General features: G+C 45.2%; 3 protein-coding genes across 8 annotated transcripts; 1 reads left to right on the forward strand and 2 right to left on the reverse strand.

Annotated features, from left to right (window-relative positions):
- Positions 1 to 30,650: 30,650 nt before the first annotated feature.
- On the reverse strand, positions 30,651 to 104,547 carry LOC142585667 (outer mitochondrial transmembrane helix translocase-like). Its single transcript, XM_075696604.1, has 9 exons — positions 104,362 to 104,547; positions 103,735 to 103,776; positions 99,983 to 100,160; positions 75,647 to 75,715; positions 71,338 to 71,426; positions 49,163 to 49,402; positions 47,933 to 47,983; positions 37,376 to 37,512; positions 30,651 to 32,658 (listed from the first exon to the last, which is right to left on the reverse strand). Exons 1-9 carry the CDS (start codon positions 104,518 to 104,520, stop codon positions 32,454 to 32,456), a joined length of 1,170 nt encoding a protein of 389 aa, XP_075552719.1. The 5' UTR covers positions 104,521 to 104,547; the 3' UTR covers positions 30,651 to 32,453.
- Positions 104,548 to 105,603: 1,056 nt separating this feature from the next.
- LOC142585676 (uncharacterized) lies at positions 105,604 to 232,245 on the forward strand. Of its 6 annotated transcripts, XM_075696617.1 has the most exons (11): positions 105,604 to 105,802; positions 127,987 to 128,050; positions 152,437 to 153,894; positions 155,992 to 156,054; positions 161,773 to 162,076; positions 171,754 to 171,868; positions 172,943 to 173,086; positions 173,840 to 173,918; positions 185,253 to 185,300; positions 224,686 to 224,747; positions 231,971 to 232,245. In XM_075696617.1, the coding sequence occupies exons 1-11, from the start codon at positions 105,753 to 105,755 to the stop codon at positions 232,041 to 232,043; spliced, it is 2,460 nt and encodes an 819-aa protein (XP_075552732.1). In that variant the 5' UTR covers positions 105,604 to 105,752; the 3' UTR covers positions 232,044 to 232,245. The 6 variants fall into 6 exon arrangements, 5 of the variants coding, with proteins under 5 accessions (XP_075552732.1, XP_075552748.1, XP_075552741.1 ...); XM_075696633.1 differs by lacking the exon at positions 172,943 to 173,086; XM_075696626.1 differs by lacking the exon at positions 155,992 to 156,054.
- Positions 232,246 to 264,814: 32,569 nt separating this feature from the next.
- LOC142572148 (uncharacterized) lies at positions 264,815 to 266,056 on the reverse strand. Its single transcript, XM_075681058.1, has one exon. The coding sequence runs from the start codon at positions 266,054 to 266,056 to the stop codon at positions 264,815 to 264,817; it is 1,242 nt and encodes a 413-aa protein (XP_075537173.1).
- Between the last annotated feature and the right edge of the window lie 22,302 nt (positions 266,057 to 288,358).

Below are 288,358 nucleotides of genomic sequence, written 5' to 3' on the forward strand. Positions count from 1 at the left end.
CGAGACACTTCAATTTTCGTCACAAAAATGAATTTTCAGTGCCACTTTTTCAATGTTGTGGGGAACATTTTTGTGTGCCTAATCGGTCATTTTTCGCGTTCGGCGTGGTCTATGCATGCCTGTCAATATATGTGCTGAGTTCCGGCGCTTTCGAGACACTTCAATTTTCGCCGCAAAGATGAATTCTCAGTGCCACTTTTTCAATGTTGTGGGGAAAATTTTTGTGTGCCTAATAGTTCATTTTTCGCGTTCGGCGGCGTCTATGCATGCCTGGCAATATATGTGCTGAGTACCGGCGCATTCGAGACACTTCAATTTTCGTCACAAAAATGAATTTTCAGTGCCACTTTTTCAATGTTGTGGGGAACATTTTTGTGTGCCTAATCGGTCATTTTTCGCGTTCGGCGTGGTCTATGCATGCCTGTCAATATATGTGCTGAGTTCCGGCGCTTTCGAGACACTTCAATTTTCGCCGCAAAAATGAATTCTCAGTGCCACTTTTTCAATGTTGTGGGGAAAATTTTTGTGTGCCTAATAGTTCATTTTTCGCGTTCGGCGGCGTGTATGCATGCCTGGCAATATATGTGCTGAGTACCGGCGCTTTCGAGACACTTCAATTTTTGTCGCAAAAATGAATTCTCAGTGCCACTTTTTCAATGTTGTGGGGAAGATTTTTGTGTGCCCAATCGTTCATTTTTCGCGTTCGGCGGGGTCTATGCATGCCTGGCAATATATGTGCTGAGTTCCGGCGCTTTCGAGACACTTCAATTTTCGCCGCAAAAATGAATTCTCAGTGCCACTTTTTCAATGTTGTGGGGAAAATTTTTGTGTGCCTAATAGTTCATTTTTCGCGTTCGGCGGCGTGTATGCATGCCTGGCAATATATTTGCTGAGTACCGGCGCTTTCGCGACACTTCAATTTTTGTCGCAAAAATGAATTCTCAGTGCCACTTTTTCAATGTTGTGGGGAAAATTTTTGTGTGCCTAATCGGTCATTTTTCGCGTTCGGCGGCGTCTATGCATGCCTGGCAATATATGTGCTGAGTACCGACGCTTTCGAGACATTTCAATTTTTGTCGCAAAAATGAATTCTCAGTCCCACTTTTTCAATGTTGTGGGGAAAATTTTTGTGTGCCCAATCGTTCATTTTTCGCGTTCGGCGGCGTCTATGCATGCCTGGCAATATATGTGCTGAGTACCGGCGCATTCGAGACGCTTCAATTTTCGTCACAAAAATGAATTTTCAGTGCCATTTTTTCAATGTTCTGAGGAAAATTTTTGTGTGCCTAATCGATCATTTTTCGCGTTCAGCGGGGTCTATGCATGCCTGGCAATATATGTGCTGAGTTCCGGCGCTTTCGAGACACTTCAATTTTCGCCGCAAAAATGAATTCTCAGTGCCACTTTTTCAATGTTGTGGGGATAATTTTTGTGTGCCTAATCGTTAATTTTTCGCGTTCGGCGGGGTCTATGCATGCCTCGCAATATATGTGCTGAGTACCGGTGCATTCGAGACACTTGAATTTTCGTCACAAAAATGAATTTTCAGTGGCACTTTTTCAATGTTGTGGGGAAAATTTTTGTGTGCCTAATCGGTCATTTTTCGCGTTCGGCGGGGTCTATGCATGCCTGGCAATATATGTGCTGAGTTCCGGCGCTTTCGAGACACTTCAATTTTTGTCGCAAAAATGAATTTTCAATGCCACTTTTTCAATGTTGTGGGGAAAATTTTTGTGTGCCTAATCGGTCATTTTTCGCGTTCAGCGGGGTCTATGCATGCCTGGCAATATATGTGCTGAGTTCCGGCGCTTTCGAGACACTTCAATTTTTGTCGCAAAAATGAATTCTCAGTGCCACTTTTTCAATGTTGTGGGGAAAATTTTTGTGTGGCCAATCGTTCATTTTTCGCGTTCGGCGGCGTCTATGCATGCCTGGCAATATATGTGCTGAGTACCGACGCTTTCGAGGCACTTCAATTTTTGTCGCAAAAATGAATTTTCAGTCCCACTTTTTCAATGTTGTGGGGAAAATTTTTGTGTGGCCAATCGTTCATTTTTCGCGTTCGGCGGCGTCTATGCATGCCTCGGAATACATATACATATGCTGAGTACCGGCGCATTCGAGACACTTCAATTTTCGTCACAAAAATGAATTTTCAGTGCCACTTTTTCAATGTTGTGGGGAAAATTTTTGTGTGCCTAATCGGTCATTTTTCGCGTTCGGCGGGGTCTATGCATGCCTGGCAATATATGTGCTGAGTTCCGGCGCTTTCGAGACACTTCAATTTTTGTCGCAAAAATGAATTCTCAGTGCCACTTTTTCAATGTTGTGGGGAAAATTTTTGTGTGGCCAATCGTTCATTTTTCGCATTCGGCGGCGTCTATGCATGCCTGGCAATATATGTGCTGGGTACCGACGCTTTCGAGACACTTCAATTTTTGTCGCAAAAATGAATTTTCAGTCCCACTTTTTCAATGTTGTGGGGAAAACTTTTGTCTGCCTAATCGTTCATTTTTCGCGTTCGGCGGCGTCTATGCATGCCTCGGAATACATGTGCTGAGTACCGGCGCATTCGAGACACTTCAATTTTCGTCACAAAAATGAATTTTTAGTGCCACTTTTTCAATGTTGTGGGGAAAATTTTTGTGTGCCTAATCGTTAATTTTTCGCGTTCGGCGGCGTCTATGCATGCCTGGCAATATATGTGCTGAGTACCGACGCTTTCGAGACACTTCGATTTTTGTCGCAAAAATGAATTTTCAGTCCCACTTTTTCAATGTTGTGGGGAAAATTTTTGTGTGGCCAATCGTTCATTTTTCGCGTTCGGCGGCGTCTATGCATGCCTGGCAATATATGTGCTGAGTACCGACGCTTTCGAGACACTTCACTTTTTGTCGCAAAAATGAATTTTCAGTCCCACTTTTTCAATGTTGTGGGGAAAATTTTTGTGTGCCTAATCGTTAATTTTTCGCGTTCGGCGGCGTCTATGCATGCCTGGCAATATATGTGCTGAGTACCGACGCTTTCGAGACACTTCAATTTTTGTCGCAAAAATGAATTCTCAGTCCCACTTTTTCAATGTTGTGGGGAAAATTTTTGTGTGCCTAATCGTTAATTTTTCGCGTTCGGCGGCGTCTATGCATGCCTGGCAATATATGTGCTCAGTACCGACGCTTTCGAGACACTTCAGTTTTTGTCGCAAAAATGAATTCTCAGTCCCACTTTTTCAAGGTTGTGGGGAAAATTTTTGTGTGCCTAATAGTTCATTTTTCGCGTTCAGCGGCGTGTATGCATGCCTGGCAATATATGTGCTGAGTACCGGCGCTTTCGCGACACTTCAATTTTTGTCGCAAAAATGAATTCTCAGTGCCACTTTTTCAATGTTGTGGGGAAAATTTTTGTGTGCCTAATCGGTCATTTTTCGCGTTCGGCGGCGTCTATGCATGCCTGGCAATATATGTGCTGAGTTCCGGCGCTTTCGAGACACTTCAATTTTCGCCGCAAAAATGAATTCTCAGTGCCACTTTTTCAATGTTGTGGGGAAAATTTTTGTGTGCCTAATAGTTCATTTTTCGCGTTCGGCGGCGTGTATGCATGCCTGGCAATATATGTGCTGAGTACCGGCGCTTTCGCGACAATTCAATTTTTGTCGCAAAAATGAATTCTCAGTGCCACTTTTTCAATGTTGTGGGGAAAATTTTTGTGTGCCTAATCGGTCATTTTTCGCGTTCGGCGGCGTCTATGCATGCCTGGCAATATATGTGCTGAGTACCGACGCTTTCGAGACATTTCAATTTTTGTCGCAAAAATGAATTCTCAGTCCCACTTTTTCAATGTTGTGGGGAAAATTTTTGTGTGCCCAATCGTTCATTTTTCGCGTTCGGCGGCGTCTATGCATGCCTGGCAATATATGTGCTGAGTACCGGCGCATTCGAGACGCTTCAATTTTCGTCACAAAAATGAATTTTCAGTGCCATTTTTTCAATGTTCTGAGGAAAATTTTTGTGTGCCTAATCGGTCATTTTTCGCGTTCAGCGGGGTCTATGCATGCCTGGCAATATATGTGCTGAGTTCCGGCGCTTTCGAGACACTTCAATTTTTGTCGCAAAAATGAATTCTCAGTGCCACTTTTTCAATGTTGTGGGGAAAATTTTTGTGTGGCCAATCGTTCATTTTTCGCATTGGGCGGCGTCTATGCATGCCTGGCAATATATGTGCTGGGTACCGACGCTTTCGAGACACTTCAATTTTTGTCGCAAAAATGAATCTTCAGTCCCACTTTTTCAATGTTGTGGGGAAAATTTTTGTCTGCCTAATCGTTCATTTTTCGCGTTCGGCGGCGTCTATGCATGCCTCGGAATACATGTGCTGAGTACCGGCGCATTCGAAACACTTCAATTTTCGTCACAAAAATGAATTTTTAGTGCCACTTTTTCAATGTTGTGGGGAAAATTTTTGTGTGCCTAATCGTTAATTTTTCGCGTTCGGCGGCGTCTATGCATGCCTGGCAATATATGTGCTGAGTACCGACGCTTTCGAGACACTTCGATTTTTGTCGCAAAAATGAATTTTCAGTCCCACTTTTTCAATGTTGTGAAGAAAATTTTTGTGTGGCCAATCGTTCATTTTTCGCGTTCGGCGGCGTCTATGCATGCCTGGCAATATATGTGCTGAGTACCGACGCTTTCGAGACACTTCAATTTTTGTCGCAAAAATGAATTTTCAGTCCCACTTTTTCAATGTTGTGGGGAAAATTTTTGTGTGCCTAATCGTTAATTTTTCGCGTTCGGCGGCGTCTATGCATGCCTGGCAATATATGTGCTGAGTACCGACGCTTTCGAGACACTTCAATTTTTGTCGCAAAAATGAATTCTCATTCCCACTTTTTCAATGTTGTGGGGAAAATTTTTGTGTGCCTAATCGTTAATTTTTCGCGTTCGGCGGCGTCTATGCATGCCTGGCAATATATGTGCTGAGTACCGACGCTTTCGAGACACTTCAGTTTTTGTCGCAAAAATGAATTCTCAGTCCCACTTTTTCAATGTTGTGGGGAAAATTTTTGTGTGCCTAATAGTTCATTTTTCGCGTTCAGCGGCGTGTATGCATGCCTGGCAATATATGTGCTGAGTACCGGCGCTTTCGCGACACTTCAATTTTTGTCGCAAGAATGAATTCTCAGTGCCACTTTTTCAATGTTGTGGGGAAAATTTTTGTGTGGCCAATCGTTCATTTTTCGCGTTCGGCGGCGTCTATGCATGCCTGGCAATATATGTGCTGAGTACCGACGCTTTCGAGGCACTTCAATTTTTGTCGCAAAAATGAATTTTCAGTCCCACTTTTTCAATGTTGTGGGGAAAATTTTTGTGTGGCCAATCGTTCATTTTTCGCGTTCGGCGGCGTCTATGCATGCCTCGGAATACATATACATATGCTGAGTACCGGCGCATTCGAGACACTTCAATTTTCGTCACAAAAATGAATTTTCAGTGCCACTTTTTCAATGTTGTGGGGAAAATTTTTGTGTGCCTAATCGGTCATTTTTCGCGTTCGGCGGGGTCTATGCATGCCTGGCAATATATGTGCTGAGTTCCGGCGCTTTCGAGACACTTCAATTTTTGTCGCAAAAATGAATTCTCAGTGCCACTTTTTCAATGTTGTGGGGAAAATTTTTGTGTGGCCAATCGTTCATTTTTCGCATTCGGCGGCGTCTATGCATGCCTGGCAATATATGTGCTGGGTACCGACGCTTTCGAGACACTTCAATTTTTGTCGCAAAAATGAATTTTCAGTCCCACTTTTTCAATGTTGTGGGGAAAACTTTTGTCTGCCTAATCGTTCATTTTTCGCGTTCGGCGGCGTCTATGCATGCCTCGGAATACATGTGCTGAGTACCGGCGCATTCGAGACACTTCAATTTTCGTCACAAAAATGAATTTTTAGTGCCACTTTTTCAATGTTGTGGGGAAAATTTTTGTGTGCCTAATCGTTAATTTTTCGCGTTCGGCGGCGTCTATGCATGCCTGGCAATATATGTGCTGAGTACCGACGCTTTCGAGACACTTCGATTTTTGTCGCAAAAATGAATTTTCAGTCCCACTTTTTCAATGTTGTGGGGAAAATTTTTGTGTGGCCAATCGTTCATTTTTCGCGTTCGGCGGCGTCTATGCATGCCTGGCAATATATGTGCTGAGTACCGACGCTTTCGAGACACTTCACTTTTTGTCGCAAAAATGAATTTTCAGTCCCACTTTTTCAATGTTGTGGGGAAAATTTTTGTGTGCCTAATCGTTAATTTTTCGCGTTCGGCGGCGTCTATGCATGCCTGGCAATATATGTGCTGAGTACCGACGCTTTCGAGACACTTCAATTTTTGTCGCAAAAATGAATTCTCAGTCCCACTTTTTCAATGTTGTGGGGAAAATTTTTGTGTGCCTAATCGTTAATTTTTCGCGTTCGGCGGCGTCTATGCATGCCTGGCAATATATGTGCTCAGTACCGACGCTTTCGAGACACTTCAGTTTTTGTCGCAAAAATGAATTCTCAGTCCCACTTTTTCAATGTTGTGGGGAAAATTTTTGTGTGCCTAATAGTTCATTTTTCGCGTTCAGCGGCGTGTATGCATGCCTGGCAATATATGTGCTGAGTACCGGCGCTTTCGCGACACTTCAATTTTTGTCGCAAAAATGAATTCTCAGTGCCACTTTTTCAATGTTGTGGGGAAAATTTTTGTGTGCCTAATCGGTCATTTTTCGCGTTCGGCGGCGTCTATGCATGCCTGGCAATATATGTGCTGAGTTCCGGCGCTTTCGAGACACTTCAATTTTCGCCGCAAAAATGAATTCTCAGTGCCACTTTTTCAATGTTGTGGGGAAAATTTTTGTGTGCCTAATAGTTCATTTTTCGCGTTCGGCGGCGTGTATGCATGCCTGGCAATATATGTGCTGAGTACCGGCGCTTTCGCGACAATTCAATTTTTGTCGCAAAAATGAATTCTCAGTGCCACTTTTTCAATGTTGTGGGGAAAATTTTTGTGTGCCTAATCGGTCATTTTTCGCGTTCGGCGGCGTCTATGCATGCCTGGCAATATATGTGCTGAGTACCGACGCTTTCGAGACATTTCAATTTTTGTCGCAAAAATGAATTCTCAGTCCCACTTTTTCAATGTTGTGGGGAAAATTTTTGTGTGCCCAATCGTTCATTTTTCGCGTTCGGCGGCGTCTATGCATGCCTGGCAATATATGTGCTGAGTACCGGCGCATTCGAGACGCTTCAATTTTCGTCACAAAAATGAATTTTCAGTGCCATTTTTTCAATGTTCTGAGGAAAATTTTTGTGTGCCTAATCGGTCATTTTTCGCGTTCAGCGGGGTCTATGCATGCCTGGCAATATATGTGCTGAGTTCCGGCGCTTTCGAGACACTTCAATTTTTGTCGCAAAAATGAATTCTCAGTGCCACTTTTTCAATGTTGTGGGGAAAATTTTTGTGTGGCCAATCGTTCATTTTTCGCATTGGGCGGCGTCTATGCATGCCTGGCAATATATGTGCTGGGTACCGACGCTTTCGAGACACTTCAATTTTTGTCGCAAAAATGAATCTTCAGTCCCACTTTTTCAATGTTGTGGGGAAAATTTTTGTCTGCCTAATCGTTCATTTTTCGCGTTCGGCGGCGTCTATGCATGCCTCGGAATACATGTGCTGAGTACCGGCGCATTCGAAACACTTCAATTTTCGTCACAAAAATGAATTTTTAGTGCCACTTTTTCAATGTTGTGGGGAAAATTTTTGTGTGCCTAATCGTTAATTTTTCGCGTTCGGCGGCGTCTATGCATGCCTGGCAATATATGTGCTGAGTACCGACGCTTTCGAGACACTTCGATTTTTGTCGCAAAAATGAATTTTCAGTCCCACTTTTTCAATGTTGTGAAGAAAATTTTTGTGTGGCCAATCGTTCATTTTTCGCGTTCGGCGGCGTCTATGCATGCCTGGCAATATATGTGCTGAGTACCGACGCTTTCGAGACACTTCAATTTTTGTCGCAAAAATGAATTTTCAGTCCCACTTTTTCAATGTTGTGGGGAAAATTTTTGTGTGCCTAATCGTTAATTTTTCGCGTTCGGCGGCGTCTATGCATGCCTGGCAATATATGTGCTGAGTACCGACGCTTTCGAGACACTTCAATTTTTGTCGCAAAAATGAATTCTCATTCCCACTTTTTCAATGTTGTGGGGAAAATTTTTGTGTGCCTAATCGTTAATTTTTCGCGTTCGGCGGCGTCTATGCATGCCTGGCAATATATGTGCTGAGTACCGACGCTTTCGAGACACTTCAGTTTTTGTCGCAAAAATGAATTCTCAGTCCCACTTTTTCAATGTTGTGGGGAAAATTTTTGTGTGCCTAATAGTTCATTTTTCGCGTTCAGCGGCGTGTATGCATGCCTGGCAATATATGTGCTGAGTACCGGCGCTTTCGCGACACTTCAATTTTTGTCGCAAGAATGAATTCTCAGTGCCACTTTTTCAATGTTGTGGGGAAAATTTTTGTGTGCCTAATCGGTCATTTTTCGCGTTCGGCGGCGTCTATGCATGCCTGGCAATATATGTGCTGAGTACCGACGCTTTCGAGACATTTCAATTTTTCTCGCAAAAATGAATTCTCAGTCCCACTTTTTCAATGTTGTGGGGAAAATTTTTGTGTGCCCAATCGTTCATTTTTCGCGTTCGGCGGCGTCTATGCATGCCTGGCAATATATGTGCTGAGTACCGGCGCATTCGAGACGCTTCAATTTTCGTCACAAAAATGAATTTTCAGTGCCATTTTTTCAATGTTCTGAGGAAAATTTTTGTGTGCCTAATCGGTCATTTTTCGCGTTCAGCGGGGTCTATGCATGCCTGGCAATATATGTGCTGAGTTCCGGCGCTTTCGAGACACTTCAATTTTCGCCGCAAAAATGAATTCTCAGTGCCACTTTTTCAATGTTGTGGGGATAATTTTTGTGTGCCTAATCGTTAATTTTTCGCGTTCGGCGGGGTCTATGCATGCCTCGCAATATATGTGCTGAGTACCGGTGCATTCGAGACACTTGAATTTTCGTCACAAAAATGAATTTTCAGTGGCACTTTTTCAATGTTGTGGGGAAAATTTTTGTGTGCCTAATCGGTCATTTTTCGCGTTCGGCGGGGTCTATGCATGCCTGGCAATATATGTGCTGAGTACCGACGCTTTCGAGACACTTCAATTTTTGTCGCAAAAATGAATTTTCATTCCCACTTTTTCAATGTTGTGGGGAAAATTTTTGTGTGGCCAATCGTTCATTTTTCGCGTTCGGCGGCGTCTATGCATGCCTGGCAATATATGTGCTGAGTACCGACGCTTTCGAGACACTTCAATTTTTGTCGCAAAAATGAATTTTCAGTCCCACTTTTTCAATGTTGTGGGGAAAATTTTTGTGTGGCCAATCGTTCATTTTTCGCGTTCGGCGGCGTCTATGCATGCCTGGCAATATATGTGCTGAGTACCGACGCTTCTGAGACACTTCAATTTTTGTCGCAAAAATGAATTCTCAGTGCCACTTTTTCAATGTTGTGGGGAAAATGTTTGTGTGGCCAATCGTTCATTTTTCGCGTTCGGCGGCGTCTATGCATGCCTGGCAATATATGTGCTGAGTACCGACGCTTTCGAGACACTTCAATTTTTGTCGCAAAAATGAATTTTCAGTCCCACTTTTTCAATGTTGTGGGGAAAATTTTTGTGTGCCTAATCGGTCATTTTTCGCGTTCGGCGGGGTCTATGCATGCCTGGCAATATATGTGCTGAGTTCCGGCGCTTTCGAGACACTTCAATTTTTGTCGCAAAAATGAACTCTCAGTGCCACTTTTTCAATGTTGTGGGGAAAATTTTTGTGTGCCTAATCGTTAATTTTTCGCGTTCGGCGGCGTCTATGCATGCCTGGCAATATATGTGCTGAGTACCGACGCTTTCGAGACACTTCAATTTTTGTCGCAAAAATGAATTCTCAGTCCCACTTTTTCAATGTTGTGGGGAAAATTTTTGTGTGCCTAATCGTTAAATTTTCGCGTTCGGCGGCGTCTATGCATGCCTGGCAATACATGTGCTGAGTACCGACGCTTTCGAGACACTTCAGTTTTTGTCGCAAAAATGAATTCTCAGTCCCACTTTTTCAATGTTGTGGGGAAAATTTTTGTGTGCCTAATCGTTCATTTTTCGCGTTCGGCGGCGTCTATGCATGCCTCGGAATACATGTGCTGAGTACCGGCGCATTCGAGACACTTCAATTTTCGTCACAAAAATGAATTTTCAGTCCCACTTTTTCAATGTTGTGGGGAAAATTTTTGTGTGCCTAATCGTTCATTTTTCGCGTTCGGCGGGGTCTATGCATGCCTGGCAATATATGTGCTGAGTTCCGGCGCTTTCGAGACACTTCAATTTTTGTCGCAAAAATGAATTCTCAGTGCCACTTTTTCAATGTTGTGGGGAAAATTTTTGTGTGGCCAATCGTTCATTTTTCGCGTTCCGCGGCGTCTATGCATGCCTGGCAATATATGTGCTGAGTACCGACGCTTTCGAGGCACTTCAATTTTTGTCGCAAAAATGAATTTTCAGTCCCACTTTTTCAATGTTGTGGGGAAAATTTTTGTGTGGCCAATCGTTCATTTTTCGCGTTCGGCGGCGTCTATGCATGCCTGGCAATATATGTGCTGAATACCGACGCTTCCGAGACACTTCAATTTTTGTCGCAAAAATGAATTCTCAGTGCCACTTTTTCAATGTTGTGGGGAAAATTTTTGTGTGGCCAATCGTTCATTTTTCGCGTTCGGCGGCGTCTATGCATGCCTGGCAATATATGTGCTGAGTACCGACGCTTTCGAGACACTTCAATTTTTGTCGCAAAAATGAATTTTCAGTCCCACTTTTTCAATGTTGTGGGGAAAATTTTTGTGTGCCTAATCGGTCATTTTTCGCGTTCGGCGGGGTCTATGCATGCCTGGCAATATATGTGCCGAGTTCCGGCGCTTTCGAGACACTTCAATTTTTGTCGCAAAAATGAATTCTCAGTCCCACTTTTTCAATGTTGTGGGGAAAATTTTTGTGTGCCTAATCGTTAATTTTTCGCGTTCGGCGGCGTCTATGCATGCCTGGCAATATATGTGCTGAGTACCGACGCTTTCGAGACACTTCAGTTTTTGTCGCAAAAATGAATTCTCAGTCCCACTTTTTCAATGTTGTGGGGAAAATTTTTGTGTGCCTAATCGTTAATTTTTCGCGTTCGGCGGCGTCTATGCATGCCTGGCAATATATGTGCTGAGTACCGACGCTTTCGAGACACTTCAGTTTTTGTCGCAAAAATGAATTCTCAGTCCCACTTTTTCAATGTTGTGGGGAAAATTTTTGTGTGCCTAATCGTTAATTTTTCGCGTTCGGCGGCGTCTATGCATGCCTGGCAATATATGTGCTGAGTACCGGCGCTTTCGAGACACTTCAATTTTTGTCGCAAAAATAAATTCTCAGTCCCACTTTTTCAATGTTGTGGGGAAAATTTTTGTGTGCCTAATCGGTCATTTTTCGCGTTCGGCGGGGTCTATGCATGCCTGGCAATATATGTGCTGAGTACCGACGCTTTCGAGACACTTAGATTTTTGTCGCAAAAATGAACTTTCAGTCCCACTTTTTCAATGTTGTGGGGAAAATTTTTGTGTGCCTAATCGTTCATTTTTCGCGTTCGTCGGGGTCTATGCATGCCTGGCAATATATGTGCTGAGTACCGACGCTTTCGAGACACTTCAGTTTTTGTCGCAAAAATGAATTCTCAGTCCCACTTTTTCAATGTTGTGGGGAAAATTTTTGTGTGGCCAATCGTTCATTTTTCGCGTTCCGCGGCGTCTATGCATGCCTGGCAATATATGTGCTGAGTACCGACGCTTTCGAGGCACTTCAATTTTTGTCGCAAAAATGAATTTTCAGTCCCACTTTTTCAATGTTGTGGGGAAAATTTTTGTGTGGCCAATCGTTCATTTTTCGCGTTCGGCGGCGTCTATGCATGCCTGGCAATATATGTGCTGAGTACCGACGCTTCCGAGACACTTCAATTTTTGTCGCAAAAATGAATTCTCAGTGCCACTTTTTCAATGTTGTGGGGAAAATTTTTGTGTGGCCAATCGTTCATTTTTCGCGTTCGGCGGCGTCTATGCATGCCTGGCAATATATGTGCTGAGTACCGACGCTTTCGAGACACTTCAATTTTTGTCGCAAAAATGAATTTTCAGTCCCACTTTTTCAATGTTGTGGGGAAAATTTTTGTGTGCCTAATCGGTCATTTTTCGCGTTCGGCGGGGTCTATGCATGCCTGGCAATATATGTGCCGAGTTCCGGCGCTTTCGAGACACTTCAATTTTTGTCGCAAAAATGAACTCTCAGTGCCACTTTTTCAATGTTGTGGGGAAAATTTTTGTGTGCCTAATCGTTAATTTTTCGCGTTCGGCAGCGTCTATGCATGCCTGGCAATATATGTGCTGAGTACCGACGCTTTCGAGACACTTCAATTTTTGTCGCAAAAATGAATTCTCAGTCCCACTTTTTCAATGTTGTGGGGAAAATTTTTGTGCCTAATCGTTAATTTTTCGCGTTCGGCGGCGTCTATGCATGCCTGGCAATATATGTGCTGAGTACCGACGCTTTCGAGACACTTCAGTTTTTGTCGCAAAAATGAATTCTCAGTCCCACTTTTTCAATGTTGTGGGGAAAATTTTTGTGTGCCTAATCGTTAATTTTTCGCGTTCGGCGGCGTCTATGCATGCCTGGCAATATATGTGCTGAGTACCGACGCTTTCGAGACACTTCAGTTTTTGTCGCAAAAATGAATTGTCAGTCCCACTTTTTCAATGTTGTGGGGAAAATTTTTGTGTGCCTAATAGTTCATTTTTCGCGTTCAGCGGCGTGTATGCATGCCTGGCAATATATGTGCTGAGTACCGGCGCTTTCGCGACACTTCAATTTTTGTCGCAAAAATGAATTCTCAGTGCCACTTTTTCAATGTTGTGGGGAAAATTTTTGTGTGCCTAATCGGTCATTTTTCGCGTTCGGCGGCGTCTATGCATGCCTGGCAATATATGTGCTGAGTACCGACGCTTTCGAGACATTTCAATTTTTGTCGCAAAAATGAATTCTCAGTCCCACTTTTTCAATGTTGTGGGGAAAATTTTTGTGTGCCCAATCGTTCATTTTTCGCGTTCGGCGGCGTCTATGCATGCCTGGCAATATATGTGCTGAGTACCGGCGCATTCGAGACGCTTCAATTTTCGTCACAAAAATGAATTTTCAGTGCCATTTTTTCAATGTTCTGAGGAAAATTTTTGTGTGCCTAATCGGTCATTTTTCGCGTTCAGCGGGGTCTATGCATGCCTGGCAATATATGTGCTGAGTTCCGGCGCTTTCGAGACACTTCAATTTTCGCCGCAAAAATGAATTCTCAGTGCCACTTTTTCAATGTTGTGGGGATAATTTTTGTGTGCCTAATCGTTAATTTTTCGCGTTCGGCGGGGTCTATGCATGCCTCGCAATATATGTGCTGAGTACCGGTGCATTCGAGACACTTGAATTTTCGTCACAAAAATGAATTTTCAGTGGCACTTTTTCAATGTTGTGGGGAAAATTTTTGTGTGCCTAATCGGTCATTTTTCGCGTTCGGCGGGGTCTATGCATGCCTGGCAATATATGTGCTGAGTTCCGGCGCTTTCGAGACACTTCAATTTTTGTCGCAAAAATGAATTTTCAATGCCACTTTTTCAATGTTGTGGGGAAAATTTTTGTTTGCCTAATCGGTCATTTTTCGCGTTCAGCGGGGTCTATGCATGCCTGGCAATATATGTGCTGAGTTCCGGCGCTTTCGAGACACTTCAATTTTTGTCGCAAAAATGAATTCTCAGTGCCACTTTTTCAATGTTGTGGGGAAAATTTTTGTGTGGCCAATCGTTCATTTTTCGCGTTCGGCGGCGTCTATGCATGCCTGGCAATATATGTGCTGAGTACCGACGCTTTCGAGGCACTTCAATTTTTGTCGCAAAAATGAATTTTCAGTCCCACTTTTTCAATGTTGTGGGGAAAATTTTTGTGTGGCCAATCGTTCATTTTTCGCGTTCGGCGGCGTCTATGCATGCCTCGGAATACATGTGCTGAGTACCGGCGCATTCGAGACACTTCAATTTTCGTCACAAAAATGAATTTTCAGTGCCACTTTTTCAATGTTGTGGGGAAAATTTTTGTGTGCCTAATCGGTCATTTTTCGCGTTCGGCGGGGTCTATGCATGCCTGGCAATATATGTGCTGAGTTCCGGCGCTTTCGAGACACTTCAATTTTTGTCGCAAAAATGAACTCTCAGTGCCACTTTTTCAATGTTGTGGGGAAAATTTTTGTGTGCCTAATCGTTAATTTTTCGCGTTCGGCGGCGTCTATGCATGCCTGGCAATATATGTGCTGAGTACCGACGCTTTCGAGACACTTCAATTTTTGTCGCAAAAATGAATTCTCAGTCCCACTTTTTCAATGTTGTGGGGAAAATTTTTGTGTGCCTAATCGTTAATTTTTCGCGTTCGGCGGCGTCTATGGATGCCTGGCAATATATGTGCTGAGTACCGGCGCTTTCGAGACACTTCAATTTTTGTCGCAAAAATAAATTCTCAGTCCCACTTTTTCAATGTTGTGGGGAAAATTTTTGTGTGCCTAATCGGTCATTTTTCGCGTTCGGCGGGGTCTATGCATGCCTGGCAATATATGTGCTGAGTACCGACGCTTTCGAGACACTTAGATTTTTGTCGCAAAAATGAATTTTCAGTCCCACTTTTTCAATGTTGTGGGGAAAATTTTTGTGTGCCTAATCGTTCATTTTTCGCGTTCGGCGGGGTCTATGCATGCCTGGCAATATATGTGCTGAGTACCGACGCTTTCGAGACACTTCAGTTTTTGTCGCAAAAATGAATTCTCAGTCCCACTTTTTCAATGTTGTGGGGAAAATTTTTGTGTGGCCAATCGTTCATTTTTCGCGTTCCGCGGCGTCTATGCATGCCTGGCAATATATGTGCTGAGTACCGACGCTTTCGAGGCACTTCAATTTTTGTCGCAAAAATGAATTTTCAGTCCCAATTTTTCAATGTTGTGGGGAAAATTTTTGTGTGGCCAATCGTTCATTTTTCGCGTTCGGCGGCGTCTATGCATGCCTGGCAATATATGTGCTGAGTACCGACGCTTCCGAGACACTTCAATTTTTGTCGCAAAAATGAATTCTCAGTGCCACTTTTTCAATGTTGTGGGGAAAATTTTTGTGTGGCCAATCGTTCATTTTTCGCGTTCGGCGGCGTCTATGCATGCCTGGCAATATATGTGCTGAGTACCGACGCTTTCGAGACACTTCAATTTTTGTCGCAAAAATGAATTTTCAGTCCCACTTTTTCAATGTTGTGGGGAAAATTTTTGTGTGCCTAATCGGTCATTTTTCGCGTTCGGCGGGGTCTATGCATGCCTGGCAATATATGTGCCGAGTTCCGGCGCTTTCGAGACACTTCAATTTTTGTCGCAAAAATGAACTCTCAGTGCCACTTTTTCAATGTTGTGGGGAAAATTTTTGTGTGCCTAATCGTTAATTTTTCGCGTTCGGCAGCGTCTATGCATGCCTGGCAATATATGTGCTGAGTACCGACGCTTTCGAGACACTTCAATTTTTGTCGCAAAAATGAATTCTCAGTCCCACTTTTTCAATGTTGTGGGGAAAATTTTTGTGTGCCTAATCGTTAATTTTTCGCGTTCGGCGGCGTCTATGCATGCCTGGCAATATATGTGCTGAGTACCGACGCTTTCGAGACACTTCAGTTTTTGTCGCAAAAATGAATTCTCAGTCCCACTTTTTCAATGTTGTGGGGAAAATTTTTGTGTGCCTAATCGTTAATTTTTCGCGTTCGGCGGCGTCTATGCATGCCTGGCAATATATGTGCTGAGTACCGACGCTTTCGAGACACTTCAGTTTTTGTCGCAAAAATGAATTCTCAGTCCCACTTTTTCAATGTTGTGGGGAAAATTTTTGTGTGCCTAATAGTTCATTTTTCGCGTTCAGCGGCGTGTATGCATGCCTGGCAATATATGTGCTGAGTACCGGCGCTTTCGCGACACTTCAATTTTTGTCGCAAAAATGAATTCTCAGTGCCACTTTTTCAATGTTGTGGGGAAAATTTTTGTGTGCCTAATCGGTCATTTTTCGCGTTCGGCGGCGTCTATGCATGCCTGGCAATATATGTGCTGAGTACCGACGCTTTCGAGACATTTCAATTTTTGTCGCAAAAATGAATTCTCAGTCCCACTTTTTCAATGTTGTGGGGAAAATTTTTGTGTGCCCAATCGTTCATTTTTCGCGTTCGGCGGCGTCTATGCATGCCTGGCAATATATGTGCTGAGTACCGGCGCATTCGAGACGCTTCAATTTTCGTCACAAAAATGAATTTTCAGTGCCATTTTTTCAATGTTCTGAGGAAAATTTTTGTGTGCCTAATCGGTCATTTTTCGCGTTCAGCGGGGTCTATGCATGCCTGGCAATATATGTGCTGAGTTCCGGCGCTTTCGAGACACTTCAATTTTCGCCGCAAAAATGAATTCTCAGTGCCACTTTTTCAATGTTGTGGGGATAATTTTTGTGTGCCTAATCGTTAATTTTTCGCGTTCGGCGGGGTCTATGCATGCCTCGCAATATATGTGCTGAGTACCGGTGCATTCGAGACACTTGAATTTTCGTCACAAAAATGAATTTTCAGTCGCACTTTTTCAATGTTGTGGGGAAAATTTTTGTGTGCCTAATCGGTCATTTTTCGCGTTCGGCGGGGTCTATGCATGCCTGGCAATATATGTGCTGAGTTCCGGCGCTTTCGAGACACTTCAATTTTTGTCGCAAAAATGAATTTTCAATGCCACATTTTCAATGTTGTGGGGAAAATTTTTGTTTGCCTAATCGGTCATTTTTCGCGTTCAGCGGGGTCTATGCATGCCTGGCAATATATGTGCTGAGTTCCGGCGCTTTCGAGACACTTCAATTTTTGTCGCAAAAATGAATTCTCAGTGCCACTTTTTCAATGTTGTGGGGAAAATTTTTGTGTGGCCAATCGTTCATTTTTCGCGTTCGGCGGCGTCTATGCATGCCTGGCAATATATGTGCTGAGTACCGACGCTTTCGAGGCACTTCAATTTTTGTCGCAAAAATGAATTTTCAGTCCCACTTTTTCAATGTTGTGGGGAAAATTTTTGTGTGGCCAATCGTTCATTTTTCGCGTTCGGCGGCGTCTATGCATGCCTCGGAATACATGTGCTGAGTACCGGCGCATTCGAGACACTTCAATTTTCGTCACAAAAATGAATTTTCAGTGCCACTTTTTCAATGTTGTGGGGAAAATTTTTGTGTGCCTAATCGGTCATTTTTCGCGTTCGGCGGGGTCTATGCATGCCTGGCAATATATGTGCTGAGTTCCGGCGCTTTCGAGACACTTCAATTTTTGTCGCAAAAATGAATTCTCAGTGCCACTTTTTCAATGTTGTGGGGAAAATTTTTGTGTGGCCAATCGTTCATTTTTCGCATTCGGCGGCGTCTATGCATGCCTGGCAATATATGTGCTGGGTACCGACGCTTTCGAGACACTTCAATTTTTGTCGCAAAAATGAATTTTTAGTGCCACTTTTTCAATGTTGTGGGGAAAATTTTTGTGTGCCTAATCGTTAATTTTTCGCGTTCGGCGGCGTCTATGCATGCCTGGCAATATATGTGCTGAGTACCGACGCTTTCGAGACACTTCAATTTTTGTCGCAAAAATGAATTTTCAGTCCCACTTTTTCAATGTTGTGGGGAAAATTTTTGTGTGGCCAATCGTTCATTTTTCGCGTTCGGCGGCGTCTATGCATGCCTGGCAATATATGTGCTGAGTACCGACGCTTTCGAGACACTTCAATTTTTGTCGCAAAAATGAATTTTCAGTCCCACTTTTTCAATGTTGTGGAAAATTTTTGTGTGCCTAATCGGTCATTTTTCGCGTTCGGCGGGGTCTATGCATGCCTGGCAATATATGTGCTGAGTTCCGGCGCTTTCGAGACACTTCAATTTTTGTCGCAAAAATGAACTCTCAGTGCCACTTTTTCAATGTTGTGGGGAAAATTTTTGTGTGCCTAATCGTTAATTTTTCGCGTTCGGCGGCGTCTATGCATGCCTGGCAATATATGTGCTGAGTACCGACGCTTTCGAGACACTTCAATTTTTGTCGCAAAAATGAATTCTCAGTCCCACTTTTTCAATGTTGTGGGGAAAATTTTTGTGTGCCTAATCGTTAATTTTTCGCGTTCGGCGGCGTCTATGCATGCCTGGCAATATATGTGCTGAGTACCGACGCTTTCGAGACACTTCAGTTTTTGTCGCAAAAATGAATTCTCAGTCCCACTTTTTCAATGTTGTGGGGAAAATTTTTGTGTGCCTAATCGTTCATTTTTCGCGTTCGGCGGCGTCTATGCATGCCTCGGAATACATGTGCTGAGTACCGGCGCATTCGAGACACTTCAATTTTCGTCACAAAAATGAATTTTCAGTGCGACTTTTTCAATGTTGTGGGGAAAATTTTTGTGTGCCTAATCGGTCATTTTTCGCGTTCGGCGGGGTCTATGCATGCCTGGCAATATATGTGCTGAGTACCGACGCTTTCGAGACACTTAGATTTTTGTCGCAAAAATGAATTTTCAGTCCCACTTTTTCAATGTTGTGGGGAAAATTTTTGTGTGCCTAATCGTTCATTTTTCGCGTTCGGCGGGGTCTATGCATGCCTGGCAATATATGTGCTGAGTTCCGGCGCTTTCGAGACACTTCAATTTTTGTCGCAAAAATGAATTCTCAGTGCCACTTTATCAATGTTGTGGGGAAAATTTTTGTGTGGCCAATCGTTCATTTTTCGCGTTCGGCGGCGTCTATGCATGCCTGGCAATATATGTGCTGAGTACCGACGCTTTCGAGACACTTCAATTTTTGTCGCAAAAATGAATTTTCATTCCCACTTTTTCAATGTTGTGGGGAAAATTTTTGTGTGGCCAATCGTTCATTTTTCGCGTTCGGCGGCGTCTATGCATGCCTGGCAATATATGTGCCGAGTACCGACGCTTTCGAGACACTTCAATTTTTGTCGCAAAAATGAATTCTCAGTGCCACTTTTTCAATGTTGTGGGGAAAATGTTTGTGTGGCCAATCGTTCATTTTTCGCGTTCGGCGGCGTCTATGCATGCCTGGCAATATATGTGCTGAGTACCGACGCTTTCGAGACACTTCAATTTTTGTCGCAAAAATGAATTTTCAGTCCCACTTTTTCAATGTTGTGGGGAAAATTTTTGTGTGCCTAATCGGTCATTTTTCGCGTTCGGCGGGGTCTATGCATGCCTGGCAATATATGTGCTGAGTTCCGGCGCTTTCGAGACACTTCAATTTTTGTCGCAAAAATGAACTCTCAGTGCCACTTTTTCAATGTTGTGGGGAAAATTTTTGTGTGCCTAATCGTTAATTTTTCGCGTTCGGCGGCGTCTATGCATGCCTGGCAATATATGTGCTGAGTACCGACGCTTTCGAGACACTTCAATTTTTGTCGCAAAAAGGAATTCTCAGTGCCACTTTTTCAATGTTGTGGGGAAAATTTTTGTGTGGCCAATCGTTCATTTTTCGCGTTCGGCGGCGTCTATGCATGCCTGGCAATATATGTGCTGAGTACCGACGCTTTCGAGGCACTTCAATTTTTGTCGCAAAAATGAATTTTCAGTCCCACTTTTTCAATGTTGTGGGGAAAATTTTTGTGTGGCCAATCGTTCATTTTTCGCGTTCGGCGGCGTCTATGCATGCCTCGGAATACATGTGCTGAGTACCGGCGCATTCGAGACACTTCAATTTTCGTCACAAAAATGAATTTTCAGTGCCACTTTTTCAATGTTGTGGGGAAAATTTTTGTGTGCCTAATCGGTCATTTTTCGCGTTCGGCGGGGTCTATGCATGCCTGGCAATATATGTGCTGAGTTCCGGCGCTTTCGAGACACTTCAATTTTTGTCGCAAAAATGAACTCTCAGTGCCACTTTTTCAATGTTGTGGGGAAAATTTTTGTGTGCCTAATCGTTAATTTTTCGCGTTCGGCGGCGTCTATGCATGCCTGGCAATATATGTGCTGAGTACCGACGCTTTCGAGACACTTCAATTTTTGTCGCAAAAATGAATTCTCAGTCACACTTTTTCAATGTTGTGGGGAAAATTTTTGTGTGCCTAATCGTTAATTTTTCGCGTTCGGCGGCGTCTATGCATGCCTGGCAATATATGTGCTGAGTACCGACGCTTTCGAGACGCTTCAATTTTTGTCGCAAAAATGAATTTTCAGTCCCACTTTTTCAATGTTGTGGGGAAAATTTTTGTGTGGCCAATCGTTCATTTTTCGCGTTCGGCGGCGTCTATGCATGCCTGGCAATATATGTGCTGAGTACCGACGCTTTCGAGACACTTCAATTTTTGTCGCAAAAATGAATTTTCAGTCCCACTTTTTCAATGTTGTGGGGAAAATTTTTGTGTGCCTAATCGGTCATTTTTCGCGTTCGGCGGGGTCTATGCATGCCTGGCAATATATGTGTTGAGTACCGACGCTTTCGAGACACTTCAATTTTTGTCGCAAAAATGAATTCTCAGTGCCACTTTTTCAATGTTGTGGGGAAAATTTTTGTGTGGCCAATCGTTCATTTTTCGCGTTCGGCGGCGTCTATCCATGCCTGGATATATATGTGCTGAGTACCGACGCTTTCGAGACACTTCAATTTTTGTCGCAAAAATGAATTTTCAGTCCCACTTTTTCAATGTTGTGGAAAATTTTTGTGTGCCTAATCGGTCATTTTTCGCGTTCGGCGGGGTCTATGCATGCCTGGCAATATATGTGCTGAGTTCCGGCGCTTTCGAGACACTTCAATTTTTGTCGCAAAAATGAACTCTCAGTGCCACTTTTTCAATGTTGTGGGGAAAATTTTTGTGTGCCTAATCGTTAATTTTTCGCGTTCGGCGGCGTCTATGCATGCCTGGCAATATATGTGCTGAGTACCGACGCTTTCGAGACACTTCAATTTTTGTCGCAAAAATGAATTCTCAGTCACACTTTTTCAATGTTGTGGGGAAAATTTTTGTGTGCCTAATCGTTAATTTTTCGCGTTCGGCGGCGTCTATGCATGCCTGGCAATATATGTGCTGAGTACCGACGCTTTCGAGACACTTCAGTTTTTGTCGCAAAAATGAATTCTCAGTCCCACTTTTTCAATGTTGTGGGGAAAATTTTTGTGTGCCTAATCGTTCATTTTTCGCGTTCGGCGGCGTCTATGCATGCCTCGGAATACATGTGCTGAGTACCGGCGCATTCGAGACACTTCAATTTTCGTCACAAAAATGAATTTTCAGTGCCACTTTTTCAATGTTGTGGGGAAAATTTTTGTGTGCCTAATCGGTCATTTTTCGCGTTCGGCGGGGTCTATGCATGCCTGGCAATATATGTGCTGAGTACCGACGCTTTCGAGACACTTAGATTTTTGTCGCAAAAATGAATTTTCAGTCCCACTTTTTCAATGTTGTGGGGAAAATTTTTGTGTGCCTAATCGTTCATTTTTCGCGTTCGGCGGGGTCTATGCATGCCTGGCAATATATGTGCTGAGTTCCGGCGCTTTCGAGACACTTCAATTTTTGTCGCAAAAATGAATTCTCAGTGCCACTTTTTCAATGTTGTGGGGAAAATTTTTGTGTGGCCAATCGTTCATTTTTCGCGTTCGGCGGCGTCTATGCATGCCTGGCAATATATGTGCTGAGTACCGACGCTTTCGAGACACTTCAATTTTTGTCGCAAAAATGAATTTTCATTCCCACTTTTTCAATGTTGTGGGGAAAATTTTTGTGTGGCCAATCGTTCATTTTTCGCGTTCGGCGGCGTCTATGCATGCCTGGCAATATATGTGCTGAGTACCGACGCTTTCGAGACACTTCAATTTTTGTCGCAAAAATGAATTTTCAGTCCCACTTTTTCAATGTTGTGGGGAAAATTTTTGTGTGGCCAATCGTTCATTTTTCGCGTTCGGCGGCGTCTATGCATGCCTGGCAATATATGTGCTGAGTACCGACGCTTCTGAGACACTTCAATTTTTGTCGCAAAAATGAATTCTCAGTGCCACTTTTTCAATGTTGTGGGGAAAATGTTTGTGTGGCCAATCGTTCATTTTTCGCGTTCGGCGGCGTCTATGCATGCCTGGCAATATATGTGCTGAGTACCGACGCTTTCGAGACACTTCAATTTTTGTCGCAAAAATGAATTTTCAGTCCCACTTTTTCAATGTTGTGGGGAAAATTTTTGTGTGCCTAATCGGTCATTTTTCGCGTTCGGCGGGGTCTATGCATGCCTGGCAATATATGTGCTGAGTTCCGGCGCTTTCGAGACACTTCAATTTTTGTCGCAAAAATGAACTCTCAGTGCCACTTTTTCAATGTTGTGGGGAAAATTTTTGTGTGCCTAATCGTTAATTTTTCGCGTTCGGCGGCGTCTATGCATGCCTGGCAATATATGTGCTGAGTACCGACGCTTTCGAGACACTTCAGTTTTTGTCGCAAAAATGAATTCTCAGTCCCACTTTTTCAATGTTGTGGGGAAAATTTTTGTGTGCCTAATCGTTCATTTTTCGCGTTCGGCGGCGTCTATGCATGCCTCGGAATACATGTGCTGAGTACCGGCGCATTCGAGACACTTCAATTTTCGTCACAAAAATGAATTTTCAGTGCCACTTTTTCAATGTTGTGGGGAAAATTTTTGTGTGCCTAATCGGTCATTTTTCGCGTTCGGCGGGGTCTATGCATGCCTGGCAATATATGTGCTGAGTACCGACGCTTTCGAGACACTTCAATTTTTGTCGCAAAAATGAATTTTCAGTCCCACTTTTTCAATGTTGTGGGGAAAATTTTTGTGTGCCTAATCGTTAATTTTTCGCGTTCGGCGGCGTCTATGCATGCCTGGCAATATATGTGCTGAGTACCGGCGCTTTCGAGACACTTCAATTTTTGTCGCAAAAATAAATTCTCAGTCCCACTTTTTCAATGTTGTGGGGAAAATTTTTGTGTGCCTAATCGGTCATTTTTCGCGTTCGGCGGGGTCTATGCATGCCTGGCAATATATGTGCTGAGTACCGACGCTTTCGAGACACTTCAATTTTTGTCGCAAAAATGAATTTTCATTCCGACTTTTTCAATGTTGTGGGGAAAATTTTTGTGTGGCCAATCGTTCATTTTTCGCGTTCGGCGGCGTCTATGCATGCCTGGCAATATATGTGCTGAGTACCGACGCTTTCGAGACACTTCAATTTTTGTCGCAAAAATGAATTTTCAGTCCCACTTTTTCAATGTTGTGGGGAAAATTTTTGTGTGGCCAATCGTTCATTTTTCGCGTTCGGCGGCGTCTATGCATGCCTGGCAATATATGTGCTGAGTACCGACGCTTCTGAGACACTTCAATTTTTGTCGCAAAAATGAATTCTCAGTGCCACTTTTTCAATGTTGTGGGGAAAATGTTTGTGTGGCCAATCGTTCATTTTTCGCGTTCGGCGGCGTCTATGCATGCCTGGCAATATATGTGCTGAGTACCGACGCTTCCGAGACACTTCAATTTTTGTCGCAAAAATGAATTCTCAGTGCCACTTTTTCAATGTTGTGGGGAAAATTTTTGTGTGGCCAATCGTTCATTTTTCGCGTTCGGCGGCGTCTATGCATGCCTGGCAATATATGTGCTGAGTACCGACGCTTTCGAGACACTTCAATTTTTGTCGCAAAAATGAATTTTCAGTCCCACTTTTTCAATGTTGTGGGGAAAATTTTTGTGTGCCTAATCGGTCATTTTTCGCGTTCGGCGGGGTCTATGCATGCCTGGCAATATATGTGCCGAGTTCCGGCGCTTTCGAGACACTTCAATTTTTGTCGCAAAAATGAACTCTCAGTGCCACTTTTTCAATGTTGTGGGGAAAATTTTTGTGTGCCTAATCGTTAATTTTTCGCGTTCGGCAGCGTCTATGCATGCCTGGCAATATATGTGCTGAGTACCGACGCTTTCGAGACACTTGAATTTTTGTCGCAAAAATGAATTCTCAGTCCCACTTTTTCAATGTTGTGGGGAAAATTTTTGTGTGCCTAATCGTTCATTTTTCGCGTTCGGCGGCGTCTATGCATGCCTCGGAATACATGTGCTGAGTACCGGCTCATTCGAGACACTTCAATTTTCGTCACAAAAATGAATTCTCAGTCCCACTTTTTCAATGTTGTGGGGAAAATTTTTGTGTGCCTAATCGTTCATTTTTCGCGTTCGGCGGCGTCTATGCATGCCTCGGAATACATGTGCTGAGTACCGGCTCATTCGAGACACTTCAATTTTCGTCACAAAAATGAATTTTCAGTGCCACTTTTTCAATGTTGTGGGGAAAATTTTTGTGTGCCTAATCGGTCATTTTTCGCGTTCGGCGGGGTCTATGCATGCCTGGCAATATATGTGCTGAGTACCGACGCTTTCGAGACACTTCAATTTTTGTCGCAAAAATGAATTTTCAGTCCCACTTTTTCAATGTTGTGGGGAAAACTTTTGTGTGCCTAATCGTTAATTTTTCGCGTTCGGCGGCGTCTATGCATGCCTGGCAATATATGTGCTGAGTACCGGCGCTTTCGAGACACTTCAATTTTTGTCGCAAAAATAAATTCTCAGTCCCACTTTTTCAATGTTGTGGGGAAAATTTTTGTGTGCCTAATCGGTCATTTTTCGCGTTCGGCGGGGTCTATGCATGCCTGGCAATATATGTGCTGAGTACCGACGCTTTCGAGACACTTCAATTTTTGTCGCAAAAATGAATTTTCATTCCCACTTTTTCAATGTTGTGGGGAAAATTTTTGTGTGGCCAATCGTTCATTTTTCGCGTTCGGCGGCGTCTATGCATGCCTGGCAATATATGTGCTGAGTACCGACGCTTTCGAGACACTTCAATTTTTGTCGCAAAAATGAATTTTCAGTCCCACTTTTTCAATGTTGTGGGGAAAATTTTTGTGTGGCCAATCGTTCATTTTTCGCGTTCGGCGGCGTCTATGCATGCCTGGCAATATATGTGCTGAGTACCGACGCTTCTGAGACACTTCAATTTTTGTCGCAAAAATGAATTCTCAGTGCCACTTTTTCAATGTTGTGGGGAAAATGTTTGTGTGGCCAATCGTTCATTTTTCGCGTTCGGCGGCGTCTATGCATGCCTGGCAATATATGTGCTGAGTACCGACGCTTCCGAGACACTTCAATTTTTGTCGCAAAAATGAATTCTCAGTGCCACTTTTTCAATGTTGTGGGGAAAATTTTTGTGTGGCCAATCGTTCATTTTTCGCGTTCGGCGGCGTCTATGCATGCCTGGCAATATATGTGCTGAGTACCGACGCTTTCGAGACACTTCAATTTTTGTCGCAAAAATGAATTTTCAGTCCCACTTTTTCAATGTTGTGGGGAAAATTTTTGTGTGCCTAATCGGTCATTTTTCGCGTTCGGCGGGGTCTATGCATGCCTGGCAATATATGTGCCGAGTTCCGGCGCTTTCGAGACACTTCAATTTTTGTCGCAAAAATGAACTCTCAGTGCCACTTTTTCAATGTTGTGGGGAAAATTTTTGTGTGCCTAATCGTTAATTTTTCGCGTTCGGCAGCGTCTATGCATGCCTGGCAATATATGTGCTGAGTACCGACGCTTTCGAGACACTTGAATTTTTGTCGCAAAAATGAATTCTCAGTCCCACTTTTTCAATGTTGTGGGGAAAATTTTTGTGTGCCTAATCGTTAATTTTTCGCGTTCGGCGGCGTCTATGCATGCCTGGCAATATATGTGCTGAGTACCGACGCTTTCGAGACACTTCAGTTTTTGTCGCAAAAATGAATTCTCAGTCCCACTTTTTCAATGTTGTGGGGAAAATTTTTGTGTGCCTAATCGTTCATTTTTCGCGTTCGGCGGCGTCTATGCATGCCTCGGAATACATGTGCTGAGTACCGGCTCATTCGAGACACTTCAATTTTCGTCACAAAAATGAATTTTCAGTGCCACTTTTTCAATGTTGTGGGGAAAATTTTTGTGTGCCTAATCGGTCATTTTTCGCGTTCGGCGGGGTCTATGCATGCCTGGCAATATATGTGCTGAGTTCCGGCGCTTTCGAGACACTTCAATTTTTGTCGCAAAAATGAATTCTCAGTGCCACTTTTTCAATGTTGTGGGGAAAATTTTTGTGTGGCCAATCGTTCATTTTTCGCGTTCGGCGGCGTCTATGCATGCCTGGCAATATATGTGCTGAGTACCGACGCTTTCGAGACACTTCAATTTTTGTCGCAAAAATGAATTTTCAGTCCCACTTTTTCAATGTTGTGGGGAAAATTTTTGTGTGCCTAATCGGTCATTTTTCGCGTTCGGCGGGGTCTATGCATGCCTGGCAATATATGTGCTGAGTACCGACGCTTTCGAGACACTTCAATTTTTGTCGCAAAAATGAATTTTCAGTCCCTCTTTTTCAATGTTGTGGGGAAAATTTTTGTGTGCCTAATCGTTAATTTTTCGCGTTCGGCGGCGTCTATGCATGCCTGGCAATATATGTGCTGAGTACCGGCGCTTTCGAGACACTTCAATTTTTGTCGCAAAAATAAATTCTCAGTCCCACTTTTTCAATGTTGTGGGGAAAATTTTTGTGTGCCTAATCGGTCATTTTTCGCGTTCGGCGGGGTCTATGCATGCCTGGCAATATATGTGCTGAGTACCGACGCTTTCGAGACACTTAGATTTTTGTCGCAAAAATGAATTTTCAGTCCCACTTTTTCAATGTTGTGGGGAAAATTTTTGTGTGCCTAATCGTTCATTTTTCGCGTTCGGCGGGGTCTATGCATGCCTGGCAATATATGTGCTGAGTTCCGGCGCTTTCGAGACACTTCAATTTTTGTCGCAAAAATGAATTCTCAGTGCCACTTTTTCAATGTTGTGGGGAAAATTTTTGTGTGGCCAATCGTTCATTTTTCGCGTTCGGCGGCGTCTATGCATGCCTGGTAATATATGTGCTGAGTACCGACGCTTCCGAGACACTTCAATTTTTGTCGCAAAAATGAATTCTCAGTGCCACTTTTTCAATGTTGTGGGGAAAATTTTTGTGTGGCCAATCGTTCATTTTTCGCGTTCGGCGGCGTCTATGCATGCCTGGCAATATATGTGCTGAGTACCGACGCTTTCGAGACACTTCAATTTTTGTCGCAAAAATGAATTTTCAGTCCCACTTTTTCAATGTTGTGGGGAAAATTTTTGTGTGCCTAATCGGTCATTTTTCGCGTTCGGCGGGGTCTATGCATGCCTGGCAATATATGTGCCGAGTTCCGGCGCTTTCGAGACACTTCAATTTTTGTCGCAAAAATGAACTCTCAGTGCCACTTTTTCAATGTTGTGGGGAAAATTTTTGTGTGCCTAATCGTTAATTTTTCGCGTTCGGCGGCGTCTATGCATGCCTGGCAATATATGTGCTGAGTTCCGGCGCTTTCGAGACACTTCAATTTTTGTCGCAAAAATGAATTCTCAGTGCCACTTTTTCAATGTTGTGGGTAAAATTTTTGTGTGCTTGTTCCCCCGTCATGCAGTCATGCGTGCAGACAACAAGACTATGTCATTTTTTACCATGTTCCAGTGGGCAATCATGCTCTGTAATCCGCTTGTGTTTGCCTCAGTATTCATGTGGCACTGACTTATACCGCTAGTCAGGTGTTCTCATGCACGTGTTAACACCATCAGCGGAAGTGCGACGCACAGCAAAAAAAGTGAGGGAAAAAAATGAAGGCGGGGCCTGTGATGCACACGTAAGGCAATCCTCGAGCTCTGGTATGGGAGAAGACAGGGAAGGAACTTGCAGAGGCTAGATGGAGTAAGTGGAGAGTGTCTCTCTTGGCAGTAGCGCTCGCCTCCTGAAATCATCGGTTCATGACACTGAAATCAGGGTGTTCACCAAGTTGACATTTCCAAATTTCCTGAGTTTTCCAGGTTTTCCCCGAGTGCCTTTGAAAATTTCCCTGAGTGATGCACAACTGTTTTATGTCAAGATGGGCTGAAACCATATCGCGTGATGCTGTCACACTCTAGTAAGCACATGAAAAAAATTAAAAAAGCGACTTAATCCAATTTGAATACTAAGGAGAAGTGTTTATGTTATTCATAAAGAGAATAGAAGGCAAGGGTTAGTAAAACGCACAGAAAATAAAGTGTCTTCGAAAAAAATTGCAAATGGAGTCATTCTCAAATACGAATAAAAAGGAGATGCACATAGAGGCAAATATTTTCGAGTATGAGCTATTTCTATCAACTGATAGCAAGCTCAGTGGTATGAGGCCCGAACTCTGTCACAATTGAGATTCTCTCTCAACAGCTCGTAAGTCAACCTCAACTGTCCTGACATGCTTTCAGCCCGCACACGACGCCTGAGTGTTGTGTTTCACTGCTTTAAAGAGTTTATCTTGGTTTGGATGAGGGACACCTGCATGTCGGCATCAGCCAAAACTTTTTTGAGCTCAAGCTCCTTCAAAATGGTGGCAGCAAGCTTCCTTTCCCGTTTATTCCACAATGCGTAGATCATTTCTGTTCTTGTCCTCCTTCCGCCACTTGTTCAACCCAAGGACCATTTGAAGCATCTTGGTCAGTTGCACAGTCCATGGCCGATTTTTCGAACTCCCTAGGGGCCGCGAAAACGTCCGAAAAATCGGCCAGTTGGAAAAAAATAAATGCATGTCATTTACTGACCTTAGGCGCTCAAACCGCCACAGGCACGTTCGAAAACGCTCTGAAGGCCTGTCGGTACACATATTAGACATATTGGTGCTCATACTGTGACAGGAAATACCGGCTGCAGATGTGTATAATTAAGGAATACATACTGTGTTTCGTGGCAATAGTCCCTTCCCACGCTTGTTATGCTTCACTGCAATACTTTTGCGTATGCTTCACTAAGTAACATTTCTGTACAGAGGCGAAGCTGACTTTCGGGAACCGGTATTATGCAACGCATTGTGTTTCTAAGGTTCTAAGCCAATTGCGAGGACCACAAAGGCGGAGTCCGTGCCATTGCTGACAGCAGCGAATTCTTTCAATAAAAAACTCTGCACTTAACGGCAAGAAGCTTCATAGCCAACGTCGAAGCAGCTAGGCCTAGCGTTGCCGCAGTGGTGGCAACGGCTGCCAGCGGATCTGCGTGCGAGTGCCGGTTCGAGGTGGCGAAGTAATCAAAACGGCAGTGGTGGTGCCTTTGATTATTGCCGTTACGGACCTGCGGTCACGGAAAAACATTAGGAAAATCGGACGGCGAAGAGGTCTTGCGTCCGAAATTTCACACGTTCTGATACTTTAGACTATGTAGGGTACGTGGCGGTGCCGCGAAGCCGTCCAAATTATCAGGAATCTGGAAAGTCGGTCGTTGACTGTACACTGGCAACTCCTCCAGCCGACGACAGGGCGTCAAAGACAATTCATTACGATTCCTGTCTGTTGCTCGAGCCAGCATTACCGCGACTTTCAACCCTTTCAATAAAATTGGCGCTAATTTTCCCTGATAGAGGCCCAAATTTCCCGAGTTTTCCCTGACTTTTTCCAGACTACTCAATATCCCTGAGAATTACCGGTTTTCCCGGTTGGTAGACACCCTGGAAATATTTCTATCTTGGCTATTAATGAACCAGTTTGAAAAATTATTGTGGCAGAATGCTTCCTAGGGGGCACGTAACAACTTCCAGCATATAACCAAAATTTCCTATGTGGCCTGGTGATAGGCTGTTTAATTTGCGTGCAAGACATTACAATAGATTACTATAGGCACATAATTAAATGCTTCAGTTGCATCCATCACTTTTCAACAAGCTGGCATCCACACTTCATAATTTGTCCAATTTCATCGTGCGATGGAGTTGTACAATTTAGCAGCCATTCAATACCGGTCTGCAATTACCTATGCTATGCATATTGGTTTGTTCATTGGTGGTAATTTTTTGTCTGTTGTAACAACCCATCACTCCAGCTGTGAAAGTGAGAAATGCGTGTATAATATAACATGTGTACAGAAATTATTCATGGTTCCAAATTAAAGTGGACTATTGCATGATCTCGCGGAATTCAAAGGATGTGTGGTACATATCAGTTCTGCACCTGTGTGTAAGCATATTATACCTTAAAAAATATTCCCCCACCTGCCAACAAACCTTAAAATTAGGAAAAATCCCACGGACACAACACCAAAAGGAGGGAGGGTGAATAGCAAAAATTTTCTTTGAGTTTGCTCAGAGCACACACATCTTGTTGAATAGAAATACACAGTATTAATGATGATTTTTCTTAGGCCAGCACACAAGCAGCAGACAACGTGGAATAGTACAAATTGAAAAGCAACACACTGTTTATTAGATCACAGTGACTTTGTTGTTGCTGATTTTGCCTGCTTCAAGAACTTGTCCGAATAAACTTGCTCCAAGAAGGTACCCCTTTGATATTGTTTCATGATCGGAAAACTTTCAAAGGTATGGTCAGAGAACAAGCGAGAATTTATTTTTTGCAAAACTTGATGAAACAGTTGTAAACTTTCTTGGAAAATTAGAAGAGTTGACAGGTTTGTATTCCCCTATGTTGTGTACCAGGCCACTTGGTGCATTAATAAAGTGCTGCAAAAGCACTGCACAGATGTGATAATTACATTTTAAGAGAGCACAAGCCATCCAAGGAAGGCCAAATCCGCTAATACAACTGGCAGAAAATGTGTGGTGATTGAGGCAAGACATGTTTCCTGTTCCCAGCACACCTGCTTCCAAGACGGCCAAATCAAAATTTAACTTTTGCCATTACTAAAACAACTTTCCATTTATATGCGCTAAAATTTCCCGATGTGTTGTATGATGGTTTCATTAACACACTAGTATTACTATGTGTGGGCTGAGAACGGCCTGCAGAATTTGTAACCAATTAATAAAACAAAGGAAATGCAAACTGGCAAGTTACAATCTTTATGACACACTAACAAAGAAAAGCTTACTAAACTGTCCATGCACTAATTTATTTAAACTTTCATAGACAGTTCAATCCTTATAAGCCGTTGTACTACATTTTAAAGCATACAAAAAAGACTTGAGTTAACAAGTTTATATTTGCTGAAAGACAAAACATACACAGCTCCTGCCACAATGAAAGTGAATGCTATCACACGCACATAGGTATTTATATTTATACATATTTATACAGCTGAGCATGTGTATGCATAACTGCTGCTAGCTGCAGCAAATACGTTCTACCCAAGACTGACAAGCATAACAGAATCTGCTTACTGTAGGAAATAAACTACCATATATTTGAAACATTCTAAGGCTAAACCCCATGAGCGCGATTTTGTGTGCGAAAGCGTCAAGCGACGGCTTCGAGCGACGGATCAGGCCGTCGTTAGAACAGATCGCTCGGTCCTGCAAATCTAGAATTCGTCGCTCGTCGCCCGGAAGTGCTATGAGCGACTAGCCAATAGTAAGCAGCCAGAACGGGATTTACATTAGTGACGTACTACCGGTGTGCACACATTTGCGCTTCTCAGTATACAAACAGAACGAGCAAACTACCAAATTTTGATAGGTAAACAAAATAAACCTATTGCAACACCTTCAGAAATACTTTATGTTGCTTTGTACAGCTGAACAAATCAACTTAAATAATTATAGCAAGTGCCACGCCAGGTTTGGCGCCAACTCGATCCCCTAATACTGGCAACACTGGAGAGCTGTCGCTCGCTTGGAATTTGACGTCTGGGCGACAAGCGAACGCGACAGCCATCTCCATTGCGTCGCTTGTCGCTGTCGCTCAAAAAATTGCTTGCATGGGGTTTATACTTTAAATAGCACAAAACAAATTTTACTTTGAACATCAGTTCACAGTCCTGTCAGACAGCACCTTGCTGGCAAGAACATTTGAGTGCAAGTAAATGTCATAAAACCTCAGCACTTGATGAACCCAAATGTCATTCAGTATAACCTCCCGAATGCAAATTACAATTAGTAAGCATGAGGCACTCACCTGCCAGCTAAAATCTCAGCATTTACTGCCTTCATTCTTGCAAACAATGATTCATTTTCTTATGAGCAATGGGTTTCAATGGATGTAAGTGTGCAGCTGTTCAGCACAGAGGTGGTCTGACAACTGCTGTGACAGTGATTACTATTCAATTTCTTATATTGCTTAATAATACAAGAGCAGCTCACATTGTTCAGTCCACTCCTGGCGGGCCATTAATGTCATAAACACAAATGTAACAACACAGTCCTCAGGATTTAGATGACTGCATAAGGCCTAGTCCAATTCTAATGGGACACTGTGTCGCTGGTGGGCAAGCACTTTTGAGTTCTTCATTTTGGCCAAAGCGTTGGTGAAGTCTTCCATGCAGATAGGCCGTAATGCATCATGAAACGTTTCATCATCATCTGAACCTTCTTTTGCACCAGACTGACGTGCATCATGGAATGTTTCTTCATCATCAGACACTTCTTTGTGTACCCTGAGTTGGAGATTAGAAAAATATTACAAGGATTAGAAAAAAGTAAGCCTGTCTTAAGAATCACTGTATAAGTAGCACAACAATTTTAGAGGCCTGGTAGCATGGCACTTACAGTTCAATGCTAATAAGGCACAGTACTGGTACTAAAATGAGTTGCAAGACTATGTGGCATCATCTAAGTAGTTCAGTAAGTGCAAATTACATTACAGTAACTAGCATCGTGAAACAAGAAATGATAACTAATTAAGTTATTGGCCTTTAATGTATTGCAATTTGGTGCCTCATCGGTTAGATGGCTTCACTTCTACTACACATACAAAGGAAATTAATAATCTTGTACAGTTGAACATTGACATGACAAGCTTTATAATTTCCTTACCTTAGTTAAACTGAAAGCAATTTATTTCCTTCCACAATTTAGCAAAGCAGTGTTGTACTGCAGTTCTGATTTAACAAAATCTACGTGCATTGCATGCGTGTGCTTGAAGTTTTTGTGACAAGCAAATGAAAAAAGAACATCACCTCATGCAAAATTCATAATATGCACACGTCCTTTCATGTTAAAGGGCCCCTGAAACGGCTCCGACAAATTTTGTAGACGCGCAGGGTACAGCTTAAGTAGAACATTCGCACCACAATTTAAGTGAAGTGTTACGTATTAATGGAGCTACAAGCGATTAGAAGTTACCCTCCTCCCTAGCCATGCTTTTCCTCCTCAACTCGTTCGCCGAGCGAGCAGGGCTAAGCTCCGCCTTCACTGGTTCAGCGTCACGATGCAACGTCACATCGTCCACTTCCGATTGTTTTGGAGCCCGCCCCCGCCGGCGCGAGACCTCTCCGTTAGCCGCTTGGCCGTCGACCCCAAGCGAGAGCTATCGAAGCAGCATGCGTTGCGAGCATTCTGTCGTAGCGCCGAACGTGTTTGGTATTCCGGTAACCACAGGCAAGCTGGTCATTTCGGCAAATGACTGGAGGCATAAACTCAAGCTGATGAAGGAACTTTAGCGTAGACGTACGTGAGTGGCCTGACCGGTATGCACGGTCCACACACTTGTTGGCGCAGCGCTTAACCAGCCAAACAAAGCGCTAATGTTTCTCTAACCAAGTGTAAAACATTTTAAACATTTATAAAAACAACATGTTGATGATTACACTCCAGCGAAAAATACACACCAGCAGCAAAGAAGAATACAGTTCGTTGCTGCTACTGTGTATGGTTGAGCTTTGTGCCACCAGGTGGCTGCACTATGCAGACCATTCACATTTGCCCTTCTGCTCATCTCACGGCTCATCCCGTTACTGCACAGTTAAACGGCCAGACTCTGTCCCCTTGCGCTTGCGTTTGCCCTAATACCGGACTCGCGAAACGCTATTGCGTTAGTAATCTTCCGGTGTAAAGTGACGGCCACAAATGCGCAAATCCTGGCGCCGATCGGATAGCGGCAGTCCGATGCGCAGCAGCCAGTTCGCTCGTACGCTGCCTTGCAGAGGGACACGATGTCGCAGCTTGACATATTGCCAATCGCTACGTTTGCAATCCACAAGGCAACAAAGTCGAATCATAGTGCTCGCGAAAACACTGAGATCGACTCTGACCGCGGAGCTCTCGTCAAAATGGAGTATGTTGTAACACAAGCAGACGACACTTGCTGTGTGCCGGAAGTGCTTAAGTGTACTGAAAAATTATTCTTGTGCATTCTCTTTATGTTACTTTCTTTACATAAAAACAAATTAACTAACATTCCAACTATTACGAAGATCATTTGTTTACTATAAAGTTGGAAAAATTATCGATCACGCGCCCTTGTCAGCCAATCGGATAGCTCGCCCCACTGACGTCGTATGGGTGATTTCGGTCATATGGGTAGGGGCGGCTTAAAATTCCGCTGAGCAGTGCGCTGCGATCGGCAGCGATGTGCATTTTTAAAACCTTATAATAAATTATACGCTTTACGCGTGGCACTTAGATGTGTCAATTAATGATCAGAAGGACCTACTCTAACGACTCAGTACGTTTGTAGAAAATCGTCAAAAGCGTTTCAGGGTCCCTTTAAGTGGAGAACATGAGTACAGTACTGCTGCATCATATGTCATGTGAATACAGAAACTATACTGGGCATATTTAAATTGTGCTAGTGTGCTTTCAAATGCGTCAGCAGTCAGTTCAAACAAGAAAACACCAACCAAAAGTGACTACGAGTGACTCTGTGACAACAAAAGATGAAATGCGTGTTTTCTTAGAGTTTACAAGACATGTCATTTTAACACAAACAAAGTTAAGGCAATCTCAGTCTCATGGAATCAATATGCTGTTGCAAACAAAAATTGTAGCTTTGCATTGGAGGCTGTAAACATGATGATACAAGTGTATCCACGGTGCTATTTTACAGTTGCAAGCACTAGGCGCAGTCCATGACAAGGCTTTTGATCCCGTAATTATTGATCCCCACCTCCCCCAAAATATTGTTGCGCTATAATGCACGGTCACCAAGACAACCATTTGCATTGGAAACCATCCTAGGATTTTGTCTGAATGCCTTTTTCATGAGGCGGAAACAGTTCGCCACCTCTATCCACAACATGGCAGCAACATCAAGATACTGACCCTATCACACCGCAAAAGCACAAACTGTTCAGAAACATTTAATAAAGGGAAAGTCAGACATCTGCCCATTCGTAGCAATTGCTACATGTTGCCACTCCCCAGCCAGAGACCTCCTCATGCCTGACCCACATGCTGCGATTGCCGTGTGCTGACTTAGACACAAATGCAGTCCTGCAGTCCCCTCCAACTGACTTAATTCTCCATCTTCACTTGTCTCTTCACTCAGATTATTTCCATTCTCCACACTCTCAAGGCATGGTTGAAGTCGCCACCTCTGGCAAGACATAAACCATGCCTCTTTCTTTTTCGTCTCGCTGGTTGTATGATGACAATGAATTAATGCAGCCTCGGCGAACGCCCCATAGAGACAATGCATTAAAAGACTGGATCACAAGACAAGATGTTACACACGTCTCATCTCATACGCCGACCCACACGAAACTGCAAACCCTATGGTGGACACGCGAGAAGCGCCGCCAACTTCCAGCAGCTCTCTTGCGGCACCGTCCCCACCCCCACTGCTAAAGTGGGTAAAAATGCCCCTTCCCATTTGAAAAGTTCTGACTCGTTTCCAGGCTCACTGCTAGACTTTTAAGGCGAACAGCTTTCTTTGGCTCTTTCAGCCGTGTTGATGGTTGGTCGGGTGAGGGAAGGCAAGAAAAAGAAAATGCACAGAGGGAAAGGGTGTGGTCTCTCGGGCAACCGAGTTGCAAAGAAGGGCACATGGAGAGGGGAACTGTCACATGTGAGCTCTCGCGCAACTGTAAGGGGGGGCCTTGTCGCTCGCTAGCTCACTCATTCATTGTGGGAAGGTGAGGAAAAGGGTGCATGCTCTTGGACAAGCGAGTTGTGGGAGCGGGTGTGGAGCTCTTGCTCAACTGGGTTGTGGGGAGTGGCAGGAAGGAGGAGGAGAGTGGGCTGTTGCGGGAAGAAGCAGAGGGAAAGGGCACGTAATCTCGCGCAACTCAGTTGCGGAGATCGCCAGGTTGAAGGGAGAGGGTGGAGACTCACTCACTTGTTCGGTTGATCGGCAATCATCATCAATGGTTCGTGCACTATTTTTCCTTCCCTCTTGTTTTCTGCCCTCCCAATTTCCCTTCCTCCTCATCGCATCGCTGAACTGCTGCCTTTCTTTGTTTCTTCATTGCTCTCTCCTTGCGCTTCCCACCTCTCAACGTTTCCGCAGTGCCTGCTCCCGGCAACAGACACATTGGCATACAATGCCAACAGCATTTTAGGCACTACACCAAGCCCGCTATCTTTGCAGTACTAAGAGCACTGTTGGCCACAGAATACCAATGCATCCAGCGCCAAGTCTTGCGAAGGTAGAACTACAATTTAATTGAAGCCCCTCGCAAACTCAGTTGCGCAACATTGTGTATTATAGAAATCTCTTGTTGGCCAGATTTTATATGACGCCTGGATTATATGTTTCCGCATGGTCCCTTGAAAGAGATATAATCAGGGTTTTACTGTACAAGGTCTGTCCGAAAAGTATGAGAACTTTTTCTAGCCACAGCCACGCTGGAAAAAGGACACATGTGCCAACCTGTTCCCCCCCTCTCCCCCTCATCTTGCATGCACTTGATTGCGTTACTGCAAGCTCGCACTCCTAGCACCCTCTGCCTCTTTTCCCTTGCTTGTTCAGGAAGACACAAAACAGCACTCATCAAGCCACCATTCTTCTCGGCTCACCTTAGCATGCATTCACTTGCACCCAAAGCACAAGGCATGCGGAGGCACGATAGGATCTTGTAGCAATTGGACTTTATACAGAACATGACATTGCTTCACTTTGGCGGTCACCCTAGGTCGCAGGGCGGCATGCGATTTAAGAGGTGTGTTTGCAAGCAGCCGCTTGTAATTCAACCATTTGACCATCTGCGTCTGCAGAAGTTTCCATTTACTGTCTCGGTGTTACTTTGCAGCGGCAGTGAAATCAAGTTCTATGGAAAACCTGTATAAACATACTTTATTATATTGAAGTTCACTATATCGAGCTTCAACCGTAGTGACATTTTACTTTGCGATTACACTGTTCAGCTAGTTGATCAGAGGCAAACACGGTGGTTCTATGCAGTACCAAACCGAGAAGCAATTCAGGTAACTTACCCTCCCTGATGCTTTTCAATTCGCAGGAGATCTCGAACCCGGTAAAGAGCGGCATTGCGACACAACTCCCTCAAGTCGCTACCTGAGAAGCCCTCAGTGAGGCGTGCAATCTTCATAATGTTCACATCCTTGCTCACCTGGAAAGGCAAAGCAACAATCTGAAATTGTCCTTGCTGAGGAGACCAAACCTGGGAAATAATTACAGGAGTATGAGGAAATTTTCTGTCTGTGTGACAAGACATTTACAGTTCACACAGAGTAGCTTGGCAAATCTAGTTTGAAGAAAAAAGAAAAACATTTACAGAAACTAATATCTGTCCCCCTAACAGCTGACCATTAATTCAGCAAATTTATGCATAAAATTTCAACTACAATAGACTTCCACTATTTCAACTCTGGTTAATTAAATTTTTCGGTTAATTTGATCGCAACCAAAAGTCCAGGCCTGTGCCCATGCATTCCTACAAGCCCGAACGTTTGTTATTTCAATCCTGAAATTGGCCTTTGCAGGATAATTCTAATTTGGCTGGTCAGCACACATGTGCCTGACCCCAATGGCGACCCGAGTGGCGGAAGCGGTGACTCCAATAGCGGAAGCGTCTGTCTTTTTGGCATTTAGGGTACAGTGAATGCATAGAACATGTTATCTCTCGTCAAATATGCCTATTTTTGGCGTGCCCCTGGAACGTTCTGAAGCAAAATTGGTAGTTCACAATGAATTATTACAATATTTGCCTGATTCTAACACATCATTTCTTCCCCGCGAAAATTTGTCCAATAACTGCTTACAGAACACAATTTGACACGAAACCAAAACTGCGTTCACGCCGTTTTCAACAGCCTACTGTCAGAGCCAGCCTAGCCACCATCATTGCCACCACAAGAAGGAAACGATGGATGGCGACAGAACTCACATAGCATGATGACGACATGCCACTTTCAGTCTGATTGTGAAAGCACATTCGAATGGTAAGCTATTTTACATGTTAAGCTAGTTGCAACAAGTCACATCGCATGTTCTTGGTGTTTTGAGAATTGCATGCATTATAGGACTATCTAGCAAAGTGGCTATTCTAGGCATAGGCTACCATTTCATTTGAGATTGTTGTGGAGTCACTTGATAAATGCAGAATATCAAATGCGCCATCTTACGAAAGATTATGTGTTCTTCACAGAGAGTGATAAAGTGCTAGGCTGAGAGTGATGACAATGGACATTAAGTAAATAAATTTCTATTCTGTGTAGGTCAAGTTTGCTGATTTCGCCATGTTCCTATTAGCACTGAGAACGACCTACAGGGGCGCTGCGAGTACGGCTCGCGTGACGTCAAGGCACAGACTAAAGTCTGTCTGCTGCAGTTCGGGTGGTGTCTGGGCGCCTTTTGCAGTGTTCCCATTTGTTTACTCTCGTTCCCTGTGCTTGTATACTTATGACGGTCGTCTCAAATATATTTTTATGACGTCTTCGTTAGCAAAAATTTATTCAAAGAGCTTATTTTCTAGACAATATATTTCTCAAGGGTAACGCTACAGTGCCAGCCGAAGGAGCTCAGACCAGCCCATTGTGGGCTTTTCACACGTAGATCTACATTTTGCAGTGGTAGCTCAAATGAATAATAAAAGCATAAACATGAAAACATAGCACATAAGAATCCAGTTAGGATACCATACCTGCCTTGATGCAACAAGCATCTCACAAACGCTGGCTATCTATGACTTCTACAACATTTACCTTGATTTTAATCCACTAAAGCATGTTTGCTTATGATGAGTAGTTCATGGTATAATATCGAACTTTTGCACTTCACAGAAACACTAGGCAGTAACATGAGGACTTATCACTGCAGTTTAGATTATCAGGGTCGCTACCACGTTGACATTTTCAAACTCCCTGGGTTTTCCAGGTTTTCCCTGGGTGCCTTTGCAAAATTACCCGAGCGACACAGAACTTTGTTTTACATGAAGACCGGCTGACACCATGTCGCCTAATGCTCTCACTCTCTAGTAAGCATGTTAAAAATTAAAAAAAAAATGACTTAATCCACTTTGAATAGTAAGGAGTAGTGTTCATTTTATTTAAAATAGAAAATTGAAGGGAGGTGTTAGTAAAATGCACAGTGAATAAAATTTCTATGAAAAAAAAATGGTAAAGTCCATTGCAAATCAAGTCAAACATTTTCAAATACGAACAAAAGAGATCCATACAAAAGCAAATATTTTCGAAAATGAGCTATTTCTATCAACTGATAGCAAGCTCATTGGTATTAGGCCTGAACTTCGTCACAAGTGAGATGCTCTCAGTGGCTGGAAAGTCAACCTCAATTGTCATGACATACTCTCAGCCCACGCACAATGCCTCAGTGCTGAGTTTCACTGCTTTAAAGAGTTTATTTTGGTTTGTATTAGGGACTCCTGATCTCAGCGTTGGCCAACAATTTGCTTTTTCAGTTCAACCTCCTTCAAAGAAGCAGCAGCACAGTTCCTTTCTCAATCAATCCTCAATGCAATTTCTGAACCTTTCTGTTCTCATCCTCGTTCTGCCACGTGTTCACCCCACGGACCATTTGAAGAGTCAGTTGTGCAGTCAATATCCAATTTTTCAGACTCCCTAGGGGCTATGAAAACGTCCGAGAAAATGGGCAGTCCAAAAAAAAATAAATGCATGTCCTTTACTGCCCTTAAAGAGCCCCTCACTAGGTCTGGCCATGTTGAGCTGACAAGCGCAGAGCACACAATGCGCGCTAACAATCGTGTTTGCAAAGAATTACATCGCTATGCACCACGAAAAGGTCTGAAATTTCAATCCGAATGCCGTTTTCCCTTTCCCTCACGGTAAACACGCTGCAAGCTGGACGGTGATGTGCTGGTGTCCCTGCTCCTACGTGCTCGGGTCTGCAGTGTGATGTCGCTCATGGTGACATGGGACTTCGAGAATTATTCAAGGCAACACTTGTTATTTATGTGATCTGTTGCTTAAATTGATTAATTGAAGTTTATTGAAATAATAAAACACACAAACGGAATGCCTACGTGTTTTATGTTTTACTTCGCACCGAAGCAAGAGAGATGTACTTCCGCTTCGTCTGCTTGTTCCCATGGTCGTGCAGTCACGTGCGCTGGTACCGAAACTATGCCATTTTCTACCATGTTCCATTGCGTGATCATGCTCTGCGATCTGCTTGTTCTGCCTCAGTATTCGCGTAGCACTGAATTATACCACTAGTCATGTGTCCTTGTGCACAGCATGCAAAATTGTGTGCTGCGCGAAACCAGACAATCACAACAGCTCGTGCGCAATGCCCTCAGTAAAAATGCGCAATGCCACAAAAAAAGAACAGAAAAAAATGAGGAGAAAAAAAAAAAAGTAGGGGCCTGTGACGTATGCGTCACGCGATCCTTGAGGTTTGGTATGGAAGAACGCAAGGAAGGAATTTCGCTTGTGGAGGCTAGACGGGGCAAGTGGAGAGAGTGTCTCGCTATACAGTGGAGCTCGCCTCCTGAAATCATTGGTTCGCAGCACTAAAATATTTCTATCTCAGCTATTAATGAGCAATTTGAAAATTTTTTGTGGCAGAACATTCCCTATAGGACATGTAACAACTTTCAGCGTATAACCAAAACTTGCTATGGGGCCTGGTGAGGGGCCCTTTAAGGGCTCAAATCACCATAAGCACGTCCGTCTGAAGGCCTGCCAGTACACTTATTAGGCATATCGGTGCTCGTACGGTGACAGGAGGAGGCGGGTGCACGCGTGTATAATTAAGGAATGCGTATTGTGTCCCGTGACAATTGTCCCTTCCCATGCTTGCTAAGCTTCACTGCAATACTTCACATATGCTTCACCACTTAACATTCCTGTACTGAGGCGAAGCTGCCTTTCGGGACCCGGTATTATGGAATGCACTGTGCTTTCTAAGCTTCGAAGCCAATCGCGAGGATTACAGAGGCGGAGTTGGTGCCATTACTGACAGCGGTGCATTCTTTCAATGAAAAACATGGCATCAAACGGCAAGAAAGTAGCAAAGGTCGAAGCAGCTAGGCTTCGCGTTGCCGCGGTGGCTAAGGCTGCCAGTGGCTAAGGCTGCCAGCGGATCTGCATTCGAGAGTGCTGGTTCAAGGCGGAAAATAATCTAAACGGCGGTGTTGGCTTTGATTAATGCTGTTTCGGATCTGCTGTCGCGGCAATAAGTCCAGAAAATGGGACGGCGAAAGGTTCTTGCGTCCGAAATTTCAGACGTTTTTATACATGGACTCTATGGGGTACGTGGTGGTGCCGTGAACCCACCAGAATTATTGTGCATGTCCCAAAAATCGAAGGTCCAGAAAATCGGTCATTGACTGTACACTGGAAACTCCTCCAGCCAACGTCACGGCGTCAAAGAGAATTCGTTACTATTCCTCTCTTTTACTCGAGCCGCACTAGGACGATTTCGTTCCCTTTCAATAAAAATTAAAGCTAATTTTCCCTGATAGAAGCACAAATTCACCGAGTTTTCCCCGAGTATTTGCAGACTATTCAAAATCCCTGAGAATTCCCGGTTTTCCCGGTTGGTAGACACCCTCATTATACCAGCACTACTTGCTTCTTCAAGTGCTTCTTAAAATTAGGTCATCCTTCACCGCTTAATTAAGCGGTGGTAATTTGAAGTAATGCTAATTGTGGCTTACAGCTGTTTGCAGCATACGAAAAGGAATGTACCAATATTTATTTCCTTTTCCATGCTACACATTCAACTCACTTGAGCAATTATTGGTGCCTGTTGATTGAGAAATAGACATGACAAATCTTCTAGGCAAACTGACACAGGCTGCTCGGTTAAAATTTTTGAGTGAAATATGCCTTTTGGACTGTATGGCTGCAGCCAGAAAGAAGCCGAAGTCTTATTGATCAGTAGTTGGGACATATTGAAGATAACATTATTCCCTGGTGGAGGTAAAAAATAAAGTGAATTCATGTGAGACTTGTGGTGTCTTCCTTATGAGGTGGATATGCGAGGTTCTCTTTTATGTACTGACGAGGCAACTAGTTCTCAGTTTGTATAAGTAAACAACGCAGGATAGAGAGGCAGAAAGTGCTTAAATATTCATTTTCAAAGCAACCTAAGCTGTGCTGCAGTGCCTCGAAGTATACTTTAGGCATTGCAATTGGTGCTGTAAAAAACTGCATTGTGATTTCAATTTGAAGTTGTAGTGAACATATGGGTTTAACGAACAATGCACGCTTTGCCATAGTGTCGATAAAGACTACTGAGGGTCACTATGAAGGCCACTACGATACGATATAGATGGTGCCAAATGATTGGCTCTTGATCTCAATCATGAAACTTTTCTTTCAGGCGATTGCTGTTATGGTATTAGTGTAGCGTACGCATACTATATATGACGCGTTGTTGTGTTAATATCCATGAGCAATACGTTTTCTGGGTGCCTGTTTCAGAGAACAGTGAAAGTATAGCAGCAAACTTTTTCGTACAAAATGTGCACCTAACGCATTAATAAGGTGGCCATATTTGACTAAAACAACTCACCAGAGTAATAAGAATCATAATGAAAGCTTCGCTGGGCATTGTCCTAACACGAATTTATAATGCTGACACCATATACCAAGGTTTTTCTTCCACGTACAATGCAATTTCTCTCATAGCTAAGTACTAAGGGAATCTTAAGTGTTTAGCAGGACATCATACACAACATCACGTGTTGAAGTTGCAGGCATTCTTTTTACGAAAAATTTACGCACAGACATGGCACATATATGCCTTCTAAAACCAGTAGACCCCTTCAACGCTGCATAGCTTATGATATCCAAGCCACAAATAAGCTTGACTCAAGCTGTTTTGAAGAAACTGCAGTTCAGGTATGACAGCAGAAAGAAGCCAACATATCCTTCAATAAGTAGGGCTCGAGTCACCAATACCCCAAGCATGCACGATGGGAACGAGTGCATGCAGCAGCCAAGTGAGCTGGAGCAAGCGACGTCCTGACCGTGACAACACTTGTGAAAGGGCGCCACTCCAACTTCTTGCCGCTAATTCTTATTGGGAGAATCAGAAGCATGCTAGGTTTTTCTCCAATCTTGCTACTAAATAGGATGTGCGTTCAATTTTTTTACTTTGTTAAGGAGCTCTAATATCATTTCTTTGTTAGTTTTCTACTTTGAACCCATAAAAAGTGGGTGCACATTCCATTCAGGGCAAATACTGCAAAATGAATCAGCAGTGTGTGTCCGCATATTTCTGCTCATGTTTATTTCGGCCTGATAGATGGTTCGACCAATTTTGTAAGTCCCGTTAGGGTCAAATGAATGGAAGCCAACTGTATAAGCACATTACCGTATCTACTTAATTCTAATGCACACTTTCTATGCAAAAATTTTTTATAAAATGTTACATGTGGATTGAATGGAGTACAAAACCAAAACTGCAATATTGACTACCTGTCATCGTTTGCAATAGAAATTGCTGTAATCCAATACAAACGATACGGTAGCTGTGGCATGGATGGCCCCAAAGATGAGATGCTTAGGGCAGTTGATAGTGATAAGGAGGCCTCAAAGATGCCCGCGTTCCTCTGTGGCTCGTATGCAATAAATTTTCTTTTCAAAGTACGAACAAATCACGATTACTCTCTCTCACCATGAAAATCAGGTGGATAATCAAAGCCATTGGAAATTGAGTGTGCGTTACAATTGAAGTGGAGAAAGAATTGAGTAAATATAATGTTAGGAAATTATTGTGCTATTCTGCAGACTAGAAGCTTTTCTTCCAAAACTATAAATGGGCGATTCCACAAGAAATCGAACATGCATGTCCGCTTAATATTTTCATTGTCTGCTTTTCTTTTTAACTATGTTATATAGGGATATTCAAACTGCATGGAACTGACAATTTTATTCCGAAAAAGTGGTCCCACCACAAAAGAAAAAATAAATTGTACGTGGTGGCGCGGGTGTCCTGCTACTTCATGGCTGAATTCAATGCAAAGTAAAAAAGTTGTCGAAAACCTTTTCTGCTCATTGTAGTCTGCTTAAATTTAAATAATGTTAAATAACATTAAATAATTTAAATAAAAAAATATCTAAAAATTCCAAACACGGCTCAAATGAGAAAAGTTTCGTAACTTTGATGCTTCATTGCACATTTTCTATTTCACACAGAAACTTGAAAAGAGTGTCAAATATATAATGTTGCCTTTGCAACATTCCTGCAAACGAATTGGTTCCTACAAAACATACACAGTACAGTTATATAAGCAAGTTTTTTAAAAAAAAGCTCATATTCAAAAATAAAATAATAAAAAGCTTTTGGGTGAGCCAGGCCATACGGTACCATTTCAGAAAGCTGAAATGCAGAGGTAAAGGTCGAGCTAATACAGGAAGGTGTTATCTGTGAGCTATTAAGAAAACATGTGATCACGAGAAATGAAATAAACGACTTGGGAAATGACTCAGACAATTTTTTTCAGAAACGTCATTTGCGAACAGCGTGCGTCGCAGCATGCAGTGGTGCCAAAGAAGGTTCCAGTATCCATTGCATGTGGGGGACGAAGAGGGGACGCAGGCAGTGAAGGAGCACCTGTGACCCCCATAATGGTGCGCCTGTTGGTCATGGAACTGCTCAGTCACGGATTAGCAAGTCCTGCCTTTGGGCCATGTTCGTCATTTATAAATATTTATTTTTCTTTTGTAGACAGCATAAAAAACACACGAAACTTATTTATATTTATGAACATGCACAAAAGGTTTTCGCCACAATTTTTCTTAGTTTACATTGAATTCGGCTGTGAAGTCAAAAAATATAGCAGTAAGCAGTAGCAGGATGCCCACACTGCCACCTTTAAGGATTTCTTATGCAGTGCTGGGAACGCTTTCCAGAGAATAAAATTTTAATTTCCGTGCAGTTTAAATATTTCTACATAATACATATATATATAAACAGACCAAGTAAAAATATCAAGCGGACATGCATGTAAGTAGACCAATCGGTTTGCGATTTCACCATGCCATCTTGATAGCAGAGAGAGAGAGAGAGCCACTGACATTACTTGAAATGCAATTTTTTTATGCACCTTGATTTTTCGAAAGCCAAGAAAAGTGAAATACAGTATCTTTTTACAACAGTCTCGTGTTACTTTCTCATTAAAACATATCTCAAACATAAGCAGGCATAAGCAGGCTGCTGGAAAGTACACCTTCAACTTTGACTACCTTAAAACCATACAAATGAAAGCATGCAATGTTATTTATCATATTCCACACAACCTCATTAAGTCTAATGCAAGGGGATTACGATGAAATCTGTTCATTTAAACAGTAACAGTTTAGATTAGGAGACGTGCAGTGAGGCTATGAGGAACTAAAACTACCCAACTTACCATGAAATTAACCTTAACCCCTGAAGTGTTTTGGACCATCTGGCTAACTTAACCTTGGACAAGCTCAGCTCATAAACAGCAATAATCCCGTTTTCAAGGCGATTTGGGCAAACTCAGTAAGTCTATACTTAGTTTTTCTTTTACTACATTGGCAGCTGCAGCGGCAGCATTTGAAATCCACGGTTATTTCACTCTTTTTTATTTTACGACATAGATGTCAGCACTTTTTCAGTGTCTCAAAGGCCACATTTATTTAATCTCTGTAAACTCCTGGAGGGGCACGTTTATTAGTCTTTCTGTAATAGATAGCAGCACTTTGTCAGTGCTCAAGGATCATGTTTTTCAAATTGTGCACTTTTTGCAAACTTTGGAAGATTCGTAACAATGACGTCTGCCACTGACAGCTCACACGTGAGTCACGCGTGAAAAATAATCCCACTGTTTGACTCTGACAGTGAAAGTGGGAGCGAAAACGATGCACTAGAGTTTTGTTATTTGAGTGAAGAGGATGATGATGGTCTTCATCGCTTCTAGGACCTGGTACGAGCCCTTCCATGTTTCATGAAGTTCCACACAATCCGTGGCCTGCCTTATCAATACAAGAATGCACGAAAAGCTTTCTTCGGTGAAGAACCTTGCTCCTAAGAATCGTTGACTTTGAAACAGAGTAAACTAAAGCATTTTTCCTCATTTCTAACTGTACCATTTGTGGCAATGACAAATGCATATATATTGCACAGCGAAAAAGTAACATGAGGTTTTCCCACTTAAAACATGAAGCAAATTGGTTGAAGAAGCTTTAAAAGGGTTTTTGAAGAATTTTGAAAATAAGCCATAAAAAAGAAAAGGAAAATAAGGTCACTTTTGGTCAATATAAAATAAAACACTTAAGGGATTTACAGAGTTCATAGTGAAGGAAATTAGTTCATGCTACATCACTTTCACACCAATCAAGTTAACAGTTAAAATTTAATTAAATTCTTGTGTTTAATGTGCAACACCCTGATCTGGTCACAAGGCAACCAGGTAAATAGCGAGAGCTGTAGCCTACCGAGTCTGGTCACTGTTGCAACACTAGATGTAAAAAGTAGGACTTGATCATAAAGAAACACTGAGTAGCAACTGCCAGTTTTAAGCTCTGCCTAGGCAGCATGAAAACATGACTCTTTTCTGTTGCCTGCCACACCTTCCAGGCTCCATCATGTGTTGCCACGTGGCAAATAACACAGTCACAATTTGCACAGCCTCTGATCCCAACATCTGCCAGTCAAACTGTGCTATGCTTGCCAGCATGTAGCAAAAACAAGAGTTGTCATGTGTAGCTTTGTGTCCAATATTGGGACCATGCACACCACTTTGGATGCCATGTTGTGCGTGTGCATTCTCCAGTTTCTGCTGTTTGGCGGCATGCTATGGACTTCATCTAGTTGGTGTGTGAGGCAATAGAATGACAATGCACTTCAGCAGCGTAGACTGTTGGGCCAGTTGGTGCGTTATGTAGTGTCGGTGAGCGGAAATACGGGCAGGAAGAAACGGAGTGAACAGGACAGACACTCTGTCCTGGCCTGTCTGAGCGTCTGGCCTGTCCACTCCATTTCTTCCCATTTCTTCCCGCTCATATTTCCGTTCAATGACACTAGACAATGCACTTGGCGTGGAAGTTTCGAAAATTACGCAGCAGTAATCTAGAAGCACTCGTGCGTACAAAACATTTTCAAAAGAAAAAAATAACTTTTTGAAAAAAAAAAGAAAAGAGAGAGAGAGAAACATTTGTTCCCCCCTAATGATCCCAGTTCTGAATATACTACAACATGCACAGCTTACCTACCCTGCTAATCAATAAGCAACTACACAGGAACTAGATAACCACTCACACTGCTTCATACTATCTAACCGGTAACATAACAGTCAATCTTAAAGCATCAAATGTGCTTTTCAGTAAGCTTTAACCCCTGACCATGGGTGAGCTGGCCCCGTCTAGAACTTTCTGATAACACATGTCAAAGAAAAGCAGCACTAATCACAGATGTGGTAAACAATGCAAAGGACGTGCCCAACCTATTCCAGACTGATTTGGAGACGTGCAATATACAAAGTAAAGTCAGTTGTGGACCCTTTATTTTCATTCACAAAGCTGTGGACGAGATGAGCTGACCCACAACAGGGATTAAAATAAACTACTTACCCCTTCTGTCTCTAACACTAGCTTGATAATTCCAGCCCTTTGCTGCTGGTTCTGGAAAAAAAAAAAATGCTCAATGTTAACAGTTTGTGATAAGACTATACATATGTCAGCTTAACACCAAATAAGCAACTACTGTTTGACGGCATTATACAGGCTTACGAGCATTTACGCGGAACCTATGTCAAAAGTTACTATATTCCCTCATGGTAACCACACAGTATCCTCCCAGGGAAACTAAACTAAAACTACCTGTAGAAAAGCTATCATATTAAATTATTTACAGTGCTCTGAGGCTTGTCACAATTTTTTTCTAGGGTTTAGTGGTCTAGGACCTTCATTTAACAACAAAATAAGTTAACAGCACAAGATATCATGTCAGTACAAAGAGTTAAACAGCCGGAAAACACCGAATTTCACTGCGTGGAAAAGAGAAAGCACAGGTGAACTCCTATTTTTTTTCATAAAATATAAACACTTAAAAAAAAGAAAAGGAAAAAAAGAAAGAGAGAGAGAAAAATAAACTGCCTGATTTTGCCTCAAAATATACTCTGAAGAGACAGAACCCTACTTATAACTAAATTTTCAACAGAGAGAACCAACTGGCACCTAAGAGAACATTTTTTGCTTTATCTATAGTACTTAAAAGTGACAGAAAGAAAATGTATCAACAAGTGCCAAAATTGAAAATACTGTATATTAAAAGAGGCAAAGAAGAGTGTAGAATGTAATATTGCCCAATATAACAAGGCAACCTATTAACAAATTCACTAATTGCAATCTATCAACCTCACAATGGGTTTCAGTACACTGCCGCTGCTGCCAAGGATGCAGTTAAGTCCTTAGCAAGGTAATGGCAACTGTTGTTGGAAGTGCATAGATCACGGGAGATTTAGATGAGAAGACTATACAGAAAGTAATAGGGTTGAGGAGACGCACCTACATGAAATGCTTCTCCTCCCATAACAATCCATTCTCAAAATTCATAATGCAGTGAGCCACAGCATTCTGATCAAGGTCATCTTCAGTGCAAGTACAGTGGAATGTCCTCGAGAACTATAGCTATCATGGCTCCCGCAGGGCAGATGCACATGTGCTCCAAGCGTGGCAAGATTGGTCTACTGATAAAATTAATCGAAAGGAACCTAAGGGTGGGATGGCGTCCTGAGCTAAACTGTTCACTTTATGTATTCAAAGAATGTCAAGGAAAGCTCTGTTTTCTTTGTAACTCACAGGCAAACCAACATGAAACATAGCTGGCATGCGACGCAGGATGGCCTTGTCAACATCATGTGGACGGTTAGTGGCTCCCATTACCACCACTTGGCAGTCAGGGTCCGTGATGAGGCCGTCCCAGAGACACATGAACTGTGCCTTCATCATAGCTGTTGCCTCATGGTCTTGACTATCACGGGACCGCAGGAACGAGTCAATCTCATCAATAAAGATGATGCAAGGTTGGATCTTCACTGCCTGGAAGGAAAAAGCAGAACAGACATGTTGCCAGGAGGCCGGTGAGCACTGCAAAAACTAAACATGAAGGGTCACTGTCTACTTAAAACTGTTGCTGATGAGGGGGAAAAAAGAGCAAAACTTAAACAGGTGTTTAGCACAAGCAACTGAACAAATTCACAGTGTAAATATATATTTTAAATATTGCTATGTGACCCTCGAAGATGAAATCAATGGCCACCAGACTGAAGACGATGAGGAGCCTTTGCTCCCTATGTGCCGGAGATATAACATGGTATAGCAGACTTCTGTTAATTTGACTCCAGTTAATTCAATCCTGAGAGAAGGTCCCAGCCGATGCCCATGCATTTCTATGGGCATAAACTTTCATTTTTTCGTTCCTAAAATTGGCATTTGCCAGATAATTCGAACTTGGAGAGTCAGCATGCACACACCTGACCCCTATGGTGATGCCAAGAGCGACCCCTTTAGTGACAGTGTCTGTCATGGCCAAGCTTAGGCGACAGTGAATGCGTTGAACAAACCATCATCACCTGTCAAAAACCTATTTTCTACCAGCCCTAGAAAGAGTTTCAAGTAATTACTATAGCTCACAATGTATTATTGCTACATTTATCCGATTTTAACGTACATCTTTTTTGTTTCTAGGAAACTGGGTTGAAATTGCCTGCGTGGTGCAATCGAATACAAATGCAAAACCGGCTTCATAGCGTTTATACGCTTTACCGCATAACACTAATGTACTGCAGCGAAGCTGACATTAAAAATAAACTATGCATCGCAACTGACTTTAGGAAACTGGCTGCCATTGTGCAACACATATTTTCCTTACTAAAATATCAGATGCGCATTAGATTTCTATTTTGTTCAGGAGCTTTAATGCAATTCTTGCATTATTTCTCTACTTTGGACACATAGAAAGTAGGTGTGTTTGATCTGGGGGCGTGTTAGACTGGCAAATACTGCCAAATGAATTGGCGGTGTGTTTCGGCACTTTTTACGCATCTTGTTTAATTCAACCTGCTGGATAATTCAATCAATTTTGTCAGTCCCATCAGGGTTGAATTAATGGAAATTGACTATATTACCAGATGTCACAGCACTTCCAGATGAAGACACGTTGCCGCCAACTACGTCATCAAGTGGGACGTAGTAGTGAAACAACTGAATGCATCTTTTTCCGTGACTCAGCAGCTGCACATCGGTGACAAGCAGTGTTATGATGCCACCTTGCATCAACTGATACAGTGCCTGGAGTCCTCACCTGGGGACGTTTCTATTTGTATTTCGTATTTTCACATTGAAGAGCGCCACCTTATATAGGGTCAGTTCGATTGGCCTGCACTACTGTGAACTAGTTCATAGTGGGGCATGAGAATTCAGAAATTGTGCGGCTCAACTTCAGTGGTGCACGCTCAACAAAACACTCGAAAACAAACACCGAGGTGCCGACGCGGTGCAGGCCTTATGTTTTGCCCAGCTAATCCATGCCGCCCACCAAATTTCAGAGGTCCCGAATCATAGGTATGGTTGGTTTCTGACGTGGAAACAATACACCCCACGTTGCATAACACTGCAGACATGTGTAAGTGGGGTTTCACCAGTGCTTAAGCTCGTGTGCTGCTGTGCTGCTGCTTTGCACCTGTATGCTTACCAAGTAAGCACCATCAGTAGGAAGGATGCACAAAAATTGTGAACCTGCCCTGCACCTCTATTGTACCTTTTCAAACGAAGGGTGCGATTCAGATAATGCCATTGCTACACCGCTGAAACGAATCACAGAGTGCAGCTCCTTGAGAACTGGTTCAGGTGGTGCAGGCAAATCAAGCAGACCTATAGGCATAATCTGTGCCATGATGGCCCTGCCCTCCCCCTTGTTGTCCCTACACACCTGCATTCCACAGTACTACGTACGCTTCATGATGCCCCAACCATAGAGTTTCACACAATAATTACTAGAGGGAACTCTGGCACAGTATCTACGGGAGGTGCAATGAGAGCTGCTGTACCAGCATGGGAATTATGGGAAGTACATGGATTTGCCTAAATTTCGCCTTTTTTCGTTTCAAATGGCTTTGTGACTTTGTAAACTCGTCATTCTCAACATTGTACTGCGTAATAAATAAGTAAACATCATTAAAATTGTCCGACAGCAGGATTCGAACACAGGAACTCCAGCACACAAGCCTGATATTGAAACCATTAAGCCATGGACGCATGTATCGAGAAGCGAATGAAACACCCTTATGAATTTATCGCAGGCAGGCTAGTGCCTTGAGACGCTTGGTGCATTTCGATTTAGCCACCTGGACAAGCTCAATCGTTGCAATTAATAGCAATTGTGCATGTTCGCGGCGTCTTCTGCACTTCGAATAGCATAGATTGCGTTGAAATTTACGACAATAAGATTTATATAGCGTAATATACAAAGCCACATAAATGTTTGAATCCACAAGCATGAAGATCAGACAAATCCATGTACTTCCCATCATTCTCATGGTGGTACAACGACTGCAGCACCAGAGTTCTCTCTAGTAATTATTGTAGGAACACTATGGCCCCAACCACTGGACACCTTGATATTTCTTAAACATATGACTGTGTGCGTCTGGTGTTGCCTAGCTTGTTCTTTGTGGCGTTACTTTGGCACCCGCAAGTTCTGTCAATACTGAAAGAAGCTGTCTATGCTCCCTACCGGGCATCTTCAGCACATCGACATCCCAGCTGAGCCCTTCTTCCATGTTGGTTAGAACCTTCTCAATCCTTTTGCAACATTATCTTCTGGAAAGAAGTGAGCCACTGTCACTACTGATTACACAATGCTCTACATGATCAAAAGAATGCTTCCGACCAGTTGCTTCAGACGTTGTGGACTTTCTCTTTCATGACAATTTTAATACATGGTGTCCCATGACACTTAGTGACCGTCTGAGGCTGTAATATCCTTTCAAATGTCATCAACAAAACTCAGTGCTGCTGCTTTACCCAGCACAAGCTCACTGCACTTTACCATTCACAGACCAACGGACTCACCGAGCACTTGAACTGAACCCTGACTGACATGTTTTAAAGTATGTGTTGACTGACCAGTGTGACTGGCACCTTGCATTACCATATACAGTCAAACCTCAATATAACGAACATCGATTTAACAAAATTCACTTTGTAACAAACTATCTTCATTGCCCAATCTTAGTTGCATTAAAAACCATGTATATTTATTTTTCACAATTTAACGAAGTAACTTTGTGACACAGTTTCGATTTAACGAAGTTTTCGGCCATTGCAATCATGTACAGTCAACCGATTCTTTAACAGTACGGCATGAGCATGGACTGGCGGCTGGCCGGCTGGTCACCCCCTTCGAAGGGTGCAAAGCAACGACATCAGCAAGAGTAGCGCATGCGCACAAAGTTCACTCGAAGCACAAGTTTCATTTGCTAAGCTCTTCCCACAGGCATGACACCGCCCCTGTCGTGATTAACGCAGAGGAAGCTTGCACCACATTTGAAAGTAGATCAAAAAGTTGATAATTCCCTCTTGCGCTACCCTTTCTTGCCCCTGTGATACAGTTGCATTGCAGATTTGCACGGCTTGTTCATTATTTCTTGGTACATGTACACTAGAGCAGCACACGCTAAAAACGAAAAAAAATAAAGGACGCAAGCCTGGGGCACACGCTCCTGCTATCTCCAATAAGCCTAGAAGCTTGCACCGAATTAATCATGCCAGGGGCCGGGTTGTGCCGGTAGGAAGAGTCTAGCAGATGAAACTTGCGCTTCGGGTGAACTTGGTGCTCATGCGCTACTCTTGCTGACCTCGTCGCTTCGCGCCGTTAGAAGGCGCTGGCCAGTTTGACAGTCGACGCTCGTGCGGTACTGTTAAAGAATCGATTGACTGTACTTCAAGCCTGTATGGCTAGTAAATCCAGCAAAAACTATGTCGGCTGAGGCAAAAGTTATTTCAAGCGTCCTTCTGCATTGAAAGCGAGTGGCAAAACTGCTACCAAAGCATGCGGGCTAGGACGCAGTAGGCAGGAAACACTGCTGTGCCATTTGTCGCATTGGTAAATAACTTGGACAAACACGACAACTGATGATTCCTTCTGTTCAAAAGGGATGAGGAGGGAGTGAACTTACGGTAACATGATCAAGCACATGGAAACGCGTGCCTATCTGCCTTCTCCTCCTCACGCGCCGAATCGATCTTGTAAGTAATCTCTCCGTGGCAAACCGAAATGGATAGTGTCTCCATGCGCATTTGATTGTTTCCACACATCTAGTGTTGGTGGTCGTATAATCTCAAGTTTCAGAGACACAGTACGAAGTGCTCGCTCGTGTTGTGACTGAGTTCGTGGTCATCAAGTGAGATTAAATGTTTGCCTAAGCACGTGACACCAATAAATCTACAAACCTTACTTCATGCAGTCTCCTTGCGATTGCCATCAATGCTCCACCTTTCTAGTGAAACTGACTTTTCAATATCCGTATCTTTTTACATAATTGCTTTTAATTTATGGGTGCTGGCTGCAGGCACTAAGCATGGTCAGCTACGGCGTCCGAGATTTACAGCGCCGCGCGACACAACACACACAAATCTCGGATGCCCTGAGCTACGTCAATGCATTGCTCTTAGCGCGATCTGCACCGCACTGGCCCTCTTAACCATGCTACTATGGCCCGGCCTTCTTGCAATTTATTTATAAGTGCAAGATATCCACCTGGGAATTTGTGAAGTTGTTTTTAATGCTGAAACTGTGAAACCTCGAATTAACGAAATTCACGACTTCATGAAGTTTTTCACTGGAAGTGCAACTTCGTTATACAGTCGAACCCGGATATATCGAATTTGACGGGGATCAGAAAATAGTTCGATATAGTGAAAATTCGATATACAGATATAGGCTAAAAAAGCACTCGCGATCATAAAAAATTGTGGCTTACCAATTGGAACAGCCGCGAATCACATAGCATGTGCACACAATATGAAAGCGCTTTATTTCACGGAAAAAAATCACTAATTTTGGGCTGCTTTTTCCTCTGGGAAATGAAGTTTAAAACACTAGTCTCAATCTTCTTGAGACTGTCCAGGTGCGAGAGCCCAGTGCCTTCCATTTCGCCGCAACAGCGCCGAATCAGGCAAAACGCTGACGCCAGTTCAGTGGCTGTGCATGGACGCATTTCTTCGAAAACACACGTTGCCCTCGTCGTCGCTGGAATCGCCGTCTTGAACGCCAGCTATTCCGGCCACAATGTCCTCATCAGCGGGGTCGGCTACCGCTTGAACTTCGCTGTCAGCGTTAATGAAGTCACCAACAGTAACTTCGGACGGGATGGCGCCGGGAAAATTGGACAAGTCGCAGAACGCGTCCTCCAAGCACTCATCGTCATCTAAAGCTTCCGGACATTCATCTCCAGCCACTTCAAGGCCTGCCTTGCCGAAACAGTTGGCTAGTGTGGCCTGCTTCAGGTCGCCCCAAGCGCCGGTAATCATCTGGATCGCGCTGAGCAGGTCAATCTTGAGATCAGTTCCCATGCGGAGGTTTATGACGAGCTGTGAATAAGTCGCTTCCGATAGCCTACCTTGAATGCCTTTATGATACCCTGTTCGAGGGGCTGCAGTCTCGCTGTGGTGTTCGGCGGGAGAAACTTCAATTCGATGTGCTGCAGCTTGCAAGTCGTTTGATAGGCCGAACAGTTGTCTGGGCCGAACAGTTAACACACCACATGCAAATAGCCATACAGGCCCGACTTGCCCAACTCAGCGTCCCAAGCCTGCAGCCATTCAACAAAAAGTTGACGTATCATCCAGGCCTTCCTATTACAACCGTAGCGGACGGGAAGCTGTTTACAGTTCTTGAAGCAGCGCGGTGACTTGCTCTTCCCGATCACGAATGGCCTGTTACGTTTCGCCTACAACGCGCGGTATAGCCGGCGCGGATGCAACGGACGCCGGGGCTTCGTTCAAAGCGGCGGACATTTTGGCCCGTTCAGCGCCGCCGATACGCCTCCCCGCTAAGCACGTCCAGGCATGTTTCAATGCCACGTGTCTTCAAGTGTGTGCGTGTGTGTGTGTGCATGTTGGTGCCCACGCTTGTCAAAGCGCGGCAGCCGGGGAGAGGAGCTCCCCCAACTGTGAAGCGAGGAGGTCGGACCGGCGCCGGCCCGGCGGATGCGTCACCTACTCGTCTCAACGTGCCCGAGCGGCGCATCACGTGTGCCTCTGACGAGGCGTTCCTTCTTCCCCTCAACTTCGAGAGTATAAGAGCAGCTGCTCCCGGACGCCGAGAGAGGCTCCGATTTCTTCTGTCGAGTAACGTGCTCTCCCGTCTCTCCACTTCGGTCGACCTGACCGCCCGCTCTTTTGCGATGCTAGAATAAACAAGTTGTTCTGTTAGCAGTCGACTCATGCTTTGCTCGGACCTTCGGATGCTTCCAGTTGTGCCCCGGGCCGCCAGGCCAACGCTACCCTTGGGGCTTGGGACCCAGGTGCAACAAAGGGTGTCAGCGCTAAGGTTCCAACAACTGTCTGCCAGCGGTGAGATCGCGACAACGGAGGCCAGCAGCGAAGATATGCGGTTGACTGTATGCTGAGCAGCACAGCGACCATCCGGGAGCAGCGCAACGAGCCCTGTGTGATGACTGGTTGCCTGCAGCGGAACAACTGTGCTGAATTCTTGGCTGCGAGGTTTGGTGAGTGCGGGACTTCCTTCTTCTGAGTTTTGCCAGGCTTTTGTTAGTGTCAGAAACAGAGCTGGTAATTGTGGTTGTCGTTGCTGCCGGGTTAGTTTGCGGCAAGACAATAGTAGGCAGTAGAGAAATCAGCATTCAGAGCAGCCATGGATTTGAAGTCGTTGCGCAAACCGAAATTGCTGGAGCTTGCAAGAGAGTTGGGTCTGGATGTCTCAGACAAACTCAGAAAACCAGAACTGCTAAGGGCTATTCTTGAGTTAGAAGCTGAGGATGACGAGCTGTCGGAATGCCTTGAGACCATTGAGGAGAGGGAGACGGCAAAAAGAGAAAGACAGGAGTGCGAACGTGAAGAGTAAAAAGAGAAAGAGAAAGAGGAGCGCGACCGTCAACACGATTTGGAAATGCAGCGTGATGGAACGCGCTCGTAATGGAAGTCAGGCACACGGTGCAGGAGAACGAGTATCGTTCAAAATGACTGATCTGATGCGGCCATTTAAGCTTGGAGAGGACATTGGTTTGTTCCTGGTTAACTTTGAGCGAACGTGCGAGAAGCAGGGGTTCTCTCGGGAAACGTGGCCACAGCGCTTGCTTACTTTGTTACCCGGCGAGGCGGCCGACGTAGTCGCTCGCTTGAAGAGAGAGGAGGCAGAGGATTTCGACCAAGTGAAATCGAGTCTGCTAAAAAAGTACAGGCTGTCAGCGGAGGCTTTCCGTCGGAAGTTTCGGGAAAATGAGAAAGGCAGAAGTGAGTCATATACAGAGTTTGCCTACAGGCTAATGTCAAACATGCAGGAGTGGCTCACAGAAGAGAAAGCGTTTGGTGACCACGAGAAAGTTCTGCAGTGTTTCGGGCTAGAACAGTTTTATAGTCGGTTACCTGCGAACGTGCGGTACTGGGTCTTGGATAGGCCAGACGTTAGTACGGTGGCTAGAGCCGCTGAGCTAGCCGAGGAGTTTGTGACGCGTCGGGCTCGCGGAGCTAAGAACGGTCAAAAGGGTGAATTTGGCTCCAAGTTTGAGAGGCCGAAGTTCACGCCCATGAGAGCAAGGGGGGACACACGTAGTGCGGATGCGAGTGAAAGTCCGACCGAACGTAAGGAGACGGCGGCAGCCGAAGCCGAACGCAGAAAGCGGTTCGAGACGAGGCAAGTGCGCGTGTGTTATACGTGCCAGAAGCCGGGTCACTTTTCGGCGCAGTGTCCGGAAACAAAAACAAAAGTCGTGTTTTTGTCATTATGCAGCACTGACGAGAACATGAAGCTTCTCGAGTCTTACATGCGAGACCTCCTCGTGAACGGGAAAGAGTGCCGAGTGCTTCGCGATTCCGCAGCTACGATGGATGTAGTTCACCCCTCTTACGTAGAACCCAATATGTTCACGGGCGAGTGCGCATGGATCAAGCAAGCCGTAGAAGCTCATAGCGTGTGTCTGCCCGTAGCAAGAGTGCTTATTGAAGGACCTTTCGGAGCACTCGAGACGGAGGCCGCAGTGTCATCTATGCTGCCTCCCCAGTACCCGTACCTATTTTCGAACAGGTCCGATCACCTCCTGCGCGAGAAGGGGCTTTTGTTTGGTGAGGCTAGCATTCAGGCCTTAACCAGATCGAAGGTTCGGGAGCTCGCTGCAAAGGCGGTAGTTGCGGGGCCGACGTTGTCGAACAATGAGAAAGGGTCAGAGGCGCAGCAAGCTGATATTCGGAGCACGTCCGAACTGAATAAAATTGAGCCTGTAGCGTTGAAGGCACCAGATACTGGAGAGGGAATGCCCGACACGGGAAAGTTAGAAGAGCTATCTGCAGATTTGCTCATCGCGCCTACATCAGACGGACTTAATAGGTTGCTAAAAGTCAGCCGGTCGGCTTTGATAGCCGAGCAAAAAAAGGACGGCAGCCTAGAAAACATACGCTGCATTGTCAAGGAAGGTATCGCCAAGAAAAATGCTCGCTTTGTGGAAAGAGGTGGAGTCCTGTACCGGAAGTATCTAGACCGCATGGGAGTGGAGTTCGATCAGCTGATCGTGCCTCAGTGCTACCGTCAGGATCTGTTGCGCTTGTCGCATGGGGGTTCGTGGTCCGGGCACCTAGGAGTTAAGAAAACTAAGGACCGTCTCTTGCAAGAGTACTATTGGCCAGGGTGTTTTCGGGACGCAGACCACTTTGTGAGGACATGTGACACCTGTCAGCGGGTGGGCAAACCAGGGGACAAATCGAGGGCGCCGTTGAAGTTGGTACCTATCATTACGGAGCCTTTTAGACGGCTCGTTATTGATACAGTGGGACCTCTGCCGGTAACAGCCACGGGGTACAGACACATTTTGACTGTGATCTGCCCAGCGACAAAGTTCCCTGAAGCAGTGCCGCTTAAAGAACTCAGCTCAGTTGAGATAGTCAATGCACTACTGTCCATATTTGCGCGAGTTGGTTTTCCTGCAGAAATCCAATCAGATCAGGGCACAGTGTTTACTAGCGCTTTGACGACAACTTTTCTCGAAAGGTGTGGGGTAAAGCTGTTACACAGCTCGGTTTACCACCCACAGTCGAATTCCGTTGAGAAGCTCCACTCCGTCATGAAGCGCGTGTTGAGAGCTTTGTGGTTTGAACAACAAACTGACTGGGAGCTGTGTCTGCCTGGGATGATGTTTGCATTGAGGACCGCGCCGCATGCGGCTACGGGGTTTTCGCCAGCTGAGCTAGCGTACGGTCGCTCGCTGCGATCTCCGCTTCGCATGCTTCGAGACTGATCACTGCCCTCTCCAATGGCTGCAGACCATCTCTTCCACAAATGGCCGCCTCCTGCGCTGGAGCCTCGCTTTGCAACAGTATTCCTTTGAGGTGCGTTACAAAAAGGGGAGTCTCAACGGTAACGCCGATGGCTTAAGTCGAAGCCCCTAACGTAGGAATCAGCCTCAAAGTTGATTGTTACTGATGTTTTTCTTCCTGAGGCAGGATTTTTAACATATTGCTTTTGTTTAGTGTTTCAAAGTGATGACGTGCTTTCTAGTGCAATTTTCCAATTTGTGGACGCGTTTTGAGTGCTGCTAGACTACTGTCAGGAACTAGGCAGTGGTATAAAAGGGGAAAGAGCCTGGCAGGACTTGGTGAGGGTTGTTTCGTGCTTGCTGACTGAGCGGTTGAGTTTCGGCGTAGCTCTAACGCTTGTCGGGAACGAGAACAAAAATGTCAACTCTCCCGAAGTCACTTTGCAGTGTCCTGTGTGAACCTGAACGAGAGAACGAGGCCTTCTCTGTGCGCTGCGCTCAAGAAACGCCGAAGGACGCCCGGCTTCGGTTATGAGCATCATCGAGCGACATCCCTCCGGACAGCAGATGCAGTCCCCTGACCATCGGGATCTCCTCCCCCGGCGGGGCGGTCTGTTACGTTTCGCCTACAACGCGCGGTATAGCCGGCGCGGATGCAACGGACGCCGGGGCTTCATTCAAAGCGGCGGACATTTTGGCCCGTTCAGCGCCGCCGATACGCCTCCCCGCTAAGCGCGTCCAGGCATGTTTCAATGCCACGTGTCTTCAAGTGTGCATGTGTGTGTGTGTGCATGTTGGTGCCCACGCTTGTCAAAGCGCGGCAGCCGGGGATAGGAGCTCCCCCAACTGTGAAGCGAGGAGGTCGGACCGGCACCGGCCCGGCGGATGCGTCACCTACTCGTCTCAACGTGCCCGAGCGGCACATCACGTGCGCCTCTGACGAGGCGTTCCTTCTTCCCCTCGACTCCGAGAGTATAAGAGCAGCTGCTCCCGGACGCCGAGAGAGGCTCCGATTTCTTCTGTCGAGTAACGTGCTCTCCCGTCTCTCCACTTCGGTCGACCTGACCGCCTGCTCTTTTGCGATGCTAGAATAAACAAGTTGTTCTGTTAGCAGTCGACTCATGCTTTGCTCGGACCTTCGGATGCTTCCAGTTGTGCCCCAGGCCGCCAGGCCAACGCTACCCTTGGGGCTTGGGACCCAGGTGCAACAAAGGGTGTCAGCGCTGAGGTTCCAACAGGCCATAGCTTGCACGAGCCATCCATGTTGGCCCACTGCAAGCAGCACTGACACACGCACTTTGCTCATTTTACCACCATGGCATGAGGTTCCATGAAGAGTGAGTGTCTTATTCGGCAACATTTGCCAAAAGAGACCAGTTTCGTCTGCATTGAAGATTTCTGCAGGCGAAAACTTCTCAGTGATCTTCGGCCACTCCTCAGAAAGCCACTGCTGCATCTCCTGGCTGCTGACAGCCCCACTTTTGCCTGAAATGGCCTTTCCTACAATGCCGTGGCGGTTTTTAAACCGTTGCAGCCATCCAGTGGCACCGCAAAAGTTCTCTTCGCCAAGAGCCATAGCAAACCATTTGGCCATTTCGATTAACATTGGGCCATCCACGGGAATATTTTTCGCTCGGATTTCAAGAAACCACGTATAGAGTGCCTTCTCCACTTTGTCAAAAGCAGCAGGGCACACACGACACGCTCCCGAGCGACTTTCCTCACCTGCTTTAAGCTTGATGTCTTGCTTGTTTTTTTAACAACGTACTTAAAGTACTCTGTGGAATGCCGAATGCGTCAGCCACAGAGGACTTCTTTTCTCCATTCTAGACACGCCGGATTACTTCAAGCTTTCTTGCAAAGTCCAGATTCTTCCTCTTTTTTATGTCCGCGGATGCCATAGCTCACCAGATGACCGCACTCACACACGCTACACACGGCACGTTGAAACAGAGGTACGCACAACAAAACGTGCGATGCGCAGATGGAGCAGTCCGAGCGAAGCCTGTTCGAGCGGTAGTCAACGGGGCTGCGAAGGAACGACAAAGGGAAAAGAAAGAAGAGAGCGGGGAAAAAGATCGGCGGAATATGCCGTCGAAGGCGCTGTGTTCGTTTTTTGAGCCCTCTCTGGCTCTCTTGTCTCCCCTGGCCCACGAGCGACTGTGTCGACCCCCCACTCTCTCTCTCCCCCTTTTCCCAGGAAGCGTGGCTTGGAAACGTCGCCGCGTCTCCATGCCGCGCACTCTCTTCGCTGAGCTCCAATGCCCTTGCCCAATGCACACGCCGGCGGTAGAGGAGGAGCGAGAGAGCTCGCGCCGGTGGGGCGCAAGAACGGGGGAACGGCTCTGCGTCTCCGTCGCTAGGCGACGGCCGCACATGCGCAGAGGAGGAGCCTGCTGACTGACTCTGCGGAATGTTTTCCCCTGAAGACCGGACACAAATGTCTTTGGGAAAAGCGCACCTTCCAGGGGCACGGCGCGGCGTTCGATATATCGAATGTCCGACGAAGATGGAATTCCATATACTACGCAATTGTCCTATACTTTTACATAGTATTTTCAAGGGGGTAATCTGTGTGTTCGATATAGCCAATAATTCGAAATATGCAGGTTCTATATATCCGGGTTAGACTGTATTGAGGTTCAAATGTACGATACAGGACATTCGCTAACAAGTCTCCCCAACATGATACTGCTGCAGACTCTCCCTTTTGTTCAGCTGTCAGCCAACTTTCCCATTGGATGTACCTATTCCTCCCTTCCGCTGCTGTTTCGACTAGTGAATATGCACACAACGCCATTTGTCGGGCTGCCCACGGACAACAGCTTGCTTGTAGTCAGCTTTCTGCTTCCCAAGACAGACAGAACCATTTTGACCAGCACCACAATGATGGTCAAAACCGTGATGGCTCATGACCACTGTGATGGCTTATGACAAGATTAAACAAGTGTTTAATTATAAATAATGTGCAATTGGAAATTGTGTAAACTACTACAGTAGTCATTCTCTCACACAGTTGCCTTACAGGCACCCGTAAGATTTAACCTTTTCATTGCTGCCAAAAGATGCTATCACACTGCACTTACAGCGTTTCTGATAGTCTGCATTGTGCACTTAGCCAAGCAACCAAGCCAATCTTTCTCATGAGCTGGTCCTACAGTGCACTTCTTCCTGAAAGGGGCCAGCTTTAAGTGAATGCAGCTGCAGGTACATATGAAGCTTACTAAACTTTATTGCTGTATACGTAAGAGCCACTCGATTTACCACATGACGCAGATCAAAAGAAAGCATGCGAATAGAAAAATTTGCAATTTCACTCTGCGCACATCTTGGCGGTTCTCATATTTGCGAAGTTCCCTGAAATATGCAGTTTTACTGTCTGGCCTAAGTGTTTCCTGTTCTTTAGGCTATTGTGGCACTGAAAGACACACAAATAGTGTGTACCAAGCTTGCAGGAAGGAGCTTGCGTGGAATTGCAACTATCAATTTCACGTGCGCCAGCACCTGAATGGGCACACGGTTGCTTTGATTGGACAGGAGGTTAGATCGAGGCCACTCTTAATGGTCAAATAGAACCGTGAGGGGACCAATCGACGCTGGAATCATGGGCAGAAACTACAGGTGGTCTCATCTATGCACATACAGTAGACGAACTCACTTGTAAACACAGCGGCCATCACTATAGCATAGAAGGTATGCAGAGCCAGCCATGAATGTGAGTAACCACTAACCCAAGGCCTGTTTGTCATCACTACCACTAGCAAATACTTATATCCGCAGCACCAAAAAGGCTTCTACCTGTAATCTCCAATTAACACTGTCTTAAGTTGGGAAATTCCATCCCATGCCTACAACTTTCATATCTCCATTACACCGCAAAGTACTTTCCCACCCTCGACATCAATTCTATGTGTACACTTGTTTGCTCTCTAAGCCATAAAACCTACCACTTCCCTTTCCATTCCTTGTTGCATGGTCCTCAGTTTCTTCTCAAAAAGCACTGAGTGTATACTTTTCCTTCAAGGATAACATTCTAAGCCACTGTTTACGACTTGAGAATGGCCACCATATGTACTCCAGTCAAATGTTATTTGTCTAGAGATTTCCTTTGCATGGTACAGATGCTCCACGACTACTAGACCTAGATAAATGTACCCCTGCATAGCTTCAAGAGGCTACTACCAACAATAAACTTTTGTTCCCTTGCTATGCTACTGAGCATTACTTCAACCATTTGCATATTATTCCTCAAACCCTTAGTACCCTTAGCCTTTGCCAGTTCAAGTTCTCATTCATCTGAGGCAAGTCATTTCCAACATTTTTAAAGAGGGCGTCATCTGCAAACCAGAGTATTCCCTGCTGTCCGCTACCCCTAATCCTTCCCAATCTAGCATCTTGAACATAGTTACAAGCATCTAGTAACGTTAACAAGATTGGCGAGATTATGCCTCCTTGCCTGACAACCTCCTTCACCAGAATTCTTTCTGGTTTCATTTCAAAGAATTACAGTAACTGTGGAATTTCTATACACACATTTATTTGGGATACTAATGTGTGCAATGTACTCCTCTGCCAAAGGATTAGTGTTTAGGCTAATTCACCATACAATACACTGAAAATGACAGCAACTCCAAGACATGGAGTAGGACCCCCAAAGATACATTCCCAGTTGTGTTTCATGGCTGCTATTGTCACAGAGGCTTGGTCCCAACAAGCACGTCATAGCATTTTGAGCTGATATACAGTCGTCAACTGATTTTCCGGACCCCACGGGGACGGAAAAATTGTCCGAAAAATCATACGGTCCGAAAAATTTGTTCAGCCCAAAAAATAAAATTTATTAGGCTTAGCGCAGCTTAAAAAATCTCTAATAACGCCCTGCCTCATAATATGCTTGGAGGCGATCAGATTTGCTTGGATTTGCGCAAGAGTGACATTTCCATATACAGTCTGATAAACGTGTCACCTCAATGGTGATTTGTGGCAGATCGCGCTGCAGATCAAAGAAACGAGCCACGAAGAAAGCAAACAAAGAAAGCACACGAGGTGGTGCCGATCACACAAATGTGAACCCGCACAAACCCACACAAAGATGCAACACCATCTCGGACACACATGTGCTCTGTGGACACACCACATGCAAATAGCAACCGAAACTTTAAAATAAACAAATGAATAAAAATGGACCCCGCATTAAGTGATTTTGATGATTGTGCTGACTGAAAAAAGAAGTAAACAAGAAAAAGTGCCATCCCCTAGAATGTTTTGTCAGTCAAGGAAGAGCGGGCATGGCCTCCGAGACTGGAGAATGTCACACGCTCTCTGTTGAAAGCGTGCGTCACCATTTTGAAGGCTATAGAGTGGGTCACTGGTAGCCAAGCCAAGAGAAAATCCAACATGGCAGCCCAGAAGATCGGGCAGCGTGGCTCAGAACGAGCGATTTAGTCCAGCAAATCGAACTTTGGAACCTTAATTCGCCCGAAAAATTGGTAAAGAAGATGCATTAGCTCTATAAGAACCCTAAATGGTGCATTTATGAAGTCCGGAATATCCATCAAGTTCAAATTTTCGGAGCCCGAAAAATTTGTCGGCAACTGTACTGTCATTCATGAAATTCCTGGATACCATGTAGAAATCTGCAGAAATCCCAAGAAATGGCGACAGATGCAGGAAAAATCTAGCAGGCTGGATACAGGGTCCTGAGCATTTAACTGGGCATTTCAAAAATAGGTTTTACGCTCACCGCTGCACTGTTCTTGCTCAAATTTTGCAGAACGATCGCATTTTGATGTCAACTTCATTTAGTATAGCATTTGGCGCAGTTAATTGCCTGGTTTTTAAGAAAAAAAATTCAAATTTGCCTGCGCTTATGGGAATGTGAGCTGCTGCTGCGACGGCATAACCCCTCCCTGAAACGCTGCTTTCTGCAGCTGACGGCAGGCGGTGACACAAGTTTATGCTTGCGCCATGGCAGCAGCAGCTCACATCCCCATAAGTGCAGGAAAATTTTTTTTTTTTAAAGAAGGCAGTTAATTGTGCCAAGTACACTAAATGAAGCCAATGCCAAAATGGGATCATTCTGAAAAATTTGAGCAAGAACAGTGCAGCGGTGAGCACAAAACCTTTCTTTGAAATGCACAGTGATATATTCAGGACCCTGTATTAGCCCCAAGAACAAACTACAGGGGTGCTGCGGGCGCCGCTCGCGTGACGTCAGGGCATGGACTTGCGCCTGTCGTCTGCTACAGTTCGGGCAGTGTCCGGGCGTTTTATGTGGTGTTTTTGTTTGTTCACCCTTGGTCTCTCTGCTTGTATACTTACGGCGGTCGTCTCAAATGTATTTTTACGTCGTCTTCATTTGCGAAAATTTATTCAGTGAGTTTATTTCTTAGACGACAATGCAGCTTTCAAAGGAAACGCTACAGTGCCGGCCGAAGGAGCACAGACCAGCCCCATTGCGGGTTTTTCATGCGCGTATCGACAACCGCGAAAACAAAGCATATAAGAGCCCAGTTATAATACATTACCTGCCGCGGTGCAACAAGTATGTCACAAATGCTGGCTATATGTGACTTCTACAATTGTTACCTTGATTTTAATCCGCTAAACCACATTTGATCACGACGAGTAGTTCATGGTATATCAAATTTTTGCATTTTGTCACAGAAACATTCGGCAGTAACATGAGGATTTACTAACACTGCAGTTTAGATTCTACAAGCACCACTTACTTCTTTAACTGCTTTTCAACATTAGGTGGTTCTTCACGTGTTTATTTTAAGCGGCGGTAATTGGAAGTAAAGCTAATGAAGGCTTACAGCTATTTACAGAATACAAAAAGCTAGGAATGTACCAATATATATTCCCTGTTCTGTGCTACACGTTCAACTCACTTGAGAAATTTACTGGTGCTTGTTGCTTGAGGAATATACATGACGAATCTGTTTGTCGAACTGACACAGGCTGTTAGGCCCAAATGTTTTGGTGAAATATGCCTGCTGGACCGCATGGCTGCAGCCAGAAAGAAGTCGAGGCGTCAATCATTAGTAGTATGGGGCATATTGAAGTTATAATTCCGCCGTGGAGGGTCAAAAATCAAGTTAAATATGTAAGGCTTGTGGTGCTTTCTTTATGAATGTTTGTGATTGGATTGGATTGGAGAAAACTTTATTTGTGCCTGCAGTTGGGTGAGGTTCTCTTTTAGGCATAGACGAAGCGAATAGTTCTCCGTTTGTATAATTAAACAATGCTGGATCGAGACATGGTGAGACAGAAGGTGCTTGAATTTTCCTTTTCTAGGCAATCTAAGCTACGCTATAGTAGCTCAAGAATACTTAAGCCATTCCAATTGGCGCTGCAAAAAAAATTCTTCATGGTTTCAATTCGAAGTTGTACTGAACAGATGGGTTTCGCGAACAAAGCGTGCCTAGCCATATTGACAGTCGATTGCTACCGTTGCATGATCAGGGGTGTGCCATATTGTCGATAAAGGCTACTGAGGGCCACCATGAAACATTTCATCGCTTGCAATTGATTGACTCTCGATCTTAACAACGAAACTTTTCTCTCAGGTGATTGCTACTATGCTATTTGTGAATTAACTATGTAAATACTCTACATGACACGCCGTCGTGTTAGCAGCCATGATCAATTCGTTTTTTGGAGGCCTGTTTCAGAGAGGGGTGAAAGTAGCAGCAAACTCTTTCATAAGAAATGCGCACCTAACTCTTTCTTTTACGCATTAATAAATGGCCATATTTGACTAGAACAACTCATCAGAGTAATAAGAATCATGATGACAGCTTTGCTGGGCAGTGTCTTTCTAACATGGATAACATGTTGATGCCAATTTCCAAGATTTTTCTTCCATGTAAAATGCAATGTCTCTCATAGCTAAAAGCACTAAGGGAATGTTAAGTGTTTAGTGAAGCATCATATGCAACTTCGCGTGTTGAATTTGCAGACATTCCTTTTACTCAAAATTCATGGACAGACACGGCGCATATATCCATTGCAATGCCAGTAGACTCCTTCAACACTACATAGCTTGCGATAGTCAAGCCGCAAATTTTATCGACTCACGCGCTTTAGGAGAAGGAACTGTGGTTCAGGCACGGCATCAGAAAGAAACCGACATATCATTCAATAAGTACGGCTCAAGCCACCCATACCCCAAGCGTACACGAAGGGAATGAGCGCGTGTGGCAGCCGAGCGAGCTGCAGCGAGCGGCGTCCTGGCCGTGAAATCACTGACGAGAGGTCGCCACTCCAAATTCTCACCGCTAATAGTAACAGGCAGATTTGCTCAAGAAAAAGCAGCCTTGCTAATTGGTACGCAGTTGCTTCTCTCTTGGTACAGTACATCTGGTGAATGAGCATCAATATCAGACTTAGATTATCACCAACATTATCAGTAAAGACTGCAACCACCACCCCCTCCTGCCATTTCTTTTTCTTTTGTTCTTACCATGTAGTTCTTGTTCTTCATTCAAAGGTAAACATTCGGCAGATACTTAGTTTAAGTATGAGCATGAGATTGAAGTTCTACTATACTACTGCTACTGCAAAGGATACCAATGCAGGGTGTCTACCAAGCTGACATTTCCAAATTCCCAGAGTTTTCCAGGTTTTCCCTGAGTGTCCCTGCAAAATTCTCTGAGTGACACGAAACTTTCACTGTCACTCACTAGTAAGCATGCTAAAAATTTTTTTAAAAAACTTAGTCCAACTTCAATAGTAAGGAGTAGTGTTTATTTTATTCCAAAAGAAAATTGAAGGGAGTGGTTACTAAAATGCACAGCGAATAAAATAATGTCGAACGCGGCTATATCGAACTAGCAAAAAAACACCTATCAGTTGGATATAGAGCATAATTCAATATAAGCCTGCTAAATAAATTGATGTCATAAAAGCACATACCACTTATAAAATTACTTTATTGATGGAATTAGCTTAGTTTCGCTGAAATAGTCCTGCATTTTCTTCTGCTTGGGCAATTTCGCTGCCTGTGATGCACGCACTTCACATTGTCTAAAGAGTCTGAGCAGCTGAAGCCGCAACCTTCCGCATTCGTGCAGAAGCACTGGACTAGTGCGAGTGCACCAATCAATTCAGAGGACGTGGGCAAAGGACCGTCGTTGCTTTCCTCATTGTGCACAATTTCACTTGTGTTCGGTACGATGTTGGCAATGTAGTCTTCATTTTCGGGCTCTCCCGTGGTCACGACACCATCATTTGCACTCACGAACTCGTCCACCGTTGATTTGCCAACAGCTTCCGGAAATTTTGACAGCTCGCTCCAAACTTCGGCAACACCGGCAACGGCTTCGTTGCATTCATCAGAATTTACAGTCATCACCGAGCACGCGGAAGCCGGCACAGCTGAAGCAATTTCGGATGAACCCCTCGTACACGGTCGTGCGTACGCGTCGGGCGCCATGGGCTCTGGGTTGCGAGTTTGGCCGCTTTAGCCCTAATTTCCCGCTTATTCTTCAAGATCGTGCTGAGAGTGCTCCTCGAAATCTTGCATGCTGCGGGGACATCCAACTTGTCACCGCGTTCGACACGATTTATGATTTCGAGCTTCACAACGAAAGGCGAATTTCGCTGCTTCATCACGGCAACAATGTGGGAGAAGGCCCACAAGACACACACACATTGAACCAGAAAAGCAGTGAGACAATTCGCACTTTCTCCATCTTGTACGATGAGGGCACAAAAGCCTCTGATTAGCTGTCTGAACAAGTGCTGCGGGTGGGCCAGGATAATCTTTTGTAGGGGGGTGTTGACGGCTCGCTCAATGCAGCGCGGTCACAGTAGGGAGAGCTGTTCGATGGAGCCACACCGTCGGGTTTCCCAACTACCGCGAGGGAAAGCCAACATCTGGGGGCATTTTTTCAGCGCTTGACATTCGATATATCAGGAGTCGCTGCTATTTTTGTTCGATGTAAGATTAATTTTTGCGATATATACTCATTGTAACTATACCTTGTCCAGAAATTGTTCAATATATAGAATAATTCTATGTAAACGGGCTGGATATAGTCGGGTTCGAGTGTATCTTCGAAAAAAGGAAAGGTAAAACCCACTGCAAATAGAGTCGAGCATACTCAAATACGAATAAAAAGGAGATGCATATAGAAGCAAATATTTTCGAATATGAGCTATTTCTATCAACTGATAGCATGCTCATTGGTATGAGGCACGAACTCCGTCACAAGTGAGATTCTCTCGCATCAGCCAGTAAGTCAACTTCAACTGTCTTGATATACTCTCAGCCCGCGCACGACTCAGTGTTGCATTTGACTGCTGTAAAGAGTTTATTTTGGTTTGGATAAGGGACAGCTGCACCTTGGCGTCAGCCAACAGTTTTTTGTGCTCAAGCTCCTTCAAAGAAGCAGCAGCATGCTTCCTTTCCCATTCATTCCTCAATGCGTAGGTTGTGCTCTTGTCCTCCTTCTGCTGCGAGTTCGCCACACGGACCATTTGAAGCATCCTCTTGGACAGTTGTGCAGTCAACGTCCGATTTTTCAAGCTCCCTAGGGGCCACGAACACACCAGAAAATCGAGAATGCATGTCTTTTTACTGCCCTTAAGGACTCAAATCGCCACAGCACATCCGAAAAGTCTCTTTAGAACTGCCAGTACACTTGTTAGGCATATCTCGTGCTCATACTGTGACAGGAGACGGCAGCTGCACGCGTATATAATTAAGGAATACATCCAGTGTCCCGTGACCATTGCCCCTTCCCATGCTTATTATGCTTCACCGTAAATACTTTTGTATATTCTTCACAGCATAACACTGCTTTGATGAGGCGAAGCTGACTTTCGGCAACTGGCATTATGCAACAGCCCGTGCTTTCCGAGCTTCGAAGCCAATCGCGAGGACCACAAAGGCTGACAGCAGTGAATTCTTTCAATGAAAAACATGGCACAGAATGGCAAGATGCTTAATAGCGAACATCGAAACAGCCAGGTCTAGCGTTGCTGCAGTGGTGGCTGCAGCTGCCAGCGGATCCGCTTGCGAGTGCGCCCGTTCGAGGCAGCGAGGTAATCAAAATGGAGGAAGTGTTGGTTTTGATTAATGCCATTTTGGACATACGGTGTAAGATTTGGAGTCGGGCTTGTAGGACGATCGGAGGAACTTGGGGCAACAGGACTAGGTGAGCAGGATTTATTTACATTATTTACATTTGAACATGGGATACATTTACACAGTCTAGTGACTCCCAAATGGAGCCAGCAAGACAAAGCATACAGCAAACGAGCACACAGCTCACGAGTACATTGACGAGCACAGAGCACGACGACGAGCACACACTAGCCGCCGACAACAGCTGGTTATATCCACTTCGTGTTCCCTAGATCCCTAGGTGAGGCAAAACATTCGACGTCAGCGTAAACAAGTCGCCTCTCTGCGGGACGTTTTACCTCTCTGCGGGACGTTTTACAAACACACACGCGCACACACGTTTCAGTGCCCCCTCCGTGGGCAGACGACCTTTGCAGCGCAGTCGTCGTAGTGTCCATTGTCCTGCGTCCTCGTAGCCAGGTGGTCATGCCCGACCCCAGCCGGCGCCTCTAAATTCCAAAGCGGACCTCGCACAGTGGCCTCCGCAGTGGTCCATTGTCTGGTGTCTCGAAAAGCGCATGGGGAGGTTCCGCCAATTACCTCCCCTCGAGAACTCCCCTGAGCTGACCCTTGCCGCGTGGCTGCCGGTTGTCCGCAGTTCTCTGAAGTAAGTTCATGGTTGGTTAGCGCTGTCCTCGCTGGTTCTCTGAAGGGCGCCCCCACCGTGGGTGGATCGAAACACGTGCAGCGGGCTGAAATAACCTGCACGTTGCCACCTCGGCAGGCCATTCCTAACAACGGTCACAGCAAAAAGTCTGGAAAGTCGGACAGCGAAGAGTTCTCATCTTCCAAATTCCAGACTTATACATTGACCGGATGGGATGGTTCCGGATGGGATGGGAAACGGTCTGAATTATAGGGCATCCGGAAAGACAGCTGCTGACTGTACACTGGCAGCTCCTTTAGCCAACAACACGGCATCAAAGACTATTCGTTACGATTCCTCTCTGTTACTCGAGCCAGTATTACCGCCCCTTTTGTTCCCTTACAATAAAATTACAGATAATTTTCCCTGATAGAAGCACAAATTGACAGAGTTTTCCCCGAGTATTTCCCAGATTACTCAAAATCCCTGAGAATTCCCTGTTTTCCCGGTTGGTAGACACCCTGTAATGACAGCGATAGTCCTTAGCATACCGTATGGCAACTATGGAAGCAACGAGTATGTAAAGGAGGTCCCAAACACAACCAGAGTTTGTGTCCTTCATGTACATGTAATTTCAGTGCTTTGAACTGCAGAATGTTGGACCAACTAGCCCAAAAAATGATGCTTTGGGTAACCAAGCTGTGCCGAAGCAATGACCGACGCAATATGACAGTGCTAGTGATTTCATATACAAACAGGTACTCACCAATGTAAAGACAGCGCTGGCAAGCTTTTGAGATTCTCCATACCATTTGTCGGTAAGTGCTGCTACTTCCAAATTAATGAAGCGGGCTCCTGTCAAACATAAAAGCGGCATATCAATGCAATGAATGATTCTCAAATGACATATACAGTGGAATCTCGATAAACGGAAATCGCTTAAACGGAACTGCCTCTTAAATGGAATGCCATCCTCATGGTTGGTTGGTTTTGTATTCATGCAATTGTATTCAGATTTGTCTCAGTAAATGCCCCTTCTGTTAAATAGAACCAATTTCCCTGGTCCCTTGAGGTTCCGTTTAAAGAGAATCCAATGTACCATATCCACAACAAAGTGCCATTACTAGGTGAACCTTCATGATGCATAGTGTGATGCTAACTCTGCTAGCCAATGGGAAGACCAATTGCAGTTCAGTTGAATGCCAATGGCTTCAATGACCAAAAAGTGCCAGCAACTATATCAGCCTCCCTCAGCATGGAGTTAGGTGCAAATTCACATGGAAGTATACACAAATTTTATCAATGTAGCAAGAAAAGGAACATTAGGACACATTAATTTTAAGGCTGTCAGACCATCCTGCCCTCAAAATAGTGGTTTTTCCTGCATATACCTGACAATGTGTTGTCTTTATAAAATTGTTTGAGCCCTGCCCATGCTGCACAATTCTTTGTAGGTCAATCATGATCCATGGCACAATCACAAACCCCCCTCATGAAGACTACTTCAACAGTTCTTTACAGGACAGTGTGTGGCACTGTGTGAAATTACTTCTGTAACCATAAACTAAACAAACTGACAAACCGACAGCCATATTGGTGGTCAAAATGCCTAGTTTTGTCATGGGCCCTGGCACAGCACCGTAGGCTGTGTAGCACTTTGTCTACGTGAGAACAGGTGACATTTAAATCCCAAACAAGCTATTACATGAAACTCCATAACACTGGACGAGCATGAAGGCTCAGCATTGTTGGAAAGACATACTATAGCCCTTGTGCGTGCCCACTGTTCTCTACTGCACTAGAAGAAAGTACTCTCACTGCTTTTTGTGTGTACATGTGGGCATGCAAGTGCATGTACGTGCATGTTTGTCATACTCAAATTAACATCTATAGCATGAATGACCCAACATAGCAAGTCTGAACATTATCATCATGACAAAAACCTGTTGCCAGTCAATACCAGATTAAGCCTACAAGAGCTAAAAGTGTAGAGTTTAAAAGAGACCAAATATGCCACACAAGCGAGTGCAATGCCTTATTACTTCTACGTTCTAACATACACATTGCTTTTTATTTATTACTTCAAAATCCCCATGACAGGACTTAACATGAAGCGTGAGCGTGTAGCTGTGATATTTTGACAACTTGCTTGATGATGACCTTGAATCAATCAACATAGCTTTGGAAGTTAATTTATTTTTAAAAAAGCGACAAAAGGTGCACCGAAGCATACACAAGTTGGATGAACGGCTTTCTCATCACTTATGCAAATTGAAAGATCACAGTCGGAAGTGATAGCGTTACTCCAAGATTAGTGCAAGAAACTCTGAGAAAGGCAAAGTCTTCTTACTTGAAAGCAATTTTCAAGACTAGGAATATAAACATGCATTTTTAGTGCTGTGGCACTAGAATAAGAATAACCAGAAGAGATTCATCACAATGCACAATTCTGGGGAAAATTGTCGAGTTAGTAAGGTTAACTAACCACTCGGAGCAGTGCATCTACAATTTTACTGCACCAAGATTACACCTGGTAATCATAATAACTAGCAAAAATAATGAGATTAAATATTTTTTTCATATACCTTGTAGAACACTGCTTGTTAAACCTGTTCGAAATTGGTTACTATGGGCAAAGTGTGACTGAAAAATAAAAGTGCTGAAAGAAAGTTGTCCGAGTGCTTTCAGGCTGCACTGCACATATATCTGACCATACAGCAAGTTCTCTCCTTTTTGTTGTTCTTGACAGTAATGATTTTTGTCAGGTAAACAACCTGGCTGTTTTACAAGTTCAGTGTAGATGAAAAAAAGCGATCTTGCAATGTAGTTGAAACAGTGTTCAGAGTTCTGGTGTGGATTTTACATTTGTGGAAACCATGAAACACACACACATAAAAAATTCTGTGGCGATTTAGTGGTAAATGCAAGGGAAATGCATTGCATTACATTGCACTTCACTGAGTTTCTGGATCCCTGATTTAAACTGTGTTCACCCAATTCCATCACCCAATTCCGGAGTGTTCTTCGGGAGCTCACTCGACACACATCCTGCCTCTTCCAAGGAGCAAAGTGCGACTGCCGGTGCTTGAAAGCAGACCACCGTCAGTAGCACTACATATGCATATACAGATGAATGCATTTGCAACTGAGTGCTTGGCGACTCCGAAATGATTCGTTATACAAGTCAATTTGTTTTAGAGGTGCTCGAATGAATGAATGAATGAATGAATGAATGAATGAATGAATGAATGAATGAATGAATGAATGAATAAATAAATACTTCAATTTAAATAACGGGGTTTTATGTGCCAGAACTACGATCCAATTATGAGGCACACCATAGTGGGGGACTCCGGATTAATTCTGACCACCTGGGGTTCCTTAATGTGCACCTAAATCTAAGCACACAAGTGTTTTTCCATTTCACTTCCATTGAAATGTGGCCACTGTGTCCTATATATTGATACAAGGCAGATACATATTTAAACAATGTACGCAGGTTCATGACCCCCCCCCCCCCCCCCAAGAGGACAACGGCGTATTGGAGGAAAAGACGTGGGCGTCGCACAACGACGCCACGTAAGTAATATCGGGGCATATAGGGGCATTTAATGGTACCTTTCACAACGATGCCGGTGGACGAAAAGTTTAGTTTTTCCACTCTGTGCTGCTTATGCTTGCACGTTTCAGTAGTTTCATCACCACATAATGCTGTGCTGGGATTTCTCGCTAAACTCACACTAGCAGAGAATGCCACGTCCATGCGATGTCATGGGATTCCCGAACGGTTCATGCCAATTGACCAAGAGCAGCACTGCAGTGGTGAATCCAACGCTCTGTCTTGGCTCCGTTTCTTTATGGCCACACATTTGTGTTTTACGCAGAAAACTGTAGCGCTGTCTGTCGGACGCCGTTATTCTTACTGACAGCAGTAAAGGGCGAGAATGGCGCATGCAACATGACCACTTCCCGCTCAGGGGCAGGCGATTTGAATTGCACTAAAGATATCCGGACCCTTCAGATGCAATTTTCTTGTAAACTAAGTCTTTTCTTGGCATGAAACCAGCGCTGTGAGGCTTTGCAAATGGCATTTTAACAGTTCGCATTGACTTAGTATCTGCCTTTAGTGTCCCTTTAATCTGTAAGCTGCGACCCATGCTTGCGGGCTATCTGATGCTCAAGCCTACTCCTAACCGTTTCGAAGAGTTGACGAACCAAGCTATGATGTACTTTGTGTGTGGCAAACTCAAGGAGAGCCATGCCCTTGCCTGACCATCACTTGGAGGGTGAGCCTTACGTAAGCCCATCCCCATAAGCAAATTGTACAATTATTCTTAAAGCCGAAAAAAAAAAAGAATGCATCACAAAGAGACAAGGACACACTCAGTTCAAATCAACCACACGTAAGCACTCATATCACCGCATAATGTTCCGTCCATAGAGGCAGAAGGTAGCCATAACAGAACGGAATACAAGCAGAGTGGGAATACCAGGGTTAAAGGGGAGGGTGATGTTTAATTACTTGTGGGTCTTTTAATACTGCATACCACATGAAATTCTTGAGAAAGCATTCTAGGAGTGATACTCTGCATGTCTAGGCAGCACTCTTAGATGCAGCAAAAATAGTTTCAGGGACAAAACAAAGCTCCAAGTGAAAGGTGACACTTTTTAAATACCAAATAGGCCCCTTTGGCAAAAGGCAGATGCTTTGCATGTCAAAAAAAAAAAAAAGTTTATAAGAAAGTAAAAGGTTGTGGGTGAGGAGACTGCCTTGAAAATTGTGCACTAGCTACCCCTGATGTCAGCGCAGCAATGTTTAATTTAACGATAGTTGACTGTTAATTACAAAAAATTAATACATTTCACTTTAAATATACCATAAACTCGGCTGCTTTCCAGCACTTTCCTGCACGAGTGACAAAAATGCATGACAAAACACAGCTATACATAGTTACAAAAAAAGCAATCTACCAGTGTTGTACCATTTAGTGGTGTGATTTAGTGCGAATTTTAAAGGTTCCCCCCCGTGATGCCGTTTTATTCACTCAGAACAAGATTGAAATTCAAGCACCCACCAGCTTCCCGTGCTGTTGCTTTTGCAATCATGGTTTTGCCACAGCCAGGTGGACCGTGAAGAAGCACTCCTGCAAAAAAAAAAAGAAAAAAAAAAAGAAAAGAAGAAGAAGGAAAAAGGAATGTTTTCTTATACTCTTTTTCCTGAACATGGATATACGAAATACAAAATATGCAGTGGCTAAAACTGACAGTTTCAAACTTTTTACTTTCCAACTTTCAGTTTGCATCAAACAAATCCAGCTACCACACAGCAACAGAACAGCCATTAAGAGATCGCTTTAGCTCAGGACAAACTCAGACTTCCATATTCGAATATATGTACGACACAGAAATGCATTTTTGTGACAACCACTAAACTAAGTTGAATGAAATTTCTTGGATATGAGAAATAAAGTTAAATTCAAGCCTCTAGCAAGTAGAATATTGATTGATGGCCTGGAATGTTACACAAAAGTTCTCAGAAATTCCAAAGTTTAAAAAATATTGAAGCATGAAGTTAAGAAATTTGTAGCATCGCCGTTAAAAAACATTGCAGTTCCATAAACTGCATGCGATAGACCATCTAAAGTGGAAAAAATTAATGCATGAATCTACAGTTTACGTGAAATTGTTACGTTACAAAGGTTCTACAGGAGACTTTCTCCCAAACTAGTAATATATTTCCGAGTGATGTATATTGATTTCCTTCACTTTAGAGACCTGTTAGGTGCAACATACAGAATTGTAATATCGCATTTCATTGTTGAGATACAGAGTTGTACACATTATACATTTTTTTTAAAGGGACACTGAAACACTTTTCTAAGCACTCATAGAATGACAACTATTGAGTTGCCTCACAAATCTCCTGTTACAAAAATGTTTCATATCGTTCAAGCACAATCGAAGTTGGATGCAGTTACCAGGCCGATGAGCAGCTTTCTCTCTCTTTTCTATTAGTGCACTGGAAGCTACACAGGGGATACGGCAAGGGGGTGCGAAGGAGCGATCACCCGCTGGCCCCGCCCTAAAGTTGACCATCTTGTGGCGGCACCCTGTGGCAGCCGACGTATCTATGCCAATGTGTCAGCACGAAATGAAATCAAACAGAAAAAAAAAAGTTCACTAGAATGCAAATGTAACCAGAATATTAATTATACAGTTTCGGAGTCAAACCGAAATGTTTATCGGTTTTCGGCTCAAAAGGAAAGTTGACAATCCAAAAAAAAAATACCGACGTCAGGCAACATCAGAATTAGCAAGCATCTCGGGGCTCCCATGAGCACGTCATCTGGGACAAGGATAGTGCGAGTGATAGCCAGTCGAGCACTCCACTGATATAAGCCTGCCGCTCGGTGCACAGCAGATCCGCATTGGATCAAAACCCAGGGCTCATGCGCTGAATGAACAGCTTATTTAGTTTTCTATGGGTACAATGCCATGACACCAAAGTTTCTGTTTGTTCTGTTCATTTAAGTTTGTTTTATTGGAACAGCGGTCTTCCTTTTCACAGAGTACGCTCTATGATGTGCTGCTTTTATATCACAGTGGCATGTTCAGTGACTTAGCTGTTGCTAATTTTGCTTGCTTTAGGAACTTGTCTGAATAAGCTTGCTCCAAGAACGTACCCCTTTGAAGTCCTCCCACAATCAAAAGACTTCCAAAGGTGTGGTTGGAGACAGACGAAGTGAATTTCTTCTTCTTTTTTTTTTTTTTTTTTTTTGCAGGCAGGATTTTTAGCGGCACTTGTTTCTTGTGCAGCGCTTTCAGTTCACCTCCTGAGGTGACCGGGGACGAAATTCAAAATAAATCAGAAAAAAAATTTTTTTAAATAGTACAGTACAAAATTCATGGGTTTCATTCTAGATATGACATCAGAGCATAAGTTACAAGTAGAGCTACTGAAGTGTTTGGAATAATTCGCACTAGAAATAACCGATTGCCGCACACCAAAACACAGAATCGTAGACTTTAGAGACCCGCCATGTGAGCACGACTTTGACGAAATTCTTGGAAACTCGGAAGTAGAAAGTGGAAGTAATAAAGTCACACTGTGATGTGTGTAGTACGCAACACGGTGTGGTGGTTGGAGAGGACAAGAAGCAGACGACAAGTAGAGCGCGCACTGAGGCGAATTCCTTGCTGGATGGAAAACGACAACACCGAAGAGCGTCCTGCACGTGAACACGCGGCGCAAGAAAAGAAACAAAAAGAGAAAAAGCCAATCCAATCAGAAGAGACCACGGAGCTTCAAGCAGCCAATGAGCAAACGACAAATTGGCCAGAGCGGGAGAAAAAGCGAGGCACGTTGGCAGAAGAGGGGGAGACACAGGGAGAGTTCCAGGAAGCGACGCCAAGAGAAGGTCGGCCACTGCACTGGGAGTTGAAGACAGGCCGTCGGGTTCCAGACCCGAGCCACCAGGACTTCACCTGACCGGGGCCTTCTGCCAACCCGTTCCTGTGCGTCACCACTCTACCCGATCGTGAACTGCTGCCCAAGGCCGGCGAGCTTCTGCGCCCGTGGGCAGGACGAGAGCAGTCTGGCTACAGGCCCGAGTTCTACGCCCAGCTGCCTGGCGAGAACGCTGCCGCCATTTGCTTGTGCCGCCTGCTGCCCAAGGCCGGCGATCGAGCTTCTGTGCCCGTGGGCAGGACGAGAGCAGGCAGGCTACGGGCCAGAGTTCCACGCCCAGCTGCCTGGCCAGAAAGCCGCCACCATCTGCTCGTGCCGCCAAGCCGCCTGCCTTCCCTCTCCAAGCCAGAGCTGTTGCGCTCTGGTCGCCCGATCAACGGTCCAACACCCCGACCTTTGGTGAGACTGGTGCCACTTCTCTTGTCATCTTGTCGCCGCTTCTCCATGTCGAGACTATTGTGCGCCCTTGCAGGCGTGGTCAGCCCGGACTCGCATACTGTTAACGTCTTCCTAGCCCTAAGTGTGTTTCTTGCCGTGATGTCTCTTTTAGTGTTTATTTTGTTTTATCCTCTTTCTAGTTTTATTAAAAGTTTGTGTGCGTGTTTTTGAAACAAACGGCTTTGTCTTCAATTGGGTTCTCGCCTTGAACAAAAGAACCTGCATCACACACACATAAGAAGGTGGCATGATATTTAATCGGCTAATTAATGGAAAACAGTTGCCTGGCATAGACTGAACATCTGCCTAGCAAAGTGGATGTGATGTCACTCCCTACTCTCTCGCTTCTCTTCTCCTGGCACTCCTCTGCTCGCTCGCTGGCTCGCAACAGCTGCATGCGCGCGCTCATTACCTGCTTTAAAGTTGGCACCGGAGAGGGTGTATAAGGTGCGCTTGGTGCCACTCGCTAGGGGGCTATGCCCCGCCAGGTGATGAGCGCTGCGCTTCCTGCTCGTCTTCCCTCCCTTGCATATCATGCCAGGAGAGACATTTGCTTACTTAACCTAAAGAATACCAACACTGAGGTGCGAGTGAAACTAAGAAAAACCGAAGTCAAAGATTACGGTCGCCTACCTTTTTCTTTCTTTCGTAAAACTTAACAAAACGCGTAAATTCTTAGAATGAGCATGAATTTGTATGCTTTAGAAAATTGGAACTTTTGAAGGTATTCAACAGGAAGAAATGACTGCAGGCACTTTAACTGTCTCACCCTTGCACAGACATCTGATTGTCCCACCACACCCATGGGTGGGGAAGGGGTGAGGGATATGAAGGGGCCCGCCATCAAGTTTGGGCATTGCAAAAAGAGAAAAAGATAGTGAGGCGACAAACATGGCTGTAAAGTATTGCACCTATGCATGCCAGGAAAGCAGCTGAAAATTCATATGAAAGTCTGTGTGCCCTTCTCCGTGGAGCAAATTTACTCAAAAGTACATGGCGGACATCTGAGTCACAATTGTCGCCTTTGTAGCAATTGCTACGAACGGGTGGATGTCTTATTTTCCCTTTATTCACATCTGAGTCACAAGCGCAGCACCTGCAGCAGCCTAAACCACTCGGGGAGCCCCGTCAAATGCAGTGTGCAAAACTGCCTCTGTAAATGTGCTGTGCAGCAAGTAGACAGAAAAAAAGATATCAAAATAAATATTCAGTAGGCTGGAATCGATAGTTATATGTTACCTGGGCCCTCAGCTTTTGTATGAAAGTGGGGGAAGAATGTCGCTTGCGGGCACTGGTTGAGGCAAAGAGCCTATGGTGCAGGGAGTGTAGCTCACCTCTTCATACCACAGACTCCCAACATTTTATTTGCTTTTATATGAGCAATTACAACCTTTTTAAAAATTAGTGCTGTAGAGCGCTCCCTGGACAACACTTTACAACTTTGTGAATAAAAAAATTTTCAACAGGGACTATTTAAGGAGTGAATTATAAAAACAGAAGTACGCACCAGACACATGCAAACATGCTTTCTGGCAGGCTTGTGCCCTCAAGGAAGTTTAGGTGCTAACAAGTGCCTTCTCATGCGTGTACACCATACTTTGCCTTTGGGAATAAAGTAACATGGCCTCAGAGTTGGCAGTGAGCCCCAGATTCCTTTAAAATACAATTTTTTTAAATTTAGCCGACGATTACGATACTCCCAAATGCGGAATTTGAGTGCGGCTGTATACGTATTTTCATTTCGCGATATACTGACTAGCGCAGAAAATCTGTCTTCTGCAGCACGTTGCGAATGGTGCAAAGTGTGGCACGACTGCCTTGCTAATCTGGAGATCACGAGAGCCAGCGCTTGGACGTAATTCACGGCAGCTACCACTGACAGACCTCCCAGACGACGCGCTCTACTCTGCCACCATCTTAGCCATCGTCGCCGCACTATGCTTTTCTTCTCACGCTTTCACCACCCTCCTCCACTTTCCGCCTCATGGTTCCACTCATGGCCTCCTCTTCACGCCTCTTCACTTCATCTTTAGCTGCACTCAATCAGATATGCCGCCGCCGCTCGCCGCAGGAATGGGCACCTAAAAGCTGCGCTCTAAGAAACACGTGGGACACGCGAGCATGTGCCCATGTGCTAAGGCACTATAGAAATGCCACAAAAAGATTGTAAACAGACAAGATTAAAATATTACTGCTCAATAAAATACTATTAATTACCAACAGCTGTTTCCCTAACAAGTTTTAAGCTATACAAAAAGTTACCATAAAAACAAGGTAATCATAGCAACAAGACATAAGAAATCTAGTTGCAAAATTTAAGTGGAGGACAGCTACTGTGTTTAGTTCTCCACATCCCTTCATTAAGGCCAAACCACACATATCACTGCAGGCCCACACAAGCTCACACTGGTGCACTTATTGTCCACGGTTCGACGGAACACCGTCTGGCGAGGGTGTACATCTTCTTCTTGATCTTCATTTTCTTCATACTTTGGCAAATGTTTGTTTGCTGTCAAGAAGAAAATGTACACCCCTCGCCAGACGCCGCTTCGTCAAACCCTGAACTATGTTACTCTACACGAGAAATATGGGCCGCCCGCCATTACCAAAGTCCGACAATATGTAAGCCTTAAATCAAGCCTCTCTTCATTTCTTTGCCACCTGCATTTCAGCCTTCGTTGCAAGAACCACGGTCTCATCCCCAAGTCGTTCGAACTACCACTTCTAGTTAAGACTACAATTGGAAAACATGTTGTGGCTAAAGCAGAAAAGCAACTTCTTCAGGCCCACATCTTAGAAACGAGAGCAAGTATTAAGAGCATAGAAAATGACATCTTTTTCGCCGAGTGAAAACTGGTATGCATTCTGCCTACCGATTACATATACGTCATACTTCATGCAAACAGCCAGGCAGCCAGGACTTTTGAAGAAAGGTGCGCTAGCCAAGGTGCAGTTTGAAATTAATAATCTGGACACGTTTAGAGAAACATTAAAAAAATTGATTCCGTAGTTATGCGCACATGTTTTATTTGTACCATGTCACTTGACTGTCATTCTGTGGACAGCATGTCACTTGACATGCACTTGCAGTTCTTTGCAGGAATTTGATGAGCCATGCGCGTTTCTGATCGTCCAGAGTGTTTTTGTTCTTCGTTTGCTTGATGTTGTTCGGCGTATTTCGATTCAACTTTTCTTTTTTTTCAATTGTTTGATTTGTTGTTAGCTATGTTTTTTGCTCCTGTTTTCGACATGTTGTTTCTCTTACCCCCCTCACGCAATACTCCAGTTGGAGCCTGTGAGGTATGTGTATAAATAAAAAAAAAAAATTCCCCGTTTTTAAAATAAGAAGCGATTTCCCTTTCATTATTGGCACACCAGGCATCGTGAACCTTTCCTCGCACAACTTGGAACCTATGGAGCTGTTCATCCTAAACCGGGGCGTGAACTTCAACTTGGGCTTTGGCCCGAACACAAGAAAGCTGACCTGCGCTGTGGAGCAAGCTGTGCTGCAAGTTGAACCTCACCTTCGGGACAAAGCAAGAGCACGAGCTATCAGCACGGTCTCGAAGCTTTCACGAGCCAAAACGACGAACATCGCACAGCACGAGAAACATGCGGTAAAAAGACTTTAACGAAACGATAAGATTGTTATCCTGCCCACCAATAAAGGTAATGCAACTGTCATATGTAAGTGCCGCAAGGTGCTGCTAGACGATCGAAGCAGCCGCCCAAGCTCCGTGAAGAAAGAAGAAAGAAACGGGTGCACGAGCACGGGGCGGCACGAGGCGCTCTCGCAGTGTTCGAACCAGGCGGGCAGAAGTTCCGAGCGCCTGGGGTGAACGAGGCGAGAGTACCTGCCAGGCGAGACGTCCGTGGCAAGGAAGGTGCGGAGGATCGCGGAGCCGAGCGTGGACATCCGAGGGCTTCTGCTGCCAGTTCTTGAGACGCTGGCTGACGCGAGGGCCGCCGGTCCCTGAGCTGTGCCGAGCAGCGTTTTAGTCTGGCACAGATGATGCTGTGCTAGACGCAGTCCTCACGTGTGACCACCACACGTAGATTGCGAGAGGCGTATGAGCTGGGCACAGAGGCTATGCTAAGCGTGCGACTGTAGAATGTCGGTCGAGAGCGGCGTCCGAGCCGGACATCGAGGCCGTGTGGAACAAGGCATCCCCTGGCTGCTGCCGCTGCGGCTCCTGAGCATGCCGAGCCCTCGAGCCGTGCTGAACTGGGCCTGGGCGTGTCGTCGTCACAGCCAGCTCAAGCACGGGTGAACCCACAGTGCCGTGACGACCGAACCATGAGCCTCGCAACATGGGACTGTCCCAGCCCGTTTATTCCCGTGTGCTGCATGTGTGGACACACTGGCTGCCGTTAAACAGTTATCAACTCTCTGTATATATACATATTTTAAACATTGCTTTGGTTTTTATAAATGCACTTAAATGACTCTGTCTTTCTTCCGCATCACTGCACACTAGCAAAAGTGCCGAATAGTGCTAAACCCTACAACAACGGTTGTACTGGACAAGGAAGACTATAGAACGAAAATGTCAACTCTGCTTCAAGATACGGCCACCTATGCCAAGTTGAACAGGGATCTGAACAACAAGGTACAGTCCGAGCTTCAAAAGCTGCTTACTAACGTTTTCGAGTTCGTCCCACCCGAAAAGAAGAGACTATTTTCACCTCTTGTGCCCTAACAGTTCTTCCCCAGCAATATTCGGTGTGCCGAAGATACACAAACCCGACATACCTTTACACCCAATTGCTAACGTTGCACGGTCTCCGCTTCACAAGTTATCTAACTATCTGCATCAGGTGCTGCGATCACTTGTCAAAAGCTCATCCTGTAATGTTAAAGATTCGGCACATCTTTTTGACATTCTGAAGAAAATTCACTTGGATGATGAAGATTGGTTGGTTTCCTCTGACGTGAAATCAATGTTCACATCAGTACCGATAGATTTCGCCGTGGAAAGCTGCAAACAAGTGCTTAGCAATGATTCATCCCTACCCTCAGGAACTCCATTCGAGGTTGAAGATCCCTGTGGCCTTCTGCACTTCTGCCTTAGCAACACTTACTTCATGTTTAATGGGAACTACTACAAACATGTTTTGGCACAGCCATGGGTGCCTCTGTTTCAGAGACATGTACATACCTGGCCTTGGAAGCCATAGAGAGCAAAGCTTTGGCCACTTTCGCACGGCCTCCAAAAACTTTCCTTCGTTAACGTAGACTGTTTCTGCGTGATCTGCAAGTCAGAAGTGCAATCGTTTCTGGACCACCTGAATTTTATTGGTCTATCAAATTCACGGTTGAAGAAGAAAGCAACGAACAAATTGCCTTCCTCGACGTCCTTGTACAACACTCTTCCGACACATTTGTACAATGCCACAGAGCGTTGTACAAACACTCTGTGGCGGCTTCTTTGTTCGAGCGTGTGCCCAGTCTTTGCTCAGACGAGTTCGCACAATGGCGGGAATTCAAAAAAGAAAAAAATTATCTCACTGGTAAAGGCTACCCTCGCCAACTTCTACGTCAGCAGGAACGCCGCTCCACAGAGCCACCCAGAACCGAACCGATTCATATAATGAAAACTGCATTTATTCCCTATGCTCCCGGCATAAGCGAAACACTGGCAAGAATTTTCAAGAATTATGACATACAAGTCACACATGTGCTATCATACAAATTAAGCAGCCAACTGGTACGCGTGAAAGACCTATTGGAATGTGAATGTCACCTTGGAGAGATATACAAGGTACCTTGTCAAGACTGCCATGCTTCATACATTGGAGAAACAGGCAACTTCAGACGACGTATCAAGCAGCACCAAAATGATGTAGCTAAGGGACACACCGCCACCAACGCACTAGCTAAACATCACCTTAACACGGGTCACAACACTGATTGGAATTCTGCGACTGTTATCGACACGGAAAAATCACTATCATCCCGCCTTTTTTTGGACTCATTATTAATTCAGTCGATGCCTCTCACACTAAATTGGACACGTGGAAATCTACCAGAAATATACACCACATCGCAGCACCATCTACTATGTATAATAAGGCACGGCCCAACTTGTCCCGCTTTTTTGTGAACAAGAGACCCATAGGGGAATCAAAACATCATAAATTCCATTTTTTTTTTTTTCATACTTTGGCGAGCGTTTGTTTGCTGTCAAGAAAAAAAAATGGTGCACTTATTCATACGCAGATGGTGCGAGTGAGATTGTAAGCATCCAAGTGCGGTGCAAGCACGGATATCCATTTCAGACAGGTACCAGTGCTCCAGCTTCATTGCATTCCCACGTGCCTAGATACGCAGCTATGGCGTGGTACAACCAGGGTTCATACAGAACATTAGACTCAAAATTCAAGGACTATTCAAGCATTTCAAGGATGCCAAAGGCCAATATTCCAGAAGGGTAAACAAATCTTATGTGTACACATACACTGGAAAGTAATTCAATCTCGTTCTTAGCTCCAATTTCTTGCAGCTATGCAGTTGCTGTGTTGGACACAAACTTCAAGCTCTTCAGATAGCTTTTTGAAGTTTACTTTCACACTCTAATGATGTTAATCACCTTCTTATACGATAGCTGGTAGTGCCCGGCTTCAGTCAAACATACTCATCACGTTAAAGCTAAATGGCTGAAACTCACTTTACACCATGCATTTCTACAGCCTAGGGCTCAAAAATGGATCCATAATGGCTGCGGTGTGAACAGACTAGCAAAACAAAACAGTGGCAGGGCTTGATCAAGCTTCTTCTAGCTCCATTATGGCAACGGTAAGTTAAATGTCGGTTGTTGGTGGCTCTGGACAGAATATTGCATCGCTTGGCAACACTCTGAAATAAATTATCTAGGATCGTTTCCTGATAGACAGTGTCCACAGCATAGCCCCGATGTGGAGTTTCTTTCAATGTTCAAGATTCACCCTAGCCACAGTTTTCAAGGATTTCAAGAAAGTGTACGAATCCTGGGTAAATGAAGTAAATCATTAAGTAAATCTGTGATGCAGATTTACTTAATGCATGAATGTGCTTTTTTTTTAGTTTTTGCACTGATCTAATCACTAAAAATAAAACATTTGCGTTTGTCAATTCCCATTTTGAAGCACTGTCAATAACCAAGTGTGGAACAATGTCTGTCAAAGCGTCCATGAGTGAGCCAAGGGCGCGTGTCTCTTGTACTATATGCAAACCGTCATTCCTCACGAGGCACACAGGCATGAGCTTGTGCAAGTCGGCAAGCGTGAGTGTGGTCTGGGCCTTACAGGATTTCAGCACGATTAAAAACAGCTATAAACATCTTTTGGCTAAGTTTGAAAATGCTCTAAGGTGGCAGTCCTACCATAGCTGGGCTACATGCCCACATATGAGTGGGCACTGCTCCTCGTTTGTTTGACATAACCAGGGGTTTCTTTTTATGCGAAAAAAAGATTTTTAAAAACAAATTGTCATATCTAAGCCGCTACCAGTTTTGCTGGTGGACATTAGCTACAAGAAAAAATGCAATGATAATTTCGCAAATTACCCAATATATACTAATTAAATGTTTAATTACTATCTATAGGGCTTATGTTGTACACCGTATTTAATCGCATGATAAAGGCACCTTATTCTCGAAAAATTTGCGCAATCTTGGGGGGTAAACTTTTGAGCAATTCTTTTACCACAGCCATCTTAATAAGTAGAAAACACACGGTACAAGTCAGATGTGCCAGATCCAAGGCATTTTTATGCGCCATAGTGTCGCATCAAAAGCACTAGACTGGACGCTTGGCGTGCATAGGCGTTCAATCCGGCGCTAGGGCATGGCAAAACGCCTCGGATCCAGCTGTCGCTTTGGTGCGTCAGACACCGAATTGTACCGCGTGTCTCCTGTTTTTGTTGCACGCCGGGCATGCCATTCTTTGCTATGGCATGACAAAATGCCTCAGATCCAGCTGCCGTTCTAGCGTGTCGGACACCGTATTGTGCCATGTCTCCTGTTTTTGTTACACACTTGGTGTCCCATCCTATGTTATGGCATGACAAAATGCCTCAGATCCGGCTGCCGTTCTGGCACGTCAGACACCGAATCATACTGCGTGTCTCCTACTTTATGGCAAGTTTGGGGTGCCATCATTATGCAAGGAAAAGAAAAAACTCACTTCTTGAGTGGAAAAATGTGGGGTGCGTTCATTATATCAGCAAAAACGGTAATCGTGAAACTGAAGCCAAGGTGTAGTGAAATCATGCCTGCTTAGCAGAAATCCTAATACTGGTGCCGCTTTCAAGATAAGAGAATTTTTTTTTTTTCACCTTCATTTAGGATGCTGTCAGTGATGCATCAGTGTGGTCACAGTGTATCAATCGTGACCTTGAGCAAGATGATTGGCAACTTTAAGCTGGCACAAGCAGAACACATGCTATGCTTAAAACAAGGCAGCATGTGACCCCAAAGAGTTTCTGCATGATTGTGGCTTGATAAGGACACTTGCTTCATGCTGGCACGACGGTGAAGTGTAACTGTCGTGTCACTCATGGGCTTCTGTTAAAGGCATGACAAATGCACTCTTGTGCATTTGTCATGCACAAGAGTGAAATTGTCATTTGTCATGCACAAAAGGAAATCCATCCAGGCAAGTGAAACTGCTTGGACGGAATTCATTACGATGCAAAAAGTAGCTGTCGCGGCTTTTATGATGCCAAGAGCCAGTTATGCTCGGATGACTGGCTCCAAATATTGCACTAGGATACATCTTCCAGACTCTGTGCCAAGCACGCTGTCTTGGCACAGTGCCAGTAACAATGCTGCCCGTAGGCACCGACCCATCTGGTACTGATGCACACAAAAGTGACCAAGAATATTATTGCCAGCATTTTAGAAAAGCTGCATGTTGTATGGCCAGCAAGCTTCTATTTTTGTGATTTTGCTTCTCTCGGTACTCCACTTTGTTTCAAATTTTTTATGGTTTTTACAGCTTCAAGTTAATAGGGTTTTACTGCATTTGAGAACTGGTTAATATATGGGAACACTGCCACTTTCTTCTTGGCTGATGGTGTTTGTACGTCGCAAACAGTGTAGAAAAGTGTCTGCAATGACTCCATGATCAGCTCAAGGTACACGACTAGGCCAACTTGTTCACAGAATGAAGCTGATCGAACAAAATAATTGTGTGTTAGGAGGTTAGTAGCTATTCTCCAACCTGACAGCCATTGCTTCAAGATAAATGCAGAAAAGAACCAAGCACTTGCGGTAAGGATTCCAAATAAACGCTCCCTGCGCAACAGGCACATACCCGTTTTTCACATTTATAAAGCCACAGCTTTTCTGCATAGAATAAGCATCCCTATAGCTAATATTCGTGCTACCAAATCTGCATAAATTTAGTATATATCAGATTTTTTTATTATTTTTTTTACTCTGAGTACTTTAACAGGGTGTCTACCAAGTTGACATTTCCGAATTCCCTGAGTTTTCCAGGTTTTCCCTGAGTGCCTTTGCAAAATTCCCTGAGTGACACAGAACTTTGTTTTACATCAAGACAGGCTGACACATGTCGCCCCATGCTGTCACTCTCTAGTAAGCATGCTAAAAAATGACTTAATCCAGTTTGAATAGCAAGGAGTATCATTTATTTCATTAAAAAAAGAACCTGAAGCGAGGGGTTAGCAAAATGCACAGGGAATAACGTTGAAAAAAAAAATGGTAAAACTCACAGTAAATTGAGTGGAACATTCTCAAATACGAATAAAAACGAGATGCATACATAAACAAACAGTCACGATTTATGATCAACTGTCGATACATATGTGTGAAACATAGGTGGTGCTTGAAACTCCACTGAAAGCAAATCAAGGTGATAGAATGACTCTGAGCATTTTATGATGAGTCATATTTACAGAGTAACTTAATATTTGAATATTGTAAAATCAGTCATGCTATGTTTCTTCGTAAAAAGGATTAAATCCCCCGCTCGAATTACATGCACAAGTTATTCATTAGCCTCAAGCATTTTAAGAAAGAAAAAATGTATATATTTCAAGGTTGTTACCGACGACATGCCCCACATCAAGCGTCACATAAAACATGGTAGTGCCTTTACCAAAGCAATACTCTGCAACGATACATATCACTCAGAAGCAAAATGGAAATAACTTAGGTTATCAGAACGTTCAAGCTGCCGTAAGCTTAATGTTCATGCTTTATTCCTTGCTACCACTGCACAGAAATGGCAAAAATAGGTTGAGTCTACAAATGTGGCCGCCGTGACTGAAGGTGATATGAGCTACTTTTATCAATTCATAGCAAGCTCATTGGTGTGAGGCTCGAACTTTGTCACAAATGAGATTCTCAACAGCTGGTGTGTCAACCTCAACTCTCCCGACATACTCTCAGCCCGCGCACAATGCCTGAGTGTTGCGTTTCACTGCTTTAAAGAGTTTATTTCGGTTTGCATGAGGGGCACCTGCATTCCCGCGTCAGCCAACACTGTTTGTTGAGCTGAAGCTTCGTGAAAAAAGCGGCGGCAGGCTTTCTTTCCCATTCATTCCTCAATGCATAGGTCCTTTCTGTTCTTGTCATCCTTCCGCTGCGCGTTCGCCTCACGGACAATTTGAAGCATCCTCTTCGTCAGCTATACAGTCAACGTCCAATTTTTCGGACTCCCTAAGGGCCGCGAAAACGTCCGAAAATTCGGGCAGCCCGAAAAAATGAATGCATGTATTTTACTGCCATTAAATGGTCAAATCGCCACAGGCACATCCGAAAAGGCCTACCAGTACGCTTATTAGGCATAGCAGTGCCCGTACTGTGATAGGAGATGGCGGATGGACGCGTGTATAATTAAGGAATAGATACTGTGTCCCGTTACAATTGCCCCTTCCCACGCTTGTTATGCTTCAATGCGTAACACTTCTGTATTGAGGCAAAGCTGACTTTTGGGAACCGGCATTGTGCAGCGCGCCGTACTTTCCGAGCTTCGAAGCCATTCGAGGACCACAAAGACAGAGTCGGTGCCATTGCTTACAGCGGCGAATTCTTTCAATGATAAACATGGCGCCGGACGGCAAGAAGCTTAACAACGAACGTTGAGGCAGCTAGGCCTAGCGATTACCACGGCGGCGAGTTAATCAAAACGGCGGCAGTGGTGGCTCTGATTAATGTCGTTTCGGTCTTGCGGTCATGGCAAAAAGTCCGGAAAATCGGACGGCGAAGGGCCTGAAATTTCAGACTTTCTTAGACATTGACTCTATAGGGTACGTCACGGTGCCGCGGAGCCGTCGGGCGTCCGCACAGTCGGCAGCCGATGACACGGCGTCACAAGACGATTCGTTACGATTGCTCTCTATTACGCGAGCCAGCATTACTGCGACTTTCGTTACCTTTAAATAAAAGTACAGCTAATTTTCCCTGATAGAAGCACAAATTCCCTTTTTCCCTGAGTATTTCCAGACTATTCAAAATCCCTGAGAATTACTGGTTTTCCCGGCTGGTGGACACGCTGTTTAATAAACATTAAATTATTCTTTTCATTCATACTTCTTGAGGTGGTGCTTTGAAATTTCACATAAGAATTCTTGAAAACTCCCAAGCAATTATCATATTTACTTGAATCTAACGCGCACTTTTTCCTGGATAAGACGGGCCCAAAAATTATGTGCGCATTAGAATTGAGTACGACCCTAAATCTGTGCTACCATATCACCATTTCAAAAGGGCTGCCTCGTACGCGTTTCAAGCCTAGCTGTCGTAGCTTCCTTCATGTGCTGTTGTATGTGTACTTAGGTTACTCCACTGTCCATCTTCCCATTTTCTGTGTTTCCTCTATCAGCACGGAAGTGCCGACTGCGAGGACACGCCGAGTGTTCATCACAATACCGCAATTAAAAGGAAAGTGATCACGTGTACGGAGACAGGCGGAAATCGGGCTGCATCACGGGCGTACGGAGTTCCGGAAACTTGTGTGCGGGGCTGGCGCAAACAGGAGAGGCGTTCTACTCCAGCAGCTGCTACGTAGGCACGCCTGCTATCTTGAAAGTGACCTGCGATGGAGACAGTTTACGCATCTAGGCGCACCGTGCTGTGTTCTTGTCACTTGGTTCATGTTGAAGTGAGAGGCTGCACAAAGGACAATTCGCTCGCTCCTGCTACCACACTTCTTGCCAGCACTCTGATAAAAAGTTTACGTGGTCATTGAGTGAGAAGTCTCCATGTTTGGTTGTGCACGCGTGCCACCATGACTGTTAATTTAGTTAGTAAGCGAATGTTTAAAAGTTTATACGGCCAATAAAGCTACTATCCTTACTTTTTGTATAGCTGTCTACTAATTTGCTATTGCAATCGATGCCTTGCCTTTAGGGCAAAACTGCGACTTCTTTTATTTATGGCAGCTTTAGTGCACTGGGAGTAAATTTTTGTTTTTCCAAATGAGAGAAAATTGTAGTTCTGTATGAAATAATAAGGTGCACAGTACTGTGAAGGACTTTTCTTTTTTTAGGTCACGGCAAGTAGGTGAGCGTTACAATCGAGGGCGTTTTTCTTCTTCCTTTTTTTTTTGGTCACAGAAAACGGATGCATAGACCAGCGTCGGCCTCGAAGGTCAGCGATAAAACGGCCGCAATCGAGGGCATGTTGGAATAAAGTAAATACGGTACTTCTGCTTTAATTTCATTCAGAATAACAATTAGGCTATAATTTTATGCATTACAGTATATGTTACAAATAATAACTTTCTAAATATAATGAAACATAAAAGCACTAAAAATGAGTACATTTATGGCAGCAAGGAAAGAGTTAAAGGGACCACAACACAATATTTTCAAGCTCAAGTTGTGTCTTACATGTCAAGCCGTATTCGGCCCACAGCAAGCTGGTAAAATTTGAGCACATTCAGTGCAGTAAAAAATTTGCAGTTGAATTTTTTTTACACAGCAGCCAAACCATAGAGCAATTGGACAACACAAGTACGAATTGAAGTGCATTCTGCGTGGTCTATGGGCATAGCATACGTGTGGTCTCATTTTCATATGTGTCTCGGCGGTCAGTCCAAGACAGTTTCTGCACGTGTTCTCTGGTTTCTGCTGCTTTATCGTGCAAGTGAGACTTATGAGCTCAATTAAACAACAATGCCCTTGCTGCGTGTTGGGTGCCAGTGGGTGCGAAACAAGGAGTGTGCACATGGTTTCGGAATGTTCAAGAGCAGATGCAGCATTGGTCTCATACTTCATGACATCACACAAGCCATTTCAAATGGCCTTAGAGCCAGCAATGTTAAACAGAAAGTTCTGGGTAAATTGTGTGATGACAGCTTAATTTTTTTGTGTAAGTGTATTGGATCTGATAAACTGAGAATAGTTGTATGCCCATGTCACAGCCCCTTCAATTATGAAACAAATCTCCTCTGACCAGGCTTTCTTTTTTTTTTTTTTTGAAGCATGGATTATCAACCAAAAATGATTAAGAATCGCATCTTCCTTCTTGGCGCTTTTGATGATGATGATATGTAGTGTTTTATGGCGCAAGGGCGAGTTATGGCCAAAGAGCACCATGACAAATGGTAAGGTTAACAATGTATTGCAGATGGCATGGACAATGAATTCCTCAGGGTAGATGTGACATGGCTCTAAAAGGGCCTGCAAAAAACTAGCTGTAAATGGCATAAAACATATAGGTACTAAAATAATGACACTGACTAGTTAGTGATGTGGGCTATAGCAATCGGGTTTCATTAAAAACATGATACAACATAACAGTGACACAAGAGCTTCAAAAGAGCTCTTGCATACAAGGGCTGTTAATCACATGCTAAAATTACTTGGCCAAATGAGTACCAGGGTGTCTATTTCAGCTAAAAACTCTAAGACGATTTACAGATTAAAAAGCAGTTCATTGCTAAGAAAAAATGCTGGGTGTAGAGGTATGTTTTCACAATATACAGAAGGGAAATAGTTTTTCCTCTGTGCTTTTATTGCAGGGCATTGAATAAGAACATGAGAATGTGAGATTATTGCCGCACTTACTACAAGTAGGAGGATCGCTGCCAGTCAAGAGGTAAGAGTGAGCACTGTAAGTGTGCCCTTAATACACAAAGAAGTACTTCCTTATATCATGCCGTTTTTCCACTTATCCAGTTTCCTTGTTTTGGTTTTATCATGTGCAGCTTATTCAATACTTGGGTATTCCATTGTCCTTGCCAATGCTTCCTTAGCTTACGGTGTAGGAAAGACTTGAGGTCTGTGGAAGGATAGGGATGTTTGCATCTGTGTTGCTAAAAGTTACTGGCGCAGCGTTTTCTTCAGCAGCTTCCATGCCTTTGACACGTTTGTGGTGTAATGGGTGCACTGAACAGTTACGAGGGTAACGTCTCTTCGTAACTGAGGAGGCAGGTGATGCAGAGCAGGAACAGCTGGTTGCCCAAACGGCTCACACTCGTGCCAAGCACTGGCGATCCGGCTGGCCCACTGGTTGCACAGCAGGCATGGAAGAGATGATCTGGCTGGCCTTGTTCTTGTGCTCTTCTTCTTCATTATAATTACCCCCGGTGCAAAAGCAGAGCCATCCTGGCGACTTACGACGTGGAGATGAGCGGGTCATAGAAGTGTTTGAGGCGGCGCACGTGAACAACATCCCGTCCATGGCGGCGCTTGTCAAATGTCGATGTAAGCGGCTCTATGACATAGTTGACCGGAGAAGTGCGTTCGATGATGCGGTATGGTCCATCATACTGCCAGAGAAGTTTTGTCGAAAGTCCAGGCGTGGTAGAAGGCACGGACAACAAGACAAGGGTGCCGGGAGCGAAGTTCGGATTCGTAGCGTCGCCAACACGACTGGCTTTTTGTCATTGTTGGTCAGCGGAGGTGAACTTTCGGGCTAATTGACGGCATTCCTCGGCGTATCGGGCGACGGCTGAAACGGGAGCACATTCTGACGCGTCTGGTGTATAAGGCAAAACCGTATCGATGGTATGGGAAGGATCGCGACCGTAGAGAAGAAAGTATGGAGAAAATTCTGTGGTATTTTGTGTAGCCGTATTATATGCGTACGTGACAAATGGGGGGATGATGTCCCAGTTTGTATGCTCCGATGAAACGTACATGGCGAGCATATCACCAAGGGTGCGATTGAAACGCTCTGTAAGTCCGTTAGTTTGAGGATGGTATGCCGTGGTTGTCCGGTGAACTATGCGGCATTGAGCAAGCAGAGCTTCAATCACCTGCGACAGAAACACACGGCCTCTATCACTCAGCAGCTCCCGAGGTGGGCCATGACGAAGAATGAAACGATGGAGCAGAAAGGATGCAACGTCACTGGCGGTCGCTGCAGGTAGAGCAGCGGTTTCGGCATAGCGTGTAAGGTGATCAACTGCGACAATAATCCATCGTTTTCCAGTGGGTGTTAGTGGTAGCGGCCCGTACAGGTCAATTCCCACATGGTCGAAGGCACGAGCATGGCACGGAAGCGGCTGTAATAATCCGTGGGCCGGATGAGGCGGAGATTTTCGGCATTGGCATTGCGGGCACGAGCGGACAAACTTTTGGACAAAAGTAAACATTCCTCGCCAGTAGTAACGTTGCCGCAGGCGCTCATATGTCTTCAAAACGCCTGCGTGTGCACATTGTGGGTCGGTATGGAAAGACGCGCACATGTCGGAACGCTAAGTCCTAGGGATAACCAGGAGCCGCTTGCGACCATCGGGCTGGTACTTCCGTCGATACCAGAGTTTATCCCGGACAGCAAAATGGACAGCCTGGCGACGCAGGGAGCGAGAGATCGGAGATGCAGGCGAGCGAGAAATGAGATCCAAAAGAGAGGCCACCCAACGATCCTTGCGCTGTTCTGATGCGAAGGTGTCGATGTCGACCGAGGATACCGCCTTAGTGGTGGAGAGGGAGGCCGTGTCGGCTGGCAGCGGAGAGCGGGACAGAGCGTCAGTGTGCTTGCAACCTGAGTGGTATATGACGTGTATGTCGCATTCTTGAATGCGCAGAGCCCAGCGGGCAAGGCGTCCAGACGGGTCTTTTAAAGAGGATAACCAACAAAGGGCGTGATGGTCAGTAACCACATTGAAAGGCCTGCCATATAAATAGGGGCGAAACTTCCCGAGTGCCCAAATGATGGCCAGGCATTCTTTTTCTGTGACGCTGTAATTGCGTTCCGCTTTGGTCAGCGCCCGACTGACGTAAGCAACGACGTACTCAGAGTAGCCAGACTTGCGCTGCGCAAGGACAGCGCCAAGACCAATACCACTGGCATCAGTATACACTTCAGTTGGGGCAGTGGGGTCGTAGTGTCGCAGTATAGGCGAAGACGTCAGGAGACGGCGTAAGGTCACGAACGCGGTGTCGCATGCAGGAGACCAGGAGGATAGGTCGTTGGCGCCACTTAAGAGTTGTGTCAGAGGCGATATTATCGAGGCAAAATTGCGAACAAAGCGTCGGAAGTAAGAACAGAGGCCGATGAGGGTGCGGAGTTCTTTGAGTGTCTTAGGTTTCGGAAATTCTGCCACGGCGCGCAGTTTTGATGGGTCGGGGCAAATGCCGTCTTGTGATTCGATGTGACCTAGAATCATGAGCTTGCGCGCGGCGAAGTGGCACTTTTTCAGGTTCAGTTGCAGGCCTGCGTTGGTCAAGGACGTCAACACTTGCCTAAGGCGAAGAAGATGCATACTGAAATCAGAGGCGAACACAACAATGTCGTCAAGATAGCACAAACACATGCTCCATTTTAGGCCGTGCAAGATATTGTCCATCATTCGTTCAAAGGTAGCAGGCGCATTGCATAGGCCAAATGGCATCACATTAAATTCGTATAAACCATCTGGCGTAATGAATGCAGTTTTAGGGCAATAAACTGCTGACACCAGGACCTGCCAGTAGCCCGAGCGTAAATCCAACGAAGAGAAGAATTTAGCACCTTGCAAGCTGTCCAGAGCGTCGTCAATGCGCGGTAGAGGGTAGACGTCTTTGCGCGTTATCTTATTGAGACGGCAATAATCAACGCAGAACCGAATGGAACCATCTTTCTTTGTGACGAGAACTACCGGTGATGCCCACGGGCTATTGGAAGGTCGAATGATGCCGCGCTGAAGCATGTCGTCCACGTGCTCACTGATCACCTGACGCTCCTTGGCGGATACGCGGTACGGGCGCTGCCGCAATGGTGCGTTGGAGCCAGTGTCAATGTGGTGGCTGACGGTTGACGAGCGACCCAGAGTAGGCTGAGCGACATCAAAAGAAGAGCGGAACTGGGCAAGCAGGTGAAGAAGCTGGGAGCGCTGCTCGGAAGTAAGGTCATCGGCAATGAAAGGTGTGAATAAGTCAGGTGATGGCGGAGCAGAAGAGGAAAGTGCACAGAAGTCGGTGAGCTCTACATACGAAGCATCTGGCACGTCGGTTATAAACATGTCATCAATAGGCTGAACATGGCTAAGTGCTTCGCCGCGAAGAGACATCAGGGCTGTAGGAAGCGGATTGCAGACAATGATGGCGCTGAAACCGGCTGAAATGTCAAGCGCGGCGAAAGGCAGGGGAACGTCTTTGCAGGTCATGAAGAGTTCTGAAGGAGTGAAGAGGACAGCGCCTTCAGAGACAGTGCCACAGAAGACGGGAACAACGGCAGACGAGTACGGCGGTATGGCGATGTCTTCTCGAAGAACTAGCTTAGCGGGAAGAGAAGTGGCACCGACGAGGGGCACGTCACACAGAGGCGATAATTCAACTTCAGCACGTGCACAATTGAGGACGGCGTTATTTCGCAAAAGAAAGTCCCACCCAAGTATCATGTCGTGAGAACAGGACTGGAGAACCACAAACTCCACAATATAGAGAACGCCCTGAATAACAACTCTAGCTGTGCATGCTGCTGAAGGCTGAACTGGCTGGGCGCTTGCTGTGCGAAGAGAAAACCCAGAAAGTGGCGTCGTAACTTTTCGTAAAGCGCGAGAGAGACGTTCGTTTAGGACAGACATGGCTGCTCCAGTATCAATTAGTGCAACGATAGGGACGCCGTCAACAGTAAGATCGACAACGTTCGAAGGCGACAATGGAGGACTTGTACAGATCAATGGCGACGCAGTTCTTGCCTCCTGAACTGCGGTGCTTAGTTTTCCTCTTGCGTGGGTGAAGGGCGCCGACGCAAGGGGGACGAGTGGCGACGCGGGGAAGGTGAACGACGTGCAAGGACCACGCGCTCGGCTGGTAGCCTGTTCGACTGCCGACTAAAATAAGTGTCGTGGAAAGGCTGCACGTTGGCGTAGGGAGGCGACTGCACAAACTCATCAGAGTGCAGCATGCGGCGGCGGCAGAGTCGTGCAACGTAGCCGGGAATACCGCAGGCATAACATATGGGCCTGTTGTCTTGCGTGCGCCAAGGATTAGTAAAGGCAGGAGCAGGTCGATGAACGGGACTATGAACGGGTGGTGGCGGCCGAGGATGTAGCGCAACACGTGGTTGACGAGGGGGCTGCGCGGCGACGGATGTGTAAGTGGCGCGACGGCAGGGTACTGCTGATGCTGCATTGGTAGAGCCTCAGCAACTTAGTCTTCAATAACCCGCCGGAGCGTAGGAGCGAGCTGTGTAGGAGGCTGTTGCGGCAGCGGCTGCTGTAGCTCAGCGAAGGGTAGCAGAGAAAGCTGACTTGCAACTTCCTCCCGCACGAAAGCTTGGATTTGTGTGAGCAAGGAGGAACGATCAGAGAAGGCTGTCATGGAAGGGAGGGTCTCGTCAGCCACTGAGGGGCGCTTAGTCAACTCGCGCTGCTTCCTCAACTCGTCGTAGCTTTGGCACAAGTGTATGAGCTCTGCTACGGTGCGCGGGCTCTTGGCGATCAGCATTTGAAAAATATCATCAGCGATGAACTTCAAAATGTGCTTCAATTTGTCATTTTCGGGCATAGACGCATCCACACGTTTGCATAGGTCGAGAACCTCTTCAATATAACAGGTGAATGTTTCACCGGGTTGTTGCGCTCGCTCTCGTAACCGCTGCTTGGCGCGCAACTTGTGGACGACAGGGCGACCGAAAACTGCAGCGAAACTGGTCTTGAATGCAGACCAGGACTGAAAGTCGGCTTCGTAATTTTTAAACTACAGGTGAGCCACTCCCGCAAGGTAGAATATGACGGCATTTAACTTGGAAGTATCATCTCATCGATTGTGCAAGCTCACCCTTTCGTACGTAGCCAACCAGTCATTGACGTCCTGTTCATCCGTACCGCTGAAAACCGCTGGATGGCATTGCGGGACAGCGCCAGAGCAGGCAACGGGGGTTGGCAACGGGCGGCGGCGGCTGGGGAGAGTCAGGCATGATGGGAGGCAGAGTCCGAGACTGGAGTTCCAGGGTGTAGATGTTCTTGAGTACCCCGCACCTTCCACCAATTGTAATGGGTGCACTGAACAGTTCCGAGGGCAACGTCTCTTCGTAACCGAGGAGGCAGGTGACGCAGAGCAGGAACAGCTGGTTGCCCGAACGGCTCACACTCGTGCCAAGCACTGGCGATCCGGCTGGCCCACTGGTTGCACAGCAGGCATGGAAGAGACGATGTAGCTGGCCTTGTTCTTGTGCTCTTCTTCTTCATTACAGTGGCCATGTACCCAGCATAGGATAATCACTTTATTGCACATATATGCAGAGCACAACAAACTGTACAGCTCACTAAAAACTGAGTTCTTATGTTTTCGTGGACTAATTAGGGCTCTGACTACACCTAATGAATCTGTAAACACAATAGCCCTAGTGAGATTTGTGAGCCTTATGTTTTTGATAGCCGAGAGTATAGCGCAGGCTTCTGCTGTAAAGATACTTGTGTGTGGATTTAGTGCCCCGGATGTTGAAAATGAAGGTCCGAGAGCTGTGTAAGAAACACCAGTAGAGTACTTCTCCTGGAGTTCACGAAAATGGGAGTGTATATGTGCTTCCGGCGCACGCTCTGGCATTTCTACAAAAGATGTCGCATTGACTGGTCTGCCATTCCCACGGTGGGGGCAGGTGAGTGGGAGCCATTAGGACATTCCTTAGAAGTGGGACGCCTGTTTCTTCTGCCAATGCCATCAACAAACGAAAGTTCCATGTAGCCCTAATAGCTGGACGGTTACAAAATATCCTGGTAGTAGGCACGTCACGAACAGATGAGTGACATGTATGCTCCATATCTGATTTAACCTTGAGAGCATAGGAAAAACTCAGATATGTCCTTTGGAGATGTAATGACCATTCATAAGATTCCACATACAGGCTTTCTACGGGTCTTGTCCTGAAAGCGCCTGTAGTTAGTGTATACCCAAGTGGTAAACGGGATCTAGCATCTTCAAAGCACTAGGCGCAGCAGTTATACAATATAGCTTCGTAGTTGAAGCAGGACCATATAAGGCTTTTGTAGAGGCTCAAAAGCCATCTCCTGTCACTTCCCTAAGATGTGCAGGATAAGCGCTTGAGTAGATTCACTGTCTTCAGAAACCTCGCTCTCAGATACCTAAGGTGAGGAACAAAAGTTAGTTTGGAATCTAAGGTAATTCCTAAAAATTTATGTTCATGGCTGACAGATAGCCATTGTCCACTAAGATGGATAGTGGGGTCAGGCAGTATACCTCTTTTCTGAGCACAGAATAAACATGCTTTCTTTAGGGCTTAATCTAAATCCATTCTCGTCAACCCACTTAGATCATTTGTTTAGGTCAAACTGTACATGTCACTCACAGACAGAAATAGTACATGATTTAAAACCTATTTGTACTCCTATCTGTACGTCTTCCACATTCATAGAATAAAACATTGTGCGTGGTATGACCCTACATAGGGAATTAATTTTTACAATGAATAGGGTGCAGCTCAGCACACCACCTTGTGGTACACCAGTTTCCTGTGTAAATGGACGAGATAAAACATTTCCAACCCTGACACAGCCCTTTTGAAGCTTGTCCTATGTTACAAATTGGACATCTTCAGTAGAACACATCAGTGCTTCACCTAATGACACATCATCATGCTACATTTTCTTGCTCTTTCCTGTGTTTAAGCTGGCTATAGCCAATTTAGGTATGTAATGCATTGTGGTATTTTTTCTGCATCAAATTTTGAGCCATGAATATTGCTACTCATAATGTCAAATTAAGCTCAATATCAGCACAATTCTCTGGGACGCCCAAAGTAAGCAAATGATGGCAGATAATATGTTAAGGCAAAGACAAGCAAACCTTCGTGTGAATTGTAGGTTCTCTGTTGTGTTTAAAGGAGGGAAATTAGGCTGACTAGCTAACCACATGGTCTAATGACTCAGCAGGTACGTCAAAATATGACTCCTCTGCTACGACTTGAAATTCTTTGGGCTGCTCTAGCTGGTTTTTTTAACTTGCATTCTGCTAGGCGATGTTCATACATACACCAATTTTTGAAAACAGTTACACCTTAAATTATATGCTAGATTTTTTCAAATACATACATGCAGCTAACCACAAAACTTACATATAAATAACCAACAAAAATGCGACAAAAATGCGAAAGCCAATAAGCACCCTTTGGTGGTTGGATCAGCTGTGAGCCAGTGAAGAGGTGCCTCTTCTGAATGGGGAGGATGACTGTTTCTCTGAGCTCCTGTGTGATCTCCTCCAAGCCAGCAATGCTATCCCATGATATACTGATGTCCCGAGGGTCAATTAGCTGGGCTGCAATTGACAGCTCATATTCTGTCAACTGAAAATTCACACAGATGATACATTATGAATTTCAGGACATGTGCCACCAAGCATTCATCACTATAACTGATTAGTGCAATGCACTTTTCTTTAATTACAAACTTTCTTTTCCTTTTCACAAGTCACAACTACTGCTGATGTCAAGAACATCAGAAGATGTTGCATAGCATTGCTCAACAGTCTAAAGAGAACTTGCATAGTAACTCATCATCCCACTGCACGAAGGTATATGCACAAACCATGAGAGGGTGTTTAAGAACCACAGTTCCATACTTAAAAACTGCTGTATTTATAAATAATATATGCTGGAGACATGTAATGATTAAATCTGCAATAGAACTAGTTTAAATTCGTTGTTTCTTGCATCTCTCCAGTTCTAACAAGGTTTTGGTAGGAAAAAGTACTTAAATTGAAAAAAAAACACAACTGTGGACATACACACTTTACGAATCCCATGTCAGCACAAGCATGCATTAACATTCACAATGATAAATGTGGTGACTTGAGCAAGTAGGTTGAATTTCATTGTAAAAACACAAAGTCAAAGTCTCGAGTCCTCTGGTTCTGTGTTAGGCATTTTGCAGTGCACTCTCACTTGAGTGAACTTCAAAGGACCTAAGGAAGTAGTTCGCTCAACTTAAAGTTCGCTAAACTGAATATTCATTAGCATATGGAACAGCATAGGGCACAGGAGACATCCGAGTCAAAAGTGCGAAATGCAATTTATGGAGTTATGTAAATTCAACATATACGAAATACGTAACAGTTACATTGCTGCCCATCTCATTTTGAAAAAAAGAAATTAATCTTCATTAGCACTGGTGCTCTTAAAGTGTAAGTGAAAGCTGTCCAGAGAGTCTATGCTTTTGTGCACTTCCTCTGGCACAGCTTGTTGCTGGGACACGAAGTCTCGCAACTTTCCAAGGCATCCTACAGCCTCAGCTAGAATTACAGGATTTGAATCTGCCTCTGCTGTTGCATCCTCCTCCTCGCACTCTTCTTTTTGACGAACACTGGAAACATTTTCCAGATCTGATAGTTCAGCAAAGGCAATGAGCTCACTGTTACACTGCACATGGTCTTCAAACGAAGTGTTGCTGTCAACATCCAACTGGCGACAGACCTTTGTCCACATCCCGCGGTCAATCACCAGATTGTACTGTTCCTCTTGCTCACTTTCACCGCACAGGGGCGAGAGACAGGATTTATGCCAGCAGTTTCTAATTGTAGCCGGTGTTACTGTTACGCCACTGGAGGAGCAATTTGGGGGGTGGGCAAAAATCGGCTGTGCGCTCTGCAGCAAGAATCGCTGCAGAGCACAAAACTTCGTTAAAACTGATTTCAAAAATGAGCCCAGGTCTACTGATCAAGTTCGTTCAACTGAAATATTTGCTATTCAGAAATTCGTTTAACTGAAAAATTTTTGCAAAGAATACAAAGGAAAACTGCCAGGGATTTTATAAAAGCTAGTTATTCTGAAATATTCGTTAAACCGATGTTCGTACAACTGAGAGTTTACTGTATATTGTATTTCCACAATTTGTTCCAAGTTCTAGTCCGTCAAAAAACAAACACTCCAGTTACACATCAACATGCATTTGTTAAGAGCTGCAATGTGATTATTGGGATGCACACACTAGCACCCAGAAACTGCATTAGTAATTCAAAAATAGCAGCACCACATGTGGCTACGACTAAGAGTTACATAAAGAGGAATTGCCTTCAGTTATAATAATTGGAAAAATACTTTCACACACACAGTATGGCATTCAACAAGGTGAAGTCTTCAAAACTACTACATTGTACAAACAGCCCGGCAAATGGCGCAGCCAGCATTGACTGTGCAAATGAAAAATAAACTTAGTTGTTAGTGCACCTTGTGATCAGTTTATTGCCTCCTTATTTGTCCTTTTTATTCTCTGGTGCCATTGCGAACCATGATAAACCAACTTGCCACGGTACATTTTGACAAATGGCCCATTTTTTAATCTTCTGGCATTTCCCCTTTCATTAAGTTAGTGCACATAAACATTTCATCTTCTGGAATTTTCTCTTTCATGAAGTTATTGCACACAGACACCCACAAGCAACAGGCCTTGAAATAGAAGAGTTGCCTGACTGCGGCAGTGCGTGTTTTAGTTAAAAGGTCCTTAAGCAGGCTTTTTAACTGAGAACAGACAACTGCAGCACATAGATCACACGCATAGATCACAATTGTGCCTGCAAAGTATCAAACAGCTGCCCACACATCTCTCCTCTCGAGGGAGCACCACTTTCAGCCAGAATCAACGTCATATGCACAAATGCCTCTACATAAAACTCACTGCCTGCAGCGTTACCGATTACAGCAAGTGATCTCAGTTAATAATTTAATGCACAGTACGGGAACTGGGAGTGTACTGCGCAGCAAAATGAGGAAGTAAAAAAGGAGGCAGGGCTCAAATCGTAAAAATTCTGCAGTTTCTCAGCTCCGCTATAGAAGGCATGGAAAAGTTGTTTAAAGATACTAGTTGACACAGATGTAGTGTATTTTAGCACTGTGTGGCCGTGAAATGTGCCTTTCTGTTGTCCCTGTCGTTCAGCTTGCGCTACAACAAAATAGAAGATGTAGTGTGTCTGCATTGGCAGTGTAGCTAGCCTCCTGTCAACATAGCAACATGACATTTCAATTACTTCTATCTAATAATGAACATATTTGAAAAATTATTGCATTAAGACACTCTCTAGTCAGCCCCCTGCAAGTTCCAGTGTATAACCAAAATTTGCAAAGGGGCCTGGTGAGGGTTTTAAGGTGATGCTGCTCAGGCTCAATTTTTCTTTTTTTTGCAAAATTAATGCCTCTGCTTGTGTGTACAGCACTGCACAACTTCGAACTATGTTGTTGATACAAATTACAAAAGCAGCCAAAGGCAAAGTTTCTTTCTATGCTCATTCATTCTCTCACACTGATGATGCTTTCTCTTCTCTCATGTCCGTGTCGTTTTTTAGTGTCGCGCAATATCACTTAAGTAATGGATTACCAACTTGCCCGGAATGCTGCTCTCATGCTTTCTGAATTTCAAGGAAACCAGGTACCAGATGAAACAAAAGCAGGCGTTCTCAGTCTTTTTTTTTTTTTTTGCGTGTGTGTTTGGTAGTGGCAGTTGGTGTTTGCACACATCCAATCTTCAGTTTGATATAAGCAATAACTCTAATTTACAACATATATTCCCTACATCCGAGTTCATTATGCTGAACTTCATTTTGATTAATAATGTTCAACAGAGATGTTAAAAATGGTTTTAGGCACAAAAAGTAGGTCACACACAACAGAGTAAAATACACTTCACAACTTTTTGGTGATAAAAAAATGTAAACGAAGATGTAACAGTTATTCAAATATGTAATTATCTACCCCACTATGTTGCTCTGCACAAGTGTGACATGGTTTTTAAAAAGGAAACACAAAAGGGGTCATGCACACACATACAACACTTTTTTGCACTTATTTTATTCTGAATATGTATAAGTCACTGCTTGAGTTTTATTAGTGTATATTCAAGCCTGAAGGTACTCTTCAAGGTAACACTTACGTTCACATTCTGTATGCCTATTTTTTTCAGTATCCTATCTGCCTGAAAAAGCAAGGAAACACAATAGAGAAAATGTATATCCACACAAGCTACAATGATCAAAGGCACGACTTCTGAAAGTTGACACATTTTAAACGAGAAAAACGCGTTATGAGCCAGCAAATTCTGCGTAGTATGGCGCTCTGTTTGGTGGTAAACCAGACGCTGTTCGGACCAGATGGTTGACGCAGACGGTAGTTCAGAACGGAGACTCATCACAAGGTGCAATAAAACGAGCTGACACTCCTTCCCCAATGAACAAACACAAGTGGAAGCAGCGAACAGTAGCGCACGAGGCGGAGCAAAAGGAGCTAAAATATATTGAACCACGAAATACGTATTCAGGAAGTTCTGACTTGGGTTAACCCACATTGATTGCAACGCTGTTTAGCAACATAAGCTTATTTCCATACGTTAACACAACACAAATTTACAGCTCTTTCGTTAAATATCACGTTTTAAGGGCGAGGATACAGCAGTTATAACACACACAAATGTTTCGACAAATGTTTCGCGTCACTTTGGACAATTATAACAGCGCCCTTCCTTCTTAAAATTACACGGTATCACGCAAGATTCTGTTCTTACTCTTTTCTTGGACTCAATCTTCTGTTTACGTGTCGGGTCAATAGCGTTAACCATCCATTTTATACCAAAGTACGTTAAAGCACCAAAGAGGGACAGTCGAAATACCAGGCCAGTAAGTTCACCGCGAGTGAGAGGCATCCGAACACTTTCGCTCGCCATCTTAAGCTGCAAGGACCATAGAGAACGGGCCATAGCCTAAGCAAATCCAACGGCTTAGTGAGCCACATGGTGAGCCACCTTTCGGCTCCTGGAATCGCTTTAAAAAAAAGCATTTTTGATCTTTTGTTATTTATTTATTGCATAAATTATAATGCAGTTCGGCGAAACATTGTGCTCTAGTTTGTACAAGCAGACGATTGTAACCGCTGCACCCATAGAGTTTCTCACAGCATTCCCATGCATACCCCAGCGCAGCAGCGCCAGATTTCCCTCTAGGTAATGTAGTGAGAAACTCTATGCTTCGCGGCCTCTTTATTCTATGGCGGCCTCCAGAAGAAGGCGACGGTAGCGCCATCTGGATTTTCAATAAAAAATGCCCCTGCGCGGAACTCTCGTTGGACCCACTCTCTAGGACAGGTGTCGTGTCCTCTATGTGGGCCGGAGATTCAACGCCATAGAGTTTCTCACTACATTACCTAGAGGGAAATCTGGCGCTGCTGCGCTGTGGTATGCATGGGAATGCCGGTATATTGTGACTTCGGATTGGCATCGTTCTCGTAGAGACAGGACACCTTGAAGAGGCGCTTGGCAAGTACCGTTCCGTCTGTCACAATGATTCATTTTCTACTAGAACAGCACGTGAAAAGCTGTTTTAGCTTTATTATTACGCGAAAACATGTTTTGTTTAACTATGAGAACTTGTTATTGTGTGTACGACTACATGTTACGTAAAAAGTATCAGCGGGGCGCTAAAGTTGGAGGACAGACGACAAGGTTCGCGCTCGCTTTGAAACAGTTGGTCGGCTGTTCTTGCTTTTCTTCGCTTGGTCTTGCATCGTGGGTGAGTAAAGATGTAATATGCGTGAATGGAAACATTTTATGAAGATTTTACTTTGAGAACGCGTTATTTGCGTAGCCATATCCACGTTTTAGACGAAGCCTCTTACAACACCAGCCAACACGAGCCTCGCAGGCACATATACCGTCATTCCCATGACGGCACGGTGCCCCCTTAAGAAACTCCCATAGACGGTGGCGCCAGATTACCCTCTAGGTGTTATAGTGAGAAACTCTATGTTCAACGCCCCACATGGCGCCACTATCGCGCCGCCCTTTTCTCTCTAGGCGCTTAGGATGAGGTCACGTGAGGTATTTTTGTACGACATTTTAGACGCACGCCCCAGCCCGCGCTTTTCGGACGATTGTTGTTTCTAGCGTGTCAACGGCGCAAAATGGTCCGTAGCCCTGCGAGGTCGAAAGAGAGCAAATGGTCCCATTTAAGGTGAGCACAGTCTTCCTGCCTTACAAACGCACAAGTGCAAACAATTTGTTTTGCTTATAGACCGTTTCATCGGGCGAGGAGGATAGGGTGCGCGGAGAGTTTTTCCTCCTCTCTGGCTTGGGAGATCCGGCGCGGCGCTGCTTGAAAGTATTGCTGTCGCGTGCTGCGGAACGATTTCGAGATGTTTTAGACCTTACTTTGTGAACTTTCCGCCATGTTCGTTCATATAAGGTCGTCAGGGAAGCCTCTCGGTGCATCAGTAACTATACTGTAGGCAGAAATATGTCTTGGGGGCGCAAAAATGTGACGCGCATAATCAGCCGCGATGTACGCGCATTATCAGTCGCGGTGCGTGTTTGTTTACTATTTTGCTTATATCGATTTCAATTCAACAAAGAAAGCCGGCGTCTCTGCATTACCAGCATTAAATGGTAAATCAGCTCACTGTCTGATCGATTGGCGTAGGGAGTAAAACATAAAACATAAGGGTGCATGCTCGCGCACGGCCAACCTAAGGCAACCACGAACCATCTGAGCGGCAGGCTTTATCAAATATTTGTGATGCACTGGCATCGTTCTCACGCATTTCAAGTCTAGTATGCTTCAAATTACCATATGTCTTGCTGCATGAGGCCCATGGTGCTGCTCAACACAGCGATCACTGCGGTTGGTGAGCCAGCACGATACATATATAAGCTGTGTGCTTCGGCATTGCCTTTTTTTGGCCGTTATACAGCCATAATATATGAGAGGGTTCGCATAAAAAGAATGCGATGGCTATTTTTCAGCGCAAGATTTCCGTAATACGTGTGAGCGCGTCGTCTAGAGAACTGAACGAACACAACCGTAAAAAAAAAAAAAAAAAGTTACCATCCTCTTTCTCTAAAAAGCAAGAGAAAACGGGCTAGTGCCGCACAACGTTTATAAATATATAACCGCTGATGCCGTATGCTTGGACCATGCGCTATATAGAACAAAGATATCTGTAATCCAGCACCTACCACTGCTTAGGACGCTCGCGCAGTTCGTAAATAGTCGCTTTGCTGGACAAGCTTAATTCAGACTATAAGGTATGCTGCTATTACTAGCCAAAACTATTTTATTCATAGGTGGAAACCTCATCCATCCAACCAAGTAGTCACGCAATGAAACCTGCAGCGAACAGTTTGAACGCTTGTCAAAGTATAACAGCACAGCTCCCATCGTAGCAGAACGGTACCCACGCTGTTACGATCGTCGCGTATGTTTAATGGCTCATATACCGCAGCTTAGAAATAGAGGATAATACTGCAATAAGGTCACATTAGTGATTGGAACATTCAGAAATACACAATTGATCTCCGAGGCTGATTGTAGGCTCAAATATGCGCGCACACATCGCGCTGCGTGTTCCGTCCACCTCAACGCCAGCAGAAATTCCGGCCATGACGCCTTAAACCACTTCATCACGTCTCACGGAACCGTTTACCACGTAGAAGACGCATGTCATACTAAACAGACCACACGACCGCGAAAACAAACGCCAGAACCTACCGCCGAGCGTATACCTGCCATGCAAAAGACCGCTTTCACCCAAGCCAGTATGGCGCTGCTCATAGGCGGCGCCACTGCGTTCACAATATGGCAGCTCCTACGAAAAAACGGTCTATATAGACCGTTTCATCGGGCGAGGAGGATAGGGCGCGCGGAGAGCCTTTCCTCCTCTCTGGCTTGGGCGATCCGGCGCGGCGCTGCTTGAAAGTATTGCTGTCGCGAGCTGCGGAACGATTTTGAGATGTTTTAGATGGTATTTTGTGAAATTTACGCCGTGTCCGTTCATATAAGGTCGTCAGGGAAGCCTTTCGGTGCATCGGTAACCACAGTAGGCGGAAATATCTTTTGGGAGCGCAGAAATGTGACTCGTTTTATAAGCTGCGGTGTACGCACATTATCAGCCACGGTGTGTGTATGTGTTGTGAACTATTTTACTTATATCGGTTTTAATTCAACAAAGAAACCCGGTGTCTCTGTATTAGCAGCATGAAATGGTAAATCTGCTCAATATCTGATCGCTTGGCGTAGGAAGCAAAGCATAAACATAAGAGCGCATGCTCGTGCACGGCCAACCTAAGGCAACCACGAAACATCTAAGTGGCAGGCGCAGTCAAATGTTTGTGATGCACCAGCATCGTTCTCGCGCATTTCAAGTCTAGTAGGCTTCAAATTACCATATGTCTACGCTAGCCTTCCTGCATGAGGCCGATGGCGCTGCTCAACACAGCGATCACTGCGGTTTGTGAACCAGCACGGTACATATGTAAGCTGTGCGCTTCGGCATTGCCTTTTTTGCCTGCATACAGCCATAATATATGAAGGATCGCATAAAAAGAATGCGATGCCTATTTTTGAGGACAAAATTTCCGTAATGCGTGTGAGTGCGTCGTAGTGAACGGAACAAACACAACCGAAAAAGAAATTCGGTTATAATCCTCTTTCTCAAAAAAGCAAGAGAAAACGGGCTAACGCCGCAATAGGGCCTCGCATAGTCACGCCGCACAACGTTTATAAATATATAACCGCTGATGCGGTATGCTTGGACCATGCGGTATATAGAACAAAGATATATTAATCCAGCACTTACCACTGCTTAGGACGCTCGCGCAGTTCGTAAACAGTCCCTTTGCTGGACAAGCGTAATTCAGACTGTAAGGTATGCTGCTATCACTTGCCAAAACTATTTTATTCAGGTGCGGAAACCTCACCCATCGAACCAAGTAGTCACGCAATGTAACCTGCAGCGAACAGTTTGAACGCTTGCGAAAGTATAACATCACAGCTCCTATCGTAGCAGAACGGTACCCACGATCACGCTGTTATGATCGTCGCGTATGTTTCCGCAGCTTAGAAATAGAGGATAATACTGCAAGAAGGTCACATTAGTGACTGGAACATTCAGAAATACACAATTCATCTCCGAGGCTGATTGCAGACTCGAATATGCGCGCACACATCGCGTTGCGTGTTCTGTCCACCTCAACGCCAGAGAAAATTCCGGCCATGATGCCTTAAACCACTTCAGCACGTCTCATAGAACCGTTTACTGCGTAGAAGACGCACGTCATACTAAACAGACCGCACGACCGCGAACACAAACGCCAGAAACTGCCGCCAAGCGTATACCTGCCATGCAAAAGACCGCTTTCACCCAAGCCAGTATGGCGCTGCTCATAGGCAGCGCCACTGCGTTCACAATATGGCGGCGCCTACGAAAAAACGGTCTATAGCGAAGACAGCTTCGTTGCACTTCTCACACTGTAAAGTCGTGCCGCTTATTACGTGTCATCCTGCCTGCAGAAATCGCCTGCCGGCTGCCAACATCACTTTCGGTCACATTGGTTCTTAGCATTTTCACCAGTCAACGTTACTATCAGCTGAGAAGTAACGTTGGTACTTCTCAACCATTTACACAGTCTTCTGCAAGGGTATTCCAGGCTGTTGTGCTAAAAGCATTGCGTTGCTTTGTAGGAGCGGCTAGGCCAGGTTGCACTTAGCCCCTGGAGTAATCTTATAGGTCTGTTCTGAATTCTATTTTGCCCATTCAACGTGGCAATTTGTCGGCTGTGCGTTGACAACGCTCTTTCTCGTCTGAAGAACCCCGAACCCCCCCCCCCCCCCTTGCTATTTCATTTTTTTCCGACTTCCTGCGTTATTTTGATCGCGTGTGAAAATACCTGGCCACGTGAAAATATAAGCCCGCGTTCCTGCTGCTGATCAAAATGAGAGTGCAGGCTTTGCTTGAGTTAAATCTGTTCTCAAACAGTGGAGAGGCGATTCTGCACCTTACCACCATCTGAAATTTCACTGAAGCAAGGTTCAATATTTATAGGCATGGCTACAGCCTGCCCCACGAACCTGAAAGGATAACTATCCTGTATCATGCTCTGCTTTCCCTCATTCAGCATGTAGCCGTGCATCTCCTCTTCCCTTGTCGAATTCAGAGAGCTTATCAATAAGACATAATGACTCCACGAAAGTTCTAAGCTGAGCTAGTTGGTTTACATTCAACATAGCAAACAGCACAGACGAGACAAGTGAAAGAACAGAACAGATGCGCTGACTATCAACTAAATTTTACTTGCAGTTGTAAAGTATATAAGGCACATGATACAATTAAAGCACACTAAGTTTCTCGGCCAACCGGCAAGAAAACTTTGTGAAAGCAAAATACTCAAAGGGCAATAGCATATATGGCAAGAACGTGACAATCTAACTGCAGAAAATCTTATGTGGTGCGAGCCGGAAGGTGCATTAATGACAGACTGGGTGAGCATCCAAATTTATTTAAAGGAACGTCAGGCAGTGATCTAGTTATTCGTTGCAACATGTGTGGTTGCTTGTAGCTGTTTTATGGAATAGATATGTTGCAGTAAACAAGTGTGTTCCACTTCTCTGCCAGTGTAAATTTTCCAAAGCAGCCTAATAGTGTTCATGATTATGCCGTTGCCGAAAATTTACACCATCAGCAAAGTAGAATGCACATTGTAACTGCAGTAATAGCTCTGTTTGTCTGGTTGAGCTCTACGCCACGAGGTGGCTGCACTATGCAGCCCAGTCACGTTTGCGTCTCTGCACACCCGCTATTTGGCCTGATCTGCCAGTGTTTTGTGGAATCAGGACATGCTAAAAAACTGAGTTTTAGCATGTCTGGCATTCCGGTTAATGCAGGCGGACTGCGTGTTTTGCTAGATTGGCAAAGCTGCAAGCGTGAGCAGCCTACAGGGTGCAGCCACCTGGTGGCACAGACACGGAAATAGCTAATATAGCAGTAATCAAGTGTATTCTGCTTTGCTGCTGGTGTAAACTTTAGGCAGCAGCGTAATCATGTATTTAAATTTGTAGACTGCTTTACGCTTGGTTACAGCAATATTAGCTCTTTGTTTGCCAGTTAAGCTCTGTGCCCCCACGTGCCTGCACTGTGCAGGCTGCTCACATTCAAGGTAAAGCTTCTTCATCACAGCGCTGGTAATATGGAAGTACTTCAGTTTACGCCTCCGCCTATCTGTGAAAACGCCCAGCTCACCTACGTTTACCGCAATACTAGACATGTTCGGTGCTGTGATAGAACATGCACTATGCACGCTACTTGGATGGCTCTCTGGGCATTGATGGCCAGGTGGCTACTGTAAAGGTTGGAGAGGCTTCGTGCACTGGCTCCAAGACACCGGAGTGAAGGACTAAGCTCCGCCAGTGAAGGTAGAGCAAAGCATGGGGAGAAAAAGCATGGCTAGGTAGGAGGGTAACTTGTAATTGTTTGTAGATCTCTTATTATAAGGTGTATCACTTAAATTGTGGTGCGAGTGTTTTACTGTTTCTGTACCCCACGCGTCTACAAAATTTCTGCCAACCTTTTCAGGGACCCTTTAAACAGGAAAACCATGGAAAAATGGGGTTTTCGTTATCTAGCAGCCTAAAGTTCACGATTTTCCTGGCAACTTTCACCAAGGATACACACAGAAAATGGTCTTTTGGCCACAAACATTCTGATTAAACAAGTGAAGTCACTTCATGGGAACATGCAAAGAAAAATAATGCTGCTCGTAAATCGTGTGACGAGCTCATTTGTACAGATGTTCGTTGGCATGCAGGGATTATTAGTACTTTTAGAAGAAACCACATGAACAAAAACAATGAATAGACATGTTTGATGATCCCTTCTTTACTTTGTTCTTTGTACTCTTTTAACAAGGGAAAAGCATGCAAATATTAGTGCACACATACATGCTTTGCAAGGAGTGTGATGCTTTACCTTCTTACAAGCCTTTGTCCATGTGTATCATGTGCATTTTGTGCATTTCGTGGCATTTATCCTAGACCTGTCGGTCCTTTCATCCTTGTCCTATTTTACTTGTTCCCACCATATCTTTTTGCAGCAAGATTATTGGATTACCAACTACCCGAATCAGCTACCCTTTGAATGTAACATGGTTGGGTAAACGTCGTCTCAACGTCACAGCTACTGTTTGCAATGTAAAGGAATGTCAGTGCTGCGGTCACTTCGTAGCACATTACCGGCATCTGCATGTATGCGACATGCATTAAATTCAATGCAATGCGCCATAGTTGTATTCATGTAAATGCGGCTTCTGAGAAAGTAACACGCTTTCGTTCACTCAAGGCCATCACAAGTTAAATAACACAGAAAGAGGTGAACACACTTCAGCAATGTTAGTCGCCTTTTCTGCTAATGTTTAGTCTTTCTGCTGTTGATGCAAATGCAAAACAACCAATTCGACTCATCATAATCCAATGCCACTGAGATTTGAGCAATTTTTTTTCTGTACATTTGCAGTGCAGCTATGTTAAGCACTTGCCTGTTGTGAATTCTGTGTGCTACTGTACAAACTATGTGACATTATCACTGCAACGCCATTGTCGGCATTCATGCTGTTCATGCTTTTGATGTTGTTTTCCACTAACTGCCTCTATTGTGGCTGTGTGCCATATTTGAGGCTGATCACCATCCTTGTGATGTATGCCTCCTTTATGTCACCGACAGTGAAGAATTTTATGCCAACACACTATCATCTTGTTAAGAACAATATCTATGCAATGCACATAATGTCATCTTCATGTAGTTTTGGTTATTCTGGCATCCAAAATACATGCACAGGCTCCACCACCCTCAGAATATGTGTACAGCACAAAATCCTTGCTGTAATTGCCCAGTGCTGTGGTACGGTAGCCCGGTGGTTAGTGTGCCCTACTCCAAAATGCATATTGCTCCATCAACATGGGTTTAAATCCCAGTTGTGGTGGTTGTAAATTTCTTTTTCTTCGTTTTGTGGCAATGATGACGCTGAGGATGATGTGGTGGCCTGATGAAAAAATTGTTAGACGTCGTTGATAATGGTCGTCAGTATAATGGAGTGGATGGAAAAGGCAAAGCCAATTATGTGCACTTAACTACTGTGGCAGTAAAAATTCAATTGTGAGTCTGCACTCATGCTTTGTTTCCATCCTTTGTGCACGGTTACCAGTTTCCCAAAGTGTTCAAACTTGCCCAGCTCTCGATTTTGGCAAATCAGTTAGTGGAATCTCGCAATGTGGAAAACGGTTCATTGAAGGGAAAATCGTCATCCATCCGAATGCAGCGCAAAGCTGTAAAGGAAGCCCATATGGATTTCTCAGAAAGCTTTGCAGTTGATGAAAAATTCATCCTGGTCTGGGATTTGAACCTGGGACCAGTGCCTTCCTGGGGAGGTCACTCTACTATCTGAGCTAACCAGGAGGATAGCAGATCGCAGCGTGAGGGTGAACTATTCGACAACTCAAACCACGGGGACAATGAATATGGCAGATCAGTTCTGCAAAATCATGCAAGATGGGGAACAGTTCATGAAAGGAAGAATTGTCATCCACCTGAACGTAGCGCGAAGCTACAACGGAAACCCGTACAGGTTTCTCAGAAAGCTTTGCAGTTGAGGAAAAATTTGCTGTGGTCCGGTATTCGAACCCGGGATAAACTCCTTTTCGGGGCAGTCTCTCTATCACGTGAGCTAACCAGGAAGGAAGCTAGCAAATTGCAGCACGTGGGCAAAATAACAACTTGAAGAACAGGGACACTGGAATATGGGAATTCGGGTGAATAATTTTTCCCTTTCATACACCCTGTTTGTATATCCTAGTATACCGACTTTTTGCCGATTGTGTATTTTTTCACCCTATATATATTTACTTATTTATTTAAAATACCTTACAGGCCCTATGGGGGCATTGTGTAAGGGGGGCTACAAAATCAAGGCAAAAAAAAAAAAAAGTAAGCAGCCTTCTGAAGTCTAATACAAAAGATGCACTTCAATGCAGGACTCATCAACATTACTGCCAAAATCAAAACATGAAAAAGGAAAAACTGAAGTGATTAAAGGCCACAAAGGTACACTTTAGGAAATAACACGAGTAAAACTTAACGTAAGGCACTAATAGTAGAACCCCGCTGCTACGTTCCTCACTGCTGCGTTTTCCCGGCTGCTACGTCGTTTTCATCCGGTCCCGGCATAGCTTCCATAGGATCCAATGTATAAGGAACCCCGCTGTTACTTAGTAGCTTTGAAAACGTTCCCGCATGATACGTCGCAACTTAGCACCCCGAACCCGCCTGGGCTAAAGTAGGCAACGCTAGGGTGGCTACAAGGGGAGGTGTGAATGGACGACCGCACGCCAAGTTTCATCCTAGACGCCAGCGCTCGTTTCTCCCCTGGCGGAACGATTTCATCTCGAACGGGTGTAGGTTTCCGCCGCCGCTTCCCCTCACGATCGCGCCCGCGTTCAGTTCGCGCTGCGCGCGCAACATCACTTGTTTGCGACGGCGCCTCTTCGGATGACCGGAAATTATTATTGTGTTGTTAACTGTCACGACAGCAATGTAAACACGAAAGGGTTGATGCCACCAATGAAATTCTGCCGATTCACAAAAAAATGGTACGAAAAAAGCAGACGACAGACATGCATTACTGCGGTGCGCCGAGCGTAGTAAACAACTGGCAAACGAAGCGAGCTCGTTCATTGATCACTCCTGAGTGTATGACGGTTTTTATATGTAACCCACATGAATTTAATAATTACTCAGTACATAATCCTTTTATTTATATAAAGTTGTTCGACGAGCGCTTGTCCTGTCTTCTTTCTCGTGTTTCGTTCGTGTGTGCGCTGCCCAATAATAGAAACCACTCCTGTTGTATGCGCTAGCAGTGGCAGAAGTTCACGCGTGCGGAGAAATTGAATATGTGCACGATGCATTGAACATCACTGGAGTTCATTCCCGCTTTACCACTGCACCGATCGATCGAGTTACTGGACGATACACGACCGCGTCTTGGTCGCGCCGGCATTGCTGAAGCAGGAATGATTACTAATACTTTCAACTTCCACCTCTTGAGCACCGTTAAAAAATGGCCAAGCTGTCGACATTGCTGCCTCTATTAGATATTGTAGGGGACGTACTAGTTAAAGTTGTGGACGCATGTCGTAGTTGTGCTATGCTGTGATATATTTTGTTTATTTGCGCCCAGTGTCGATGGAAGTACGTTGTCGCCATCAGAGACAACACGGATTTGTAGCAAACGTATTGTGAGAAACTGCAAAAATGACTTTAGCTCATATGTGCCGTATGTATGTGCCGCATCGTATGTGCTGACGATTTTTCCGGCGGCGCATATGGTGTCGTTTCCAATTCCCTGCTCAGCGTCACTTACACGGTTAAGGAGACGCTGCCCTTTCGCCGCATTGCAGCCATAAAAATAATCGTCAAGCGTACCGATCTTCTTAAAGGCAAATAAAAGCGTGTACAGTCTGTGTCACACTTAGGGGAAAACTCGGAACGTATTGCATCGCGATGCGACAAGCAATAGAGTCGTGCGGCGCAGCAGCTCTAGCAGGCGTAGACGCTCGAGGGGCGGAGTCGTGATCTGCGTCGTCTGCTACGGCGGCGCGCGCTGGCCGCATTGTCGGGAAGCGTGCTACTGTCAGGGGCAGTGCACCGATTTCATCGGTACTGCGGGAACTGAGCTGATATTCTTTACTAAACGTTGTGTGTCGCCAAACTCTGAGCCTTCATTGGCGATAATGGATTTCGATAAACTTCTTTTGACAGCATGCTTCGTTTGTTCTTTCGAAAGGCCGGGGTACTGAGCGCGTGCACGTATATTTCTTCGCTGTGTGTGCTACCGTAATAAGCAGCGACAAGACGCAACAAGATGTGCGCGCAACGTGCTCAGTCTTTGTTTGACCCGAAAGGAAAACAAAGCACTCAACAATGATAACTATGGGGGTCGAACACGATGAAACAAATGGATGCGATTAAAGGAATGTTTTAGGTTAAGACAATTAGCTGGAAGTGATTTTTCTCCCCAATCATTCACTACACCAGACAGACCCTGCCCGCCGGCGGGGAATTGGACACGTCACGCTCGGAACTTCAGTTAGTATCTCGTCATATCCCCGGCGGCAGCGATGACAGCGCTGATCCTGGAAGGCAGTGAAGTGTAGAATGACTTGATCAGGTATGTGTTCATTCGCAGCACGTCTCAGTCGCCGACAATGGTGGATCGAAGCCTATCCTCGGGCGACTGACAGAGGGGATGGTACGCCAGCAATACTTTCAACGAGCCCCAGACATTTTAAATAATGTTGGCGCCCAGGGATTGAGGCGGCCACTCGAAGAGAGTGAGTGCGCGCTCTTCCAGCAGTTCTTGCACAACACGAACAGTGTGGATCGGCGACCTATCGCGTTAGAATATATAGTCGCCTTCCAGAAACGGGCTGTCAAGAATGTGTGGAATCAGTACGCCGTCCATGACTGCCCTGCAGCGATGAACTTAATTTCGAGGCGTATCAGTGGGCGTCGCACAACGCTTAGTAAAGAATACCGGCTCATTTCACTCAGTAACGATGAGATCGGCGCCCTGCGCGCGCCGCCGTAGCAGACGACGCCGTTCAAGATCCTGCCCCTCGAGCACCTGCGCGAGCTGCTGCCGCCACCTGACTCAAGCGCTCGCCGCATCGCGATGCAATGCGCTCCAAGTTTTCCCCTAAATGTGACACAGACTGTACAACACCCTTCGAATGAAATGTCCACGCGCACACACGTAGGCACACACCGCGCGCAGCACGAAACGTGCCCAAGCACGCGCAGTGCAAGAGGCAATCAAGGCGACGCGAACGAGAGATGGGAGAGGGGTACCACCCGCTAGTTGAATTTTGCCCCGCATGCGGCGCTCTCAACGCCCGCGCAGCAGCGCCGCTCTCGGTGCCGTTCTTGTCCATACCGGTGGCGCTTTCCTTCGGGCGCGCGTGACCCCCTTGCGCACCGATGCCACCAGGGGGAATGTGGCGCTGCCGCTCGCGGCGGGGGACTCGTAGCAGTGCAGGCCTGCGCCTCCGCTGTCAGTTGGTCTCGGCGTCCCTTTTGGAGTGTTCCTCGCGACAATCCGTAGCTCGAGGGCGACATGCAGTCGACAGCGAAAAAGAAGACTGAGCTTTGTGCCCGGATGTGATACTGGGTGCAAGAAAACCTCAGAAAAGGTATCTCTCCTGTGCCCCTGCCTGCAAACAAGCGTTTGCCAAACGGGATCGAGTGGTCCCAATGGTCAGGCCAGGCTCATTGAAGCTATGACGTCGAGGTTCCCTGCAGAAGTCAGGAGGTTATTTTAACATAGTTTTTCTCTCAAAATGGTGCATGATTGTTCTCTTTGGTATTTCAGACGGGGCAGCTAGAAAGAGGCCAGCCTTGATGAAACTCTTCCGTTTCTTGATGAATGGGAGGCTCACTCCAATTAATGGGCTCGTCTTTCTTAGTAACAGTACTTCTGAGGGGCTGACGATGACCATCCATTCAACAAAACACCTTCTGAAGCACCTTACCGACAATGCTGACATCATGTACATGACGACTTCGAAACTGAGCCAAGACCGCCTAGAGCAATGTTTTGGCGTTGTGAGACAAGCGAGTGGGGCAAACAATCATCCTACCCCACCTCAATTCATTCTAGTCATAAGGTATGTATACGTGCAAGCTTGGTAAATAGTACCAATGTTTTGCAGAAGTTCGGCATGCTTAAGTAACAAATGTTGCTTGTGCACATCCAGGTGTCTTAGCTTCTAGAGCCTCACAAGGAGCCCCAAGGACGGCAATGTGTCGTCGGATGTCCTGGAGTTATCTGTTGAAGAGGTGCTGGCTGAACAAGAAAGCCACAGTGAAGACAGCGTGAAGGCTGTGCCAGCAGATGCCGTGCAAGTGGCTGTGGACCACCGAAGTTACGTATAGAGCACTGCAGCGACGCACCGCTTAAAGTTTATTACATTGCAGGTTATGTGGTGAGAAGGCGTGTTTTGCCCACACATTGTGAAGACTGCAAAGCAGCATGTCTTAGTGATAAAGGCAATATCCCCAGAGAACTTCCATCAGAGGGAACCAAAGAGCGGGACCTTGGGGGCATTTTATATCCCCCAGAATCGTCCTATAAGCTGGTAAATGCCCCTGAAAAGAAACTCACTCGTTCATTCAGTGTAACACGTTTGCATGCCAAAGCTGTGGCCGAAATATTGCAGTCAATTCGGGATATGCCGAAAATTGGTTGCCTGGACCATTCTGCTACCCTGACAGCCTCAGTTACACGTTTTTATTGCCTCACAAGGATTCACTTTTTGCTTAAAGGTGTCAATCAGCAGGGCAGTGAGAAGAAATGGAAAACACTGAAACCTGGTGTGTTGTAAAGCTTTCGCTATTTTTTTCCTCACTTGTAAATAAACGATTTCATGACCAGATCTGTTGCTTCACTGTCTGCAGTCATGGGAAATTGCTTATATGAGCGTCAAAATGACATGCTACAGTTGTGCAAGTGCATACAGAAAGTGGCTTGTAAATACGTCGAGACGAAATATCAGGTAATGTCTCTTAATCTGGAGACATTACCTGATACGCAGAGGGTGATTGACTACTGTGCGTGACTACATCATAGGCTGATTGCATAGGGTACGTGAATGACTACTATGCGTGCGTCACGCATAAGGTGATTGACTGCACTGATCTAGAGGACAATGGTTGCATTTTCAGGGAGGCGAAATGCAAGGCCCCCGTGTGCCGTATGATGCCAGTGCGCGTTAAAGAACCAGAAGTGGCCGAAATTATTTCGAAGCCCCCACTAGCCCTTAACACCATGAGCCGCTTCACGAAATGTGCACAGACAAAACGCGTTTGAATCCCGATACAGTGCGAACTGGGCCCGTAAAATTTCACAGGAGTAATGATGTGCATGGTCTGACGTAAGATCGTTTTCATGATAAATATTTATTCTTTGACGCTCGCAGAAAGCCCGGGATATCTGAAACGGGATCACTTTCACTTCGGTTCTAGAGATGCAGCCGACGCGAGGCTGGCGAGGCACTCATTTCGGCTGGCTGCTTCCCGCGCCTCGGTCAACAGCGCCGCCCCGCGGCATCGGTGCGCTGTGGGGTCACGTTTTCGCCGCCGGTATTCACACCTCCCGTACAGGTTTCTCAGAAAGCTTTGCAGTTGAGGAAAAATTTGCTGTGGTCCGGTATTCGAACCCGGGATGAACTCCTTTTCGGGGCAGTCTCTCTATCACGTGAGCTAACCAGGAAGGAAGCTAGCAAATTGCAGCACGTGGGCAAAATAACAACTTGAAGAACAGGGACACTGGAATATGGGAATTCGGGTGAATAATTTTTCCCTTTCATACACCCTTTTTGTATATCCTAGTATACCGACTTTTTGCCGATTGTGTATTTTTTCACCCTATATATATTTACTTATTTATTTAAAATACCTTACAGGCCCTATGGGGGCATTGTGTAAGGGGGGCTACAAAATCAAGGCAAAAAAAAAAAAAAAGTAAGCAGCCTTCTGAAGTCTAATACAAAAGATGCACTTCAATGCAGGACTCATCAACATTACTACCAAAATCAAAACATGAAAAAGGAAAAACTGAAGTGATTAAAGGCCACAAAGGTACACTTTAGGAAATAACACGAGTAAAACTTAACGTAAGGCACTAATAGTAGAACCCCGCTGCTACGTTCCTCACTGCTGCGTTTTCCCGGCTGCTACGTCGTTTTCATCCGGTCCCGGCATAGCTTCCATAGGATCCAATGTATAAGGAACCCCGCTGTTACTTAGTAGCTTTGAAAACGTTCCCGCATGATACGTCGCAACTTAGCACCCTGAACCCGCCTGGGCTAAAGTAGGCAACGCGCTCCAACCGCCATTTTGGTTGACGAGTTTTGGGCGGGCTTAGCTATAGAACTGGCTGCAAGAAGCCGTACGCCAGTTCGAGAGGCCGCCACTAAGTGGCCATTCGTGAAAAATGCTCTCACTATCATCACTGTGATTACGGTCACCGCATGGTTTTTGGACGGGTCGACTCACGAAGGAAGGCATATCCTCCTTTATTATAGAGAAGGCTATGAGGAAGGAAACTCGGGAGAGGCCCTGACATCACTCTTTGTGAAGCTAAAGTGAAGCCGAAAGTTGGCGTTGCTCATGGCGTTGCTCCGTCTATCGGGCCAGCTCTCCTCTCTTGTTTACGTTTCTCGCGAAACCACGCCGCGCCGCGCGCAACCGGAGTGCTCGGACGCACGCGCTCCGCAGCAATACTAAACAATCGTTAGCACGTTAACATGACTACGCCAGAGAGGGCAAAATTTCCCGCGGATATTCCTTCGTCCATTGCCATTGCCGTGGTGCGGTGACGACAAGGAGCACGAGCCGCATGATGCTGGGGAGTTGCCAAATCCTAGCTTTGGAGAAGCCGTCGCGGCTCTGGACCTCCTCCGCAGGTAGTACGTCGCACCTCACAGCGACACTGACAGCAATGCGGCCTTCCAGGCTATTGAGAAACGTGTGGTGATTTCTAGCGAGCGAAAGAAACGGCAAGCCACCATTCTAGACTTTTTAAGTCCTAAGCGCACTCTGTGGAAATAAATAAAGCTGCACTTTTTTCATTCATTTTGGGAGCTTTCCTCTCTGTTGCGTTTTGCCGGCTGTTACGTTTTTTTTCCTCGGTCCGGTGAAAAACGTATGAACGGGGTTCCACTGTTTAGAAAGCAAAATACACGAAAAATGAACAGATCAGGGAGTACAATTCTTGAAGGGTATTTCGGGAAAAAGACGCAAAAAAAAAAAGCAATTATATAGGGAGCATACAATATATACGGGCCATACAAGTGACGCAGCATAAAATAGCGATTCATAAGAGCGAGATAGAAATGCATCAATAAAAATAAAAACATCACAAGAAGTTCGAAGCACATTGCCAAGTGTAAGAAACAAGATAAAGTGATTTGTAAGTGCTATTATGAAAGATGCTTGTGTGGGAGATGACGAAATTTTTCTTGATCTGACTCGGAAGCAATGTGATCAGGCAGATTGTTCCACAAGCGAATGGCCATAGGGAGTGCGGAAAAGTTAAAAGCATGTGTCGGTACCGTACATGCGCGCAAAACTTAAGTGGTTATTTAATCGGCGAGGCGTGTTTGAGGTGATCTGGATATGCAGTGTGGATTGTGTGGAATTATAAACATATTTCTGAAACAAGGATAACAGAGCGATATTACAGCGAACAACTAAAGGCTGGAGGGAATGATCGAGATTGATTTTCATTACGCTGGAGTGGGGGCTATAATTACGCGAGATGAAACGGGCAGCTCGGTTCTGGACTGGTTCAAGCATGTTGATTAAGTAGGTAGGATGTGGGGACCAAATGGATGATGCATACTCGAGCTGTGGACGAACAAATGTCTGATAGGCCAATTTGCGGATGTTCGAAGGTGAATTACCCAGATTACGATGTAGGTAACCTAATGTCCTTGAAGCTTTTGCGCAAACGGCTGCAATGTGGTCTGTCCAGGAGAAGTTTTTGGTTAGGTGAACACCCAAATATTGATGCTACCGTATGTAACAATTCTTTATTATTGACGGTGTATAACAAATGTGAGTTGTCACGCTTACGACTAAAAGAAGTTACCTGACATTTTGATTCATTTAAAGCCATTAACCAGGTGTTACACCAACTATGAATTAGGCTAAGATCATTTTGAGGGGCCAGGTGGTCGTCAGTACTGTTAATTGATCTGTAAATAATGCAGTCGTCAGCGAAAATACGTAAGCGAGAAGAAACATTAAGTGGTAAATCATTTATGTGTATTGAATAGATCCCAACTAGTCATCGGCTAGTAGGGATTGGCTAGTTGACTAGTTGGGATTCTTGCGTACTCTTTGTGAGATTCTTTTTTCTGAATAATAGGCGATGATGATCATATTGCTACAATGATGCACCATGCTTTACATGTCGCACAAAAGTTATCGCAGAACAATGACTGGATGATGTTTCTACTGATGAGTCTCTCATCGCTTCCAGACGATTTCAGTGCTCGTGTATGATATGTGTCAATCTTTACGGCGCCCTGTATTGAACTAATAGCCAGGCATAAGTCTTTCAATGTTCTGCAATATGCAATATGCCGGGTGGCTTTCTTTTCATCATTATGAGCTCATACACTCTGGCGACGTGAGGTCGCGCGATTGATTGCAACTGGCTACCAAAAAGCAGTTTAAAGCGACCAATGTTTCACACTGGTATGTGCTTCCGGCAAGTCGCCACATTCAAATGCCTTGCGATATGCTGTTCACTCCATTCGTGTACATATACTCGCAATACCATGGCCACGTAAAATAAGCTCCAGCATATACAGACGTCCTGTTTCTGCGCATCTGATTGGTTGAGTTTTGCAACTGCGGTCACATGAGTGAAAAATCGAGCAGCGAGCGACTGGCCCAATGTGGTCGATTTATTTGTTACTAACTTGGTCACATAGCCGCTGTCAGTAATTGGTGTGAAAGAGCCTTAACAGATTTTAAAAAATGATGGGCATCATTGTGTTGCGCAGCTGAGCTCAAGGTCGTGGGTTCGACCCTAGTCACATTTCAATTAGGCCGAAATGTACAGCGCTCGTGTACTCTTTAAGTGCATGTTAAAGAGCCAAAGAGGTCAAAATTAGTCCCGAGTCCCACATTATGGCATGCCTCGTCATATTGTGGCTTTGGCAAGTACTAGCCCAGGACTTAAGTTCATTAAAAATTAATATCGGATCATAAGTCAATTCTGTCTATCCAGGTGAAATACTTGTAAGTGTAAACATTACTTACACAACATTTGGCCATAGCAATATTTAGCTATCACAGAAAATGACAATCAATTTATTTGATTTGTGAAGTTTAATTATTTACTTTGGGCCACATGTTGCCATTGTGAAATTGAAGCCGGAGAGTTAGTCATTTCCATTTGGCAAAAATTGTGAGACAAGTTTCCTGCTATCTACTACAAAAGTCTGCTACAAAATATGATGGTGTTCTAGTTAACACTTTCCCAAAAGCCTCCCGTAGCCAGCCCTTGCACGCTTCAAAACAAAGCTGACTTGAACACTGGTTAATTCTGTTGCACGTTTTGGGGATAGCTGTCCTGAAACTCGAGGAAAATGGACATAATCTTGTATGTTCACTAAAGTCAGCAATTTAATAGTTTACTAGTGCACCTTTGTTCAATAAATTATTTAAATTTGCTGCACGAGTAATATCTGCATATACAAGGGATTCACATGGAAAGATGGAATTGCACTGTCAGTACAATGTTCGGTGTAAAAAGACATCTGAGGACACCTAAGCTCTTCTTATGAGTTGTGAATGTGAACGCATTAATGTACAATTGAATGCCGCTGAGCAGTCCTTTGAGGTTTGTGAATAAATTGCTGTGGGTTATAATTTTTTTTTACACTTTACGTTAGCATGTTGGCTGTAGACCGAAATCATTTGGCCAATATTGCTGAGAAATCAAGGATGTCACATGCTACCAACATCCTGCACAACGAGAGACCGAGGAAGCAACAGCGGCCACCAAGGCAAGCAGGCACATGCAGCAGCTAATCTATATGTTGCAAGAAAACTGCTTGTTGGCCTAGTTGGTGCTTGCTAAAAGACGTTTTTTTGCCACAAGTTAAAACACACAAAAAACAAACAAAACACACACAATGCTGCCAGTGTCTGTGTCTTCCTTTTGTGTGTGTTTTAACTTTCGGCAAAAAAAAATGTCTTTTAGCAGCTAAGCTCAGTGGGGGTGAGAGAGAGATATGGACCACGTGCCAGCTTCCGAGATTGAGACGGCGGCACCCATGCACGCGGGTGCCGCAGTCTCGCTCTCTGAAGTGCGACTGCCTCGCCAACGACTACCTGTCTCGCCCCATGGCGTCACATCGCCGTATCTACTCCATCGAGGTGCGCTCGTAATGTGGCATTGTCTCCGATTCCGTCACCCCTTGCGCAACACTTCACACGCTATCGCGGCAGCAAGTGTTCCAATTCGCTGGCCCTGCTCAATCGAGGCATGCTCATGATTGAGTGTCGCAGCCAATGGGAATTTAGGTGCTGTTTTGCTTCTACAGACGCCGGCTTTCTTGCTCAATGGGCCATTTGACAGTTTTGCATCAAAAACGGAAAACAGTAGATGGTATAAACTTCCACAAACTGAAAGAAACCGAATGTATGTTACTAAAGAATCTGACCAGAAGGCTTGGGACTGGGAGAGGTAGTGTAATTTCTTAACTTTACTGACCCTGCAAAATTATGGTTTATGCTTTGTGTAGGCCTACCTGATGCATGACTTGTAAAATTAAATGTAGTAGCAGCAGTTGTAGGCCTCATGTGCACTGTTGCAGCTAGTTAACAGAACTCAAGCAATTCAACTTCAATGTTATATGCCTTAATATGCATGCTGCATTTGCAGAATTTAAGCCTATTAGTGCTTGAAGCATATCCATTTGATAGGCACCCTGAGACTAGCACCAGTTTCGACATATCTGTCCCCAAAATGCGGCACAAGATATAGCACTCCATGTAGTGCTATGCGAAAGTTTTTGGTAAAATCCCTAATATTAGGTATAACACCACTGTAGATTAAAGCGAAATTCCTTGTTCAACTGCTTTTCATCACTACTGTAGTAGTGTATTTCATGGCCCATGTTTGAGGCAGATGTCTTAAAGGGCCCCTGAAACGGTTCGGACAAATTTTGTAGACGCGTAGGGTACAGCTTAAGTAGAACATTCGCACCACAATTTAAGTGAAGCGTTTCGTATTAATGGAGCTACAAGCGATTAGAAGCTACCCTCCTCCCTAGCCATGCTCTTCCTCCTCAACTCGTTCGCCGAGCGAGTGGGGCTAAGCTCCGCCTTCACTGGTTCAGCGTCACGATGCGACGTCACATCGTCCACTTCCGGTTGTTTTGGAGCCCGCCCCCGCCCGCGCGAGACCGCTCCGCTAGCCGCTTGGCCGTCGACCCCAAGCGAGAGCTATCGGAGCAGCGTGCGTTGCGAGCATTCTGTCGTAGCGCCGAACGTGTCTTGTATTCCGGTAACCACAGGCAAGCTGGTCATTTCGGCAAATGACTGTAGGCATAAACTCAAGCTGATGAAGGAACTTTAGCGTAGACGTACGTGAGCGGCCTGATCGGTCTGCACGGTTCATACACTTGTTGGTGCAGCGCTTAACCAGCCAAACAAAGCGCTAATATTGCTCTAACCAAGTGTAAAACATTTTAAACATTTATAAAAACAACGTGTTCATGATTACACTCCTGCGAAAAATACACACCAGCAGCAAAGAAGAATACACTTCGTTGCTGCTACTGTGTATGGTTGAGCTCTGTGCCACCAGGTGGCTGCACCATGCAGACCATTCGCATTTGCCCTTCTGCTCATCTCATGGCTCATCCCGTTACGGCAAAGTCAAGCGGCCAGACTCTGTCCCCTTGCGCTTGCGTTTTCCCTAATACCAGACTCGGGAAACGCTATTGCGTTAGTAATCTTCCGGTGTAAATTGACGGCCACAAACGCGCAAATCCTGGCGCCGATCGGATAGCGGCAGTCCGATGCGCAGCAGCCAGTTCGCTCGTACGCTGCCTTGCAGAGGGACACGATGTCGCAGCTTGACATATTGCCAGTCGCTACGTTTGCAGTCCACAAGGCAACAAAGTCGAATCATAGTGCTCGCGAAAAGACTGAGACCAACTCTGACCCCGGAGCTCTCTTCAAAATGGAGTACGTTGTAACACAAGCAGACGACACATGCTGTGTGCCGGAAGTGCTTAAGTGTACTGAAAAATTATTCTTGCGCATTCTCTTTATGTTACTTTCTTTTCATAAAAACAAATTAACTAGCATTCCAACTATTACGAAGATCATTTGTTTACCATAAAGTTGGAAAAATTATCGATCACGCGCCCTTGTCAGCCAATCGGATAGCTCGCCCCACTGACGTCGTATGGGTGATTTCGGTCATATGGGTAGGGGCGGCTTAAAAATCCGCCGAGCAGTGCGCTGCGATCGGCAGCGATGTGCATATTTAAAACCTTATAATAAATTACACGCTTTACGCGGAGCACTTAGATGTGTCAATTAATGATCAGAAGGACCTACTCTAACGACTCAATACGTTTGTAGAAAATTGTCAAAAGCGTTTCAGGGTACCTTTAAAAGTAGTGCTAGTCTTGGAATTCTTACTCGACAGATATGCCATGAGTGCTTATTGACTTCAACTCCTCTATTGAAAGATATCTCCTAAAGTAAATTATTATGGTGGTAATTAAGACTCTAATTTAACGAACTATTTTTCATTTCCCGAGCTTAGTTGCATTGAAAATCATGTATTTATTTTTCGCAACAAAGTTTTCGGTCATTTAAATCATGTACTTGGAGCCTGCATGTCTAGTAAATCTAGCAAGAAACTATGTCAGCCGAGGCAAAAGTTATTTCAAGCGTCCTTCTGCGTGAAAAGTTCGAGCGGCAAAACTGCTGTCAAAGAACACACTCCAAGATGCGGTAGGCAGGAAACACCGCTGTGCCATCTATTGCATTGTTAAATAACTCTGAGAAACACGAGAGCTGACGATTCCTTCTGCACAAAAGGGATAGAGGGAATGAACTCGCAGTAGTGGTTGGGGGGAGGAAGGAAAGTGCACCCATCTGCCTTCTCCTCACGCACGTCCTTGTGCGGGCCACACGCCCTATCAATCTTGGAAGTAATCTCTCAATGGCAAGCCGAAATGGATTGTTATTCCCGCGCTTCTAGTGGTGCTGATTGTGTAATCTCAAGTTTCCGGTACAGAGACATGGTACGAAGCGCTCGCTCACGTTATGACTGAGTTCATGGTCATTGAGTGAGATCTGTTAATATTTGCCTGAGCGCGCATGACACTGATAAAAATACGAACCCTACTTTGTGTGGTCTCTTTGCTATCGCCATCAATGCTCCACCTTTCTAGTGAAACTGACTTTCCTTCTTTCTTTTTTTTTTTCTTTTGGCTTAGGACTAATATCCGTATCATTTTACTCTTGTTTTTAATTTGTGGTCACAAGCTGCGGCAGTCAGCAATGGCATACAAGATTTACCGGCGCTGCGTGACGCAACACGCAAATCTCTGATGCCATGAGCCATGTCGATGCATTGCTCTCGGTGCGATCTGCACCGCACACGCTGGCGCTCATAACCACGCTATTATTAGAGAGGTTTATCTTGTCCGGTATTCGGGTAAACACAGGCTGACGGGGCGTTGGGGCAGAGGTGTAAATGGGAGTGGCCTGAATGGTGCAGCCACCTGGTGGTGAAGAGTTCAGATAGACAAAAACACCTAATATTGCAGTAATCAAGTGTGTTTTGCTTTGCTGCAGGTGTACATTTTTGGCAGCAACACGATTATGCCAGTGCCGAAAATTTACACCAGCAGCGAAGTAGAATACATTTCGTTGAGGCAATAATAGCTGTTTTTGTCTGTTTGAGCTCTGTGCCACCAGGTGGCTGCACCATGCAGACCGCTCCTGTTTACACCTCCGCCCCAACACCCTAACGCCCTGTCTGCCTGTGTTTACCTGAATACTGGACAAGCTAAACCTCTCTTATGGCCCGACATTCTTGCAATTCGTTTATAAGTGCTTACTAACAAGATAGTGTCCACCTGGAATGCTCTGGGAATCGGTGAAGTTGTTTTTAATGCTGAAACTTTAAAACCTCGAATTAATTAAATTCACGGTCTAATAAAGTTTTTCGCTGCGAGTACAACTTCGTTCTATTGTGGCTCGACTGTATTCCTTGAAAACATTGTTTGCTTTGGTAACTGTAGAAAATGTGTTTTTTGTTTCAGTGTAAAGAAAAGTAGATTATTTGTCTATAAGCACGCTGCCATGTTTGGTTGAACCCTACAAAAGATTGTATTAGGATATGGTCCTCACTTAACATATAATGCAAGCTTCTCTACAGCAGTGAGTCATGTTGAGCTACCGTGCATTTAACCCTTTCAAGTGTCACTGACGTACTGGTACGTTTTCGAATTTCTGTCCTGCCATGTTGCTTATGTCAGATAGGAATGTGAGCACCATAGCAAAAGAGCATTTGCCTTTATCCATGTCATTCTCCCTTTGCATAGCCAAAAACAAGCTGTTGTGTTAGTTTTATAATATTCTAGAAAAAAACCCGACGTAGGAGATGTAGCATCTTCGAAAAACTTAACACTGAAAGGGCTAATAGGTCGCTCTTTTCGCATAATTGCTTTGTATCTGCAGTACATTGAAATGTGGCATTCTTTTACAGGAGAAGACCTAGGTATATCAAGCCAACACACCGTTCTTTCACAGTTACTTGGCAAGACAGTACGGTATGTACGATTCTTTCACTTGAAGCTCTGTTGCACACTTTCGCAGACTTAGTTCTTGTAAAGATGGCTATTGAAAACTGAGTGATGCCCTTTTAACCTTTAACCTTGGCTCATTCCATTTGTCTGTTAGTGATTTGTACTACACTGATTTTTCTAGCTACTGGAGCTTTCATTCATTTATATTTGTTTGAATTACACATAGTGTTTTGGAAAGGTGATTGCAAATTGGGGGAAGGAAACATTGCTATATAATTGAGAGAGGTAGGTTCAAATAGGGAAATGTTCTAAACAAATAACAATATTTGAAGAGCATGTGCTTCAAAAATCAGGACGAGTACCATATATTTTTCCACCTCCTATAAATACAAAATGAAATATGCAAAACAAATATGACTGAAAAATGTAATTGATTTTTTTACAGCTTGTGCAATGTTGTTCATAACTCTTCAACTTGGAAATTATCAGAAAGTGAAATATCACTGCAGTTCCTGGTTAGCTTTCTGCAGGGACTTGAAGCAGCCAGCAGTGACAGGCAGGGTCCAGTAACTTCAGCAACCTTGTATATTCGGTCACAATTGAATATTAAAAGAAATAGAATATTCAATTCTTGGGAGTTGAACACCTTTATTCAACACAAGTACCCCGCAGGGGCGTCTGCGTCAGCAGGCGTTAGGTGTGTTGCGACACCACGTACCCGAGCACACGAGGGTTGGACCCTCCCGCGTGTAGCTGTGCGCGGCTTAGCCGTGTCCGGGGAAAAGGGGATCCTGGGGGTTGAGCCAATGCCGGGTGTTTGGACCTTTACGGCCCCTCGGCGGCGGCAACACACCTCTTTGGCCTCTGCTTCACGTAGACGGCACCCCCGGACTGACCCTCCCGGGGGAAATCGGTAGTTGCCTTTTCCTGTCTCTCTCTCCCTCCAGCCTTCGTCTTTCTCTGACTTTTCATCTTTTCTGTCTTCTCCTGGCTTCTTTTTACTTCCAATTTTCCAGGCAGCAAGGGTTAACCTTGTGTGAATAGCCAACCTAGGTTATTTCATATTTGGTTATAGTGATGACATACAGCTGGCATTACAGGACCTGTACATACAGTCCTTGTAGCGTCCCCTTGTAGGGCTCCATGGCGTTATTGCCGAAAATTCAATTCCTGTATGGCTAGCTCCTTCCCTCCGCTTCCTGATCGCCCCCACAAAAGAGGGCGCACCGATGAAGTTTTCCAGTTCCTTGGACGTCAAAGACCAAACTTTCCACGTTACCATGTGATCCACTCAGAAAAATCAGATAAACAAGTACGAAACATTTATCCTTTTCTAGTTTCCAAGTCCTTAACCGATGTCCTTGGCCCAGGCTACAAGGTATCAAGGCTGGCAAGTGGTGATCTCCTGTTAGAGCTCCATGATCAGAAACAGTACGAAAAGTTGTGCAGTCTAGTATCATTTGGAGATGTTCCACTCACAGTAACTCCACACCGCACTCTCAACACCACCCGCGGCATTGTCTCGGATGACGATTTGCTCCAGTTGACAGAGGCTGAGCTCCTGGAGGGCTTCAGTGATCAGAATGTTGTCAATGTGAGAAGAATTAGGATGAGAAAGGATGGAAAAGAAATTCAAACGAAGCACCTACTGCTCACATTTGGTTCAAGTATTCTGCCCGAGTCTGTAGAGGCGGGGTACATCAAGCTGCGTGTCAGACCATATGTGCCGAATCCCCTAAGATGTTTCAAATGCCAGCGTTTCGGCCACAGTTCGCAGAGCTGCTGGGGTCGCCAAACATGTGCGAAATGTAGTGCCCTAGAACACGCCACTGAAGCTTGTAAGAACTCTCTCCACTGTGTAAACTGTGACGGGGATCACGCCGCATACTCGCGGTCGTGCCCCTCCTGGAAGAAGGAAAAAGAAATTGTAACGATAAAAGTAAAAGAGAATATATCGTTCAAAGAGGCACGAAGGCGGGTAGCATACCTGCCAAAGAAAAGCTTTGCCGAAGTGGCGCGTCAGGGGGCAGCGTCACAACAGCCTCCGGCGGCTGTCCGACCCACAAGCAGTGAGTCGGCAGTTACGCCATCTGCCCCCACGGTGGTCGCAGCTAGTGCTGCACCACCAACCGAGCAGAAGGAGTATCAACCCCGAAGGTGGGTGCAGCCGAGACTGCCCCAACCCCCCGGCCTCTTCCAGCGCTGGCAACAGCCGGCGCAGCCAAATCCCTCAGGGAGCCCCATCGACCTCTGGGCTGGTGGGCGCAGGGGTCTTGCCCTCCAAGGCGGGACCCTCCCTGACAACATCTCGCTCGCAAGAGCATGTGTCCTGCGCCTCACAAGAGGCAATGGACACTACACCTGTCCTCACGGCGCGCCAAGCGCCTAAGGAGCGGCGAGGCTCCCTCGAACGCTCCAGAAAGGGTAGAACCCCCGTTACAGGGCCTCGAAAGAGCTCTGTAACCTAAGGCATCACCTCCATTTCCGTGAACACAGCACCAATTTTTTCTTTAAATATGGATACACAAATCATTCAATGGAACGTCGGAGGTCTCTTTAGAAACCTTGATGAATTACAAGAACTCATCCACCAACACAATCCAAAAGTGCTGTGTTTACAGGAAACACACTTAAAACCAAAACACACAAATTTTCTTCGACAGCACGTTACTTTTCGCAAAGATCGCGATGATGCTATCGCATCATCGGGTGGTGTTGCCATTGTAATTCAAAAAAGCATAGCGTGTCAACGTTTGCAGCTACGAACGGCCCTCGAAGCAGTGGCGGTTCGAGTTGTCCTGCTAAACAAACTGATCACTATTTGTTCACTCTACATTCCCCCACATTACAAACTAAACAAACCTGAATTTCAGTCCTTCATAGATGAATTGCCAGAACCTTATGTTGTTCTTGGCGATTTCAATGCAACAACACCTTGTGGGGAGACTCTCGTATCGATGCGCGAGGTCGTCTCGTCGAACAGTTCCTTTTTTCTTCTGGAGCGTGCCTTCTAAATAAGAAAGAGCCCACATATTACTCTCTTGCAAACAGAACCTTTTCGTCAATAGATCTTAGTATAGTTTCTGCGTCTATACTGCCCGAACTCGAATGGGAAGTTACGAGCAATCCTTACGGGAGCAATCACTTCCCCGTACTGCTAAGAACATCCAAAGAAATTGAATTTCCTCCACAAGCTCCTAGGCGGAAAATAGATACAGCCGACTGGGAGAAATTTTGAACTCTCACTAGCATCTCATGGGCTGATATGTCTTCTTTAGAAATTGATGCTGCTGTAGAGTATCTTACATCATTCATAATAGATGCCGCATCAAAATGCATATCCGAAGTGAGTGGTCTGGCATGCAAACGACATTTACCGTGGTGGAACAGCGAATGTAGGATCGCCCGTAAGAATCAGAACAAGGCGTGGGAGTTGCTATGCGCTTCTCCCACTGCTGGGAATCTTATGAACTTTAAAAAAATAAAGTCCCAAGGCAGGTGAACCCACCGACAGGCCAGAAGAGAAAGCTGGCAGAAGTTTTTATCGAGTATTAACTCGTTTAGGGATGAGGCCAAAGCCTGGAACAGAGTTAATAGGATTAGAGGGTGGCAAACATATTCACTCCCCCTGGTAAACACACAGGGCGATACACTGCAAGACCAGGCAGACTCACTTGGAGAATATTTTGAGAGCGTGTCAAGTCCAACAAATTATACACAATCCTTTCTCAAATACAAACAAACAGAAGAACGTAAGCCATTAAGAAGAAAAGGTCGAGAGAATGAGTCTTACAACCATCCTTTTTGTATTGCCGAATTGAGAGCTGCCTTGGGCCCATGCAACAGCTCCGCACCAGGATCAGATAGAATCATGTACGAAATGCTCAAAAACTTACACAATGACACGCAGGTTACACTACTCACACTTTTCAACACCATTTGGGATGCAGGGTACCTTCCATCCGCATGGAAGGAAGCCATAGTGGTTCCTGTATTGAAACAAGGCAAGGACCCCTCCTCCGTGGCAAGTTTCCGCCCGATAGCCCTCACAAGTTGCATTTGTAAGGTGTTTGAAAAAATGATTAATCGGGGACTCATTCATTTCCTTGAACTGAGCAAAATACTTGATCCCTATCAGTGCGGCTTCCGAGAAGGGCGCTCCACAACTGACCATCTTGTACGTGTAGAAGCAAATATCCGGGACGCATTTGTACACAAACAATTCTTCTTATCCATATTCCTCGATATGGAGAAGGCGTACGATACGACGTGGCGTTACGGAATCTTAAGAGACTTGTCAGAAATGGGCATCCATGGTAACATGCTAAACCTAATAGAAAGCTATCTGTCCACTCGTACCTTCCGGGTAAAAGTCGGTAATGTACTTTCGCGTCCTTTTACGCAAGAAACGGGTGTACCCCAAGGAGGCGTGCTCAGCTGCACACTCTTCATCGTGAAGATGAACACGCTTCGCGCTTCATTACCATCGGCAATCTTTTATTCTGTCTACGTGGACGACATACAAATAGCTTTCAAATCCTGTAACCTCGCAGTGTGCGAGAGACAGGTACAGCATGGCCTGAACAAAGTCTCAATGTGGGCAGACAAGAATGGATTTAAGATCAATCCTAACAAAAGCTCTTGTGTTCTTTTTACAAGAAAGAGAGGCCTGGTTCCGGATCCTTCCTTCGAACTGTGTGGACAACGAATATCTGTCAGCAAAGAGCACAAATTCCTAGGTATCATACTTGACTACAGACTCACTTTCATTCCACACATTAAATATCTGAAAAAAAAAATGTCTAAAAACAATGAACTTAATGGAACTTCTATCCCAGACTACATGGGGTAGTGACAGGAAGTGTTTAATGAACTTATACAAGAGCCTAATTCGGTCTCGATTTGATTATGGTGCTGTAGTATATAACTCTGCCACCCTGAGCGCGCTAAAGATGCTAGACCCAGTGCACCATCTAGGAATCCGACTGGCCACTGGTGCTTTCAGATAGAGTCCCATACAAAGTCTATATGTAGAATCAAATGAGTGGTCACTTCATCTGCAGAGAACATACACCAGCCAAACATATTTTCTGAAAGTCCACTCAAATCCTCAACATCCGTGTTTTAATGCCGTTAATGACATGACATATGCTACAGTTTTTCGCAATCGTCCCTCCGTAAGACAGCCTTTCTCGCTGCGTGTGAGGGAGCTTAGTGAAGAAATGCATCTTCCACTCCTCGAGCTTCCCCTAATGCATCCAGCCAAGCTGCTACCTCCTTGGGAGTGGCAGCTGATACAATGCGACACATCTTTCATTCAAGTTACAAAGCATGCTCCTGAGGCCAAAATCAGAATGCATTTCCTAGAACTCCAGCACAAGCATTCCTGTGCAGAGTTCTACACAGACGCTTCGAAGTCAAATGCCGGGGTATCCTATGCAGCCGTCGGCCCATCCTTCTCGGAATCCGACGTACTGCATCCGGAAACAAGCATATTTACGGCCGAGGCCTACGCATTACTCTCTGCTGTGAAGCATATAAGAAAATCGAAACTTCCAAAAGCAGCGATCTATACAGACTCCCTAAGCGTCGTGAAGGCCTTAATCACATTCAGCAAACATAAAAATCCCGTATTTAATGAACTCTATTCCGTCTTGTGTAAAGCGTACTCATCTAAGCAGCATATCATAATATGCTGGGTACCTGGCCATAGGGGAATTGAAGGCAACGTTCTGGCGGACCAGATGGCCACGTCGATCGCATCGCGAGCCGCTAACCCTACCGCTGAGGTGCCTGTCACCGATCTGAGGCCTTTCTTGCGAAGGAAGCTGCGAGCCCACTGGCAACACATGTGGGACGCGGAAACGGATAATAAGCTCCTCCTGATAAAGCCATAGTTAGGATTCTGGCCCTCTACTACAAAATCGCGCCGAACAGATGTCCTATTCTGTCGGCTAAGAAAAGGACACACATTTGGCACCCATAACTTTCTACTCACCGGAAGTGAGCCTCCAACCTGTGGTAGATGCGGGGAGAGGCTGACCGTACTCCACGTCCTCCTGGAGTGTCGGGAAGCCGAATCTGAGAGAAAGAGACATTTTTCCTTAGCATACCGACAGCACATTCCCCTTCATCCTGCGATGTTTCTTGGTCCAGAACCGCTTTTTAATACAGACACAGTCCTAAGTTTTCTCAGAGATGTGGTCTTACGTGTTATTAGTCCCATGCATTCGTAGTGCCTCCTCTCTCCAGAGGATGCCAATGCGATAATTGTTTTGCGTAGCACATGCCTCCAGGCCCTTGTGTTTTCAAGGGCTCTAAGGAGGCAGTAGTGCTCAAGCATTTCTTATAATCTGATATATTTTACCTATCGTAATATTCTTTTTAAATGCATCGAAATGTTCATAGTACAAGTCATATGTCATTGTCAAAATTTTATTACACAGATTTTACGCACTTTAGAGCGTATATTTTAAGGCCCCTTTACAGCCACGTCACACCAATTTCATAGTAATCATAGTTACACTGCACACCCACTACCACAGACATGGCGCTCTTTGGCCATTCCTGGCCCATGCGCCATAAAACCCAATACATCATCATCAATGGAACGTCAGAGGTCTTCTTAGGAACCTTGATGACGTGCAAGAACTTATCCAAAAACACAATCCAAAAGTGCTGTGTCTACAGGAAACACACTTAAAACCACAACACACAAACTTTCTCCGACCGTATGTCCAGTTTCGCAAAGATCGCGATGATGCTGTCATATCATCAGGCGGTGTTGCCATTTTTATTCATAAAAGCATTTCATGTCGGCGTTTACAGCTACAAACGCCCCTTGAAGCAGTGGCGGTTCAAGTTGTTCTCCTAAATAAACTCGTCACGATTTGCTCGATTTACGTACCCCCACACTACAAATTAAACAAACATGAATTTCAGTCATTTATAGACGAATTGCCAGAACCTTATGTTGTTCTTGGCGATTTCAATGTGCACAGCTCCCTGTGGGGCGACTCTCGTATAGATGCGCGAGGTCGTCTTGTTGAACAGTTCCCTTTTTCTTGTGGTGCGTGCCTTCTGAATAAGAAGGAACCCACATATTACTCTCTAGCAAGCAGAACCTTTTTTTCAATCGATCTCAGCATAGTTTCTCCTTCTATTCTGCCTGAACTCGAATGGGAAGTTACAAAGAACCCTTACGGAAGCGATCACTTCCCCATACTAATACGAACACCTAAAGAAAACGAATATCCACCACAGGCACCTCGGTGGAAGATTGAGACAGCTGATTGGGATAAATTTCGAACTCTTACTGGTATCTCATGGCATGACATCTCCTCGTTAGAAATTGATGCTGCTGTGGAGTATTTTACAGCCTTGATAATAGATGCTGCATCTAAATGCATATCACAAGTAAATGGCTTGGCATGTAAACGGTGTCTCCCGTGGTGGAACGACGATTGTAGGATCGCTCATAAGAAACAAAACAAAGCATTGGGGTTGCTATGCGCCTCCCCCACTGCGGAGAATCTTATAAACTTTAAAAAAGTAAAATCCCAAGGCAGGTGGACCTGCCGACAGGCCAGAAGAGAGAGTTGGCAAACGTTTTTATCGGGTATCAACTCGTATACAGATGAGGCCAAAGTCTGGAACAGGGTTAGTAGGATAAGAGGGCGACAAACATACTCCCTCCCTTTGGTAAACACACAAGGCGCAACCCTGCAAGACCAGGTAGATTCACTTGGGGAGCACTTTGAGCGTGTGTCGAGCTCAATCAATTATTCCCAGTCCTTTCTTAAACATAAAGAAATTATAGAACGTAAGCCAATCATACGAAAATCCAGGCAGAATGAACCGTATAACCGGCCTTTCAGTATTGCCGAGTTCAGAGCTGCCTTGAACACATGCAAAAGCACTGCACCGGGACCTGACAGAGTCATGTATGACATGATCAGAAACCTACATACTGACACACAAGTTACACTGCTTACACTATTCAACACTACTTGGGCTTCCGGATACCTCCCATCCACATGGAAAGAAGCGATTGTGGTTCCTGTTCTGAAGCACGGAAAAGATTCTTCCTTGGCGGCAAGTTACCGTCCGATAGCTCTAACTAATTGTCTGTGTAAGCTTTTTGAGAAAATGATTTTTCTGGCGATATGCTCAGACCTTGTTCACACAAGTAGCTCGCTGTCAAAGTAGCCGCTCTTTGAAGCCGTGCACGTATCTGAGGACGTGTGACTGCCGAAGTCCAGACAAAGATGTCATCTGCTTATATTGAAATTTTGGTGGTAGTTGGCAAGTGTTCAGCAAGCCCAATAAGAGCGAGGTTGAATAGCGTCGGGCTGAGAGCACCGCCTTGAGGAACGCCCCTGCTGGTATAGCGTCGCGTAGTTGGGCCATCGTCAGTTAACACATAGAATGATCTTGCAGAAAGGTAACTTGCAATCCACAAAAATACTCGACCACCTAGGCTAACCGTCACAAGAGCGTCGAGAATCGCCTCATGTAAGACATTTTATCGTATGCCCCTTTCACATCCAAGAATAAAGCTGCAGATAAATCATATGAAACAAGATCAACTACATTGTCGATGGAAGAGCGGTCACGTCGGAAACCAGCCATGGAATTCGGATAAATCTTGTAGTATTCAAGGTACCATTCCAGGCAGCCAAGGATAATCCGTTCCATTATCTTTCCTACACAGATGGCCAACGCTATTGGGCGGTAAGAGGTGAGCTCTAGCGGGGATTTGCCCTGCTTCAAGATTGGCACCAGGCGGCTCACTTTCCATTCGTCAGGAACATTTCCCTCCTGCCATGAGGTGTTGTAGAGACTCAATAGTGCTATCCGTGCGGATTCTCCGAGATAGCACAAGGCTCGGTATGATACACCATCTGGGCCTGGAGATGACGAGCGCCTGCAGAGAGCTAGTGCTGCCTCGAGCTCCTCCATTGAAAAAGGAAGGTCCATGCGGCAGTCACGGGAATGGGGGACGTCATCTCGGGCTGGAGGGTCTGGACGTGTCGCTTGGTCTGCCATCCGCGCACAAAAGCCTTCTGCAACATCGATGTCTTGCCGCCCTTGGAAAAGCGCAAGTGCCTTGAATGGAAAACGCTGTTCCGGAAGGCAAGGCAGACCTTGCACCGTTTTCCAAATGTGAGACAGCGGCTTGCGGGGGTCGAGTGTCTGGCAAAACGTTGCCCAACGTTCAGACGCTAATCTATCCATTCGACGCTGAATCTTCTTTTGTATCCTCCTGGCTGTCCTAAGGTCATGGATTGATTTTGTACGCCGGTATCGACATTCCGCCCGGCGACGAAGTGCGCGAAGTCGCTCTAATTCTATGTCGAAGTCGTTTCGCGTGTAAGAGATCGTCAGCATGCGAGTGGCATTTTGCATCGTATCTTTAATTGTTTGTTCTTTCCCAGAGGGTAGGCCCTCGCTGCAGGCATCTTCCATATCAGATTTGAAGTTGGCCCATTGAATCGTCCGAATGGTATTCCGTGGGCCAGATCTAGACGGCAAGCCTTTGATGTTCAGATAGGTGGGAATGTGATCACTCCCATGTGTCTCAATATCTGGAAACCACTTCACACATCTGGCAAGAGAGTTGGAGACGAAAGCAAGGTCGAGGCAGCTGCTGTATGTCACGCCTCGAAGAAAGGTGGGGCTACCATCGTTCAAGAGAGTAAGGCCATAGTTGTAGGCGATGCTTGATAATCTTCGTCCTCTTGCATTTGTCTGTGTACTTCCCCATGCTGGATGGTGTGCATTGAAATCTCCTATGATGACCCATGGGGCAGGGCAAACACTCAAAATATCTGCTAATCTTTTAGTGTCGAAATTGCTGGAAGGCGATATATACACGCCTATGAGAGTAAACAAGAGTTTGTTCTTTTTAACTGTGATGCAAATATACTGATTGTCGTCATGGGGCACAAACCAATGATGCCTTATGTCATCTCAATCAATGGGTGGACCATTTCCTATGTCAGAACCCACAGATTTCTTGGCGTAATTATCGACCGAGACCTCAGTTGGAGCCCGCACATGGCCTACATGAAACGGCGCCTGACAGCAACCTCCCAGTTGTTTAAATACTTGACAGGAAAGACGTGGGGGATGTCAGTAGACGCAATGCTGAGACTCTACAGAGCTCTCTTTCTCGGTTTTTTAAGATACAGTCTACCTGTACTGAACAACACCTGCAAGACAAATATTCGTGTTCTGCAGGCAGCACAAGTTCAAGCACTCAAGAGTTTGTCTTGGTTTGCCCAGATGCACGTCAACTGAGGCAACTATTGCGATTGCTCGGGACCATCCAATGCAAACTCTCATCGCGGTGGAAGCCCTGAGAACGCATATCAGACATTTTGCATGTGCCCCCTATCACCACCTTGCAACACTACCTTCAGATAGGCACCAAGCATCATTCTCTAAAACTATCGTCAAGTACAATGACAAACTTCCCTCGGGCTTCACCACTGCATCTAAACCATCGATACCCCCTTGGTGCTTTGTCAGCCCCACAGTCCATCTCAGCGTACCAGGAATCGGGAAAAAGTCTGATTTGTCGTCGCCTGTGCTGAAACAACTGTCTCTGCTTCTTCTGCACGAGAGGTACGCGGACAGTGCACATATTTATACAGATCGTTCCACAAACATCCAGTGTTCGTCTGGTGCTGTGGTCGTCCCAGCAATAGGTATTACCATCAGCTTTAGGACTGACCACCCAACGACATCTACATCTGCGGAACTAGCTGCCCTTCGCACTGCACTTTGTTTCATCAATCGGGAACCACCTCGACAATGGTCAATTTTCAGTGACTGAAAGGCAGCCCTACAATCTGTGCTATCAGCTCTGCGTCGCGGGCCATTCAAACAGCTCGTGCTCGATATTAGATGCCTACTTCATACATCACATGAGAAAGGACATCACATGACGTTTCAGTGGCTGCCAAGTCACTGTGGCGTCATAGGAAATGAAGACGCCGATAAAGCCGCTCGAACAGCTCTTGAAGCTGCACAGGAAGAGGCCATACCACTTTCACGGTCCGACGCAGCCAGAAGCCTTCAAGTGCTTGCACGGGAGATCACGCTCTCTCTATGGTGCACACCAAGCAGCCAGGCCAACCGCAGCAATCATCAACACGACCTCCCCTCATTGATGCATCTGTGTATGCCAACTGGACTCCGCCGAAGTGACTCCGCCCTGCTTTATCGCTTATGGCTAGGGGTGGCCTTCACGAAATCCTACTTGTTTCGCATTGGAATGGCCGACAACGCTCTCTGCAATGCCTGTCTTTGCGAGGAGACGCTGGAACACATTCTGTGCGACTGTCCTGAATATGATGTTCCGAGACAGTCCATGGAGTCCGTTCTAGCGCACCTGGACAATAGACCATTGTCAGTTGCAACCATTTTCACATATTGCCGACAGAAGACATCGCAGCTGAAGGCGACGAAGGGACTACTTCGGTTTATGAAGGATACGGGCTTGGACAAGCGGCTGTGACAGTGATGTCGTGTACCGCGCAAGAGTGACGGACTGTAACTGACGATGTGTTTGCTGTGTTATGTGCTCTCTCTCTCTCTCCTCCCATCTTTCATCCCCCCCCATCCTGCTCCCATGTGTAGGGTAGCAAACCGGTCAGGCTACACTGGTTAACCTCCCTGCCTTCCTTCTCCACTTTTTCCTTCCTTGAAGAAATGATAAATCGCAGACTTATACATCTCCTTGAGCTCAACAATATGCTCGATCCATATCAGTGTGGATTCCGAGAAGGGCGGTCGACAACCGATCATCTTGTGCACATTGAAGGAAATATCCGCGATGCATTTATACATAAACAGTTTTTCCTATCGATATTCCTCGATATGGAGAAGGCATATGACACGGCATGGTGTTACGAGATCTTGCGAGACCTGTCGGAAATTGGCATCCGTGGAAATATGCTGAACACAATTGAAAGCTATTTGTCAAATCGTACCTTCCGAGTAAAAGTCGGTAATGCACTCTCACGTCCTTTTACGCAAGAAACGGGTGTACCCCAAGGAGGCGTGCTCAGCTGCACTCTCTTTATCGTTAAGATGAACACGCTACGTGCTTCACTGCCACCGGCCATTTTTTATTTCATATACGTAGACGATATACAAATAGGCTTCAAATCCTGCAACCTCACAGTATGTGAGAGACAGGTACAACAGGGCTTGAACTCTGTTTCCAAGCGGGCAGACGAAAGCGGATTTAAAGTGAACCCCAACCAAAGTTCTTGTGTGCTTTTCACAAGAAAGAGAGGACTCATTGCAGAACCCAGTATCGAAATGTATGGTCAGCGAATTCCTGTGAATAAAGAACACAAGTTCTTAGGCATCATACTTGATTCTAAATTAACTTTTATTGCACACATAAAGTACCTCAAGGTCAAATGCTTAAAAACAACGAACTTACTTAAAGTGTTATCCCACACAACATGGGGCAGCGACAGGAAATGTTTAATGATTCTCTACAAGAGCCTCATTTGATCACGGTTGGACTACGGTGCCGTGATCTTTCATTCTGCAGCCCCGAGCGCGCTAAAGATGCTAGATCCGGCCCACCATCTAGGAATCCGACTGGCCACTGGAGCTTTCAGAACAAGTCCTATTGAAAGTCTATATGCAGAATCAAATGAGTGGTCACTTCATCTGCCGAGAACATACATCAGCCAAACATATTTTCTGAAAGTCCACTCTAATCCTCAACATCCGTGTTTTAATACCATTAACGATATCACATATGCTACACTCTTTCATAATCGTCCCTCTGTAAGACAGCCTTTCTCGCTGCGTGTGAGGGAGCTTAGTGATCAAATGCATGTCCCACTCCTCGAGCTCCGCCTAATGCATCCAGCCAAGCTGCTACCTCCTTGGGAGTGGCAGCTCATACAATGCGATATATCTTTTGTGCAAGTCACAAAGCATGCTCCAGAGATTGAAATCCAAATGCATTTGCGGGAACTCCAGTACAAATATTCCTGCACGGAGTTCTACACAGATGCATCGAAGTCACACGACGGGGTGTCCTATGCAGCCGTCGGTTCGTCCTTCTCGGAATCCAACGTACTACATCCGGAAACCGGTATCTTTACGGCTGAGGCCTACGCACTGTTGTCGGTTGTAAAGCATATAAAGAAATCAAAACTCCAGAAATCAATTATATATACGGACTCCCTTAGTGTTGTGAAGGCCTTGATCTCATTCTGTAACCATTAAAATCTGGTAATTAATAAACTCTACTCTGTCCTGTGCAAAGCATATATATCTAACCAACATGTGATTATATGCTGGGTGCCTGGACATAGGGGCATCGAGGGTAACATTCTAGCGGACCAGATGGCCACATCAATTTCAATGCATGCAGTCAATCTTACTGCTTCGGTCTGTGTCACAGACCTGAAGCCTTTCTTAAGAAGAAAACTGCGAAACTACCGGCAACGCTTGTGGGACCTGGAAACAAATAATAAACTGCATGTAATAAAGCCACAATTAGGTTTCTGGCCTCCTGTAACAAAATCCCGCCGGACAGATGTCCTATTCTGCCGTCTGAGAATAGGACACACTTTTGGCACACACAACTTTTTACTCACAGGAAACGAGCCTCCAACCTGTGGTAGATGCGGGGAGAGGCTGACCGTCCTCCACGTCCTACTGGAGTGTCGGGAAGCCGAATCTGAAAGAAACATTTTCTCTTAGCATACCGGCAGCACATCCCCCTTCATCCTGTTATGTTACTTGGTCCAGAACCACTCTTTTACACCAGCGCCATCCTAGATTTTTCGAAAGATGTATTGCATGTTATTAGCCCCACACGTTCGTAGTGCTTCCTCTCTTCAGAGGATGCCGCTGTGATAATTATTTTGAATAGCACATGCCTCTAGGCCCTTGTGGTTCAAGGGCTCTGGCGAGGCAGTAGTGCTGTAAGCAATTTAACATCTTGCATATTTTAAGCAATGCATCATTCTTCTACGATGGATTTTAATGTTCATAGTATTCGTCATTAGTCATCGGCATAATTTTATAACACGTAGATTTTACGCACTTTACAGCGACTATTTTTAGGCCACTTTACAGCCAAGTCACATTTTCCATAATACATTGTTAACACTACCACTTGTCATGGCGCTCTTTGGCCAAACCTGGCCCTTGCGCCATAAAACACCACACATCATCATCATCAACACAAGTATTTCATTTGTATTCAAAATTTCTAATGTCCATACAACCTTTGTTTAATACAGTTGAAGTTTGATATCACAAGCTTTTTTTTCAGTTTTCATCTGAGCTCTGTTGAACTCCACATATTTCTTCGAACAATTTAAGAAATTAATTTTGTTTCAGGGTTTCAATTTAATAAAGTGCATGCTCATTGCATGCAGATACTTAGAGCCTGTGTGGAAAACAACAGAAAAACGTTGTCCAACAGTGAATTTATCTTTTGCAAAGCATCCTTCTGCAAGCAAATGTTGTCAACAGGTGCATATAACACTGACTGTCGAGCAGATTACAGTAAGGACGGAACATACCACTGTTCTATCTGTTATGCTGAGTAACCATGATAGGCGTGCTCCATTCAGGATCGTATTATTGTGGATATCCTCCCAAGTGTGTCATTGGTCAGCCAGAACCGATAAATACTAGGGGTGTGCGAATACCAGAATTTTCGAATATGGCTCAAATACAAAAACTTCCCATAGAATATTGAATGACATGCACATGCACTTATTAGTACGCTGGCTTATTTTGACATGTTCGAACATTGCAATTACATTGTCATAAATTAAACTATTAAGTCATTATACTAAAAGATTGCATATTTGGCTCATGTTAGCTTAGGAAAATTTAATATCTGCTAGTTGTCTGTTCTCACCAACCTGTGCCTTAATATATACCGCATCATTTTCCCGTTAACTCGGATACATCTGACCCTGCATCAGTCGTCACTCATCGCATTTGCTGTCGAGCAAGAAGCTCAGGATTGGGGGGTGGAACCTGCAAAAGTGTGCCCCCTCGCAGTTTGCAAACCCGTGCCCCTTGCTACTGAGAGGCTGACTTTTCTGCAAATCTTAGTTTTCCAGTGGCTAAGCAGGTTTTACAGGCGAAATTTTGCCAGCATCGTGAAATTGTAGCAAAATTCAGCACAAAATCACACTTTCTTCGATTAAATAGAAAAAAAAAGTGCTAAGAACCATATTTGCTCCCGCACAGCCAGCAATATATTCAATTTTTTTTTCGAGTCGGATGCAAATATTAAAAATAAAATATTCGATAATAACCCAAATTTCCTAATATTTGCACACCCATAATAAACACTCAAAGTGGGCTTACAAGGGTCTTGGCGATGACGAAAGGAACGCACATTGTCTCAGTGTCATCACACCGTGTTGTTGTCATGACTGAATATAGGTGAGCTTGGCCTCACGACTCGCTACACCTCTGTAAACAAACAAAATGGCAGCTTATGGTGATTACGACACACATGTACTCATTATGATACACATGCACGTGTATTCAACTTACAGAAGTTGGGCTCATAACACAATCTCTACCGTACCCATCAGTGCTTCTGAATCTGTATGTTAGTTGGGTTTCCTGCGGGATTCTTTGCATAAATACTTCTGACAAGATGCCGTCCACAAGGACCTTTCTAAAAACGTGCAGTAATTTTTGCAGTAGAAATGTTTTTATGGAAGGATGAAAGAAGACGGAGAAAGATCGCGAGACGCTGACTGCTGCATGTTGTTGGTGGTCAGCCATCTTGTCTACGCTACTCATCCTGTATGTATTGACACAAAGATGTGGGGCTCCCACACCGCAGGACGGCGTGTGCAAAGGTCGGCGCCATGAAAGATGATGCAGTGCATAAGCTGCACACTCTTCTTCTGGCCCGCCATTAAAAGCAAAACAGCTATTTTGTAAGACCCAGTCTTCAATCTACGGTACATTTTTCTGGTGGAGGCGCTGGGTGCATGCTACTACTCCCAGATCGAACCCTGCCTACGAGCCCAGTATGAAGTCTGGTCGAGCTGACTCCTGTTCACGTACGGACAAGTTGTCGACTTCAAGGACTGCCACCTGAACACGAGCCTCTACCGAATAGTCAGAAGGATGACTACATTGGTTCCGTCTTCTTCCTTAATGGCACCGATCGAGGTCATCCTTAACCAGCCACGAATCCCCACATCCTTTAATGGGGACACCTTCGACGATATTGAAGACTGCTTCGATCACTTTGAGCGTGTCGCAGAATTCAACGGCTCGACTCCAGAGCGCAAGCTACGCAACGCCTACTTTGCCCTCGAGGACTATGCGTGGACATGGTTTGAGAACCATGAGGCGGCCTTATCGACACGGGACGAATTCTGACGGCAGCTACTCAGCACATATGCCTGCCTCGATCGCAAGGAGCGAGCTGAATCTGCAATTCAGGTGAGAGTACAGTGGCCGAACGAAAGCGTAGCAATGTTTGTTGAAGATATGTGCCGACTTTTCCGACGCACGAATCCATACATGCCGGAAGAAAAGAAGGTAAGGAACTTGATGCGCGGCGTCAAGCAAGAGTTATTCAGTGGCCTAATACGCAACCCACCAAAGACCGTTGCAGAGTTTCTCGCCGAAGCCATATCAATGGAAAAGGCACTGCAGCAACGAACAAGGTAGTAAAACCGCGACGTGTCGACCCTATCGCCTGACCCTCTCGCTATAGTCTTGGACAATACCGGCGCCTTGTGGGAGCTCATTAGGCTTGTTGTTCGAGAAGAGCTCCAAAAGCTTCAGGTGGCTCAGGTATCGGATCCACGACTTGCTCTGGCTGAGGTCGTCCAGGAAGAAATCTGGTAGGCAGTACAGGTACCAGAGCGAAGCGAGACACCACAGCACGAGGTACGGCAGTCATAGCCTCGCATGTCGTATGCGGAAGCTGCGCAAAGTTCGTTGTCTCCGACTTTCACGATGTGTGCGGCGTCCCGGACTTTCATGGTGTGTGCGCCATTGAACAAGCAACTGGCGACCTCAGGACTCGCCACGTGCCATTCATGGCTGGAACACGACCACCCCGCAAGAGCGACGTATGGCGCACTGCAGACCGGAGGCCTTTGTGTTTTCATTGCGGTGAAGCCGATCACCTCTACAGGGCGTGTCCCTACCACCGGGCTGGGCTCCGTGGATTTTCACTGAATGCGCCGTGCCTGCACAATGGTGAACGCCCCCTGGAGATTGAAGCATACCTCGCAGACGCCAGGACCTCGTTTGCCCCACCATTCCGTGAACCACGATCACTGTCACCCGCCCGAAACAGGTCTTCCAGCCCCCTATTCACGGCGAGAGCAACGAGGCGTTGCTCACCCAGCCCAGCCTCCCAGGAAAACAGAGTCCAGCGACCTGCGGAGGTGAGGTCGCTGACGTTGCGAACGCTGAAGATCCTCCACTACAACCACCACGATATGACGTAATCTAGACGCAGAGAAAGCAGTGTAGTTCCATGTCAGTATCCTGCGACGTACCAGTTACCATAGATGACCACGAAGTCACGGCGTTAATCGACACGGGTGGGGACACGTCTGTTAGGAGCCACAATCTTGTGCGTATACTGAACAGTTTCGACGCAATGGACCGGAACTCAGATTCGTACTGCAGGAGGGCATCTCATAACTCCAATGGGCCGGCGCATGGCACGAGTCAACATTCAGAGCTTCACGTACATCGGCGACTTCGTCATTCTTCCTGAATGTTCAAAGGACCTTATACTCGGCATGGATTTCCTTCAGGCGAACTGTGCCATCATCGACCTGCGAGAGTCTAGAATCAGCTTCGCTACTGCGCAAGCCATAGTGAACAGTAATGACAACGACCGTGACATCGCGCTTCACGTAGCTGACAATCACGTCATGTTGCCACCCAAGAGCAGCGTGCTTACCCTTGTCAGATGTGACATGGAGGACGACGCCGAAGGAATTGCTGAGGCAAACATGCCCCTGCTTTTTGAGCGCCACATTTGTATAGCCAGAGGGCTTCAGGTGCGAAACAAATGTTCTGTCGTTTTGCTAACCAACTTTAGCAACGAGTATCGGCATGTACTGCAAGGAACGACAATCGCGTTTCTTTGCAAAATCACTGATGTTACTGACATTGCCACGTTGGAAACCGCATCATCTCAGCAATCTGAGTTATCCAACCTAAAAGAACAGATTCACGTTAACGCCGCTCTGCCAGACCATCAGAACGATCGTCTACTGAGTCTCGTCAATGAATTTGCGGACTGTTTTTCAACGTTGTCCAAAGTGCGGCGCCCATCCATCACAAAGCACCGCATTGTTACGGACTAGTCCGCACGTCCTGTTCGTCAGCATCCTTAGAGTGTCTCCAGTGGAAAGGGAAGCGATCAAGCATCAGGTGAAAGAGATGCTCCAAGACGACGTGATCCAGCCGTCCACCAGCCCGTGAGCCTCCCCTGTATTGTTAGTCAGACAGAAAGACAACACACTACATTTCTGTGTAGGTTACAGAAAGTTGAACCGTGTCACCAAGCACGATGTTTATCCATTGCCACGCATCGACGTCGCATTGGATCGTCTACAACATGCCAAGTTTTTTTTGTTTGTTGGATCTTAAATCGGGGTATTGGCAAATCGAAGTTGATGAACAGGATCGTGAAGAAACAGCGTTTGTGACACCTGAGAGGCTTTATGAGTTCAAAGTTCTTCCCTTCGGTCTTTGTTCCGCACCTGCCACCTTTCAGCGGACGATGGATACCGTGCTTGCTGAACTCAAATGGCAAACCTGCCTTGTATACTTGGACAACGTCGTCGTGTTCTCGAGCACGTTTGACGAACATCTCACACGACTCAAGAGTGTCCTCACTGCGATCCATACTGCCGGCCTCACCATCAAGCCTGAAAAATGCTACTTTGGGTTTAAAGAGCTCAAATTTCTTGGCCATGTCGTTGGTTCATGTACCTGAGGCTCAAAACTGTGAGGATCGGTGCTAAACTTATTACACAGGTTCTCCAAGATGAACGAAGAAACAAAACAGCTGTTATCCCGTACATTCATGGAATATCCCACAAACTATAAAATATAGGACAAAGAGCAGGTATCGACATTGTTTTCTCTGCTCCAAAAAACTTGCCCAGCTTTGTGTCAGAACCAATCCTGCTGCAAAGAAATGTAGTATTTGCAGCATTAATCATAGAAAAAGTATAGTTTGTTCGAAAGGTGTTGTGTATAAGATACCTCTGAAATGCGGTAGGTCGTATATAGGACCGACAGGTAGATGTCTTAACGTTAGGTTGCAAGAACACAGCAATAAAGTGCGCAAAGGGTGGGACGGCTTTCTAGGTGTTCATTGCGCACAATGCGGCTGCGTCTAGATTTTTGAAGAAACCACTATCTTAGCTAGGCATTCTAATGAATGTACCAGACTTATCATTGAAGCAGCAGCAATTGCCGGAGGTGACTCAGTTAGTAAGCCATCAATTGCATTAACAGACGAAGAACTGGTTTTTCTGAGGTCACACATGCGCGCTCGTTCATCTTAGGTCATGAATTTTGAATGCATACTTATGTCGGGTTGGCGCTTTGTAGGTGGCGCTTTTGTGTTGGTGTCTCAGGATATGTACGTTTGTTTCTGAAAATAAAATTCAGTTGGAAGTCAGTGCTTGTCTTCGTCGTCCTTTTTGTCCCTCGTCTATGTATGCGCTGTAAGTGACGATTGATACCATGGAATGCCAACTAGCCTGCATCCAAACCTTGCTTCGATAAAGGCAGGCTGAGTTCCGTTTGGCGGCACGGCTGCCTTGGAATTTTTCACTGATTTCTGCACTTGGGCATCACTTTTCGTATTCTTTTTACACATTATTTAGACGTTTCGCATATTCAAAAAGTCTTCGAGCGCAGCCTTCTGCGTCGGATTACATCTACAGCCACAGCTCGTTATCGTCAAATATTGTTGAAAATGTCCATCGCTGGTATGAAATAGCGTCAAAATGTAGCAAAACATGCATATCTGCGCATATGTGCCATGTTGTTACACACTGAGACGAGTCAATATGAGCGGCCGAACCACTTAAACAACCGCAACTGTGATACAGATACATATATTACGGGCTGTTAACTCATTCTCGCTTTTCTTTAACTCCGTCATACTTACAGTTTTAGCGGGACATAGAGCATTATTAGAGAAAACTGTGCTCACATAAGTGCTCATTTGTAGGCCATGTTGTTCTCTCACGAAAACGCGCGGAAGCCATCGCTCACACGGCGTTGGTATAAATGAGCGAGGCGGTTGTTTATGCTGCTGTATACCGAATACACTGTCTCTTGTTTGCCGCTTGACGCAGAGGCAAACAGTGCATCTCTGAAATTGAGAAATGTGTCTGCAAAGCAACATGTACAGGCCCACCCATATATGTAGCGAATGCGGCCAACAGCCTACAGATACGGCAACGTACAGACGTTGGCACAGCGCTGTGTTGCTGCTTACCGCTTATTGTGTACGCGCCATGCAAAGTGTAGCTGATTTCAAATCGCTTAGGCCAGAATTGAACTATAAAAGCAGTTTCGTTCGACCTAACTGCTTACATTTCAGTTCAGGTCTGCCGATAGCGAGTGCACGAACTCGACGGCGCCAGGTTAACCTTCGCTGAACAGGATCGACATTGGCTCAAACTTCGTGGGCACGGCTTGAGAGGGTTAAGGCTTGTGCATTTCAACTTGGTAGGCATGTATGACTCATTTTGAGCACGACTAATTATATATACAAGCGAAGACGCTGTCGCTATTGTGTTGTCGATTCGCCAGCCGATCGCACGGGGTTCAGTTGAACGATGGTCGGCACGCTGATTTTGCCGGTGCCTTCGACATAAAAGCCTGCTGCAGTACAACTTGTGCTCATCGGTTGCATTGTTGTCGACCTGGTATGATAAAAAGGTTTCAATGATGCACAACAGTCGGTCAATCATTGGAGTGAGCATCTTGTCGGTCTCGTATCGACCCAGTGTTGCCGCGCCCTACGAGTACGTGCAGTCAGGAACGCGCTGCCACCACCAGCAAGTGAGGACTGACGCTGCAAAAGGACATCAGCAACGTGATGTACTTAAGTGTCGCCCAAGTGTAACGTACGGTTTTTTTCGTTAAATTAGCCAGCCATTCATGAAAGGCGGCAACTACTTGGCTCACGGTGTAGTCCGGACAACTCGGACGATGCCCTGGTCGCTTTCTCTTTTAAAGTTGCGGTCTTACGCTACGCACGTTTTTGGCACCGCACCGACGTTGAGCTACCAGTAGAGTTTCAATGCGGTACACGGCACGAGTGCTTGCAGCAGCGTGCGTCCGAGCGCTCTTTTTTTTTTCTTTCGGGCACTTCCCAGCGTGCGGCCACGCGTGCGACCCTTCCAAAACGTTTCGCGTCTAATCCGCTAGGGCAGGGCGCATGCACCGTCGCGCCATGAAAGAGGCGGATTCTTCACCCACCATGCGTCGAAACGGTGCTTTACCACCCGGGGGTCCTGTTACGGAAAGGTGAGAGACAGAGGAAGAAGATAGCGAGACGCTGGCTGCTGTGTGTTGTTGGTGGTCAGCCATCCTGTCCACGCTGACTCATCCTGTATATATATATATATATATATTGTAAATACAGCCTTTATATACTCCTAACATCCCCGTAACAATATAAAGACTTCGAATGAATTCAATTTGCAAACTAGCTAAGTTTTTCGCTGCAAGTTAGGCTTCATTATATTGTTACAGCGCAACCAAGAGTGGCGCCAGTCAGAAGACAATTCGACGTGAGGAGGTGGAAGCGGTCTCGAGACTCATCTTGTTTATGCATCGTTCTCTCTTGTAAATATCGTAAACACATTTTTGTGCTATGTGACGTCTGCAACATAACAAATTCGTGGAGGGGCTGCATAGCCAAGAGAAACAACAATGGAGTCTAGAGGAAATTGAATGTCCTGATGTCAGCTGTCATACTGGATCTTTTGTGCGGCCTGAGACTCGGTGAGCCTGAAGCCGGCAGTCTGGCATGATCAAACCAAAGCCTTCTCCGCCCTCATACACTTGTTCACGGCTCCCCTGTTGCTGACTCATTACGATCCATCTGCCGCCACTGAACTTCACACGGATGCCAGTGGCTTTGGGATTGGGGCTGTACTTGTTTAATGGTAGCGTAACGCATAGTGCGTAATTGCATGTGCCAGCCGCCTCCTGTCACCCACCGAGAGGAATTTTTCAATTTCCGAACGGGAGTGCCTGTTGTTCGTTTGGGCAATTGCCAAATTCTGCCCCTTCTTGTACGGCCACACGTTTCGTGGTTACCGATCACCATGCCTTGTGCTGGCTCGCCTCGCCTAAAGAACCCACTGGACGATTAGATAGATGGGCATTGCGGCTCCAAGAATATTCATTTGCTGTTTTAACAAGTCAGGCCGTTTGCACAAGGACACTGACTGCCTCTCCCGTCATCCTGTAGACCACCCTGAATATGATGTGCATGACACCGACTGTTGCGCCCTATCCATTTTTGATCTTTAGACATCCGCACTGAACAACAGTGTGATGACTGCTTACGTGTTCTCATCGATCATCTCAATTCTGGACATTCGGAGCCCATGCTGTGCATGTTTGTGCTCCGCAACAAAGTTCTCTACTGTCGCAGCTTACGCCCTGAAGGACCAGAATTTTTACTCGTTGTACCACGCCATCTCAGTGTTTCATGTACTTACGAGTGTGTGCGGCACCTCTTCTACTGGCCAAGCCTGTACCGCTCTCTGCACCGCTACGTTGCAGCCTGTTCACTCTATCAGCAGCGGAAAAACCTGCTGGGCTACCTGCTGGACGCCTTTACCCCATCAATGTGCCCTCAGAGCCATTCTTTCACGTCGGTGTCGATCTTCTCAGCCCTTCTCTGATGTCGAAATCTGGCAATAAGTGGGTCGTTGTTGTGACTGATTACGCGACCCATTATGCAAGCTTTGCGCGCAAGCTGTGCAACTTAGATGTCAGATTTCCTTTTTTGATTTCCATCACGGCGCACAATGGCAGCTCCTCACTGATCGCAGCCGCACCTTCCTGTTCAGAGTAGTTAAAGACCTACGTACTTTGCTTCTGTTCTGCCGAGCACAAGTTTTCCACCGCCTATCACCCACAGGCAAACGGACTGACTCAGTTGCATGTTGCAGTGCCTGCGGGGCTCAATCGCATGTTGCCAGAAATGCTGTCTATGTACAGTACATTACCCTTCATGACCTTCGCCTATAATTTGTCCTGTTGCAAGACCGCCGTTTTTTCACCCTTTTACTTTGTTTGGCCACCACCCTTCTTTGTCTTTTGACACACTGTGTGCAGTAGTATAAATTTTCTACTTTGTGGGTTTTGCAAGCATGCATGCACGATGTGTTCCACTGTTGAGGGCTGTATGAAAGGTGCAAGGTATTGCGGTGCTTTATTATACACTGCTGTTTATAATATGCGAAGTTTATTATACATTGTATTACATGTGCCGATCATTGAAAGAGTATCGTATTGTTGTCCTTGTTGCATTGAAATTCCATATATAAATGAAATTATGTCGGCTATTAAACCATTCTTTGATCAGATGCTTACTGCACAGCTGAGCGTGAGTTCATAAATGTAAACAGCACCAGGCTAAATTGTCAAACTTTAAATCATGAAGTCCTCAATCCTTATCCCAATCTCCTTGTATTTGTTGGATATTAATAGGTGCACAGAACTACTAAACTTTTGTCTGATGCAGCTTTTGTTGTGAACAGTACATATTATACTGAAAAATTCACATAGTTCTTTCCACTTAGCTAACTGGAGAGCACAATTCAGCCTTCGTTTTGACTGCTAGAAAGTGGTGAGTTGTTAAAGGTACGTCACCTGTCTGTGCAGCTGCTCGAAAATGTCAAGGTCCAAGCATCGGGCAACATGGCAAACTATCCCTACTTCATATTGGTACCTTTAGTCATGCCCTTAAAAAAATTCCTCTAAAAATATCCATGCCTTGACAAAACTTTTTGCCGCACATCCAAATTTGCTGTCTTGGTCTACAAGCCTATGCAGGTACCTGACACATGAGGGATGGAAGCCTGCAAAATAACAGAAGGCTGTGCTGTCAGATGTTTGTAACGTCACAAAAAATTGCGTACATAGTTTTCATAGTAGAATTTCTTTGCAGACACCACAAGCTTATGGCCTGTAGACCTGTATAACTGTACAGGATAAATTAGGAAAGTCATTTACCGTGTATTAAGAAAAACCCTGCACCTAAAATTAGACAGCTGAAACTTTGTTGCTCTGCAGTCTGCTGTGAAATGCTATCTTTCTCACATCTAATTATCAACCTTGTTTTCTTCAAACAGCCTAATAGCACTCAAGATGGCAAAGGCTCCTCCTGCAATGTCTCAAGTGCTGAAGCCGTGCCTACTGGAAACCCTGTTAATGACCCTCATGGAAACCTTTTGGCACAGTCAAAACCGGACTTGCTTGACAAGTCTCCAAGTTTCGAACTCGATACAGTCCCTCCATCATACTCCACATCACCTGACAGAGAGGTGGTTGTTGATGAACACACATTGGAAGTGGTGAGAAGTGGATATGAGAGTGAGCTAGAAGAAGACCCAGTTCCACATTCTGTACCAAAATTGCGACTCTTGCCATCATCCGCAAAGGCCTTATCTGAGCTGCTACCCAACTTTCAGCCTAGCAAGTCCATTGGACTCTTGAAGCATCTGTGCATTGACTCACACCCACTTATAATTGAATGCACAAGAGAACCTCAGCTGGTAAAGAAGCCACTGCTAAATATAATTGCTGAGCGACAACCATCAAAGAGTGAAAATCTAACAGCAAACGGAATGTCAAGCTCTTTTGGAAAGGAGCGATCAAGAAAGAAACTAGACTTTCAAGCTGACACAAATGGTGTAGCTGTATCAACGTTTTGGAGGCAACATGGAACATTTTCTACAAGTAAGAGTGCAAATCTTCATGGGAAAGAAGAAAGGTCTGCTGAAAAAGAATCAAAGAGCAGACATTCCAAGATGCATCATGTAGAAGTTTCAAAAGGCAGCACACCTGAGAATCAAGAAGTAGCATCAGTTAAAAAGCATATGTCAGACGTTGCATCCATGTCAAAGGGTCAACGCACAACTGTCGCTAAGATCCAAAACGAAGAAAAATCTGTACATGCCTGTGAAATGGAAAGTCAGAAACACAACTTATTTGGAAATCGGCTAGTTGTGGCAGCCAGAAAGTGCACACTAGATCTTGCAGCATTCAGGCCAAAATCTCACAGTACACCTATTGTTCCTATGAGACATATTACTTTAAATGCAGATCCTAGTATTCCAATGGAGCTCGGCCCTGTGTTACCAAGAATACTTAAAAGAACTGCACTGAAGTTGGAAGCACAGCCTGTCTCTTCAGACATCATTCATGCTGCCAAAAATGCACCGCATATGAGTTCCATTTCCCCATGCACACCAGCTCAATATCAACAGCACAGCAGAGCTACTTCGCACTCATTAACAAAACAGAGGCAACATATAACATGTCCAGATAACATTGCTTATGGAGGAGCTGACAAAAGCAATGAATCATCTATTGGCAAGGCAGGCAAAGTTATTTTGGTAGAGCAGCAAGATGTTTGTATTCCTAGACATCAAGACTGTGATAGTGCAAAACAGTTGTGTTTGCCAAAGCATAACCGAAGCCAAGACTGCGCTGAAGATATGCAAGCCAGTGAAAAACGCCTTGCACGACTACATGTCTCCTTCTTTGATGGTCAAAGTAGGCATTTGGGGCGCAGTGTCATCAACAATGTAAGTGACTTTTGTTCTGTATATGCACATATTGCCATCTAGGCTCTTGCAAACAATTTAGCTGCAGCTTGGGCTCTTCAGCTGCATGTTTTTGTGCTGTGAGATGTTACTTTGTACTATTTTAGTTGAAAATTAAGGTTTCTGCATGTAACTGTTACAGTTCAAAAAGCATGTGCTCATGATTATGTGAAAAGGTCTTTCCTTTAGAGGACGCCAGGGCTCCTTGAGCTGTTACTACGGCATTTTGCTTGGCCGTTCCCAACAATTTCCCCGGTTACAATTATTATTATTATTATTACTATTATTATTATTATTATTATTATTGTTGTTGTTGTTGTTGTTGTTGTTGTTGTTATTATTATTATTATTATTATTATTATTATTATTATTATTATTATTATTATTATTATTATTATTATTTAAATAAATTATTGGGGGTTAATTCTCACAAAGGCACGATCCCTGAAGGAATCTACGGGTAGCTATATTACAGTTAATTGTTCGCCAAGCTTTAAAATAATTAAGTTGTGAAGATAAACACTGAATAATGCGCATACTATATTATTTTCACGTACCACACAAAATAATAGACTGTCCACTATAGCACACCAGCTCTCTGTATTGCCTTTTAAGTAAAGGTCGGCAAATATTAACTTTTTTCAAAGATGAAATGAATACTAATAGTAAGTTTCGAATATTGAATAGACAAATACAGGTGCACATATTTAAAGTAGGATATTTATTTTTATATAATGAAGCCTCTAAACTTTAGACCCTGATTTCAAGCAAGCTTTCCAAAAAAATGGCTGCTGTATGACTAGCTTACCAAAAAGGCTAAATAAATGGTCACAGCAAAAAAAATTTTTTGCAGAAATTAAAAAAAATGCTGCTGAAGATCTTGTGTGCTATAAACACATGTAAAAGTGCCCATTGCAAGAAAAGCCTCGCAGGTTGTAGTGTAAAAGAAAAAAACTGCTACATAACAACTGTCGAAGCACTAAATGACAGACTACAAGCAAAAATTACAAATGTAGGTTTCCACCATGAAACCAAATACAGAGCTCGTACTGCTAATTTTTCTTCTGCGTTGCATTGAGAACCTTGGTCATTGTCTCACTTCTGAAAATTTGTGACACTTTGTCCAGCCGACGGAGAACAGTAACCAGATGCTAACATTCAGTTGTAAAATATGTGGTTATCTTTGAAATGTCCAAAAATATCAAATAGTTACATTTTGAATACGAATACAAATAGTTAGCTTATAGTGTTTGATTCATATTTGAAACTTTGAATATTCACCCACCCCTACTTTTAAGTAATGGATGCCTGAAGCAGTGACAAAAAAAACTAACAATTGAATCTGCATATTGCATAAAAATATTATGTACTTGAAAGTTGCCTTATCAGTAAAGCATTAATTGTAGTTTACTTGCCATTATCTCTGAAGTCTTCAATAAATGTTTTCCTGTTTTTATATATGGCGCAGCAGTACTAAAGGTCGTCCTATAATACATCTGTTGCGTCATACTACAGGCCTTGTGTTGCAAGTTGCTTGTAGCACTAATTCTGTAAATATGTTCAATTATTACCAAACTTATAGTAGATTATTGGAATGCATCATGTAACCGCACAAAAAACAAGGGACAAAGAAGGAACACACACGACAGGCGCGGAACTTCAACTAAGGTTTACTCCGGGAAATGCCACATTGCCACATCCCACAGTGCTGCCCACAGTGCTGGAAATGCCACAGTGCTGCCGAATGTGGGATTTCCCGGAGTAAACCTTAGTTGAAGTTCCGCGCCTGTCTTGTGTGTTCCTTCTTTGTCCCTTGTTTTTTGTGCGGTTACATGATGCATTCCAATAACGACCACCAACTAGCCCGCTTATCCCTGTTAATTATAGTAGATTCTCTTGGGTGAGCAGGAGCACTCTCCAGGCATTTAAAAGTGGCCTTTTGTTTTTGCCTTGTGGAAATTTTAGTGCGTGCTCTGTGTCATGCAAAAGCTCTCTCCAACTGCAGTGATGGGTGGAGATGTGTACTGCAACAGCAAAGTACTAGATTTTGTAAGCAAACTATCAAACATTCCCTTCAAGAGTCATCTTCTGGCCATTGGCAATGGCATACCGATTATCCCAGTCCTCATCAAATCGCCAAAGGTGGCAAGCATTGTGCTTTGACAGCTTTTGGGAAGGAGATGACTTGGAAACACCGAGTGCTGTTCCTCTGCCAAAAATAGTTGAGAGATCCGTGATGAGCAAGACAGCTTTGGGGTGTGTGGCAGGAGGTCGTATCTTCAAGCCCCGAGATTTACCTTGTGTGTTTTTTCTTTCCTATCTTCTGTCTTTATTGCAATGCCGCAGCTTTCAATTAAACCTCATTGCTTGTAGCAGCCACTGAATCCTCTTATATCTTCTCATGCTGGTACTATAAGCCATTGAAGGAGCTTGGAACCGTACCAGTTTTTCTTGAGGTCTTTGATACTGCTGCGGTATTGCCATTGCAACATCACACTATGAGAAATAACTCACTACCTGTAATGAAACTTCACAAGCATTTGAATGCATGAACAGAGCTTCTGCTGGGTCCATATGAATGGCCTCTGCAACACTTTAGACACTCCAAAACTATGAGTTTGGAGATGAGTCATCCTCACCCTCCCGAGCTTCATGGTTCTAGGTAAGCAAAGCAAGCCCCACTGCAGAGCCCAGAGTCAGCATTGATCACTCTGCTGAGGACAGGTCAAGTACGCACATTTTCAGCGAGTGTTTGCCACATACACTGTCCTTTAGCACTGCCAAAGCAGACACTGCAGCCATTCTGGTCACGATTGGGATCGGGCGCATGCACACTGAGCAGTCAAGTTTGAATTATCTGGCGAGGACCAATTTCAGGATTGAAAGAATGCAAGCCTTGTCATATAGAAATGTGTGGGCATCTACCGGGACCTTTGGTCGAGATTGAACTAACAGAAAAGTTGAATTAATGAATGCCTACTTATATGCAGCCGTGGACTGTGTGCATATGAAGTTCTGCCAGCGGTGCCTTGAGCGTATAGTTTATAATTGCCTTTAGACTAATGATAAAGTGCATCTTATACTGCCCGAATCGGGACACCTACAATAATTTCGGCCTTGGTTTAATGAAAACAGTGCCATGCTTTATACTTTTTGGTACATGGCTATTTTTTTTACAAGCCATTCACTTGTATAGGCAAAAAAAAATGTATAATTAACTGCTTGTTTCATTTTATGAAATCCTAGTTATTTGTGATGATGCCACATTCTTAAACAAGCCCTGAAACGATTTTGACAATTTTTACAAATGTACGAAGTCGTTAAAGTAGGTCCTTCTGATTATTATGTGACACATTTAAGTGCTCCATGTAAAGCGTGTAATTTATTATAAGGTTTCAAAAATGGTCATTGCTACTGATTGCAGTGGCGCGGCACCCCTGAATTTTCAGCTGCCCCCTCACAATTGATGTGGTTAGCCCAATTGACACCAGTTCAGTGAGCTGTACGATTGGCTACCCAGGTTGAGTCATCAATTTTTCCAACTTTATGGTGAACAAATGTTGTTCGTAATAGTTGGAATGTTGAACTTGTTTCTATAGAAAGCAATGTAACAGAGAAAGAATACTAGACAACAGTTTATCACTACACTCAAGCACTTCTGGCACACAGCAAGTGACGTCTGCTTGTGTTCCAACATTCTCCGTGTTGATGCAAGCAGCGTGGTCACTGTCAGTCTCGAGCTTCCTTTTCATGAGCACCATGGATAACCCCTTGCTATGTTGTGAGCTGCAATTCTAGATATTGGCTGCAGCGCATCGGGCTGTCAGTAGATGATAGATACCAGCATCTGCACGTTTGCAGCCGTCACCATGCCAGAGGATTACTACCACAAGAGTTTTAACATGTCCGGTATTTGGGTAAATGCAAATGCAAGCGGACTGGGCATTTTACTGGATGAGCAGAGGCACAAACATGAACAGTCCTGCAAGGTGCAGCCACCTGGTGGCACAGAGCTCAATCAGACAAACACAGAGCTAATATAGCAGTCACCAAGTGTATTCTACTTTTCTGCTTGTGTACAGTTTCAGCAGCATCCTAATTGTGAACATGTGGTCTGTTTAAATGTTCAAAATGTTTTACACTTAATTACAGCAATATTAGCTTTGTGTTTGGCTGGTTGAGCTCTGCGCCACCAGGTGGCTGCACTATGCAGGCCGCTCACGTTTACGCTTCCGCCAATCTGTCAAAACATCCAGCTCGCCTGTGTTTACAGGAATACTGAACGCGCTTGGCACTGCGACAGAATGCTTTAAATGCACGCTGCTTGGATAGCTCTCTCAGGGTATCAACACCCTGGCGGCTAGCGGAGAGGTTGTAGAGGCTTCGTGCATTGGCTCCAAGACAACTGGAAGTAGATGACACGATGTCACATCATGACACAGAGCCAGTGAAGGTGGAGCTTAGCCCCAATTACTCAGGGAATGAGTTAAGCAGAAAAAGCATGGCTAGGGAGGAGGGTAACTTGTAATCGTCCGTAGCTCTTGTAATGAGATGCTTCACTTAAATTGTGGCGCTAATGTTTTACTGTAGCTGTACCCCACGCATCTGCAAAACTTGTCCCAACCATTTCTGGGGCCCTTTAACTCTTTCCTTACCGCACTTATAGTAATAGATCAATTTGATCTACAGTTTTTCTATGCACTGTTAAACATTTCTGTTGGAATTCTACTAGCACGTCATGCACCATCTTAAGTGGCGACTGAAGTTTAAATATTTGTCACTCATGAAAATTTTTGGCAAGAACAGCAACATAGGCTTGTTGGTTTTCCATCCTGGTGTTAACAGTGCAGAATGTAGACGCGGATACGAGACGAGAAGACGACACCTTGAGTGCTCATCTCATGTCCCTGTCTATGTTCTGTGCTGTTAACACCAGAATTTTTGGCAGATTGTGGAGCCTGGAAAAATAAAACTGACTGGAGATACCTTCAAAACTAGCCTCCAGTGCTCCTAGCACTTCCTCAATAACATGACGCAAAATTTGCGCTTTGGCCGACTTGGCAACACAATTGTTAAATGACAGCAGCAGTGAAGACTGACGTTTCTCTTGAGTTTTCTAGCTCTCTGATGTGATGTCAAAGGAACTGACAACCGATTTTTATGGTACCCATTTTATTAAGTGCAATGGAGAGCTTACCCTTCAATGTGTCTAATCATGAAGTGCTAATGCAGAAAACGCCGTGAAACATATTTTATCAGAATTTTTCGATCTGCAGTGAGGATGTAGTTCACTGGAAGCATGCTGAAAACGGTGATAGGTGAGTGCGATAGCGATGATACGCTGATATTAGTGGGAGGCAGACGGCAAGTGTGGCCATAGCTGTAACAAAGCACGAGTTTATCGAGTAGATGTTCATGTTTTCCGAATTGTTAAATTATTTCTGCGATAATCCCTATGTGTTTTCGTGGTTTTCTGTCCAACTGCTTAAATATTTAACCAGCCAGTTGAAACAAAAGCAGTCAGATCAAAAATAAAACGACTCCTTTACGCGTGACACGAAGTCCAGCATGTTGCCGTAGCAACGTGGGCATTCTTGATTCCCAAAGCATAGAGTAATTCACGCATGTCTAATAATATACTGACTGCAATTTTAAGCAATAATTATGTACTTAATAACAGTCGACTTATGTACAGTAATCTCGCAGAATACATCCGAAGTACCAAGATTTCACCGCCATGTCTCTCCACTTACTGGTTTTTGAGACCTTCTTTGCCAATTTAAAATTCTAATTCCTACTTAAATCGTGAACAGTGTGCGGGATTCTATCGCCATTAATCATGGTCATTTCATTTCCATCGTCTTGCAGCACATTCTGGGCAGTTGTCAGTCCCTTTAAACTGCTTTAATGATGTCTCAAACAGTAGATAATCATGAGTGTATGTTATTTTGATAATTGTATACATATAATATCAAGTGCAACATTATTTTCCCCACCACGGGCTGCTTTTATACATCAGTGCTTCAACAGCGCATGTACAAATTATGAGTAATCCTGCTCGTCATGTGGGGTTCTCACTCGCACAAGAACATGCAGTCAGCCTCAGACTGACCTTCAACTGAAGCTTGACTAGCTGTATAATCTCGTTCATTTTTAATGTTGCCTGTGCAAGTGCCCTTATTCAATACTGTACAATATTGTGCAACACTCCACATTACTGTACAGCACTGTACAGGAACTGAACAAAACCTGTGGAGGCTCCAGTGCCAGTTGAATGCACACTAGAGCATCTTGCTTGCGCAGAAAAGCTCATCTAATGCAATAATCAAGTATGTGGAAGTTTCTGCATATATTTTGGCCTGAAAACTATTGCTTCTTGAGCCTATAGGTTGCAGTAAAAAGCAAACCAGGTGCCTGCTGCAATGAGTATAAACAAATGCTCCCATTACAACAAAAACTTGCCTGTTTTCACATTTGCAAAGCTACTGCTTTCTTACATAGCATGGGCATCACTATTGTAGTAGTGATGCAAACTAATCTTCATAATTTTTTTTTGTCTGTGATCTGACTTGCAAAAGTTGGGAACTAGGAGCGAAATCCGTATTGTATATTTTAGAATTTTGTTTAATCTCAGTATTTATACTAAAAATCGCAAATTATTATTTTCATTCATGTTCCTTGAGGTGGACCCGCTGTGGTTGTTTAGTGGCTATGGCGTTGGGCTGCCAAGCATGAGGGCGTGGGATCGAATCCTGGCAACGGTCGCCACATTTTGATGACTACGAAATGTGAAAACTCTCGTGTACTTAGATTTAAGTGCACATTAAAGAACCCCCTGGTGATCTAAATTATTCTGGAGTCCCCCACCACAGTGTGCCTCATAATCAAATCGTGGTTTTGGCACGTAAAACCCCATAATTTAAGTAATTTTTTTCCCTTGAGGTGCTTCTTTAATGTTTCGCATAAGAATTCTCAAAAACTGCCTGAGCAGTTATTACCGCTTAACATTCATTCTGGAAACCAGTGATCAGGCTATCATGTTATGTATCACGGTATACGTTGTGACTACCATGTATTGAAACAAAACATTCACACATAAAAGCACCGAAAATGAGCACATTTTTAGTGGTAATGAAAGAGTTAAGACACTTCTTCATGCACTTAACTTAGTAGGTCATCACAACATTTATGCCAGCCTTGCTTGGCCTAAGAAACAGTGGAAAACCTTCAGAATTTATTGCTTTACATTTTTCTCAACTGCAGGAAGCAGTTGCTCCTGCTCTGTGCATCTTTGTACAACTTGCCAGTCATGAGTTTCTCGACTGTTGGCCTTTTTATATCCTGCAGGCATAATGAGAATCAGATTTGATTCTCCCAAAGTTTGGAACAGACCCCAGACAAAAACCTAGTCAGTAGCTTGACTGGGTCTGGAGCCCCTGGTCACCTGGCATCACATGGAAGCACGAAGTAACAAAAATGCATGACAGTGAAATAAAATGTACACACAAGTGGTCTATCGTACTGCCTAGTGTTTTCATGCAGCTAGTGCTAAATATGAAAATAAATGTAAAAACACATGGCATAATATTCAGAACAAAACAAAGGAAGATAGACTTAAACAAGAAAAACACAAGTACCACTCATGATTAAAAACACAAAAAAGGTATTATAATGCAAATGCACACATACACAATTATTTTAAAGAGTATCTATACTATGCTATAGTAATAGATGGTACCTGTTTGAAAATCCAGTTAGAGCTCTGGACATTAAGTGTACCTTTTATTCAAATAGTTATGCCCACTACGAGCTTTGAGCATTTCATGCTTTTCTTTTTCTCTCGGTTCTTTAAACTTCTAGGACATGCAGAGTGAAGCAGGGTCTCCAGTCATACCTAAGCTTCAGGAAAGTGGTCGTACAAGAAAAGGCAAAATGGATGCATGCAGTGAAAGTGAGCATCAAGTACTCGAATTAAAGCTTCTGAAAAGTGGTCAGACAAAGAGTAGTAGGGATGCACAGTGTGGAACAGAGTCGCCAATCATACTCAAGCTTCAGGAAAGTGCTCAAGCAAAGAAGCCCAGAATGGACAAGCATGACCTGCCAGAGTCTTCAGCCATAGCCAAGCTTCAAGAACGTGCTCAAAGGAAGAAGCGCAAAAAAGCCAGTTTGTACACTTTTATTCTTTTGATTGTGCATGCTATTTTAACTAAAAACCCTGTATTTGCTACATAACTATATCTATCCATGTATTCTGCTAACATTTGATTAAGCTTCATGTGTCAAAATCCTGGTGTCCCTCAAGCCAGGTTTTCAGTAAACATATGCTCGTATCAAGATGAGTTTGAACAGTGCCTCCTGTAAACACGCTCCTAGAACACGAGGGTTGTCTCTGGTCGGCTATTGTCCTTTTTTTTTTTCAAATATTGTACTAAACTTATTTTCAATCTAAATTGTTGTAGCTCTGAAAGTAGTCTGTGCTTACATATGTTTTAAAACAAAGCTTTCTGTGCCTGTTCCTTCGACTTTTGCACTGCTGCTGCGGCTGCTGTGTTCTTGCACGCCACGTCGGGGGGTGGTTCAGAGTTTGTATATGCATGGCAGAAAGGAAAGTCAATGCGAAAAACTCGTTTGGACCTTTCCATCGCGTCGGATGTGCACAATGCCCTCTGGTGCACCTTGGGTGTCGCCACATTAGTCTCTTTACAGCTGTAATTATCTGTGACCCCCCCTCAAAAGCATTGCAGAAACTGCATTGCTTACCTGAAAACTATTGCTTCGTGAGCCTAAAGAACGCAGTAAAAAACAAATAAGGTGCTTGCTGCAATGAGTAAAAAACAAATGCTCCCATTACAATATATTACCTATTTTCACATTTGCGAAGCTACTGCTTTCTTGTGTAGCATTGACATCACTATGGCTAGTATTGATGCCAACAAGCCTTTTTCTTTTCCTGCATGATCTGACTTGCAAAACCCCGCAGGGGCGTCTGCGTCAGCAGGCGTTTCGTGTGTTGCGACACCACGGACCCGAGCTCACGAGGGTTGGACCCTCCCGCGTGTAGCTGTGCGCGGCTTAGCCGTGTCCGGGGAAAAGGGGATCCTGGGGGTTGAGCCAATGCCGGGTGTTTGGACCTTTACGGCCCCTCGGCGGCGGCAACACACTCCTTTGGCCTCGGCTTCACGTAGACGGCACCCCCGGACTGACCCACCCGGGGGAAATCGGTAGTTGCCTTTTCCTGTCTCTCTCTTCCTCTAATCTTCGTCTTTCTCTTACTTTTCATCTTTCCTGTCTTCTCCTAGCTTCCACTTACTTCCAATTTTTCCAGGCAGCAAGGGTTAACCTTGTGTGAATAACCAACCTAGGTTATCTCATATTTGGTTATAGCGATAACGTAAAGCTGGCGTTTGCAGGACCTGTTTTTACAGTCCCTGTAATGTCCCCTTGTAGGGCTCCATGATGGGTGGCTGGCGTTGTTGCCGAAAATTCAATTCCTTTATGGCTAGCTCCTTCCCTCCGCTTCCTGATTGCCCTCACAAAAGAGGGCGCACCGATGAAGTTTTCCAGTTCCTTGGACGACAAAGACCAAACTTCCCACGATACCATGTGATCCACTCAGAAAAATCCGATAAACAAGTACGAAACATTTCCCCTTTTCTAGTTTCCAAGTCCTTAACTGATGTCCTTGGTCCAGGCTACAAGGTATCAAGGCTGGCAAGTGGTGATCTCCTGTTAGAGCTCCATGATCAGAAACAGTACGATAAGTTGCCCAGTCTAGTATCATTTGGAGATGTTCCATTAACAGTGACTCCACACCGCACTCTCAACACCACCCGCGGCGTTGTCTCGGATGACGATTTGCTCCAGCTGACAGAGGCTGAGCTCCTGGAGGGCTTCAGTTATCAGAATGTTGTCAATGTGAGAAGAATTAAGATAAGAAGGGATGGAAAAGAAATTCAAACAAAGCACCTGATACTCACATTCGGTTCAAGTAGTCTGCCCGAGTCTGTAGAGGCCGGGTACATCAAGCTCCGTGTCAGACCATATGTGCCAAATCCTCTAAGATGCTTCAAATGCCAGCGTTTTGGCCACAGCTCGCAGAGCTGCCGAGGCCGCCAAACATGCGCCAAATGCAGTGCCCTTGAACACGCCACTGAAGCTTGTGCGAACACTCTCCACTGTGTAAACTGTGATGGGGAGCACGCCGCGTACTCGCGGTCGTGCCCATCGTGGAAAAAAGAAAAGGAAATTGTAACAATAAAAGTAAAGGAAAATATAAGTTTCAAGGAGGCACGTAGGCGGGTATCGTACCTGCCCAGGAAAACCTTTGCCGATGTGGCGCGTCAGGGGGCAGCGTCACAACGGCCTCCGGCGGCTGTCCGACCCACAGTCAGTGAGTCGGCAGTCACGCCATCTGCCCCCACGGTGGTTGCAGCTAGCGCTGCTCCGCCAACCGAGCAGACGGAGCCATCGACCCCGAAGGTGGGCGCAGCCGAGGCTGCCCCAACCGTCGAGGCCCCCTCCAGCGCTGGCAACGGCCAGCGCAGCCAAATCCCTCAGGGTGCCCCATCGACCTCCGGGCTGGTGGGCGCAGGGGTCTTGCCCTCCAAGGCGGGACCCTCCCTGACAACATCTCGCTCGCAAGAGCATGTGTCCTGCGCCTCACAAGAGGCAATGGACACTACACCTGTCCTCACGGCGCGCCAAGCGCCTAAGGAGCGGCGAGGCTCCCTCGAACGCTCCAGAAAGGGTAGAACCCCCGTTACAGGGCCTCGAAAGGGCTCTGTAATATAAGGCATCCACTCCATTTCCGTAAACACAGCACCAATTTACCTTAAACATGGATACACAAATCATTCAATGGAACATCAGAGGTCTCCTTAGAAACCTTGATGATTTGCAAGAACTCATCCACAAACATAATCCAAAAGTGCTGTGTTTACAGGAAACACACTTAAAATCTAAACACACAAACTTTCTCCGTACGTATGTTACGTTTCGCAAAGATCGCGATGATGCCGTCGCATCATCGGGTGGTGTTGCGATTCTCACTCATAAAGGTATAGCATGTCAACCTTTACAGCTACAAACGCCCCTTGAAGCAGTGGCGGTTCGAGTTGTCCTACTAAACAAACTCATCACCATTTGCTCCCTTTACATACCCCCGCATTACCAACTGAACAAACATGAATTTCACTCCTTGACCGATCAATTGCCAGAACCTTATGCTGTTCTTGGCGATTTCAATGCGCACAGCTCCTTGTGGGGCGACTCTCGTATAGATGCGCGAGGTCGCCTTGTTGAACAGTTCCTTTTTTCTTCTGGAGCGTGCCTTCTCAATAAGAAAGAACCCACATATTACTCTCTTGCAAACCGATCCTTTTCATCAATAGATCTTAGTATAGCCTCCCCGTCTTTACTGCTCGAACTTGAATGGGAAGTTGCCAACAACCCTTACAGCAGCGACCACTTCCCTATACTGCTAAGATCACATAAAGAAAACGAATATCCACCACACGCTCCTAGGTGGAAGATTGAGACAGCTGATTGGGAGAAATTTCGATCTCTTACTAGTATCTCATGGGCTGACATGTCTTCGTTAGAAATTGATGCTGCAGTGGAGTTTCTCACAGCCTTCATAATAGAAGCCGCATATAAATGCATATCACAAGTAAATGGCTTGGCATGTAAACGGCGTGTCCCGTGGTGGAACGACGATTGTAGGATCGCTCGAAAGAAACAAAACAAAGCGTGGGGGTTGCTACGCGCCTCCCCCACTGCGGAGAATCTCATCAATTTTAAAAAAGTAAAATCACAAGGCAGGCGAACCCGCCGACAGGCCAGAAGAGACAGTTGGCAGAAGTTTTTATCGGGTATAAACACGTATACAGATGAGGCCAAAGTCTGGAACAGGGTAAATAGCATAAGAGGGCGACAAACATACTCCCTCCCTTTGGTAAACACACATGGCGATACCCTGCAAGACCAGGCTGATGCTCTGGGTGAACACTTCGAGCGCGTGTCTAGCTCCACTCACTATTCAGAGAACTTCCTTAAATATAAAGAAATAGAAGAACTCAAGCCTCTGAATCGGAAGTGCACGCCAAACGATCCTTATAATCGCCCTTTTACCATTGCTGAACTTAAAGCCTCCTTGTCATTATGTCGGAGCTCTGCACCGGGCCCCGATAGAATCTTGTATGATATGCTTAAACACCTGCACTCCGACACAAAAATCACGCTACTTACACTTCTGAATGCTATCTGGGCTGCTGGATATCTCCCATCGAAGTGGAAGGAGGCTATTGTGATCCCTGTTTTGAAGCATGGTAAAGACACTTCATTGCTCACTAGCTACCGTCCCATAGCGCTTACAAGCTGCCTCTGTAAGCTTTTCGAAAAAATGATCAATCGCCGTCTGATACATCTCCTAGAGTCTAGTAAAATGCTTGACCCATTTCAATGCGGTTTTAGGGAAGGGCGATCTACAACCGACCATCTCGTGCGCATCGAAGCGAGCATTCGCGATGCCTTCGTACACAAACAATCTTTCTTATCTGTATTTCTGGATATGGAAAAAGCATACGACACAACCTGGCGGTACGGAATCCTGCGCGACCTTTCAGTGCTGGGCATCCGCGGCAATATGTTAACTATCATAGAGAGCTACCTAGAGAACCGTACATTTCGGGTGAGAATAGGTCCTGCACTGTCGCGTACATTCATACAGGAAACTGGGGTACCCCAGGGTGGCGTACTCAGCTGCACGCTCTTTGTCGTAAAGATGAACACGCTTCGGGCATCATTACCACCAGCTATTTTTTATTCCGTCTATGTAGACGATATACAAATAGGCTTCAAATCCTGCAACCTCACAGTCTGCGAGAGACAGGTACAGCAGGCCCTAAACAAGGTGTCCATGTGGGCAGACCAAAATGGATTTAAAATCAACCCCCAGAAAAGTTCCTGCGTTCTCTTCACAAGAAAGAGAGGCCTTGTCCCAGATCCTTTTCTAGCGCTGGGCGGACAACAAATTCCTTTTAACAAAGAGCACAAATTTCTAGGTGTTATACTTGACTCCAAGCTTACCTTCATTCCACACCTAAAATGTCTAAAAACAAAATGTCTAAAAACAATGAACCTACTTAAAATCCTATCCCACACAACATGGGGTAGCGACAGGAAATGCCTGTTGAACCTTTACAGGAGCCTAGTTCGATCACGAATAGACTATGGTGCCGTAGTATATCACTCTGCCGCCCCGAGTGCACTAAAAATGTTAGACCCCGTTCACCATCTGGGAATCCGCCTGGCCACTGGCGCATTTAGAACAAGCCCTGTTGAAAGTCTGTATGTCGAGTCCGATGAGTGGTCACTCCATTTTCGGAGAACATACATCAGCTTTAACTACTTCCTGAAAGTGCGCTCTAATAAGGAACATCCGTGTTTCACAACCATTAACGAATTGTCGTGTGAAACACTTTTTCGTAATAGACCCTCTTTGAGATTACCTTTCTCAATACGTGTAAGAGAACTTGGCGAAGAAATGGACGTCCCATTTCTGGAACATCGCCTAATGCCTGCTGTTAAGCTAATACCGCCCTGGCAGTGGCAGGTGATAGAATGTGACGTATCGTTTCTAAAGGTCACAAAGCACGCTCCTGAGCTTGAAATTATCATGCATTTCCGGGAGCTTCAATTGAAGTACTCCTGCTCCGAGTTTAAACAGACGCATCAAAATCACATGCTGGCGTATCCTACGCTGCTGTTGGGCCCTCTTTTACTGATTCTGACGTGTTGAACCCCGTAACAAGTATCTTCACTGCAGAAGTCTACGCAGTACTGTGTGCAGTAAAACATATAAAGAAACTGAAACTGGACAAAGCCATCATATTCACAGACTCGTTAAGCCTTGTAAAAGCACTCACTTCTTCTCAAAAGCATACTAATCCTGTCTTCAATGAACTCTACTCACTCTTATGTAACATCTACTTATCACATAGGCATGTAGTAATATGCTGGGTTCCTGGCCATAGAGGAATCGAGGGAAATGTGCTTGCCGACGAGATCGCCAAATCAGTAGCATCGCAAGGTATTCGTTCTGCTGCTGTCCCTGCCACAGACATGAAGCCTTTTCTAAGACACAAACTCCGAAGCCACTGGCAACGCTTGTGGGATACAGGAACAAGTAATAAGCTTCACCTAATTAAGCCGAAGCTAGGTCCCTAGCACCCAACTACGAAAATACGAAAAACAGATGTCCTATTCACAAGACTGAGAATAGGACACACATTTGGCACTCACAACTTTCTCTTGTCCGGTAATGAGCCTCCAACCTGCGGCAGATGTGGCGATCGGCTGACCGTCCTCCATGTCTTGCTGGAGTGCCGGGAAGCCAAAAGAGACAGGAGGAAACATTTCTCGTTTGCATACCGCCATTGTATTCCCCTGCATCCGGCTATGTTTCTTGGTGAAGAACCGCTCTTTAAGACCACAGCAGTCCTCGCTTTCTTAAAAGATGTTGTACTACATGTTATAAGCCCATTCATTTCGTAGCGCGTCCTCTTTCCGTAGGATATCGCTAGGATAGATTCTCTGTATAGCACATGCCTCTCGGCCCTTGCGTTTCAAGGGCTCTGGCGAGGCAGTAGTGCTTTTAGACAATTTTAGCATCTCACATATTTTATATAATGCATCATTATTTCTTAATGCATTTTAGTGATCATAGTACACGTCATTAATCATTGCCATAATTTTATTACGTGTAATTTTTATGCAATTTGCACCAACTCTTTTAGGCCCCTTTACAGCCACGTCACATTAAATTCACAAAACCCATCAGACCACGACATATTAAATACCGCTAGCATGGCGCTCTTTGGCCACACCTGGCCCTTGCGCCATTAAACCACAAACATCATCTGACTTGCAAAATTTGGAAAATAGACACTAGGTGCACATTGTTTGTTTCAGATTTTCTTTTAAGTGCTTATACTTAGAAGAGCAAATAGTTCCTTTCGTTCTTGTTCCTTGAGGTGCTTCTTTAATGTTTCACATAAATCTCAAAATTGTCTGAGCAATTATTACTCCTACACATCAATTCAAAACACCAGTGATCAGACTAAAATTCTATGTATCCCAGTATACGTTGCAACTACTATGTCGAAATAAAATGTTCAAAACTTACAAGTACCAGAAATGAGCATATTGCTAGCAGTAAAAAAAGGAGTTGAAGAAGTGCCTAGTTCGTACCTTTAAAATGTTCAGGGTAAGCAGTGCAAAATGACTAGAAACAAATGTGATAGAGCATTACTTTACTGCGCCTATTTGTATGAATACCATGTGGTGCTGTTAGTCAGTGTAGATGAATGTTTTACAGAGTATGCAGTTAAAGCAACACAGTAGTTTGAAGTGTATTAAATGGCCCCTAAACCACTGAGTTGGAATGTGAACAAGCAGTTTCTCTCACCTTCGCTACCCTCCCCGAGGTGCTTTCTTCTTGCTGCGTGCTTCTGTAGAAGACATGGGGACACACTACGTTGGTACCAAACATACTGGCGAGCGAGCGGTTTCTCTCTCAGCTTAGCTACCCTTCCCCGGGTGCTCTTCTTGTTGTGTACTTTTCTAGAAGACACATGGATATTACATCAGTGCCGAACGTACTGGCAAATGGGTGGTTTCTCTCACCTTCACTAACCTCCCTCCAGGTGCTCTTTTCTTCTTGCCGTGTACTTCTCTAGAAAACACATAGGCACTACATCAGTACCGAATGTCACACTGGAATTCTTTTTTGTTTGACCATACCATCAACTTCCACTTATCAGCATGCTTTGACTACATACTGTTGCCACTGCCCGTGCAGTGCAGAACATCCTATGTGAGGTAAAATTACCTGGTGGCACATGACTGTCAATGAGCCGACGAAAAAGAGCAGTTGTGCAATTGTATGGCAAAGACATGCTGGCAGATAGAGTGGAACTGATGTCCCTCGTATATGGATCAATTGACAGCCTTCACCCTGGTGGTGCTATCAAGCATTATCCACTTGCTTAAATGATATTGTGCGACATAAAAACGACACGGACGTGAAAGAAGACGACACACCAAGCGCTTGGTGTGTCGTCTTCTTTCACGTCCGTGTCGTTTTTATGTCGCGCAATATCATTTAAGCAATGGATTACCAACTTGCCCGGAATGCTGCTCTCATTATCCACTTACCAGAGGTGGTTTTTAAAAAGGGAACCAGCATTTGCGGTGGCTACCGTGGTAACAAAAAATAATGTATGAATGATTGTCATGTATTGCTTGTGCTTTGAGCAAGGATAAGGGTATCTGAGAGGCTCAATTTTTTTTATTTACAACCATATGAAGAAATGGACGATGTAGCCACAGAAAGCATTGGGGAAATCAATTATGTTGAATTGAAATGTATAAGATAAATGAAAGTAGACAAAACAGTAACTTGCCACAGGTTGGAGCCGAAGCCATATGTTTCTTGTACATGTTTCTGAAGCATGCATAAAGCCTTTGTGTAACTGGTTCTGCACACATTCTTTCTTCATAAGCTGCATTCTCAACTTATTTCATCTACAGTAGAATCTAAGTGATCCAAATCTTAAAGGACTCTACAAAGATTTGTACCATCGCAAATTCATATTATCTAATGCAAAATTAAAAGTAAACAGTGAAGTAAAGGGCATGCATTGTTTTTATTTCTAGTCAATACTTTCAGTAACAAAAATTGATACTCAATTGGGGCTTTCTCTCCTTATCATTATGGCACATAAAAATATACACATTCGCTCATATTGCCAGAGTTGAGTGTTCCATGAGTTGTCTGATGAATAAAGTGTTTCAGCCATCAGTAGGACCTGCTGGTTAAGCTTGTAGCCACTTGTACTGTCACTATTGTTCCTTTTGGGCTTCAACTTTGTCAACAATGCCCTCAACTTTCCCAAATGAAGAAGCAGCGAGATCACCACCAAGGTTATACACTAATGCTTCTGTCTCAAATTCTCAATCTTCAATCATCTAATTCTCCACTGAGCAGTGGAGACTCGCCAGATGAACCTAAATATGCATACTAGCTGAACCTGTTTGAAATGGTGGCTGCACTTGCATCACTGCATAGCATATCATTGTGTGGCATCCAACATGCCTAGTTGAGTGCTCTTCCTAGTAATGCTTGTGGAGACTGCAATAAGATCATGATTCCTTTGAAACTACATCCAACATTTTGCTATGTGCCAGCGCTGGTGGCAGTGCCTTGTGCATACCTGGCAGCTGGGCTTTGTATAATCCACCATAGCCCAATAAAGCATTTGCTTCATTCCAAATGTGGCATATTGTACCTAATCTGATCTGGTTGGTACTCGTTAAAAAATTCATATTCCTAAATTTGCGGCAGGTATGTTTGTATAATGAGATTCTACTGTATTTTGATACATTTATGGCTGGCATCTCTATTAAGCTGACTTTGTTGTTTTGTTTCTATCTAGAATGTGCTTACTACAGGGATTATTCATTCACTTCAATGCTTGTCTCAAACCATCTTGATATTAACTTGTTGGTGAAATTAATATAAATGCTATATTATTTCAGAACAAATAAATATTTTTTAAATGTTTATTTCACCTATGCCTTGTTTTCGTTGTAAAGCATGGGAGCAGTGGGAAATTTAACATTACAGAATTTTACAGCTGCCAGTTGTGCTTGTGGGCTGTACGTGCACATATTCTGCATTGCTTTTACTATATAGTGGTAAAGGCACACTTATATACTTAGTGGGTAGAACAAGGGAAAGAAAGACACTCACTCACCAATGTGCTGTGGTTGTCCTTGCAGAGGTTTGGGTTCGAGTTCAACTATATGACCAGCCTAATGGAAGGCGCTCAAAAGCCGATGTGAACATGTACGACATCTATCTTACACTTGCACTTGAAATAATTGAAGAGAACAGGTAAGTTGCTTTGGCTGTATTCAATTTGTGGCCACTTTTCTCACTTACAGTTATGTGGCCTATCAATATTTCAAGGGGCACTAAAGGGAAAAATAGTTTTAGCTGTATCAGTAAATTACTCTTCCACAATACCAAAAAGGCTGCTGTTGCCGCGAGAACTTTGGCAACCCAGAAAAGACGAAAAAAATGGAAGACTGGTAGTGATACCACCTTGACGTTACAGCACAAGCTCCGTGTGATGTTACGGATTTGGATAGCGCTTGCTAAGACCTAGTTAATTGTTTGTTGGTTAACATGGACTACATAGTATTCTAAAAAAGCCAAGGACTTTGCAAGTTTTAGAAACTCTCATCGATCCATAACTACTCAGAAGCGCAAAAGTACTTTTGAAACCCACAAAGTCGCACTAACTTACCAGTGAAGGGGTTCAGGTGCAAAATTCAAAAAATTTAACTTTGATCTTTATTTTCTCTTCTAATAACCAACATATCACCCTCAAAATTAACAAAAATAGTTTTGAAGCAATATTTTATCAGTCTGGACTGATTTAGTGTTTCTCTTTAATGTCCCTGTAAGTGTTTGTAATGGTGCTGTCATCTTTCTTTTTTTGTGGTAGTTAGCTGCCATGTTTGCTCAGTGACTATGATATTCTATTGCGGAGCACATGATCAAGGTATTGGTTACTCAACACTGCAGCTACATTCCCATAAAAAAACTTCAAAATTCTCGTCCCTCTCTCCAAGATTTCAGCGATTCTCAATGCCTGTTCGGCTCATTTCAGTTCTGTGACAGCAGACAGTAAAAAGTCTAATCTCAATGTCACTCTATGATCTTTTTTTGTACTTTTCTCCAAATATTGTACAAATCTTGTTGAAACTTTCCCAGAAGTATTAGTGTCCTCCAATGCCTGTAATACTGTAAAGTCCCCTTCAGTCTTTTACAAGTCTTGTTCAGACCACACCTTCCCTCGACAATTTTACAGCATTTTTCGATGACACATTTTTATTGTACTTCTGGTGCTTTACTAATCATTTCTGCTTCCTGCTACTTTGATTCATGTTTCTGTTTGCACAGCTCTGCAACATCAAGCATCTGCCTGTCACTTGCAAAATGCATGCATATGTTCCCACGCTGCTGCTTATGTTTTTTTTTTTCATGCTCCTTCACTCTATACAAAGCAGCATCGCACCTAACTGCAACTCTTTCTCTGCTTGAACGGTGAGTATCTTCCTGTTGTGTGGCAGCATCCTGCACTGATATGTCCACCCGCCATGGTTGCTTATTGGCTATGGTCTTGGGCTGCTAAGCACGAGGTCGCAGGATCAAATCCCGGCCATGGCAGCCAGATTTCGATGATGGCGGAATGTGAAAACATTCATGTACTTAGATTTAGGTGCACGTTAAAGAACCCCAGCTGGTCTAAATTTCTGGAGTACCCCACTACAGCGTGCCTCATAATCAGATTGTGGTTTTCGCACATAAAAGACCATAATTCTTTTTTGCACTAAGAGGTGCAGCACTGTGTGTTACTGCATGCTATCTTACATGAAAGAACTGCTGAATGCATTCTAGCATTTCGAGTCGTCTTAAGCTTTGTGAGTAGTAGTGATGTGCTAGCTATTGCTGTCATTGATTCACGCAGTTGATGGAACTGCAGCCTTTAGTTTTTTTTTTTTTTTGTGCCTTATATTTACAACAGGTTAATAAGAAAGCAGTGATGCAGAAAGAGAGGTTTACATTTATTATCAGAATCTTGATATTGTTGTGGTCTGTTTTCTTCATGACTTGTGAAGGAACAGGTACCAGCACACACTGCAGTAATCAACTATGCAGGAAAAATTTATGCTGTGTAGCGAACTTAATTTCTGTTTTCTTCTTTTAAAGTAGCATATTCTAAACTTCACTTTATGCCAGGGTTTTGTTCCAAGTTGTTTCCTCTGACTGTTCTTGCCTTCTTTTTTTTTTTTCCAGACAGAAGTGTCAGTCAGACAAAGAAAAAACAGTTATGAAGTGGTTTTACGAAGAAGTTGCCAAGGATGCCACTGCAATTGTAAGGCTGCCTTCAGTATCTATGTCTGGACAACACCTAGCAAGCACAGTGTAATATTCTTTGTCAATGTGCTTTGCTCCTCGTGTGAGCATATGGTTGACTATGACCACACGTCTGTATTTGGTGTCCTAATTTATGAGAAAGTGACCATCTGCCTCTTTTTCATATGGTTTCTGATATATCTGAGGCCATTTTATACATTAGAGCCTGCCTTTTCACATTTATTGGGCACAAAAGTGCACATGGTAGACAGTAGCACACATAGCCTGTATGTCGAGCACAGTGTGAAGTGTCCACAACTCATGCAACATCCATTGTGACAGCCGGGAACAGCTGCTATTGAATCCTTTCCACTTATGTGTATTGTCTCATACATTTTCTTGCCCACTTTGGTCTTTTTTCTCTATATCGCTCCACCAATACACTCTCTCCTGTACTTATTTCAAACTGCGTTTTATTTCTTATCCTCTTACTGCCTTTATTTTGCTAGGGCCCATCTCTTCAGTTTTTGGCACTGTGGCCACAAGTTAGCAGCAACACAAAAGCATTGTGGCTGGCCTAGGAGTGCCTTATATTTAATAATTATTTCCTGATACAAAGACTTTTGCCCTCATGTAGTTGATTGGAAGTTCTGAAACACATCCAGTGCTGCATCTTTGAAAGCTGCAAATGCAATTCTTAAAAATGTGCAGTAAGTAAATGTTTCTGCAAAGCAGTAAAGTGCACTTTCTTTATCTGAACAATTTTTTTTTTTCACCAAGCTGATTACATGCCAGAGATCGCACAAAAATCATAATGCTGGCCCTCTTAATGCTGTGAAAAAAAAGGGGGGGTGAGGGGGGTAAAAGTGAGCGTGGAATACTGATGTACATGAAATTGCAACACCACCAACAAAGTTATAATTTGTAATACCATCTATGATCAATTTGACGAGATGAATTTCGAACAACAAAGACGTAGCCCTCTTAAAAAACAGTACCAAATAAACCTTCCTCTTTCACAAAAAAAAAATTAATTTATGGTTTTGGCATGTATAATTATTATTATTATTATTATTATTATTATTATTATTATTATTATTATCATCATCACAATAGAAGGAAAATTGACGCTAGCACTTGTCGACACTGGCGCTGCACTTTCAGCGATAGATGCCCGTATTTGCCGCAAGATAGGAAACGTGACGACGACGCTTTCTGGACTGTCCCTTCGGACTGCCAACGCGCAGCACGTCGAGCCATCCGGTGCCTGCACCGCTCGCGGTGTCATTCAGGAGGTCTTTTATATCATAGAATTCATCATGTTGCCATCATGTTCACACATCATTTTAGGTTGGGATTTTCTATCGACACATCATGCGATCATTGACTGCGCCCGTGCCGAAATCGAGCTGTTTCAGTTTTCGGGCGATATTATCACTTGCCACAGGAACCCTTGTCGCAAAATCGCCGTTTCTGAAGATATCGTTCTACCTGCTTGGTCTTCCGCTCTTGTCAGTATCTCGTGAATCTATAGATGACGGCGCAGTACTCTTCGCTCCGTCTGAACTCTTAGTTCGCCGCCGTTCACTACCATTGCCATTCACCGTCCTCGAGTTCAAAACTGGCGCCCCTCTCATGTGCGTGTCAAACCCATTGGCTGAACCAATTACTTTACGCCGCCATGAAAGCCTTGGCAGAGCAGAGCCCCTGGCCTCACCTTCAATATTTGACACGATGGACGACTCCACTTATCTTGCCGCTCTCGAGGCGTCGCCTCCTCAGTCACTGCCGCATCCTTTTAAAACGCTAGCTATTGCCAGTGACCTTACGATGACCCAGCGCGAGGAACTTCTTCACTTGCTTGAAGGCTTCTCTTCTTCTTTTGACTGCCAAGCAACATCACTCGGCCGCACAACGACTGTCTCTCACACTATCGACACTGGGAGCCAAGCACCCATTCAGCAGCATCCCTACCGAGTATCGGCAACCGAAAGACGTGTTATCAATGACCAGGTGAACGATATGCTGAAACGCGATGTCATTCAGCCTTCTAGTAGTCCCTGGGCATCACCAGTCATCCTAGTTAAAAAAAAAGACTGCGCCATACGGTTTTGCGTTCATTATCGAAGGCTTAACAAGATTACCCGAAAGGATGTATACCCGTTGCTACGTATCGATGACGCCCTTGGCTGTTTGCAAGGAGCGGAGTTTTTTCCTCCTTAGATCTTCGCTTTGGCTACTGGCAGGTGCCCATGGCTGACGCTTACTGAAAACCGCGTTTGTAACACCAGACGGCTTGTATGAATTCACTGTAATGCCGTTCGGTCTATGCAACGCACCCGCCACCTTTGAACGCATGATGGACGGCATCCTGCGTGGCCTGAAGTGGCATACTTGTCTCTACCTCGACGACATTGTCGTTTCCCCTTATTTTCCAGCCCATCTTTGCCGTTTACATCAAGTTTTGACCTGTCTCCGGAATGCTGGTCTCCAGCTTAACTTAAAGAAGTGCCTATTTGCAGCTCAAAAACTGACTATATTAGGCCATGTTGTATACAAAGACGGCATTCTTCCAGATCCTGCTAAACTTTGCGCCGTATCCGAATTCCCGAAGCCGACTAACTTAAAAGCACTACGCAGCTTCATTGGCCTATGTTCCTATTTTCGATGTTTCACTCGCAATTTCGCTACTGTGATCACACCACTAAACCAACTCCTACAAGGCAACAATGAACTTTCTACTTGGTCGGAAGCCTCCGATGATGCCTTTACGACTCTTCGCCGCCTACTCACGTCTCTGCCGATCTTGCACCATTTTGATCCAAGCGCACCTACAGAACTTCACACTGATGCCAGTGGTGTCGGCCTTGGTGCCATGCTCGCACAACATCAGAACACTAATGGCGAATACGGCTCCTCAGTCTTATGCCAGTCACTTATGCCAGTCCAGTCACTCATGCCAGTCACTTATGCCAGTCGTGCCATCACAAAACCTAAGGCCAATTACTCAGTAACAGAAAAAGAGTGCCTGGCTATCGTATGGGCTCTTCGAAAATTTCGCCTATATCTCTAAAGTCGACGCTTTGACGTGGTGACGGATCATCACGCTCTTTGCTGGTTGTCGAACCTCACACCCATCGGGCCGCCTCGCTCGGTGGGCTCTCCGAATCCAGGAATATGATATCCGTGTCATCTATCACTCTGGACGCAGAAAGGCTGACGCCGATGCCCTCTCGCGCTTTCCAGTTACTTCAGACAGCAGTACTTCTACCTACAGATGTGATATCCAGACAGCAGTACTTCTACCTACAGATGTGATATCTCACCACTTGATATCCTGGACATGGCCTCGGAGCAACGAAAAGACCCGTGGATCGTCATATTAGACTTTTGTCAAATCCTCTGGCAGCTTCAGTACCTCGAGTGTTCACGCCGACAGGCGCAGCATTTCACCATCCACGACGGACTTTTATACCACCGAAACCACCACGATGACGGCCACACATGGCTCTTGGTAGTGCCTCGCCACCTTCGACAAGATTTATGCTCTGCTTTTTACTCTGACCCGCAGTGTGGTCACGGCGGGGTGCCAAAAACCTACACACGGCTTCGCCTATGATATTATTGGCGAGGGATGTACAACTTCGTCCACAAATACGTACGCTCCTGCATTGCTGACCAACGCCGCAAATGTGTCCCGCATATCTCCACCGCACCTCTCCAGCACCTTCCCTGCCCAGCTCAGCCATGCGACCGTGTCGGCATTGATTTATATGGGCCTCTTCCATCTACTGGCGCTGGCAACCGATGGATTGTTGTCGCCGTAGATCATTTGACACGATATGCTGAAACCGCCGCCTTGCCTGCCGCATCAGCAAAAGACATCGCTTCATTCATTCTAAACAACTTCGTTCTCTGCCATGGCACACCTCGTGAACTGCTGAGTAATCGGGGTCGCGTATTCCTCTCGGACATCCTGCAGTCACTCCAATCGGAATGCCCAATTATTCATCACACTACTGCTGCTTATCATCCACAAACCAACGGCTTAACAGAATCATTCAACAGAACTCTTGGTGACATGCTATCAATGCATGTTGCATCCGACAACTCCAACTGGGATCTTGTACTTCCATTCGTCACATACGCCTATAACACTGCCTCTCGAGCCACTACCGGATTTTCACCATTCTTTCTCCTTTACGGCCGCCATCCCTCCAGCACCATTGATATGGTTCTCCCGTACTGGCCGGACCCTGCTGAATGCTCACCTGTTTCTACGGTCGCTCAGTACGCCGAGAAATGCAGACAACTGGCCCGTCCTTTGATGTCTGCTCAACAGTGGCTTTGGGGTCCCGCCTGTTGCAGCTCCTGGCCTTTCGTCCAAGCTCCTCCCGAAGTACCACGGGCCCTACCGTGTGGTTGTGCAATCATCACCAGTCAATTACGTGGTCAAACCCGTATAGCCATCTCCCGATCTGCGTCGTCGGGGGCGAGAGACCGTGCACATTGACCGGCTCAAGCCGTATTACGATCTGCTCATCTCTTCCTAGGTCGACAGAATGGCTACTCTTCAATTCCGGGGGTGACTGTGACGAAGAAGATCGGCAGACTAAAAAAGCCCCGTTGCCATCACGTGGCTCATACCCAGTTCGCTGTCTGGCTGCGCCCTACCTGCCGTTGCTGCATTGGTCGCTGCTTCTCTACAACCTGAATAAACCCCCTTTACATTATTATTATTATTATTATTATTATTATTATTATTATTATTATTATTATTATTATTATTATTATTCTCTGGAATGACATTTCTAAATCCGACAGTGACATCATAGAATGGGTTCAAAAACTGTTTTTAAGCATATATCATCACTGCTTTGCAAACACTGACACTGGGTCTTGTTCTAGCACCGTTAGAATATCGACACTTCCATGACTTTGTTGGCAACATATTCACGCTGACCTTCTGTTCCTTTTCAAACTCCTTCCCTGTATCCTCACCTGCCCCAAACTCCTCAGTAGTATCATGTCTTGGATTCCATGCAAGATCACCAGGAAACAAACTTTTCCACGTTCCTGCCTGCCCTAGCCAACACTCACCCATCCACAGAATACAGTCTCTATAACACTTATTTTCTTGATCTCAATATTTTTCATAACTGTCACTTTTCTTTTCTAAGGTTTGCATTGTTATTCATAGTTTCCCACATTGTTAGTGTCTTTCTCCTCTTTTTCTTTTGAACTTACCTTGTGTTTTGTTGTGTAAACTGTTCTTTTCATAATTGTCTTTTTTATCTATTGTTTGTTCTCGTATTATGCTTTGTTCTCACTTTTTGTTTATATTTTCTCTCATATTTTTGTTTATATTCTCCTGTAGTGTTCCTTTAACACTAAAGTGCTTTATGCCAGGAAGCACTGAAAATATGTCTTGTTTACCTACATCACGTGATCATCATGCAAATCCACGAGTTGGCAATACTTTGCCTACCTGATTGTTAGGATGGTAGATATAGAAAGGTTAGAATAGTTTGGTATATTAATGTAATTGTCCTCTTCAAGACATGTATTTGTTACAGTGAGAATATTTAGCTAACATTTATTTTATTGCTGAGCAATTTCATAGGCTATATGTCCTGCTATCTGGAGACATAGAAGGGTGTTAAAGGTGAGATCTGTTTGATTTGTCTGCACCACTGTGAACCAGGTCACAGCGGTTCACGAGAAGTTAAGAAATTGTGCAGATACATTTCTGAGGTGCAGGCACAGCGAGTCACTCGAAATGAATGCAAAGGTGTAGACGCGGTGCAGGCGTTATCTCGAACTAATGTGCATGGAGTGCGTAAGTTTGAGAGGTCCTGAACTGCATGTATGATTGGCTTCTGGGACATAAATATACAACACACTTGCTTAGACACGCCAGACGTGTGAAAGCGGGGTTTTAACGGTTCTCGCGCCCGTGTGCTGCGTCATGTGCTGCACCTGTACGCCTGCACCAAGCGGGCATCAACAGTGGAGTGGGTGCAACAAAATCATGAAGCAACCCTGCACCTTTCCCACACCTTTTGAAATTAACGCCGTGGTTCAGCGGGTGCCGTTGCTGCACTACTGAAACGAATGGCAGGGTGCAGGCGAATCGAACGTACCTATAGTAGTGCTTAAAAGTATCTTTGCCGTCATATTTTACCATTTTGTGACTACCTAATGGTTAGAGAATTAGACATAAGAAGGTTAGAAAGGTTTGCTTTATTTAACGAATTGTTCTCTTGATGACGTTTATTTCTTGAAATGAGGGTATTTAGGTATCATCAATTTTATCGCTGATTAATTTCATGGACAATATGCCCTGTACCCTGGGCATCTAGAAGGGTAGTAAAGATGGCAGTGCTTTGAAGTGCTTTGCTGTCACTTGCTGTGTTCCTAGTAGGTGACAACCGTCACCATTCAGGAGCGCTGCGGCACCTCAACTTTCAGACATTTTGTAAGGGCTGGAGATTAACCATAAGGCGGCGAGCCGACTGACTTTTGGGGCTCGCGGTAAAACCACAAATGAGGCAGTGCAAGGTGACATGGGTTTGGCTTCTTTTGAAGTCAGGGAAGCTCCGAGCAAGATTAGTTTTGAAGAAAGACTAAGGAACATGGATTGAAATAAATGGCCAGTTAAAGTGCACAGATACCTACCTCAAGAGTGTAGACACAGAATGGAGAAAGAGGTCAAAAAAGTTTGCAGCCAAGTACAGGGTAAGTGAAAGTGTAAATAGACAACCAGGAGTCACAAGACAAAAGTGAGAGAAACAAACAGCAAATTGGATCCAAAGGATGGAAACAAAAAAGACCATGGATATTTACAAAAATGGCAAGAAAGACATCAAAAGGAAGATCTGTACGATTAGCAGGGAGGAGTGCCTTGCTTTTTGAGGCCCGAGCTAGCTGCCTTAAGACAAACATTCCAGAGCAAATTCGTGCCACAGTATGAGGCATGTGTATGCTGAAAAAAAAAAAAAAAGCCAGAAAACAACTCGGCGCATTGTAATGAAATGCTAAGATATTGACCCAGCCAGACCCTTAGGGAGTGTCCACCTTCCAGAAGCATTGGGATGCAAAGGTGATGGAAGATTTTCGAAAGAAGCACCAACAGAAACAGCACACCAATAAACAACAATGACAGCACAAGGTGCTACCTGCAACTGTTTATTGAGGTCAAAGGCAGTTGAATATATAGCCATGGGGAGAGGGGGGAGGAAAAGAGGAAGCACTAGATATATGAATGTGTGCACGCAAGAACACCGTAGATGTATAGGAAGGGAATCGCAAGATTAACCGAGATCTAAAACCTATGTTTAATGCTTTGTGCCTCCTCTTGGATCTGATGACTCTAAGAAAGTAGTGTTCCATTAAACATACAAACCCTTTTGTGAAGAGTGAAGAAGGGGTCGTATATTGCATACCGCTGTAGTGTGAGAAAGAGTATTTCGGCCAAGCTAGTTGATGTATTAATGAACACCTGTGGGGAGCACAAGCTTTCGCTGAAGAATGGTTATGCCTCAAACTTGCCGCTTCGTTGCAAGGCCTCTGGGAATGAAAATAAATGAAATAAGAATAATAAATGAAATAAGTATGTGAAGCAAGGCTTCATGATACGACAATCATGTTTAAAAGCAAAGATACTGGTGCGCGTGAGCTGTTGGAGCCAAACCAGATTAAGAAGGGACGCCTATGTCAGTCTCTGAATATTTACAGAAATGAAAGCATGTATTTAGATAGGTTTTAGATTTTGTTTAATCTTGCCATTCCCTTCCTATACATCTGCTGTGTTCTCGTGCATGTGCACTCATATGTTCAGTTCTCCCTCTTTTTCTTCCGCCTTTCCCCATGGGTTTATTTTCAGTCGCTTTTGACCTCAATAGACAGTTGCAAGCAGTGCCTTGTGCTGTCATTGTTGTTTCTTCATTGGTGTGCTGTCTCTGTTGGTACTTCATCTTTTGAAAACTATGAACCAACTAGCCCCACAATGTGTTCTACTACAACATGGAAAGATTAAGTGGTCAGAAGTCAAGATAAGTAAGACTATTAGAGTATTGGAAGAGAAGCAGGGAAGAGGTTGATAGAACCGGAGTCATAGCAAGTAGGGCTCTGTGAATAGTAATTTTTGAGGCCGAATCGAATATGAATATCGAATACTTCTCGAATGGTTTTCAAATAATAAACAGCCGTTGTCACAATTAATATCAATCGATGTTCGCACCTCAGTATTCTTCAGGTTAGCAAGTTTCTGTCATTACATAGTATTTTATGAAGCGTTTTTTATTAAAAGAACAAATGGAGCATTAGAAGCAAAGTAGTTTCTTTTGCATGCAAAGAGCTCTCGGAAAGTGTAAGCGATCGCTGTACAGCCTGTAAAACATGGCTACCTAAGTGACGTAGCCTCACCATGCAAGTTCTCATACTTTATGTATACACTATACCTGCGGGGGTGAAAATTTACCGCACTTTTGCTCCAATTTTATGATTATTTAAGTGTAGTTGACGTTCCAAAATATCCTAAAAGCATTAAAAAATATTTGCATTTATGAACTGTGACTATTCAATTCAAAGACTGAATCGAATAGGACACTATACGAATCATTATTCAAAAGTTCCAAATATTCACACACCGCTAGTGTAGGTTATGGTACAGTATGGTGATAGTTTTTAAATACGAAAGTTAAGATTGAGATCATATAGTCAAAAGGCTGGATAACAATAGATGTAGTCAAACCTGATTAAGTCAAGCAGGCTTGAGGACTATTTGTCCCCGCCCGGTTCCATAGGGGATGCCAATAAGCATCATCATCATAATTGTTGTTTGAACATGTGTATTGGCACGCTGGACCTCTAACAATGCACTCTCGCCACATACGAACTGACCATTGCATCAGACTACAACGCGTTGGTAGCATTCAGGGTGCTATTCATGCTGGGCAGCACTACAGCTCTCGTGTGCTTACTGTTACTGTCATTGCTTTGCACTTCGAGCGAAATTGTAATTAATAAAACACTGTACATTTATGGACTTGTTGATGTGCAGTGAAGCTGCCACTGGTTCTTAGAATACATTTTTCACTTTCGTGTTATGACCAAATCCCTTGAAAGAGGGGTGAAACAATTTTTTTTGTTAATGTATGCATGCTCCAGGCACTCACACCTTAAGTATTATCGTGGCAGGCTAAATAAACCTTGGCTGATTGACTATTATTATTATTATTATTATTATTATTATTATTATTATTATTATTATTATTATTATTATTATTATTATTAAAAAACAACTTTTGCAAAAGCTTTTGCGCTGCAACTAAGCACAGTTTCTTATGTTACTGCATCAGTGTTGCTAAAAAAATACGAAAATGGCATACATAGCAGCTGCAGGAGTAAAGCATATCTATGTGATTGAACATGTCAGATTATGTTGTAGCTAAGTACAGCACAAAGTGCATTTCCTTGTTGGGAAATCAGAGAGGCACAGCACAGATCAGGAGCATGAAGATCTCTGTGAATCCATGTGCACTGCTGCTACTACAAGAACCATAATGATCTAGAGGTCATAGCACATGTATTCCTAAGGTGTCAGTCATATGTGACACTCTTCAGGAATCTTGTAAGCCTGTCTCAAAGCTGGGGAAGTTGCTTTAAGCTGTGATCCAGCATTGAGTTTGGGATGCATACAGATCTGCAAAAGCAACTACATGGATGCTGAGAATACGTGAACGCATATATGTGTGTACTCATAGATATCATATTGGTTCTTTGGCTTGATGACATGTCTCATGCAGCTCTTCCCTTTATATGCTAGAACAATAATTTAAAAAAATCGTAAGAGTTGTTTTCATTTAGTAAAAATTAACTAATAAATTGTTGTTGGCAGTCCGTTGCACATCCAGGAGCATTTATGTCTCCCTTGAACCATGTACTTATTAGCTATGAGCAGTCATCCTTAGTTTAGAAAATATGAAGAGAATAAAGAACTCGTGTTCCATTTGCACTCATGGGAATACAGTTTCAGTACCACTAATCTGCACCTTCCGTAGAGACTGCTGCATGCTGCTTGAGTCGTGTCTTCTTTCTTTCCTTCTCTTGCTCTCTAACTGCAATTGTGCCAACATTGACATAGAATACACACAAAATAGCTTAGAGAAGCCACGGCCAACAAGTGGTGTGAGCAAATACTTAACAGAAAGGGTGTAGTAGGAGCCAGAGCCCACAGTGAGGAAGCAATAATGGCATGGAAATCTGCCGAGAGGGGAGCAGGTAGTATGGCAGTGTGATTATTTTGTATCTTGTGCTGGAAAGAACCTCTTGAAAAGGCTTCATTTTTAACACTAGGGCTGTATCACCTGCCACAGGTACATCTTGATGAAATTTACATGATCAAAGTACAAACTTGCATCCTGCATTTACTCAAGGTGGTGGCTTAGCAGCTTTGGTGTTGCCCTGCTAAGCACATGGTTGGGGGATAAAATCCAGGCCACGGCAGCTGCATTTTTATGGGGGCGGAATGCAAAAACACCCGTGTACAGTGCATTGGGTGCACATTAAAGAACTCCAGGTGGTCAAAATTAATCCCGAGCATTCCACTATGGTTGCCTCATAATCAGTTTATGGTCTGGCATGTAATGTTTCATTTTTATAAAAGTCCTGCATTTGCTGGCTTGTTTTACTACCACTGGTTATGTTGCATGTTTAGGCCATGGATCAACTGAGCTTTGTTGTATTTCAAAAATATCCTGTGGACAGGTATTATCTTTGTGTACAAAATGGTCCACAGTTGGAAACAGCTATACATATTCAAGCCATTAAGCCTTTATGCCTATTCTATCCTGAGCATCTAATCAATGCTGAAATACTAGTAGTTAGGTGTTTGATCTATTAGTGCGAACTCTCTTGCACATCTTTATTCCATTTTACTTTGGATGCACCCTCACCATGAGTCTGAAGTTGATAGCTTACAAGTATCAGTAAAAATGATCCGAAAGTAACGCTTAAAACCTGTGTCGTTAAAATGTACACAAAGAATAGAGGCAGAAAAAGCAATTCGTGTGAAGCTCATCTGGTATGTGGCCAGCTGATGCGAAAATTCTGGTTGTCAAGCTGTTGTGCTAATCTTTATTGTCTATACGTTTCGGTAAGCTGGAGGAACAAATCCACCACAAATAAAGGCAATGATTTGACTTTTCATGATAGGGGAAGCATAAAAGAAAAGGGACGTACTAGGAATGGAGAGGACGCAGTGCTGACTTTCAATAAAGCATTAATTGCATGACAATATGTACACAGAGGATTTTTCACTGATTGATTACTTTTGAAATTTATCTTTTAGATTGATGATGTCCAGCTGTATACCAATGAGCTCTTCGAATTGGAAAAGGTGAGACAATGTACAAAAATTGATACTTGCATTGGCAAAAATGTATATGCAGTGTTTTCGCCTTTTTCCGAGAAAGCACCTTCAGTTGCTTTCGCTCCAAAAAACAAGCTGAAAGCTTCCAAACCTCTCAAATGAATTAATTCCAGAATACTACATAATTGGAGAAAAGAGAAATATTGTGCATGCAGTTGTCAATTGGTACCGTTAAGTTCACACACATCTTTCAGTGTTCCGTATGCCTCGTTCCCAATTATCTGGGGAAGCCAGGTGGTGTGAGAAAAATTTGTGCTCTCCAGCCTTCACTAAAATGGTGAATTTCTGCACTTGCTCTCCCTACTGTTCATAAAAAGCTTTTATGATTAAAAAAGAAAAGTCTGAAGTTGATAGTTTAGTATTGATGATTCTTACGCATAAAGTTTCTTACTGGCTTTAGCAGTATGACTTTAACTTTGTTAAAGGGCCCCCAAAGCACCCTTGACATTTTGAACGCATTTTAAATTAAACACGTGCATTATATACTGAATGTCATGACGGTCATCTTTCACAGACATGGCAACGCTACGTGCTGCGTGGAAGTCACAAATTCATAAAACAATTGCATGCTCACCAGGGTAAAAGCTGTCGATTGGTTAATCTACAAGGGACATTGGTTCCAATCTGTATGCTAGCATTCCTTTTCCATGATATTGCATGCCTCTTCATTGTAATCTTGCTTGGCTGACATTCAGAATGAACTAATTTCACGTCATGTACTGTGTTTTGCCCTGTGTGTGGGGCGGCAACTATGTGTAGCCAGAAAGCATGGAGTCATGGTAACCAGAAGTAGATGGTGTTTGCAAGCAAGAAAAGAGCGTCATGACGTTCGGTATTGACTTGGCGTTCACGTGTCTCCTAGAGAAGTACGCTGTGAGAAGGAAAGAGTACCCACGGGAAAGGTAATGAAGGCGAGTGAGCAGTTACTCGCTTACATTCGAGGTCTCGTCATAAATTTTGGTTATAAACTAGAATTTCTTAGATGCCACTCAAGGACAACTCCACCACAAGATTCCTTGAAAGGAAATAGCAGAGATAGAAGCAAATTAAATGTTGCAAGTCAATGGTGCGAAAAGGTGCCTGATGACGTGAAAAGGTGCCTGCAGCGGAGGCTCTCTGCCATCACTTCGACCAGTTCCTGCAGGCAACATGCCTCCCCTGCCTTCTCCCATATCAGAGATAAGGGCTTATGTGACATTTGCGTGACTACCTCCATTTTTCTTCCCCCCTCCCCCTCCCACTAGACCTTTCTTCTTTCAGCATGTGCCTGTGTGTCTGTTTTCTTTCTGCACAGCATATCTACAAGGCAGCTTTGCGTGCTCTGTATTTCACAGGTACCCATGAGTTCGTGTTGCTTCTTGTTATTCGTGTGCTGCATGTAGTACACATGTGATGCAGAGATGACAGCCTGTGATATCATCTCTGCTGGTGGAGAAAGTGGCTCCTTCTACATTAAGGGCAAATGTTTTCTTGTCTTAATTTTCGGCTGTTTTCTCAGTGTACATCAATGTAATAGTTTGCAGACACAATCATCCTGTTGTCTACCCACTGCACTTGTCTGTTTGCAGTGCCCAAACATGGTGAGGGGCTCTTTAAATCAGCTAAAAAAAGATGAACATGCATTTTTGCTAAAGAACATGTTTTCTTTTCTGTTGTCTTTTTTTTCTCCCTTGTTGTAAGTTGCGGAGATGGGTTTTTGCAAATCTTACAAGCAAAGGCTCTCAAAAGGCCAATCAGTCTGCGTGGCCACTGTTATGGTGACTGGATAGTGTTTCTTTGAACTTGAGAAGTCATAGAAGCAAATGTTCTATGTTCAACTCGTAGCATGCATGTAGAAAATCCACTGCAGTAAGAAAAACACTCAGTGGTTCAGACTGTTCAGAACTCGGGTGCGAGAGGGTGCCCCGAGGGCAATCACAAGTCAGGACAAATCCTGGTGATGTATGCTTGCACATGTGACTCTTCTCTTGGAGTCCAAAGCATGGTTGGTGTAGGAAACTAGCTGTAGCATGCAATGTTCCTGCCCAAGTGACCATTCCCTGAGATAGAGCTTGACAAATGGCTGTCAACATGTATGAGCTGGGGTAATGTGTGAAAGGTTGCATTGATCCTCACAAACTGTTGTAATGGGCTCGCTGCCATGAGTATTTTAGGAAAGCCATCAATGTTCCCAGTTTAAGCATCAGCCTCTTTATCATCAGTCACCTTCCACTGGCCACGTTGCACAGGTGTCCCTATACCCCTCGGGGGTATTTCTGTAAGTGTCCAGCTAGTGGACTTTCTGTTTCGGCTGCTGCTGATTGACTGGAGCTGAAGCAGCAAGAAAGAAACTGGCTGTGGGTGACTGTTTCTTTCTTACTGGTACCTGAGCCCAGCCAATCAGCACTTCAGCAGCAGATGAAATGGACATGTACATAAGGTGGACACTTACAGAATAATTTATTTGATGTGGCAAAGCCTCCTGGCCATATTTAGTCAGGCCAGTCGTGATGAGGTGTCAGATGGTCAGTGTGGACAACTTCATGCCGGAGTATGTCTGGATGCTTCGTACTGAACAGCACACTGTATAAATATGCGCCACAGTGTGTAGGGTCCTACCCACACATTAGAAGTGCTCGGGCAAATTAGTGATATTGCTGCAACTGAGCACATAGGCAACCACTAACTGTGCAACCTTTCTATGCAGATAGGGTTACTAGACTCTAGCAGATGGCTGCCAAAAACCAAGACATGAAACAGCCATATACAGTTATGCCACTGGGTACACAGAAATTTAACAAAGCTGAGGAAGCTCATGCTTTTTGTCTGTACTCCTGTCATCTGTACATATATAGATGCAAATAAACTTGAATTGAAAGACTCAGTTTAAGCTTTCAACTAAGCCATTTGACTGAGGGTGTAGTGTTGTGAAATTTTTACCAAGTGCTAACTGTTTCACACATATTCTGGAAGAGGTCAGACTCAAATGTGACTCTGTGGACATCTATTTCCAAAAGGGGTACCATAGTACGCATTCTCTGTGTGAGGCAACTATAGCTGCCATAAATGGCACACTGAAAAAACCTCTGGCCATTTCGTAAAGTAGTCTAGTACAATCGCAAAACATTTGTTCCTGCTTCGTACGTCAATGCCAATACTCTTAAAAAAACTGCACCAGACATGTACTTCTTTGTGCAGCTCTTCAAAATTTTCAGCAAGCAGGCTGATGAGAAAAGCAACTGTGTGCTAGGAAAAGATCTATCATTTGGCTCACATTGGTGGTCTTGCAAAACCAGCTAGTCCTACATGACTCATATACATTGGAGGCTGAACTGGCTGATGAGAAAGCCTCCCAAGCCAGGTGGGATTCAGCCTCTTTCTAACATACAGCCAGGTAGTCTGATACAACTACAAGGTACAGTTGAACGCCTTTTACAATGAACTCCTCTACAGCAATATGACCTGTATAACGAAGGATTGATTATGTCCCGGTCAAATTTTTATTTTTGTGTATTTTGAGCACCTCTACAACAAATTTGCCTGTGCACTGAAGGAATTTAGATGTCCTTAATCGCTGATTCGTTGCTTTACAATGAATGCCATGTAAGGATGCCAGCACTGCCCTCTGCAAATGTCACCAAGGTATGCTCTGTGCGAGAGCTAATGGCAGTGCTAGCAACGCACTTGTTGAATATGCTGATATAGGTAGTAGTCCTGCTGCACTACTCAAGAAATCGCTCAACTTGTGTGTTACTTGTAATGCAACTATGGGTACTATGGGAATGTTGTACAATGGGTACAACATTTCACATGACGAACTAATGATAAGCGTTAAACTTTGTATCACCGAGAACAATGACGAGCTTAAATTTTCTAGCAGCTGTGGTGTATCTGTCAGCAGTTTTCTCGAGATTCTCTCTTTTTATTTAGCTTCAACCGTTGTTGAATGGAAAGGAAATTTATACCGACAAAAATCTGGCATTTGCATTGGCTCCAAGGTTGCACCGGTACTAACATTTTCCTAGGTAGCGTAGACAGAAATATAGAAAGTAACCTAGATGACCGAACATTGAAAGTGTTAAGATATGTTGATGATTTTCTCATCTTTGTGAAGAGTACTAATCTCCAACAAATGATTCATAATGTACTTCAAATATTCCACAAATGTGGCTCAGGACTAGTTTTCACACATGAAGTGCCGGATAAGAACGAATTACAATTTTTAGATATGAGGCTCAACTTAACTGATACGCATGTGCGCTGGATGTATTGCCCAAGGTCAGAAAAACCAATTTTAAATTTTCACTCCGCACATTCCAAGGTTGTAAAAAACGGCATTGCGTTTTCGGTTTTATTTTCCGCACTTTCGAAATCGTGTTTTCACAAGACGTCTAAGAGTTTCTTAACACAACTGGAGCGTTTGAGAGCGGCAGGTTTTTCGAGAGGATGCTATCCGCATGACAGTACAGAAACTGGTTAAACGTGTGAAATTAGGAGCACCCTCAAGAATGAATAATCCAGAGCCTGCTGACAAGAAGAAAAAACTGGTTGTAATTCCATATGTGCATAAACTATCCCATAATCTCAGGAATGTAGCAGGCAGATTTGATATAAAGGTTGTTTTTTCTGCCCCTAACAAGTTGATCAAAATTTGTAGTAAGATCGATAGGAAATTGGCCCAGGCTGCCTCCACTCATGCTGGGAAAGGCTGTACTGTTAAGTATTTGTCCCCGTTTGTGCGCTGTAGAATGGGAGTTGTGTACGAACTTCCATTTTCCTGCGGTCACGTATATATCGGTCAAACAGGTCGTTGCCTCAATATTAGATTGTCTGAACATAGGCGCTCACTAACGGGTAATGCCTACTCGCATGTCGCGCGGCATTGCTCTGAGCATGGGTGCACTCCAATATATAAAGACACCACAATACTTTCCACGCACAAAAATCAGACTACGAGGGAGATTATTGAGGCCTTCTATATCAGAAAAAAAGGGTCGCGCTGTGTAAGCATGCCATCGATAAATTTGCATGATAGTGAATTTGAATTTTTAAGCAGCTCCATAACGTAGTATTAGATTAAATGGTTTCGCGTGTTTTTTTTTGCCTGCGCACTGATAATGACGCCATGGATGGGAGAGCATGTGGCTATGAGTTGTGTACTTAAGTGTATGTATGCCTTCGAATAAAGTTAGTTGTGAGTTCAGCGCTGTCCTGTGTGTTCCTGCCTTCTGTCGTCATTTTTTTGCGCTGCCCCTTCAAGATGTTCAACCAGTACCAACTCGCCCAAATGTCGATCCTTCTACAGAATAGTTAGCTACCTACTTCGCTAAGTTTCTGTTATATTCATATTAAAAAAGACCCAACTCCAGTTGACATCTACTGTTGCAAATGGGTCGCAAGCCCCAAGGGTAGCGTTGGCCTGGTGGCCTGGGGCACAGCTGGAAGCATCCGAAGGTCCTGGCAAAGGATGAGTCGACTGCTAACAGAACAACTTGTTTATCTAGCATCGCAAAAGAGCGGCCGGTCAGGTCAACCGAAGTGGAGAAACAAAAGACCAAGTTACTCGACTGAAGAAATCGAAGCTTCTTCTGGCATCCGGGCGCAGCTGCTTTTATGCTCTCGGAGTCGAGGGCAAGAAGGAACGGCTCGCAAGGGGCGCACAGACACGTTGTGACAAGAAGTGGCGTATCCACCAGGCCGGCGCCGTTCAGACCTCCTTGCTTCACAGTTGGGGAACTCCTCTCCCCGGCTGCCGCGCTTTGACAAGCGTAGGCACCAACATGCACACACACGAAGACACGTGGCATTGAAACATGCCTGGACGCGCTCAGCAGGAGGCGTTGGGACAGCGCTGAACTGGCCAAAATGTCCGCCGCTGTGAACGAAGCCCCGGCGTCCGTTGTATCCACGCCGGCTATACCGCACGTCGGAGGCGAAACGTAACAGTCCGCCCCGCCAAGACAAGGAGATCCCGATGGTCAGGGGACTGCATCCGTTGTCCGGAGGGATGTCGCTCGATGATGCTCATAACCGAAGTCGGTCGTCCCTCGGCGTTTCCTGAGCGCAGCGCACAGAGAAGGCCTCGTTCTCACGTTCAGGTTCACACAGGACACTGCAAAGTGACTTCGGGAGAGTTGCCATTTTTTTTTCTCGTTCCCAGCAAGCGTTAGAACTACGCCGAAACTCAACCGCTCAGTCAGCAAGCACGACACAACCCTCACTAAGCCATGCCAGGCTCTTTCCCCTTTTATACTACTGCCTAGTTCCTTACAGTAGTCTAGCAGCACTCAGAACGCGTCCACAAATTGGAAAATTGCACTAGAAAGCACGTCATCACTTTGATGAAACACTAAACAAAAGCAATATGTTAAAAATCCTGCCTCGGGAAGAAAAACATCAGTAACAAACAACTTTGAGGCTGATTCCTACGTTAGGGGCCTCGACTTAAGCCATCGGCGTTACCGTTGAGACTCCCCTTTTCTTAATGAACCTCAAAGGAATATTGTTGCAAAGCGAGGCTCCAGCGCAGGAGGCGGCCATTTTTGGAAGAGATGGTCTGCAGCCATCGGAGAGGGCAGTGATCCGTCTCAATGATAAACCTCGAGCCGGCTAGGTAACATGACAATTTCTGAACGGCCCACACGAGACATTCTCGGTGGCGCTGTACGCCTGCTCACGACTGGTCAGCTTACGACTAGCATACAGGACGGGGTGTTCCACTTCTCCATTTTCCCATTGGCACAGTACAACGCCCATGCCTCGCTCACTAGCATCACACTGAACAACGAACCCTTTTGTGTAGTCTGGCGATCATAGCACAGGCTGGCTTGTTAGGGTGCACTTTAGGGTGCTAAAAGCTCTTTCTCTTGTCTCGTCCCAGACGACTGTTTGGGGCTCTGTTTTTCTTAGAGCATCCGTCAGGGGAGCCGCGATATCAGAGTACCTGGGGATGTACCTCTGATAGTAGCCGGCAACACCTAAGAACGACCGAATATCGGTCTTCGTGCGCGGTTGCGGGAAGTCTCGCACAGCTGCCACCTTTGTTTCAGAGGGGTGGCGGCGACCCCGTCCAATCACGTGACCGAGGTAGACAACCTCGGCCTGTGCTAACTGGCACTTGGGAGCCCTGACTGTCAAGCCCGCTTCGCGCAGGCGGGTTAGCACTGCCCGCAAGTGTGCCATATGCTCAGACCAGGATGCGGAGAATATCGCTACGTCGTCTAAATACGGTAAAGTGAATTCTTCCTGTTCCCGCAACACTTTGTCCAAGAGGCTTGAAAAGCAGTATGGCGCGTTCTTCAAACCAAAACTCAACACTTTAGGACGGAATGTTCCCATTGGTGAAATGAACGCCGCATACCTACTAGCCTCTTCTGTAAGTGGAACCTGCCAATAACCCCTGACAAGATCTAGGGTGGAAATAAACTGAGCGCTGCTAACTTTCTCAAGGCGCTCCTCGATGTTAGGGATCGGATAAATTTGATCCTTAGTGATGGAATTAAGCCTGCGGTAGTCGACGCAAGGACGAGGTTCCTTGCCCGGTACCTCAACTAAACTCAAAGGGGAGGTATAATCACTCTCACCCGCCTCAATAGCACCGAGCTGTAGCATTTTCTTTACTTCAGCCTCCATAATATCACGCTGGCGGGGTGGCAGCCAGTACGCCTTGGATCGTACTGGCTCTGGGGAGGTAAGTTCTATTTCATGAGTAAGGACAGAAGTCCTACCAGGCCTCTCGGAGAACTGACCTTGAAACTCTTGTAAGAGCTGGTGTAGTTTGGTTTTCTGCTCGGGCGACAGCGGTGCTTTACTGATTAAGTCACTAATGACTTGATCGGTGTCTTCCCTGTTCGTCACTGAGCCTAGTCCCGGAAGCTTGACCGGAAGCTCTTCGGGAACGTTTACCATCAACCACACCACTGCTTCCCGTTGTGTTATAGGGTTTGAGCAGATTACAGTGGTAACCTTGCTGTGCTTTCCGTTTTCCTGGCAGACTCGCCACGTAGTTAACGTCCGACAGTTTTTGAACAACCCGTGTTGGGCCCTCCCACTGCACATCGAGTTTGTTTTTTAGCGATGTGCGCAATATCATTACCTCATCGCCCACCTCAAAACGACGGGCCCTGGCTGTCCGATCATAATAAACCTTGGCCCTCTGCTGGGCCTTTGCCATTGCTTCACCTGACAACTCCTGTGCCCTTCTTAAGCGTTCGAGGAGCCTAAGCACGTACTCTACCACGACTGGGTCATTGCCCCTGCCTTCCCACGAGTCTTGAAGCATGCGAAGCGGAGACCGCAGCGAGCGACCGTACACCAGCTCAGCTGGCGAAAACCCCGTAGCCGCATGCGGCGCGGTCCTTAATGCAAACATCACCCCAGGCAGACACAGCTCCCAGTCAGTTTGTTGTTCAAAACACAATGCTCTCAACACGCGCTTCATGACGGAGTGGAGCTTCTCAACGGAATTCGACTGTGGGTGGTACACTGAGCTGTGTAACAGCTTTACCCCACACCTTTCGAGAAAGGCTGTCGTCAAAGCGCTAGTAAACACTGTGCCCTGATCTGACTGGATTTCTGCAGGAAAACCAACTCGCACAAATATGGACAGTAGTGCACTGACTATCTCAACTGAGCTCACTTCTTTAAGCGGCACTGCTTCAGGGAACTTTGTCGCTGGGCAGATCACAGTCAAAATGTGTCTGTACCCCGTGGTTGTTACCGGCAGAGGTCCCGCTGTATCAATAACGAGCAGTCTAAAAGGCTCCGTAATGATAAGTACCAACTTCAACGGCGCCCTCGATTTGTCCCCTGGTTTGCCCACCCGCTGACAGGTGTCACATGTCCTCAAAAAGTGTTCTGCGTCACAAAAACACCCTGGCCAATAGTACTCTTGCAAGATACGATCCTTAGTCTCCTTAATTCCTAGGTGTCCGGACCACGAACCTCCATGCGACTAGCGCAACAGATCCTGACGGTAGCACTGAGGCACGATCAGCTGATCGAACTCTACTCCTCTGCGGTCTAGATACTTCAGGTACAGGACCCCACTTCTTTCCACAAAACGAGCATTTTTCTTGGCGATACCTTCCTTGACATTGCAGCGCATGTTTTCTAGGCTGCCATCCTTTTTTTGCTCGGCTATCAAAGCCGACCGGCTGACTTTTAGCAACCTATTAAGTCCATCTGACGTAGGCGCGATGAGCAAATCTGCAGATAGCCCTTCTAACTTTCCCGTGACGGGCATTTCCTAACCAGTATCTGATGCCTTCAACGCTACAGGCTCAATTTTATTCAGTTCGAACGTGCTCTGAATATCAGCTTGCTGCGCCTCCAACCCTTTCTCATTGTTCGACAACATAGGCCCCGCAACTACCACCTTTGCAGCGAGCTCCCGAACTCTCGATCTGGTTAAGGCGTGAACGCTAGCCTCACAAAACAAAAGCCCCTTCTCGCGCAGGAGGTGATCGGACCTGTTCGAAAATAGGTACGGGTACTGGGGGGGCAGCATAGATGACACTGCGGCCTCCATCTCAAGTGCTCCGAAAGGTCCTTCAATAAGCACTTTTGCTACGGGCTGACACACGCTATGAGCTTCCACGGCTTGCTCGATCCATGCGCACTCGCCCGTAAACATATCGGGTTCTACGTAAGAAGGGTGAACTACATCCGTTGTAGCTGCGGAATCACGAAGCACTCGGCACTCTTTCCCGTTCACGAGGAGGTCTTGCATGTAAGGCTCGAGAAGCTTCATGTTCTCATCAGTGCTGCATAATGACAAAAACACGACTTTTGTTTTTGTTTCTGGACACTGCGCTGAAAAGTGACCCGGCTTCTGGCACGTATAACACACGCGCGCTTGCCTTGCCTCGAACCGCTTTCTGCGTTCAGCTTCGGCTGCCGCCATCTCCTTACGTTCGGCCGGACTGCTTTCACTCGCGTCCGCTCTACGTGTGTCCCCCCTTGCTCTCATGGGTGTGAACTTCGGCCTCTCAAACTTGGAGCCAAATTCACCCTTTTGACCGTACTTAGCTCCGCGAGCCCGACGCGTCACAAACTCCTCGGCCAGCTCGGCGGCTTTAGCCACCGTACTAATGTCTGGCCTATCCAATACCCAGTACCGCACGTTCTCAGGTAACCGACTATAAAACTGTTCCAGCCCGAAACACTGCAGAACTTTCTCGTGGTCACCAAACGCTTTCTCTTCTTTGAGCCACTCCTGCTTGTTTGACATAAGCCTGTAGGCAAACTCTGTATATGACTCACTTCTGCCTTTCTCATTTTCCCGAAACTTCCGACGGAACGCCTCCACTGACAGCCTGTACTTTTTTAGCAGACTCGATTTCACTTGGTCGAAATCCTCTGCCTCCTCTCTCTTCAAGCGAGCGACTACGTCGGCCGCCTCGCCGGGTAACAAAGTGAGCAAGCGCTGTGGCCACGTTTCCCGAGAGAACCCCTGCTTCTCGTACGTTCACTCAAAGTTAACCAGGAACAAACCAATGTCCTCTCCAAGCTTAAACGGCCGCATCAGGTCAGTCATTTTGAACGATACGCGTTCTCCTGCACTGTGTGCCTGACTTCCATTACGAGCGCGTTCCATCACGCTGCATTTCCAAATCGTGTTGACGGTCGCGCTCCTCTTTCTCTTTCTCTTTTTACTCTTCACGTTCGCACTCCTGTCTTTCTCTTTTTGCCGTCTCCCTCTCCTCAATGGTCTCAAGGCATTCCGACAGCTCGTCATCCTCAGCTTCTAACTCAAGAATAGCCCTTAGCAGTTCTGGTTTTCTGAGTTTGTCTGAGACATCCAGACCCAACTCTCTTGCAAGCTCCAGCAATTTCGGTTTGCGCAACGACTTCAAATCCATGGCTGCTCTGAATGCTGATTTCTCTACTGCCTACTATTGTCTTGCCGCAAACTAACCCGGCAGCAACGACAACCACAATTACCAGCTCTGTTTCTGACACTAACAAAAGCCTGGCAAAACTCAGAAGAAGGAAGTCCCGCACTCACCAAACCTCGCAGCCAAGAATTCAGCACAGTTGTTCCGCTGCAGGCAACCAGTCATCACACAGGGCTCGTTGCGCTGCTCCCAGATGGTCGCTGTGCTGCTCAGCATACAGTCGACCGCATATCTTCGCTGCTGTCCTCCGTTGTCGCGATCTCACCGCTGGCAATCAGTTGTTGCAAATGGGTTGCAAGCCCCAAGGGTAGCGTTGGCCTGGCGGCCTGGGGCACAGCTGGAAGCATCCGAAGGTCCTGGCAAAGGATGAGTCGACTGCTGACAGAACAACTTGTTTATTCTAGCATCGCAAAAGAGCGGCCGGTCAGGTCGACCGAAGTGGAGAAACGGGAGACCACGTTACTCGACTGAAGAAATCGAAGCTTCTTCTGGCGTCCGGGGGCAGCTGCTTTTATACTCTCGGAGTCAGCTGCTTTTATACTCTCGGAGTCGAACGCAAGAAAGAACGGCTCGGAAGAGGCGCACGTGACGGCGGTGCACGGACACGTTGTGACAAGAAGTGACGTATCCGCCGGACCGGCGCCGCTCAGACCTCCTCGCTTCACAGTTGGGGAGCTCCTCTCCCCAGCTGCCGCGCTTTGACAAGCATGGGCACCAACATGCGCGTGCACGCGCACACACACACACCCACACGAAGACATGTGGCATTGAAACATGCCTGGACGTGCTCAGCAGGAGGCGTTGGGACAGCGCTGAACTGGCCAAAATGTCCGCTGCTGTGAACGAAGCCCCGGCGTCCATTGCATCCGCATCGGCACTACCGCATGTCGGAGGCGAAACGTAACACTACGTAAAGCGAAGCATTTTTGGTGTGACTGGCTAATGAAGCACTTGCATCTGTATATGAATTGTGGTTTTTAAGGTATAAATATTAGTATCACCCCGCAGGGGCGTCGGCGTCAGCAGGCGTTTGGTGTGTTGCGACACCACGGACCCGAGCACACGAGAGTTGGACCCTCCTGCGTGTAGCCATGCGCGGCTTAGCCGTGTCTGGGGAAAAGGGTTCCTGGTGGTTGAGCCGACACTGGGTGTTTGGACCTTTAAGGCCCCCCGGCGGAGGCAACACACCTCTTCCGCCTCGGCTTCACATAGACGGCACCCTCGGGCTGACCCACCCGGGGGAAATCGGTAGTTGCCTTTTCCTATCGTCCTCTCTAATCTATTGTCTTTCTATTGCTTTTGGTCTTTTCTGTCTCCTCCTAGCTTCCTTTTTATTTCCACTTTTCCCAGGCAGCAAGGGTTAACCTTGTGTGGTATAGCCAACCTTGGTTATAATAGATTTGGTTATAGTAGTGTCGTACAGCTGGCGCGTGCAGGCCATGTCTTTTCACGGTCCTGCAGCGTCCCCTTGTTGGGCTCCATGGTGGGTGGCTGGCGGTGCTGCCGAATTTCCGCATATATCTATGGCAAGTTCTTTGCCACCCCTTCCTGATCGCCCTCATAAACGAGGGCGCACCGAAGAAGTATTTAAGTTCTATGGTCGTCATCATGAAAACTTTCCCAAATTTCATGTCATCCACTCGGAGAAAACTGCTAAGTCAGCGAGAATGATCTCTCCTTTTCTAGTGTCTAAATCAATAACCGATATTCTTGGCCAAGGCTTTAAAGTAACCAAACTTGCAAGTGGAGATCTCCTTTTGGAACTCCGAGATAAAAATCAGTTTGAAAAGCTGCCGAATGTTGTCTCTTTTGGGGACATTCCTGTGAATGGGACACCGCATAGCACCATGAACACCAGCCGTGGTGTTGTATCAGATAGTGACCTGATTGATCTGACAGAGGCTGAACTACTTGGAGGCTGGAGTGACCAGAATGTGATCAGTGTAAAACGAATCAAAATAAGGCGCGATGATAAAGAAATTCAGACGAAGCATCTTATTCTAACATTTGGTTCAAGTGTCCTGCCCGAAACAATCGAGGCAGGCTATGTGAATATCAGGGTGAGGCCGTATATCCCAAATCCCCTCCGATGTTTTAAGTGTCAAAGGTTTGGCCACAGTTCCCAGAACTGCCGTGGCCGACTTACCTGTGCCAAATGTAGCGACCATGAACATCCGTCCGAGTCATGCCAGAACACTCCACACTGTGTAAATTGTGAAGGGGAGCACCCCGCGTACTCGCGATCCTGCCCACATTGGAAAAAAGAAAAGGAGATAGTGGCACTCAAAACCAAAGAGAACATTTCGTTTAAAGAGGCACGCAGGCGCGTACCCTTCTTACCGAAGAATAGCTTTGCCGAAGTGGCGCATCAGGGGGCAGCGCCACAACGGCCTCCGGCGGCTGTCCGGCCCACACCTAGTGAGCCGGCAGTGACGTCACCTGCCCCGTCGGCGGTTGCGGCTAGCGCTGCTCCGTCATCCGAGAAGGGGCCGTCGGCCTCCGGGCTGGTGGCCTTAAGGGCCTCATCCTTTGAGAAGAGGCTTTCTCAACAAGCAAATCACTCACAAGAGCGGGTGTCCAGCGCTTCGCAGGAGGCGATGGACACGACACCAAGTCAAAGGGCGCCACTAGCGCCTAAGGAGCGGTGAGAATTGTTCGACCGCTCAAAAAAAGAGAAACATCGCATTACAGGACCGGAAAAGGGCCCTGTAACCTAAATTCTCTTTCTATACACACAGCACTAACCTCGTTCCCGTTATGGAATGTGAGAGGACTTCTTCACAATCTTCATGATGTTAAAGAACTCCTTAGCAAAGGCGCTCCAAAGGTGCTGTGTGTCCAAGAAACACACCTAAAAGTAACACAGACCAACTTTCTAAGGCAATATGTCACTTTCCGTAAAGACTTCGAAGATGCACTAACCTCCTCAGGGGGTGTAGCCGTAATAGTCGATAAGGGCGTTGCATGTCAGCAAATCAAACTCCGAACTCTCCTTGAGGCAGTTGCAGTCCGAGCTGTGCTGTTTGGTAAGTTAATCAGTTTGTTCGATATACGTCTCCCCCTCCTGTCAATTTTCTAAAGCAGTTTCAAAGCCTTATCGATGAACTTCCTCCACCATACATAGTCGTTGGTGATTTAAACGCACATAACCCCCTGTGGGGTGACTCGCGTTCCAATGCGCGTGGGCGCCTGATAGAAAATTTTCTGTTTTCTTCAGGTGCATGTTTATTGAACAAAAAAGAACCAACGTATTACAATGTTACACATAACACATACTCGGCCATAGAGTTGAGCATCGTTTCGAGTTCACTATTTCCTTACCTGGAGTGGTCTGTTCTCAAGAACCCCTATGGGAGTGACCACTTCCCAATTACATTAAACCTAACCAAACCAGATGCATGCTCGCCGCATTTCCCTCGATGGAACCTCGAATCCGCAAACTGGGAACTGTTTTGAGAAATCACGTGTTTAGGATGGGACGACATTTCTGATTTTAATATAGACGATGCTGTGGCATACCTAACTGGTTTTATTATTGACGCTGCAACCAAATGCATTAAACAATCTAACGGACTGGCAAAGAACCATCGCATCCCATGGTGGAATGACGAATGTCGAAATGCACGCAAAAATCAAAACAAAGCTTGGGGATTGCTTTGTAATTCTCCAACAGCTGAAAACCTTATTAATTTCAAACAAGTCAAATCTCAAGGCAGGAGAATACGTCGACGTGCGAAGAGAGAGAGCTGGGAGCATTACATATCTGGGATAAATTCTTACAAAGATCAGACAAAGGTGTGGAATAGGGTAAATAAACTAAAAGGCCGGGAGACGAACCCACTGCCCTTAATAAGTACCCATGGAGATGGCCTGGAAGACCAGGCAGACTGTCTGGGGGAACACTATGAGTATATATCCAGTGCATTGCATTACTCACAGTCGTTCCTGAAGTTCAAAGAAAGCGCAGAGCGACAGCGCCTTGATCGGAAATGTGCCCAAAATGAAGATTACAACCGCCCGTTCAGTTTAGCTGAGCTCAAAACGTCTCTTGCTAGTTGCAACAGCTCAGCACCGGGTGGTGTCTGTATCATTTATAAAATGATCGAACACCTGCATCCTGAAACACAGAAAACACTCCTCTCACTTTTTAATGTATGTGGGCCGCTGGGTATATTCCATCTTCTTGGAAAGAAGCTGTAATAATGCCCATACTCAAACAGGGTAAGGACCCGTCCTTACCTAGTAGTTACAGGCCTATCGCTTTGACAAGCTGTTTCTGCAAGCTTTTTGAAAAGATGATAAACCGGCGCCTAATCTATATCCTTGAGAGCAATAGACTACTAGATCCTTACCAGTGTGGTTACAGAGAAGGCAGATCGACACCACAGACCACCTTGTCCGCATTGAGGCAAATATAAGGGATGCCTTCATACACACAGTTTTTTCTCTCCGTATTTCTTGATTTGAAGAAAGCATACGATACCACATGGTGCTTCAGTATTATTCGAGTCCTTTCCGCTATGGGTATCCGCGGGAGTATGTTAAGTATCATTGAAAGTTACCTTTCTAACCGTACATTTCGTGTTAGGGTGGGCCATGCCTTGTCTAGGTCTTTCACCCAGGAAACTGGTGTTCCACAAGGTGGTGTGCTAAGCTGCACACTCTTTATTGTGAAAATGAATTTTTTGGGCATGGCTATCCCACGAACGATCTCATACTCTGTATATGTAGATGACGTTCAGCTTGGTTTTAAATAATGCAACTTAACTATCTGCGAACGACATGTCCAGCATGCCTTAAATAAAGTGGCAAAATGGGCTGACAAAAATGGTTTCAGGTTGAGCCCACAGACAAGTACCTGCGTTCTTTTCACGAATAAGAGAGGAATAGTACCACGTCCTGCTATTGAGCTCTCTGGTAGCAGATTACCTGTAAGCGCCGAGCACAAGTTTCTCGGCATCATACTGGATTCGAAACTGACATTCATCCCGCATATTAAATACTTGAAAATACTTAAATACTAAAAGGCTAAATGCCTCAAAACAATGAACTTATTGAAGCTTCTATCAAGTAAAACATGGGGCAGTGACAAGAAATGTCTTTTGAACTTGTATAGGTGTCTTATCGGCTCACATCTTGACTATGGCGCTATAATATATTAGTCCGCTACACCAAGTGCTTTAAAGCTGTTGGATCCTGTCCATCATTTAGGAATCTGCCTTGTGACTGGAGCCTTCAGGACAAGCCCCGTACAAAGTCTATGCAGAAGCAAATGTATGGTCACTCCATTTTCAGAGATCATATAGCACTTTTACATATTTCCTCAAGGTAAATTCTAACCGCGAACACCCCTCTTATTCATGCATAAACAATATGACCGATGCCATACTCTTCAATAACCGACCTGCTGCGAGAAGACCGTTCTCTTTGCACGCAAGGAACCTCAGTGAGGAAATGGGTGTTCCAGTGCTTGAACATTGTCTTATGGCTCCAGCGAAACTGTTAGCGCCATGGTAGTGGCAGCTGATAGTGTGACACATCCTTTGTAGAGGTGACTAAACATGTGCCAGCAACACATATCAAAATGCATTTCTTGGAGCTCCAGTACAAGTACTCGTGTACAGAGTTCTACACAGACGCTTCTAAGTCGCATGCCGGGGTGTCCTACGCAGCCATTAGTCCATCCTTCTCGGAATCCGGTGTGCTGCACCCTGAAACAAGTATATTTACGGCTGAGGCCCATGCACTGTTGTCGGCTGTGAAACATATCAGAAAATCAAATCTTCAAAAATCAGTTATATTTACAGACTCCTTAAGCATCGTAAAAGCCTTGAAGTCACTCTGTAAACACAAAAACGCTGTACTTACTGAGCTCTATTCTATTCTCTGTAGAACATATATGTCTAACCAGCATGTCATTATATGCTGGGTACCTGGCCATAGAGGCATCGAGGGGAATGTGCTAGCTGACGAAATCGCTACATCAATCACCTCGCAAGCTATTATTCTTACGGCTGCTGTCCCTGTCACATATCTGAAGCCTCTCTTACGGAAGAATCTGCGAAGCCACTGGCAACGCTTGTGGGACATGGAAGCTATGAATAAGCTTCACTTGATTAAGCCAAAGTTAGGTATCTGGCCCCCGAAAACGAAAACACGACGAACTGATGTCCTGTTCTGTCGATTCAGGATAGGACACACCTATGACACCCACAATTTTTTTACTGACTGGAAATGAACCTCCAACGTGTGGTAGATATGGTGAGAGGCTGACCGTTCTCCACTTCCTCGTGGAGTGTCAGGAAGCCGAAGCTGAGAGAAAGACACATTTTCCCCTTGTATATCGCCAGCACACCCCTCTCCATCCAGCAATGTTTCTTGGTGAAGAACCGTTCTTTGACACCAAATAAATTCTAAATTTCTTGAACAATCCCAACTTGCAAGTTTTTAGCCCCAGATATTCATAGCACATCCTCTTTCTAGAGGATGCTGCTGTGATGGTAGTCTAGCATAGCACATGCCTACAGGCCCTTGCATCCCAAGGACTCTGTAAGGCAGTAGTGCTTATTGGAAAAAGTATATCTGTGAGATATATCACTGAATCATCATTACTTCACAATGTGTATTTCGTGCCCATTGTACAGCCCATTAACCATCGGCATAATTTTATCTTGTATAGGTTTTATGCATTTTAGACAGACTGTTTTTAGGCCCCTTTACAGCCACCATAACATCTTCCCTTCGTTGTTCATACCTCCATTGCGAATGCATTACCACCGGCCTGGCACTCTTTGGCCACATTTGGCCCTTGCGCCGCAAAACACCACATTCATCAAATATTAGTATCAAAGAGCAGCATGTTATATGGAGAAATGATTTTATTTGCAGTGAGTTATAGACAGGCTGGATATTATACACATATTTTCATGCAGTATGTCATATATGTTCAGGTTTTCAGAAGTTGAGCCATAGTGTCGTGTAGCACTCGTGGTGTTTCTGATATGTCAGTTTCTTCTAGTGCAGCTGGGATCTAAACGCACCAAGTGTCTTAACACGCTGACTAGCCTGTGAGAAAGGGTGTTCTATGCCGCTTGTCTACGCATGCATCCGTGCTGAGTAATAGTTTCGATATCAGGCTTGTGTGCCAAAGGTTCTCTGTTCAAATTCTGCTGTAGGCCAGTTTTACTATTAATTATTTATAACACCATACTTTGTTGAAAATGATGACTTTGCAAAGTCACAAAACTGTTCAAAACCAAAAGGATGGATTTTAGGCAAATCCATGTACTAACCATAATTTCCATGCTGGCTGAATCACCTGGCTTCTAGCTCCTGTGGACACTAGCACTACATTTTCCTCTCGCAATTATTGTATGAAACTCTATGCTTCAAATGGTAAACTCGTAAACTACTTGTTCACTGCACTATTCTTAGATGACGCCACCATTCCGTCTAATGTGTTTGGCATGAGAGACCAGATACATAAGAAAAAGCGCCTCGAACTCTGCAAGAAAGCTTTAATAAAGGTTTGCTTTTGTTGGACATGCTTATCCGATGTTGGACATGTTTATCCGATGCTTGACAAGGGACGTCTGACCAAGCGGTTGATTGTCAGTGTCAAATATGTCGCGGTAGGAAAGCAAAAGGTGATAGAGGGCGACTGCTTGGTCAGGTGCGAAGTCCAGAGCGACCATGGGACATAATGGGCCGTCGAGTTTCAAGGTATCCTGTGGGCAATCAGGAGGATCTGGAGGCACGTCGGCTGCAAAAGCAGTGACGTGGTCGTCTGTCACTGACCGGAGCATGACCACCGCTATGCCTTCAGGTAACACTTGCTTCGTCAAGCCAAAATTGATAACGGGGAGACACATCCTATTAGCGGCAAAGGTTACGACGGAGTGTGGCACACAAATGTCGCGCGCCAGGAGGACATCGCGAATAGGTGCGACGACATAGTCTCCATCAGGCACGGTTGCTGTTGAGGCCAATTCGACAAAGGTTGGGGCTTTTGAAAGTAAGCAAACAAAAACTGTAGTGCAGAGGGTGTTCGGTTGTTCGGTGTGAATGTCTGAAAGAAGAGGAAGCTGTAGGCACAGCGTACCGGTGGCACAATCTATGAGGGCAGAATGCATCGTCAGAAAGTCGAGCCTGAAGATTAGGTCATCAGGGCAACTGGTCAGCGCGGTGAACAGGACGAACGTTGTGGTAGGTGCCGCAGGTCTAGGTGGCGACGACGTGGTTCCATCGGAAGCCATGGCTGAGAAGCAACGGTGCGGCCGTTTTGGAGCTCCGTGGCGAGGATGGGGAACGTTCCACCTCCACCACAATGTTACGTGAAGGACGAGTCAGTAAGACGAGCAACTATTTACAGGTTATATTTACAACAGCGGCTGCAGCGCTGACCGGTTAGATTCACAGTGCGAGCCCAGTTTGTTCTTCCTCCTCTTTTCTCAAGTGATGGTGCCCACGCGCCTCGTTCAAACAAGCAAATACCACACGCGTGCAGCAAAATCAGCAAAATGTATGAACCACCAGTACAATACACAAAGGCATAGTGATTGAGGAACAAATACTAACATTGGTGCAAAATATTGATACTATATTGATGCACATACCTATAATATGCGCATACCAGTAGTATGCACAAAAGCTTAGATGTATTAACTCTTTCATTACTGGGCCTGTAGAAATCAATCAATAGGATCAAGTCTTTCTGCATGTTATTAAACATTTCTGTTAGAATTTTTCCACTAGCAACACCATTCACCGTCTGAAATGATGACTGAACTTTAACTATTGGTCAGATTTGACAATTTTTGGCAAGTTGTGAAGTCCGGAAAAATTTGATTGGAGGTATCATTGACTGGTGGTATCATTGAAATCGGCCTCTAATGTTCCCAGTTGCTCCCAAGTAAAGCAACACAAAATTTGCTCTTTGGTCACTTCTACAATCTTTTTTAAATGATGGCAGCAGTGAAGGCAAAGAAGCTTCTGTCGGGCTGTTGAAAGGCCGTTTTAACTGTCTTAAACAATGGTAGATGCTCCTGAGTACGTGCTATTTTGATGATTATGATAATGAATAATATCATGTGCAATAGTATTGTGCGCCCCTCCCCCCCCTGGGTTTCTTTCATCCATCAGCGTTACCACGGCGAATGTGCAAAATATAACGAGCAATCCTACCCATCTTGTGAAGTTTTCACACATACAGGAGCAGGCAGTTTATTTCAGACCGACTTTCGACCGAAGTTTGACTAGCTGTCTAATTTCTTACATTTTGAACACTCCCTGTGTTAGTGCTCTTATTCATTACTGTATAATGTTGTGCAACATTGCACGTTGCACAACACGCTGGACGTACGTACGCTGGACAGTAACGTACAGCACTGTACGTTACTGTACAGTGCTGTACAGGAACTGAACAATGCACGTGGAGGCTGTAGTTCCAGTTAAACATGCACTGAACCAGCTTGCTTGCACAGAAAAGCTGATTGAACATAATAATCAAGTATGAGGAGGCTTCTGCGTGCACCCTGACCTGACAATTATTGCTTCGCGACCCTAAAAGATGCAGTAAAAGACGAACCAGGTGCTAGTTGCAATGAGTAAGAACAAATGCTCCCTGCACGGTAGGAACTTACCCGTTTTCACATTTGCGCAGCTACTGCTTTCTCGCATAGCATAGACATCACTGTCTAGTATTGATGCCAATAAATCTGCATAATAATTTGTATTGCATGGTCTGACTTACAGAAGTTCGGAACTAGGACCCAGCCGCATACTTTGTATATTGTGGCCATTTATAAGCTATTCTTTGTCATCTGTACATGATCATCATCATGTGGGGTTCATATGGGGTTCTTCTTCATTATCGCTTGTGGAGCTGGCTCTCGAGTGTGATCCGTGCTGTGGGCGTGATCGGTTCGCCGCATCTTCGACTCGGAATAAACGTAGTGACAACTGCTACGTCACAAGTGGTGGAGTGTGCTTTTCGGTTCTCTGTCCTCTGACTCCCCGCTCAGCCTCCTGGATCTTCGATCGGGTCGCCGATTGTGCCAGCTGTCCGCCAGCATGTCGCAGGACGAGCCAACAGGCACTTCTACTTCCACCATCTCTGCCTCGGTTACCCCAGCCTCCCTGTATTGGGTTTTCAGTGGACACCAGCGTGATCCCCATCTGTTTGCTGGACTTGGCTTGGATTGGCTGGACTTGGCTGGCTTGGATTGGTTGGATTTGCTGGACTGGGATTGGCTGGACGACTACGACTGAGTGAGTTTGGCTAACCGTTGGGACAATGCGTCCAAGCTACGTCACGTCGCCTTTTATCTGACCGGAGTAGCGAAGACTTGGTTTTTCAACCATGAGGTTGATTTCACCAACTGGGGCACTTTCAAACAGCAGCTCCGCCAAATCTTCGGCACACCGGCTGTTCGTTCCGCCTTGCAAAAAAGACGCTCGACACTCGCAAGCAACAAACCGGTGAATCTTATACGTCATACATCGAGGATGTGCTTGCTCTTTGTCGACGCGTGAACACGACTATGACCGAATCAGACATTGTTCGCCACATCCTCAAAGGCATCGGAGCTATTGCTTTCAATGCTCTAGTCATCCAGAACCCCGCTACTGTCGCTGATATCGTCGCTACTTGCCAGCGCCTTGACGAACTCGAATCAGTACGGTTGCAGCCAGACACCACTGCGAACACTACTGCCGACGACCCTACTTTACGAGCAATGATAAGTGCAATAATTCGAGAAGAGCTCCAGTATCTTGGCTTAGCCGCAGGGCCTATGCCTTCTCATGCCTCCGATACCAATCTGCGCGACGTTATCAAGGAGGAATTGACGTCCATGGCTGGTGCAGCGTACACGGACCCTCTAACCCGTAGGGCCCCATCCACATACGCACAAGTAGCCACAGCTACTCCAGTCATCGTTCCACCGATGCCTCCAAAACCAACACCGGCCCCCATCGCGTCCATGACTACCAGCGCACCTACCCAAACCAGCTATCCGCAGTGGCGTCCTCCTCGTCCCATCTGCTACTACTACGGCTATCATGGCCACATAGCACGTTTTTGCCGCACCGCCAGCAAGACGAGCGTCGCGGATATGACGTATACGAACGGGATGACTTTTCGCCCGGAGCTACTTTTCAACGTCTAGGGAGCTTCCATGACCCAACGCCGTCCTTATGGTCCACCACGCGGACGCTCTCCATCGCCTACTGTAGCATACGAGACGGCTCAGACGTACCGTCCTGCGAGACGCCGCTCGCCGTCACCCCTTCGCTGATCTACATCCCCACTGAGACCTGCTTCTCAATTTGCTGAGCGTCGTCTGGAAAACTAAATTATGCAGCTTTTGGAGGAAAAGCTGCATCGAACGACAGGACAGAAATTCCTCCATCGCGTCCGTGCAATGTGATATTGGTTGTAATAGAAGGTGTACAAGTAGAAGCTTTAATAGACACTGGTGCTAGTGTTTCAGTCATTCACTGTGAATTGTGTTCGCGACTTTGGAAAGTTACGACCCCCTATGATGGACCTACGCTACTCGCTGCTCAAGGGGCTGCCATTCGACCTATCGCCATGTGCACAGCTCGTACTTCCATCGATGGACTTCTGCATTACGTACAATTTGCAGTGCTAAGTTCGTGTGCCCAGCAGCTCATATTGGGACAGGATTTTCTTTCTACGGCCTCCGCCTCCATCTGCTGTGGGCAACGCGTTCTCCACATGACCGACACGACCTATTCACTTCATGCAGATGACGCACCGCTTCACTTTCTTGCTGCAGAAGATACCGCGCTACCTCCTCGCCATCAAAGCATTGTGACTATCACGTCTGATGTGATTGACTGCAGCGACGTGCTCGTATTACCATCTGCACGCTGTCTCGCAAGAGGGATTGCCTTTGCATCAGGGCTGGTTAGGTTTGATCATGGCTCTGCACTTCTCTACGCTACAAACTCGACATCCGAAAAAATTCTCATCCCTAAAGGCACTACATTGGCTTCAGCCACCGAATCAGAGTCTATATCTGTTTCCTTTAAACCAGCTTCCTCTGAAGTTCCTTGTACTGGACGTGCCGCATCTCCTTCAGCTCTTGAAGCTGCCATCAGTTCCGACCTAACACCTTCGCAGTCACAATTGCTTGCTTTACTCCAAAAACATAACGCTTCGTTTGACGCGCATTCAGCTTCGTTGGGAAAGACTTCGATTACGACGCATCGGATAGACAGATGGTACATCCATAGTGTGCCGTAGACCATATCGCGTATCGCTAGCCGAGAGGAAAGTCATTGACGAGAACGTCACCGACATGCTCCAACGGAATATAATACGCCCTTCTGCTAGCCCTTGGTCTTCCCCTGTTGTTCTGGTTCGGAAAAAAGACGGCTCTGTTCGATTTTGTGTCGACTACCGAGCACTTAACAAGATCACACACAAGGATGTATACCCTATGCCGCGAATAGACGATGCCTTGGATTCCCTGCAGGGTGCCGAGTGCTTCTTCAGCATCGATCTGCGTTCCGGCTACTGGCAGATACCTATGCATGAGGACGATAAAGAGAAAACAGCGTTTTCAATGCCATATGGGCTCTACGAGTTTAATGGCATGCCATCCGGCCTCTGCAATGCACCCGCAATGTTCGAGCGCATGATTGACACCGTTCTTCGTGGCCTGAAGTGGAAGACTTGCCTGTGCTATCTGGACGATGTTGTTTTCTCGTCAACCTTCTCTCAGCACCTGCAACGTCTGGATGAAGTTCTCACATGCCTTGCCAACGCTGGGCTTCAGTTAAACACCAAGAAATGCCATTTTGCAAGCAAGACGATCAAGGTACTAAGTCGCATTGTGAGCAAAGATGGCATTCGTCTCGATCCTGACACGGTTTCGGCAGTTCGGCACTTCCCTCGTCCCGAAAAGACCAAAGATTTGCGCAGTTTCCTAGGCCTCGCCTCCTATTTTCGCCGATTCATACGAGGCTTCGCCTCAATAGTGTCACCTCTGCACAAATTACTGGGTTCTAATGTTCCCTTTGTGTGGTCTCCCGAATGTGAATCTGCGTTCGCCCATCTGAAACGCGCTCTCACATCTGAACCAGTACTATGCCATTTTGATGAAGCTGCTCCTACCCTCCTGCATACGGATGCTAGTGGTCACGGCATTGGTGGCATTCTCCTACAGCGAGACGACACTTTAGAGGAGAGAGTCATCGCATACGCAAGTCGCGTTCTGACAAACACCGAAAAGAATTACACCATCACGGAGCAGGAATGCCTAGCTATCGTTTGGCCTGTTCAGAAGTTTTGACCTTATCTTCACGGCCGCCATTTCACCATTGTTACAGACCATCGTGCATTATGCTGGCTTTCGACGCTGAAGAACTTGTCTGGACAGCTTGGTCGGTGGATCCTTCATCTACAAGAATACGACTTTACTATTACCTACAAGTGTAGAAAAAAACACCAGGATGCAGACGCGCTTTCTCGCTGTCCACTTCCTACGACACCATGCGATGGACCTCCAACTACCATCCGTGACGAGCTTTTGCACGACCCATCTTCACATGCTTTCTTGTTGGCCACTGTAGACGAGATGCCTAAACGCGACAACAGATTCTTCCAATCTCGTCAATTTGCGGACTTACTGTCGGTGCATCATAGACCACCTTCAAGGAGCTTTGCGCCCGCCTAACGCCCGCCTTCGTCGACAGCTGACGCAATTTAAGATTGACAACTGTGTTCTGTACCGTCATGTCTATCACCCTGACGGTCAACGCTGGGTTCCTGTCCTGCCACGCTCTCTACGTGCTCATGTCCTGCAGGCTTTTCACGACGACATAACTGCTGGTCACCTTGGTTTCCAGAAAACCTATGACCGCATCAAAGGTCGCTTCTACTGGCCTGGATTGTCCGCCAGTGTAGCGAGGTATGTCGCTTCCTGCGCCCTATGTCAGCGTCGAAAGCTCCCTACATCAGCTCCAAGCAGACAACTGCAACCGGTTCCTTGTCCGTCGCAACCATTTGAAATCGTTGGAATTGACCTGTATGGTCCTCTTCCTGTGACTCTCACCGGTAAACTATGTATTGTGACAGCCGTTGATCACTTGACACGCTACGCTGAAACAACTTGTGTGAGTTCTGCCTCAGCCTCTGAAGTTGCTGCATTCATACTTCAATCCTTAATACTGCGCCACGGTGCTCCTCGCGTCGTCCTGAGCGACCGTGGAAAAGCATTCCTCTCGCAACTAGTAGAAGAACTACTCAGAGCCTCCGGAACCACCCACAAGACTACCTCCAGTTACCATCCACAAACTAACGGCCTCACAGAGCGATTTCATCGCACGCTGTCAGACATGCTAGCCATGTATATCGAACCGGATCACAGAAACTGGGACGCAATTTTGCCATTCGTGACTTTTGCGTATAATGTCGCCGTTCAACGCACAACCGGTTACTCACCATTCTACCTTGTCTATGGTCATTCGCCCAGTTCCTGTCTTGATGTCTCTTTCTTCGCGCCAACTGTCAATCAATGTCCATCCTCCTGTGAAGAATATGTGCCCCGCATTCTGCGTTGTCGCCAGCTCGCCCGCATCAACACCGAAGCACGGCAACAGGACCGCAAGCAGCATTACGACGCCTCTCATCGCGTCGTGTGCTTCCGCCCTGGTGACGAAGTGCTACTCCGGACACCAGTTCGTACTCCTGGCTTGTGTGACAAGTTTCAACTTCGGTTCATCGGCCCCTTCAAAGTCATGGAGCAGACTTCTCCGTTCAACTATCGCGTGGTACCAGTTATTGTTCCAAATGACCGCCTAGCATAGCATAGAAATCACTATGTCTAGTATTGATGCCAATAAATCTGCATAATTTGTTTTGCATGGTCTGACTTACAGAAGTTCAGAACTAGGACCCAGCCGCATACTTTGTATATTTGTTTTTTTTTTATTCTCAGTACTTCTACTAAAATAGCAAATTATTATTTTCGTTCATGTTTTTTGAAACGCTTTTTTGAAGTTTCACATACGAATCCTCTACCGCAGTCAGAGCAATTACTGCTTTACATCCACTCGAAGCACCATTGGTCAGGCTATAATTTTATGTATCACTGTAAATGGTGCGACTGCTAATTCTTGAAATAAAACGTTGGAACATGACGGCATTGAAAGTAAGCACATTTCTAGCGGTAAGGAAAGAATTAAAAGAAAGCTAGCTCAAGGCCAACTGCATGTAAAGTGCCAAAATGCTTTTATGAGACAGGTACTGGACTGATTTGAATGAAATTTGCATTTAGGAGAGAAAGTTGGCATTTTGGTGACTGTAGGAAGCAGAAATTCAATTTATGGTTAGAATTTTTTTTAAAGGAACTCCCAAAATAAGTTAAGTTTACAATAAAATTGAAGCACAAAGTTTACAATTACGTCACTCTGCACCAAAAACAGGTATTGCTGTTCTGTAAACTGCATCTCCTAGAGCATCTGAAGCGGACAAATTTGATACGATACACCTTACATGAAATTTTTGCAATACTTATGAGGGCTTTGCAAAAGTCCTACTAACAAATTTATTACATACTTCAGAGTGGTGTACATACTTCTTACAGTCACTAGAATAAATTTTTATTTTAATGCGACAAACCTCTTCAAATTGAGTGCCGTAATTGGCGAGAAAAATTTCTCCTTTCCCATGTGTTTGCGAGAGCGAGTCAAAATTATCTACACTTATCATTCTACAATTTATTTTTCCACAAAGACAACAGGGCTCCAATGTGTACATAATTTTTCTACATTGTCATCCCTCTTTTCAATGCATTTGGTACAGCAGTCTACAAGATTGCATATTCCTTCGAAAGAGGTTTTTAGTTGGTTGTGAAGCCACTTTCTCACTGCTTCTGGCAAGTCGTAAGTTTGTGGAAAATTGAGGACCTCATAAAGCATCCTTAAGTGACCAAAACAGATTAGTCTCCTCATGGATGATTTGGTGGGCAGAACCGTGACTGATGTTCAGAAAAGATGTTATCTTATAGACGCTAACTTGCCTATTCGCTAGAGCCATCTCTCGTGCTTGCTGAATCTTGTCGTCCATAGTGGAGGTTGCCAGTATCCAGCTCCCTCTTCATGCCTCGCACTCATCTGGACAAATTTAAACTTCCCAATCGACGAAAAAAAATATCCTTTACCTGAAAGAGCACTGTCTCCATAATGTCTACGTGGAAATTCAGTCCCTTTCTCATGCTCCAACCAGAGAAATCAGATCACGGCTCATTGTTCTTCCTTGGTAGACACTTGCGGAAGAGCGATCATCTCTTGCAGCAGGGAAAAGAAAAAATGGAGCAATTACGATTAAATTTTCATAGCATTATCTTAACATTATAATAAGCAAGGGCAAAAGGCAGTGTGCACAATATAAGGAGAGTTATAGTGAAAGTGTGTACTATCATTTTTTATTGTGATAGCAATTATATGGACACTCCAGGCTCATTTTATCTGCTGTTGGCGTCAGTGTTGCCGGATGTTCCATATAATCCAAGTGCGATAATATCGCGGCCACGTGCCATATGCTGTGGGTGCGAGTGTGAGCCGACGAGGACGGGGGCTCGATCCCTCATGCTCAGGGGGAAAGGCGGGCAGGAAGTGCGCCATTTTCCATCACGTGGGATACAGCAGGGGGAAAGGGGGACATTCTATTCCGGCAGCGACTGCATAAGGCACGGCTGCGTGGGTCCTGTCTTGAAAGCCATCTGTGGTAGGTACAGAGTCTAGGCACACTGAGGGCTTAGGACTTTGTGTGTGCTGTGTACTCACCACTTAGCTTGTGTTGAAGTGAGAGGCAGCACAAAGGGCAATTCGTTCACTACTGCTGCCACTCTTCCTCATGCCAGCATTTTGACAGCGAGCATCCACGGTTATGGAGTGATATATCCATTTCGCCTTTGTGCAAGTAACACCATGCTTGTTAATTTAGTTAGTAAACGAATGTTTATACAGCCAATAAAACTGCTATTTTTACTTCGTATAGCTGTCTAATAATTTGATTTTGTGCCTTTTGGGTGAAACCGCAGCATTTTTTTTACTTTCCCACATAGATAGGAGTGCCCGAGCTAAAGCTTCCTGTTTAAGTTTATGCTGGTTCATGGGCTATAACCTATTCTCTACACTACAATTCCACAGGGTCCATTTTTTGTGGTACATGTTGCAGCTCGGCCTCCTCCTTAAAGAATTTGTTGAGGGATCAAATACATGAATAATAACAGCATTACCATTGCCAAAGATGCTGCAAACGAATTTTTGAACGCTATGCACTGTCAAAACAAGTAAAATATGTATTTTTTCATAACAGAATATACAGTCAAACACTTATAACGATACCGGTTTTAACAATATATGTGAACTTTTGTATGTTTTGCATGGTGAAATAACCTGCTTACTACGATGCCCCGATGCCGCATTATCGGTTATAACGATAAAGTCTGGCTGCTCGGTGTCCGAGCCTAAAGGTAGTGAAATGCGAAAGCCTTGAAAAGAAAACGTGAAATTCGAGCCGCTGCACAATGGTTCGCTGCTCGAACGGCTGCCACTTGCTCATTTTCCAGCCTTTTTCATGCACCTCTCTTCCGTCACCCTTCTACCCCTCCGAACACGCCCATATCTCTACGCCGCGCCACCCTCCGAAACATGACCGCGCCAACTGTTGTGCTCGCATCTTATTCACTGGCACCTCATTCAGCACAGTTCTGCAAACAGTGTAATCGCCCGCGTTCGTCTTTGTTGGTTGCATCAAAATCGTTCCTGGTCACGTGGTTTCTCAGCCTCTTTTGACTGGCCGCCAAAACGGAAGATGACTGACCTGCCCGCTGATAATCGGCAATGCATGACATTACAGGTGAAAAGAAAGCGCACGGCTATAGGTTTGGAAACCAAGTGCTTCTAACCGATGCGATCATGGCGAACGTGCTTGCATTGGATAGCGACGACGGCAGCGATGATGCGGTAGGCCAGGCTGCCTCAACGTTGTCCTCGCAGGAAGCCCTGTAGATGATTCAGTCCCTGGCGATTCGTTTTCGCGAGGAACCTTCCGCTGCGCTACGTGAAGCACCTGTATACCTTGAAGAAGGGTGTCGGCAAGGCTGACGGACATAGGGTTTTCTTGAGCAATGCAATGCGATGTACGTGGCGAGACGCTTGTAGCGATCTCGTCTCAGCATTTCTTCTGGATTTCTCAAGCCGACAGGCTGCCGCGGCAACCTTCTTGCATATCTTAAAAGGCCCCTTTTGGGCCCACCAAAGCACTGCCTCGGCAGTACTCGCATATGGCTTGTCACCTGTGACCCCGCTTTGCAGTTATAGCAGTGCAATTCTTTAACGCCGACTGCCGCGCGGCTTGTTACACCTGATCAGAGCACCCAGGAAGCAGATAAACGACCGAGTACAATCAGCAGCAGGATGGAGGAAGGTGGTGGGGAGGGGCACTGGCCACAACAAAGTCGCAACAGAGAGCACATATAAAAAGCAGCTCTGTAAAATATGCGAGGGCGAGTCAAATGAAAGTGAGCCAATGCGGATATATGACAAACGGGGTGCTTTATATAAAAGTAGTCTCCATGAGCATTTAGACATTTGTTGCCTGATTCATAAAACTAGTAAAACTCTGGTTGCTGCTTCAAAAATTCTGTAACTGACTTGAACCTTGACTTGATTGTCATCATCTGGCACGAATCTGGTTTCATTGAGCTGTTTTTTCAAATGCCCCAAAATGTGCAAGTCTCAAGGCGACAGGTCTGGGCTGTATGGCTGATGTTGCAGCTTTTCCCGCTTGAACTTTGCCAGTTTTGTGTTAACCACATCAGTGATATGGAGACGGGTGTTGCCATGGAGCAAGATTACCTCATTTCTGACTTTTCCATGTTTGTTTTTGATTGCGACATGCAGGCGATCTGGTGTTTCACAATATCGGAAATGATTGGTAGTCTCTCTAGATTGAGCAAATTCACTCAGTAAAGGGCCCCATTGATGGAAAAAAAAAAGTCAACGCAGAAATGACGGCCTTTGCTTTTTTTGGGGGTAGCGAATTCGAATGTTTCTGCTGTAAGCTTTGCCGTCGTATCAGGCTCATAGTAGTAGAGACATGGTTCGTCCCCGGTCACAGTTGTAGACAAGAAGTTGTCGCCCTCATTGTGATACCGGATCAGATGAGTCAAAGCAGCGCCGAATCTCTCCATTTTCTGGCGGTGGTTCAAAATCTTGGGCATCTGTTGCACGCACAAGAGCCGATAACCGAGATGTTCATGAATTATGGTGTGACATGAACTGTGACTTGTTCACAAACCCTGCCAATTCATCTACGCTTATCCTCCGATCTTGCCTGATCAGCTCGTCAACCTTTGCAGTTGCTGGGAGTGATTGCACAGCGGCTTTGTCCCGGTCTTGGATCATCTTTGCAACTTTCACGTCCTTCTTTGAGCCTTTGCTCCAACGCTTCACAGTAGTGGCCAATAAAATGCAATGTTCAACGTACACAGCAGCCATATGGCAACTAATTTTCAATGATTCTCCAATAAATCTACGTATCTAAGAAAAAAAATCGATGTATGTAATGCGCCAAACAAGGCAAATAAACATGTTGCGAAACCACAGATCACAGCACCCCCTCCCTCCACTCGCACTGATATATTGCGCGCAACAGGAGGGGAGGAAGCACACCGCCTCGGTGTGCTTCCTCCCCACTTTTCTCCCTTGTGAACACAAGACTGAGCCACCATCGTCAGCTCACCTACTAGCTGTACCCTACTACTCGCTCATGTCTAAAACCAGTGACGTGCCAGAAGAAAAGTTTGCCACAGATGGTCCCCCTATGGGCAAAAGGTGGTCAGGCAGAGGTGTTGATTATGGGAGCCTGTTTAATCCTTGCAATATCAACTGTCTGCGCACCCATTGTGCAGGATTGTGAAATGGTGTTCAGAACGTTTGATGACGGGGGCAAGGACCGTCATAGCTGGGCTGAAGAGCATGACGAGGCGTCTCAATATGGACAAAAGCGTGTGAGGATGTTTGCAGGTTTGAGGGTAGGAAAACGTCGTGCTTATTCGTGTGAGCAGATGTTGGCGATGGACGTAAGTTGTGCATGAAAATGCATAGACACTAGACGAAAGAAGATTGGTCCGAAACATTCGTTGTAGTTATGGGGTTGACTGCGTGGAGATGCCAGTCAGCTTTGGGTAAAGGAATTATGCTGACCTCTGCACCAGTGTCTACCAACAAACGCACTCCTGTGGTTTAGTCAGTTATATGGAAAAGGCGGCTTGACGTATGGCTATGATCGCCCGCTGCTGTTATTGACGACTGGCCTGAGTGTTTCCCATGTGCCACGAACAGGGTGACTCACATCGCCGAGCCACGGCAAGACAACGTCGGCGGTAGCAGCATAGGCCCTGTGATGAAAAACTGCACTCAGGTAGTTGAAATGGCTGTTGCATAGAAGACGGCATGAGAAGCTGAGTTGGATAGGGTTGGTCATTGAAGCTGCAAGTGTTGTGCAATTCCGGACGCAAGTCGGCAAGTTGAGATGCGATTATATATATATATATATATATATATATAATATAAGGTCAGTCCATTCATCAAAACTGTTCAACAAATAAACCTAAGATAACTAAAATTGTGCTTCTCATTGTTGTAATCACACACACACACTATTTTTTAATTTATTACAAAAACATTACACGTGCAGATTTTAGAAACGATTAATCAGTAAGAAGCCAGCATGATGATTCCACTGTGACAAGCTCTCTCCTACATACGCGATTTTAACAGCATGACTGTAATATAACACTGCCTTTACTACAATTCCTTTTCCTTTTAAAAGATGTTTTGTCCTGGGTTCGAATATTTGCTTCACACCATGTTTTTCATATGCTAGGGCTTCTTTGTAAATATGGAGACTTCAATTATGGCTGGCACCCGGTGAATGGACATGAGATCCAGCCGATTAAGTTGCTCTTCAGCAGTCTTGTTTTGCAAATGACACTTCAGTGTTGACTGTTGTCAGTAATTTGAGAATTGTGTGAACTTTTGGGGGCAGGTCTGTCATATTCAACTAGAGCGTCTCTTGTGTAGCATATGAGGCCTTCTCCTTGCATGGCCGGCCACTTTGCCTTCCAGATCTTCCACTAGCATTGTAGCATAGGAATGTGCCATTGTCATATTTTCGTTGTAAAATTCAAAGGCAGGCTGCGCAGGCTTAAGGTTACCCTTTGCAACGTATCTTGGTGGCACAAATGGTTTAGTAAGTGGTCCAGTGTCCAGCGGTTTTCAAAAAAGTGCTTGAGAGAGGTTCCCAGATCGCTGATATAGAAAATTTATTAAGCTCACCTGTAGTGCTCCTCTACAGAACTTCAAGAATAACTAACCCACTACAGTAGAAACTCGTTAATACGTTCCGACGTTCCCATTCTCGGCATCAAGAACACAAAAATGACCCAATAGTTACGTTAACTTTTTTACTGATTCATACGTTCCCGGAAAACACGATCTTTCGGCACCAACGTTCAGTACACCGCCAAACTGTGATCGTATAATACGTTTTCCAGTGCTAGATCCCATGTAAACAAAAAAAAAAAAAAATATGCGAGGTGCACAGTCTAGAACAGTCTATAGGTGGCCACCGTGGCAGCTTCACCGTAATACTTGCCCCCCCCCCCCCCCCCATGTCTCACATGAAAATGCCTGCGCGCACTCGCCGCCCATCCTATTGCGATAAGCATCTTCGCCTATCTTTCTCACAGTGCATGCTGCCATCGGAAGCGGAGCACACGCTTTTAATAGTCGATAGCCGAAACTCACTGCCGTTCCCTGCTACAGACTGCAATCATATACGTTTTCTGGCTGCTAGATTACATGTGAACAAAAGGCGCAAGGCGTGCGCGGTCAGGAACAGTATATAGCTGTCCTTCTCACGTGAAAACGACGGTGCGCAGTTTCTTATTCCGGTACCAGCAAACCTCTGCCCAGGTCGTCGCACGCCGCATTCACAGCTATCGCCGCCAAACCTATTGCGATAAGCATTGTCATCTATTCTATTTTACAGGATGTTGTGCATAGTGTCATTGGTAGCATACTGCATGCTTTTAGTAGGCGATGATCCAAACGCTCCGCCATTCCCTGCTGCAGGCGGCGCGATGTAGGCATCACGTTTACGTTTCACTTCGGCGACATCCAGGGTCGCCCACCAGCTCGATTTTGTCTGTATCCTGTCGCCCTCCTAAAGCACCGTGCAATAGGAAAGCAACAAGATGTATCTCGGCCTGCAGGAACACCATCAGCTCGATGCGTGTCATGTCTCCTGCCACAACAATCCGCGCGACACTTCGCATGACATAAGATGTCAACAATAGTTGAGTATGTCAAATTTTGTAGTTACTTCAGATCGTAGGTTTTTCCTGGTTAGTACTTTTTTCTTGCGTTTTTTTTCCAAAATGTATGAACGAGGTTCTATTTGTATTTAGCAGTAGGAGGTTCTACTGTATTTATCTTTGCTGACCGTGCACTCATGGCACTTTCCACTTCACTCAGAACTCTGTCGTTCTGTTTGGGTCCAAAACAAAATTCTCCGCAAAGCTGACACTAGACTCTCTTGCCCGAGTCGCAGTGACGACTTTAGCATTAATATTTATGCCTTCCTATGACAATATGTTGGGGAAATTACTTTCTTTGCACACGAGCAGGTGTATCTCTTACGGGAGAGAAATGGGCACATCACTGCGTGTACGTACTTGTATTCCTCTTTCACTTGTGAAAATTGGCGAAGTTTCCCTTGTGGGGGGACCCAAGCCACCCTGAGCACTCCCTTTGAATATGTGCTTGCACCCCACACAGCACGCCTTCGTCGCATTGCCCTAATCATCGCCAGCTTCACGTGCCTCTCCCCCGTCTTCCTTCCACCCCTCCAAGGTCGGCGCAGTCGACTCGAGTATCCTGTATCAGAGGGGTGGAAGGGAAACGGGAGAGAGTCGCACGAAGCTGATGATGCAACAAAGGCATCCGAGGTGTGCTGTATAAAGGCAGGTGTGGAGAAGGTTTGTAGCATGCATACAGGTGCAGCTGCTCACGCTTACTTCTATTATTACTTTTTATTTTACTTTATTCAGCACAGACACCCAGTAGCCAGATTTAATTCTTATAGCCAGTAATGGTGGCATGGGAAAATTGTAGTAAGTGGTTTATTTTATCATAGAACACAACACAAATGTTCACAGTGCTATGGCTGCTCATTGTTGCATCCAAGTATTGTTAAAACCAGTAATACATTGGCAATATAGTTTCACATTTGAACTCTGCTGTTGCTGTCAGTTGAAGCTCATGCCTGGTTCATTGTGTTCCTGAGCATTCCCATGCTTGAGCATTCCAACGGAAATGGCATCTGCCAAGCACAGGAACTATTGTGCCAGACAAAGAAAGTGGGACAGCACTACATTTTGCTAGTCACTTCTATGTTGGTAATTCTCACAGTGGCTGCCAAAGTGTGTACGTCCCATGCAAAGCCATTATATATATTGAAAAATTTGAACTACAGCAGCGTGCAATGGTGAGCTAGTTCTGTGCCGAGTTTTCTGCCTTTTTCTATCTCCCATCACAATGCTCTTTTTTGTCGTGAACAAAATAAAGTATGCTATTTTATAGAACATCTTAAAGAGCTCCTCACCAGGCCCCATTGCAAGTTTTGGTTATACACTGGAAGTTGTAAAGTGCCATCTTGGGATTGTTCTGCCGTAAAGAGTTTTTCAAGTCTGTTCATTATTGGAGGAGGTAGAAGAAATTGTTTCAATACCATGCTGCCAGGAGGGAGCATGCTTTGAACAGTCAGCAAACACAAACTTTGAACAGACTAGCAAACACACGCGACATTCGTCCCCTGCCTTCTCCCCAGATCTGTACAAATTACAGAAAAAAGTAGCTGATTAGAGTTTTTTCATTTAAAAATATAGTTGACTACAGACCAATTACTGCCCCAGGAAGGTAATTGATGAATTACTAAAAAGTAATCGATCACTTTTATGTTACTTTCCCACTAACTTCTAACATTGCACAGATACACTAAATAGAGCATACAGGCTGGCCTGCCTCTTTCAACGAATCCTCTCGCACGTTGTTTAACTTTGCTAACAATTGCTTTTCAACATTTTCGGCGGTCATCTTTTCTTGCTTTCTTCTGAGAATCTCAGCACAATACTGAAACAACAGCTCTAAAAAGTAAAGTCCAAACTAAATGAACATGGGCATTCTAATGGCATTCTAAATGGCATTAGAATGCCCAAATGGCATTCTAAGTCTAATGGCATTCTAAATGGCATTCTTGGCTTGTAATTTAGACATTCAAATGGAATGTCTAAATGGCATTCTAAGCTTGTGCCGCATAGAAGCTCAAAAACATTGCAAGATACAGAATGCAGTGCTGACAATACAGGCCACATGACCTGCCTTTAAGATGAGGAATCAAACACCGAGTGCTGAGTTTGCCTTCCGAACATGTGAATTCATAAGGCTGCTGTATTAGGGTGGCTAGAATAGCTGTGTGACACGACTCCGGGCGTGCTGCCGAATTCAAATGCTCAAGCTTCACCTGTTTCAGTTTTGTAGCATAAATATAAAGTAGCCGGTTACATGTCATTGGTTATTGAGCAAGGTAAGTGAATTACAGTGAGCATTACCGAGTGAGAAAAGCAATTGATCAATTACATTCAATTAATGTAATCTATCACATTTTTCAATCATTTTGTAATTCCTTACATACCAGTCTGCTTCTCCCATACCAAAGCCAAGCGACTTTGGTCATGTTCATGTGACAAAACCCGCCTCTCTCCCGCTTTCTTTCTGCGTGGCGCACTTTCAGGGGCGACATTGCGGGTTTTGCATTGGATAGTTAGCCAAAGTCATGTGACATATTTGTGACATTGTAGGCAGTGCATATTGCATAGAGGTATTTGTGCATGTGACCTTGACTCTCTCGCTCAAAGCACGGCCCCTTCGAGAGGAAGGGCACGCAGCCTTCCGTCCGAAATTTAAATTTGCATCATTTTCGCACCACGCAGCCATTTTTTACTTTGCGGACACAAGCGCTACTACTTGATCTGCACGCTGCACTTATTTGTTTGTAATGCCCAAACATGTTAATAATAAAGCTAACTGAATGAAACTTATGCAGAATGTAGAGTTCAACCTCATTATCTTGAATTTTAGGTTTTCAGTATCTTATCTGGTTATCTTTCTGTGATCCTTGAAAGTAAGAAAAGTATGCTCTCATGTCGCAAGGTTGGGCTTCATGCCAGGCTGAGGAGTGCGTTATAAAATAGCATATATTGCTCCTTATGGGCAACTAATTGCAAATAAGCTCAAATTCCCTTTTAGCTTTACTAATCAAAACATTTTGATACCAACTATTTATTGAGAACATCAGTGGGGAGTGGTTTCCTAAAAGCACATGACCAACATTGTTGAAAATTACAATAAGGCCTAAACGCTTGCGTTCTACAAATACTTGTGCATTTACATGCCAAATTTGGCTGAAACTGAGTTGCTTTAAGTACCAAAATTTTGGTGCACAATTAATGAAAACAGCGGAAATTGAAGAAACAGAAAAACTAAGTTAAAAGTTGGAAACATGCTTTTACTATTGCAAATAGTCAATTTCCATGAAGTTCGGCCAAAATGCAGAGAATCTTTGCAGAAAAAAGTAAAATTTCAAGATCCTCCTGCTGTGTTGGTGGTACTCTCAGAAGACTTGCGAGCTTCCTCCTCCAGGCAGGCTTTCTTTGCTGCACTGCAATGACGAGATTTAGCATCAGTTGTGTGTTTTTTAGACATTTTTCTGATTCTTCTCTGGTCTGTCTGGTTGCTCAGGCTAATAAACTCCAGGGTTCAAAGGATGCCAATCTCCTGTAGAACCTCCCCGAAGCCTTTGTTGAAACACAGTATGGCTATAGAAGTGGCCATCATCACAACAATGTGTGGATTCGGCTAAGCACTGGAGAAAAGAGGAAAGTGAGCTGGTGCCAGCTTAGTCAGGGCTACTGCTTGCTTATTCTTACACCATGAAAGCTCATCATTTGGGCGAAACTAATGATTGTGACCTTCATTTGTCGAGAATTAATGGAAAAGTAAGGCCCCTACAGCTACCATGCTTCAAAGAATAATTGTTCGCAGTCTTCTGGATGGAGAAACACCCTTTTTACACATGGAAATAGAATACTGAAGTGTAATTTTGCAAACGAAGTAAAAATGTTTTAAAAGATTTTTCTACCCACATGTTCCCTTAATTAAGGGCATGAGGATCACAATGCCATCACAAATTTCATTACATCAATATTCCTTAGATAGGACTGCTATTCTAATTTGAAACATTGCAAAAGATCATATTTATAAGCTTTAGTGCACTTTAGACACACCTATAGCCTGGCTTGACATGATGTATAACAAACTTCTGTTCTATCACTAATAAAAATTTATTTATTTATAAGAAAACATGAAATTGATGGCTCAGTGGTGAGATGTGGGCTTGTATGTTTGTTTACTTCAAATGGCAAGAAAGAAGAGCATGCTTTTCTTATCATTAGACCTATTTCAAGGCTTGGAAAGCTGCCTCAAGACACATCTGTACCAATCCAGTACTATAGAGGCTAGAAGGTTATCCTAGTGTCGTGAAGGCACGTGCCGACGTGAAATACTTTGCTATGCTCCGGCAGATGGCGCCAGCGCTCGCTGGCGGGTTGCTCTTGCGGGCTCCGGCGCGCTTTGCAGCGGGCGCTCTCAAGTGACTGGCGCTTTCCGCCGATTTGCAAGTTCAGAAAACAGGCACGCAATAATCTATGAGGGCTAGTCAACCTTACAATATTGGCCAGTACGCTTATCGTGACGAGCGGTGAAATAAAACTTCGTTGTGGGCTAGTTCGCCCATAGCTGGTTATGATGGCAGCGTAAGAGATGAAGACACACAGAAACTAGACGGTGCACTTGTCATGTGTTTCTATGTGCCTTGTCTTCGTCCCTGTTGTGCTGCCATTTTAACCAGAGTGACGGAAGCTACGCAAGCGGCCGTAATAAAATGGGGTTGGTATATTTTTTTTTTTTTTTCTACGGGATAAGCGACACTAATCAGTCCACAAGCGTGGAGAGAAAATGGAATGCATTCCGTTTTTCTTGTGCATATAGTTTATTGCAGCTTTACAAAATTGCACACTATGGTCCGCAAAAATGCTGTATGGGGAGCGCTTTCAAAACCTATGTTACAAGTTTTGTTTTTATTTTATTGCACAACGAAGGTAGGTATGTACAAAAGCAGGGAGCATTTTCGCGACTGTCATTCTACTGGCATCGCCTCATTTTCAGGAGCTTCTGTTTTTCTCTTTGAGTGCTCCGTTCCATGTTCTTTGCTTTTGCAAAGAAGTGCAGCCTCGTCAGTGCATAGAACTTTATTATGTTTGTTGTCAAACACCGCCCATGCTCACTGCAACCCACTTCTTTAAGCTTCGCTCCCTGAAGGAAATGCAAAAAGCAGACCATGCTTTCAGCATGAAGCTGATTCCTGCTGAAATACACAGTAAATGTGTCCTCAACTTTACAAACAAGCTCCTCAACAGCTTTGGAAGGGTAGATCAAGCCCCCATGATCAAACTGCCTGGTTAGTATAGAATTTACATCAGAATCTGCTTGTAGGGGCAAAATACAAAGGCAAGAGGCACACTCTGGGCATGGAAATTTTTTTAAAGACTTTCTGACAACATAGCCGGCTATATAATATACTAATCTACTGTCACTGTGCTTTTCGACACAGTTGTCATGATCAAACTGCTTGCCTTGTGTTTTCAACACAGATTCTGCACACTCCAAATTGCCATCATCCAATAGCTCATCAATAATTTCTGTTAGGTGGTCAGCCTTTCGTTTTCCAACGTCTCTCTTGATGTTCCTTGCCCAGGCCTTCAAGCGAACAGGGTCGGATGGAGCGCGGAACAACGACACCTTTTCTATAGACGACTTGTAACCGCCCTTACAAAGGGGAACAAAACATGTCCTCTCTTTTTTTGAAGGCATTATCACAGAAGTTCAACGTCGCATCGCACCAAGCCGTGGCACTACGGTCTCAACGAAAATAAAGGCTGCAACAAAGTGAACTACGTCGTTGCACGTGCTACCAAAAACTGACGACGACTTGTGTCAGCATTCCTTCGTCTGCCGTCGGTAACCCGCCACAGGAGCGCAGCACCCTCTTCGAACTACCCCGCCAAGCATCCAAACTGGTTTCTCCGGCGCTTCGGGAAAGGGCGCCCGCTCCCGACACTAGGATAACCTTCTAGCCTCTATACCAGTACTGCTCAGGTTAACTATTCTGAAAGCACCTTACATGAGCTGGCTGTGTGTTGGTTGCCAGAGCAACATTCATCTCATGCTTTACTTTCATTTTATACATGCAGGAAGTGCAGAGAATGAACGCTTTGTCCGAGCAACTTTACAACATTGGCCTTGAAGTGCAAAAGTAAGTACTTTTATCCTTTTAAAAGTTCCTATTTATGAGTGATTAAAATGAGCAAATGGAAGTAAATCCTGAAGCCACTTATGAAAATATAGTTCACAGGTGCTGCCATCTTGATGTGTAATGCAAACATTTTCTCAATTTTGTGCTTGGTGTATTGGATTTAATGTGCTTGCGAAATGCCAAACACTGGCTGCAAAACCACTTTGTGCAAATACCAGCCACAATACAGTGCATTGGCCAATAGAGTTGTGAAATGCCTGCATTAACATCAGCCCATGGTGGTGACACTTACGAGCTCCTTCACTGCCCTCTGCCCCCCCCCCCCCCTTTATTTTTTCAACTTGCTTCCTGTGTTTGCAATGTTTGGCACACTGCAGTGCCAAACAGTCAAGCCTTATAAACTAATGGATATTAAAAAGTAATTTTGTTTCCTCTTGAAATTCCAATAGAAGCGCTAACATGTATAATCTCGTTTTTATGAAGCAGGCGTTTCCTATAAATGCATATAATTAACATTTTAGTTCATAATGAAGGTTTACTGATCATATCATGCAGATTTAGCCAAAATCTGGCAGCATGCAATGCTACTAGTAACTTCAGGGTGTCTAGTGACCTGGAAAAGTACTGGAATTGCCTGTGATTTTTATTTTTTTAGTGAATAAAGTCATGGAAAATTACTTGTTAAACTGTCAAGTTGCAAATTCATGTAGGTTGGTCCCCTGCAAAGTACTAGGCTCCTTGCACCACTGCAAGTCAGCCTTCCTGCACAATTGTTTTCAGTCACCTTAATAAAGAAATAGATTTGTAAATTACGTGCAGCACTGGCTTCTGGCTCAATTCAAGTGCATGCTTAGCTCCCTCATGCACTTGCGAGACAGCATGACCTTCTACTGCAGTTCAGTTGTTTATACGGAGGGCTTGCTGTATGTGAAACATCTTGTATTTTGCATTGAAGGATATTGATAGTTACAAGGGTGTGTGTGTGTGTGTGTTTAATGAGTTGATGCTACATAATGGCTGCATTGTAGCCCAACAGAAACAATCAATTATTGCAAACAGTATTTGTTAGTACAGAAAGTTCAGTGGGTTGCGTGTCATACACATGGGGCAACAACATGCGGTGACTAGATTAACCCTTTAGCAGCCAATCCTGAGCTGTGCTTGTCATGGAGGTTTTGCTAATGTCGCCAATGACGAGTCACACTCATTCAGCCCGATATTGCGCAGCTCTTACTGCCAAAGATGAGTTGCAGTTGGTAGTTGGCTTTGGCTTCAATTTTTAACATTAGAGTGCGGCAGAAGTCTGGAAAAAATAGGTATTCAGTTATGAAGAACCAAGTAATATATTTTCAGAAACAAAATAACAGAAAAGTAATAACTACATAAAGAAATTCGGAAAACCTGGTTTTTTTTTTTTTCCGGTAAATATTTTGGGGGGTAAAAGGCTGGGCATACCTCGAAAATGCCGCACCAATGCATTTTGTTAACTATTAAAACCCAGTTGTACTAAAATGTCCTCATCGGCTACTATAGTGCAGCTATGCAGCTTAAACCAAATCTGCCGCAATGAAGTAAGCTTCACTGAAAATCACCACTGAAAAAGGTCCATTCTCATGAAGAAATGCCTACAGCATAAATTTCAACTCAAAAGTGTATAGGGTGTAGTAGGAACACGCAGCAGGAAGAACTACAAGTCAGTACGATGAAAGCCACATGCCCAACATTCCTGCAGCACTTTTGTATAGAAAAACACACCGTCAGCACATCGATTGCTCACTGGACTAAGGTGTGTATTGCAGTGAAGGTGTACTGCAGATCAAGGACCACTGGGTGGAGCAGCAAACCAACTTTTTTTAAAATTTTTCTTCTGTAAAAAATACTGACTAAAATTACTTAAGGTGGAAGGCCACACACACACACAAAAAAAAAATTTAACTCAGAAGTCAGTATTGAAATAACTTTTTTTTCTGACTAAAGTGTCTTATTTAACTTGCCTAAATATTTAATGTGCAACAAATAGTTCATTTTATTGTTTCGCCAGTAATTCTCATAAATTGTGTTAAAAGTGCTAGTTGCACTAGAAATTACAAGTAACTAATGAAGTGATGAGTTGAATAAAGCTTTGGCATTTATGTAGCTACGTGTGGGACTTATGCAATGAACTAGAATAAATGTAATGTGATAAATATTAAAGGGATACTAAAGGTTAATATTAAGTCAACGTGGACTATTGAAATACCATCCCAGAAACCTCGAAATGCTTGTTTCATGCGAAGAAGATACTTATTTTAAGAGAAAATGCGTTCTGAAGCGTCCATGTACCTCTAGTGCAATTCAAATCGCCCGCCCTCCGATTGAGGAGTGGTGACGTCATGGTCTCATAGTGACATTGTGCCATCGGTGAGTAAAACGGCACCCGCAGACATCACTACGGCCTTTCTGCGCAAAACGCAAATGCGCGGCCAGCAACAGAGCCAAGACAGAGCCGACAGCAGCGCGAAAGCGAAACTATGGTGGCTAGCTGAAGGGAAAGCTGGCGACAATAAGCTGGTTCTTTATTTTGTGACGCCAACTTTGACGCTCATTGCAATGGACGACCCTGACAACAACACATTGATTCGCGATGCTGGGCTCGACTTCAGCGGTTTAAGCAGTGATGAACGTGACCTGCTGCTGAGGGCTCGTGCTGCCGGCGTCGTTGCATATTATATACTGCGACGGCAACTGTATGTCGTGGCTGTACATATTCGCACATTTGTAGCTTTTCCTTCCTGAAAATAAAATGCCGCACTCACTGCCTCATCTTCGACCTGCAGTTGTTCTTGCGCTTCGGAGAATGCAGGCAAAACCGACGGAACAGCGCAACGGGAACACATTGCTTTGAAAGGCACTCCACACGACTTCAGTAAGTCGGCGTTGCACTCGTAATCCTCTGGACGAAAGTGCAAGTGAGCACACTATGCGATTTTTCGGCTCTTTGCCAATGCGCTGTGGCAGAGGTACGGCACTTAACCACTTCGAACGGAGAGGTTCACTCGTTGGCACACAGCGCGCGTGGTGTAGAGTCTAGCGAAAGCGAAACATTTCGACCACCTATACTACTGAAGGGTAATGTCAAAATGTTATTTTTTTTTAGAATCGAACAGAAGTAGACAAGTAGCATTTTTAATGAAATTATCTTTTTAATACGAGTAGTTGAGTACTAGTGACATAAATTATGATGAGGAGTGCCTTCGTCATCAAGCCAGTACCGGAATGTCGCTGGGGGGTCTCAAATCGTGTCATGCATATTCCTCAATTTTTTGATTACTAAAGCCCTGTTTGCAATTACATTGACGCCTTAGACGTTCTAGAGCATTGCTTTATCACTTTAACTTGACTTAAAGGGACACTAAAGATTACTATTAAGTAAGTAATGTTTGAAAAACTAAGTGGAAAAAATGCCCATTTGAACAAGATTTATTTGCAAATTGAGCTGTAAATTCAAAAATATTGCATCAATTTTATTTGTTCTAGTTCATTGCACACATATCTATGTGAGGAATGAGTGTGCTAAATTTCACTTCAAAATGTTTATTCTGAAAAAAGTTATCAAAGTTTGCATAACATCAGGTGTAGGAAAATCTTGTTTTCATAAATATAAATAAATGTTTCGAACTATGTGAAAGATGTCAAAAACAGATAGAGGCCTAAAATGCACCAGCTTCATAGCTAGGGCCCCCATAAAGTGCGCTAGTCTCTCGTTCTGCTCATCGATAACATAAAACGAAAGAAAGTATTTTGAATAATATTTATATAAAAGAAATAGTACTGATTTTCGGAACCAATGCAATGTGGTTTTGGTTTCGCAATACTGAGGGTATGGGTTGGAAAACTTGCTTTAACTCCCAAAGTAATCGTGATAGGAAGGTAATTTGTTTTGCAACATGTTTCTGAGTGTTTGGGTATACATAAAATTTAACAAACAAAAACAACCCTTGTGCAAGAAAATTGAATGGGGCTTCCCACCTCAAGCAAGTTACAAGTCCTGCTGCCTAAAGAACTATCATTGATATTTTTAGATGACCCATAACAATGTGCCATCTACAGCAGAACACACAGCAAAAGTTCGATTTTCTCAAATTTTTCCTTCCTGGTGTTTTGTTGCATGACAAGGCACTTTTTTCCAATTATCTGTACCTTTGAGAGTGCCAATGTCAGATAATAAAATGGCAGTGAACAAAGCTAAAAGTTCTGTATACTTTAGACCTGCCCTACATTGATTGTTCAGCGATAATTTCAGCAACAAATACAGCAAAATAAAATTTCTTACAGATGGCACACATCAAAGTGCTATTTCCCCAAAGTACCCACAAAATATTTCTGTGTTCATGAATTTAAGACTTACAATAAATGAGACATGGTGTACAAGAAATGATTTTTTTTTTAATTTTAATGACACTGAGATAGTTTTCTGCCATACGTTTTCTGGGAATACACTTACCTAAGTGTAGTAGTTATCTGCAACTTTTTAAATATAAATTGCAGGTGGTTAACTTCATGGCTTGTGCATTTGGCTTGAAAATAAATGCACGCAAAAACTCCACTTGAGTAGTCCAAGTATGCATAAGCATTGTGCCACTTGCTCATCTCCACACAGCCCACTGTCATCAAACTTGATCGGACCACTATAAACACTTATCAACCCTTATCGCACTCAATCCAATCCTTAGCCTTATCAGACATGATCCCACCCTTATCAACTATTATCGTCCTTATCAACCTTATTGCACTCAATTCAACCCTTATCAGTTATCAACCTTATCAGAATTGCTCCAATCATTATAAGCTCTTACCACTCTTCAGCACTTTATCTATCTGCGTTGAACCATTATCAACTGTGATGAGATCCATATAACCCCTCATCACTCCTTATCGACCTTGTCAACTCACTGACTGCTTATCTGTCAGCTTTGCACAACACGAAGTACACGAGTTCTCAGAGATCAGTGGCAATTACGGCAGTGAAGGAACGGCCTAACGAAAGGAACATCCTGCGACCACCAAAACGCATCAAGGATGTGACATGTTTGGCATTAAATTTTTGCAAAATCAGAATTTTCCTAATGTCTACAGTGCTCAAAGTTGGGCCTACATGTGGTCCTAAGATGGCTGTTATTGCACCATCGCCAAATCTTTCAAGAAAGCTTTCATAGAAACCGCTTTTCCTTAGAAATTTGTTTTGTACTGCGAGTACAACACATTCTAATGGTTCTGATATATTCACCTTCTGCAAGTGTGGGTGTTTAGTAAGGCACTCAGCTTCTGAGCGTGGGGCCATAGGTTCGAAACTCACCGCTGCCAATGTTTTTCCTTTCGAATTTTTATTTTATACATTAATTTCTTTATAGCAATTCGTCTTATGTGATGGACAGATGGGATTCCTCGTTGGGTAGGCATAGAAATGCTTCTGCATTTAATAACCCTTTTGGACTATTATTAAAAATACTGAGCAATATTTCACCTGGGATTGGCAAGGGGGGTTCTTAACTGTTATAGCTATGATCACTGGTTGCTAACTTTTTGAAGAAGCCCTTTTGTGCAATTTCATCTATTCTTGCTTGACGAGTAGTCCGTTTACAGTCGCTGTATTATTATTCAGATTTTATAACATGATTACTCACTCACCCCAAAGAGCTCGACCATAATGGTGTTCGAAATTTTGGATTACCTGCAAGGTTTCACTCGATCTCGTCGGACGTCATCTGCCCATATGGCATTGCAAGTGATAATGTGGCCACATAATTTTAAATGCATTTGTCCACAGAAGCTTCAGAGTTTAAAAACAAAACTCCAGTCTTTTGTGGTCTTGGTGCCCATTATTTTGATGGGAGATGACATTTGTTCGACGCAGTCATTGTACCCTAAACATCGCCAAGGCAGAATCTGCTCCTATTGCAGTCACTTGGATCACCATTGGGGTTAGGTGTGTGCGTGCTGACCAGCGAAGGCCAATTTCAGGATCGAAATAACTAAAAATTGGGCCTACAGAAATGCATAGGCACCTGCCAGCACCTTTGGTTGGGATCAAATTAACCAAAAGATTGAATTAACTGGAGTCCAAGTAACATTAGTCTACTGTACTTAGTGCTTACCTGAAAATTTGTCCCGAAGATTTGTTTCTTCTGGACTGCATAAAGTTTTGGACGTTGTGAAAAAATTGTGCTTAAAAAAAAAGAAGAGAAAGGTTGCTGTCGTGGAGAAGTAAGGGAACATTGAAAAAGAATTTGCTAGACAGCCTGCAATTCTTCTGATGCAGCAACTCAAAACTTTATCAAGCTGTCGGCTACTTGTCAACACACCAAACCATTGGTGCCTGCACTATACCGCTGCTGCCTCCACACTACACTCGCTCAAGGCTATTGACTCCAGCACTCTTCTGCACTGGCTTATGCCCGAAATGAAATCCCATCAGCTGTGCATGTTGTTTATGGTATATGGAGAGAGGATTCTTTGGTACATGCTGCACCATCTAAACATGGCTGTATTAAGCAGATGCACATGCCAGGTCAAGTAGTTTCTTGCGTCAGACTGCGAATTATAACAATCCAGTTGATTTTTCATTCTACTCACACAGTAAGAGGCAAAGATGAAATTGGTTGTTACGAAATAGGACCTCTGTTGCCACTCGGCTTACGAGCATCTCATGAGCATGCCCATGGAGCACTGCAAGCCTTTAATTTGTAATCTCCTGTAACCTTTGTCACTGGATACCAGTGTAAATTTTTTTTTTTTTTTTGCAGTAGTCCTGATGCTTGGGCTAGTTGGTATATAGGTAGTTAATGTAGATTCTATGGCATGAAAACTACAACACACGAAGACGCATGAAATACACACCACAAACAACACCACTGGTGCTTGCAGTAGGCCTTTTATGTGTCTTCATGTTTTCACACCATAGCATCTAGATCTTTTGTTATTGTTTGGACACGTACAGGAAAAAACATTGTTATTGTTTTGTTATTGTTGGACACATACAGCAAAAACCATAGGCTTGCTGTGCTTCGCCAGCACACTCACGAAACTTATTCATTACGCAATGGCAAGTGTGTCAGGAAAAAAAAGAAATGGGTTGTGTGAAAGCATCAGACTATGTCCAACTGCTGCATGAGTACTTTGCAATTTAACAACACTAGTCAAGCTGAATAGCTGTCAACAGTTTTCTCTCTTGTTTTGTATTGCAGGTATGTTAAGGAAAACAGCATCCAAGGCGTGGACCCATTTCAGTTCTATTTCGAAGGGGAACATTATGAATAATCTGCAGAAAGTGCTGTATGAAACAGATTTATTACCAGTTGTAGCCATGCAGCAGAAAGTGGCTGCACGGATTTATGCATAATTTGCAAACAAGTGTTGTATGAAACAGGTTTATTTCCATTTTTAGCCAACTGACTCCACAGAAGCATCATTATATTGCCAACATATTCTTTGTTTTCGCATTAAACTGTGGTGCAAATAAGGTGCTTGCTCGAGTCTTTCTTGAAACTGTATTATAGAAGAATGCTAACATTTGCACATGGGTATTTAACAAGCTTACAGATCTAATGCTAAATTCCAACGGAAGATCGCGAGTACTCGGCTGGATCATGAACAGGGAGCGCATATCATTCCGACTGAGGTTGCTCTCATGAAATCTGCGAATGGAATGAGTGCTGCCATGGGGGCACTTAGTACAGGGAAATCAAGTGAAAAGGCGTTAGACTAGAGGTGGATAGGGTAGGTCTCATCGCCATCACCACCATCATCTTGATCATCCCAGCATTCCATGCGTTTGGTTTTCTTCAGTGTCTGAAGAATGATCACTGGACTTCGGGACTTAGTCTGAGTCGGAGCTGCCACTATCCAGGAGCAGGAACAAAAACGCACGGCGCGACATAGCATCCATGTTTTCCCTGTTGTCCATAGCTGCCGCGACCAGAAACATGCGACCGCGACACAAACAGAGGCGGGCGAAGGAAATACGTCACACGAACTTCCGGTCAAATCTGCCAATTTCTGCGGAGCAAATATTTTTGCTCCACAGAGCGATCTGGAATTGGTGACTGGTCCCAATCTGCCATTGGAACACACAACTCACATTCTCATTCTGCCATTAAAATAGAATTGCTCCATACAGAGGAGGAAAAAAAAACTTGATCTGGATCTATCACTGGAATTCAACATAACCCAAATGGTCTTTGAAGAATCCTACTACTATAGGGAGCCCAAATTTGGAATGTCACTCATGACACTGGCATTGGTTCATGCTGTAGGAGTTGTCGGACGATCTCGCCTCTGCCACCATTTGTAAGAGTTGAGGGTCGTAGCGAGGAACTTGGGAGGAACTAGGTGAACAGGGTTTATTTACAGTATTTACATTTGAACATGAGATACATTTACACCGTCTAGCGTGACTCCCAAATGGAGCCCGCAAAACGAAGCATACAGCAAACGAGCACACAGCTCACGAGTACATTGACGAGCACAGAGCATGACAACGAGCATGCACTAGCAGCCGACAACCAGCCGTTTTTTAAACACTTCGTGTTCCCTAGATCCCTAGGTGAGGCAAAACGTTCGACGTCATTGTAAACAAGCCGCCTCTCTGCGGCACGGTTTACACACACACATACGCACTTTCACTGCACTCGGAGCTCACCTTCGCAATGCAGCCGTCGTGTTGTCTACTGTCCTGCGTCCCCGTAGCCAGGTGGTCACGCCCCACCCCAGCCGGCGCCTCTAAATTCCAGAGCGGACCTCGCACAGTGGCCTCCGCCGCTGTCCATTGTCTGGCGTCTTCAAAGGCCCGTGAAATGGCACCGCAAGGCATCTCTTTCCAGGAAATCCCCTGCTTCAGTCGAACCGCGAAGGCATTTGCGATTTCACTAACAATAGCTGATCGCGTTTAGTCATGCGGCGCCGAGGGGTTGTTGACATGGCACCTCGCCGCCCCTACGAAACGAGTCACCGCGACAGGTGTTGAAGGCTTCCGTGGTATCTTCGGGGAAGCTCGCCACGCTCGCAGCTGCAGCTGGCTCCGAAAACTTGCATGTTGCCACCTCGGCAGGCCATTCCTAACAATTCATAGCAGGCAAATGCAACCCTCTTCCTTTACCACAGGTGATAATGATGCTTGCATAATACCAAACATGTCGCTCATAGAGGCCTTTTCACAATCTATGCTGAATTCAACCCCATCAGCCTAGGAGAATGGTGGACAATACTATATATTTGCCAGTGACTGCCATAAGAACCTGATGAACACCAAGTTCTGTAAATTACCAACCAAATTTTAGACTTCCCGAGTAGTTGCACAAACATAAAAGGAAGAAGTGGATAACTGCTACCTGTACAAATGAGAACTTTCGCAAGCATTTCACTACTACAGCAGACAAGTGAAAACTCTAACCACTTTTTCCTGCCATCAAGTGTTACATACAAAGAAACAATTTTATTCTAATTTCATTCTGGCATATGTGTTTTGCAACACAGTTTACTGGCATTGTCAGTGGTAAAGGGGACGTTAGTACCCGCCTGAAAGTAGTTCAAAGCTATAACGGGAAACTCGTACAATGCGCCGCTACACACGACACCTGGTGCTGCCTTCTGGTGAGGACTGCAGGAGATGGGAGAAAATCGGTGCACTTGCGGTGCATGTTCGCATATTGTTTTTAGACATATTCTTGCGTAGGTGTTCTGTGATCTTACATTTTCTGAGCAGGGTGTACAATGGTTGTTCGCCTGCACGGCATTGTGCCGTTGTCGGCTGCACTAACCAGTGAACGAGGAAGCTGCTCATGCAAGAGCCCTAGCAGCGATCTACGTTTACGGAGATGCAAGACGTGGTGCAAGACATGGTGAGATACGGTACGTGGTGCATTCGACTGTGCACACAAGGTTCCAGTGGCGCGTGAGAAACAACAGTGGCTTTAAAGAGGCCATAATATGGTCGTCCAACAGGTCTAAGTTTATATTTGTGACTAAGAGTAGAGGGCCCAAAACAGACAAAGAAAGGGGGGAGGCTATCGGCACACATTTTAACCTGAAATTTCAATTTGAAATCGACCTCACACTGAGGGGCCATCTATGTGTCAACTGGTTTGAAACACTTGGAGGCCACGTTAGTGTACTAGTACACTGTAACCACATCTGCATGCTCTGGCATGCAACGGCATAGCAACAATGCCACCGTTAAATTGTACCCATAGTTTCTTTACTTGCGCAATAAAAAACGGCACACCATAGAGATATGCTGAGATGCACAGACAATAAAAGCACGCACATCTAGCCACCATAACACACATGCAAAGGCAAAACGATGCATGGCGGCTATGACATATTTCCAGCTCCTGCAATCACGTCCGTTGTTTGCATCGCCTTCAAGACTGAATTCTGTTTCTTGGGGTGGCCATTCATTTCGTCATTGCTCAGTGCCGGCAGACTCGGTTCAACTGCAACAATAAGAAAATTCAAATACAATTTTTCTACTACACCGAATGCATTCAAGTTGCCAGCTGCCAGCTTGCTGTGGGACAATACTGTCATGTTGAGAGTCGGGCATGAAATAGATGGTAGCTGGCCCATGCTGTCGTCCAACTTAATTACGCTGAGAACGATGAAGGGAGAGACTTAATCTCATCGGGAACAAGGAATATAGGATTTATTTGCAATATCTACTTGAGAACGTTACAGGTCATAAGTCTAACATGACTGAAAGAGGAATGCACACTCAGCAGCTGCACAACAGCTGCTTATAAACACTGTCCTCCCTAGATCCCTAGGTGAGGGAAAAACTGCTGTTCAACCTGCTACCAATTCGGAGTGTTCAGTTATCGTAGCCGAGCCGCCTTTGAGGGGGAGGGTTTATACATACTTCTGCACAAGTTTCGCTGACCACGCCAAGGTGAGCAGGTTCTCACAGACACGTGTCTTGCCCCGAGCAGGTGCCTCTTCATCCCAGTGTTGACTCTGCAGACAATGGCCACCGCATCTGTCCATGACTTCTGAGCTGCGTGAGGAGGCAGCGCAAAATATCTTGCAGAGGCTCCCCTGCTTCAAACAGCTCGTGGCGGCCACAGCGAATCCACGAACAATACTTGGTTTGCCGACCACGTTTAGTCATAGCAGCGCCGAGGGGTGTTGATGCAGCACACAGTCGTCCCTACAAAACGAGTCACCGCGGCAGGTGGGGAAGGCTTCCATGGTCGCTTCTGGGAAGCTCGCAGCTGCAGCCGGCTGGGAAAATTTTGTATGCTGATACCCTTGCAGGCCATTCGTAACAGCTCCTCCATGGCCCGGAAAATCTCTACTGGCCAGCCAGTGCTGATAACTGCTGGGCAGGAAGAGAATGGCTGGAGGCAAGGGGGGATGCCTTGGCTTGCAGCGACCAGCTGTGAAATGATGACACCGCCCCAAAACATCCAACAAGGACAGGCAACTGCAAAATGAACCCCACAACACAGCTCTGCGCAGAGATGACGTATCTTGGATCTCGCTTTAGACCTGCTAGGCTTCAAAGAAAACAGAAGTGCAGAAACGAAAAAATGCTGCATTTCGCTACTACAATTTGGAAGAAATTTCGTGCTGACAAATTGGGCAATCATGGAGGGAGTCCTGCTAAATGAGAGGGGATCTTCTTGGCTTATCAAAATTAATAACCTCAGAATTTAGGTGGGGTCCCTCAACGCAGAATTCAAATTAGCCTGCTCAAACCATCCGCATTGCTATGCAACTTTCCCTTCTTATATCTAACAGAGAAGTTGTACTCTTGCAGAGTGAGGCTCCATCAGAGCAAGCGGCCATTTTTGTGTGACATTTGACTGAGCCACGTCGGAGGACATTCGTCGGTCTCGAAGATTAACCTCGCTCCATACAAGTAACACGACAACTTCTGGGCTGCCCAAACTAAACAAGCACATTCCTTCACTGAAGCGCTGTAGGCTTGCTCTCTTACAGTTAGTTTACGGCTAGCATAGAGGATAGTTTGTTCCTCATTATCGTCGCCGACCTCACTAAGTACCACGCCCATACCTCTGTCGCTTGCGTTGCACTGAACTATGAATTCCTTTGCGTAGTCTGGCCCGCGAATCACAGGACGAGAAACCAATAGCATATTCAAATTTTGGAAAGCTTTCTCTTTGTCCTTATCCCAGTGCACGCTATTCCGTGCTCCCTTTCTGAGGGCGTCCGTTAAAGGACTTGCCATTTGCAAGTAATTCGGAATGTACCATTGATAGCACCCCACAAGTCCCAAAAATGAACCAATGTCTGTTTTCGTGTGCGGCTGTGAAAATTCTCCAATCGTAGCTATTTTCAGCTCGGCCGGCCATCTCGTGTCCTGGCCAACAACATGGCCCAGATAAGTAACCTGTGAACAGCCAAATCTACACTTTTCCGCTTTCATCGTTAAGCCAGCTTCCCTCAACCATGAGAACACCTGTTTGAAGTGCGATACGTGCTGTTCCCAGCTGTACGAAAAAATTCATCATCATCATCAGCCTGGTTACGCCCACTGCAGGGCAAAGGCCTCTCCCAAACTTCTCCAACAACCCTGGTCATGTACTAATTGTGGCCATGCCGTCCCTGCAAACTTCTTAATCTCATCCGCCCACCTAACTTTCTGCCGCCCCCTGCTACGCTTCCCTTCCCTTGGAATCCAGTCCGTAACCCTTGATGACCATCGGTTATCTCCCGTCCTCATTACATGTCCTGCCCATGCCCCCATTTCTTTTTCTTGATTTCAATTAAGATGTCATTAACTCGCGTTTGTTCCCTCACCCAATCTGCTCTTTTCTTATCCCTTAATGTTACACCCATCATTCTTCTTTCCATAGCTTGTTGCATCGTCCTCAATTTAAGTAGAACCCTTTTCGTAAGCCTCCAGGTTTCTGCCCCTAGGTGAGTACTGGTAAGACACAGCTATTATACACTTTTCTCTTCAGGAATAAGGGCAACCTGCTGTTCATGATCTGAGAATGCCTGCCAAACGAACCCCAGCCCATTCTTATTCTTCTGATTATTTCCGTCTCATGATCCGGATCCGCCGTCACTACCTGCCCTAAGTAGATGTATTCCCTTACGACTTCCAGTGCCTCGCTGCCTATTGTAAATTGCTGTTCTCTTCTGAGACTGTTAAGCATTACTTTAGTTTTCTGCAGATTAATTTTTAGACCCACCCTTCGGCTTTGACTCTCCAGGTCAGTGAGCATGCATTGCAATTGGTCCCTTGAGTTACTAAGCAAGGCAATATCATCAGCGAATCGCAAGTTACTAAGGTATTCTCCATTAACTTTTATCCCCAATTCTTCCCAATCCAGGTCTCTGAATACCTCCTGTAAACACGCTGTGAATAGCATTGGAGAGATCGTATCTCCCTGTCTTACGCCTTTCTTTATTGTGATTTTGTTGCTTGCTTTATGGAGGACTACGGTGGCTGTGGAGCCACTATAGATATCTTCCAGTATTTTTACATATGGCTCATCTACACCCTGATTCCGTAATGCCTCCATGACTGCTGAGGTTTCGACTGAATCAAACGCTTTCTCGTAATCAATGAAAGCTATATATAAAGGTTGGTTATATTCCGCACATTTTTCTATCACCTGATTGATAGTGTGAATATGGTCTATTGTTGAGTAGCCTTTACGGAATCCTGCCTGGTCCTTTGGTTGACAGAAGTCTAAGGTGTTCCTGATTCTATTTGCAATTAAACCTTAGTAAATACTTTGTAGGCAACGGACAGTAAGCTGATCGGTCTATAATTTTTCAAGTCTTTGGCGTCCCCTTTCTTATGGATTAGGATTATGTTAGCGTTCTTCCAAGATTCCGGTACGCTCGAGGTCATGAGGCATTGCGTATACAGGGTGGCCAGTTTCTCTAGAACAATCTGTCCACCATCCTTCAACAAATCTGCTGTTACCTGATCCTCCCCAGCTGCCTTCCCCCTTTGCATATCTCCTAAGGCTTTCTTTACTTCTTCTGGCGTTACCTTCGGGATTTCGAATTCCTCTAGCCTATTTTCTCTTCCATTATCATCGTGGGTGCCACTGGTACTGTATAAATCTCTATAGAACTCCTCAGCCGCTTGAACTATCTCATCCATATTAGTAATGATATTGCCGGCTTTGTCTCTTAACGCATACATCTGATTCTTGCCAATTCCTAGTTTTTTCTTCACTGTTTTTAGGCTTCCTCCGCTCCTGAGAGCATGTTCAATTCTATCCATATTATACTTCCTTATGTCCGCTGTCTTGCGCTTGTTGATTAACTTCGAAAGTTCTGCCAGTTCTATTCTAGCTGTAGGGTTAGATGCTTTCATACATTGGCGTTTCTTGATCAGATCTTTCGTCTCCTGCGATAGTTTGCTGGTATCCTGCCTAACGGAGTTACCACCGACTTCCATTGCACACTCCTTAATGATGCCCACAAGATTGTCGTTCATTGCTTCAACACTAAGGTCCTCTTCCTGAGTTAAAGCTGAATACCTGTTCTGTAGCTTGATCTGGAATTCCTCTATTTTCCCTCTTACCGCTAACTCATTGATCGGCTTCTTATGTACTAGTTTCTTCCGTTCCCTCCTCAGGTCTAGGCTAATTCGAGTTCTTACCATCCTGTGGTCACTGCAGCGCACCTTGCCGAGCACGTCCACATCTTGTATGATGCCAGGGTTAGCGCAGAGTATGAAGTCTGTAAACGGCGCGTTCTTGAGCCCGAAGCTGAAGGGGAAAATGCCTACAGGCGAGATAAATGCGGCATAGCAGCTGGCACTTTCTGAAAGGGGAATTTGCCGGTATCCCCGTACAAGATCTATAGTTGAAATGTATTTAGCAGCTCTAACTTTTTCGATTTGTTCCTCAATGTTGGGTATCGAGTACAGCTGATGCCTAGTGATGGCATTTAACTTCCTGTAGTCCACAAACGGACGAGGGTCCTTATTAGGGGTTTCTACAAGTATTAGCGGTTACATGTCACTCTCAGCGGGTTCAATAACTCCCAACTCTAGCATGCGCTGTATCTCAGCCTCCATAATTTCTCTCTGTTGTGGAGACACCCTGTAAGGCTTTGATCTTACGGGTTCGGTTGATGTCAACTATTTCATGCATTATTTGTTCGGTTCTACCTGGCCATTCGCTGAATCTGTCAAGATATTCCCCTAACATCCCTTTTAGCCCATCTAGCTGCTCGGGTCTAAGAGCGTGCGAGCTTACTGAATGTTTTACCACTTCTTCCAGACTGATTTCAGAGTTGGAGGTTGCCTTACGCTCATTAAACTCTGTACTAGTGCCAGCCTGCTCTTTAATGGTACAGTTAATGGCTCCGCTCCGCTCTACATATGGCTTCATCAAATTGCCGTGGTATATCCTCACCTCCTTCCTGCGACCGGGCATTTTCAGAGCATAGTTAGCATCTGAAAGTTAGTGCAACACTTGAACGTGTCCATCCAGTGAACTTCAAGCTTGTTCTTTCTTGAAGGTCCCCCGCAGGAGCGTCTGCGTCAGCAGGCGTTTGGTGTGTTGCGACACCACATACCCGAGCACACGAGGGTTGGACACTCCCGCGTGTAGCCATGCGTGGCTTATCCGTGTCCGGGGAAAGGGGGATCCTGGGGGTTGAGCCGATGCCGGGTGTTCGGCCCGTTAAGGCCCCCCGGCGGAGGCAACACACCTCTTTGGCCTCTGCTTCAAGTACACGGCACCACCGGACTGACCCGCCCGGGGGAAATCGGCAGTCACCTTTTCCTGTCCCCCTCTTCAATCTTTCTCTTTCCTATATTCTTTCTTTTACTGTCCTATCATCTCCTCTCTTCCATCACTTCCTAATTTCCCTAGGCGGCTAGGGTTAACCTTGTGTATGTGCCCTCCCTTGGGTATATTATATTAGGTTATAGCAGCAATGCACGGCTGGCGTCTGCAGCCTTACACGTTAAGTGCTACAGCATCCCCCTGTTGGGCTCCGACCCGCCGTGGTTGCTCAGTGGCTATGGTGTTCGGCTGCTGAGCACGAGGTCGCGGGATCGAATCCCGGCCACGGCGGCCGCATTTCGATGGGGGCGAAATGCGAAAACACCCGTGTGCTTAGATTTAGGTGCACGTTAAAGAACCCCAGGTGGTCAAAATTTCCGGAGTCCTCCACTACGGCGTGCCTCATAATCAGAAAGTGGTTTTGGCACGTAAAACCCCAAATATTATTATTTTTATGTTGGGCTCCGTGGTGGGTGGCCGCCATTGCCGCTGAAAATAAACCGAAATACTATGGGAACACCCGCTTTTCCCCACCTACTTGATCGTCACCCTCAAAAGAGCGGATGCACCGAAGACTTAAGCTCATGTTTCACCCGCACAAAAGAGACCTACCGAAAATACCATGTAGTACACAGTGAACTCTGAAAAACAAGCCAGATTCATTTCACCATTCACAGTAGCAAAATCTTTGACCAAAGCCTTAGGGTCAAGTTATAAAGTGACTAAAATGGCTAGTGGAGACCTTCTTCTTGAGATCCCTCAGAAAAATCAGTATGAGAAACTAGGCAGGCTTGTGACATTAGGTAACATACCAGTGTCTGTTACACCACACCGATCAATGAACAGCTCGCACGGAGTCGTGTCAGAGGCAGATCTCCAGGATTTGATGGAAGCTGAACTGCTGGAAGGGTGGAAAGATCAAAATGTGACTGATGTAAAGCGTATTATCATTAGACGGGACAATAAAATTCCAACCAAGCATCTTATCTAACATTTGCATCCAGCGTACTACCAGAAACCATCGGAACAGGATATATCGGGTTAACTGTGCGACCATATTGTCACATACGTGGTAGTGACGGTGAAGAAAGCAGCAATACGGTGGAATACAAAACTAGCTTTTATTGGGCGAACCTGTGCCCTCAAAAACAGGCTACACTTATATTATAGCACAACGATAGCGGCGAACACGGTCGGCGATCGTCGGAAATCTGATCAGTGGGTCAAGCGCGTCGGCTTTTATACAGCAGTCATCGAATGTTCCAGACTAATCGTTGGGACCTGCATATGCCTTCCACAAAGTTCTACACCATTCGAAGCACGCGATGAAATCAGATAACACAAGGTTCAGCGACAACAGACAGCGGATAGAAGCATCGATAACTTTCCAGAAACTTCGGATACATGCAGGCGCTTCCCGCGCTGTGCGATTACATTTGTTAGGCGGCGAAATGTGGTTGCCCGATAAAGATAAGTGCACGTGTCAATATATCCCCAACCCTAGACGGTGTTTCCAATGTCAGAGGTTTGGCCATGGCTCGCAGAGCTGCCGTGGTGAAATAACTTGTGCAAAGTGTGGAGTCCAGGGCCACCCCTCCGACAACTGCAGTGGTACACCTCACTGTGTGAACTGCAGTGGAGACCATCCAGCCTACTCGCGCTCCTGTCCGAACTGGAAAAAAGAAAAGGACATAATCACCCTCAAAGTCAAAGAAAATATTTCGTTTAAGGAAGCCCGTAAGAGGTGGTCACCTTTCCACAGCACACCTTATGCTGATGCGGCGTGTCGGGGGGGCAGCATCGCAGCGGCCAATGCCACGTGCCTAGCCCGCATGCAGCGAGCAGGTACCTTTGGCTCCTGCCCCCCAGGGTGGAAGTAGGTAAACCTACTCCATCCAACCAGCAAACAGGCCAGGCTACTCTTGCGTTGCCGGCCTTGCAAAAGCTATCTGCGGCAACTTGTGCTACACGCAGCGATCCCGCAGGACCGATAGCGGCTCCGAAGACGGGCACAGCCAAGGCTGCCTCAACTTCCCAGGCCCTTTCCAGCGCTGGCAACAGCCGGCGCAGCTCAAACCCAAAGGCAGCCCCATCGACCTCCGGGCTGGTGGGCGCAGGGGTCTTGCCCTCCGAGGCGGGCCCCTCTCGGCTAACTTCTTGGTCGCAAGAACGAGTGTCCGGTGCCTCACAAGAGGCAATGGATACTACACCTATCCTCACGGCGCACAAAGCGCCTAAGGAGCGGCGAGGCTCCCTCGAACGCTCCAGAAAGGACAAAACTCCCGTTACAGGGCCTCAAAAGGGCTCTGTAATCTAAGGCACCATTTCTGTTTCGTACACACAGCACCAACTTACTCTTACGATGGATACACAAATTATTCAGTGGAACGTCAGAGGTCTTCTAAGAAACCTTGATGATGTGCAAGAACTCGCCCACGATCACAATCCAAAAGTGCTGTGTTTACAGGAAACACACTTAAAATCAAAACACACAAACTTCCTTCGACAGTATGTTACTTTTCGCATCATCGGGCGGTGTTGCTATTCTAATCCAGAAAAGCGTAGCGTGTCAGTTTACAGCTACGAATGCCCTTTGAAGCAGTGGCGGTTCGAGTTGTTCTCCTAAACAAACTTATCACTATTTGCTCGCTTTACATACCCCCACATTACCAATTAAACAAACATGAATTTCAGTCCTTTATAGATGAATTGCCAGAACCTTACGTTGTTCTTGGCGATTTCAATGTACACAGCTACCTGTGGGGCGACCCTTGTACAGATGGCCAAGGTCGTCTTGTTGAACAGTTCTTTTTTTCCTCTGGTGCGTGCCTGCTGAATAAGAAGGAACCCACACATTAATCTTGCAAACAGAACCTTTTCTTCAATAGATCTTAGTGTAGTTTCCCCGTCTATACTGCCCGAACTCGAATGGGAAGTTATGAACAATCCTTATGGGAGCGACCGCTTTCCCATACTGCTAAGAACATCTAAAGAAAATGAATACCCTCCACAGGCTCCAAGGTGGAAGATAGATACAGCCGACTGGGGGAAATTTCGAACTCTCACTAGCATCTCATGGGCTGATATGTCTTCTTTAGAAATTGATGCTGCTGTGGAGTATTTTGCAGCATTCATAATAGATGCCGCATCTAAATGCATATCCGAATTAAGTGGTTTGGCATGCAAACAACGTGTACCGTGGTGGAACAACGAATGTAGGATCGCCCGTAGGAAACAGAACAATGCGTGGGGATCGTTACGTGCCTCTCCCACTGCAGAGAACCTTATTAACTTCAAGAAAGTGAAGTCTCAAGCCAGGAGAACGCGCCGACAGGCCATAAGAGAGAGTTGGCAGAAGTTTTTATCGGGTATCAACTCTTATGCAGATGAGCCGGAAGTCTGGAACAGGGTTAATAGGATGAAAGGATGACAAACATATTCACTCCCTCTGGTAAACACAGAAGGCGATACCCTGCTTTATCAGGCAGACTCGCTTGGGGAGCACTTTGAGAGCATGTCAAGTTCCACCAGTTATTCAAAACCCTTTCTCAAATACAAACAAATAGAAGAATGTAAGCCACTCGCAAGAAAGTGTCTGCAGAATGAACCGTACAACCGTCCTTTTAGTATTGCAGAGTTGAGAGCTGCCTTGAGCGCATGCAAAAGCTCTGCACCGGGATCTGATAGAATCATGTATGAAATGCTCAAAAACTTACACAATGATACGCAAGTTACACTACTTACACTTTTCAACACTATCTGGGATGCAGGGTACCTTCCAAGCGTATGGAAAGAAGCCATTGTGCTCCCTGTTTTGAGACAAGGCAAAGACCCTTCCTCAGTGGCAAGTTACCGCCCGATAGCCCTCACAAGTTGCATTTGTAAGGTATTTGAAAAAATGATAAATCGGCGACTCGTCCATTTCCTTGAACTAAGCAAAATGCTTGATCCCTATCAGTGCGGCTTCCGAGAAGGGCGCTGCACAACCGACCATCTTGTACGTATTGAAGGAAATATCCGTGACGCATTTGTACACAAGCAGTTTTATCGATGTTCCTCGATATGGAGAAAGCATACGACACAACGTGGCGCTACGTAATCTTGAGAGATTTGTCAGAAATGGGCATTCATGGTAATATGCTAAACCTAATAGAAAGCTACCTGTCCAATCGTACCTTCTGGGTAAAAGTCTGCAATGTACTGTCACGTCCTTTTGCACAAGAAACTGGTGTACCCCAGGGAGGCATGCTCAGTTGCACACTCTTTATTGTTAAGATCTCAACACTTTGTGCTTCCTTATACCACCAACCATTTTGTATTCCGTCTACGTGGACGACATTCAAATAGGTTTCAAATCCTGTAACCTCGCAGTGTGCAAGAGACAGGTACAGCATGGCTTGAACAAAGTGTGTGTGTGGGCAGAGAAAAATGGATTTAAATTCAATTCTAACAAAAGTTCTTGTGTTTTTTTTACAAGAACGAGAGGCCTGGTCCCGGATCCTTGCTTAGAACTGTGTAGACAACAAATACCTGTAAACAAAGAGCACAAATTTCTAGGTGTTATATTTGACTATAGACTCGCTTTCATTCCACACATTAAACATATTAAAGAAAAATGTCTAAAAACAATGAACATAATGAAACTTCTATCCCAGACTACATGGGGTAGTGACAGGAAGTGTCTAATGAATCTCTACAAGAGCCTAATTCGGTCACAATTGGATTATGGTGCCGTAGTGTATAACTCTGCCACCCCGAGCGCGCTAAGGATGCTGGATCCTGTCCACCATCTAGGTATCCGCTTAGCCACTGGCGCTTTCAGAAAAAGCCCGATCGAAAGCTTATATGCCGAATTGAATGAGTGGTCGCTCCATCTACAGAGATCATACATCAGCTTTACATATTTCCTTAAAGTGCACTCAAATCGTGAACATCCATGTCTTAATACCCTTACCGATATGACGTGTGCTACACTTTTCTGCAATCGTCCCTCTATAAGACGGCCTTTCTCGCTGCGTGTTAAGGAGCTTAGCGATGAAATGCATGTCCCACTCCTCGAGCATCGCTTGATGTACCTAGTCAAGCTATTACCTCCTTGGGAGTGGCAGGTGATAGGATGTGATGTATCCTTTCTAAAAATCACAAAGCAAGCTCCAGAGGTCGAAATTCAAATGTATTTCCTAGAACTTCAGCACAAGTACAGCATAGATGGTAGCTGAGCCATGTTGTCGTCCAACTTAATTACGCTGAGGACATTGTTGAAGGGAGAGAGTTGTTCTCATCGAGAACGAGGAATATGGGATCTATTTACAGTATCTACATGAGAATGTTACAGTTCATCAGTCTAGCATGACTGAAAGAGGAATGCACACTCAGCAGCCGCACAGCTGCTTATAAACACTCTGTCCTCCCTAGATCCCTAGGTGAGGGGAAAACGGCCGTTCAACCTGCTACCGATTCCGAGCGTTCAAAGTCATCGTAGCCGACCCGCCTTTGAGGGCGAGGGTTTACACACACTTCCGCACAGGTTTCAGTGACCATGCCGAGGTGAGCGGGTTCTCGCAGACATGTGTCGGCGCCTCTTCATCCCAGTGTTGACTCCGCAGACAATGGCCGCCGTATCTGTCCATGACTTCTGAGCTGCGTGAGACGGCAGCGCAAAATATCTTCCAGGGGCTCCCCTGCTTCAAACAGCCCGTGGTGGCCACGGCGAATCCACGAACAATACTTGTTCCGCCGACGCGTTTAGTCATAGCGGCGCCGAGTGGTGTTGATGCGGCACTAGGGGCGTAGCCAGGGGGGGGAGGGGCTTATGAGGCTTCAGCCCCCCCCCCAGAAATTTTTTCACACTGTCCATGCACCGCCGACCAAAGCAACCCCCGGCGCCAGAAATCATTCTGGATTTTGTCTAGAACGCATTTTTCATGCTCTAAAATACATTTGACCGCGAACACTTTTACTCGGGCTAGATTTCGCGGCAACGCCCATGTACCGGGAGTCACATAACGCCAATTAGCCCCATACGAGCACAAAGTTTCAAGGGCGTTTTGATGACAAACGGGCTCGCCGCGGCATCTCGCGAGGCCGCGGAATCTCGGAGAACGCATGGATATCAATTCCGAAATTTTATGGGTATAGATCTCATAAACTTTTGATGTGAAAGGTGCGTTGACATTTCCAAAGTTGTGTTCTAGATTTTCAATTTCGGAACTTTGTGGGTTGAATGTTGTTATAAACATTTTACGCCAAAGGTGCATTGACTATTCTAAAGTCTTACATCGAAACATACAACGAGACAAGCCAAATCAGCTCACTATTAGACAAGTTGACAAAGCACGCAGCGAGGTCCGATGAGACGAAGCGTTGTGGTGGTTTATTTGTGCCGTCATGTCACATAAAAAAATATCAATTTTTTTTTTTCACCTACGCCAAAGCATCTATGTCAAGACACTAGAGCCAGCCAAGGTAACTACGTTCTTATATATTTTTTTACTTTGACTTTTATTCATGAGGACACATTGAGCGTCTTCAGTTTTTTTTTTTTTTTTTTTTTTTTTTCTCGCTGCCCTACCCGCGGGCTGCCAGAGGCAACCAGAGCGCATACGTTTTTCTCGTGTTGCCTCGACCACCGCGCGGCGCACTTCGGTGAACGTTCGTTTTTTTCTGGCCGATTGGATTTTTGCCTGGCAAAGTCTTGGACGCTTTCTGGCTAGCACACGAGAAAAATAAACAATGGTCACTCGCAGCCATCACTGTGGGGACTCAACGGATTGCACCGCGTTCGCTTGAGCGCAACCTCTCCAGACAGTCTTGTCTCGCCGGTGTAGATTACCGAAGAGTATGCGTATGGTTCTGGGTGAACCAAGCGTCTCACGTTTTTTTTCGATGTTTCTTCGATAGCCACGTTAAGTGCGCAAGTAATATAGGCATTCGATTGTGGTCAACATATTTTCCTTTGCGTATTTTCATTTCGGTACCCCTGCCCCACAAAAGAAAAAAAAAAGATACATTGTTGTTGTGCAGCGAATTGTCGCATGGTGAATGTTCGATTTTGTTACTCCTTCCTTTGCGGAAAGTAATGGGTCATGGGACACTTCAATTGCCGGATACTCTTATTATATTATTGCGATAGCAATTATATGGATACTCGATAGGCACTTTCCTGCCGTCATCGTCGTCCTCATGTTTCGTATAAAGACCAAGAGCGATAACAATGTTACCGAGCGCCGCATGCTGTATGTGCGAGCAATGCCTCCTTTACTAGATGCCTGCCGCGTGAGCCGAGAAGCTGGTTCCTGCCCATTTCCTCTTTACTCTTCCCCACCCGGGTTACCCCGGGTCGGCTGCGAGCGCTAGCTGCGGTGGCCGCTGCAAACCTAAATCACGTAGCCATGCCTCCGAGATTTTAGCGGCGTCTGATGCGATCCCGGAGGCACAGGACCCACAGTCTCTGGTCAAGCCATTGGTCGAGCGCGCGCCAGCCTAGTAATCGTCACTTCCTCCGCAACAGGAAGTGGGTCGGCTGCGAGCGCCGTCTCTCCGCGACTACCCTGAACTACGGGAACCTCCGCTCCAATAGGAAGACTAGCGACGCGGCAGGCATCTAGTAAAGGAGGCATTGGTGCGAGTGAAAGCGCAAGGGGAGGAGGGGGGCTGGAATGGGTGAGCCGACGATGGTGACTGTCTTGTGTGCGCAAAGGAAAAAAGTGGAGAGCAAGCTAGCCGTCTACCGTCGCGCGCGATACAGAATAATAATAATAATATTTGGGGTTTTACGTGCCAAAACCACTTTCTGATTATGAGGCACGCCGTAGTGGAGGACTCCGGAAATTTTGACCACCTGGGGTTCTTTAACGTGCACCTAAATCTAAGCACACGGGTGTTTTCGCATTTCGCCCCCATCGAAATGCGGCCGCCGTGGCCGGGATTCGATCCCGCGACCTCGTGCTCAGCAGCCCACTACCATAGCCACGGAGCAACCACGGCGGGTCGCGCGATACATCGGCGGGAGTGGATGGAATGGGGGTGGTATCTAGGATTCTGTGAATCTGATTGCGCAACATGTTTATTTGCCTTGTTTGACACATTAAATACCGTAACTTTTTCTTAGATACGTAGATTTATTGGAGACTTATACGTATATTTAAATATCTTGTTGCGAAGTTTTTTGTATACGTGCAGTGAACTTTTTTTTTCCAGTGACACTTTCATGCCCCAGTAAAGAAAAAAAAAAAAAACAATTGGCCCAATTGGTTGTATACCATTTGGACCAAATGGTGCAGTCGGCATAGAACCAATTGGTTGTTGCCAATTGGGTCACATGGTGCAGTTGGCATAGAACCAATTGGGCTAATTGGCATGGAACCAAATGGTCCAAATGGAGCTGCTCGACGGGTCAAATGGTTTTGACTGTGCACAGCCTGCGCTGTGTGAATCTGGCAAACTAGCACAGCAATAAGGAACCACATCGTTACATGTGGCTCGGCAAGTTGGTTCATATACATTGTGATCTAATATGATGCAAAACAATATGAACAGCACAAAAAGCGAATCTCTTCATTAATGCTCTTTTCCATGCTTTTCTTGCTTCACATCATATCACACAACAAGAGCCACTACTTCCTTAAGATGATAACTACATGTGACAATGAGGCAACACGTGAAAAGTAGGATTTAAAGCTTTATTACTAAGAAAAATGCAATGCGGGATACTGTTCATGGTCCCCGGTCTAGTCGCGCCACAACCTGCAGAAATGTATAAAAAAGAAAGACAGCATTGTGTATGGAATCCTGAAAAACCTGTCGCCCTCAAAAGCTGGCAAGACAGGCAAGCTGATATTGGATAAAAAGGCACCTCAACTTTAATATTCAGCAATCCTACCAGGCTTAAGAGAGTCACAATTTGCGGTTTATGTAGCTAAGGTTCAAGCAGCAAATGCAAGAAAATTGTTCTAATCAGTATACCTTTTCGCTGTTCTGTCAATGTCAGCAATGTTCTCCCCCGCGTAGTGATTCATACGTTTCACGAGTGCTGCCACGACGCTCTCGGGGAAACCTTGCTTTTAAATAAACGCTCATGCAATACACTTGAAACCTTTTTGTCAAAATTAGTTCAGTCCATCATGCACATTTGCTACATTACACAAAAGCGTATACATATGTGTGCAATCATTTAACTCAAACGAGTGTGCGTGACCCGTGCACTCGTGTAGTGCAGTAATGCAAAATAATTACAAGAGCTTTGGAAACACGGAAACTTACCTCCGATCTGCAAAATTCTGGCAAGGTAGTGGGCACACGTGCCGGCCGCGTCCGTCCACTTCACCATATAAAAAGCCGCCGAAAAGTCGTCGTCAGACTTGAAGTTCTTTATGTCTGTCACTGGCACAATTGCCAAATGTTTGTCGATTTCGTACCGCACGTACGCGTGGGTAATGATAGTGCTGTCAGACGGTCGCACGATCGAAGCACGTAAGGCGATCAGGACAAAACGCAGAATGCAGTGCAGCACGCATGCACGACTGTCAGCGACTGTTTTTGTTGCTGCCATGGTTGCTGCACACACGAGCACATGGATGGATGGATGGATGGATGGCGGCTATACCCTTTGTAACGGGCGGCGGCTGGCGCCACCTAGCCTTTTGCTCCCCTTCCTATTTTATTATTATTCTTTTTCCCCTTTCTTTATATCCTCTTTTCCTTAACCTAGTTTTCACTCCCCTCCTCCCCCCAAAATAACTATCTAACACAGTAGAGGAAACATTATCTCCCCGATTTATAGTATTATCTATCCCTTGACTTCCTCCACCAATCCTCTAGCCTCCCCTTCGTTACTGCCACTCTTTTCACGTCTATTTGCCCTCGTTCCCCGGGAAAACCTAATGCCCCTTCCATATCTGCCACTGTTCCCTCTGCCAGGATTGGGCGAAGGTCTGTGCATCTCAGCACTATATGCTCAGTGGTCTCCATTTCGGTTCCGCATGCTGTGCACCGAAGGTCCACGTCTTCAAATTTAGCCCTGTATGTTTTCGTTCTCAAAACCCCTGTCTTAGCTTCGAATAATAGTGAGCTGCCCCGCGAGTTATCAAATAAGAGCTCTCTCTTAATCTCCTGTTTTTGTGGCCTATACATTGATAGCGCTGGCTTTCCGAGCATTCTTTCTTCCCACATTTTTCTTTCCGTCTCCTTCACCTCCTTTCCCACACTAGAACCACGTTGGACCCCCTCCCTCGGCTGTAGGTATCTATTCCTCAGCTTCCTAGTTCTGAGTGTCCACTTTGTGTTCAAACTTTTCATGTACAGATATTTGTATACTTTTCCTGCCCACCTTTTTTCCTCCAGTGCTGAGAGTCTCTGTTCAAATTTTAGTTTACTTATTGCCTCTCTACCTTCGAATGACGTCCATCCCATGTCCCCCTGCACTCCCTCATTAGGGGTGTTCCCGTGTGCTCCTAAGGCCAACCTGCCTACACTTCTCTGTCTCGTTTCCATGCATGCCTGAACTTCCGATTTCATGCACAGTACTGAATTTCCGAATGTGAGGCCAGGTACCATAACCCCTTTCCATACGCCCCTAACCACCTCGTACCTATTATAGTTCCAAAGTGCCTTATGTTTCATTACAGCCGAGTTCCTTTTCGCTTTTTCAATCATAATTTTTTCCTGTTCTTCCAAGTACTTTTTGCCCTCGTTTAGCCATATGCCCAAATACTTGTATTTTTCAACATGATCAATCTTAGTGCTTTGTATTTCCAATGGTTCCCCCCTTTCTTCGTTGTATACTATTATCCCAGACTTCTCTCTACTGAATTGCAGTCCCAATTTTTCTCCCTCCTCTCCACATATGTTCATTAGTTCCTGTAGCTCTACTCGGGTGTCAGCAAGCAGTACAATATCATCTGCATACATCAGTCCGGCTAGTACTTGAGCTACCTTCTGCCCTTCCAGCATATAGCTTATGTCAGTTCCTATTGTGCTCTGTTCTAGTCTCTTTTCCATTTGGCTCATGCAAATCATAAACAGCAGAGGCGACAATGGACAGCCCTGCCTGAGACCTCTTCTTATTTTAGCTGGCTTTGTAGTTTCCCCCTCCCATGTTATCTCTACCTCATTATCTGTATAAACTTGTTGTAGGAACTCAATCATCTTTCTATCTAGACCATATTCCCTCAACTGGCTCCATAACTTTTCTCGGTTTACATTATCATAGGCTCCTCTAATGTCTAAAAAACCTATCCATAGCGGTTTCTGCCTGGCTGTCGCTATCTCTATGCACTGTGTTATAACAAATAAATTATCATCTAGCCGTCTGTTCCTTCTAAATCCATTCTGCAGTTCTCCCAAGATCTCTTCACGTTCTGCCCATTCCTCCATTCTCTTTTTCACCATCTGCATTGCTACTCTGTATATGACTGATGTGGTAGTTATTGGCCTGTAGGATTTAATGTTGTCCTTGCTTCCCTTACCTTTGTACACTAATATCATTCTGCTTGATTTCCAGTCCTGTGGAACATCTCCCCCTACTACTATTTGTTCAATAAGTTGTCGTAATATTAATTTACTTTTCTGGCCTAATATGCTTATCAATTTCATAGGTATGCCATCAGGTCCTATCGCTGTTCCCACGGGGACCTTGTGTTCAATTCTGTCCCATTCCTTACTTGTCATCCTTCTGTACTCTTCCTCTAATTCGGTCCTGCTGTTGTCATTGTTCTCCATTTCGCTACCCACTGGCTCTGCAAATGTTGCCTCTATTGTTAACCTAATATATTCCTGAGCTTCCTCTCCCTCTACCTTTGTTCCTTCTGGTGTGGTCAGTGAGTGCTGAACCACCTCTGTCTTCTTACTCTGTTGCCTTATGTGTTCCCAAAATTTCTTAGAGGCATTTCTGTCTTTTTTTCGTATCTCTAACATCCACTGTACCCCAACTTTTGCTATCTTGGCTTGAATTAATGCCAATGCTTCTCTTTTCATTGCAAGGTAATCCTCCCATTTTGTCTCCACCTCTTCTGGTGTGGCTCCCCTTTTCTTCGCTGCTCTGTGTTTTCTGCACGCTTCTTTGCGTTGCTCTATGGCCTCCTTAACTTCTCGGTCCCACCAGCTTTTCGGTTTATATTTTCCCTGTTTACTTCCTAGTTTCCTAATCTGTCCCTTCTCTAGCTCTCGTTTAAAAATACCTATTAACTCGTCGTATGTCCATGCCCTTTGCGGTTGCTTGGATACCATGCTTTCAATGTTTTTCGCCACTTCTTGTAGCTGCCTGTCATTCAATTTGCTCATACCTTTCCTTTCTTTAGTTTCTACCAGTGGTACTGTCCTTCCAAAACTGATTTTGATTCGTTTGTGATCACTCCCCAGGCTTTTTGTACCTTCCTCATCAATTTCCATCCATCCCATCCGTTCATACAGCTTGTGGGACATTAGGCAGTAGTCGATTGTCGAGTGGGTATTATTTCTTTCCCATGTTATTTTCCCGTCGCATTTAATTTCAGTATTAACTATCACCAAATCATAAGCCTCACAAAAATCTACTAACATCTGCCCAGTTGCATCTGTCGCCCCGTCAAAGTATTCGAAATGTGCATTCATGTCCCCTAGGATGATTATCTCCCGTTTCATAGCTAACTCCCTGATGTCCTTGGCCATACATTTGAAATGTTTTGCATTCTCCTCTTTCGACTCATTCCCCGTTTTTAGATACACAACTCCCAGGATTGTCTCAACATTCCCTACGGTGCCCTTGAGCCACATGTGCTCACTGCAGCTCTCCCTTACCCTTTCCCAGTCCTGTCCCTTCACCAGCGCCCCAAGGCCTCCTCCTCTGCGTTCTTTCCTTTTTCTATTGCACCCAACCCAGGTGTATCCCGCAACGAATGGTGGCTCTTCCTCATCTCTTAAATGGGTTTCAGCAACACCATATACCTGAAAGTTTTCCGTTTGTAACTGTTCTTCTATTTCGTCCCACTTAATGCGATTTCTTCCCCCCTGCATGTTGATGAACCCCACATTTACTGCCGTCTTCTTCCTCTTCCTCCTCCGTGCTCCTGTCCTGCCCCCCCTCCCCTGTCCTTCGTCTTTTACGTTTTGGCTTGCAGGGTCGCCCTGCATGCCTGCAAAAAAGCCTGAGCCCTACGACCCACCCTCGTTCCTACCTGCCATCCCGCTGGTGTAGTGTAGTGAATGCCATCCAGGCCGAAAGGGGGGAAGTTTTTCCCCCCAATCATTCTGTTCACCTCCACCACATCACACCTGAGGGCTCGCCCCAACTCCCTAATCACTACATTTGTCGCCACTACCTGTTCTTCAATGAAGCAACATGTTGCTAATGTTGATGTCGATTATGCTGTCCCGTTCGGTCGCCAGGGAAAAATGACGCTGAGAGAAAATTTATTTCCAAGAATTATTTCATAGATATGAAATATAAAATTTAAACAATATTGCTAAATTACAAATTGTTTTATGCCTAAAAGTTGTTTGAGTCGTGTGTTTAAGAAACACATAAAACAGTGCAAGTTTTCTTTGTTTTTTTTTTTTTTTTACTGTTTAACATGATCAATAGACCGACCACTTCTTTTTTACGGTCGTTCCACATTTACAGTTGCCCTCCAAATGCCAAATAGTGTCTTCCAATCTCACGAATCCAATCTCGAATCTCGCGTCCAAATCTCAAAAGAGAAATCTCAAAAGGAAAAGAGAAATCTGCAAATTTTGTACACAAGAGACATTAACATTTTCTCACTTAAATTTTGTCCAAATGGTTTTGATAACTCCATTTGGACCATGTGGCAATTCAGATTTACCCAAATGGTCCTGCTGGAGACTCCATCTGGCCCAATTGGAAGTGAGGGTTTCCATGTGAGCCAATTGGCTGTTCTAACTGGTCCAAATGGTCCTGTTGGTGATAACACTTGGTCCAATTGGAAATTGCCTTTTCCAGTTGGACCCATTGATATTTCCAAATGGTTTCAATTGTTTTTTTCGACTGGGGCCCTTTATCAAGCTCTATCTTCGCATTTGTGTAACCCATTGTATCTTCGCATTTGTAATAGAGAGATTTAGAATAGGGGCCCCAATATTTTGGGGCCCCAAAGAGCTTTGCGGGTGTTGGCGTTGGGGCACGCAGGAGAGAAGAGCTTTAGAATAGGGCTTTGCGTTTGCGGATAGCGTCTTGCGCTGACAGCGCCACTACGGCGTCTAAGAAAAGCTATTAGAAATAATTAAATAAAATATACCATTTTATAATAGGAATAGTAAGTTTCACTTGCGTGTATTCGCGTTTAATTACAATTTGGAGGTTATTCTTCAAGCAGCAAACAATTAGTTGCGCTTAGTTTTCAGCAACAAACCCAACTTTACGTGCCTTCACCCATAGAGTTTCTCACTACATTGCCTAGAGGGAAATCTGGCGCTGCTGCGCTGTGGTATGCATGGGAATGCCGGTATATTGTGGATTCGGATCGGCATCGTTCTCGTAGAGACGGGACACCTTGAAGATGCGCTTGGCAAGTACCGTTCCGTCTGTCACAATGATTCATTTTCTACTAGAACAGCACGTGAAAAGCTGTTTTAGCTTTATTATTACGCGAAAACATGTTTTGTTTAACTATGAGAACTTGTTATTGTGTGTACGACTACATGTTACGTAAAAAGTATCAGCGGGCCGCTAAAGTTGGAGGACAGACGACAAGGTTCGCGCTCGCTTTGAAACAGTTGGTCGTCTGTTCTTGCTTTTCTTCGCTTGGTCATGCATCGTGGGTGAGTAAAGATGTAATATGCGTGAATGGAAACATTTCATGAAGATTTTACTTTGAGAAAGCGTTATTTGCGTAGCCATATCCACGTTTTAGACGAAGCCTCTTACAACATCAGCCAACACTAGCCTCGCAGACACATATACCGTCATTCCCATGACGGCACGGTGCCCCCTTAAGAAACTCCCATAGACGGTGGCGCCAGATTACCCTCTAGGTGTTATAGTGAGAAACTCTATGCCTTCACCAGATAAGCTTAGCCGTGTTAGGCCTACGAGCCGTAAAATCCACCATAGCCTCCTATATTTTTTTCATGCCCGCCCAGTGAGTGGGGGGAACAAAGCGCGCCGTCCGTACCGCCTAGTTCATGCGCCTGCCACCAGACCGCGCTGCCTTCCCATACCCTGGCAACGAGCTCCGCCGTGTCGTAAGCTGTTCGTACGGACGCTCCTGTGGTCGAGGCTTCAGCGACTTCATTCGTAGCTAAGTACTCTTTTATCTTTATTAGCTAGTGTTTTGAAGTGTTTTCTGTTGCATGGAGTAGAGGCGCAAATTTTGAATTCTTGGTAAGAGTAGCAAACGTACCGGCTTTGTCTAGATCTGGCGGCTCCCCCGTTAGGCCTAGTTGGTAGGAGGGACCTATTGATAGGCTTAGTTAATTCTTTCAGCTAGCTCCTCGGATTCTTACATGGGGTAGGGACTGATAATTCTTTATTTTAGTTTGGGATAGCGGTCGAGGTCGGCTTTGCTTGAGTGATTTGGCGAACTTCCTCGTTGGGCCTAGGGACGTAGGCCTAGCGATGAAATCGAAGAATGTGAAGGCCGCGGGGGACGGGGAGCAAGTGCAGTGCGACGAGTGCCTGCGATGGTGCTTCCTCGACGAAACTAAGTTCCAGAATTTAGCAGACGCGGAGGGGACTAGCTTCACGTGCAGGTCGTGCGAGGGTGTCAGGGAAGCCGTCCAAAAACTGGAAGGGAATTGGGCGGCTAAGTTCGACTAGCTTAACGCAGACCTGAGGGAGGAACAGGAGAAGCGGGTAGCACTGCAGGCGAAAGTTGACAATTTCGTCAAGGTGGAGGCAGCCCAGGCTGCGCAGTTAGCAAGGACCGTGGCCGAGCTTGAGGAAGAAAAAGAAAGGAGCGCCGAACTGGAAAGGCGGCTTGACGCGCTGGAGACGCGGGCAGCGGAGATGGTCTGGTCAGGCATAGAGTTTCTCACTACATTACCTAGAGGGAAATCTGGCGCTGCTGCGCTGTGGTATGCATGGGAATGCCGGTATATTGTGACTTCGGATTGGCATGGTTCTCGGATAGACAGGACACCTTGAAGACGCGCTTGGCAAGTACCGTTTCGTCTGTCACAATGATTCATTTTCTACTAGAACAGCACGTGACAAGCTGTTTTAGCTTTATTATTACTCGAAAACATGTTTTGTTTAACTATGAGAACTTGTTATTGTGTGTACGACTACATGTTACGTAAAAAGTATCAGCGGGCCGCTAAAGTTGGAGAACAGACGACAAGGTTCGCGCTCGCCTTGAAACAGTTGGTCGTCTGTTCTTGCTTTTCTTCGCTTGGTCATGCATCGTGGGTGAGTAAAGATGTAATATGCGTGAATGGAAACATTTTATGAAGATTTTACTTTGAGAACGCGTTATTTGCGTAGCCATATCCACGTTTTAGATGATGCCTCTTACAACACCAGCCAACACGAGCCTCGCAGACACATATACCGTCATTCCCATGACGGCACGGTGCCCCCTTAAGAAACTCCCATAGACGGTGGCGCCAGATTACCCTCTAGGTATTATAGTGAGAAACTCTATGTGGTCAGGACAACAAAGTGCTGGCAAAAACTCAGTAAGTAGGGTAGAACCTACAGGCGAAGTGGGAGGCAGGGAGCCAGAGCAAGCCGTCCTCAGCTCGCCGCCGGTGAAACGGCGTAGTTATAGTGAAGCTTCACAACGCGCCCCGAGTGATGCGACGCTGCAGCCACAGGGGTGCCAGCGGGCGCCCCTGTGGCTCAGCGGGCGCGGAGGGGCAGCGGACACAGGCTGCAGTCGAACGGTTTGCACGTAGAAGGGTCCTGGTGATAGGGGACTCCAATGTCGGGAGGGCCGAACAGGGCGTGATGGCGAGAGTGAAGGCGGACGGGCGAGTACAGGTGGAGGCGCAAGCGGGCAAGGGCATGGCGGAAGCAATGACCAAGGCGCGGGAAGTAGTTGGGGTCAGCACGGAGAGCGACAGCTTGATCATTATGCATTCTGGGCTCAATGACGTGCTTAAGGGGAGAAGCCAGGACCTTGAGAGGCATGTTGAGACTGGGCTGAGTAAGCTTAGAGAGGCCTCCGGGAGGGTGCATGTGACCATATGCACTATCCCAGAGGTCCAGGGCCAGGCTTACCAGGTGGAAAGGAGGGTGGTTGAGGCCAATCGGGTCATTAGGAGTCGGAGCGGACGACTCGGGTACAGCGTGATGGAGATCAACAGGGACGTGTGCGGAACCGGCTTCCGGCCTTTTGTGCAGGATGGCATTCACTGCAGTGGTGCCACTGGCAAAAGGATCGGGGGCAGGATGGGTCGCCAGGCAACAGCTTTTTTAAAGGGACACTAAAGGTTACCAGAAATTCAAGTTAAAGTGGTAGAGCAATGTTCTAGAACGTCTAAGGCGTCAATATAATCGCGAACAGAGCTTTATGGCGTTTTTCACTGGTCGATCTGGAGCGGCCGCCGAAATCCTCGAGCGAGCGCTCGGGTTTCACAAATCCGAATCGGCCAGCGGAGCGCAAAAACGCTCCGCGGCGGATCACACAGGAAGTCTGCGTACACGTCGCACGAACCGGTTCCGAAGACCATGCCCTACTTCCGTTCTGTACGTTTCCACGGCAACCAAACTCGCCGTCCCCCGTGTGTAATTTGACCGTGGCAGTCGCATAGTCCGTCATTTCCATGTCGCGCCCGCAAGGATTGTGCATGGACAACGTGCATTGAAGTCTTCGTACAGCACTTGCGTCACTTCGTAATCGCTGTCGTCCGCGCTCTCATCGCTAAACGCGAGCGCTGCAGCAGCACCGAACGCAGCCATTTTGCGAAGCAACGCAATGTTGTGCGTACAAACCGGGTACCGATTTCGCTTAAAAACGGAAGTGACGCGAGCTATTTCCGCCCGAATCCGCGCCTCGGCGGCGGAGCAAGTGAGAGCGATCCGGCGCGGAGCGAGTTGATCCGAAACGACCAGTGGAACGCGCGAACACGCTCCAGATCGACCAGTGAAATTCGGATTCGTTGCCACGGAGCAAGAAATTCTGCTCCGAATCGACCAGTGAAAAACGCCATTAGTAACCGAGAAATTGAGGTAAATGCATGACACGATTTGAGACCCCCCAGCGACATTCCGGTACTAGCCCGATGACGAAAGGACTCCTCATAATTTGTGTTACTAATACTCAACTACTCGTATTAAATATATCATTTCATTCGATTATAAGACGGAAAAAAATGCTACTTGTCTACGTCTATTCGATTCTAAGAAAAATAACATTTTGACGTTACCCTTCAGTAATATGGGTGTTCGAAAGGTTTCGTTTGCGCTCGACTCTGCGCGCTCGACTCTGCGCCGCGCACGCTTTGGAGTTTCAGTAGTTTCGTTATCGCGTCGTGCTGTGAGGGTTCTGCTGGCTCGCGAAACTTTCATTTGGAACAAGCAGCGAGAATGCCACGTCCATGTGATGTCGTGGGAAGCCCTCGTTGCTTTCCCGCTCCGGAGAGCCGGTGTCGAGGCCGCCGTCGTAGTACGCAACGACGCCGGCAGTGCGAGCCCTCAGCAGCAGGTCGCGCTCGTCGGTGCTCAAATCGCTGAAGTTGAGCCCACCATCGTGAGCCAATCTGTCGGTGTCAGGGTCCATTGCGACGAGCGTCGAAGTTAGCGTCATAGAATGAAGTACCAGCTTATGTGCGTCTTGCGCTGGAGTTTGAGGTATAGTAGCGGCGCCTGGTGGCGGTGCGGGAAACGACATCTGGGTCGTGCCAGCTTGGGTCGTATTGAGCCCTGGCTGTGGCGAAGCACGTTTCTAGGCCGAGTTTTGCGTCGATTCGCACATTTTTATGCCCTGTTGCGAGTGCGAAAAGGCTCGTCGCTTCTCATAGACCACGCCGACCACGCTGCGAGCTCGCCGCAGCCTATAGTTTAACGAAAACAGACTCTCCGTGAGCCGTGGGACGTAATGTGGGACGTAATTCGTTTCTTCTTCTGCTAGCCACCATACTCCCGCTTTCGCTCTGCTGTCGGCTCTGTCTTGGCTCTGTTTCTGGCCGCGCGTTCGCGTTTTGCGCAGAAAAGCCGTAGCGCCGTCTGCGGACGCCGTTCTACTCACCGATGGCGCAACGTCACTATGAGACCATGGTGTCAGCATAGAGTTTCCTACAAAATTACTAGAGGGAACTCTGGCGCTGCAGTCGTTGTCCTACCATGGGAATGATGGGAAGTACATGGATTTGTCTGATCTTCGTGCTTGTGGATTCAGACGTTCTTGTGGCTTTGTATATTACGCTATATAAATCTTATGGCGTTTTTCACTGGTCGATTCGGAGCAGTATTTCTTGCTCCGCGGCAACGAATCCGAATTTCACTGGTCGATCTGGAGCGGGTTCGCGCGTTCCACTGGTCGTTTCGGATCAACTCGCTCCGCGCCGGATCGCTCTCACTTGCTCCGCCGCCGAGGCGCGGATTCGGGCGGAAATAGCTCGCGTCACTTCCGTCTTCAAGCGAAATCGGTACCCGCTTGGTACGCACAACTAGGGTGGCTAGAATTCTAGCCACCCTAGCACAACATTGTGTTGCTTCGCAAAATGGCTGCGTTCGGTGCTGCTGTAGCGCTGGCGAGCGATGAGAGCCCGGACGACAGCGATTACGAAGTGACGCAGGTGCTGTACGAAGACTTCTGTGCACGTTGTCCATGCACAATCCTTGCGGGCGCGACATGGAAATGACGGACTATGCGACTGCCACGGTCAAATTACACACGGGGCACGGCGAGTTTGGTTGCCGTGGAAACGTACAGAACGGAAGTAGAGCATGGTTTTCGGAACCGGTTCGTGCGACGTGTACGCAGACTTCCTGTGTGATCCGCCGCGGAGCGTTCTTGCGCTCCACTGGCCGATTCGGATTTGTGAAACCCGAGCGCTCGCTCGAGGATTTCGGCGGCCGCTCCAGATCGACCAGTGAAAAACGCCATTATTGTCGTATATTTCAGCGCAATCTATATTCTTCGAAGTGTAGAAGACGCCGGGCAACGCGTACAATTGCTATTAATTGCAATGATTGAGCTTGTTTATGTGCCCAAATCGAAACGCACCAAGCGTCTCAAAGCACTGGCATGCCCGCGATAAATTCATAAGTGCGTTTCATTCGCTTGACGATACATGCATCCGTGGCTTAATGGTTTCAATATCAGGCTTCTGTACTAGAGTCCCTGTGTTCGAATCCCGCAGTCGGGCAATTTTAATGATGTTTATTTAATTATTTATTACGCAATAAACTGTTGAAAATGACGAGTTTACTAAGTCACAAAGCCGTTTGAAGCCAAAAAGGACGAAGTTTAGGCAAATCCATGTACTTCCCATAATTCCCATGCTGGGACAACCGCTCCCATTGTAGCTCACGTAGACACTAGCGCCAGAGTTCCCTCTAGTAATTTTGTAGGAAACTCTATGGGTGTCAGTACTCCTCCATCGGAGGGCGGGCGATTTGAACTGCGCTAGAGGTACGCGGACGCTTCAGAACGCATTTTCTCTTAAAATAAGTCTCTCCTTGGCACGAAACAAGCGTTTCGAGGTTTCTGTGATGGTATTTCAACAGTCCACGTCGACTTAATAGTAACCTTTAGTGTCCCTTTAAGGGGACCCAGAGCCCTGAAAGAAGCAGTGTAGGCGTGGACGATTCGAGGCAGGAGCCACAAACACGCAAACATCGGTACTGTAGGAGAGGTGACAGGAATAAGCGCAAGAGCCAAATTAAGTCAGACATAGGGTTCATTAACATGCAAGGTGGCAGAAATAGGCTAAAATGGGAGGAAATCGAAGAACAACTAAGACAGGAGAACTTAATGGTTTATGGGTTTGTAGAGACACATCTTAGGGACATGGAACAACCGCCCTGTAACCCTGATTATGCATGGGAATATTGCAACAGAGTGCAGGGTATCAGAAAAGGTGGGGGAATTGGAGCACTCATTCATAAAAATACAAATTGGCAAAGGGTCAAACAGGAATGCAAGGAGCATTTATGGCTAAAAGGAAAAGTAGCAGGGGCGAAAACACTTCTAGGCTTTGTATACCTTTGGACAGGATCAAATGCTAAAGAGGAAAATAAGAAAATGTTGGACTGTATAGCAGCGGGCATCAATGAGCTAGGAAAAGAATGTGAAGTAATTGTATTAGGAGACATGAATGCGCATGTTGAAGATATGGATGGGTACACAGACTCCACAGGTAGCATGCTGCTGGATATGTGTGAGAGGCTTAACTTAGTTGTCTGTAACTCTACTGAAAAGTGTGACGGGATCATAACATAGGAGGTAGGGGGTCGACACTCGACAATAGATTATGCGTTAATGTCACATAGGATGTACGATAGATTAGGAGCCATGATAATAGATGAACTGGGCTCCAGAAGTATAGGTAGCGACCACAAATGTATCAAGTTGAGTTTTAAGAGGGAAACTAAAGCACGAACGACGCCCGAGGAAACGCCAGATGTGATTTTTTACTCAGAAGACCAAGTGGAAATAGCGGCCAAACAAATTGAAGAGGAAATATCAGAGGGTACTGAAACTGATTGGACTTACCCAAAGTTAATGAGACTATTTGAGCGTGAGCTAGGTAAGGCGCGAGTCATGAAAACAAGGCAAGGGATACGAAAACTCAAGAGCTGGTGGGATGAAGAGGTTGAGAAGCCCATAAAGAAACGTCAGGAAGCCTCCAGGGAACACAGGTATTCCAAAAGTAAGGGAGAACCTGATGCAGAAGTAGAGAAGAAATGGGTAAACTACATAAAATGCAAAAGGGAAGCATCCTATTTGATCAACGAGAAAATCAAGACAAAAGGGTCCCAATGGCTGTCAAAAATAAACAATAAAAAAGATAAACAGGCAGCTAGAAAATTCTGGCAACATCTGAACTCCTTGGGTAATAGGACAAGCCTAGAGCAGAGGTATATAGTAACAGCTCAGGGTACTCGGTTAGAAGGAGAGGAGGCAATGGAGCATATAGGAACCACGATGAGGGGAAAATTTACAAAACAGAGAAATGGTACATGCAGTACGTCGGAGAGGGATAACCCGGTCAACCCACTGCTTTCACTTGGACAAAACGAGTGGGAAAGGGCTGAGAAGAGGGTACCAAGTAGCACATCGGCAGGCCCCGATGGTATTCCAATTACGTTAATAAAGAAATTGGGCCCGAAATCTAAGAAAGAATTGAGGGAGGTGGTGAGCAAAATGCTAGTGGATGGTAAAGTACCTGACGAATGGAGGCTAAGTAGGATGAGAATGATATATAAGGGAAAGGGGGACAAAGCTGACATAAATAACTACCGGCCTATAACAGTGACGTCAGTGGTTTACAGGGTGGTTATGCAGATTATAAAACAGATTATAAAAGACAGACTGCAGGCATGGGTAGAGAACGAGGGGGTACTTGGAGAGCTACAAAATGGGTTCCGGAAGCATAGGAGGCTAGAAGACAATCTGTTCTCGCTAACACAGTGCATTGAAATAGCTGAAAAGGAACACAGACCCCTATGGCTGGCTTTTTTGGACATCAAGGGAGCCTATGACAGTGTACTTCAAGAGGGCTTGTGGGGCATTCTGGAAACTTTAGGAGTGCAAGATGGAGTAACCAATTTCTTAAAAGATATCTAGAAAGGTAACCGGGTGATTATACAATGGGAAAAGCAGGTTTCGGAGCCTGTCATGATTCGGCGGGGGCTTAGGCAGGGGCGCCCATTGTCACCTCTGATGTTTATGCTGTACCTACAAGGTTTAGAGGCCAAAATACAGCAAAGCGGACTCGGCTTCAACCTATCATTTTTCAAACAAGGAAAATTGATTGAACAGTCATTACCAGGACTGATGTACGCGGATGATATTGTATTAATGGCTGACAATGCAGAAGATCTGCAGGAATTAATGGACATATGTGGCACAGAAGGAGACAGATTAGGCTTGAAGATTAGCAAAGAAAAATCAGCAGTCATGATTTTTAATGATAACATTTGCGGCGAGCATAAGATACAGGAGGCCACGCTGGAGATAGTCGATAAATACAAGTACCTTGGGGTGTGGATAAATAATGGCATTGAGTATCTGACAGAGTACGAAAAATATCTAACGACTAAAGGTAACAGAAGTGCAGCGATTATGAAGAGTAGGGCATGTGGAACTACAATAGGTACGAAGTAGTACGAGGGATATGGAAGGGGGTAATGGTACCAGGCCTGACTTTTGCCAATGCAGTTCTATGTATTAGAACAGAGACCCGGCAACAGTTGGAAATTAGGCAACGTGGTGTGGGTACGCTCGCTCTGGGAGCACATGGCAAGACACCAAATCTTGGAGTGCAGGGGGATCTGGGATGGTCTTCCTTCGAGGGCAGAGAGGCTAGTAGCAAGATAGCATTTGAGGAGCGATTGAGAAAAATGGGGGAAATTTGGTGGGCTAGGAAGGTTTTCAGTTACTTATACACGTTGACACAAGGTGGAGGAAGCGAACTAGAAAATTGACAAGCAAATACTTGGGCAGTAGCGGGGGGACAAGTAAGGAATCATCTGTCAAGAAAAAGGTTAAGGAGACAGAGAGGGGTATGTGGAGTACAGAGATGCAAACCAAATCGGCATTGGAGACATACAGGACGTTTAAGCAAGAAATAGCCAAAGAAAATATTTACGATAACTCTAAGGGAAGCTCATTGTTGTTTGAAGCCAGGGCACGTGTATGCGGACTAAAACGTACCGAGCCAGATACCAGGAGACAGATTTGGTGTGCGAGGCGTGTGGAGAGGAGGAGGAAACGGCTGAACACCTGATACTTGCTTGTAAACAACTTCACCCTGCAGTTGAATCTAACGGGGAACTATTCAAAGCTTTGGGTTTTAAAGACAGTGAAAGTAGAATAGACTTTGAACAGGTAGAAATAACTAAACGGAGACTATCTGATTAGTGGATAATATCAACGCAAAAGTAAAGGAGTAAATAGATAGGTATGCATGCATATAGAACCATTGAAGGCTAGGTGGCGCGCGCCGCCGCCGCCCGATTCAAAGGGTTGAGCCTCAATCATCCATCCATCCATCCATCCTGTCCCAGAGCAGACGACGCGACGCCGCCGCTAACGCGCGCGCTCGTGGAGACAAGTTTGGCGTTCGTATTTGACATGGAATTATAAAATATAATCGCACGTTAAATTGATGTTCGTACACAATGTGCATTCGAAGTAAGCAACACAAAAAATGTTGTGGAGAGCCAGCCCTTCACCAAAAAGCTCCGAAGTGTGAGATCATAGCTCACAGTTTGAGGGTCCTTCGTGACAGCGGTTTCATTTGAAACACTTTAGCCGTGTCGTGTTTGTCTGTCGCCTTCATTGCAAAATTTGTGAATATTGGGCGAAAAAACTTTGTTAGCAACAGTTGCAGCAGGTTCTCTTGGTGTCCTGGCGTCGAGCATATCAAGGTTTTGCGCTCGCGGAGTATTGCAGCGGCATTACTCACAGCCTCCTTCAAAGGCTGATTCATGTGCCTTCTTCTTGCGAGAAGAACGTCGATAAATTTCTCTAATGCGTAGAGAACCGCTAAAAGTTGTCCAGATGGGTAGATGAGTCCACCGCGGTCTTGGTGCTTTATCAGCGAGTCCGAGGGCGCCGAGGCGTTTGGCTTTTTTAACAGGCTGACGCACTCCTCACAATTGATATTTTCTTGTACAGCTCTTGCCAAGTAGCCGCCGACCATAGCCAATGCTGCGACATCTGGAGTAGGAAGCAGAGGCTGTCCTCGCTTGAGTCGCTCTGTGAGCTCTCTACATGCATCTGCAGGGAATTCCTCGCTGGTTCCTTCCCTTGTGTTTTTCTGTTGCGGCAGCGTTGACAAGCAATCGCTGCCTTCTGCTGCCATTACGTTGCTCGTACCAGCCGCCGACGCGATGCCAGTCTTCAGAGTCTTCTCAATACCTGACAGAACAGCTCGGGCATCCGTTTGATCATTTGAACCTGCTGACTTCCTCAGCCAGCCAAAAAACGACTCGATTGGGTCAGACGACATTTTCCTCGTTGAAACAAAGTGAAAGCGCATCTCTTCAAGAAGATATCGAATGCACTCAACATTTGAACGAGTTGTCATCACCAGGCCTTCGTAAGTCTCCTTGGTTAAGAAGTTCTTCGCCAGGCACTGGCTTTTGAGATCGGCCAGGTAGTCGAGGAAGCTTGTTTCAAGCCAGATTAGCCGTTCATCGCTTGTAGATTCGAACTGCTTGCAATCGGCATTGTTCTGGTGTATGTGCTGGGTACAATTGCTCACGTCCATGAGCATGAACCAGCGGTGCACGGTGTCCATGAATTCAACCGTCGGTCCGACACGCGCGAAACTTGCGTCGCATGTGTGGCCCGCTTGCTCTTGCAGGAGCTTCAGTGCCGCTGTCACGGCAGGAGACAAAACTTGGATTGCTCTTTTCACGTTCATTTTTTCGATGTTTGTGGGGAACACGTGTTTTCTCGTTAGAAATCTAACTGGCTTTACAAGGCTGCCTTGCTGCATTTTGTAGAGGCTCTTCAAGTGGTTCGCCGTTATTTACCCGCCTTTTCCAATGTCACGCGATAAAAACTGCGATCGCACGTTTTTGACCAAGTGGCACGGATCGAATGCTAAGAAAAGCTTTCGATTCGGTGTTCCTGGGTGCTCAATGCAATGCGTGAGGCTTCCGTTGCATAGAAGTTGGAACGCTAAGACAATGATGTTGTGGTTGTCGGTGACAATGTGCACGACGAAAAACCCTATGTTTTCAACTTCCTTCAGGACGTGTCGCATGAGCGTGTGCAGCTCGCGGCCAGTGCAATTTCTTGTGAAAAAGTATGCCACGGGTATTTTAAACGAAACTGAAAGGCCGTTGAGGACGAAGCACAGAAGTGAGTTGGCTAGCACAGGCTCATTTGTTGTTTCCTTAGGAAAGCTCCCACCATAGTCTATATACTTCACCGATGAAGGCGTCCCTTTGTTTATGGTAATGTAGCCTCTGTTTCACGCGCATTTCGTCTACAATTAAAGAGCACGCTCTGGCTTGCGATGAGGGATGAGAAGCGAGCTCGGTTGACAGCCTTTGCTTCGCGAGTTCCGTCACGCCGACTTCGCCACGTGATGTGCCCATAAAACGCTCCAGGGTGCTTCGACTGGGCAGCCGGAGAATGCCTGTAGTCCTTATGTGCTCGTATGCGCGAGTCGAGAGGTTACGTAAAACCACAGCATGGCGCACTGTCAGATCAGACCACGTTGGATTAATTTTCCCGAAATTCTTAACTTGTTCTACTAATACTGACGCAGCCAAGTCTTTCTCCTTCGCTTTCTCGACAACTTGGAGGAATACATGAACAAAGCACTCTTTCTTGAGCTTTTGTATTTCTTGTGTATAATTGTCGACGGTATTTTTGAGCCACTCAATATGCGCGTTTAAGTCTCGTTCTTTGCGTCTCCACTTTCGTTTGTCCACTGTCGAAACCGAGAATTGTGAGGACACCTGCACTGCTCTGTCCATCTGCAAAGTCGCGGTGATGCAGCGCTCGCTAGCGCCGTTTTTCACGGGTGGCAACGGTTCGGTAGCGGTGCAGTCCACAGGTGACAAATCATCAAAGACGACGTCGATAACCGGCAATTCGTCGAGCGGATGCGGACACGACTCCATTTGGTTGTTATCAATGGCTGCTCGTCGCTTCGGCGGTGGTGGGTTGGCTAGCGCAGCAGCCTCGCGCTTTTTCACTGACGCGTAGCTTCTCTCTCTTTTTTTAGGAGGCTGCAAGTACGCCGGATATTCTTCGAAAATGCTGGGAATAGCGTCTTTCTTAAGTTTCCGAATTTTGCAACCTTCCTTGAAGTCAGAGGAACTGAAGTGTCGGCTGCATACAGTCGAATAGCACGACGTCGTATTCGGTACCCAGTTTTCACGAGAAATGACTTTCAGCCATTTTGCGCACAGTTCCGGATCGCTTGGTATTTCGTGGAACGATATGCCCGGCGTCCGTTGTTTACTGGATGACTCGCAGCGTGGCACACAGCAGCGCGGCATCTTGTCGGGCGCAGGACACCACAACCGATTCCACACTGCAGATAGAGAACTGATTGGGTATAAAAAAAGAAAGTAACGCAAGAAGACGTTAAGAACTGTGCATCGTAAATCACTGATTTTATACTAGTAAAGCAATACACGTTGCAACAACGCCAACAACTAACACGTGGTCGCGGAAAATCTAGTAAACAAATGGTCGCTTCATTTGTGTACACTGCTTACAAGTTCGGTCATGCATCTCTGATATTTCAAGAAAATATATATATATAAACATGCTGCTGCTGCAAAACGCATACGCTTACCTGCAACCAACACGACGGAAATCGCACACCTCTTGCTTGACGGATCGGTTAGGGTGCTTCGATGGGCCTCGACGCGTAGCTCGGTCTGCCATGTGAGGGCAAGCATTTTAGGAAGTATGGGGTGCGAGCGCCTCTCGCGGAGAGCCGAGGCGTAAATCGAGGAGGAAAGGAGAGGGCAATGGACGGTCTCAGCGGCACCATTGCGCGGGCATGAAAAATATAGGAGGCTATGAATCCACTCTCGAATTCGGAATCAGTGGCGTCTAATGAATCAATCTTCATAACACACGCTAGTTGACAGAAAGCGATAACCGCAGTCACTTCTCCTAGCTTGCGAACTTCACGCGTTACTGCGAATCAAACCCAGTTTGGTGCTAGGTTAGAGCCGTCGCTTCGATGGGTGCCGCCATGTTTGTTGACGCAAAGCTTTTGGGACCGCTATTTGGGCTCACGCTAAATCTGTGAAATAGCGTTCCCAATGCAAAACCCAAACGCAGTTTGCGTCTCGCGCATGCGCAGTGGCTTCGACGCTATTTCTTTGGGGCCCAAAACGTTTGGGGCCCCTATTCTAAAACTCTCTAATGTACCAGGGCGAGTCAAATGAAAGTGAGCCTACCCACCCCGCGCAATAATAGTTTGGTTCATTATCTGCGAGGCATGTGCGTAGAAGAGCGGGATGTCTCATTTACAAAAATGACACGCAAGTGTGAGGTTAAAGTTCTGTAATGCTCTCATACACATGGGTTAAACATTGTTGCGTGACATAATGGAAACTCCAAAAGTTGAATTGCGTGGTGCCGTGAAGTTTTTGACTGCGGAAGGTATTTCCTAAAAAGAAATTAGACGCCGTATGGCTGCCGTGTACGTTGAACATCGCATTTCATTGGCCACTGTGAAGCTTTGGAGCACACGGTTCAAAGAAGGATGTAAAAATTGCCCAGACTATCCAAAACGGGGCTAAATTCCATCGTGAAATCGCCCTTAACAAAATTGCAAAGGTTGATGAGCTGATGAGACAAGAACGGAGGATAAGCATCGATGAACTGGCAGCGCGTGTGAACATCAGTCAAGGTTCGCTTCATGCCATAATTCATGAACATCTCTGTTCTCGGCTTTTGTGTGCGCAATGGATGCCCGAGATTTTGAACCACCACCAGAAGACGGAGAGGTTCGGCGCTGCCTTGACTCATCTGATCCGGTATCACAATGATGATGGCGACTTCTTGTCTGCAATTGTGATCGGGGACGAACCATGGTGCCACTATCACGAGCCTGAAACATGACGGCAAAGCTTACAGTGGAAACATTCGATTTCACCACGCCCAAAGAAAGCAAAGGCCGTCATTTCTGTCGGAAAGGTGTTGTTGACTTTTTTTTTTCGATCGTCAGGGACCATTGAGGATAGAATTCGCTAAATCTTAAGAGACTTTCAATTTTTTCCGATACTGTGAAACGCCGGAACAGCTGCGTGTTGCAATCAAGAACAAACGACGTGGAAAATTGACGAATGGGGTCATCTTGTTCCACGAGAATGCCCGTCCCCCCATTGCTGATCTGTTTAATACAAAACTGGCAAAGTTCAAATGGGAAACGCTGCAACATTCGCCATACAGCTCAGACATGTCGCCTTGCGACTTCCACATTTCGGGGCAGTCGAAAAGAACAGCTCAAGTGAACTAGATTCGTGTCGGACGATGACGTGAAAGAGTCAGTTGCAGACTTTTTAAAGTAGCAACCCAAGTAATTTTATGAGACCGGAATCACGCGACTCCTTGGTCAATGGGACAAATGTCTAAATTCTTATGGAGGCTACTTTTAAATAACGTACCCCGTTTGTCATATATTCGCATTGGCTCACTTTCATTTGACTCGCCCTCGTATATTCCGCAGAACTCCTGCTTTTTATACGTGCTCTCTGTTGGGACTATAATTTCGGTGAAATTACTCACGATACACGGCCGGTGACAGCTGATCTTGCGTAATGCATTGGAATGAATGCCAACGTCATCGAGATTTTTCACTGGCCGTTGCATATGTACATGAATGTAAACACGGTTCTTGAATGACAGTTTCATTAACAGATTTGTCCTTGTTCATTTCATGGCCTCTACATTTTTCATATCAGCGGCATACACTGCTTTGCTGGTTTCGAACTGGAATAGTTCTAAAGTTCGTGTGATATTTTCTTTACATATTAAATAGCAAAAACAAAATGGAAGCATTGATATCCGTTATTTTGGGCACAATTTTTGGCACATACGAGTATATTCTTTTATGAAAAATGACATATTCTACTTATTTTGACGGTGCGTAGCGTTCTAGAATTCGTTTGGAGCACCATTGGCAATGGCGATGCAATTATTACTCATGTATATTTGATCTCTCGACAAATTATTTAAGAGGAATGTTTAGCTCGAGCACAACTCCGACGCGGCCTATGCAAATACATGTAAAACAGAAACGCTTTTCTGAGATAACGTCTGGATCGCTTTTAATGAAATTTGTTGCATTTGAGAGAGAAAGTTAAATTCTAGCGTCTGTTGGAAGTGGAGTTTCGATTTAGGGCCTGAATTTTCTTTAAAATATTTCGAAAAATTCGAAAGTTCAAAAAGAATAGAAGCACGACGTTTACGATCTGATAGCTCTGCATCAAGAACAGATATCGTCGTTCTGTCAACGGCATCTATTATAACAGTCAAAGCGGACAAATTTGGTATGCCAATTTGTATCTTACGTGAATTGGTTACGATGTGTACAAGGGTTCTGCAAAAGCCGTATTTCCATAATATTATTTCTTTAGGTTCATGTGTAACATATCAATTTTGTCCGTTTTAGATGTACTATCAGAAACAATTCACAGAATTCTGATATCATTTTTCCTTGCTGAGTTACAGAGTTGTAAACACGATAGTTTCGTTTTCTGAAGATTTGCAATTTTGGCGAATTTTTAATAAGAAATTGACAACATAAATGAAAAATTCGAAACCAGGGGCCGTATTCTGTAGCGGTTCGTTTTGGAACCGGTTCCTTTTGGCTGTTACGTCAGGATTACGTCACTCGGAGAAAGAGTGGAACGGGGCGGTGTGAGGGGAACCAATCAACGAGCGGCGGTCTGCCGGAAGATCACGTCATCATTTTTGTTTGTACTTGGGGGACGGTATAGCAATTGAAGGATGTTGCTGGTTTGATAAAAAAAACATTGGTTTGTATAGAACACTTGCAAATATATTTTCAGTAATAAATGTGAGCTTGCGGCGCAGACGGCTACTGGGAGTTGTAATTTTATTTGTGTTGTTATATTATTTAGTCGCTAGGTGGTGTGCCATACGTTATGCAAACAACTTGCCTTGCTTTGTTTACGTTTTGGACTTGTTCGCGCACCGAAACCGAAACGATGTCGTCGCACAAGGACAGGCGGCTGGATCCTCATTTTTCAGCGAGGCAGCGCGAAATACTCGTTTCATTTGTCGAGGAGCACCCCTACCTAGCAAAGGCGTCGTGTGTGTTGGGCCAGCGCAGCTGACGGCGGCTTTCTGTTGCGCCGTGAATGGGAATCTAACCCATCATTTTTCTTTGCCCACAACCGTAATGGCCTTGGCGACGGCTGTAATGATCCGGTTGACCGAAGGCTGCGACAGTGCAATCGCTTCTTCATTCCCGACGCACTGTTGAAAGCTCCCGGTGGCAAAAAAACGCAGCGCGCACAGCACTTTCATCGTAGTGTCGACACCACGAAATCTTTGAGGTCCGAGATGTTCTTCTACGCCACTGTGCGGCACACCGTCGTCCCTACAAAACGAGTCTCCGCGGCAGGTGGGGAAGGCCGGGAAGGCTTCCATGGTCGTTTCTGGGAAGCTCGCCACGCTCGCAGCTGCGGCCGGTTGGGAAAATTTTGTAGGTCGGTACCCTTGCAGACCGTTCGTAACAGTACGGTTTAACATGCAATGCATAATTTGGGCTCGAGAATTTGGTTTCATGGCCTCTTTAAATAGAAAACACTTCATGCCCAGCAAGCTTGCTCGGGTGGGCATTCGTTTCGTTGTGGTGAACTATGCGACAGTGTGCGTCTTGTGTTCCTGCACTGTGGGCCTGCGATAAACCTTTTGACGTCTTTATTTTGGGTCTGTTCGGTTCGCTTTCCGAAGGAAAAGCTCACAGAGGTCAACCTGTACATAAAACTGCGTTTTGCATACTAAAGAACTGTAAGCAGAAATCATTCGGCTGCGCGTGTGAACTTCATGATTGCGCAGCGATTGTTTTTTTACGACAAATAAACAAGGCTGTACGGAACTTTACGTTTTTCGTGTCCTGGGTTTCTCATGCTCGGTAATTAGCTGCATTCGAGTACTCATGACAGCGAACGCAGCATATGACTAGGGTGCATAGAAACAGGGCTGCGCACGCGTCAATGTCTCTTAATCTTTTTCTTTCGCGCAGTGTATGGGTGGAACTGCTACAATTGCGTGACGCTCACCCTCAACTAGACTAGAAGCATGTTGAGCCGTTGCTAACAGAGCTGGTGCCATAGGCGTATCTGCCGGAAGCGTTTTTACAATTGCTAGTGGCTCCAGCGCGGCGTGGCGCTTTTGACGGCGCTCGATGTTTCTGCGCAGGCGCGAGTAAGAGCGGGTGCGAGAGAAAATCTGGGTGCATTTGCTCCTTGAATATGTGACTCTGCCTAGGCACTACGGTGGAGAAGTTTCTTTTGCGCGTGTAGCGTGCGTTTGTCCCTAGGCGTGCCGGCATGGCGGAGGGGGGTAGAGTTTGTTTACGCTCCGCCGCTGACTGCCCGCGCGGTGAGGCAGTAGGCACGGACAGTAGGCACGGCATTTGGTGATCGCTGTCTCTGAAGGGGCAAGGTTCTGACTGGTGTTGCATAAGTCGCGGGTCACTTTGTTAGTCGCGACGATAGCTAGATTGCATTTTTTACACGCACTGCTCTAGGAGGGCACATGTAACCGGCAAACCGAGGCCTCAGGAGAGCACCTGAGGTTATATTAAAGCAGGCGGCGCAGGATCTCCGGGGCACCCAAGCGGCCCGTGGATTGGGGCCGCGGAGGTCGAAGCGTGCCAGGGGGTGCTTGCATAAAAATTTGGCTGTCCGCGACAGCGGACAGCCTGCGAGCCCCAACCCACAGACCAGTCCGGCTTCTAGCTTTGATGTCCCTGCTGCCGCTTTGGTGTCCTGGAGGCTACGCTAATAATGCGAAATAGTGACACGTTGTTTTAGTTAACAAACAGAACGATTGAATAAATATAATTACGTCGAGCCGCGAACTTGCCATGCTAGGTTCAGTATTACCGCGCCCCGCGATTTCTGCCGGCGCGCCTAGGGACAAGCGCATACAACACGCGCTAAGAAACTCCTCCGTAGTGCCTAGGCAGGGTCGTATATTCAAGGAGCAAAAGTCCCCACATTTCCTCTCGCAACCGCTCTTATTCGCGCATGCGCGCAAACGTCCGTCGTCTCCGCAGGTGCCACGCGCCGCTGTACCTACTAGCAATTGTAAATACGCCTACCGGAAGGGTGGGGGGAAGTAGGCCATTATCCCCCCCAACTTTTGAATGCCGGGAATACGGCGGCTGTAGTCTTAACCAAGATCACTCGAGCCAACAGAAATACGCTTGAAGCGCCCCGATAATGGGGGTCTGGCCTCTCGACCACCTGCACGCGGAGTCTCGGCCACATTGGTTCTTGAGGGCACCGGCATGTATATAGCAGACAGGGTCTACTCGGTTCCAGCTGGTAAATTTCCCCATTTCTACACATCTGCAGCAGCCGTACAAACTTGATCTAGGCATTGGTTCGGACTACTTGGTCTGTCAGACTAGGCAGCTCAATATTGCAATTGAAGTTCCCAGTATTTATTCAAGACTGCTTTCATTTATTTGGCTGTGAAACATTGACTTGCCCAATGCAGTGCAGCGTTTTCATACTTCCAACATGAAGCGAATTGGTAGATAAACCTCTAGAAGGGTTCTCGATGGAATAAAGTTTGAAGATAAGCAATAAGAAAAGCAAAATAAGGTGACTTTTGGTCAAAATAAAAACACTTAAGGGGTTAAAAACAATATCGTTGTTTACTAGAGGCGTTTGAATAGCACAACTTCCAATTCGAATTGAACATTTAACAAAAAACTTTATTCAAATCAGGAAATAGAACATTCCCTACGAATTATCGCCCCATCTCGCTCACTAGTACTTGTTGCAAACTATTATTTAGAACATGTCTTCTTCACTAACCTTGTGAACTTTCTCGAGTCTAATCCATTTTTTACACCCGCACAGCGTGACTTTCGTAGGTCATTTTCTTGCGAAACACAACTTGCCAGCTTCACTATCAAACTTCACCATATTTTAGATCGCACATCAGAAGCTGACTGCATTTTCCTAGATTACTCGAAAGCATTCGACAAGGTATGTCACCGCTTATTATTTTTAAAGCTAACCCAACTGAATATCGGCTACATTGTTTTGAAAGGGATTGAATACTTTCTTCTTATCCGATCGCAGTTCGTTTACGCTAATAATTTTAACTCGTCTTTCAGCAAAGTTTACTCGGGCGTGCCACAAGGGCGAGTGCTTGGGCCCCTTTTATTTCTTATTTACATCAATGGATCTCCCTTCTATTGCAGCATCTAACATTCTTTTGTTTGCTGACGACTGTGTTGTTTTCCGCGAAATAAAATCCTCCGACGATGCTAACATTCTTCAGCGTGACCTCTCTAACATTTCTCTTTGGAGTAATGAATGGCTTATGGAACTTAATACTAATAAGTGCAAAATTATGTGAATATCAAGAAGTGCCAACTCCGCCTGTGTACTGCCTAAATAACGTAGCGTTAGAATCGGTTACTTCATATAAATACCTGGGTGTTCATATTTCTGCTGACCTTAACTGGACGCGCCATATTGAGTACATTACTAACAAAGCTAACCGCATGTCGGGCTACGTGCGTCGTAACTTTTTCAAAACTCCGTCTTTGAAATTATTGCTTTATAAAACACTAATACGTTCTAATCTGGAATATGCCACCGCGATATGGGATCCGCATCACGAAAAACTGATAACTTTACTTGAGCTGGTTCAAAATAACGCTGCTCGTTTTATCCTGTCTAACTTTAACCGTACCGCAAGTGTAACAAGCATGAAAGCTAATCTTTCTTTACCCCTTTTAGCATCCCGCCGGCAGATAATTCGTTTGAGCCTTTTTCATAAACTATACAATCACCCCATGCTACGCGATTCCCTAATTTCGTCCCCCAAACACGTGTCAAATTGCATTGATTATCGTCACAAAGTCGGCATTCAATCACGTAACACTAAAACTGCATTTCAGTCTTTCTTGCCTCGTACATCACGTGAATGGAACCGCCTTCCCGCGGATATCGCCGACATAATTCATAACCAGCATTTTCGTTCTGCACTAGCTTACATTGTATAACAGGAGGATGATAATACTTGTTCTGTAATATTCATTGTATCTATGTCTTTTTGTTTTGTAACCACTCCCCTCTTTAATGCCTGGCCCGAGGGTTCAATAAATGAAATGAAAAACTGCGTTTGAATAGTTTGTTGAATATTTTCTCATTTCTGCACAAAGTATAACGAATTTTGATGGGGGCGAAATGCAAAAACACCTGTGTATACTTAGATTTAGGTGCACGTTAAAGAACCCCCAGTTGGCCCAAATTTCCCATAGAGTTAATATAACCGTGAAACTCTGAAATTTCTGAAGCCCCCCACTACAGTGTGCCTCATAACCATATCGTGGTTTTGGCACGTAAAACCCCCAAATTTTTTTTTCACTTTTTTTATACAAAGTAAAATATAAAGGTTGTGTGGAATCCATTCAGTAAAATGAAAGAAAAAATGGAGGCACACAAAGGCTTATTTACATTATTTTGGACATCTACTATCAGCATCAAATGAAACGTGAACAGCAGAGCGCGTAGCGAGCCTATTGGACACTACATGCTATAATTTAACGCTACTGGAATGCTCTTTTGTCCGCTGTCAAATTCGACCACTCGCCATCTTGTCAGCTCTGATTGGATCACAAGGCTTCTACGTCCTCTCTGAGTAGCTCGAAACGTCAACATGGCCCGTGCATTAGTGAAGGTATTGTGCGCGCTGTCCTGTCATCACCACCGACAGGCGCGCACATGTTTTTAGGCCACACTGAGCGATCCCCCTCTAGTGAGATAATTTTTCTCTTCTGGTTCTTATATTTGAGAGGGAGAAAAGAACAGTAGCTAGAATATTGCAGTTTACGGCGAGTATTGTCGCACAGTTCGCCGAAACCATAATGCTATCGGCGTCAAACGAAACGCAAAGAACGGTGCGCGTGGTGAAGTTTGCACCGTCATCATTAGAGCTAAGTTCACTCATGCGGTTTGCCGTTTGTGCGCCACATTCATTGGGCGCGTTAAGTTAGCGCGCTCCGAACTCCAAAGGAGTGCGCTCGAGTGCGACGCCTTCGGAGCCTAACGGCCATTTTCGCTGACCGTTTTCGGGTAGAGTAACTGGAAAAAATTTCAGAGTACCGCGAAGGTCGGGATTTGACTGGCAACACTGAGCGGCCACCGCCAGATACCTTCCAAGCCGACTGCGTCGCGTGAAGGCCGCCGTGTTGAAAGAGCTTGATATTCGGTGACGCATCGGGTTGAGTGTTTACTCAAGTACAAATACTTTGTGCCCGGAGATAATTGTTGCTAAGAACGAAAATAAACATGTTATTTTGTGCGAAGTAATGCAGCCGGCGATTGTTTTGCACACCAATCGCGTTTACTGGTGGAACTGTGCTACGATTGTGGGCAGCAGCTTAGCGCTGTTATCGGGAGCCTATGCACGCGTTTTTTTCCCTTCCGCGGAGCGAGCTACGAAGCAAACATTTCATCACTTAGGGCCGCAATGAGGCAAGCTTGTGTTTTTGGGCATGAACATCGTGGGCCACCGCCGGCTTCTATTGAATGTTTCCAAGCATGACTAAACTAACACCTGACAGTGTCACAGGCACGTACGTTCATTGTATAATTTCACAAGCTAAACTGGATACATTTAATTTAGTTTGTAATCGAATACCGCGCGTTCTCGACTCTGCCGGGCGACTTCGTCCAACACCACCTAGATCTAATCTAGGTGCTGCTGCTTCATCCGCCGTACACGCACGACACGCATGCGATTGCCGTGTGCGCAGCGGTGTTTGGCCGTGATCGTAAGACGATCTGTGCACAGCAGGTGTAAAAAGCAACTTCGATGACAATTTTGCGCACTAAATCTTGTGGAAGGCCAATATAGGCCATTTGCGTGATTACAGCTACGTATATGTACTTCTGTACACTGATAATGAGCGAGAGTTTGCTACATTGCGATTTATGAACGCGGCTGTCTAGTGCGTTCCGTGAGTGGCTACTCTTCTCAACTTATTTATGACTGTTTTCTTAGACTGCCAAGATTTGGTACCTGTGTAAAAAAAAGAAAGGCAGGAACGCCCGCTGGTGACGCAGCACTTTTTTTCTAAGTTAGATGGGCGATGTATAAAATTCTTGTGCTTTTAGAGCGGTTTATGTAATATGCATAGTGAAAGAGTGAAACTAAAGCTAATGGGTGTTCTGTTGTTTTGTATTTCTTGCTATGCATTGAGCACATTATATGAATATGCACCGACCCGCTGTGGTTGCTCAGTGGCTATGGGGCTAGGCTGCTGAGCACGAGGTCGCGGGATCGAATCCTGGCCACGGCGGCCGCATTTCGATGGGGGCGAAATGCGAAAACACTCGTTTACTTAGATGTAGGTGCACGTTAAAGAACCCCAGGTGGTCGAAATTTCCGGAGTCCTCCACTACGGCGTGCCTCATAATCAGAAAGTGGTTTCGACACGTAAAACGCCATAATTTTTTTAAATTTGGGTATGCACCGTAGCATTTCAACATAAAACGTAATATGTATGCTGACTTCAGTTCATTGCATGTGCTCGGCTTACAAGCTCAACATTTGAAGCATGTGTTGGGAATATCACCTGGCCGTTGGTTTTAACCTCAAAATGCGTATGTATAAATGAGAAAAGGATAAGTGGAATGCCCATAGACTCTAGGCTTCTCAAAGTCTTCAGCACAAAAGTGGTCCTGCAAATGTTTGTTGTATAGTTAGAAGTGTGATGCTGGTCACCCTAACGCTGGGCTGCCCAAGGAGGCTCCCAGGGCTCTTTTTGAATGAAGCCCTGTTTCAGACATGTGAAACAAGAAAAACATGGAAGATTGCTGTAATAATAAGTTGAAAGGCCCAACTAAAGAGACGAAGAATACGTTATAAAGGTTTAGAAGTTTACGCAGTGAGACAATTAAAATAGCTCAATTGGGATGTAAACGTGCATGTGGCCGCAAACACGCAGCTTCAAGGATTGCTAACATTTAACCCATTTCTATTTTTCTACCAGAAAGCGGCCGTTATGTGGACGCACGACATGCACTGGCCATGTTTTTATTGACTGCGATCGTCACGGTCTGCGAAAAACAAGTGCCATATGAGTTGAGTGACTCGAGGCGAGAGCGCGTTCACGTGCGCGGAGAAATCATGCGAGTACCTGGTGCACGTGAGGACGCGGAATTCTCGTGCCACAAGTGTGCGTTCGCGTGCCACGACCACGGAATAACCGCGTGTGTTGAGCAACAAGCGCGTACACGTGTACTCGCGTCAAGCGTGCAAGACGCGAACGATCCTTGCAATGAACTCCTATTTTCGTAGCGTCGCTAACACCGCGTACACTTCGCTTAAATATCTTCTAAAACAGTGCCGAAAAGCACAAGCAAGGTGTACTTATACCTCGCACACGCAGGTGTTTTTTGTAGGCTTGAAGTTATCCCAGCCGATTCTGTGTAACCACGCAGAACGACGCTCTCGGTCATTTTTCCCGGTCGGAATCGAGAAAAAAGTCTTTCCAGACTCGGCCCGGTTGCTGCATCCGAAGGCGCAGCAGCCAGGCATGATTTCCTTGCAGTCAAACGCGAGCGCGACAATCGGAAGACAAAAAAAAAACGTAGGGAACCTGCGCTGCCTGTGCTCTAACTCAGCAGGCCTGCCCGGCGCTTGGAAGGTATATGGCACCCCAAAGTCACGTGGTACGGTTGGGCCAATGAACGCGTCGGCGGCGCGGGGAAAACGAATGCGGTACTCTGAATTTTTTTCCAGTGACTCTAATGGCCCCAACACGAGCGCGCCATCTAACGGAAACTGCCTGAAGCACGCGCAATACCGGTATGTTGGAACGGGCGCCGTTCACACATCTCTCATGCAGACCGTTATATGTGACCTTTTTACACACTACAGGAGCGCACGACAACGTACACCGCAACATTTTGTAGGATATTCTGAAAGCGGAAGGCCTAGGCGATGATTGTCTACAGCTTTTGAGAGAGATTTACCTAGAAAATACCGTTTACGTTGAATGGGAAGGTATGGGGAGCCAGGAGGAAGTTGATATCAACAAGGGACCATCTATTAGACAGCAAAGGGACTGATGCAGGGGTGCCCTTTATTCTCACTGCTGTTTGTGACGTACATGGTATGGATGGAGAAAGGGCTAGAAGGAAGTAATATCGGGTTTAATCTCTCATACAAACAGGAGGGCACAATAGTAGAGCAGAAACTTCTAGGTTTATTTTATGCCGACGACATTGTGTTGCTAGCTAACAAGCACAGTGACTTGCAACGTCTGGCTAATATCTTTAATATCAACGTCTGACTAATATCTTAAAAATTTGATAACTCCAAGGGAAGCTCATTACCTTTCGAAGCGAGATTGGGATGCCTTAGAACACGCACCTATAAAGCGAGATATAAGAACGAAGAAGCATATGTTTGCTGCGCTAAGGCTAGGGAAACGATGGAGCATGTTCTATTGAAACGTGAAGATATCTGTCCAGCGGTCGATTTAGGAATCTCTGGCTTCCTTGAAGCCCTTGGGTTCAGAGACAGCAGGGAAAAAGTAAACATGTCAGCAATAGAGATCAGTATCGATCGGAAGATTGGTGGAAGTAGAGAAACGACAAAAAACGGAGAACAAAGTTCAAAATAAGGGTTCAGAAAATTTGGTTATGGAAATTCATCGTGCGTTTGTTTTTTCTTTTTTAACCTAGGTAGGACATTATGTAGTCTAATAGCAAGACCTTCGTGGCGTAACCCACTGCCCCGTTCAAAAGTCGGCGTTTATTACATCCATCCATCCATCCATCCATCCATCCATCATATTATTCTTACACCGTCTCCTAACTACTTAATTTAGAACTTTACAAGTAGCTATCTATATGCTGTCCAATGATTCGCCGGCTTTATCGGAAGCAGGTATCGCTGTTTTTGTTTACACTACCCAACATTTATCGCACACGGGTACAACGCCGCCGCATTGGAGGAGCTGTCTCGGCATCCGGCCCTACTGCGAGAGCTCGCCGACAGGAAGGGCATCGCCGCGCACGAAATGGCCAGGATGGTCAGAAGTCGGCTCAGGAGCGTCGAAGGACTCCGCGACTACAGGCGTCTGACCCGCGTCGTCAAGGAGCAAGTGACATGCACGCCGGCTGTTGAGGACAGTGGCATGCAGTTGCAGGACTTGAACAGTGACTGCTGGGCCACGATTAGGCAGTACCTTAGCTTCGACGATGTGAAATCTTCCGGCCTCAAGAAAGCACACAACTTCACATCTCATTAGACATGGTAAAAATGAATGCCGTGGATCAAAAGCTTCGAAGGGCTCCTGATGTCTGTCCATGCAGAACAAGGACAGTAAACGTGTTCGTAGGTTTGTTCAAAATACCGTGTCACTTCTGTGTCGTGTGCTAAACAGAGGCCGTATTCTGAAACGATAACTTTCGGCAATATTATCGCCTTGGCCACGCCTTCGCCATCGGCCCTCGCTGATTGGTTGGTTTAGCAAAACCGTATAAGCCGATTGGCTGGCTGAGCGCTACGCCATCCGATTTTGCTCAACCAGCCCATCAGCACGCTCCTGACGGTGATACTATTGCCGAATGTGCGTCGCTTCAGAATACGTCCCCAGCTTCGCTGGTAATCCACCTTCAAAGTGTGGAATGGTTCATTATTTTTATTTTATATTATTTGTTTTGAAAACATAAATGCACGTGGCAGGAAAGGGAAAGCGAGGAGCAGACTGGCAACCGCCACCGGGAAGGGCACAACGCCTGCCTACTCTTCAGGAAGGAGGAGACAGAAAGATAGAAATGGAAGATGCGAACCTGGCCAAGCATGCAGTGATTATAGCAGTTTTTCTAAACAACTTTCTTTTGCTCTTTGCTACACTGCAAGACGGTGGTGTCACTTATACAGCTCATCTCATTCTTTTTAATATGGCAAGCTTGCTTCATCTCCTTGCAAGAATATTCCCGCTGTTGCCTAGAATTTGAATGCTAGATAGCATCGACTCACAGGAATAGGACCGGCAATGTGCTGGTAAATGTAATAAAGCATACTCTTGACAGATCGCTCATGGAGCGCATATCAATTTCTCGGTTCTTGGACATCTATGTGCGTCTACCCGCGTGCCTATAATTCATCTGTCATCTAACTTTAGCAATTGTCATTCATCTTGTCATTGTCATTCACTTTGTCATTCACTTTGTCATTCATCTAACTTTAGCAATTGACGAATGCTAAAATGACCTCAGAACGATAGGTACCATGTGTTGTCATTGGCTATGATATATTTTTTTTAACTCGCGACGGGGGAGCCATTTGCCGAAACTGCCTCATGCGAAAGAGTTAGTACTTTTAGCGGAGCGCGTTGTCTGATACGCCATCACCGCGGGTGCACCAACAAGGCTCCATCTGCGCAGACGGCGGTGTTACAGCGCATGCGCAGGCGTTGTCACAGGGCCGTGTATCGCCGTAATAGAAGGCGCAAAGGCAAGGCGTTATGTTTTGTTCCCGACGGGGTCGGCGTTCTGATGCAACACGTTTGCGAAAGTATTAACAGAACAATGTTTGCGAAGTATTTCATTTAAGGGCACTCAAACTGAATGTTTCAAAACGTTTAATCGAAGTATTTTTTTTTGTTTTAGGCAGAGAAAAAAAAACTAATTTGAAATTCCGTGCCTTCTTCGTTTTAGGCACGTTCTCTAGCAGCGCATGTTCACTGCAATACGCGCCTACAGGCGAGGCAGGAAACTTGTGTACTGACCACGCTTTTCTCATTATGGCCTTGTAGAAAGTGCTTCAAAACGCCATGCCTATATCAGTTGGCCACGTCGAACTCCTGTGTCGATGACTAGAAATGGGAATCACGGGAGAAGTTCATTCTTCCACAAGCGAAGAGCAAGCATGCACTTGCGACCACCGAAATGTTATCAAAAAAGTAGAGACCCCACTCGGCGTAATATTTGCAGTTTGAATGTTCGAGATGCTCTCCACTCCTCTCATTGGATGAACGAACAGGCCACCTTTCACACTATAGCCGCCTGCTTTAGTAAAGATCACAGCAGCAGTGACGCTTGTTAGATCGTCTGTCGTCCTTACACACTTGAAGCGTGCTGTTGCGCTATCGTCCGCGGGCGATTCTCAAAGTTCATAAAAATATTTAAAGGCTATCTAGTATAATTTCTCCGCAAATGTCCTTCCATTATTCTTTTTTTGCCTGCGACTTCATAGTAGATATGTACCTAATCGCTGTACGAAGTTTTCCATCGTTATTATCATTAAGTTCATTGCAAATAGTTACATTTGCGCTGCCACAAACTTCTTCCTTTTTGTCATTTCCTTTATTGCAAACAGGCCGAAGTTCCCTGCAAAATGTTCTTTATCGTTTTGTTAACCTCAGTTTGTGAATTCCAGCCAGTCACCTGTTTGCTGTGAAAGGATAAACTTGCATAAACACGAGCCCATGTACTTCAATAGCGTCAATGTGTCGTGGCATTTATACCCACCTTAACTGGCATCATACAGTGACTGGCTTTGTCTTTTACTAAACGACGCAATGAAACAACAAGACGGTACCGAAATATTTTTCCCCTCAACTAAATACGCGCCTTCGAAAGCATAATTCCTTTGTCAAAGCGGAGTACACTTTGCCTACTACTCCGGAGTTTCGCATGGCCACTCGCATCCGTTTTTCGCCCAGTCAGCTGACCCCTCAAGGAGGTTGCGTCATCCGCCGTGCATGGGCGGGATTGATGCACAGAGTGAGGGTAAGGCGAAGCATACAGGAAAGCCCGCACTGTGGGAAGTGCGTGATATTTGCACTGGTGTCTTGTAGCGTGAAAACTAATTTACACCCTTAAAAATGAACAAGGGTGTAAATCGGCATATAACTCGCACTCTTACACCCTTTCACGTGTAAGGGTGTGAGTTGTAGAATATTAACCTCAGGACCTGCTAGGGTTGGCGAACAGGCCTATAGCTATCAGTACATGGCCACGGCTAACTGAAATGTGGCGGCCGCCAACCTCCAGGCACTTGCCGGGCGCTTTCCATCGAACGGAGGTTTGCCGTGAGGACAGTAATTACACAGAGTGGCCAGAGATAAAATAAACCGTGAGACAACGTAATGTAGCAAAGTTTACATATAATGTTGTAACGTGACTAACTGTAGCTAGAGTGACATTCTAGTATGCAAACCGTGAAAATACACGAAAGGTCAGCGAATTTAGGACTATTAACGACGTTTTCGGATACAATCGGCGCTATTGCGAGTAATCCGTTTATTATTTCGTTTATTCCTCGGTGTCAAACTTAGTTTGTCGTCGTCGGCAGCAACGGAGCGCATCGTGAATGGCGTATCATTTCGAGGTTGAGCAGGTCGACTATTCGAAGTTCGGACTAAGAATTTAATTCCGAGCGTGCGAACAGTGATTTTTGAGACCGAATCGATTACGAATAGAATAGTGCCAGAAGTAAGGAGAATCGAATAGTTTTCGAATAATTAACAGCCTGTATCGCAATTAACATAAAACGATGTTCACATCTCAGAGCACTTAAAGTCAGCAAGTTTCTGGCATTACATAGCACTTTATGAAGCGTTGTTTATTAAAACCACTGATGGAGTATTAGGAACAAACGAGTAGTGTCTTCGCGTGCGCAGGGTTCTTCAGAGACGGCAAGTGATCGCTGTTCAGTCCAGAAAGTTTGGGTTCCCAAATGACGTGCCCAGCTCCAATACGCAAGTTCTCATGTATTAAGTCTATACTGTCCCCGCGAAGCCGAAAATTTGCTCTACGTTTGCTCCAGTTATATGTTTCATTGGGAGCACTTGATGTTTTGAAATAATAGAAAAGTATTCGGAAAATATTCGCATTTACGAACAGTGACTATTCGATCCGAAGACCTAATCGAATAGGACAGTGTTAGATTCGTTGTTCGAAGGATACGAATATTCGAACATCCCTAGAATTTATTATTACTCACCAACTAGTCGTACTGGCATTCGGAACGGAAGTATTCGGTATATTGAGATACTCACAACTCGCCGAATATTTCGCGTCAACCTGTCGTTACAGACTTGCTACAGTTCTCTTTCAGCTAAACAAATTATCGAGAATTATAAGAAGCGAAACAGCGGCACAGGTGTTGGAAGCAGTACAGATAACAAATGGCTGATGCAAGCTTTGCTTTCTGTTTCATGGTGCAAGCCTATAAGACAAACTGTGCTTTCTGATCGAAGTATTTCATTTAATTTTTGGAAATCTAGTCAAGCAGCGGTTTTACGTTTTGAGCCACAACCGTTCATGTTTTCATTTCGACGGGCCCGTAGGCATGTGCTTGCGGCGCAAGAAACTTCCAGCACCGTTTATTATTTCTTTTCCACACAGTTCTCACTTGTTATCGGTAACCATTTATTTACGGTATGTTTTTTTGTTTTTTTATAGCCAGGGTAGCCATAGATCCTAGAAACGCTTGTTTGCAACCAAGCTTTTAACATTTGCAGAGGCTATCCATGCAGTTTTCTTCATGAATATGAGTGATCTTGTCTTTAAAGTGATAATTTCTGAATTGATAGTCGTCTTTCTTGCACTTGTCAGTAAAGATGTGGCACATAAAACCGAAATAATATTCCCGTTGTAACTGTGTGCGTCTGGCGCTTCACTATTCAATATTCGATTTTATATTCAATACTTACTATTCGTATTCCACCCATAAAAAAATTGCATTCGACCACCTCCATTTCCAACTGAAATTAAATGAAGGGCTCCATGCCGTTGTTGATATGTCTGCTATTGTTCCTGTTGGCATCTGTAAAGTAGGCGGAGTATCGGGGGGGGGCACACAGTCGAACACCTTTATAACAAAGTGCTCGCAGCCTGTAAATTCATTGGTTATGCAGGTCACTCCACTATAAAGGTAGCACACCATGCACTTCACAATGGAACTGGGACAATGATTGTTCCTTCGTTGTCGATGCCATTTCGTTGCAGAGACATTCGAAGTAGAGGCGCTCGAGTGCATTATCATTTCTTGTTTCCTGTTTTCATTTCCTCGTCTATCGAGCTAGAGTCACTCAGTTTGAGTTCTATTGATCCCTCTGAGGTCGCGCATTAACCCAGGAATTCTCCCTGGTAGAGTCTCATTCCGCTTGGACACGGCCTCTCGCGCGCCTGCAGAATTACCGCTAGACGTTACTGCAGTACCGGCAGAGGCAACAACCCTGTCTGACTGGTTCCCTTTGAGGGGTGCTTCGAGCTGCTTGAATGACCGATAGGCAGTACAATACCAGCTTCATACGGCGACTTCTCGTTACGAGAATACAACCGACTGTTATTCAAATATACGTAGTACTGATCAATAAGAAACTAGGAAGCAAGGACTTAATGTTGTGTTTCCATTGCGAACCATGGTAAATCGTCTCCTAGTGGGTAGGTGCCATAATTCCTAGAAAGAAGAAGTAGACGAAGAAGAAGGAGATCCCTGGCCAACCTCGACTACTCGAAATCCCGCTTCGCACTATTGGTCTAAATTTAGCAGTGCCTGTGATCCTATCTTTTGGAGCCTCCATTATTGGGTTCAGTCACAGAAACGTGTGCTTGGCAATCGGAAATTACCTCATTGAGACCAATCGATTTCCATGTTAGACTGATCGTTCTCCCTCCACACCATAGCTTTCTTTTAGTTCTTATCTATTATGATAATTATTATTGTATACCCGGTTTTCTTAGGATTATTTTCTTTTCTCCGAACACAGAACGATCACTATTAAACTCCAATTTTCAACTTGTTAACTCCCTTATTATTTTTTGCACCTCATTTAAGCACCTGATTGATGGCCAATCCCCCACTGTGGGTATGTGCCATGGCCACTCAGGACAATAACGACAACAGCAACAACCTCGCCAACCATCCTTTCTTTTGGGGCGACGTCACTGGGATCCAACCACAGGGATACTTTTCTTGCAGTTTACAATTTTATTAGAGACAAAAAGAGTACCTTGCTGAATTTCTAAAATTATCAATAATTTATGTTATTCCATTTACTTAATTACGTTACCTTATTTTATCAAAATTCTTAACAACATTTTTATTACACGTCTAAATTACAGTTCTATATCCCCACGCTCCACTATTTAAATCTAGGCTTTACTTATAAGTATACGAAAAACCGCCTGCTTCTTGGCCAATCCCCCATAGTGGGTATGCGCCACTGTCTGGGATACAAGACAAGACAATCTCCCAGTGCGAGTACGACGCATAGTATGGCGCCATCATCATCACCATAATCAGAATAATAATCGTGATCATCAGCGGCTGACCTGTTTAGCGCTTGGAGTCGTAGTCTCCGCGATGCGCTTTGTGTCCTGCGAAGACCAAGAAATTTCTCTTTAAACCTCCTTGGACGAGCCGCACGGGTAAGCAGGCACAAAGCGCCTTCCTCTCGCAGAGCTGCACGCATTTCCAGTGCTTATGGATACTGCGTCAACGATTACCTAACGATAGCACGAGGACTCGCCTAACGCAAAGTAGTCTTCCTTCTGAGCTGAGGAATAGGGGACCGTTTGAGCTCGCGGCCATTCACGTGAACACAATGGCAGCCCCTTCCGTAGAAAAAGATCCATCGCTCGTTGGTGGCTGCGTAGAGAGCAGTGATACCCCTAACTCTGATCGTGGAGACGCGGACCATTACCGACCGGCGTGCCCTGCTTCTGACGACCAAGCGTGCCAGATAAACGACCATCTCCGCATTTGCAACGAGTTGCTCTTCAATGCCTACCTACAGCTGCGCGAACTTCCAGGAACCCACGGTTTGCTCACCGTCGCGAGCCTTAACGAATGCGAGCCAATGCTGACGTGCCCAACAGACTTCGAATCGCACAAGGCGATTGCGTTTCTTCGATGGTTACTCAGGACCCACGTCTGCGTCGTAGGTCTTGACCCCGACTTCCTTGCCATAGACAGACATGGCCCGACCTTCTGGGAAATCCTGCCTCAACAGTCCGCGCTGAACAGGATAAAGCTACAGTTTATTGGACTCACCTCAGACACACATTTCGCAGCCACCCTACCTTGCCTGACGAGTCTGAGAGAAACCGAATGTCGCATCTCCTGGAGGCGCACGGACGCGCTGGTTGCCTCGCTCGAGACACTTCTGCCAACAACAAGTTGCCTGACTTCGCTAACGCTGGAAGAGGTCTTTCTCGACGCAGAGCCCGCGAAGAGATTCTTCGAGGCACTCGCTGCGAACTCGAGCCTCAAATTTCTCGACCTGAGTTTCTACAGCGCCGAAGCAAACGAGACGGGCGTGACTGCGGAGAACGCTAAGACCACCAGATTGCGGGAGAGTTGGTCAATTCGTGACGCGACTTTCAACACAATGCTTCTCGGGGAGGTCATCCTACCCAACAGGAGGCTTTCGACGCTGCGCATTGATTCTATTCTCCACAATGAAAGATGCGTGGAGTACCTGTCGCGAATTCTCACGGAAAGCGACGCCCTCACGAAGCTGACCATTGACGGGAAGTGGCTATGGAGTGTCAGAATACCAGAATCCACTTTCGAACGCTGCGTGAAGGCGCTGGTAGAGAACAAGACGTTGGAAGAGCTCGCCCTTCCTTACGGCTTGTGGAGTCCGCGGAAGTGGATCGCATTATTCGCGTTTCTGCCACAAAGCAAATGTCTAAAGAACCTACACGTCTCGGGAAGCGATACTATGTTTTGTGGAAGAGTCCAGCATGTCCTTGAAGCACTAGAGCAAAGCGAGTCGTTGTCAAAAGTTTCTTTCGGAGCTAATGTACACGGTCACAGACCAGACCTCATGAAATTCGGGGCATTTTCAAACATGGAGCTTCAGTGCCCCGACAACGTGACACTGACCGCTTTAGAACGCCTGCCTACGTTGCCTCACTTCACTTCACTGTCGCTCGAAATCTCCGAGAGTAATTTGATTTTGTTCACCTCTCTCGCCAAGTACACCCGGGAAACGACCGTACTACGCGAACTAATCCTGGATGTCAGCAAAGACGAGGTCCCTACGAATGCACCAATACCG

The sequence above is a fragment of the Dermacentor variabilis genome, chromosome 1, assembly GCF_050947875.1.
Source record: "Dermacentor variabilis isolate Ectoservices chromosome 1, ASM5094787v1, whole genome shotgun sequence".
Classification (NCBI taxonomy): Eukaryota; Metazoa; Arthropoda; class Arachnida; order Ixodida; family Ixodidae; genus Dermacentor; species Dermacentor variabilis.

Coding starts and splice junctions, on each gene's coding strand:
- LOC142585667 (XM_075696604.1), bottom strand. CDS start 104,520: ATGGCGAGCGAAAGTGTTCGGATGCCTCTCACTCGCGGTGAACTTACT. Junction 75,716..99,982: donor GCTGATCCAACCACCAAAGG/GTGCTTATTGGC, acceptor TTTTTTTTGCAG/GAGTGCTTCTTCACGGTCCA. Junction 32,659..37,375: donor ATTGAAAAGCATCAGGGAGG/GTAAGTTACCTG, acceptor TCTCCAACTCAG/GGTACACAAAGAAGTGTCTG.
- LOC142585676 (XM_075696617.1), top strand. CDS start 105,753: ATGGTCCGTAGCCCTGCGAGGTCGAAAGAGAGCAAATGGTCCCATTTA. Junction 156,055..161,772: donor TCCTCATCAAATCGCCAAAG/GTGGCAAGCATT, acceptor TTAAACTTCTAG/GACATGCAGAGTGAAGCAGG. Junction 162,077..171,753: donor GAAGAAGCGCAAAAAAGCCA/GTTTGTACACTT, acceptor TTGTCCTTGCAG/AGGTTTGGGTTCGAGTTCAA.
- LOC142572148 (XM_075681058.1), bottom strand. CDS start 266,056: ATGCAGCAAGGCAGCCTTGTAAAGCCAGTTAGATTTCTAACGAGAAAA.